The 250,378-nt window shown below is 41.6% G+C and overlaps 2 protein-coding genes and 1 long non-coding RNA gene across 8 annotated transcripts; all 3 read right to left on the bottom strand.

Annotated features, from left to right (window-relative positions):
* Positions 1 to 7,946: 7,946 nt before the first annotated feature.
* alpha-Catr (alpha-catenin related) lies at positions 7,947 to 123,831 on the bottom strand. Of its 3 annotated transcripts, none has more exons than XM_019843423.2 (11): positions 123,513 to 123,829; positions 54,622 to 54,811; positions 32,192 to 32,469; positions 26,913 to 27,155; positions 23,159 to 23,422; positions 22,224 to 22,475; positions 19,347 to 19,506; positions 17,619 to 17,737; positions 16,910 to 17,239; positions 13,783 to 13,989; positions 7,947 to 9,686 (listed from the first exon to the last, which is right to left on the bottom strand). In XM_019843423.2, the coding sequence occupies exons 1-11, from the start codon at positions 123,597 to 123,599 to the stop codon at positions 9,534 to 9,536; spliced, it is 2,283 nt and encodes a 760-aa protein (XP_019698982.1). In that variant the 5' UTR covers positions 123,600 to 123,829; the 3' UTR covers positions 7,947 to 9,533. The 3 variants fall into 3 exon arrangements, with proteins under 3 accessions (XP_019698982.1, XP_011146934.1, XP_025161245.1); XM_011148632.3 differs by lacking the exon at positions 7,947 to 9,686 and adding an exon at positions 11,760 to 12,497 and having other exon boundaries at positions 123,513 to 123,831; XM_025305460.1 differs by lacking the exons at positions 7,947 to 9,686; positions 123,513 to 123,829 and adding exons at positions 11,760 to 12,497; positions 91,237 to 91,633.
* A 576-nt stretch (positions 123,832 to 124,407) lies between these two features.
* Positions 124,408 to 168,252, bottom strand: LOC105187687 (myosin-IIIb). 4 transcript variants are annotated; one of them, XM_011148669.3, is made up of 17 exons: positions 167,978 to 168,252; positions 142,786 to 143,120; positions 141,966 to 142,247; positions 139,936 to 140,520; positions 137,846 to 138,237; positions 137,173 to 137,501; positions 136,142 to 136,648; positions 133,907 to 134,190; positions 133,542 to 133,816; positions 132,878 to 133,236; positions 130,428 to 130,538; positions 130,088 to 130,344; positions 129,336 to 129,541; positions 129,143 to 129,223; positions 127,399 to 127,563; positions 127,222 to 127,243; positions 126,165 to 126,363 (listed from the first exon to the last, which is right to left on the bottom strand). In XM_011148669.3, exons 2-17 carry the CDS (start codon positions 143,116 to 143,118, stop codon positions 126,352 to 126,354), a joined length of 4,200 nt encoding a protein of 1,399 aa, XP_011146971.1. In that variant the 5' UTR covers positions 143,119 to 143,120; positions 167,978 to 168,252; the 3' UTR covers positions 126,165 to 126,351. The 4 variants fall into 4 exon arrangements, with proteins under 4 accessions (XP_011146944.1, XP_011146955.1, XP_011146962.1 ...); XM_011148642.2 differs by lacking the exon at positions 127,222 to 127,243 and having other exon boundaries at positions 124,408 to 126,363; XM_011148653.3 differs by lacking the exons at positions 127,222 to 127,243; positions 167,978 to 168,252 and adding an exon at positions 160,323 to 160,414 and having other exon boundaries at positions 124,408 to 126,363.
* Positions 168,253 to 181,246: 12,994 nt separating this feature from the next.
* On the bottom strand, positions 181,247 to 181,820 carry LOC112590030 (uncharacterized). Its single transcript, XR_003113948.1, has 2 exons — positions 181,704 to 181,820; positions 181,247 to 181,633 (listed from the first exon to the last, which is right to left on the bottom strand). It is a non-coding gene; the product is annotated as an uncharacterized LOC112590030 (long non-coding RNA).
* Between the last annotated feature and the right edge of the window lie 68,558 nt (positions 181,821 to 250,378).

The following is a 250,378-nucleotide window of genomic DNA, read 5'->3' as shown; positions in this document are numbered from 1 at the left end:
CGCGAAAATATCTCTGTCGAGGAAATAAATCAACCCCAAACTGATTGCAACTAAAAATTGGCGCGATAGCTTCGGGGTACCCTGTATATTTGGGGGCGCACGTGAGACGAGTATACGCGTGCGTACGCGCTCTAACAACCTTTTATCACGAAGGAATCTAAACCACCTAATCTCGAAAATTGAGGTAGAATCATAGGAAAGAATGAGTTCGGTTGGTTACGTGGGTTAATTTGCGGCATTGACAACAATAAGTCTTACAAGAGTCTCGGTTTCAATGAGAATCGCTCGCAGGTTCAGACGAATGTTTTCGGTTGAGATAACAAAGCTCATGTTTCTCGTATAGGCATGTATTGTAAAAAAAAAAAATATCTCGGAATTTAAACAGTGAGGCAGTTTCCCTAGCCGTAATACTGAAACCAGAATATCAAGACAACTTCCTATACTACTATATAATTTTGCCAAAATATTGGAATGTTGCATAGCTGGACGTATATTAGTATCTACTCCTTTGAGTAAAGTAACAATATATTTAAATTAATAAACATTAATATCTATGTAGTATTTAAATATTAGTGTGTGTATTATTTTCAGAATAATAATTCCTTTTAAGAACAATCGTATACTTTGGGAAAATTGTACTTCGATATTGTTTCGATATTCGGATTTCAATATTATGACTTTTCGAGAAATCTCTCGAAATGCCTCAGCTCCCGAATTTCGAAATTCCAATTTTTCGATACAACGAATGTCTGCCAAATTTTCGTCTAGTCTTTCTCTATTCAGTTACAGGAATTGAGATTCTTTCTCTGTATGCTTATCACACGGAAAAATCTTGTTGAATCGATAGGATTGGTCAACACGCACATGCACACGCTCACGCACACACAGAGAGAGAGAGAGAGAGAGAGAGGGGGGGGGGAAGGAGAGGGAGAGAGAGAGAGCGTCATGATTGGAATAAATCTTCTTATTCAATAAAAATGTTATTGAAATTAATATTTAAATTATGTAAATAAATAAATAAATATTTAAACAATGTATAACGCATTAGTCTCAATAATATCGTTCTTGAATTAAAACTTCCTTATTCCTATTACGGTGCTACTGACCAATTTTATTGACTCAACAGCATTTTTTTTCCCACTTGGTTCGTGTAATTAAGTTTTCTGTTGTCTGGGGATCAAACGACAACTCGATTATAGGAACAGAAAAATTTTTAAGAGGTCCCTACCCAGTCAATTGCTCTCCGTTCAGCCGAATGTTCATTCGAATGTTCTCGATCACGGTAATAGAGATATCGCGCGCGTTTCTTTTCATCACCGAGTTATTCGTCCGATCCTCATTCCACAACACGAACCGAGATTTTCCTTTTCCCGTGCAGCAATGCGTGAACTTACCTACGCATCTAACCAGGCCCACTCTCCGCTATATCGAATCAGCGACAATGTACACGTTCACGCAAAAGTAATCGGACTTGACACCGCGGCGGGTTTCAGCACCTATCGTAAGAGATCTCAGTTGATCGTTAACGTCTCAGTCACGACTTTGAAAGCGTTCCGTCTCGCGCTTCCTTCGTCTTTTCTCTTCTCGTTGTCTCCGTCGCCGATACTTATACCACATCTTGCAGACGGATATATCACGAAATTCTTCTCCACCGCGGAGACCGTCGGTCTCCACATCGCGTGATACATCTGAAACGATCGGTTTGCATCGCGCGCGACGAAAGAATCATTCCGCGGGAAACAACGGAAACAGCGGTATTCAGTGTGGAAAAACGCGTGACCGAATCCCAAGAGAAAACTAGCACACTCTATGAGAATACAATAACGTTTCATTGCGTTTGATCGCGAATGCGTTCCTAACGACGTGTAACGACGATACAACTGCACTAACGCTACACCTTCGTCCGTAAACACTTTCTCCCTCTCCCTCCTCCTACTTCCCTCCTTTTCTTTTTATTTTTCGTGTTTATATCCCGTAAGTACTACTATATTGTATTATTGCGTAGGAATTGTCCATAGATATATATAACGATACGACTTCCGTGAGCTTTCGTTCTCCTGTAGATAAGCGCGATCAACCAGCGCGACAATCTACTAATCGGAGACGCGGATCGGGCAATCAATAATAGAAACATAACACTTACGATCGAACTCGCCCCCGTTTCCCCATAGAAAATATTTGTGTCGTTTTTATAGAAAAACTTAAGCTTACCGTCTCCTCCTGTTCTTTTCTTCACCTTCTTCATTTTCTAACGAACGTACCCTATGTGTAACCTAAAGCTCGCGATGATGTATGATACAGAGTCTGTACAAAAATCTGCTGCGCGAGTGTGTAACTGTGTGTGAGTGGATTGTTGGGTGTGTATTGTGTTTCGCGGCTGCAATGTGTGTTACGTGTACAACCTTCTTCTACGCATAGTACGCATAGTCCCCCACGTCGAGTCGCGAAGAATTCCGGCTACCGCGGACTCGCGACCTTCTTTCTCTCTCATTATCCGACAGCATCTCGTGGCTAACGTCGCGACGCCGACGACATCGTGAATAATTCTACTCTAGGAACTCGTGAGGATATCTCGACCGATCCTACCGCGGCCGACGTGCCGCGGCTTCAGTTCGAGATCGCTTCGAACGAGATGTACGTCGACGTCGCTGACGACGTTTGCACGACGGCGTCGATGCGATTGCGGATTAGCACTAGAACGTCCGGAGAAGACGAAGATCTGTAGCGATCTGCAGTCTGCTCTAAAGTTTGTAATTGCTCGCAACGGGGTAATATTATTCATGAGTTCTGGCGTATACTGTACACTGATCTGTGTAGCGAGAATAACGGAAAGAATGTATGATACGGTAAACGAGCAACCTGATCTTCTTCGGACGCACGAGCCGTGTCTCTTTCTCGCAAAGGTCTCGACGCATTTTTGCGTGAGAAGAGAAACGAGCATGAGCGTTTCAGTATCAACACATCTCGAGCGCCACGTTACCGTTACATCCGGATGACGGTTTTGCTTATTCAATTAGGAATGACTTCACCAAGTATTTAACCTTAATCGAGTATTTAGCCTTAGTCTTAGTAGTATTTAACTTTAGTCGAGTGTACACCAGGCGTTATGTAAAAGAATAACCTTTATTGCCTTAACATATACTTATGATTATTATTATTAAAGTATCATTTACTCATCAGTGCTCTGTGTGAGACGGATCTCCTCAAGCGCAGGTCAATGTAAGTGCAATTTACCAGAATTTTTGCGATTTCCCATTTCATAAATCGTGTGACATGCGAGATCGAAAATCGCACCAATGGCCCTAGCGACGATGTTAAGGCATACATGACATAACTCTGATGTAACTCGTGTGATTGTTAAGCAATGATCTATTTCCGTGTACGATCGCGATGGAGAATTCGCGCCTGAGGATGCTCATACTCGAATTCAGCGTGGCACTCGACGTGTCGGACCGATCGCGACGGACATTCGCCTCGCGCGTCGTCATGAGCGTCTCTCTGTTTCTCATTTTTATGCCAACTCTGTATGATACACACAAATACACGCGCAAACACACCTACACGCACACACAGGGAGAACGAGTCTCCCGTGCACTCGCGTTCGCTAGATACGTCGTACGCGAAGTGCACGATACACTCCCCTCCCACACGCTTATTTAATTAATGTTGTATGTACACGGACGTGATGCTCGCCGTCGGTCGACCACGTCCCTTTAACATTAATAATACTAGATATCGCTTACACTTGTATCTCTTTGCTACAGCGGTGCGATCAGTTCTCTCGAGCGATCGACGCGTGACCGGACGCCCTCATCTCGCCTGTTTTTCCTTTTTCTCCCCTCGCGTGCCGTCGAAGCGCGAAAGGGTACCTAATAGTGCGTTCCGTCATGCGTCGAGTCGCGCGAAACGCGCCGTTGAACATTTCAGACCGTGTCCGGAGGATCACGGGAATCGCTTGTGCGACAAATCTCCTCACGTCTGTCGCGCCGGCGCGTGAACGAAGAAGAAGAAATCGTGACGAGTGTCTACGTACGTTAGCACCGTGATCGTGATCGTGAAATCGTGTTCATCGCCGACGGATGACAATCCGCCGCGCAATTTCGAGCGATCCTCCGCAAGGAGACATTGCCGGTGCCGTTGTACTCGACAGGGCGCGCGCACGAAGGAGACTCAAGGGCTGCTATTAGACCGCGATTGGTTTTCTTTTCTTTCAATTCGCGACACGACTGAATCTCATCGTTTCGCGCGCGCGTGCTAGAAATTGCTCTGGAGCGCGCGTTACGGTTCAAGGGTGAGCTGCGAATACAAAAGGTACTTTCTAAATTTCTTGGAGCGGAATTTCACTTCGAGAAGTAGAATGACAGCGGAGTCACTCGAACTTCAGTGACTTTTCACTCGTGTGTTTCGCAATGTGGGTCCTCCACATCGTCGAATCGTCGAGTGAATGTTTTCACTTACGATTAAAGAGTGAATCTCTCTGTTCTTTCACAGGGATACATTTACTTTAGTCGACTGAAGCATTTATTCGTATGTGTTGATTCATACGAAATCAAGATCCATTCTAAGAAATCTATTTGAACTTTAGCAACATTTGTTTTTACGATTCCGAATGATGATCTTCTCACTATTGTTCCATATTAATTGTTGGTTGTTCGTTTGTGAAGTTTCTCTTCAAGAAATTTAGAGAGATTGATTTGACTCCTTTGTGCCGCTACTGGCGCTTGAGCGTCCGTCTTTGCCGTTTGTTCATGTGTTAATGTGACGACCGATCCGCCAAATCGGAGAAATCAATCGACGTGTTGACAAAAAAATCTCTCGCTCGAAGACAATGACCACGTTCAAAACGCACAACGGTTGTGAGTGAGCATTGTCATTGCGCGGCAAAAACAATTCCGTTAATGTAATTGAATTTTCTGCTGCCTGAAAAGAACAGGGACCAAGTGGAAGGCTCGGTTATAGGAACAGCAAGACTCAGTCGATTGCTCAGTTATTTCAACCGAGTTTTAATACAGCTGAATGTTCAAACGGATATTTTCATTCGCGGCATTATTTTTCGTTTCCGAACTTTCGTCTGGTCTCTCTATTCAGTTACATCAACTGATGTTTTCTTTCCGCATGAAATATTTTTCTGGATCCATCATGGATCTAAAAATGTACCTCAATAAGAGGTATCGATCAGAGCTGCAAAAATCACTCAACGATTGCACAACCGTTGCACTTTCCGAATACAGCCGTTTGCTACTTTGCGCGTTTATTAGTGACGATCACAGATGGCGTCGCAGTCGTTGTCGCGGCGCCCGCTCCTCTTTGTGGCATCTCTCTCGCGTCGGAGATTCGTGATTATAACTTTGATAACCGAATCAACGATCGTCAGAGAGGCCCGATTTGATCGACTTCAGCTTAGCTCGCGCTTTTCACGAACGGATAAATTCGTCCCGCGTCGTCAAATCGGGCATTCCGTCGTGCGATCAATTAGGCTGCGCTTGATCTCGTAGCGCGTGATCTCGGGTGGTAACTGAATGTATGTCCTTGCCACAAAGTACGTCCCTGACCGCCCTGATGCCGCCCCCAGGTCACCTTCTATGGGCCATCTCCTACCCCATGAGTATTTATCTTTTCTACCTCTGCGGAGGCTCGATTGAACTATCAACGTAATCCTTATCATTTCGTAAACACTACAGTTTGCTGTGTAAAAGTGACTTTTCGTTTTCCTTTCTTCTTTTCTTTTTTTGCCCAAAACGATTCCTAATTGAGAGGTCAGTACTTCGAAGTCCGATAAGTATCTATCTTAGAGATACGACAGAACCTCGATAACTGTTGATTTGATTCCTTTTTTTACACACTTCCTTTATACACTCGACTGCATGAAAAAAATTCTTATTGAACAATGTGCCATGTACTGTATCGCGTAACTGGGATGTATTCATACCGAAGTATAAATTTATATATTGCAATAATAATTAATGATTTGTTCTAGTATTGTTTCAACTGTATAATGTATGAGAATTTCTAACACACGTAAAATAATCTCCCATACTGCCTTCATCAAGTGTCTTGAATAATATGAATACATCCTAGAGCCGGACCAGAATAGTACTTTCTCGACATACGAGTGTCAATATCTTCCAGCAAAATTCTTTCCTACTTTGTTATCATTACAACAAACGTGTTGCGTTTATTGAAATTCTGCCGCAGCATCGTGCCGAGGAATATGAGGAATGGTGGGCTGTGTAAGCGAGCGTAGCGAGAGAGTCTCTTACACAGGGTGCGGAGTCGAGTGTACGAATGTTTCCGGCTGTCATCGTTCAAATTTCTCTAATTAGTCGAATGCGACGGGCAACATAAAACAGCGAAAAGCCTCGTCCATTAACGCGTGGCTTCTTCAAGATCGAGAGACGCTGCTTGAGAAGGGCAGTCTTTTCGTCGATTCGACTTCCGAGTCGCGTGAGAACTTGTGCTCTCGCATGGCGTATTCGCCGGGCATGTTTCGGGCCTTAATCCTTTAACTGCGGGCTCGACTCCAGGCGGCCATAGCGTAAAACTTTTTCCTGAGAACGGAAACGCGAGAAGTTTCTCGCAGTTTCATTGTTCCAAAGGCAAACGTGATCGCTAAAGTCGTCGAATTCACGTGAAACTTTCTTCGCGGTTCCGTTTCTTGGGAGAAAGTCCGCCATGATCGCCATCCTGAAGTCGACAATCTCGCTGCGCTCGTGGAACGTCTTTGGTCCAAAAGCCATCACCAGAGCATTTCATCTGTGCTTCGGGTTTGGCGTGTTCAGTCGCAAATAATGAAAAATAATTTTTACAAAAATCTCACATTTCTCTCAATTACTCTTGCCCCACCACCGCTCCGCCACGCTACTCCGGCATGCCTGGTGTTAAAGGGTCAACGGTCGCGAGCCAAAGTCACACAAGTGTATACGTGAATGCATGCGCGCGTGCGTGATTTTCGAGCTTTTAGCGCGCGGTGTAATAGCAACGCGCTCGTCTGCGGAATCTGGTTGACCGAAGTTGGCGTAACACGGAAGCGCTGAGGGTGCTGGGCCTCGGCGAAATTTCAACGTTTTCTCACACCTAAAAGGCACTGCGATCGACATTGTTAATTATTGTCGTTGCACCAACTTCTCGAATTGGAAGAACGATTTGTTTTGTGCGCAGCCAGACGTATACGTACACTCATACGTCGGCGAGGGAGTGTATCTACGCTGCGTTCTCGCGGGATAACGTGACAAATTCCAAGTGTTTCGCGAGGATACCGTTTTGTACGCACGTACACATGCACACGCATACACATACACATATGCGTAATATGCGTACGTATGTGTGACGTTTGCGACTTTAGCTCGACGTCGTGGCGAACTTGGCAGACAAGTCGACGGGCTGACGTAGCCCCCCACGACCGTATAGAAGTTGAAGTTTAATCGTGAAACTCATCGAACCGACGTAAATTACGGGATCCGCCGTAATTGAGATCACAAGTGTGATAGCACGAAAGTGAAACTGCTATTAGCGCAGCGGCAACATCAGCAGTAGCAGCGCCGGCGGCAACATCAGCAATGAAATGCAACACCGCGGCGCGTAATGACCTCATTTTGAGAAACGTTTCGGGTAAATGTTCGTAGGGAGAAAGATAACAGTGTAATTTAGCCGCGCGATTGCAGATGCAGACGTCTGAATTGCATCGGCCGATCGCTCGTCCCGTACATTCGGCGAATCGTCGACTGGTGTACCGCCAACGATCAGAGCGTGGGCAAAGCATGCGATTAAGAGGAATATGGACTTTCGCGAACGGTAACAATACACATATACACATACGGAGAGAGAGAGAGAGAGAGAGAGAGGAGAGAGAGAGAAGAGAGAGAGAGAGAGAGAGAGAGAGAGAGAGAGAGAGAGAGAGAGAGAGAGAGAGAAGAGAGAGAGAGAGAGAGAGAGAGGAGAGAGAGAGAGAGAGAGAGAGAGAGAGAGAGAGAAGAGACACGACGTGCGTTTCGTTTGCCACTTTCGCAATTGGCTCCGCGATGAAGCTTAGCTTAATTTCCACGCTTTTCCACGCTTCGATCGCCACGCGCGTCGGAACTCGACCGTGCAAGCGCTGCCAAGCTCATCTACTTTCGCAGATGATAAACACGCGAGCCCGGGACCTGTTCGCTACCAGCGGCGGCTGATCTTGTTTTGTTTTATTCTGTTTCGTTTTCATTATTGGAAGAAAGAAGTATATGCAACCGTACGTGCAACCGAGATCCGTGTCAATACTTGTTACTTGGAACTTGTCTCAAGCGGGACAGTCAGATTTGAATTTAGAACAAAATGCGAGTCTTTCGGTCGAATCACGGCGCTACAAATGTAATGCCACATGTATCATGATTCAATTATGAGAGACTTTCTCTAACTCAATTGTGAATTAAGACCTGAGCATTTCACGTGACATACTCGGATTTGATTGAGAGTTGAATGTGGCCTTTTCAGTCGAATCGTGATTGCAAATGTAATATCACATATATTATGATTCAAACATGAAAAGCTCTCGTCTAACTCCTTCAATTCAGTATTGACCTGAGTATTTCACGCGAGACAAGTTTCAAGTACCAATTGTTGGTATCAGCCTGAGACCCGTATATAATATTTTTTACTTGAAACTCATTTCAAGTATGAGACACTCAGATTTTAATTTTGAATTCGATGCGAGTTCATCAGTTGAGTGAAGATTATTGATATAATGTAACACATGTACTACGATCGAAATGTGAAAAATTCGCAAATCTGACTCTATGCTCAAGTCTGATGCTATCTTACATGAGACACAAGTTTCAAGTCATGAGTATTAATACGGTCTGAGCGGCGATCCCACACGGAACGTACACGTCGACGTCAAAACCATGCATGTCTCTGCGTATCAGCGTATCGTCGAGCGATTGTCGAAGCGCACCGAATAGTTGCGATATTCTTCGCACCTCCAGCTCTCTCGTATCGTGAGTCGTTCGACTGAATGCCAACAACTACTCGGAACTAATTACGATTCTCCCCTGGCCGAAATGTCGCCGTCACGAGCACCGTCCCGTGATCGGAGCATCTTTCCCGACGTTTCCACCAGGGTGCCACCTTTTCGCACGATCGACGCTCTCGCGATCGCTCGTTCTACACTCGAACTCTCACGAAAGTGTCGAACTGAAGCTTCATCATCGCCGAACGTCGATGAGAATCAAGTTTCTTCGTGTACCGCGATCAATCAATCATCAATCGTCATCAGAGGGCGTCCAGAGGAACGCTTTCGACTACCTTTCACCCATAGCTTCCGAATACCGTTATGCAACGCAATATGTCGCCGATGGCAGCGAGCATATCCCGGCCAGGTGAGGCACCTTCGAGCACCGCATGTCCCCGACGACCGTCGCGGGACTCCTCGGACGGCAGTCTCGCGCGGTCGACGTGTACGTGTGTTGTAGCTGGGGCAGGCGAGGTTCTCCCTAGAAAAGCAGAAAGGAAACCCGGGTGCGGCGAGCGTCCCCCTTGGCCCGTCGGGCCATCCCAAACTGTCAGACGGACGGGTCGCTGCCGGGGGCGGAGCCCGTCTTGCTGCCGTCGACGCCAACTCCGCCACCGTCGCCGTCAGCTCCCGCACCATCTCCGCCCCTGTACGGCGAGCCGCCGGCCCCACGCGCCGACAGACCTCGGAAATCCAGGTTGTACTGAAAAGATGCGGAAGATCAGAGAGTTATTGTACCGTAACACGATGCCGGCCCTTGCACGGGGCCTCGCGGGTCTGTCATGAGGATGAAAGTTTGGTCGGAAGCTGCTGAGGTCGAGAGAGTCGTGCGAAGACGCAGCGCGGAAGGCTAACGTGTTCTCGCTTCCGACTCTCTGACGACTCTCCGCTTCTTCCAAATTTTTCCGCGATGAGGCTAGTGTTACGCTCGGAGAGGTGTTTTCAAGTGTCTTTTAGCGTTCAAATTATTAGAAATGTTCTTGAGAAGGTGCTGTGGAGGAGTACACTCTTGCCGTCATACGTGGCGAGTTTGTTTGTGATTTAGTTGTAAAAAAATCGCACATATACTCTGACAAATATGCGCAACAAGTTGCTTATTGTAATTTGTAATAAAGTAATATAATAAAATAATTATAATATATAAATAATATATAAATTATAATAATAATATATAATATATATTATATTATATATTATTTATAACATATAATATATCATATAACTTATATATATATATATATATATATAATTGAATATGTATATATAGGGTGTCCGGAATTTTTTGGAAATTGTGAAGATTAAACAGATCAAATTGAGAAAAAAAGTCAAGTACTATTTTGTAAAAATCGCAATAGTTATTAAGTTATTAATGATTGAAAATGATCACATCTAGAAGCTTTTTTAATTGATAATTTGAACATTTGCGTACTTATTTGCAAAATAATAAAGGACTTTCTTGTTTAGAATGACCTAATCTACAATTACATGACGGCTGTTGTGTCTAGCGATATGAGTATATTGGACTTTGGACCCTGAATCTTAAACCTGTCGCTAGGCACAATAGCCGTCATATAATTGTAGATTAGATCATTCTGAATAAAAAAATCCTTTGTCATTTTGCAGATAAATAAGCAAACTTTCAATTAAGTTATCAATTAAGATAAAGGACGATCTCTCTAGATGTGGTCATTTTCAATCATTAATAACTTAATAACTATTGCAATTTTTGCAAAATGATACTTGACTTTTCATCTCAATTTGATCTGATTAATCTTCACAATTTTTCGTTTCCAAAAGATCCCGAACACTTTGTATAATTACTTGATTCTATAAAATTGTCCAATGGCGATATTTTGTTGTTTTATCGCCGAACGAGGAACGTGAGAATTTTTCCTAGTTTCTTATTCGACCAAGATGCATACACTTATTTTTTTTGTCAGAGTATTTAAAGGTTTGTTGGAAAGAAATATTAGAATTTATTACGAAATATATCGTAGCCATTCCTGCAAAGGTAGCTGAAAATGAATTAATTTCAGTCGATTATTGTTACGCACGATTGTGTTCTCATGGGTACGTTTCGTCACGATGGTATCACGTTGCGTTATGTGAAAGCGAACTCTTTGCATGTGTTATGTCCAGAAGAAAATTAAAAATCTGTAGGAAGCCTATGCCAACTCAGTAAGGCCTACATTATAATAGTAATAAGCCGCTCGAAAAAGCCAGAAGCTATAAGACGGAAAATCGTATGGTCGTAATTTCGGTGGAATTGCTTTTCGTTACAGAAGAGAGAAAAAGTAATGATTAATCTCACAGAAATGATAATTATTTTCGACAATTATAATTTTCTGTTATAATAAAAAAGTAATAACAGAAATATTATACTCGTATATATAGTTTTTTTTTCACATAAATTCTTTTCAATTTTACCATATTTTCTGGTAATGCAAAAATAGACTATCAGTAGAGTTTATCTTGTTGAGAAATAGAAACATTTTAGAGATCGACTTTAATTTCTAAAATTTAGAAAACACATATCAAATAGGAAGAATAGAAAGTTGAGACAGAATATCAATGTGTTCTCGAATTACAAAGTTCTACAGTATAATTTTTATTATTTTATATAAAATTTTTTTATGTAAATCTTGTGTCATAAATATGCAAAAATATGATCATATATAAATTATTTTAAATACATACATAAATTTCTTTTATAAAAATATATTTTTTATTGTAATATATTTTTTTGTAAGATTATTATTTTATAAACTTTTCCCTGTGTCTAGTAGCACTTACTAAAGAGAAAGCTTTTCCTAGCCATAATTACTTCAATTATAGTCACAAGTACCAAACACTTTTTTCTCATGGAGACTTAGAAATATAGTGCGTCGTTAATCGTCACCGAGATAACGACTCGACGATTCAACCCGCCATGCGTGACGCGAATCAAGGGTGGGAATTACGAAGAAGCAACGGAAAAGCTGAAACGAAACCAAGGTCGAACCTGTACGAAAGAACGTGTAGTGTTCTCGACGTGTGCGTGCGCGTGATACATATTCGACGATGACACATGCCACGTGTGTGCGACACGGCACGACACATTACGAGGGTGGCTGTATTATCTCGGTAGCGTTGCGTGTCTTAAGTGCTGCAGCTGTGCGTGGTGCAGCTGCAGCTGCAGGAGCTGCAGATTCTGCAGGCAGTACGGTTGCGGTTGAGGCGGCCCGGACGTCGTGAACGGTAGGACGGATGGGTGTATAAAGGAGGCGGAATTCCGGGACGCCGCGTTGGCGGTGGTCGCCGGGTTCGGCAGGGTGGCGTAGTTGAAGGAAGGTAGATTCAGGCTAGGCGGTTTCAGAATACTATGAAATTGCGCGGACGTGAGCGGATGGGGTTGCACGTAGGGACTCGTGGAGGGCAACAATTGCGGGCTAATCGGGTACAAACAATCCTCTTCGGCCTGGCCAGGCAACGTCGTCGGGCTGAGCTCCACGTATTGCGGCATCACGAGATTGTGCTAGGCGGTGAATAAACGGAAGGACAGATGTATATTCGAATTTTAGTCTTTAACACGTCTGTCTCGGCGTCGCGTCGATCGTGCGAACCTGTGCGAATATTTGACCGCGAACACGTTCTGGTCTCGCAACTTTTGGAAGAATACGCAAGCTCGTAGGGCATCATCTCTTAGTGATCACGAGATCACTACCGAATGACAGAGAGCGGATATAAGGTGAATGTTCCAATTAGTGACAGTGTTTCAGTTTCTGACAATGACACTTTTCCTTAATCAATCATCTTCATATTTATTCTCTAATCATGAGTTTTAAATCTTACATCTAATTTATATGTTGATATCACATCTAATTTCTAATTTAATACCTAATTTATATTATGTCTAAAATTTTTATTACACTTAGATTTATGTTATATTTATATAATATATTATCAATAGCAAGTTTCGAATAAAATAAAATTAAAAATCATGGTAAATATTGGAGCATCTTAATTACAAAAGTGGCGGTGACAGTGACATCTCGAATGGTTACTTGTCGACATCTTAAAAGTTGATAGTTGATATTAACTTGGAGATTTGTAGTTGAAATTAGATGTTTATTTTCTAGATTTATGCAGTTATATTTTGTAAGTTTTTCAAAATTAAGTTGTCATGTTATTAAATGACATCACAGTCATTTCTGAGAAAATATTATAAATAAATTAAAATCTTTTCACAGATTAGACAAATATAACACAATTAATCTCACAATTAAATGTTCACATTTTCGAACAAAATAAACTTCACCAACTTAACGCGCATATTATTAATTTATTTTATTTATTTATTTTAAAGTTACTTGGTCACTAATTGAGACATTGATCTTAATACTCGATCGCCGGTGATGGCAAATGGTCTAGCGTAACGACTACTCGCACAGGATCAATAGACGACTTCCATCACTCCTTTCTCTTTCTCTTTCTCAATTCGTGTTAATATAATTTGTCACGAAAAATTCTCAAGTACGATTTCTCAGTTCGTATCGTTAAATGATTCGAGAAGGCAAAAATTACCTGCAAGTATAGAAATTGTCGTATTCGCAGATGCTTCATGAGAGACACGAGATCAAAGTTCCATGAGAATGAATGAAAGTATTATTGTACCATTCGCGAGTGATTCTTATCGATAGTAGTGCAAAAATACATCCGATACAAACGAACTCAGTCATAAAGGAAATGTGCGCAAACGTGCGTCTTTGACTACTTGATAAATAGATCGATCGGGGATATCGCGTATGCCCGCGGCTCACCTTTGTGGCGCAGACGAAGCACGTTGTGACCACCTTCGAGATCACATTCATGAGATTTTTCGTTTCTTGTATGACGTTGTCGACTTTCGTGAATGTGGCGGCCTTGCCGACGGTGGGGTTCTTCACGGTAAATTGGAGCTGCTGGACGTAGGTTGGCACTCGGTCCAGGTTTTCCAGCAGTTCTTTCTTGTGCGGCCCACCTGGTACCTGCGCCCATGTAACATCGTACACAAACTTAGGTCTTCGTTCGTGTCGCAAGGCAAACTCGCTCGTGCTTAATTCTCAGCGATTCAACAATGGCACTTGCTAGCAACGCGTATGAATTATCGAATACGTATTCGATTTGATTGGTTTTGATTATCGAGTATAATTTTAACATAATGTACAATAGCTAATATTATTTTCTTTTTAAGAATATGATTACAGAAAGTAAATATATATATAAAAAAATATTCCAAATTGTCTTGTTTTTTTTTTTCTTTTACTTACTAACACAGCAAAAAATTATTCCATTGATAGTAATTGTCGTGTTGAAATATTCATATGTATTCATATCGGTAAGATATAAATTTGTAAAAAGTTTGCAACACTTGCCATTAAATCTACCCTTGCAATAATATATATACTTGCGATATTGTTGTGAAATAAACAATAAACAAGGCGGAATTATGTATTAATAAAATCGTTGAGAATTTATGAACATGTTTACCTTGCGATACCACTACTGTTTATATTTAGCGCATTTCTTCGAGACTCTGTAAAGCAATGCCTGATTCTATTGTTTGCAGTTTATTGAATGGCTAATAATAAACACTTTGTAGTATACGTATCGTAGGTATACTCAGAAGTTTGCATCTAAGAAGTTAACTGAAAGATCGTCTATCTGTCCTAGTAGAACACAATGCAAAACTTTCAACAGAATGTAAAAGTTGCTCGAGATAGAGATATCAGAGTGACTTGTGTGAAGTGGCAGTGAAATAGTACAGACCTTGTCGTTTTTGCGAGCTTCCTTCGCATTGATTTTGATTATTTATGAGGTACGTTTTATCAACGCTCGAGCGTATAAGCATCGACGTTTGAGAAAAGACGAATGAGTCTTTCGGATTTTTACATTTACCAGGATTGTTATCATTTAGGTTTTAGTTTTTTTTAAAATCCCTTCGATCTCACGGTAAGATATCGCGAAACCTGGCTCTCAGACAGGCATTCAGTGAATAGAAAAGCGTCGTTTAACAGAACGCAATGTCGGAAGCTGGCATAAACTTTGAGACATAATACTCATGCCCCAGATAGTGGAAGGAGAGGGACCACAATGCACATAGACGTCGTCCATAGACGGAAGCATTCCCGTAGCATCTAAAACACACCTTACTAATCGTACACAAAAGAGTCGTAAATGTATGTACACAAAATAGATCCGCTAACAAAATCGTGAATGTTCATTATGACAATTCAAGTGATGCGATGCGCCAAAGTAACACACGTTCTATGTTTCCGTCGAATAGCAGTTGGATTATATTACATCGGGAATCACGTCTTGCAGCGAAGTGTCACGAGCGAAAACAACAGTTCCAAGTTCTCAACGCGAGTTTTGACTATTACTTGCTGTTGCGAACGTGATTCTCGTATGAATATGCAATAAGTTGTCACGTCAGTTTGATAGGGTGATCGGTCTATGGTCTTTCTCTGATTATCATCGTTTTTAGAGCACTTTGTTATCATTTACGATTGTTCCCGATAATGGTTTCTCCTTTGCGTTCGTCCACATTTCTCGAAACAAAACGATTTGCTACGTCATTCATGATGATCGGTAGGTGACCCTACGTGCGTGATGTTAGCATAGCAATATATACGTATGTATATACAGAGAGAGAGATAGTATGTACAATGTAATGACAACACTTAACAACAACAATGACGGCGCAGAGAGAGCGTTATATGTACACGACAATGAGAATGAGGTCCGTATAAGAGGCGAAAAAGTGATTTCTATTAGTCCAAAAGGGTCTAAAGTAAAGAGAGAAAAAGTTACCTGGATGGAGGCATTCAAGAGCAAGGGTGAAAAAGGGTCGTATAATACAGAATATATTACAAGGTTAGCGTTTTGTTGTTTCTCTTAAGAAGAGTATAGAGAGATCAAAATGGTTTCAGGTGACTATATATATGTTCGGCCTCTAGCTAGGAGGGTCGAAAGGGCAGCAAACGTGTTAATTCGAACATATCTAATGCTAATCACGCGTGTCGAAGCTACTTCTAGTCTATGGTAGCGTTAAGTGGTACTCTCACATGTATACAAGCGCGACGCCTTCCGTATTTCAATTCATTCAAAATCTCCTAAGTTTTTAGGTCTTTCCTCCTTTCTTACTCTTTCTTTCTCTCTCTCTCTCTCTCTCTCTCTCTCTCTCTCTTTCTCCTCTCTCTCTCTCTCTCTCTCTCTCTCTCGCTCTCTCTCTCTCTCCCCCTCTCACTCCCTTTCTTTCTCCCTCTTTCTCTTTCTCTTTCTCCTTCTCTCTCATAGTTCTCTCTATCGGCTAGGAAAAATTTACTAAATCTTAACAATTTGCCTTTTCTTTGCGTCTTTTGGCAAAACTTTCGGGTAAAAGTGAAGCTTCGATAGCTTCCAATTAAGATCAGGTGCAATATCGACATATCACACGACATATATCTACTGCCAACGTATTACAGTGTCAATGAAATGTACACGCATTTCCTTCTACATACGTTGTGGTATTTCTACATACGTTCTGGTTGCACGACTCATCGATGCAACAATGAGATTAATCCCCTTAACCTCCACCGGAGAATTTTTATTGATAACGTTAATTGAGGTAGCACTCAATGAGTAAGCGAATAAGTCGACGCAGACTCGATGCAGCTTCGACGTTGCGACTTACGAAAAAACGAAACTCAATAGCGTAATGTATAAGTAAAAAGATTCCCAATATAGCAAGGATCAAGAAACTCGGAATCAAGTCCAATATAGAATCCGTATAATAATAAACAATGGTAAAAGAATGATCGTAAGTAAGAGGGTGATGTATATATATAATATATATCAACATCAGTCCAATTAAAAATGTGTGTCATTTCTTTTTCGATCTACGTCGGCGTGTTAGCCGGCACGTACCTGATAACTGAATTGTCTCACAACTTTGTACAATCTGTTCGCCTCCTCGGCGAAATACTCAGCTTGGGTGAACAGGTCCTGGGTGGTCTTGAGAGCGCCCTCGCCTCTCGTGAACTGGTACATGGAGAACGCCATCGAGGACATGTTCTTTGCCCGCTTCACAATGTCGTTGTTCTCCTCCAGGGCGCTGCCGCTTTCTTGCCACTTCTCTGTCTCGGCGTCCATCTCCGAGGTGATCAGCTTCATCTCGAGACCCGCCTTGGCAATCTTCGCTTGCTCCTCGCTGTCTAATCGCACCGGCTTCAGCGGCTTGCTCGTCGTGCCATGTTTCTGAAACGAACCGTTGTTCCGACATTCGCTCGTCGTGTCTCATATCGCCGGTTCAATTGTGTGGAATCTATTGTCTGACACATACAAGTGTCACCCGACCGAAAGTAACTCGGACGCCACGTGTGTCGTTGGAACTCGAAAGGATAGGGCAATCCAAGTTGCGACTTTCTCTGATGAGAGAGTCATTTTGCGATATAAATTTGAAAATTATCGATTTCTCGATATTTACGCAGAAAAATATCCAGCTCAAAATTTCGCTATCAAAACAAGAATACCAAACTGTTATATAAAAAAGTTTGTTGAAGAAATATTAGAAACATACCAATTTAAGTTTAAATGTATCGGGTTAATGTTTTCGTGTTAATCGTCGTTTACGTACCCCTGGCCGCGGTAAGGACATGTAAACTTGCTTTTCCGGCCGGTTTTGAGTGAGCTCTAGGACATCTTTCGCCACTGTCGTCACGTCGGTCATGAGCCACTGCCACATGTCGGCGAATACTGTAATGTGAAAATATGCGAAAACGTCAGATGAATCAGCAATCACATTTTCAGCGATACATTTAACTTATTTAACTCATTACTTCCCAAGCGGACATTTTATAGTCGATTGGTTTTTGGCTCAGAAAAGTGATAAAATCACATGAAAGCTAATAATAAAATATTCTTTCCCACGTAAAAAAACCTGATCTTTCAGGATCTGGAGTCATAATTTTGGAATTATCAACTGATAATTAAATATGGCGGCTCAAAGTTGACAAACATTTTTTCATCGACTATGAGCTTTTTACCGTGAAAAACTTCGAAAAATTTTGTCCAGAGCTGTCAGGGACAATTGAATTGACAGAGTTTGGTTACTCGAAGGATAAATAATGATTAATTCTATTCTTCAACTGATTCAAGATGGCGGATGCAATATGGCGAAAATCATACTTCATTGCGATTTATATGTGTGAGTAGTCATTTCTTATGTTTTTGAGATCGCTGAACACGAATCTTAGATCAGTTTTCAATTTTGCAAAATGGCGGATGCAATATGGCCATATCCGAGTGCCATATCTTCATTGCGAACTATGTGTGTGGGTACTCATTTCATATATTTTTGAGGTTGCCGAGTCCATGATTAAGGTGAACGTTGGAACTCTTGACAAGATATGTCTCAAAACTTATAATGAGTTATGGAAGTTTTCAAAACATTCGTTGCATATGCTTTTCTGGCAAATATTGCAAAAAATATTTGTACGTTTTCTACGCTCCCCTCCTGATTTACAAATCTGTTGAGAATTCCTCCTAATTTTCTTATAAGTTCCATGGATATCCTGGAAACATTCTTCGCAAAAATTATTTTTGCATCCAAAACAGAAAAAGATAGAAAGTGAGTGTAGAACGTACAAATACTTTTTGCAATATTTGCCAGAAAAGCATATGCAACGAATATTTTGAAAACTTCCATAATTCATTATAAGTTTTGAGATATATTTTGTCAAGAGTTCCAACATTCTTCTGAATCATGGTCTCGGCGACCTCAAAAATATATGGAATGAGTACCCACACACATAATTCGCAATGAAGTATGATTCTCGTGGCACTCGGACGCCATATTGCATCCGCCATTTTGCAAAATTGAAAACGGATCTAAGATTCGTGTTTAGCGATCTCAAAAACATAAGAAATGACTACTCACACATATAAATCGCAATGAAGTATGATTTTCGCCATATTTGGACGCCATATTGCATCCGCCATCTTGAATCAGTTGAAAAATGGAATCAATAATCATTGTTTATCCTTCGAGTAGCCAAACTCTGTCAATTCAATTGTCCCTGACAGCTCTGGATAAAATTTTTCGAAGTTCTCCACGGTAAAAAGTTCATAGTCGATGGAAAAATGTTTGTCAACTTTGAGCCGCCATATTTAATTATCAGTTGATAATTCCAAAATTATGACTCCAGATTCTGAAAGATCAGGTGTTTTTACGTGGGAAAGCATATTTTGTTATTAGTTTTCATGTGATCTTATCACTTTTCTGAGCCAAAAACCAATCGATTATAAAATTTCCGCTTGGGAAGTAATGGGGTTCATTCGTATCGGGACAGCGCGTCCGGATTACCTTCGAGATTTTCTTTGGCTATCTTACTGGTTGGATGCCTGGCCAATGTGTGCGCGGCTGTTACCACTTGAGGGCCGTATATTCTCAAGTTGATTTCCGTGAACTTCGCCGACACTTGCAACGATTCCGAGAGTGCAACGTGTCTGAGAAGTTTGCACACCTACAGACGATAATAATGAGATGCGTGGGGTACATACGTAGGTCCGGTATTAAAAGTTGAATTGTAAAGCACATACACCTATTGCTACGAAAATAGCGATTCCTAATGATTCTCGATTAAGAGAATCAGGACAAACTTGGGTAATCACATAATGCATAAGGAAATCAAGCAATCGTAAGCTCTGCAGTAATAGGGTGTCCTATATGTTAGACATACGATTTGGTTGATTTCCTTGTGCATATGAATTATGTGACTATACGAGTTTGCTTCAAATGTGTCTTAAAGTATTAGATTGTTCGGAAAATAGTTTCGGTTTTTTTCAAATAGATGATGTTAATTACTTTTTTAAGCAGGCAACCTCATTTTAAACGAGAAAATTATTTTACATTTTTACAACGCACATTTCAAGCTTTATTTGAAAAAAAGTCGTTTTGAAATCTGTCAAGTTGTTTTTGTTTGGTGTCGCGTCAAAATTGAAAAACCAACGTGAGCATTTTCGTCACATTTTGTTTTTCTATTATCGTAAAGGCAAAAATGCAGCGCAAACAAGAAAAAAATTATATGCCGTGTATGGAAACGATATGTCGATTGAACGTCAATGTCACAATTGGTTTTCGAAATTTCGTTCTGGGAATTTCGATCTCAAAAATGCATCACGTCCTGGAAAGCCAGTTGAGGCTGATGAAGACCAAGTAAAGGCATTAGTGAACGTAAATCGTCGTTTAACAACATGAGAAGCTGTTGACAGATTGAATTTATCGAATTCAACCGTATATGAGCATTTGAAATAATTTGGTTTCGTTTCAAAGTTTGATATTTGGGTCCAACACATTCTCAAAGAAAGAGATTTGATTCGTCGCATTTCTATCTGCGATTTGCTGTTGGAAACGTGAGGTAAACGATCCATTTCTGAAGCGACTCATAATTGGAGACGAAAAATGGATCATGTACAACAATATTGAACGTAAAAGATCATGGAATAGATGTGATGAACCAGCTCAAAGCATATCGAAAGCTGATATCCATCAAAAAAAGATGATACTCTCTGTTTAGTGGGATTGAAAAGGAAGTTTTTTTTGAGCTGCTACCAAACAATCAGACAATTGATTTGAATGTGTATTGTCATCAATTGGACAAATTGAATGATTCTGTCAAGTAAAAGAGATCAGAATTGACAAACAGAAAAGGTGTTGTGTTTCATCATGACAACGCCAGACCTTACACAAGTTTAAGGGGCTACATACACTCTGGCCCTGAAAAAAAGGCCATTTTTTACAATTTTTTTTCTCGTAAACGTAAAGTCCTTTTAACTTGCTATTTTTTTATTAAAAAATATCAACATTGTAGATTATTTTCAAATTTTTTATGCTTTATAATCTTACAAAATGGCTATAATACGTATAAGAGCTGGAATTGTAGGCATCATGCGCCGACCTGCAAATCGGTATCAGAGAAAAGAGTTATAAAACGTATCGGAAATGCAAAAAATCATATATTTTCTTAAAGTACATTAAAAAACGCAGGTAGCATCGTAGCCGTTTTCAAAAATTTTGCTTCTAAACAAAATGGCACATATTTGAATGTTAAGGCCTACTTTTTTACAATATTAATATTACAATTATAAGCGAACAAAGGTATAAATAAAAAAAACCCCTACGATGCTACCTACGTTTCAGTATGTTGAATAGACATGTTAAACCTCAAGAACGTCAGTTCAGCAGTTTTTGAGAAATTCTTGGTACCAATTTTCAAAACAAGGTTTTGAGAAAAATACGTCTATAAAATTTTAAGTAACATTTAAAGTGAGTGAACGACAAAATTGTTTATTTTAAACGGAATCATCGACTCCTGGTTCATAAAGTAAACTCTCAATATCCAGAAACTTATCAGCAGCCGCTTTATTCAGTTTTTGTTCTAGTCGAGCTGTTTTTGTAGAGACACACGTGCAATGCACGTGCAACTAGCTGCCACAGGAAAACGTACGAACGCGCGCGTTGAGCGCTTACACAAAAACGGCTGCATCTCAGTCATTTTTATATATTTTTAACTGAAACCTTAGGGAAATATTCTAGAAACCTCAAAGATACAAAAAATGTAAAAATTGAAAAATTGATTTTTTTATTCCCCAGAGTGTATGTAGCCCCTTAATGACTTGCCAGAAGCTGCAAGTACTTGGATGGGATTTCGTACCGCATCCACCATATTCACCTGATCTGATACCATCCGATTATTACTTGTTTCGGTCACTGCAAAAATTCTCTGGATGGTAAAAATTTCGATTCAAATATAGGCGTCAAAAACCACTCAAATCAGTTCTTTTTGCCAATAAGAACTAGAAATTCTACGAGCGTGGAATCATGTTATTACGTCAAAGATGGCAAAAGGGGTTAGAACAAAATGATCAATACTTGATAGAATAAAACTTCTTTCTATTAAAAATATCATCTTTCATTTTCATGCAAAAACCGAAATTATTTTCCGAACAACTCAATAAATTGGTCTGTAAGCTAATTTTTTTAAGAATCTGTTTAAACTTTAACAGTATATTGATCGAAACATAATTTACATCCCTTACAATTAGAAGAAGATTGACCGTGAATCGAAGCTGAGATATTTGACATCAAAGTGACATATTTGATGACATATAAGTTTATTAAATTACACATTTAAATTGAGAGAATGGACACGTGAACGCGCCGCGTTGCGGAGGAGCTCACCTCGAGAATGTGTTCGATATATTCGTGGAACCTGTCGCTGCTCTCTTGTAGACGGTCGATGTCATTGGCCAACGCAAGATTTCTGATCGTTGACACAAGCTCCTGGCCGGCTTTTGTCACTTGTCCAAGATCGCCGGCTTGTTCCATTGTCGTCGTGCTGAGTTGCTGGCGAAGGTCTCTGGTTGCCCGTAGCACACCCACTACCGCTTGTTCCATTTCCGAACTGGGTGAACCCCCGCCGCCCTCGTAATTCTGACGGAACACGATGTCTATCGTTTCATACCGTTTATTACCGTTCGACGTATTAGGGGATTATTACTCGCTCGGGTTACTCGCTCGGTTGGAATACCCGATCGCACTTAACGAGTATGACTGATTACACACTAATTTCTCATTCGACTCTGTAGATTGTGCGGCCTTAAAAATTGTTGATAATTTTTCTAACAAGTAATAAAACTATGAAAGTATTATAATTAAATAACTGGGATAACTATTATTAATAAAAGTAACATTTTAATCTTAGCCACTAAATTTATAAACAAGTAAAAAAATAAGTAAATTTATTAATGAAATAATTCTTCAGTTATGTAATATCAGTTATGTAATTATAAAAGAAAAAAAATTAAAATACGAACATGGAAAATAATTGTCACATTTACATAAAAACATGAATAAATAAACAAGCAGGTGACAAATGAGCAAAGTTAGGAAGAATTTAAATAAATAAATCTCTCTTAATTACTAATTTTAACGTGACTAAATCACTATTAAAATTATGAGGACTTATGAGAGTTAAACGCAGAAATTTTGATGTGAAAAAGAGAACAATTTTGAATTTCTCTCTTTACATTTTAATTACTAAATTTCGCAATATTCGTATTCGTTGGTGCTTTATGCATCCTCATTGCAAGATATAAGTCGGAAAATCAACTCACCATGCTGTTGCCGATCCGCAGCAGCGTATTCAGCTCGAGCTTTGCGCGATCGCAAAGCAGGAGGATGTTTTCTCTGTGCTCGTGGCTCGTATAGGCGCTGTCTGTGAAGTCCTGCGTTCTCTCCACCACCGTGTCAAGTGCCGACGTAAGTGTCTCGCGGCAGCCTGGTCCCAGCAGGGTCATCCTCGTTGTTTCAACGAGCCTCTCGAAGTGTTTCAATGCCGAGCAAACGGTACTACTGTCCCAGTCTTCTTGCTGAGGACTCTGCAAGTAACAGCACAGATCGCGCGATCGTAAAAAATTATTCGTCATCCGGAGCACTTTCCTCTTCGGAGCTTGCGAAATAAAATTCTCCGCGACAATTGCAACCTCAGCCGTCAAAGACTCCAACCGTCAAGAAAGACAATTGCACGCCGAAAATAACTCACTCACATCGCAGTTATTGCTAATTTTTCGATGTGGTGGCATGCTAACAACGTACAAATAACAGACATCGGCATGAATTTTGTCGAATCTTTCGCGATATTTCACACTCCGGAGCGTTCCACTTTGGCCCGCTTGTCTACAATTACTACAGAATCGATTACGTCGCGCAGAGAGAAAGAGAGAGAAAGTGAATAGTACTTAAGTGTAAAATATAAGGATGACCATATACATTTTTTTAGCGTGGTTACTCGTGTGGTCCTTCATCGTGACCCGACTCATTCACTCACTCTCTCTCTCTCTCTCTCTCTCTCTCTCTCTCTCTCTCTCTCTCTCTCTCTCCTCTCTCTCTCTCTCTCTCTTTCTCTCTTGTCGATTCCTCGCCAAAATCGGGAACATCACCTTGGGAGCAACAGAGAGCAGAAAGCGTCTCGCGAGATATTCTCTTAGGTTTATGCCGGCGGGGAATCTTTAGCACGGAATTAAAGTGTACGACACGTCGAAACGTCGATATGCAAATCGCGCAATTTGGCATGGCGCGAGTAACCATTCGCGATCTTTACGGTCGTTTCGGCGCCACTTACGGATGCCGACGACGCGATTCTATCGTCGCGTCTGTAAAAACCACCGCCGTCTCGTCCATCTCGTCCTCCCTCTGTCTCTTCCTCTCTCTTTCTCTCTCTCACCATTTATATATATATATATATATATCTTTCTCTCGAATATAACGGCCGGACGGGGTTGTCATAAGACCCTGGCTTCGGAATCATACGCTTGGCAATTACACTATACTCCGCCAGAACGTCGCAATTGCTCGCGATTTTCAGCGCATGTCCAATCCTAAAAGAAATGTCGCGTCGGCCATGATGTACGATTTGCGATTCCGTTCACACAAGCCGTTTCTTTCCAGAGGGTAGCGTCGTGAATCCATGCTTCTTCCGTATGATGACGACGACGACGATGATAATGACAATGACTACGAGCACTCCGTCGTACAAAGTAGTCCCATTTTAATTTCGCGTCCGACCGACTGAAATTCGCGGTCTCATTTACCGCCGGTTTCGCTACTTTCCTCACTGCGTGCATTCCGCTTCCGTGTAACTTTCCGTTACACGTTATATATATATAGCTCCGTTCTCCTCCTCCTCCTCCTCTTTTGTTGCCGCCCAGTGCACCGGGTTGATCTCCATTTTTTCGTTTTATCGTCCTGTTTAATCCACGCTCCGCAATATGTCGCTTACGGTGAGGATACTTTTGATATCTGGCGCGAACGACAACCTTGCCGCGACAGTAAGATGTCAAAAGCACGAGGAACATGTACGCACGAGCACGTACATTGACATTTAAAATAAACCCGTTACGGCGTGCGCTCATAAATTTCTCGAGGTCGTGATATCGTCGTAAACAATCGACTGTACAAGCGTCGTGATCGTAATTGATATTCGCGGGGCATATTCCGCCGGTCCCTCCACCACCATCTTCGTGTGCTCCTCGCTATCGATTTCACGCTAGGTCAGACATCGCGCCATTATTTATGGTTCCTCGAGTCATGAGGGAGGTATATGGGGGTCGTTTTGATATCTCGTTTACAACTTTCGCAAGGGCATCGGCAAAACCGGCCGGCCCAAGGTCGTTTATATCGCGCATTAGCGCGAGCGTTTCGTAAATCACAATTTGGCGGACAAATGCTCTTCTTGGAACGTTTCCAAGCTTCCGGAAATATTTCTCTATACACGGCTCTATACACGGCTCTTTTCCCATCGATCCTTACAATATGGACGTATATGCGTGTTCGATGCACCGGAACAATGAGGGACGTATGGATGTTCTCGACTGGCCAACACGGCGTGTTTGCCAACCGCAATTATTGCGGCATTTCTCGGCGAGCCATTTTGCCGGACGCGAAGCTATCGTGGCTTGCTCGTCGCTTGCTATTTTCTGCGACTTTTATGTCGCGTCGCTTGCACAGAATTATCACGTAAAATGCTTTTACTCGATGAAAGCACGTGCAAAACTGAATTGGGCCGTTGCTCGGTATGTGTGTGTGTGTGTGTGTGTGTGTGTGTGTGTGTGTGTGTGATATGCATGCTATAAACTAATTTCAAAACTGATATCTCCAGCTGTTATTTAACATAAAGATTCGCTGGATACAAAAGTTTCGCAGCTTTTATATACCGAACATGTGTTTGCGCAGGGAAATTTAAAAAATCGTCACTGCATCGCAACTGAATTCAAAAGATTACACACAAAAAAAGTATTCTATTTGTAAAGTGATTTTTCCTATAGTCTCATATTCTAAACGAAGCCTTTTACAGAAAAAGAATTTCTCTTTCGATAAAGCGATTAAAGTGAACCATTCATCTAAAATTTATTAGATATTATTCTAACTGTTTTCCTCTTATTTCAAGAGGATTTCCTCTTATATCAACTAATTTTCCTCTTATATGAGGAGGAATATATCGATTTAAATGTCGGCTTCTTTTGTTCAGTCATGCTCTACCTCCAAACAATGAAAAAATAATCATATGCTCATGGATCAGAATATTTAGAACGCTTCTTAAAAAAGGTATGTGTATTGCTGTAACATATAACGAAGATAATTTACCCATATTTGGTCAAATATAGTTTATAATCTACTGCAAGAAGTTGAATAATATATTCTTTCTTTTAACTATGTTTCATATAATTCGTTATGATGAATATCTTTGTAGCTATGAAGTCCATAACAAAATTGATTGGAAATTTATTTGTTGTGATGAACTTATTTCATTCATGTCTACTTATTGTAGAACTGGAGCCAGAAGTACATATATATATATATATTACTTTTCGCTATACATTATAATAATTGTTTTTAAATTAACTAGTAATAACCAAAAAAGATTAAATAATCTGTGTAAGAGGAAATTTATATTAAAATCAATAAGATTTGCATTATACATATAATCTCTCTAACTTTAAGAATATGTTTATAATATTTTCCTCTTAATCTTGAAAGAATCCTCTTGAGGCTATATATAAGAATAAAATTTTCTAATATTATATTTAGATGATTCCGCTTGTTCTAATATTACTTTTTTTGGGTGTTATTATTGTATTTGTTCCTTGATCGCTCGGCGTCGCTATTTACGAGCAATGCACGGTCCCGTAAATTAATTTCACACAACGGCGATGGCGGGTTGTAGAAAGTAATAATCGTTCCTAGGAGATAATATCTCGTAAAGCCGCGATTTTAATTACTCTCTGTAATGAATGTTAACGATGATATCTCGCCGAGGAATTCTCGCGGCCGTTGATACAATCTGATCCGTGAAATGCACAGATGGCTTACCTGCGAATTCGAGTAGGACTGCGACTCGCTGCAATCCAATACACCGTCCTTGACGACGTAATGTATCAGATCCATCGCCCTTCTCATTTGACAGAAGACGGTGTCTCGGTTCTCCTTCGCGGATGGACATTCGGGATGCCTCAGACACGTCTTGCTGGACGTGAGCAGCATCATGGTACTTCTCTCCAGTACTTGTCGAGCCGCCGCCATCTGCGCACGTCGTCTCTCGTCCTTCAGATCGTTCTGAGGAAGGGAAGGCGACGCTAATTAACATGTTCATCGTTCATGGTTTACTGCGGAAACCGTCTGTGCAACTACCCTGCATTTTGTTTATGTAACGGTGCAAAATAAAGCTCGTTTACGTGAATGAAATAGGAAAAATTAGTGCTATCACAGATATATGACATTAATCTCTCGTGAAACACGAGTTGATAGCGAGTGTGTTAAATCTTAATTGACACACTGTGAATCGGATGAATGTGAATCGAGGTCTTTGGTTTTCCGAACGTTCACGACCGCTTCTTAGGAGGCTCTCTTAGATATATTTCTACGCCGTGGTATGACCGGCAGCGAGATTAATGCACTATATATAATAATTTTGCGCAATATAATCATATTGTATAATATTTTATCATGATTTAGTTTTCATGTGGACAATCTCTCTTCGCTGCTGCAGATGAAACCAGCAAGATATACTCGGCAATCAACTTATTAATTATTATGATTCATCTAATTTCCTATATGATATTAATTGCTACCAAGTTGATAATCTTAATACCAAATAAGTAAAATGACGAAACGCATCTCACACACAAGTAAAAACAATAATGTGTTTTATTAACACATACAAAGACCTTCCGTACCAATATCGCCGAAGATAAGCCATCTTATTTTTGGCATAACAGATATTTACTAGCATATCTGCTAGCAGATATTAGGTCAAGAATGATTGGGTGAGCGTATGTATTTGTGGGAGATATCACAGAGTGGTAGCACAGACTGCTCTCTATCAATCGGTAGCAACTGTGCCAAGTTGCTCCGGCTTCTTGTTGTCCGGGTTGTCTCATTCGTTTTTTCACAGCTAATCGGTAAAGACGTAAATAGAATACACGACTATATAAGTGCACATTGAAAACATCGAAGATTTCAATAGCCTCCTAATCGACAGACTTATTTACTCTCGAATATTACACGATGCCGTATTCAGTTTAAAACGACAATCTCATCGATATGGCGTATGTAATTATCTTGTCGATGATAGTAGGTGCCTTGGGGCTTTATCATTTCTTATCATTTCTCTCAGCGGCGACAGGTGGCGGGAGGTTGAGCCCGACTTTCACATCCAGTAAAATAAAGAGCATGTTCAAACTGATGTCCAACTGTGCTATCGACTTTGCCAATTTCCATACGCCAATTTCCATACGCAATTGCCACCGAACAAGAGGGTAATGGAGATGAAGGACATCTTCACGCACTACACCAACGATGTGATTATCAGCTGCGCCTTCGGCGTCAGCGTTGACTCCTTGCGGGATCCAGAAAACCTCTTCTACGTATATGGCAGAGAGTATACGGTTTTCAACATCGTCGCCTTCTGGTAGACTGTTATACTGAGAAGCGCACCCATTGCCAGACTGGCGCGGGCATTAGGCATAAAGATAATGCCTAAGAAAGTCGCCATGTTTTTCCAGAACTTTGTGGAGACCATTATCAGGACCAGAGAGGAGAAGGGTATCGTCCGGCCGGACATAATACAGCTGATGATGGAGAGTAGAGGCAGGAAAGACGAAATAACGATTGAAGATATGACTGATATCCAGGCCTTCGACTTCTTCTTCGCCGGCTTCGACAGCTGCTCGACGTTGATGTGTTTCGCCGCGCACGAAATCGCAGTGAATGACGATGTACGGAGGAGACTGCAAAGCAAGATCGACCAAGTGCTGGAAGACACGAATGGCTTAACGCCGTATGAAGCGATCAATAGCATGGAGTACGCTGTGGTGAACGAGACGCTCAGGATATATCCAGTCATCGTTGTAACCGATAGATTATGTCAGAGAGATTTCGAATTGCCACCAGCATTATCAGACGTGAAACCATTCACCGTAAAGAAAGAGCAAACCGTGTGGATACCAATTTATGAACTCTATCTACTTTGAAGTACCCCAAGTACTTCAAAGAGTCGGACAAGTCCGATCCTGAATGATTTCTCGGCGAGCAGAAGAAACACATCCTCAATACCGGGACTTATCTGCCATTCGGTTTGGGTCCCAGGATGTGCCTAGTCGTTCGATTCTTCTTGTTGGAGGTGAAGACTCTTACTATTTACTATTCCACTGATTGACGCGTTGCGACGTGCTACCTTGTGAGAAGACATCGATACCGATCAAGATAGCCAAAGATGGCTTCAACATGAAGTCAGAGGGTGGTTTCTGGTTGACAATAGTGCCTAAGAGGGAACCACATCGTACCACAGTTAACAATTCTAACGACACGCGTAATTTATAGGGGATTTTATGTTCATTTATTACACTTTGATGTGACTCAAACATAAAAGGTACGGATATCATCTATAATTAATGTCGATTAAATCCGCTCGAAATAAATAACGGAATATATAATAATAATGAACATAAAGGAAAACATTCTCCTTAATCAATGCAATTCTCTGGATTCCGTTGGGATAAGAAAGCTGACGGAATATTATAGCAACGGAAGCGTTCCGATACCGGAAATCCAATAATTAATGATGTAACGTTTATTTACAGATAAACACTATTGATAATAGAATCATGTAGTCCAATACCTCGTATAGCTGCCATTATTAGGAAATAATCAATAGATTCGATTCATCATAGATAAAGTCGTTTGCAGAATCGTTCGTTTCGTCTGAATCGATCGCGCATGTGTACTAATATTATTTAATATATTTCCTTACACATTCCATACGTCGGACTAATTCGTATTATTGACTAAATTTTATTCGCCAAATAATATAAGTGTCTTATAATAATTGCAGAAATATTTCATTGTATATGCCGCTGCGAGAGAATTTATTGAATTATATTGAAGATAACGCTGGAAAAAAGATAAATTAACCTATATTGATATTTGCATCAGGATCTGAAACGGACAAAGATTGTTTGATTGTCCTTGTTAAAAGCTAAATAAATAGACAGAAATATAAGATTAACCGAGAACTCTCATGTTTCACATTCTCTTGTACGTAGCTCTCGTAATGTATAAAACGTTTCTGCCGTGACTGCTTAAATTATTACATTGTAATTTATTTTCTTTCACCCAACACTATTATGTTTCGTTTTGATATCAAACAACCTGAGTGGAAAGTTCAACGGACGTACGGGACGTGTTAATTAAATTGCACGAAATTTGCAAAATGGTAACAGGACTTGCATGTTTAGATGTGATCTATTTGTATCGCAAGTGTCATTAATAGTCGGAAAAAATCATATATGTGCGACGTTCCACGTCAACCAGATCACCGGTGCTCTCAAAAATTGATGCATCGGATTGGGACGTGTGAGGGCTTGAATTGTTTGTCTATTCGAATACTTTCAGAAGTAATATGGCCTTTCCGGAAATTCAAAGTGGTGGCTTCCAGATGGCACTAAATATACCGAAAGACGCACGAGAACCATAATATATTATCAATCAAATCATGAGAAACTCCGAATTTTCAACAGAAAATACAATAGCTCATATATTTTGATCCGCTAAATCCGAATCTAAGACCAGAATTGCCTTTAAACGTCGCAATTCTTACCTAATCCCCAAAAACGGCTCAAAAACCTCTAAAAACGATCAAAAGCGGGTATCCCGATACTGTGTTGGATACAGAGCCATTCAAAATAGATTCTAATACTAGTATTTGGTTCATCGAGTCTAAATTATATACTACGATCACCCTGGAACGTCACAGTTGTTCCCAAACCACAAAAAGGACCTCAAAAATCCTTAAAAACGATCTGAAAGTAAGACTGTGATACTGTCCAGCCTGTTAAAGCAAAACCAAACGTTGTCCGACCAGTTAAGGCAAGACAAAGCATTGACCAATGCCTTAACTGTTGAACGAAAGTTGCATGGCTTGAAGGGGGACATATGATGGAAATGTGGACTTGACCTTGAGTGAGCTTGTCAAAATCAGGTCAAGGTCATTAATGTTTTTAAAGGGAAACCCCTATTTTGATTACATGTTCTTGCAGCTTATCTTGAGAGCTTTCCAAAACACTATAATAAAGTTACATTTCATTGAGTACTTTCCGAGTTATGAGGCTTGAAAGTTAAAGCAAGACCGATCACTGATCCGGCCAGCTAAGGCAAGATTAATTCGAATATGTCTTTAGCTATTAATAAGATGTTCAAATGGAGCTCCATTTTCTTGCAGACATAGCCTCAACCCGTAAGAATCCCGCTTACATGCGCATGCGTACATGGATAATGCCGGCGGTACTGTAAATTTCAAACCTCATAACTCGGAAAGTACTCAACGAAACGTAACTTTATTATAATGTTTTGAAAAACTCTCGAGATAAGCTACGAGAATATGTAATACAAAATAGGGGTTTCCGTTTAAAAAAACATTAATGACTTTGACTTGATTTTGATAAGGTCACTCAAGATCAAGTCCATATTTCCATCATGTGTCCCCCTTCAAGTCATATAACTTTTGTACGAAATATTTTTCAATAAAATCATCGATTCGTGAGGTAATCGACCATATCACTTAAAATGAAACACCCTGTATATGTATATATATATATATATATATATATTGTTTAAATATGAAAATGTATATTTTCTTAAGCTGTAGCTTTTCGTGAAAAATAAATTGTTTGTCCTGTTTAAATAAAACCAATTTTAAATTTATTATTAACATTCACTGAATAAATATTCTTTTGCTTTTTAGATATTTCTTCACAGTGTAAATTTTGTTTTGCATTTCTTTGTAAATGATAATATTTTAATGAATATCATACTGAAAAACATTACTAATGTGTGTTCATTAATTCTTTATATTCGAGTTTAAATGAAATGTTACAACTTCATACCAAGTTTGCAATGTTTTAATAAGGGAAAAAGCATAAAAAGAAATGGTGATATATATATCGCCGATTAAAAGATTTCAAGATTGTTTCTTCTTTAGACTTTTTTCTGTCTTGATTGCATTATAGAAGCTAATTGCGCACGGTAGAACCCTTGTTGACAAATGAATGATGAAACGTTAGCGCCGATATGAAGAGCGGGAAATGAAGTTTTACCTGACGATCGCCCGTTAAGTGCGCTAATTCGACCATTTCCGCTCCAAATTGGCTGAACGCCTTGACGAATTCGGTGAAATTGGAGACGCTCTCGAGACGTCCGAGGCTACGGGCGACCTTATCCTTGGCGAGAAGCAGTTGCTTGACCACGACGATGTCTGCCAGAAGGAGAACTCGTGTCACCGAGCCTAGAAGACATCTGGCAGCTCTTACGACGGAGCCTCGATCAGCCAGGCTGTCCTCCATGGCGCACTCGCATAACTTCTCGATCGCCGATCCTAAACACAACGCGGCTCGCTTATCAGTCAGATCAAAAGGCGTGTTGCAATTTATCAATATTTAACCAGCCGTTTCACACGGAAACTGCCGTCTGTCGGACGCTTTGCTTCACGGTAACCAGATACTCTCGTTGGGACCACAAGAGTAGCAGATTACACTTGAGTTCGTTAACATACGTGAATGTGAAGACTACAGACAGCGGTTGCATCCGCGAACTTACGCACTTGAGAAAACGACTTGAGAAGGCAGAACTCTGTGAGCTTGCACTTTGGACGTGAGAACGGCAGTCAACGATATTTTCAATGAACGTTTTTGCTTTTAACGAGACGTTGGATGAAACCAAAGGAAATAAACAAACACGTTTGTTTCTCCACGACGTTTCTTTTCGAGAATCTGTCATTCGAACTGCACCGGCAGAAACAAGTTGTGTTAATTGTCGGTAACTCTAGTGCTAAATAACATTCACCGGAGAAATGATTTCCCCGACTATAATTCTTTCACTATTCGCTTATAGTTACAAATACCGAACATTTCTTCTTTCCAGTGAGTGTCGTATCCCGCCGTAACGATCGATCGGTCGAATTTCGAGTACGAGCGACCGGACAGTTCAACGGACGGAGGATGCTGATGAATTAAACATTACGCCTTTTTACGCCTGTACGTGTACGTGTGTGCGTGTATGCGTGTGTGTGTGCGTATGTGTGTCACCGTAAAATCAGAGTGACTGATTTAATTATGATCGGGCCTCTCGACTTAAGCAGCACGGTTGAATAATTGGCCGCTCTCAAGCGCTCGTAATTAACTGGTACTCCACCGTTCCAACGTACCAACCGTTGCCTTAGCTAAACTACGTTAGCTTCGGCAACGAATTGTTCGTGGCGAAGTATGCGCATAGAAAATCCGACGACGACGAAGGGGATGAATTTCCTCGGCCATCGTGTGACGCGTATCTACCATTCCTCGGCATACCGGAGTACTCGCCCCGTGAATAGTTAATTTCGCAGAGTGTTGCTTCTTCTTTCTTCTCCGCCCGTATCGAGTCCACCTGCCGATTGCGATTTTCGTGAATCGTCGCCTCGTAAGGGGGATTTATCGCTCTGTAAAATCCAGTTGCGCGAAGCCGTTAATCAACGTTTAATCATTACGACGATACAACGGTACAGGAGCCGTTCGATATTTCCGCCGCGGAAGCAATGCATTTATAACGGCAATACTTTATGACGGTGGATTAGGGCGGAAATCGAAATTAGGCCATCCCGTATGAGTTTTCGAAAACGCACTCGCGCGCAGTGTTTTCTATTAATATCGTTATCGATCGCCCGCGGGGCGAAAGCACTTGGAGTATGAGATGCGCCGGGTCGCCGTATTGTTAAATAGTTACTTCCTGAATTAGAGAGCAGTAGTTAGCGCGCGAAATATAATATCGCCGCCGGCCATCGCTGTACATTTGTTCTGTGCTAATTGTTCAGCGTTGTTATAGAACACCGGAGCGGGGAGAATCGACAGTGGAACAATATAGATATTACAAAGCAATGAGTCTTATAAGATGTACAATCGGAAACTAAAAATATATTAAAGATAGTCCAAGTGATAAAGTTTCGTTTCAATATAAAAATATAATTTAACTCAACAATGATCGATTAAATATATAATTCAATATGATACGAATAAAAATATAACTCACAGATCAATATAAAATTTCAATATTCAATATAAGAAATACTTTAAGATAAGATGTATCTAAAAGTCCATAGGGAAACTTTTATGTTTTAATCAATGATATACATTGAATATTATTTATTTATATACAAAAAGCACACTAAAAAAATATGGTTTATATTGAGATGAGTGCAAAAGTTTCAACAGATTTCGTGATAGAGAAATGTGTATGAAATAAGTAATTTTATTAAAAATCATTTATTCTCGTTTTACTAAATAATCATTGTTTTCTATTATTTTATCTATAAGTACTGTACTGTAAAACTGGATTAGTCACATCTTTGAGGAATTCATTAAAATTTTGGCACTCGTTCAATATAGTACACAACTCAAATAAAAACTAATAAAAGCAAGAAACTTAAGAGTTTTGTAGTAAATATTTGATTATTCATAAATATTTCTAATATTAGATTTGCAAGAAGTTCATTATGTTTGTACAAATAAAATAAATAAAAGGAGAGAATTATCCAATCACTTCCTTTTCTAAATTCTTTCTAATATTTAAATATTTTACAATTTTATAGAAAAATAGCCATTCTTCTCTAATAAATTTTAAATTGATTATGATAGAAAATTTCTGCATTAATTTGTTTATATTGGTCCAAAGAGACTAATATAAAATAAGACTGAAACGTTTGTACTTATATTCCTCATTAATTGAGATCTTGTTTACATTTTTTTTATTTATCACATTTAAGCTTGTTGTTTTCTTGTTCATCATAGCTAATGTTTGGCTTTCGTCGACTGATTAAGATATTTCTAGTTTTCGATAATATAAATTTGATTCCCGATTGCGCGCGCATGCTTGTTTCTGCTTTGCACTGTCTTACAGTAGCGAATGACAATTCGTTCGTGTTGATTCGTCGAAAAGTAGATAAAATTCGTCTTTGTCCACATGAATCTTCTTCAGGAGCGACGTTCCATCTCGTTGCACGCTTCCATTAGACTCTATTCATCAATTTTTCTCCCTCAGACAGTTCCTTCGTCGCGGACCGGTATTTATAAACTTTCCTCATAGGCCACTGCAAATTATCCCCGCTCATATCCTGGCGGAGCTTGTGCGCCGTTCCACTTGGTAGATACTTCTCGCATTAGTTAACGAGAAAAGCGCTGTACTACTCCTTCCTCTCTTATGTACTTGCTTTTATTGTAAGTGTCGTGCGCCACGATCTTCGCTTTTGAAACTGTGTGTCGTGTGCCGTTTTTACTTGAACATTTAGTACGACCCAGTTTCCTTTACCGCGTATCTCTAATGAAAATTGAATTTTTAATGTAACAATTAAGCCTAGGTAAACTTTCGTGAATATCGCGACGTGACGCAATTTACGATAGAAACTTGGCAAATTTTTTAACAATATTTATGAAGCAAGTACATATTAGTTAATCATTAAGTGTACAACGTACAAAAATGTAAGTTTCTTGTTGCATTAATGTAGCAAACAATTCAGTAAAAGTTCTCAGATCTCAAATATTCTTATTATATTTCGCATGACGTGAATTGAGTCAATTCTGAGTTCTTGAGTTTTCTTCAGCTCCGAGAAAAAACTTGAGTAAATTCTGATAATTTCTATGGTGTACTTTATTGTGCGAAGCATTCATAAAAGATATAAGCTTTACATATATCAGTCAGTAAAGTTGCTGCCAAATTTACATACATTTGTCTACTGGGAATATACAGGATGTCCTATTTAAATGAGTCAGGCAAAATTCTCGAAAAATATGAAAGATACTAAGAAACGTTTCACACAAAAGTTGTATGGTTTCAAATGGGACATGAAACAACTGTATCATTTTGTTTATAGATGGCGTCACTCTCTCAAGAACATAGTACCCTAACTTTTGTTAACGTATCGATCTTTGGAACTTTCAAAATCATTAAATCAACAAAAGTCAGGGTTCCGACAAATAATTAGCGAGATATCGTAAGTTAAATACTGAAAAAGTTACCAAACTTTCCTTAAATATTTCAGAAAATATTAGGCAAATAAAAAAATGTTTCAAACAAAAGTTGTTCAAATTAATTGGTAGAAAAAGATGATATAATAAAAAATTGGGATTTCCGTTTAAGAAAATAACAACAACTTTTGTCTGAAACGTTTCTTAATATGTTTCATATTTTTCGAGATTTTTGCCTGGCTCATTTAAAATGAGACACTCTGTATACATGTACCGATGTCCACTGTTTAAGAACCACACCCTCGTTTAGATAAAGGCAGAATGCTCTGTAGTTTCCTATCGAACCGATTAGCATAGCGTAGTAAGATCAGCAAGCTTGATACGGAATCCTTATAGCGTTTTATATAGCGACCGGTTGTTACGTATAAGAGTACGCGAAGATCTTGACCCAATTTCAAAGCAGTCGCGCTGATTTCACACGATTCACACGTTCGATCGGCTCGTTCGGACGATCCTCGTAGATACTCCGATATCAGGACGAAAGTGTCAGAGAATTCGTTGATTTAAACGCAAGGAGTAAAAAACGCTGGGTTATACGAGTTTAATGCGAATATTGATTCGATCATTTACTCTAAACTAAGAGTCTTTACTCTAAACTGTTAACATTCATATTGAGATTTCTCGCGGTATTTGTTCTAAACTGTTAATATTTATATCTATAAAACTATTTATTTCAAACTACGATCCAAATGAAGATGCAGATCGATATTCAAATTCAGACTCAGATTTAGATTAGATAGACAGGAGTACTGACACAAATGTGTATGTTTACACATATGCAGTTTTCATTCAGTTTTTCTCTTTCAATCAAAAACATTATAGACAGAATTATAACGAAGAATATTTAATTATAACGTAACGAGCAGTGATCAATTATTATAACAAATTGATTAATTACCTGTAAAGCATGTTCTTCCATTATTGAATAATTAATAGCAGTACTTAATTCACTGTAAAATCTCACGAAAATAAAGAGAAATTTCGTCATACGCGATTGATGGTCACAGGTGTCGTGTTACAATGTATACAACTTGACAATTAAATCGTTTCTTTTTGCGTTTTACAAACTGGTCCCTGAAGAAGCTGAAGATAGCTGAAAAGTTTCCGACATTTTTGTCAGGAGCGTTGCATCATAGACGCACGCCGAGAGGCTCTATCGCTCTGATATTAAATAATTGCCTCGAGCGAGGTCTCGATAACTTCGTTTGATAATAGCTGAGATAGATCTCGGATAACAAATAGATCGGATAACTTTATTACGATTCGCAATACTCGTGAATTCTCATTGATTCATTTTCTACAGAAACCGACTTTCTCCGAAGATGAAATTTGATAAGTCCGCAGTATCAGATAATTTTGTGTCATCGGGCATGTCGGAATTGAAGACCAGATTCGGATGCACGTAAGCGGCTGAGTAATCTCGCTGACGAAAGAGTAAGAGCCGACGAGATGCGCGGTCCGATTTTCCTCTCGATCCCTGTCTCTGAGAAATATTTTTGAGCGCAACAGAGCGTGTGCGGTAGAACATCGCTTACCCCGATATATTGGTATCCCGGTGTGCGTCTCTGGTGTGATCGCAATTGGAGAGATTGCCCGAATGTGACGCGCAGAAGCGTGCACCGCTGCCGTGAGTGCGCTTTCAATGATTCACGGGGCGAAGTGCATACCGGTTTGCGACAAACGCGTCAAACGACAGATTGACGTTTTCGTCTTACAATTCTCATTTTTCGGCCGAGTGAAAAAGCCACTTTTTTGCCGTTATTCGGATGCGCTCAGGCTGATTCTCCCTATCCGCTTAGGCGGCCGTGGACAAGAGTCCATCGATCCTCCGTCAGAAATTCTTCAATGCCTTCGTATTGAAACAGCTGTTTTCTCATAGTGAATCGTGGAAACGTTCTTGATCGAATCGGTATATATAAAAAGAGTACTTGTCACCGATAATTATAACTGACAACCGAGATATCGACTTGGAAACTTTTTCTCGTCATTCTCGTCGGAGTACATGTCATGTGGAGTAATTGAGTTGTAATTCTATGCAATTGATACGACACAAGCTTTGCAGATCGGTATCCCGTTGGTAAAGTTTTCAGGTTATGGTATCATTTAACTGATTCTTTGAGCGATATTTACTGCATTGTACTTATTGGGTTGTTCAGGAAGTAATTTCGGTTTTTTCAAATAGATGATGTGTTATTTGCCTTTTTAAGCAGTTAACTTCATTTTATACAAGAAAATCATTTTACATTTTTATAACGCACATTTCAAGCTTCATTTGAAAAAAAGTTGTTTTGGAATCTGTCAAGTTGTTTTTGTTTAGCGTCGCATCCAAAATGGAAAACAAAAGTGAGCATTTTCTTCACATTTCTGTTTTACCGTAAAGGCAAAAATGCAGTGCAAGCAAGAAAAAATTGTGTGCCGTGCATGGATAGAATATGTTGACTGAACGCCAGTGTCAGAATTAGTTTTCGAAATTTCGTTCCGGAAATTTCGGTCTCAAAGATGCATCACGTTCTGGAAGGCCAGTTGAGGCTGATAAAAACTAAATAAAGGCATTGGTGGACGCAAATCGTCGTTTAACAACACGAGGAACTGCTAAGAAATTGAATTTATCGAATTCGACCATATATGAGCATTTGAAACAACTTGGTTTTGTTTCAAAACTCGATATTTGGGTTTTCTTTTCTCACAAAATCTACATTAAGAATAGATCGACCAACAAGAAATTCAAAAGCACTTTTTACGTACTTACCACATCCTTTACAATGACAAATAACTGAGACCGACAGTTATTTTGTCAGAATTATAAACATCAGAAATAGAATATGCTCCGATTAATAAAACTGATTTGTATCCTGTTGATACTGCTCTATCATTTTGAAGTGTTAATTCCATTTATCTTTTGTGAAAATCACATTTTGAGATATCATGCCCGTAGCGTATGAATTGATGATACAGAAATGCTTTTTTGTATATTACATACCACGCCTATAAAGATTTCAGAATAGAAAAGTTACTTTTGATTCCCAGAAATAGAAAAGATATGCGAAAACCATGTTACCAGTCTTATTCAAACGAGGACATTTTCAAGGTCAGTCTAAGGGGCTAGATCAACGACTTTTACATATATTCAACATCATACGTATGCATAGTTTTTGTAAAAGTTTGATGGCTGAAATTGATTAATAACTTAGAGAAATATGACGAGTTCTAAATTGAAGTATAGCAAATCGAGAATCTTCAAACTGTTCTATCTTTGATTCTAATTGACCGATCGAAAAACGTGTTTCAGGGGATTGTGAGATACGTCAACAGTAATAATTTCTCACAGTATCGAGCCAATTGAAGAGGAGTCAAAAAACGGCCTTATTGACACCCTATTTACCTTTAATGACTCGCCAAAAGCTGTTAGCGCTTGGATAGGATTTGCTACCTCATCCACCATATTCAACTGATCTGGCATCATCCGATTATCATTTGTTTCGCTGCAAAATTCTTTGGATAGTAAAACTTTTGATTCAAATGAAGGTGTCAAAAACCACTTAATTCAGTTTTTTGTCAATAAGGAAGTTCTACGAGAAGTTCTACGAGCATGGAATCATATTATTATCTCAAAAATGACGAAAGGTGTTAGAACAAAATGGTCAATCCTTAACAGAAACTTTTCTATTCTATTAAATTCTATTCTGTTAAATTCTATTCTGTTCTATTAAAAATATCGTCTTTCATTTTCATACAAAAAGCCGAAATTACTTTCTGAACAATCCAATATAACTGAACTACCAGTTCCAAGTCTAGGGTGTTCAGTAAAACATAAAAAATACATCGATTGTATTTTTGAAAGCGCGGTATTTCCCCGCTCCCGTCATATCTCAATTATTCGAAAAGGAATAAAAGAAAGAAAAGAAAAATTTCCACTAAAAAAAAAAAAGAAAACATTTGACAGAGGTTCGACGGAGGATCTCTCTTTGCCGTCGTCCAGGCGAATAGTGAGATTCGGCTTTTATCCAGACGTTGACGAAATGCCACGCACGAAACGCGAAGATTCCGTCTAGTTGAACAACGAGTAGAAAAGGGGTTGAAAGCTATGCAAGAAGGGAACAAATAGCTACACTGGGACTGTGCGAGATGTGGTCACGAATTCTCGCCGGGATAAAGCTTCCGGCAGATGCGTATCGGCCTTTTAATTGTTACCTCTGTAACTCCCCATTCGCATGCAACGACGTTGCGGGAGCGACGATTATGCGTTTGGTTTGTTCGCGTGATTATGAAAACCCTGAGTCATAAACGAGTAACCTTCTCCGATGGCGGCGCGCCGTATGTAATCACATCAACGCTGCGATATTGTGATTTATGGCTTGAATTTCTCCGCCACGATGTCCGCGCGATTACAGGCATTGCGCAATTGTGCGCTGCGAACCACGCGGCCATTCATCGGCCGGTAACTCAGCCTCTCTGAATTCCCCTCTTATTACGGTAATCGTTGTGATAATTAACCAGGCAGAATGCAAATTCTATGCAGATAAGTAACGAAGCCGCTAACGCGCGCTCTCTTTGCCGCGGAAATTACAGGGAAATTCTTATCGGGCTAATAAGAATAATTATATGAAATTAATAACGATGATTGTACTTAAACTGCGCGTTTTCGCAAATTTTTACATTCCGATAGCGCCATACCGGGGCCATTTGGAATTTATCAGATCGATTTCTTTGGTGTTCAAATTCGTGCGGATATCAATTTAGATTCAGATTAAAAATATAAGAAGCACCATCGCGACGTTTTTCGAGATTTGTCAAAAATCTCGAATGACGCTGTCTCTTGTAACTTTTATTTTACTTACTTCTGTATTTTCGCCATTGAATTTATGGAGCTTAAAAATATACGAAATTTTTCTGGGAAGATTCCTGCATAGGCATAGTTAGATATTTTCTTAAATAGGGTAAGTCCAGGATAGATGGACATAGCTTTTTTAATTGCAAATAACTCATCTGTGTTAATGCAATAAATGGTCAACAACATGTTAACACATTCAGTAGAGGATAATGTTTAAGGACAGAAAGAAGTTTTTGTGAAAAAAAAATTCATGGGACGCCAATAATAACGAAATATTAAAAATATTCTGAGGGATAGATTGCCAGGTGTCCAAGTTAGATGGTCATATGTCAAAGGATAGTTGGGCATACGTCATCTCGGTAATAAATTTTTAGGTTAAATACAACGTTTTTTAGTCGTTTAAGCCCAGGTCTAATGTTGTAACTCAAAATAAACCGTATTCGCAAGGTATTATTTCGACGTGTGAAACATTTTGGAGGATAATAGAAACATGAAACATTTATTTACTCACAATAGCAGTGTTTCTGGGCATCAGGATGAAACACACTTACTCGTGGTACATCCAACTTACAACTGACCGATCAGCGCTGACGTCTAGCATATATTAACAAAATTATAGCAATTGACTATCTATCTCCTATGCTCATCTATCCCGGACTTATCCTACTATAGAACAGAACATACCATACATACAGAACATACAACAGAGCATATATAAGATTTATATGTAAAAAGAAAAAAATATAAAAAGGCTATATTAGACAAAGAGAGAGAGAGAGAGAGAGAGAGAGAGAGAGAGAGAGAGAGAGAGAGAGAGAGAGAGAGAGAGAAAGGGAGAGAGAGAGAGAGAGAGAGAGAGAGAGAGAGAAAGGGAGAGAGAGAGAGAGAATTTATTTGATACAATGCTTGTGGACTAGAAGATTGGATAAGTCAAAATATCTTTTAACCAAGATATGTTTAAAGTTAAGGCCCTATAAAATTAACTTAATTAGGTTAACAGTTACTTAAACAAACTAACTTGATTAAAAGTTAAATCAATTAATTTAATTGAAGAAAAGCTAACTTAGGCATAAATTAAATTATCATAATAAAGAATTAATCATTCAATGTTTATATATTTCTTATATAAATAACTTCTCTCAGCTACGCATGTTGTATTTATGCGAAATAATTGAAACGTCCTTACAACGGATCTGAAACGAAGAGCTCAGGACTGGCATCGTGCGTCGCACGGTGGTACCGTTCGATCGTTCCGAGCGCTGTCGTCCGGCGATGCGCGTAATCGATTTGCGCGTACGTTTTGGTTTCACCGAGAGTTCCCACGCACAATATAGAGATTTTCACATGCGCCCGCGGTGCAAGCGGTTTTGCGAGCTCATCAATGGGGCGCTATCAAATTGCGGGAGTAAACCGTGCGGAACGACGTTTTACGATAACCGTGATAACGCGCGCGCGCGCTTATGGACGATCAATGCGGCTAATGAATCACCAACTTTACTCGTTAACGGAACGTTTATCCGCGTTTACCGTTGGTCCGCGCCATTAAGTCGACTTGATACCTCGTAGCGCGCCCCTTCGTGTAATCGTGTCCCTTCCTCACGGAGACGATCGGCCGATTAATTCGGACGCTTGTACGAGCGCGCGCGCGCGCGCGCGGTATAATTCAATCGGGGGACGATTTCCGCCAATTTTCGCGGAAATAATAAAACGACCCTCCGCGCTGTTATCGTCCGTTGCGGAAATACCGTTGCGGCAAACATCTTCTACGCTACATCTTCCGTTGTTGATGGCCGACACGCTATAATAAAAATTGCTCTTTTGTGCCCTCCAGTCGTTCGAAAGCTGCAGGGACTTCTTTTTTTTTTATTATTCGTTCCCGGGATTCGGTTGGCCGACGTAGAAATGGACTTGTATATCGACGTTACGTCCCGGAAATGTCGGCTTATTTGTAATCGCGAATCGAGGACGACGTGCGCGAGGTATAATATCGCGGTAAAATCGCGCGCTTATCTCGATGGTGTCAACGATCGAGACGGCCGTCGCTTATTTAACGAGTCCGATCGATCGGACGGTCGGACGGCGTCATTAATTCGATTCGGCGAACGGTGCGCGGCGGGACGCGAATTAAACGAGACGTATGAATATAGTAGGATATGCGATTAATATGCACCTGTATATGCATAATTAAACCTGCGGAACGTCGGTGTAACTTGACGTGTTCCATACCATTCGCGGGCGTTTCGACGGGTCGGTTTGTTTCACGATTAACTGAGAGGTAAATATACAAATTTATGCACGGTGAAAGCATCATGAGAGAATGTTGTGTAAAATCCAAGCATAAAGTGAATCTTCTTACGCAATTAGCGTATAAATTAAAGATCAGATTGGTTAGCGGAAGCAGAAATTCATTAACCGAATTTCTGCGCGCACGGTACGTGTTGTTTTTAATAAGCGAAAAATTTTATACAGCAAACGTACCAATGCCTCTCAACACTGTTCCACATAATGAATATTTAACAGACTGAACATATTAAATTGATGCTTTTTAACTGAAAAAGTTTCTCTCTCTCTCTCTCTCTCTCTCTCTTTCTTTTTTTCTCTTCCTGTCTCGTTTGTATTCATAATATTCAAAATAGCTTAATTAATCTTATGAATAATTTAACATTTCTCATTGCAAACATCAACGGAGTTAGAAAATTTTTTGTCCGTCACGTTGACAATTAAAGCAATTAATTGTATCACAAGAAATAGAAATTTATTTGGATATTATAACTAAAATTTTAAGGAAAATGTTTTTTTATTCAATGTTGGAAAAATACCGATTATTCTTATTTAAAGACTAAAATGGCGAAGGTATTCAGGCTGAAGGACGTGTTTGTGTTCTTCGATTTTTCTTCATCGAGTATCTTGTACGAAGAATTAAAACTAACATACGCCTATCGATCATATGCTGATTTCTCACCTCGCGTTCTCTTGTCCACATATGGGCGATTAATCAATGTTTTGTTTCGCACTTACTTGTGACTCAATTCTACGATTGTCGTAAAAATGTCACGGTAATAACGGTTGTAAAAGCACACAGAGCATGGAAATAGTTACCGTTTGACATTCATCGATATAACTGTCGCGATCGAACCGCGTAGTGATTTGCGGCGATGCAGGAATGAAAAAATCGGCAGCGCCGCACAAATAAATCCGTGATGTGTGCTCGATATTGGCCGATGTTCACCTGTCCCTTCTCTCTTCTATCCTCTGGCCCTGCCTGATTTATCGAAAACGCTTCTTCCTTCGATTTCGCGAAGGTTCGATATCTCAATACGGCGGACAATTCATTCTCGCTCCACGTTGACGTTTTATTTTCAGCCTCTATTTGCATGTAACCGCTTTATTGTCAATTATCTCGAGTTCGATCTTTGCTTGCGCAGTTGTGCATCGTGTGTATCGCGATGACGATTAATTTACTGACAACGATGACAACGGCTCGTTATAACAACGCATATTCGGATGTAACTAGGATTAGGAATGTTACTTTTTCAAAAGAATATTATTACTTGATAACTCGTTATTGTAATCCGTTATTTTATATAAAAAGTTACCTTATTTGAGAAAAGTAACTCTTTGTCACACATAAAACAATGAGTTATTATAATATTTTTTTCCGTTATTTTCTCTATCAAGTTTTGATTTTCTCTATCAAATTTTCTTTCTAGGATTTGCTCTCTACAGCTTATTATACATAAATGTATACAAAGCAACGATAAAAATAATGATTATATCTGTTATTCCCACCCGTGAAAAATTGCGTTATTAATAAAAAAAAATAACGTCGTCAAATGGAAAACATCCACGGAAGACACGACTAAACCGAAAATCAGATCCAACGATATATGATATACATTTTAAATGAGCCAGGAAAAAGTTTTAAAAAATATGAAAGATACTAAGAAACAGTTTCAGACAAATTTTGTATGGTTTCAAAGAGGACATGATCAAATCATAAAGCAATTATATCATTTTGTTTACAGATTTCGCATCACTTTCGAGATATTTATTGATCATTATTTTTCTTGAAAAATTTAAATGAAATTTAAATGTTTTTGATATATCATCCCAATTTTTTATTATATCATCTTTTTCTACTAATTAATTTGAACAACTTTTGTCTGAAACATTTTTTTATTTGCCTAATATTTTGTAAGATATTTAAGGAAAACTTGGTAACTTTTTCATCATTTAACTTACGATATCTCGCTATTTATCGAAAGAAAAAATAGTAGTGGACTTTTTTATTCTATTTGTACTCAAAAATATATTGTTACAATAGGGTCCTAACTTTTGTTAACTTATCGACTTTGGAAATTTCAAAATCATCAAATTAACAAAAGTCCAGGCGCTATTATAACAATATATTCTTGAGACCAAATAGAATAAAAAAGTCTAGTATCACTTTTTCTTCCGTCAGATAGTTAGCGAAATATTGTAAGTTAAATATTGGAAAAGTTATCAAGTTTTCTTAAAAAAAATATTAGGTAAATAAAAAAATGTTTCAGACAAAAGTTGTCAAATGAATTGGTAGAAAAAGATGTTATAATAAAAAATTCTTATTTAAAAGGTTCTCATTTAAAAAAAATAATGATCAGTGAATATCTCGAAAATAACGCCATCTGTAAATAAAATGATATAGTTGTTTTACGTCCTCTTTGAAATCATACAACTGTTGTCTCAAAGGTTTCTTAGTATCTTTCATATTTTTCGAGATTTTTGCCTGGCTCAATTAAAATGGGACATCATATATATATAATAGGAGGAAGATATATTCAGTACAGGAATTTGTTTTCATGTCCGTTCCAAAACAATTGAACAGGTTTCATATTCCTGAGGGGGAGGGGGGGATTATTTTGGTGTATATATTTTATTCCTTGTTTTTTAAATCTTCCTCATTCATAAGTCGATGATCGAATCGAGGTCGATGATGATTTTCCGATTTTATAAAAACTAAAAGGTTCTGTGTTGATAACGGATTCGCATGACATTTCGATGTCATGTCGATGTTATAGTCCACACCTATATATTGATTTTATATCTAGAAGATATCATATGATCGATTGTTAATGATCTAGTCGGTACTTAATAGATATCACATTCAGATCGAGCCAATATATCAATATAACTCAAGTATAAGCTGAATAATGATTAAATCATCGACATATATGTACGTGACACTTTCCAGATATTGCGATGAAATTTTAGAAATATCAAACCGATAATTAATTTCTTTATAATTTTAACTTTATTCCCCGCATGATTTCGATCGAATTCATCATCGACTTTACGTCCCTTTACTTTCTTTGAATATTTTCGATATTCGTACATCCTAGACGAGAGAGGACGAGCGAGACTATTGTGGTATTTTATCTGCGTTAGCGCACATTTATATCTTCGAGAAAAATTTTCTACGTGTGCAAATAACCGCGAATGTAACCGTACGAGGAAGGCGCGACCGAAATAAGAAATTCCACGTGGCACGGTATCAGGCGTCACATATACGCGCGCGTGCACATACACACACACGCACACACGTATCTCCAGCGTACTAGGAAGCACGCAAGTGTAATTCTTGTGGTAATTATCACGTCGAAACGCACGGCGGACGTTAACAGCGGCACACGCTGCGCATCCATCAGCTACCGCTCGAGTAGCCGAAGTTGGCACCGGCTCCTAAGTTCGCTCGCGCCTGGCTGGATGAGCGAGATTATCCTGCAGCGTCGCTTTATCCTTGCCGCTTACGCACGCCGTTACTTGCGGCGTATAAATTTGGCATGCCGCCACTTATCTTTTACGGCGGTCGCTTTCCGTTCTGCGACGCCACTCGCTTGTCTCCATCTCCTGTCGCTCGGCGCGCTCGCACGCGCGCATTCGCGACTTTAAGTTCCCCGAAACATCGAAAATAGCATTATCTTGGGAATGGGAGCATAACTAAGAGCTAAAGCATTCCGTCGGCATGTCGCGTCTCTTCCACGCTCGATCTCGGCTTAGATGCGCTCTCCGGAGACTTAATGCGATCCGCCGCATCGGCTGCATATAAAGATCGTTCTTCTCTTTTCTCCTCTTTTTTCCCCGCTCTTCTTTCTGCCTTTTTCGATCTGTATTACATTGCTGGTTTCCTTTACACCCCGGGGGAATTATAATTCCCGCGACAGTAACATCTCGACCTGAGCACGCCAATAACTCGCATACGCGAAGCCAGCGAGGATTCGTGCAAAGCCGTCGCGTGCTATTCTGAATGGATTTTCACGACGCGATGGGAACTGCAATTTATTTTATTGCTTTTATGGAGCAGATATATTCTGTATCGAATTAATCATCAAACTTACAGTATAAAATAACGTGAATTGTTTGTTGAGGCAGCAATAAATTTACCTTTCAGAAAAATTCTTTCCGTGTACGTATACACATTTATTTGCATAGAAAAAAATATTATTTTACTGCAAAAAGATTACTCCGCTTGCTTTTCATCTGTTAACAGTTGCCTGCAAGGAGGAGTATTTTTTTGATAACAGTCTTAAAGTATGTTCATGACACGTTTTAGAAAAGTTCATTATTATGTACTCGCGGAAAAAAAATGTATTCTTTTTTCAAGAATATTATAAAACTCATGTCCTATGCAGAAAAAGAAAAAACAAACCGAATTTTTGTTTTAATTTAATATTCTTGATAGAAGTACCAAACTTAATAAGGTCCAGAATATATTTTGAATATATCTGATGTTTATAATAAACTTATGAACTTAGCGAGTATATAAATTTATGAAACACTTGAGACAAATAACATGCATTTGAATGCAGTTTGTATTTTTTCTGTATCTAGGATATCGCAACAGCATTCGCTGCTCGGTACGCTTGCGGCGCTCAATAAAAAATTCCAGTATCTCGTACTCGAGGGGAATTATAATTTTCATGACAGTAACATTTCGACGTAAGCCGGACACACGTCAATAATTCGCATACGCGAGGATTCGTGCGAAGCCGTCGTATGCTATTCTGAATGGATTTTCACAACGTGATGGAAACTGCAATTTATTTTATTGCATTTACGCAGCAGATATATTCTGTATCGAATTAATCATCAAATTTACAGTATAAAATAAGGTAAATTGTTTGTTGAGGCAGCAATAAATTTACTTTTCAGAAAAATTCTCTCCGTGTACGTACAACATACATATTTATTTACACAGAAAAAAATATTATTTTACTGCTAAAACAAATTACTCAATTTATTTTTTTTCTATTAACGGTTATCTTCAACAAGGAATATTTTTTTGATAACAGTCTTAAAGTATACTCATAACAAGTTTTAGAAAAGTTGATTACCATGTACTCGCAGAAGAAGAATTTATTCTCCTTTCAAAAATATAACTTATACTCTACGAGTATATAGGAAAAGAAAAAAACAACGTGAATTTCTGTTTTAATTTTGAATTAAATCTTTGAATGAATTGAATCTTTGAATTCTTGATTGAAATACTAAACTTAGTAGGGCCCAGAATAAATCTTGAATATATTTGATGTTTATAGTAAACTTATGATTAGCAGATATATATAAATTTATGAAACCTGAGACAAGTAACATGCACTTGAATACAGAACATATTTTTTCTGTGCGTAGGATGTCGCGATAGCATTCGTTGCTCGGTACGCTTGCGGCGCTCAATAAAAAATTTCGGTATCTTGTACTCGAGGGGAATTATAATTTTCATGACAACAACATTTTGACGTAAGCCGAGTGCACGTCAATAATTCGCATACGCAAAACTAACGAGGATTCGTGCAAAGCCGTCGCATGCTATTCTGAATGGATTTTCATGACGTGATGGGAACTGCAATTTATTTTATTGCATTTATGCAGCAGACATATTCTGTACCAAATTAATCATCAAATTTACAGTATAAAATAACGTGAATTGTTTATTGAGGCAGTAACAAATTTACTTTTCAGAAAAATTCTCTCTGTGTACATACACACATATTTATTTGCGCGGTAAAAAGTATTATTTTACTGCTAAAACAAATTATTCGGTTTGCTTTTTTCTCTTAACGGTTGCTTTCAACAAGAAACTTTTTTTGACAACAGTCTTAAAATATGTTCATGACAAATTTTAGAAAAGCTCATTATTATGTACTCGCGGAAAAAGAATTTATTCTCTTTTCAAGAATATTATAAAACTCATGTCCTATGCAGAAAAAGAAAAAACAAACCGAATTTTTGTTTTAATATGATTGAAGTATTGATTGAAGTATTAAACTTAGTAGGGTCCAGAAATATATCTTGAATATATTTCCTTATGATGTTCCTTATGATGAGCTTATGATTGGCAGATATATAAATTTATAAAATATTTGAGATAAGTAACATGCTGGGAAATGCTAATGCGCTTGAATGCAGTGTGTATTTTTTCTATGTGTAGGATGTCGCAATAGCATTCGTGGTTCGGTACGCTTGCGGTGCTCAATAAAAAATTCTGATATCTATTAAGGAGAATTCCATCTATAAGGGGAAATATAATTTTCATGACAATAATATTTCGACGTAAGCCGAGCGCACGTCAATAATTCGCGTATGGAAGCCGCCGTGGTATCCGTACGAATTCTTATCGCGTGCCGTGTCGCAGCGAATTCTGCCAGCACGATAGCGCTCGCGGCTCTACAGTTAGTTACGCTTACGGTGCTCGATTTCTACGCGATACCACGCGAATCGAGCTGTTCAAGTCGCTAAGCATGTAGGCAGAAGCTGCCTACCGCGCGCAATTCCCCGCGATCGCCGTTTTGGCGAATATCACTTTTATCACTTGGAATCGACACTCCCCGCGGCCGCGCGCTAATCGAATCGCCGTCCCGCCGGGAATTTTTCATCGATCCCGCGAACCCGCGGATCACGTCGCGTGTGGTTGTGTGGAAATGCTTGACCTCGGTTATTGCGACGAAAGCTCGTTTTATTATTTACATAGCGTCGCTTTTCTTTAAAACGTGTAAGATCGATCACGGCGGACGGAATAACTCGCGTACAATAATAGCGTTTCTGTATTAAGAGACTCGAGCGCGCGATTGTCTGATTCCTTTTTTCTTCCTTTCTTTTTCCTTTCTTTCTTTCTTTCGTTCTTTCTTTCTTTCTTTCTTTCTTTTTTCCCGTTTCTCCCACTCGAGACACGGCCGTAAGCGAATCCTCGGTTTCGCATATGTCACCTGCTTATGTTTAAATTAGAATCTCGTCCTTTTTAGTTGAACGTCAGCGTCGAGCTACGTCAAGCTACTACCGCCTAATCCCGCTGCGAGATCTTTATTCAAGATTTCTGCGGCGAGAGATACATCTCCCGCTGAGGACCGTCGTTTCGGGGCCATTTTCTTCTTCCGCAATTGGCGCAATTCTCGGTTCAAGCGCGAGCGCGAACAGGTGTGTCAGAAAGAAATATTCGCGACCCTATTTGACCATTATTTCTCCGCTATTTGGCAAGGATACGCCGGCGGCGCTTCTTGTAGGTGGTGAAAAACCTTTCAAGGTTCGACCAGTGAGAAACTAGGTCATCGCGCTGCTATCACCACAGCGGCACAGTAGGATTCGTCGTTCTGCAATGTGCACCCTAGCGTGAAGGCACGGAGATATAATCTGCCAGCCGGCGATAAGACTTCGGAAAGTGACGTTTAAAGGTTACGAGCTTCATCCTCCCCTTCCATATACACACACGTATACATGTATCTTCCGGCTCGCGTGCTTACAGGGGTTTTTCGCACAAGGTTGAGTATGAGAATTGCAATTTGTATCCCTTCAGTGTTCATTGTAAGTATCATGAGTTTGTTCATGTACAGGATATATCTGAACTCTATCGGCAAACTTACAGAGCAGGTTCTACGCTGAAAAATAGGTATTAGGTTGGTGCAAAAATAATTGCGGTTTTTATCGTTTTATCGCTTGGCGCTAATTTTTCTAGTTACCGTTATCTTCTCCAGAATTCTATCTTGTAGGAATAAACAAACTTGTTTCCCGTTGGGAAAAATGTGTGCGGGCCAATGGTCTTTATTTTGATTAATAAATATAATTTAATGATATATGCGTCCATATACTTGATATATAAAAATTGATATATAAAATATAATATATAATTGATATATAAAAATGCAATTATTTGTCTACCTACAACCTAATAAAGAAAAGACATATTCGCGGAAGCTTGCTTTTTAAGAAGGCTTGAGCCTTCAAAAGATGACAATAACGAAAGAAAATGTGTCGCGATAAGTGGGTTAAAAATGTTAACACAACACTTTTTTTGCTTGATTTTGAGGATACCCATTAATCTTTATAATTTCTGGATGTTAACCGGGGAATCATTAGTATATTTTTACTGTTTGTCGTCAATAGCATTAAAAAACGTATTATTTCCTCTTAATGTCATGGATACTTATAATAGTACGTGTTTAATTACTTACTTGTATATAAAACATAATTTAATGGGTAAAATATATTAAGATTATAGAAATTCTATTAAAAAATGGTTTCCCTCTCTCCTTTATCAAGAAAACTATGCAATCTAAACTATATAAACTTGTTAATATTTGCCTTTTTTTTTAATTTTTCCCATGGCGTGTTTAGAAATTGTTGATTTATCGACAGTTCTGTTCAGCCAGAGCTGTTCAGCCAATTGTTTTTCCGTTTGAACGGTGTTTTCACTCAATAATGCTTGCAATTCAGAATTTTTGAATTTTTTGGTTCATCAGTACGTTTTTTGTCACTCAAATCGAAATCACCACTTTTGGATCGTTGAAACCAAAATTTACAGTTGGAATACAATGGAGCTGGATCATCACAAGTTGTAACAAGCATTTCATGAACTGCATTTGCCGATTTTACAAATCAAACAAAAAAGTAATGAATGTCGAAAATGCAATGTGTACGTTCCATTTTAGACGCATACAAACAATGAAACTATTAATAACAATAGCGCGCAAACTGCCACATGTCATAGAAACATGTCAAATCTTTCAATATTGCCAGATTTCAACGTTCGTACTAACCATTAACTTGTTGCAAAGACTTTTTTACTAAAATTTTTTTTTATATAGAATCTATTCTGTGAGTTTGCCAATGAAGTTCAGATACATCTTATATATATATATACATTCTGTATATGAATAATCTACACGTATATTCCTTCTCTTTCTTCTTTTTGAGCAGACATAAAAGTTGAGATATAAGGCTAGTATATTGAGATATGGAATAAAAAGCAACATTCTCACTTCTCCCTCGTGAGACGGAAATCGCAAAGTCGCGTCGAAGTAATCCTCGACATCTTTCAGTAAATAAAAAGTAAAAATGTGATGGAACGCCAGCAGCATATCTCGTGTATCCAAAATATCGAAAGCATTATACCGAGCAGTTCAAAGCATCATTGTATAGCGGCACTTTTACGACGTGAACTTTGCAGAAAAATGTCTGTATTTTATCGTCCTATCGGTGGCACAGAATTACAATTGCTTTTACACAATGAGAATACGTGCAAAAAAGACTCGAAGTATTGCTCGATACGTGACGAAAACGATAACAAATTTTGAACTTCACACCTGCTGCCAGTTAAGTATAAAGATTTGCCGGTTACAACAATTTTGCAGCTTGTACGTGCGTTCGTTTCGCCCAGAAAAATTTCGAAAAGTATTGTTGAAATATTACAAATGAATTCAAAAGTTCAAAAATACGCGTGAGGAAAATTGCAAAAAGACCTTTATTGTAGTGCAGGATGCTTTTTACATCGTAATGCAACATGATATCATCTGCTAATGCACGATTTTTTATCAGACACGACATTTCTTTGACCGTCGAGATTTTGTCGATCCAAGCGCTCTTTTTCTCCTCGGTAACCTTTAGATTCGCAAATCTGATTTTTCTGACCTATTCGATGTATTCGGATGTCAGCTTGCAACTCCGGAATAATGTCAAGTTCAGAGACGAGAAAGAGAGTAGCAGAGAGGGAGAGGGAGAGGGGGAGGGGCAGGGGGAGAGGGAGAGAGAGAGAGAGTCGCGTTCCTATATTTCCAGCTTAATTTTTCTAATCGCACGAGACTGCACTCTCGCAAATGGAGCCTCGCGACGCGCCCTACAGTTTCGCGTTCGCAAATGGCCTTGTCGTGCGATTACGAGTTTATCCGCGGTAATGTGATTCTTTAAAACGCTGATGAAGAATATCTATCTGTCAGAGATAATGCTATTCGCAGAACGGAGAATCGTCTAGTTCGGGGAGCATAATGCAATTTGTTCCTCTCGACAACGACATAATCTCTCCGGACGGGAAGAAATATGGCTCTCAATAGACGAAACGTAATGTAGATTAAAGTATTAAAATATTGCGCGATACGCCGTCGCAATAAAGTTCACCGTCGGGATAGAAATTCTCTTAAGATATATAACGCTCGTTTCTTTTTATATTATTGTTATGCATCCCCACGGGCGAGGAATGAGGTTAAAAGATTTGCATTTGAAATTCAGTTATTCGTTTCTCGTGTATTTCCTCGAACTGCGCCATTATTGTTGCAAACTACGTCCCTCGAATTTTTCTCCTTCTCCGCTTCGTTTTCATGTCTTCTTCTTCCTCCACTTTTCTAATAAAATCTCGGATAATACCGAATTCCGCATCGATTCGTCTAGGCTGTCTCTTCACTAGACAATGCAGCATTGTGCAGTTTCTAATAATCCCGCAACACACGACTGTCGTACGATGCCTGGTACGCGATATCGGCGTGCGAAATGCCTCAAGTTTTGATACGAGTTTGCCTCGTAATATATGACCCGATACGTTCGCATTGTCCTAACTTTTAATTAATGCGCTGCCTTAATTCGCGAAAACATCGGTATCGAATTAGCGCGCGTTGTGCGTCGCTCACAATAGCGTTAAATAATGATCGTTAAATAAAGTAAGTGTAGCAAAGTGTAAAGAGCTGTAACGATATCGTCGATGATAATTTTAGACTTTGCGTGGAAATCGCGGTGATATCATTTTTCCTCAGTCAACACTGATTACGAGGATGACCGACATCTTTACAGTATAGAAATGTTATATGTGAATGCGATGCGATCTTGTAACGGATAAAATGGATCCGAATAATAATGATGTGGAATATTAATGATGAAAGGTTTTCATTCAAAATGTGACGAAAATGTTCACGTTGGTTTTTCATTTTCCATTAATGCGACGCCAAATAACTTGACAGATTCCAACTTTTTTTTTCAAATGAAGCTTAAAATGTGTGTTGTAAAAATGTAGAATGATTTTCTGGTTTGGAAAATGAGGTTAACTGCTTAAAAAAACAACTAACAGCATCTATTTGAAAAAAACCGAAATTACTTTCTGCACAACCCAATAGATACCGATTAGATCGTCGGCAATCGATCGACCATCTATATGATATCTTCCGGATATCCAATCCATGCATAAATATCGACTACATCGATAAAACGCCACACAAAACCACGGTATAGAAAAAATTTAACTTTTGTGACACCGAAGGATCCATAAAATTATCACCGGTTCGAACATCGACTTACGAAGTTGGGTAACGACCTCGTTATGTTCTAATGACTATGTTATGTTGTTTACGTCTCTTACCGGCGACTCTCGCCTCTTTGCACGCCTCGTACATGTCCTGCTTGATATCCGGGTTGTCGTCCGCTATAGTTTCGCCGACGGTCACGAATCTCTCGACCGCCAAATTTACCGCCTGGCCGACCCTGGCGACCGCTCGCAGACTCCGGTCCGAACATAGCGGCCGTTCTCTGTGCGAGACTAACGTGGAGATCTGCAAAGACATTGCATGTTGGTGAGCGCAAAGGTCGATCGAAGTGAAGAGACGAGGAGAGCACGCTAAAAATAAATCAGCCGTCTGTCTCTAAATCTCTACATCATACATAGCGCAATTAAAGAGCACGGTTGAGCGACGAAACGAGGGAAGTAACGAGCAGGTGAACCACACACGCTCGCAGTCACTCGAATGCAGTACCTCTAAGAGTACCTCTAAGAATGAGAAGCTATATCTTAAATGACCGCCTTGTTTAACGCTTCGGAGCGGCGTATTTTGGTTAATCAACAAATATACATACGAGTATTTCGCTGCAAAAGTTACTGTAGAATTTTATATGTGAGCGAAAAACATTGACATTCTGCCTTCATTTATTACCCCTACCCTTTCACACAAACGGGCTATTATATTTAAGAATTAAAGTTAACCATTAAGCCTCTTAATGCGGAGCAATTTGGAGCTAAACGATCGTTGAGGACGGAATATTTTATGCCGTCGTGAGGAAAACAACCTGGAAAGAACAATGAGCCGGAATAAATGAGATTTTATTTATTATTACTACCCACTAAAATTCATAAAAGGACACGAATGTAAAATTGAAAAGAATTTGTATGAAAGAACCAATATAAAATATTCTCCCGTGTGCCTCTTTTCGGGCACAGGTTACAGCCCGACGATTCATATGTCAGAGAGAAAGAATTAAAGCTCCCATCGGGATTTATCTTTCTCGTGTCTGTCGAAAAATTCCATCTCGAATGTAAACGCCCATTGCAGAAGTTGGTAACTGTTGCTCGCGTCAAGTGTCTTCGTCGAAGAAATTTGTCAGTCGCATATATGCACCTACAATCCGTAGCAATGATCGTTCTGGTCATATATAATAATAATAATAATAATAATTAGGATAATTATGATAATGACAATCTTGATAATAATATTACATCAAGTGTGTTCGTTGAAGAAATTTATCAGTCGCGTATATGCACCTATAATGACCGTTTCAACGACAGTTTCTAATCGCATATAATAATAATAACAATAATAATAATCGTAATTAAAATAATTATAATAACGATAATCTTGATAACAAAATTACTTTATTAGACGCGTTAAATTCGCCCATAATATCAAGAGAATTAAGAACACTTTATCGCATTCCCCTTATTCCCTCTACCGCAAAAGTCGATTAAACCTTAAACTGAGTTCAAATAAAATAAACTCACCTCAAATAAAGACTGAGAGTCTCAGGTTAAAGTTTAATCGACGTCGGTAGGAACAAGCATTAGCGAGATAAAGCTTACTGTCAATCTATTCCCGCGCTGCTAAACAACATCGCAACAAATTTTACAAGAGAATTCTTGTAAAAAAATAAAAAAGCTACACAAACTATCTCCTCATTTTATTTTCTCGCGGTTTTAAATCATAGCGACGAATCGGGTGTTGAATTAAAGCTCCCGACGAGATTCATCTTGCGGGTATCGAGAAAATTTCATCTCGTGATTTCATCTCGAGGAGGAAACCCGTCCCGAGAACGTCAATGTGCAATGCCACAGTGGAGCGTTGTAAAGAGGGAGAGAGAGAGAGAGAGAGAGAGAGAGAGAGAGAGAGAGAGAGAGAGAGAGAGAGAGAGAGAGAGAGAGAGGAGAGAGAGAAAGAGAGAGAGAGAGAGAGAGAGAGAGAGAGAGAGAGAGAGAAAGAGAGAGCCATCGTCTCTTTCGGCCCGTGTGTATCGCGTTTTAATTAACGTCGTGCTCCCGCCCCCCCCTCCCAGGTCACCGCTCACCGACCTCTGTCTCTCGGACCGGCCGATTTGACAATAACCTCGCGCTGCTCCGTACAAAGCGATGGTAATAATGAGTAACACCGCATCTGTTTCAACACAGTCGTCGGACATGGCTAACGACCTGCGGTGCTAATGCAGCGGCGTTGTTACACGCAGAATTGCATTGGGGCTTGCGCTAGTCCCGTTGCATTTCGCCTGACGCGCCCCGAGAGCGTCGCGCGCGCGCGCGCGCGCGCGCTCGCGAGGTAGCAGCTACACTGCATTTTCCACACAATTAGACAATGCATTCACGCGCGCGCGAGCCTCGTCTCGTCTCGTCTCGTCTCTTTCAGGACTCTGTCCGGTCTCTGTCCCACGTCGGTTCTCGCTCGAAGGTAGGAAGAGGAACGCGCGCGGCCCGCTGATGTGGAGCAAAGGGGCGGCTCGCGGCTATTGTCTCGAGAGATGAATGCGCGCGCGAGCGTACACACGTATGTACGCGTATGTATGCGTAGGCGGGCGGAGGTACGCACTCACGCGGGCACGCACGCGGGCACGCACGCACGCACACGTGCGCGTTTCCATTCAGCTCACCTGGAGCGCAGCTCGGGCTTTCATGAGCCTATGGCTCGATCGTCTTATGTAAACGAGAGCACTGTCGTATCGCGATGTATGGTTTCGCCGTGTACGCACGGCTTCATTAATGCTCGAACATTCACTAGATCGAGAATCACCAGACACTTTTGGCCGGGCGCGTTCGTTTCTACACGCATAGACATTCATCACGAGTGTGATGTAATTCTTCTGCGTCTTGCGTAGAGGCCATCGTCGCGCATAAAATGTCAGCTGCATATGCATGGTGTGAGACCGCTTCGGCCGAGGAGCGTATAGGAAAAAGTTACCGTGTTGATTTACGGGGCATAACTTTTTCTTAGATGCTCATCTCAAAACAAGTATTTGTAAAGTGACTTTTCCCATAGTCTCATATTCTAAGCGAAGTATTTTACAGAAGACGGATTCCTCTTTTTATAAAGCGATTAAAGTGAAGCATTCATCTAAAATTAGGTATTGTTATAACTATTTTTCTCTTATTTCAAAAGGATTCTCTCTATATCAATTAATTTTTCTCTTATATGAAGAGGAATATGTTGATTTGAATGTCGGCTTCTGTTGTTCAGTCATGCTCTACCTCTAGAGATGAACGAAAAAATAATCATATGCTCATGGGCCAGAATATTTAGAACGCTTCTTAAAAAAGGTATGTGTGTTGCTGTAACATATAACGAAGATAATTTACCTATATTTGGTCAAATACAGTTTATAATCTACTGCAAGAAGTTGAATAGTACACTTTTTCTTTTAACTATGTTTCATATAATTCGTTATATGATGAACATCTTTGTAGCTATGAAGTCCATAATAAAATTGATTGAAAATTGATTTGAAATTTGTTTGTTATAACGATCTTATTTCGTTCGTGTCTATTTATTGTAGAACTGGAGCCAGAAATATATATATATATATATTACTTTTCGCTATACATTACAATAATTTTTTCAGATTAACTAGTATAACCAGTAAGAATAAAATAAGAATAAATAATAATCCTCTTAAAAAAAATTAAATAATCTGTATATAAGAGGAAATTTATATTAAAATCAATAAGATTTGTATTATACATATAACATATAATCCTTCTAACTTTAAGAATAGTATGTTTATTTATATAATAATATTTTCCTCTTAATCTTAGAGGAATTCTCTTGAAGCCATATATAAGAATAAAATCCTCTAAAATTTAGATCATTCCGCTTGTTCTGAAATTACTTTTTTTTGGGTGATCGGCCAAGACGGTCTTATGTTATTCACATGCATGTTATCTTATATGTATATGCGTGTGTGAGGGAGGGATTTAGTACCGGAACAGATGAAACGGACGAAACTTATGCGAACTGAATTTCAAACTGTCAAACTATCATGGCTGTTTTTGGGACATCTTTGCCTCAGATGATCAACAACAGTCATGGTCAATGCGTGTGTAGAAATGTATGTTTGACTGAAAATGTCTAGAAATTTTCGATCTAGTGAGTGTCTGGGTATTAATGAAACTGCGTTTCGCCCTGCGCGAAGGAACAACGAACAAACACCGAACACATCAACAACAATGTTCGGACGTTCGCAATCGCGTTCGTTGTTTGTTCATTCATCTAGATTCGACGAATATTCGCGCTTAGCCAAATTCGGTGTTTGCCACTCGGGTAGAAAAATGCTGGACGAGTCATTAATCTTTGCAAGCGCCGGTTTCACGCTATATTTTAATTAGATTTCTGTTAATGCACATGAGAGCGCATCTTAGCGCGCTTTTGAATATTTTCACCAAGTTTTGCCGTCAGTCTTTTTGATTTTATTATGAAATAGATTTCTTTTTAGGCCTTCGTAATAATTTCGTAACAATTAATATTACAATAGTTTCTTCAGTCCATTTCTTCCGTTTTTATATTTTTAATCACATATTTTTAATTATATGTGCCTATACAATAAACTAATCGTACTGATTCTTGTAGCGAACAATGAGTGTGTGATAGACGCACGCCCACACTGTTCATTTTCTTTGATAAACCGACTTATGAGCGAATCGGAACGCGAACCAAACGTTCTGTTTAGGTTCGTTAAGACTTACAAAGGATCTGTCTGGGATCTTTTGGAAACGAAAAACTATGAAGATTAATCAAATCAAATTGATAAGAAAAGTCAAGTACCATTTTGCAAAAATTGCAATAGATATTAAGTTATTAATGATTGAAAATGACCACATCTAAAGGCTCTTTTAATTGATAATTTGAAAATTTGCATACTTATTTGTAAAAAGGACTCTTTTGTTCAAAATAATCTAATCTATTAGGTGTACAACTTTGCTTCCGCCGTTTTCCTATAGATGGCTTTAGCGGCAAATAGTGATCGAAATAAATAGATCATAGACGTCATGCAATAAACTTGGGCATCTGTCAACATAACCCCATAGAAACATTAGTCGATTTGTGTCTGCATCATAAAGTTATTCTTGATTGAAAATGTCAGTTTACGAGCCAAATTCTCGTCACTTGCTAGAGGTTTTAATTTTCTGCTTCAATATGAGAAGAAATCTGCGGCTGAGGCTCATCGAATGCTCTCAAATACTTATGGTGAGGCCGCTATTAGTGAAAGAACGTGTCGTGAGTGGTTTCAACGGTTCATGAACGGTGATTTTCACATCGAAGACCGGCATAGCGATGGAAGAGAGAAGATTTTCGAAGATGCAGAATTGGAGGCATTACTTAATGAAGACTCGTGTCAAAGTCAAGAAGAATTGGCACGATCATTGGGAGTGACTCAACAAGCAATTTCAAAACGCCTCAAAGACATGGGAATGATTCAGAAGCGAGGAAATTGGGTGCCGTACGAGTTGAAACCGAGAGATATTGAACGGCGTTTGTTTGCTTGTGAACAGTTGCTTGAAAGGCAAAGACGGAAGGGATTTCTGCATCGCATTGTGACGGGGGACGAAAAATGGGTTCATTACGATAACCCCAAACGCAGAAAATCATGGGCATATCCCGGCCATGCTTCCATGGCCGGGATATGCCGTCGACGGCCAAACCGAATATTCACGGCTCCAAGGTCATGCTCTGTATTTGGTGGGACCAGCTCGGCGTAGTATATTATGAGCTTAAAACCGACTGAAACAATCACAGGCGATCGTTATCGAACGCAATTAATGCGTTTGAGCCGAGCATTGAAAGACAAACGGCTGCGATACAACGAGAGACACGATAAAGTGATTTTGCAGCATGACAATGCTCGACCCCATGTTGCGAAAGTGGTCAAGATATACTTGGAAACGTTGAAATGGGAAGTCCTACCCCACCCGCCGTATTCTCCAGACGTTGCTCCCTCTGACTATCACTTGTTTCGATCAATGGCACACGGCCTGGTTGACCAGCACTTCCGGTCTTATGAAGAAGTAAGAAATTGGATCGATTCATGGATCGCTTCAAAAGATGACCAGATTTTTCAACGCGGGATTCGTACGCTGCTCGAAAGATGGGAGAAAGTAGTGGCCGGCGATGGACAATACTTTGAATCATAAATGTATAACCAGTTTTTTACAATAAAGCCTCGAATTTCGGAAAAAAAACGGCGGAAGCAAAATTGTACACCTAATACAATTATATAACGGCTATTGTATCTAGCGATAGATATGAGTATACTGAACCTGTCGCTAGGCACAATAGCCGTCATATAATTGTAAGTTAGATTATTCTGAACAAAAAAGTCCTCTACCATTTAGCAAATAAGTAAATTTTCAAGTTATCGATTAAAAGAGTCTCTAGACATGATTATTTTCAATCATTAATAACTATTGCAATTTCGGTAAAACGGCATTTGACTTTTTTTCTCAGCTTGATCTGATTAATCTTCACAATCTTTCGTTTCTAAAAGATCCCGGATACCCTGTATATTTATTTCGAGCCGTAACGGCAAGCATTCGCGTTCGTTATTCGTTTGCTCAGTATGTATCTAGCTTTGTGCAGCGACGAAGTAATGGGGGATTCGCATCGCGTCCGATATCCGACGTACGACTTCCGATATCCGACGGAAGAATTCGTTTACTGAAGACAAAAAAGTTGCTAGCTAGGAATCCTGAAAACTGAAATCTCCTATTGGATATCGAATCGGATTGTCGTACGTCGGATGTCGGATGCAGTATGAACCCTCCATGAAAGTAAGGACCGTCAGTTTTACGAGATTTAGGATGGACACGTATGTTATGTAGGGAAATAAAACCTCGAAATTCGAGAGCTGGGATAATCTCTGGGAAAAATCCTGGGAAAATAATATCGAAAGTCAAATATTGGGACAATATATCTAAATATAATTTTCCCGAGATATCCAATTGTTTCAACGAAGAACTATTACTCTGAAAATTGTACACACAATTGTATTGATTACCCATTTGAATACATTCTGGCTCTGTTCAAATAAGTAGAATATATGAGTGTATACAAATGCACCCAACTACATAACGAGACTATTCCAATATTCCGGTGAAATTATATTTTAAGAGCGCTCCGGTACTCGAATTTCGGTATTATGACTTTTCAAGAAAGTTTCACTTTTTAAGTTGCGATATATTTCCGGGAGAATGCATGCCCACCAGAGATTCAGCGTGACAGAAAAAATTCTGTCGGTTTTGTATAAAAAATTTTGTATGAAATCGGCGTAGAATCGTGATAATCGATTTTGCAAAAATATTCAATATATACAGAGCGTGCGGGATGTTTTGGAAATGAAAAATTATGGAGATTAATCAGGTCAAATTGAAAATAAAAGTCACATATCATTTTGCAAAAATCGCAACAGTTATTAAGTTATTAATGGTTGAAAATAACCACATCTAGAGGCTCTTTGAATTGATAACTTGAAAATTGCGTATTTATTTGCAAAAAGGACTTTTTTGTTTAAAATGACCTAATCTAGAATTATATGACGGCTATTGTGCCTAGCGACAGGCTCAAGATTCAGAGTTCAAAATTAAATATATTCATATCTATTTCTAGACGTGTTATTTTTTTCAATTTTGTCTGATTAATCTTCACAATTTTTCGTTTCCGAAACACCCCAGACATCCTGTATATATATATATATATATTTTTTTTTTTTTAAACGGGAACAAAAATATCTTTTGATATTTACAATTAGAAGATAGGCAATGTAAAAATTATAAAAAAAAGAGAGAAATGCATTCGTTGAATAGTATTGCAGTAAAACGAAAATTATATAATAAAAATAATTATATAATAATAATTATATAATAATTATATAATAAATTTATGAAATAAAAAATACAGGGTTTAGGCTGCTTCTAAAATAACTTGTAGAAGAATGAAACATATCAATATATTCAGAGTATCCATTAGCCAAAATACTGATTTGATTCATTGAAATTAGTCTGCTATGAGTTGCCCGATGAAATGCAACATGAAAGATATTACATGCATGAAGTATTCTTGAAAGTATATGTAAACCGAAAGCCTGAAGAATGTCAGAACAGTCGAGACATTTTATTACAAGTTTGTAGAGATGTGCAAATCAAGAATTTTTATGTCGAATCGAATCGAATCTCATTTTTTTAATTTGAATTCGAATCGAATCGAATCTATGAAATTTCATTCGAATTCGAATTGAATCGAATCAAATCATTAAAAAATTTAACATGATTATTAAACATGCAAATAATGATGAAAGATTTTAATATGGAAGGGAATATTGATATTGTAATATCATCTTAAAGTAAAATATCTATTTAAATATTTAAAGTAATTTATAATTAAGTTATTAATTATAAGTTAAGTTAATTACAAGTTAAGGGTTCAAACATACAGACCCAGATGGCCCGTTTTGTAGCTGATGCACGCAAACGATAATGTATTTGATTCCTATTCGTATTATTTGGATTCGAATCGAATTGAATTACATTAGATTCGATTCGATTCGATTTGAATTCGCGAATAGTTCGCACATCTCTACAAGTTTGTATACGTGTTGACATGGCGCATCGGGATGATTGTGAGTAAATAATAAAATTTCCACAATATATCCAGACATTTACACCGGATGACTAAGAGAAAATAGACTAATAATATCATCCTTCTTTAATTATCTTCAGGGGGACTCTTTTAGACTTTCTCAGTGTTGAAAAAAATTTATCCACGTGGCTGATGGTTTTTAATAGCACCTCAACGCAGGTGCCTTATGTTGACTCTGCAATGTCCGACCTTTGGTCGACCATGATATCAATTTCGATGATGAATCGTCAACATGTTGACTGCCATGGAGTCACCGGGGACAGGTATTGTGATGCCGTCGCGGTTGATTAATTTACGTATAAAGTATAAATAATTGCGAGTCCTTTCCTTCTGAGGCATTATTTCCTGCGACACTTGAAGCAAACCAATTATAATGTTGAAAATTATTATAATAATTGTACTGCTACGGATATCGACACATTGACGTCTGGTGGAGTAAAAAATTACGTTCTCGAAGCTTGCGGTTAAGATTTTGTAGCACGATATTGTGTATTTTGTTCGATACAACGATTTCTGTAGATAAGTAATATTCTTCGAAATTAATCAAAATTTTGTATGCCGGCTGCATACGACATTTCCAAGCGCGACGCCATCTGTTATCATCGTCAACGTGTGTTAATACGAATATTATAAACATTGAGATACAGGGTCTGTTTGACGCGAAAGATTGATTACCTCGTACGTCATAAGACCGAAAACGCTCGCGGAACGTGCATTATATCAACGAACATTATTATCTTCTCTCACAGTTAATTGAAACTATCCAACTAACGATAAGATTCTGCGACTTGATTCTCATGCAGACCCCCTCTCTCTCTATCTCCTTCGTAATTTGAGAAATCGCTGTTATGGCTACTGAGGAGTCAATGCAACCCAAAAAGATAGGAGACGTACATGTCTCAAGTTACATTTATCCACCGTATTTTTGGACGGAGAGAAAGGATTGATCGAGTTAACGTGAAAGCCGTGCGTTTAGCTGAGCAAAATAGACTTTTCGGGCCAAATTCGGTTCTGACAGAAATTCTCTATCTTCTTCAATCAAATCGCGTGCGCTTCGTTCGTTGTCTCGTTAATCCAACCAATCATCTCTTCCGGTCTGGTAATTCAATTGTCGGCCAATCAACTCAATCAGTCGTAAATTCAATCAGCTTTCATGCAATCGACAGAAATTAACACGGTGGTCAACGTACTGACTACCGTTGGCTTTCCGCCGCGATCTGCGATTTAAAATACCGATAATCGGCGGAAGGAAAGATCTAGTCGATCTGGCCGATCGATAAATGTAATTTGCGACGTGTGTATATCTTCTATCTTCTGCCGTCATTGGCTCCTTAGCGGCTATAAACAAATCGGCATCATATCTTTAATATTCGGTACAAGATTATTAGTTATTTTTTTCTAATTGTACGAATTCCTTTTTAGATATTAATATGAAGTCGTCACAAATGTATCGTCGTGACAAATGTATCGCTTCGACAGGATCGCCCCTTCTATTTTGAATAATCAATAAATCAATATTGCGTACAATTGAAATGTCCCAATAACTCGGTTGCATGAGATGTTAAAGCTATCATGCCGGTCGCTGTACAAGCGGCTTCTCGGATTATGAGAGAGAGAGAGAGAGAGAGAGAGAGAGAGAGGGGGGGGAGAAAGAGAGTGGGGGGGACCCATGAGAATCAAAGCCTCTGAGTCCTAGGTGATTTCAATCAACCACGAGTCGATCGCGTACAATTAAGCGACGGATTAATGCCGCTGGTTGCGCGTCACTCATGAATGTTAATCGCGCCGGTTGTTGGCCGTTTATCCGAAAAGTTAATAATGCGTCGCGATATCGCGTTCCGCTCGGATGAGAAATGGCGCGCGCGACGTTCCACATTCGGTCTCTGCGATATTAATTTTTCGCCCGCTGTGCTGTCGACTTCTCTTCCCTCGCCGGCAGGTTTGTTCGGGTAGACGTTATATCGGGTGGGATGGGGAGGGGCGGGCAGAGAGGGAGGGTTCTAAGCTTATGTTCGTCGAGTTTTCCAATTAAAAAAAAAAAAAAAAACTACCAATATTTTCGAAGCCGCGACGAAGCAGTGATGCGTGCGCGTCCGATGACGTTTGACGCACGTTACGTACGTTCGCGATAATTGGCCGCGATTCGCCGGGGTGCTCCCGTAGGTCGTGCGAGATGCGAAATGCGAGGAATGTGGAAACGTCACGCGGCTGCGCATGTATCACTGCGAACGGTTATTTTAAGCGTTTTGCGTCACTGCTCGGGGAATTTGGACTTCTGCAGTTTTTGTGCTTATTGAAATATCGACTGTGTGCGGGATTAATACGAAAAACACATACGCGCGCGCGGATACACACACACACACACACACACACACACATACACGAGTAGAAATATTTGCACATACACATACATCCCTTTAAAGCAATGCCCGCTTGAAAACTTTATCGACAGAATGCTGATCTCTTTTTGCAAAGTTTACGTTCTATTGGTTGCACAGAATTACAAATGTTTCTGCAGGATAAAAGCGTACGTCAGTGTGAGTTCGAGTACGTGTTAAACACTGAATTGGAGCATTGCTCGGCACGTGACGAAAACGATAAAACGTCCCGAAGTTGACGTCCCGAGTTGTTGCTTGACGTAAAGATTCGCCCGATACAAAAGTTCCACAGCTCGTACGTATCGAACGTGTGTCTGCTTCGCTCGGAAAAATTTTAAAGAGCATTACTGCATCTTTTCTGCAACTGAATTCAGAAGCTCGAAGATGTACGAAAAGTTTGCGGAAAGATATGGATAATTAGGTGTTCCGTTAAATATGATAAAATGAGATTTATTTTGATGCAACTTGTAAGCAGCTGTACAGAGCTGAGAGGAAAAACATATTTGGGCAAATTGGAATGGAAATCGAACCCGCTACCTTCCATTTGCCAAATGATCGCTCTAATAACTATGCTATGTGTGGGCTTCACGCTTTGAAACATTTCTCTCTCTTGTCAATATTTTGCAATCTGTGGTCAGCATGACAGTTGTTCTATTTTAGCCTGTAACCCATATTTAGCCGCGATATTTCGCAAGCAAATGCTGCTGTAAAATGGCTGGTTAAAAAGTTCTACCATAGATGAGTATAATCGTTTAAGCAGATACCAAAAAGTGGATGACGATATAATTGATGTAAAATGTCAATAACGATACAGACGATGATTCCAAAGTTACGTCAAACAGACACTAACACGATCACGCTACCTTTTTATTTTAATTGTACACGTGTACAGGGTGCAACATCAATATATCAGGTCAGTACGACGGGTTATCTACCTTCATTCGGACGATAATGCCGAGATTGCCGAAAAAGTCACTCGTCGATCTTGTCGATAATGATATTTGCAGTGCTTCTAGTTATGATGAGTGCAACTAATTTTGCACTATGCATCATTTATGACGGCAGCTTCATTAAATTAAAAAAAAAATGTTTAAAAAAGTCAAGCTGAGAAATAAACATTACAAATTTAGGCAAAGTACATAAGAATGATAGCTAAGGGGGTAAATAATGTAACATATTTTCTTGTTTTGTATAATTAAAAAAATTTTTTTCTTGCATTCGAAAGTTCGATAGAAATACAGAAATATTCAGAAGCCTTATATACTGTCTTCCATCGCTTTTGGACTAGATTGCTTCTGTACAAATATGAATCGACCGGGAACGCAGCATAAATTATTGGTCGCAACTTAATTGATGATAATTACTGAGCGACACATTTTCGGTACGTAATCTTGTATTTTGACGTCTCTCTGATCAAAAATAGCGTTTGTTTCCCGAAATGTTTGCAGGCTTATAAGTAAAGTATCAGAAGATTCATAAGCTACTATTTATTTTTCGGCAAAAGAGTCCAGAATACGAGCATTCTACGCTCTAAAGAGAAATTTTCAACGAGGCTTAGCTCTTGTCACAAGTGATTCCAGTGCAAAATTAGCATTGCATTCATAACTGGGAGCATTGCAAATGTCATTATCGACAAGATCGACGAGTGATTTTTTCGATAACCTCCGCATTATCGTTCGAATGGAGGCAAGCAACCTGTCGTACTAACCTGTACTACGTTGATGTTACACTCTGTACGTGTCATGTAAATGTGCTCTACCCTTAAAATTAGCGGGAAACCTGACAACACGTATGTATAGAACTCATTCTGCAAACTCTTCGGGCATGTTTAGACTTCTAAATGCAGTTGTAAAGGTAAGTCTCTATCTTATTCGCGTACAGGAACGCTAACGCCCCGGGAGTTACGAGAGTTTCAATTTCGTACGTGCGCGCTGTCTTCGTAGAGATATACATAAGCCAATAACGTCGGTAATTCCTCGAATTTTGAAAAATCCTCTCAGTAGCGCATTTTACGTAAACCTCGAGCTGCTACAGCAAGGTATAAAAGAAAGGAAATCACAATTTTCTTGAGCCATTAAAATAGACTCTTAAGAGAACACGAAACACACAATGTCCCATTTTTAGCATAATGTGTCTGCGTCAGTTAACGACAAGTTTCCCGACGCTTGTTACCAGGAAGTAACGACGAGGACGACGGCCGTATAACGAGATGTCCCACGCGAAAAGTTCGGCGTGACACTTTGCATAATTTTTCAGCCGACCGGAATTCCATTTTTCACGATGAGGTTGCCTCCCTCCTGCTCCTCGCCGTGCGCGCGAAGGCGACTAACCGGCGAATAATTGAAATAGTGATCCGTTCGTGGAAAATCGGTCGCTTCGTATGGAAATTCCTCGGGCTCCGCGAATTTATGCGTTCGCCTACGCTACGACGGTATTTCGTTCCTCGTTAAAGATCAAATTGTTACGCCTCGGGCCGCGTATTTTTGTATTTTAACTTGTTTGCTTTCTCTTCTTTTCAATATCCCCGCACCCTTGCGCTGCCGTTCGGTCGCGCTCGAAATTAACAATAATGGGGACGATGTTCGCGGCGGCGGATATCGATCGAGTGCCATCGGTGAGCGTCGCTTAATCGCTTTCACGCGCGAAATTCATTTCTTCCCGGCTCGCATTCAGCTATTCGCGGAATTTTCGATATCATCGGTGAATATTTAGTTTGCGCGATATCATCAATCAATTCGGGATGTCGCGTCGTGGTATCATCGAGGCATTCTCCGCATCTCCGTTCGCCCTGCCCCTTCACCCCCTTCCCCCCTCCCGCCCTCCGTGACGCAGTAGCGGCGGTTCTGTGTCGTAACTTACACGTTCTCCGGAAAGAGGGGAGAAGAGAGAGAGAGAGAGAGAGAGAGAGAGAGAGAGAGAGAGAGCTCATAGTAAATTGGTCGCTTTAATACACCGTACCGTGACACACACGTGACGTCGTGACGCGTGCCGAATTAACTTATCTCGCTCGCGTAATCCAGGCGTTATTAACGCGTAATCATGTGCCGTCGAGTTCATCGAAAATTCAATGATTAAGAGCTGCGAACATTGTTGCTAGTCGCGTTGCTACACGCCGCGCTATATCGACGTTCGCGTACCGCGCGGATGGAAAATTTTCCGGGACTTAATTGAGATTTCCCTCTAAATCGATTTTCCTGGAGAAAAAAATTATAAATTCTAATCGGGAAGTTTAGATAAAGACTAGCAATATCTCGAGAATAAGAAACATTTCAAAACTAAAATGCAATATTTAAAATGCAATATTTCAAAACTAAAGTCCAATATTTCAAGAAATGGCATTTTTAGTGCTAATAACATCTTCAAATCTCATTTTCTCTGCCAAGCGTTCCCTCAAAGTCTCCCTCCTCTATTTCTATTTCTATTTTATATTTGTGTCGGATAAAATATCTGACATGCGCCTTGAGTATCCATACACATTTTACAAGTATAAATACTTTAGAAGTGCAGTAGTACGCTCTAGATGTTTCGAGTATTTTGCTGAACCTCTTTCTAAAATAAATTATAGTAAATATCTTGAATAAAACGCGTTCCAACGTAGCAGCGTGAGGAGGTCGGAGCTGCGTAATTATTCACGAACGGCCAGCGCATTGCGCTCGACTCGACATTTCTGATCCAAATGCCGGCTAGAGTGCGCGCATTATATTCGTCGGAAGGGGAAATAGCGACCGCGTTGGCCCTGCAAATCCGATGTTAATTTTAACGAGCGTAAGCATCATAATTGGCTGAAGCTCCCTTTGCGTGTTTCTTGTCGTCTTGAATCACATCATTGAATACGTTTAAACGTGTCTATACAAATTAAGTGATGCAATTCAAGATAACGGGAAACACGCTGTAATTACACGCTCACACATGTCAAAGCGACACACTCAGGTCTGCAGTGTAGCCGGCAATTTTTGCCAATTTTCGCGGCGGCGTAGCATTTTTTGTCGGAGGCGTACGAATTCGTAACACTTGCCCGATACAGACGCGCGCTGTACAAATGTATACATTTCGCCTGTCAATATGCAGAACTGCACGCGATGTCGCGTTTAGTATCGCGGATCACAAATAGATCCTCTTCGAATGTCTCATATCGCGAACACGTGGATTTTTGCCTCAATGCGCGCAAGATTTGCGAGTTTCTGTTTTATTTCCTTTTTCTTTCTTTTTCTTTTTCCTCTTTTTCTTTCTGTCTCCCTCTCTCTCTCTCTCTCTCTCTCTCTCTCTCTCTCTCTCTCTCTCTTTCTTTCGCTGTAGCAAGCATGTTGATACGTTATTGTAAGCGCGGTAATATTTCAGGTCCGCAGAGAACCTCGATATCTGCGATTTCGTTATATTGACACATTGGCCGCTTGACATTAGCGAAGTAAGCGTGTCTCATTCATTCATTCATTCATTCAGTCGGGACTCCGCGTGTCGTTTTATTTTCCGCTCGCGAGATAGATACTAGGTACTGGGGAAACACAGAGAGCGGGACTCTCTCGCGAGCGCGAGCGTCGTATCGCCGCCACAATGGCGAGAGCGATGATTGCGCCCGTTGTGACTCGAGGTATCGCCTCCATTTAACATCGGGAGCCAGTTGCACCGCCGCTATAAATCAGCGCGGAGATGTTTTGAATATTCAGCCGGGAAAGTGCTAATGAGCGGAACCGGGTTTTTCGAGGTCACGCTACATTCAGGGATCATCGCTTTCTTGCACCCCGTCTTTGTGCCATGCGAAAATACGCCGATTTAGATTTAACCCTTTGCTTTGCATTGTAACTCCATTACAATGGTTTTCCGTTAAGTTATTTTTCAGGACGACACGCCGCTGCAGTGGCTCTCTTTTGAAATTTGCATCGAAGCTCGGTGAATAGCTTGTCGCTGCTAAGCGGTAGTTTACTCACTTTGTTTGATATCGTACACAGGAATTTCATTAATTCATTGGTTAGTGTTCTGTACTAACGCGAGTGCAACAAATTAACGGTGTGAAGTAAGATGAAAGTAAAGTAAAATTCTGGACGTTCTTATTAATCTGGATTTTATATACGAATATTTAAACTTTCAATAAAAAATATATAGGTTTTTGAACTCTATCTCGACAAACTTGCAGGACAGATTCTGCGTTGAAAAATAAATAAAAATGTCTTAATAAAAGTATGTCCGTAAAAATCTGGTTTTGGAGATATACAGGGTGTTTCATCTTAAATGAGCCAGGCGAAAATCTCGAAAAATATGAAAGATACTAAGAAATGTTAGACAAAAGTTGTTTGGTTTCAAAGGCAACATAAGATAACTATATCATTTTATTTACAGATGACGCCACTTTTGAGATATTCATTAATCCTTACTTTTCTTAGATGGAAATCCCAGTTTTTTATCATATCATATTTTTTTCTATCAATTAATTCGTCTAAAACGTTTTCTTATTTGTCTAATTTTTTTGAGATATTTAAAGAAAACTTGACAACTTTTTCAACATTTAACTTACAATATCTCGCTAACTATTTGTCGAAAGAAAAAATGGTACTAGACTTTTTACTCTATTTAGTCTCAAGAATATATTGTTACAATAGTCCTAACTTTTGTTAACTTATCGATCTTTGGAAATTTCAAAATCATTCAAAATTACCAAGAGTGAAAAAGTTATCAAATTTCCCTTAAATATTAGGCAAATAAAAAATCTTAAAAAATATTAGGCAAATAAAGAAACAAAATTATATAGTTATTTTATGTTCCCTTTGAAACTATACAATTTTTATTCTATTTAATTCTATCAATTTTATCTAAAATATTTCTTAGTATCTTTCATATTTTTCGAGATTTTTGCTTGGCTCATTTAAAATGGGATACCCTGTACAATTCAGAAGATAACAACAACGAAAGAAAATGTGCCACGATAAACGGATTAAGAATGCTAATCCAATACTTTTTTGCCTATTTTTAAGATAATACTTATCAAATTGGATAATTCTCGAATATTATCCAAAGAATCATTGTATATTTATTATCATTTGTTGCGAATGAAATTTAAAAAAACGTAGTGTTCCCCCTTGATGTCACGGATGCCTACATTTTCGAGGAGCTTGCAGATATGATAGAAGTTTTATAACAGTGTTAGAGTTACTTATAAAACACGATTTAATGAATAAAATTAGTCTAATTATAAAACATGAATGAATTAATGAAATATATACTTTTTGAAATTGAAATTGCGGCAGCTACATCTTAGGAACTAAGCGTTTTAGTTTATATATTTACTAAAACCTTTTTACTTATTTCTTCTTTATGTGGAATTTATCCTGTGAATTTGTCGGTGGAGTTCAGACACATTCTGTATATTCAAAAAATATGTGTGTAAATATGTGTGTAAATAGATATCTTTCAATGTTGAAAGTTTAAATATACGAAGTTAAAAGTCAAAGAAATAAGAATTTGGTAGAATTAGGCAAAGTTAGATGTGTGCCCCAGTATTGATATTTTTGCCTTAACAATCGATTGCGCTGCTATTATATTATCCATCAGATACGTTCAGCGGCACAGTATGCAGCGCGATAGTTTCGCGTCTAGGTTAGACATAGCTGAAGGGTGTAATAAAGGAATATAATATCGTAAAACCCAGTTGAGAGGTGGAGATTTCCATCAGTAAATTTCATTAAAGTATCCGAGTCGCGCGCGCACGTGGGAGCACGAACGAGACTCTCGACGTAGTAAACTCGGCTGATTTTAAGACTCGGGCATAATTTGATGAATTCGCCTCGATTTCCCGGGCTGCTGCTCGACGCCTTCCTCGAAAAGAGGAGGAGAGCGTCCAGCGTCCGTGTTAATTAGAGGACTTAAGTCCTCTCGGTACGGGTGAACTGTTCGAATTAGTCGAGGTTCTGTTATTTTCCCTTCAGTCGTTTCTCGCCGCCCCGCAACTACTCTCCTTTTTTCCCTCCTTTTTCTCATTCTTATATATGGCAAAAACGAGAGGGTGAAAGACCAAGAAAGGGAGAAGAGGAAGGGGGAGGGAGAGAGAGAGAGAGAGAGAGAGAGAGAGAGAGAATAACATGCACACGATTACTCACTACAGACCAGGCAAGTTGCTGAGTTTGCGCGCATTTATAAAAAATGTATAGTGTGCTCTCGTTTCGTCTTCGTCGCCTTGCAAATACACGCGCGCGCGCACACACACAACACACACATACAAACACATACACACTCTCTCTCTCTCTCTCTCTCTCTCTCTAATTTCGCCACTTCCTCTCCCGGGTTGGTTGTCGCGCGATATTTGACTTTTTCGCCCTTTTATTTATCCACGCCGTAGATTCTACCTTCACCTCAATCCTTCCTTCGTGCATAATCAGTCCTTGTGACGTCAATTTTTCAGAAACGTGTCTCGTCTCTTCTCTTCCGGGCGAACTTTTGGCTGCTTACAAATCTAGCGCTGTACACTTGATGTACGAACGATCAATATGAATTGACAAAAACTCTTTTCTCGACACAGTTTGGAAATGTAAACGCGATGTTTGATAGGACAATATTTTTGAATAATTCTCAAAAGATAAGTTCTGTTATTGGGCATTGACTGAATCGTTCTGAACTGAATCGAAAGAAACAGTTGCGTGTAACTTGTATCAATTTCGACTGAGGATGGCCACATTAGGCCGAATTCTTGCCACCCAGATGGCGAGGTATAAACGGGAATCTTATTTATTTTTGTATTTCGTTAATTTATTAAGGCGAGACATTTAGATTTTTTTTCGACTGTTTATAATTTGAAATATATTTGGAAAAATTGACGTATAGATAAAAAATATAAACAAAGAAGAATACACGATATACAGATAAAAATATAAACAAAGAAGAATACACGATATACAGATAAAAATATAAACAAAGAAGAATACACGATATACAGGGTGCTAAATTTCAAACGTAACAGGTAAAAAATCTCGAAAAGATATTAAAAGATATTAAAAAAAGCTAACATACGTGTTCCATGATTTCGAAGGGAAAAGAGAATGGCATTATCAATGTTTTATTTGAAGGGCATTTTCAAGGTCAGCTGAAGGACAACTTAATTTTTTAAAACGGAAAGCCCAATTTTTTATTATATCTTCTTTTTCTACCAATTAATTTTAATAACTTTTGTCTAAAACATTTTTTTATTTGCCTAATATTTTTTGAAGTATTTAAGGAAAACTTGGTAACTTCTTCAACATTTAACTTACGGTATCTCGCTAACTATTCGTCGAAAGAAAAAATAGTGTTAGACTTTTTTACTTTATTTACTATCAAGAATATATTAACATGATAATGCACTAACTTTTGTTAATTTATTAATTTTGAAATTTCCAAAGATCGATAAGTTAACAAAAGGGCACTATTATAGTAATATTAATATAAGTATATTAATTATTAATTAATATAAATATAATTAGTAATTAATATAAATATAATTATTAATTAATATAAATATAATTAGTAATTAATATAAATTCTTGATAGTAAATAAAGTAAAAAAGTCTGATACTATTTTTTCTTTCGACGAATAGTTAGACGAATAGTTTAGCGAGATATCGTAAGTTAAATGTTGAAAAAGTTATCAAGTTTTCCTTAAATATTTTAAAAAATATTAGGCAAATAAAAAATGTTTCAGACAAAAGTTGTTAAAATTAATTGGTAGAAAAAGATGATATAATAAAAAATTGGGCTTTCTATTTTAAAAAATTAAGTTGACCTTCAACTGATCTTGAAAATGCCGTCCAAATAAAAAACTGATAATGCCATTCTCTTTCTTCTTTGAAATCATGGAACACGTATTTTAGCTTTTTTTAATATCTTTTAATATCTTTTTTAATATCTTTTCGAGATTTTTTACTTGTTGCGTTTGGAATTTAGCACCCTGTATAGTATTTGGAATGACAGTAGTAAAGAACAGTTTATTTTTCCAACATAATTCAATGTAAAATTGTGAAATTTTTATATATTTCAGAAACTACACACAATGCGCACATAATTCTAAAGTAAGGATTATTCATAATTCTATCCCTTTTAACATCTATCAAAGCCAAAGAAATCCCAGATGTACAATAACCTTTCCTCCGTATAATAACCTTTATATTGTCTACCTTCAGTCAATGAGCTTTATAATCATTGACACGACGGGGAAAGTATGGAAGCCGTATTGAAGCGGAGTATACAAATCTCGAGCCAACTGCGAGCCGGACGAAACGCCGTAGGGCGCGTCGATCCGGCGAAATTGGCGGCAAATAGTGACGTGATTGCGTCTCTTGATGTCGCACGATCTCGCCGAGGCAGATTTTCCAAGGGGAAGCTTGTCACAATTTCCCCGCTTCGGCTGGGTCAGCCTCGCGCGCTTCGTTAAGAATTTCGCGAGAAGGCCGATTCCGCCGGTGAGATCGACATGGCGCGTTCTCTCCCCCAGCGGACTTCCTCGATTACGTTTCCGGGACTGGCGCGAAACGAAATGTCGGCGCGAAAGGCGCACCACGCCGCTGCTTCGCGCGGCTTCGCGCGATCAGTTCAACCCAATTTCCCGCTGCGATAGAAAAGGCCGATTACGTCGATTGGATGAGGATGCCCAGGCGCAGTCGATTAAAGAGCAAAAATGGAAACGTCCTTCGACAAGGCGAGAGAGCGAACGAGCGAACGAGAGAAAGAGATATAGATAGATAGATAGATAGAGAGAGAGAGAGAGGAGGGGAGGGGGGAAGGGAAAGGAACAAATGTCCCAGGAGATAAGCGGGATTACGTTTGACGGACAGACAGAGAGGCAGGTAATGAGGCGGGCGGGCTGCTCCACGCGGCCGAAATTTTATTGTCGCCGAACAAAAGTTGTTGGTGGAGTCTGTGGAAACGAATTATCAAGCCAATTTGCTCGGTCTCGCGTCGCGAGTTAGGACCGGCTCTTTAATTGATCCGCGTGTGCATGCGCGCGTACAACATCGGCCGCGACGAATGACCTGGTCTGGCTGCGGGATGGCGACGGAGCGGGGAGAGAGAGAGAGAGAGAGAGAGAGAGAGAGAGAGAGAGAGAGAGAGAGAGGGAGAGGGGAGAGGGGAGAGGGAGGCGGGAGAACAAAGAGCCAGGTTAATTTGGAGAATTCAGTTGTGGCCCATCGGTACAGAGCCACGCTATTTCCATTTCAAAAGTAACGCCGCGTGCATACGTCGCGCGAATCGGAACGCACAGAAGTCGCTCGTTCGCTTGCGAGATTTGCCCGACCGCGAGAAATTGAGACCTGATCTGTTAACACGTGGCAGCCACGCGAATGCGGAAAGTGGGGAGTGAGAAAAACACGAGCGAGACAAAAAGGATTCGTTGTCAAAGTTGGCGGCCGCGTTGCGACGTGTCACGACGACGGCGATGGCCGGGCAGAAAGAAGAAGACAAAGCTGAGGCCTGAATTTCGCGGACGATTCTGCGATTAATTAATTAATTAATTAATTAATTACTCGTCGTTACGCCAAATGCGAGTGAGTGTCGTGTGCGTACGAGTCTCGAGTGTTTGCTTGAGCCGCAAGCTTTTCCATTTAGCTTAGCCACTCGTACGAAAGCTTGGAGGAGGTTTACTCTCGGGTTAATGGTGCATACACCTCTCATGTACACACAAACACATATACGCGCACACACACACACACACACACACACACACACACATATACAAACACACACAGCGCCTCTTATATGATGTCTGTATTTTGTAATCTATCATGACGAAAACATCAGTCTCATTGACATGACGCGAAGTTTACCTTGGCTCTCCCCCCTCTCCCTCTCTTTCTCTCTCGCTCTCGCTTTATTAATCTCTCTTACCGGGCAAACTCTTGCGAGTGAAGTCGCCGCGGAGAATTTACATGCGTCATAAACGGCGACGCGTTAAACTGACGGCGAGAGCAGCTTGTGTGCGCGCACAATGTATTTCCTCCGCCGTCGTGTACGCGATTTTTTCGCGCTGTCCGTTTTAGCGACGCGATGGCGGATGGGAAGATAGCGACGGTGGTGGTGGCGGCGTATCTCGAAACGTCGGGCTTACAGCTCGTTCTCCTCAACATTGCTGCGAAAAAAGCGGTGTCCCGTTTTTCTCCAAGCTCCTCGTCTCTTTTTAACTCGCCGAGGGTATGTCGGCTTGCGCTTTGCGGGCAAAGGGCTGCTCTCGTCTCTCTTCGGACGAAACTCGCCCCGCGCAGATACACGCTTTCCCCCGAGAGATAAATCGCGTTCGCGCTCGCGCTCGGCTTCGCCGGTGTCGTGGATGAACGGCGGGTAAATTTCATCGAATCGCTCGCGCGCCTGCATTATACCGGCCTCGTGCGATGCGCGCGTTACGCCGTTGTGTTGTATAAATAAAGATAGAGCGGGCTGGGTTAAGATAATCCGTTTATCCGTGATTGGATTCCAGCCGATTCCGTAGATATGCCACAGGACTCCTCCCTCAACGGCGGGAGCGTTGTTGTTGAAGGCGATTCGATCAAATGGTATTTTTGCGGAGTCTCAGTTATTCAGAATTCTCGCCGGAATGAAGCGGCCGCCTTCTATCTTTCGACGATAATCTTTTGATCGATTGTCGCGATCATTGTCGAGAGGCTTGTCTCGGTTTTTCGATTTCCTCCTGCACGGCCATTTCCCGCGGTGCTGGCGTGCACGAATATCGCCGGGACATTATGCGAAAAATCACAGACGACTAAAATTATTCGAGGATGGTAATTATTTGCCGGACGAGTAAGTCGTTTTCGTGTTCAAGCGCAATCAGCGCAAGTCGGACTCAACTCAAACTGAATTTCCTCGGCGTCGCGCGCCGATTTCCATGCAGACTCGCCAATTATGCGCAGAGAAAATTTTGCGGTAAAATTTACTGCGGGATTTTTTTAAGCGTAAAACGCCGACGGTCTGCTTTCATCAGTTATTCTGCCGTTTTATCTATATTGTGTTTATGTCTCAGAGATTAAAATTTATTTTTCGGACAAGAATTTACTTCTCGAGTTCCGTAACAAAATTATGTAATATCGAAATATTATAGAATATCTAAAATATCGACATTTTCGTACACTGAACAAGTATCTTGCTGGCTTGAATATTGCTGTCCGGCAAAATACTCGTGTTATATTTGAAATATTTGAAGACAGGACAGGATGAGATATTATTTTATGAAGATATAAATTCTCACATTGTGAGGTCAAAAAATATCCGATCAAACTACTCATTAATCGCTGTACCGTACAAATGCAGACTTCAATACGAATATATCTCAATACGTGATATAGTATGGAATATACGGTTTCATTGGAATCTTTTCCGCATGTGCGATTACAGTCACATACACACACAAATATTACTTTCTCCTCAGTATTTTTCCGAGTAACGAGATAACGAATTTTTCTCGGTAGCGCATTGAGAAAAATCTTCTGTTGTCATAACGACTGAACGTTTGCTGTTTGATAACTGTACGGGGAACTAATCAAACAGTTATCGCAATAAATTATTTTCCGTTATTTCTAATTTTAACAAGTACACATCGCTGGAGATGCAAATCATACATGTTTGTTGGATGTACAGGATGTAACATCAACATATCAGATCAATATGACGGTCAGTATGATTCGATCAGAAACGCAGTATAAATATTGATCGCAACCTACACGCAGACAAATATTCTGTTGCGGTAATCAGAAATTTTCTGTTACATGAGGTTCAGTTGCAGTAACAGAAAATTCTGTTTCGCCAACCGAAGAACCATTCACATCAGCGATTGCTTTCGACTGAAGGAACAGAAATTTTTGGTCGCGAAAATATAATGACCATAGCAGAGTATTCAGCTACTCTTACAGAAGGCGTGAAACTATATCATATATATAAAAAGAAACGAAATCTCCCAATTACCGCGACCAAAAAGATTCCGAAAAGAAGATACGAAAAAGTTGAATAACATTGCTAATGATGCGATCTCGAACCCGTATGTACGTTTTCTCCCTCCATTTACGTATATAGAGACGCTTTGTTTTATCCATGTGAAGACAGTCGTCAAGCGGATATTGCGAAAAATGCAACACTATCTGCAAGATGTGTATATTTATATAGGACCATATTCTGCATTTTCTTTCATAACTAAAAGTGACTCTAAAAGTAGTTTACAGCCAATCAGAAAGCTTATAAGCCATTTTTACAATCACTTTTAACAATAAAAAAGAGTACAGAACATGGGCCTACATTATTACCTGCATTGTTACCCCAAAAAAGATACATTAACTGTAACATGTTTCCCTCAACTGAAAACATTCGTGACATTAGCAGAATTTTTAATTCACGAAACATCACATTAATTGCAAAGCGACACAGAATCTATATAACCTAAATATCCGACAACATGAACTGAATTATAGATTGTGACGAATGAAACTTATATTCTTGACTTAGTGTTCGGCTGAGGTGACCAAATATATTTTTAAGACAATAGAAACCTTCCAACGGAATTTTTCTGCTGCTGCAATTGAATTTTCAGTTGATTCTTGAAGAACCGAAAGTTGCGGTTGTCGTAACTGAAATTCACTTATATCAACTGAATAGTTTTCTGCGTGTAATCGACGACAACTATCAAGCGACATATTTTCGGTACATCATAATCTTGTATCTTGACGCTTCTTTTATCGAAAATAGGACTTGATAGTTGTCGTCGATCAGAAGTGATCTTTTGATTACTTACGTATGGAATATAGTATATAAGATTTCTAAATATATCTACACCGTTCTTTCCCAATCTCCAATTCCTATCGAACTTTTCATTGCAGGAAAAAAATTAGGAGATTATATGAAACAAGAAAATATGTTGTATTTATCTTCTTAATTTTATTTTCTCTTATTTACTCTTATTTACTCTGTTAAAATCTGCGATGTTTATTTCTCAGTCTCACTTTTTTAAATTCATTTTTTTTTTAATTCAGTAAGACTCGATTCTTGTCATAAGCGGTCAATAAACTGTCATCATAGCGATTACAGTGCAAAGTTAGTTGCACTCACAACTGGGAGCACTGCAAATATCATTATCAACGAATGACTTTTTCGGCGACTTTGCATTATTGTCCGAATAGGCAGGCAACCCGTCATACTGACCTGTATGTTGATGTTACATCCTGTACAACTTCTGATAAAAAGAATAGCAACGTCGTAATAGCGTAATATATACATGTACGTGACTCTTCTGTGTGTCTATATCCTGAACCTTCACATGTAGGTAAAAGCATCTCTGAAAGTGATTTATAAGCTTTCTTAAGTAGCCACGAACCACTTTTACAGACTTTTTTATATAAACGTACGTTACGATAAACATACGTTTGCAGTACGAGCTTTTGTATGTATATCCCCCTTAAACTTACTTAACTTTATCTAATATTTTATTAATTTTATGTAATTTGTCGTGCTAAAAATAAAGATTAATGTAATAATGCGTAGCTCTATTTTTTTCTCCGAATTCTTGCGAAACACACACACAGAATTATCATTTTATTAATCTTTCTCTATCAATGTTTGATTAGATATAATGGAGCTATATTTGAATTATTTGGTAATTATGATATGCGCTAATGTAGCACTGTATGCGTGGTTTCATCAAGAATTTTACGTATTTTGCTATAATTATTATTATATATAATTATTATTATATATTAATATTATTACTATAACGTCGGTGAAGAAGAGTCAATACAACTGATTTGCTTGACACATAATTTCTAATCTCCGCTCATATTCTATATTGTCAACAAATAAAGAATTTATGATTTGTTGAATTAACATAATAACACCACTTGTTCCCATTACAAAATTGTTAGTTAGAACAACAAATCATAAGTAACAAATCATTTGTTACCACAACGAAGTAATTTGCCATCCCACATTAACAAACTATTTGTTGCGGTTATTAGTGTTTTGTTAACACGACAAAAGCTCTTTTCTCCGCGAGATGTCATAAACTCAATTGACGGATTTTCTACAATCATTCCTACCTTGCTAAGAGACAGATGAGATCGCAGAAGAATTTATACGAGGAGCGGGTATAACATATTTTCCCGTGCGCGATATTTACGTACAAGAACGAACAAGAACGTATCAATCGAGTCGAACGAAGTACGACCTGTAAAAGCAGCGTCGATGACGAGTGACACGCGTCTACCCGTTGAAAATGACTCGCGGCCGTGTTCCGCAGCGTCGCAAGAAACTCGTCCGCGGTTTTACTGCCGTGCGAATGGCGCGTAAATCCTGCTCCGTGACTCGATGGACCTCGCGAACAAACGAAACGCAGATAGGCTTCTCTCGCTACCGCACGGCGCGCAGGATGCGCAGTTAATTATCGTATTTTCTAGGCCGCCCTGCGGGTACCATAAAAATTTGCGTGAGCCGTCGTAAATAAACGCTTTCGTCCAACACAACGCCTCTTTGCCCCGGGGCGTCGCGATCATCGCGAACAGATTAGCCCGGACACGAGTGCGCTCGGGCTTAATGCAAGTGTTAATAGCCTTGCGTGACTTTAAATTATAAAGCACGTAGATGAGCTTTCGGATACGTCGCGCGTTACCGGTCTCATCCCCGACGCCTCACGGCTTTATTAATACGCGCCGTTTTCGTGAACGCAACGCGTAGGTATCTCTAAATACGCGGTAATTCACGTTCGCACGGCTCGGTCGTGCGAAAGCGCGATCTTCAATCGCTCGAAAATTCATTCGCGCACGCACGCAACGCGTTGAAACTTTATCGATACTCCCCCGGTCGTCCCCCCGCGTGAACGCAGCGCGTGTCATCGCGGTAATTAGTGTTTGCGTTGCTCAGTCGCGCACGAGGAAAATGTTACGCAACTTGATTTTTCATGCAAATTCTTTTACCATTCAACGTGTTGTGTCTACCGGTGGAGAAATAAACTGTCCACGGAGTTATTCCAGCTGGTGGATATAGTACATTTTTCAAATAGCAGACCTCGGTTTTTCAAATATATTAGGGATATACAGAAGTTTCCATCGTTTTTAAGGCAATGTTTTTTTTATTAATATTATTATAAATGACATAGTATCTTTGATCAAAATATTTTCCGGCATTATCTTATTACTTTTGCTATCTTTCAGACAAAAGATGGCTACCACGATGAAAGAAGTCTTTGCTCTTAGAATGAATGAAGTTATCGATGAATTGTTGCATTTCCTCAACATTGCGAATTCGTACACCAGAAGGACTGTGCTGCATAGAAATAAGTGAAAATCCGATAACTAAAGGATATGTCGGGTGTGGTAGGACTTCCTATTGCAATTCCATTAAAGTTTCCCGAATCGTTGATGCAACATAGAGCTTAACATTGTCATATAGAAGAATCACTTTGTTTTGCTTTGTCGCAAAATATGGCTATTTCTCGATCAATTGTTCATTCAACTGCCTCAATTGTCGACTGTATAATTCCGCGTATATGATAGCCTGAGATGGTTTTAATAGCTCATAATACAGCACTTCTTGCATTTCCCACCAGATATGGAGGAGGATCTTATGACTATGGATATTTTATTTTGGTTGTGTAACGTAAAGCATTCTCCAGGATTTATTTACGATCTTTTGCGACTGGGATCGTCATAATAAATCCATCTTTCATCTCCGGTCACAATTCGATACAAAAGAGACTTATGTTTGTGTGTATTGAGCAGCGAAAAGCAAATGGTGACTCGGCTGGCAATAGCATTCTCGGATAATTTATGGGGAACCCATTTTCCCTCTTTCAGAATTTTCTCCGTCTCATGCAAGCGTCGAATTACGGTGTTCGGTGATTAACATGTAACCTTTCCGCAAGTTCTACACTCGATTGAGTCGAATCTTCTTGCAACAACGCTTCCAAATCATCCGAACTCATCTCTTGCGGTCGCCCGGTACGCTCCTTGTCTTTCAAATTAAATCGTTACTTTTAAAGCGGCGAAACCACATGAACTTTCAAATATCGGTCCTTCACCATAAGTTTCGCAACTGATTTTGATTGTTTCGGCAGCTGTTTTGCACTGATGAAATAAAAAGCATGCAATGACGAATATGCGTCTTATCGACTTCCATCTTCATGCGAATCAAGAGGCATGGTAGTGTCTCGCGCCAATTAAAAATGTTTACGTCAAAGAATATGACTTATTATGCATGAGTTTCTGTGCAGGTTCATTAATACTGACATAATTTAACAAAAATGCGTTGCGACTTTCATATAAGTAATTCATAAGGCCATCTATACGTGGACGATGGAATATTTTACATACCCCGATAAATAGCGAGTGTGGAACGGAAGGATGATAAAATAAGACGGAGTATTACAGCTGAATCGTGCGCGGAAAGGATATTACACGCGTATTATAGTAAAAATCACTATAAAACATTTGGTATCTCTCGTGCTTCCCAGAATAACATATCAACATTGACTTGTTATCTTTCCGTCTCACGCGTGTCACTCGTACATCTTAGAAACTAAAATGTAATTTACAAACAATTTATATAGCTCTTCGTATAAATTCCACACACAATTTTATCATATTTTCTGGAATAACGCCGAAGAAGATAGTCGGCAGAGTTTATGCTGTTAGAGGACATGGTGAATATTTTAACAGTAGATTTCCGTTCCTGAAATATAAATAAGAGATGTGAAACGAAAAGATAATAAAATAGAGGCAGAATTTCGATATATTTCTCGGTTACATCTCTAGAAGGTTTTATTATAAAATTCTCTCCCTCCGTTCCATGTGGGGAAGCGTTCATCCTCTCACTCACGAATTTATATTTGCACACGCGATGTTAAACCTCATTAACGTTTCCGTAAACACGACGCGTATCTCCGAATACAGACGATTAACATGTGTGTCAGCACGACTGAACCGTGCACGAAGAGGGAAAATTGCGATAAAAATTGCGGAAGAGAATTTGTCAACCGAGGAGTCATATCGACATTAATTTATCACCTTTCCGTATCTCGTACGTGTTATTTGCATTTTAGCAACCGAAACATACTTTATAATCTATAGCTTCCCACGTATAAATTCCGTTTAATTTCAACATGCTTGCTGACAATGTGGGAATAGATTGTCTCACTAGAAAGGTTTCATATTGTTGAGAGACGTGGCAAATTTTTTTATAATAGCAGCTTTAAGCTCTTGAAGTGCAGATAGTATGTATACAATAAAATGAAAGGACAATAAATTAAGCCGTAAGTATGTCGACACGCCGTTCGATTACGGGATTCTCTGCAGTAATTCTCTCTCGAAAATTTTTCTTCTCTCCGGGAAAGCGCGACCTGCTCGTTCATAAATCGATTTGCCCACGCGACGTTAAAATTATTTCGCGAATTTCGACATGTTTAACTCGCTTATTCGTTGCTCAATGTACACACGCGCGCATCCTCGTACACACGATAACGTATCGCACGGAGATATGATTACCGTCATTAAACAATTTCAAACCTCGACGCCTTTCGACGACGATACTTTTATGGTTTCGCAGCTTCGCCGAATGCGACGGCACGTTCGTTCGGGGGGAGAGGCGGGTGGCGGGGTATTGTTCTCGATTTGCGCCTGTAAATCGAGGTGAAAATTTCCGTTTGGCCGCTCACCGGGATACAGAGAAGGGTGATTTCCTCAATCGGGGATTCTCCCTTATGCGATAGGGTCGAGGGTTTCGAGGATTCGGAGGTTCAGGACTCCCTTAAACGAGAACGTTTCCTGTGTTCGACGGAACGGCAACGGATCTCTCGGCGAGAGTGGGATTCTCGTTTAAAATAATGCCGATAGAGCGGAGTAATCGATTCTCGGAGGGACGCTTAGATAAATACGCACGAGGACGCGTATCCGGCCCGATGAAGTCTCCTCTCGAGCGAGAGACGCAAGATCCTCGCAAGAAGTCCGCGCGAATCGCGACTCGCCGGCGCAAGCGTCCGCGAGAACTCAACGCGAAATGGAGGTGTGTGCTTTCCCTTTGTTCGCTCTCTCTCTCTCTCTCTCTCTCTCTCTCTCTCTCTCTCTCTCTCTCGTTTACACTAAATTATCTCTTTGTTTTCGTTGAATTATCCAAAGCACACTCACAATGCTCACCGTATAACTCTAGCCAGGAATGGCCCGCATGGAAATTTCTCAGGACTTTCCCAGGCACACAGCATAGATTGCGACTGGTCTCTCCAAATTTAGCTTAGAGCTGGTTATCCGGTCACGATACTGATTTGGAACGAATCCTACTCATATCCCAGATATAGTATCTCCGTCTCGAGACAGGAATACCATGGAAATTCGCGCTTTTTCTTCACGCGACAACGTCGGCACTTGTGACATCGGACAAGGAACCTAGTGTGAAGAGAAAGGACGAAACGAAAGAGAAGATTGGAAATCTTTGGGTCTCTCACGTGGAATTACGGAATTTCAGGCACTGCACTTTCGATTCGAGCCGGCGTAAGTTTCGAAAAATCGGGCCAGATCAATTGTCACGTCAATTAAAATTGAAAAAATTTTCTCTGCAGCTTATTTATACACAATCACGCCGCCTGTTTATCGCCTCATGCGTATGAGTTTACACACGTGAATATGTATTTGCCGTTGCACGCGCTTGGAGGGATTTATCTGCTGCGTTAATAAGAATAATCACAATAATCGTAATAATAATAATAATACATAGTAATAACAATAAACAGTAACAATAATACGTAATAATCCGCGAGGCAGCTCGGCGGGGATTCGCCATCTATTAGGAATGTGAGTATATAATTAGCTTCGAAGATTTTCTTATAAAAAACTGATTTACTTAAACTTAGAATATATATTAAAGTATAAATAGAATATTAGAAATAAATCAAATCCTTTGATTTATTAGTGAATATTAAAAGTGTGATTTAGTTGTAGTAATAGTGCGATTTTTAGTAGTAGTGAGAGTTTTTTTCTCAAATCGATTTAACCCTTTAACGCCCGACATTTTATAAGTGTTTTAAGAATAAAATTTGAGTCTTTTTGAACTGAGACTATAAGTAGTGATAACTAAAAAAAATATCAGAATTTTATATTAGTTTTTTTTATCGTTCGTTTTTGGTTTATTGATAAATATGATTTAGATCCTAAAAGCATATACAAAATGAGCAACCTATACAGAGAAAAATGAAGGTTAATCTATACGACATAACTCTGATAGTCAGCTTAACATTTTTGAGCTGAAACTTTACTATATTTGTGAGTGAAGTTTATCATTCAGAGCGTCAAGCTTACTATTTCAGAAAAATATCTTATAGACACTATTTAGATAGTCAATCGTCCCTTCATTTTTCGCCGCATGAAAAACTGTAGGTCACCAGGTTTCAAGAAAATAGGTTGATTTCTTAATTTTCGTGTCCACCATATTGGATTTGCCATTTTGAATTTCTGTATTCTTTTGATTTCATCTGATTTTGTATCTGTATGTTGTATCTGAGCTTTCAAATGTATAAAATTATAACAGATACCAATCTATTCATTTATAGTGCACTTCTAGATGTCAGTAACAATGCTAATTATGCCTACTTGGAATTTGACAAAACATGTTATCATGAAAACTGAGCTAAAAACAAACTAAACCGAATCTACATATAATTTATATATCATTTTTTAAAAGAAGAATTTATCTCTACAGTGGTGCGAAGAAAACGAAAATATCTCCTTTTTTGACTAAGTTATAGATTCTTAAATGCGTTTCCGGTTACTATAATTACCAGTAGGCGTTAAAGGGTTAAACAAGATAATGAACGAATACCTTAATCAAAACATTTTCTACAACTTTAAAACAATTCGTTTTCTACAACTTTTTCCCATCTTTTTGCCAAGAGATGGATTCCGTGACGACAAAAAGATTCTTCTTTGGAGTTGATCCAACTTTCAATAAATTTTCGCATTTATCCGAAGTTATGAAAGTGTGTATCCCTTAGAGTATGTTGCATCGACCGGAACAAGTGATAACCGGATGGAGTAATGTCTGGAGAATATGCGGGGTGCGATAAGACTTTCCATTCTAACTCTGATAGCATTTGTTTCACTGAGAGTGAAACAAACATGCAACATGAGCTCTCGAGCATTGTCGTGAAGAAGAATCGCTTTGCATCGTTTACTCGCAATGAGTGATCGATTTTGGTCCAATGCTCGCTTCAATTTGTATAATTGTTGTCGATAACGATCAGCGGTGATAGTTTCATTCGGATATAACGATTCATAGTACACAACACCTTTATGATCCCACCAATATAAATACAGTGATACCTTTGAACCGTAAATATTACGCCTCGAAGTGGATGTATCTGGTTGGTCTGGATCAACCTATGATTCTTTTCTTTCTTTTAGGGTTATCGAAATAGATCCATTTTTCACCCGCAGTAACAGTTCGATATAAAAAAACCTCATTTTTTGTTTAGCGATTAACGAAATTCAAATATTCAACTGGTTCGCAATGGTATTTTCCGATTATTGCTATGGAATCTATTTTCCTTCTTGTGAATCTTTCCCATATTATGTAAATTTACTAACCGTTGTACGATCAACATTTAATGCTCTGGCGAGTTCTGAAATGGACTTTCGTCCAATAATGCTTACAAATCTGCATTTACAAGCTGTTTTGGTTATCCCGAGCGATCTTTGCTGTTAACATGGAAATCATCACTTTTGAATCGTCCAAACCAATATTCACATGTCTTAATTGATGGAGCGACATCATCATAAGTTTCTGTCAAAATTCTATGACTTTCAGCCGCCGTTTTCTCTGATTAAAAACCAAAAGCAACGCATGTCGAAAATACTCTTTAAAAAGTTCTATTTTTAAGATGGTATTAACACGATTTTTACTGCGTCTGTTGTTGGTAAATGACTAGATATCATGGATTAATACTGAATGATTAAGAAACGATAGCCGTGGTTGAAATGCCTTCGACACAACTGACATCAGTGCCGTCTCTTGCAAAGCTCTCAAAACTAAATCACTACTCCTGATAATTTTCTCCTACGCCTCGCTTCAAGCCGAGTCCGGCTCGACGGACGCTGATTTCGACCTCGCGGTCGCTTCAGCTTCCCTTGCGAGGGTTCGATAGCGCGACTGAGTGGCCCGCTGCGCGCCGATGCAACTTTAATCGCTGCGAGCTACGTTATTTCACTGCCCGATTTGGCGCGCATACTTTATGCCGAGGGTAAACGCGTCCGTACGTCGTGCCGTAAATATCGGCGGCACCGCGAAAAAATCGATTAGACGGCGCGATTTCCATTTAGCCGCCGCTCGGACAAGGAAGCAATATCCCCGCGCGGCTAGGATTTACGGCGGAAATTTCGCCTATGGATGGCCGCGCGACCCCCCGGCCGTTCGATCTCTAAAGTCAGTTTCCTGCGTGCTCGAGGGGTCTTCCCCGTGCACGCTCGCGCGCGCGCGCGCGAGGATAACCTTTTAAACAATCATGATTAACTCGACGCAGATTAATAGCCGCTGTCCCTCGTTCATAAGGTACGCGAGTCGGCCTCGTCTACCTTCGGCCAACACTCATCGCATGAATCACCCGCGATAACATCGCGACGTGTGCGCTAACCGGCCGCGTGGGCGCACACGTTCGCAATTTCAATCAATTATTAGGCGACTTAGTGCGCTTTGCAAGCGACCGGACGTCGATATGGGCGAACGAACGTGCACGCGCGTGTGGGCGAAAACTTTGGTAAACGTCGGTGCTTCTGTCGCGAAGTCTCTCGCCTTCTGTTTCAGAAGAAGTTCGCGACCGCCCGCCGCGCCGTCGAGAGCGAACTGAAGCATCGCGACATTTTTCACGAAACTCGCCGTCGTCTGCCGCAACAGCAACAGCATCGGCAACATGTACGGACACTACGTACACATGCTACGTGCAAGAAATGCTATGAGATTTATCCGCAGGTTTCTATGTATGCGCGCCGTGGTGCATAATTATTCACTCGCTTTTTCGCGCATTGTCTCTGCGAGAGCTCATGCGGGCAAGACAAGCCGGTCCCTCCGGCATGAATCCTCAGCTCCCTCTCTCTCTCTCTCTCTCTCTCTCTCTCTCTCTCTCTCTCTCGCACGCGTGGCTTTTTTCTTCTCTTTCTCTTCTTTTCATTCTCCCCAGCGCGGTATCCGACGGGGGAGTGTAACGCAATGCGCGCATGCATTCAGGGGAAAATTAATTTGATGCCAGCGCGCAGCAAATGCGGCGGCTCCGTGAAAAGTCTCTTTCGGAGAGCCGTTCTGTCGAGCCGCATCGCAGGCTGGAGACGAGAGACGACGTCCTTCGTTGAGAAAAGCGTCAGGATTGGAAACGCCGACTGCTTTCGCCAGGGCGCTTAAACGCGCCGTGTCTGTGAATTCTCTCCGTATGGTTGCGTCGGGAATAATTTTTTGAGACAGATCGCGATCGAGGCTCCTTTCATACACGCGCGGAACCAATGTAACGAAGATCCGATAACGTGTTGCGTCTCGCACGATAGTGTTTTGATATCCACATCGCGGGCTGGAGACGAGAGTCGACGTCCTTCGTCGAGAAAAGCGTCAGGATTGGAAACGCCGAGTGCTTTCGTCAGGGCGCTTAAACGCGCCGCGTTTGTGAATTCTCTCTGTACGATTTCGTCAGGAATAATTTTTTTAGACAGATCGCGATCGAGCCTCTTTTCATACACGCGCGGAACAATGTAATGAAGATTACGATAACGTGTTGCGTCTTATACGACAATGTTTTGATATCCGCATCGCGGGCTGGAGACGAGAGTCGACGTCCTTCGTCGAGAAAAGCGTCAGGATTGGAAACGCCGAGTGCTTTCGTCAGGACGCTCAAACACGCCGTGTCTGTGAATCCTTCCTATACAGTTTTATAAGGAATAATTTTTTGAGACAAATCGCGATCTGTCAAAGGCTCTTTTCATACACGCGCGGAACAAGGTAATGAAGATCCGATAATATGCGTCCCACACGAAAGATTGCCCATGTGTAACCCGCATGATAATGTTTTGATATTATAATCTTAGGGAATGCTGCCGCTTCGCTTGTTGCGAGCCGAGCTCTTCACGAGCAATCACATCACGTACTGAAACTTGCTTCGCTGTATTCGCGCGGAGGAAAAAGTCTAGTTGAATGAACGTGACGATAAGCGGACAGAACATTCGCCTCGATCGAAAGGAACAGGATTTCCGATTGTTGCAGGCGAATTTGAATGACAAAAGCCGGAAGTTCCGTTTCCTTCGACCGACGCGCAGTCGATTCGTTCGTCGCAGCGTTAATTCAAGCAAGTTTTTTCTTCCTTGGTGCGTGGCGTCCAATAAAGTAAATGTTATTATCATTATTATTATCATTATTATTGTTATATTGCAAAATATATTACTGATGTATTTATTAATTGCACGCTCGACGTCCGAATAAAATGTCACGAGCACGCGGCTGATCGCGGCGGAATCTTCTGACAAAGTACGATTCAGAAATTCCAGCTGAAGTTATGAGAATTCAGTCTAAATTATGAAGATATCCGGTTAACTCAAACGCAGAGCTCCACTATTTTCAGATGGGATTTCTGAGTCGATATTTCAGCAGAAAATTGGCTCATCTCTCTGTCTCTCTCTCTCTCTCTCCCCGACTAAGCATTCTGTCCCCCTCTCCCTCTCTCTCTCTCTCTCTCTCTCTCTCTCTCTCCCTCTTTCTTCCTCTCTCTCTCCGTGCATATATGCAGCCCACATTGTGTTAATTAATCAAGAGACGCGCGTGTGTCGAACGAGCCGAGCGCGACGCTGTATTCGCAGCCCGAGGCTCTTCCCACTTTTTATGTCGCTGGAGAAGAAAGAGGTCCGAATTAGCTTTCGGTTATAGCGGCGCGATAAACGGAGCCGGCCCTCCCGGCGAAGCTTAATGACGTTCTTCCCGGTTTTAAGGAGACTTGGCATTTTTCTAAAGCGTCTCTCGACTGCTCCTCCGCGCGCGCCCTCCGACAGCGAGAGCGGAAGGAGGAGAGAGAGAGTAAGGGAGAGGGAGGGAGGCTCGGCGCCTTTTCGAGGAGCCGTCTGAATATGACCGAAATTTTTTTTCTCGCCAACGCATCTCGAAGCGGAGGCTCGGTTATCCCGATTCGGCGTGCGTCGAATATCGCGCTCGCTCGCTCGCTCTCGACTCGCGGGAAAATACGCGGGAGGGATGAGTCGCTCTCTCGCGCGCGCACAAAAAACTCGAAAGCGCGACGAAATGGCTTTCGGGATAGACGGCCCGGGAAAGTGATCTGATTTTCACTTCTCGCGCGAGATACTGTATACAATTACACGGTCTTGGGCTTTAACACATTCGCGCGTGTTGCGTGTGAGCCGCGATGTAAAGCGGGATTTAGCGCGCTGTTTGAAGCGTCCTGAGCGAGCTCTGAGAGAAATGTGCATCCTTCTGTGCGGTGTGGACACCGTATTCTCGACTTTTCGATTCGTCGCGAGCGACGAGTGATTAACGCACAATTTGGTGACGATTGGCACACGGCGAAGCCCCGTCGGATGGGGGAATTTTGTCTGGCGTGCGGCAGGCTCTCGGGGTCGATAGCGAAACTTATGGTGATTCTCCATGCCGCGTGCGTATGTGAGTGTGAGTGTGAATGTGTGTGCGCGCGCGCTCGGTGGATCGTTATCGCGAACGTACCTGTCGTTCACCAGCCATGCCGCCCTCGTACATGCTTCCCCGTCGATAGTACACCGCCGGCATACAAAAGTTCATACAATACGAGCCCGCCAGCTGGCCTCCGTTTCTTATCGCGCTACAATATACGTCCCTGAATCGCTACCGCTTTGAAAATCGTTAATTCTACTATTCTTCTTAAGGTCTCGTTTATTATTGTGCTTGTCACGATTGTTTTGTCGTCTTATAATTCTCTCCTCCCTCCCTCTCTCTCTCTCTCTCTCTCTCTCTCCTCAGCCGTCGTCGGCTCCCTTCGCCCAGTGTATGACCAAAATATACTATGAATCGTCAACGTCGTTAAGATATGTGTACTCTTTCTCTCTCTCTCTCTCTCTCTCTGTGTTTCTCTATCTCTCTTTCTCTCCTCTTCGTACACGTATAGAAATATTATTCTCTCGTCTGCCTATATCCCCCTCTCTCTTCCTCTCACTCTCTCACTCTCTCTCTCTCTCTCTCTCTCTCTCTCTCTCTCTCTCTCTCTCTCTCTCTCTTTCTCTCCCCCTCCTCTTTGGTGCAGGTGATTTCGTTCGTTAACAAGTGATACTTTTGGAACTCTTCGATATTCCGTCGTTTCTTGGCCCGCTCTGCGCGGCGCGCGACGGTGGTAACAAAAATAGACGCGCGTACGACGGTGTCGAGTGTCTGTGTGGGTGTGTATTTGCAATGTGTACACGTATATATGTGCATATATATATATATATATATAATATATATCTTTATCTCTGTATATATCTGCGGAGGAAGATCACTGGGGTTGTTTAGGCTGCCGCTACAGGCCCAGAACTTATCTCCGGGCGCGGGGTCGCCGTGCCGAGTCGAGCTCTCGTTCTCTCGCAAGTTCGTCGTCACCCTCTCGACGAGAGGTGCATGACCCGCTGCACGCGGCGGCGGCGGCGAGATGTTGTTGATCCTCTCTCGCCTCTGCGCTCTCTCTCTCTCTCTCTCACCTCTCTCAAATTCGGACGATCGCGCTCGTGCTCTCTTCGCCTCGGAGCGTCCTGCTCCGCCGGGGCAGCCTCGTTGCGTCGCGTGTGGATGCGGCTCGTCGGCGCGAGCGTCGTCTCTTTCCCTTGGCGTTTTGTGCCGCCGGCGAGAACACTTTGGAGGCGCGCTCGTGTTGGAGCCGCAGGTTCCCTCGCGGCTAAGACCTCCTGCTCCCGCTCGGCTCGGCCGAGAGAGTCTCTCTCTTCGTGAGAGTGTGCCGCCTCTCGGAGTGGCGCTCCGGGGGGGGGGGTAGTCGGCGTGCTCGGCAATCGTTAGCCTCGCTCGTGAACTTCGAACTCGCGGAAGCGCGCGGAGCGATTCTCTTCTCTTCTCTTCACTTCACTTGGCCGAGTGCTGGAGCGCCGGCCGAAGTAGCTGAAGCAGCAGAAGTTAGCAGCCACGACGAACGGCAGGCTTCGGCTCACGACGGAGGGTCACGGCTAACGACGACGACGGGGCTCGATCTTCGGCTCTGCTCGAGCGAGCTCCGCGAGAGCGCTTTGGCTCGAAACTGAGCTCTTCTCTTCTACTTCGGATCAGCGCGTGCGGCTGACGCTCGGCGACGGCGGCCGCTCGTTAAGGGTGCACGGCTCGCTATCTCGCGTGCGCGCGTACACAGTGTGGGCGGACATGTGGGCGCCGGTGTGCGTGTGGCACCCGCGTGTGCTTCTCGGCGTGTCGCGCTTCTCAGCCTGGCTCTCTCTCTCTCTCTCTCTCTCTCTCTCTCTCTCTCTCTCTCTCTCTCTCTCTCTCTCCTATTTCTCTCTCTCTCCTTTCAGCTCGTGCGCATATTTAAATGCCGCGCACGTACGTGCGCGCGTCTTGCCGAATGCGTGACTGCCGCGACATGTGAGCTTTGATGACTCTTGTGTAATATGTGTGTGTATGCGTGCGCGCGTGAGTTGTATCTTTGAATATATCGGCGTGTATGTGTGTGTGTGTGTAGTGCGCGCAATTAGGCACACGTGATCGTACGCGAGCGGTTAAATGCACGAGCGTATGCGTGTATCTAGCTATTTCAGGCTTATGTGTGTATGTATTTGTGTTTGTGTATGTGTGTATGTGTGTGTGTGTGTATCGTGTGTATGTGTATGCTCGTATGAGGAGATAGACTATGTACGTGTATGTGTGCGCGCGAGGACGACGGAGCGCGTGTTCACTTTCGAGAAACAGGTACCGGCCTGTCGAGTGCCTAGGGGAAGACTGGACTCGGAAGCGACTCGGTGGCAGGATCACGGGGAACGAGCGCGGCTGTGTGACTCGGTCTCGCTTCAGCACAGGTCTTCCCACCCCGAAACCGCCCGTCGCCCTCTCGCTCGCTCCCGCGCGGTCTGCGTGAACGAACGGCCGCTGGAGCACAGGCGCGCTGCCCTCTCTCCGCCAACCGAGAATCAATACGTCGGCAGGCCCGTACTTTCGCCCGCGAAATCTCAATTTTCGCACTCGTCGCGGCCGAGAGTCGCCTTATTTTCGACCTTACTTCCACCCTGACCGCGATGGACACGAGCGAGCGAGCCCGCCGCGCTGGGGACGCACTCGGGAGCGCCTTTTTGCGGCCGCGCTTGGTCCGCGTTTTTTGCCACCTCGTGGCGTCGCATCCTCCAGGGGAATATCCTAGTAGACGTTTTTCGCCTGCCCCCTCCCGTCGGAACGGCTCGAAAAGCGCGGGAGATTCTTGCTTTCCCTCGCGAAGACTCGATGTGGATCGATAGCGCGCTGACGACGGTGATTTCCGATGGCGATGTAACGCGCGATGTCGGGCGTTTTGCGATGAGCCGTCGTGAAAATTCGCGTGAGCACTGGGGGGAGAATGAGCGGCTCCGATAGAGATAGGCTGTCATGGCGGCCGCGACCTCCGTATGTCTGTTCGTCGGTTTGTTAATGAATATCTGCGTCTCGGCGCTTATTACGTAAACGTCGCTTTATCGTTGCCTCATCGCTCTTCAATAGGGCTGCAAATTAAATTTGGAATTTGAATTTGCCGTGCTGTGAATTTCTGATGCCTCGACGAGTTGTATTCGAATAACGAAATTTCAGAGGTTGAATTCTCGAGTATTCGGAATTTTGAGAGCTCGAGAGCTGTCAAGGCTCGAAAGGCTGTGTGTAATTGGATAAGCAAAAAGATTTGTTTTACCAAGGGACTTTTGTATTTTGAAGCTTTAAAAAACAGAGAGAGAGGTCGGAGATTCGAAGCTTTGGATATTTATTACGTAGCACTACGTCTGTCTGTTAAATATCATAGCAACAATTAGAATCTAGCTAAAGATACTTAAATTGTTGCTATTATTTGCACAGAATCTCGTACTCCTTAAAATTAATTCTATTGCTTTCTTATCTCAGAAGATTTTTTAACAAAATCTAAAATTTCTCTTCAACGTTAAATGTCGAATTATATCTTGGGATATATCAAATAGCACTACCTTACGTTTCTCTCGCCAACGTGAAAAAATTTGTATTTGAGACTTCCGTGATGTGGTAATTGTTGTATAAATGTTACATTCGGTGTTGTAACAATTCGTGGAATAATCCAATCAAAAGTGTACAGAGAAAAATACCATTTGCTGCTAAAAAAGTTCACTTTCTTTTCTTTTAAATAGTGGTTGTCTTCAACGATACATATTTCTTGATTGCAGTCTCTTGAAACATATTTATCATATAGTCATAAATTTGAGGAAAAGGGTATACAGAATGTATTTTGAGCAGATTTTATGCTTGTGATAAATTTACGATAGATTTCTGCAGAAACTTGATACATAAATACTTGAGTACATAAACTTATAAGATACACGAATCTATGTAAGGGACATTTTGAAGTAAGAATCAAGTTGTTCGAATGCATTTTTCCGTGTGCATTCCTTTATCAGCTGTAGCAATAATAGTGGACGCACAAAAGTAGAGATTTTTAAACTTATCGCGGGGCGATCATGAGACGACTGTCGCGAGTGAAAATACGATCGCGTGTCTGACATATTCCGGTCTGTATTCCGGAATTCCGGAAATATGGCTCCATCTTGTCTGGTGTCAAGGCTCGTAAAGGGTGGCGAGACTTCAAAGCTCCATGTATTCGCGCTTGGCCTTTAATGTGCCTCTTTGATTCTCAGTTTTGATACGTGCATTCTATGCCATTATTGGCCATTATCGGCCGTAAAGAGAGCTTCGTAGAGTGTTATAATAAGATTCACTGGAGATTGAAAATTATTATGATCCCGCTGTAATAACGTCCCTCATTCCTGTCCTCGCCGAATACAACGGGCATGATTATTGCCGCAAGGAATGAAGTGACCGTAACCGGTCAAAGTTCGAAATTTCTTTGTGCGACGTAAAATTAGCTCTGTCTGATACCTAAATTTCTCTGCGGTTATTAGGCCGAAAGGGGCGAACGGAAATATGCGGGCAGATAACCGGGCGTAACTTATTACTGTAATTTATGTGGTTCATAGCGGAGGGGTGAAATCGCTTATCGGAGTCGCGGCTTCGACGCTGCCGATAACGAGACGATACCCGAAGGGGAAGTGCCAGGGACAAAATGTTGCAAGAGAGGGACGATATTTGAAGAAGGGTGAGGGGTCGGAGGAGGGAGAGAGAGAGAGAGAGAGAGAGAGAGAGAGAGAGAGAGAGAGAAAGAGACGAGGACGAGACAGCCAGGAAGGTATGTCCGGTGGTGACAAAATGGACGAGCGGAGAACGACGTGACCGCCGTGTATATTTGCGATAATATCGCGATTCGGAAAAAAACCGCTTGTTGAATATTTTAGCACACTACCAGAAGAAGGAAGAAGGAGAAACAGATTGCCGAATCTGGTGGTTAGGTCTCTTTGATTTTTCGAGCTCGCAAATTAGGTTGGCTTAATCGACCTTTATCCAAAAGATATGTACACTCAGCGGCACAGTGATATCTTTACTACGATGAACTTCGGTACGCATCTAATATCCGCCGGTCAAATTTATCCTCTGGAAATTATAAAGAAAGAAATTCTCTTGTTGTCGAATACGGACGCGTCGCGAAATTCGTCGAAGAAATAAAGCGTTGCAACTTTCCTTGCGCTGTTTATACAGTCGGTGGCAGGGAGATTGTAACATTGTTACCTCGGTGAACTTTGGCAAGTATTCTGCATCCGATACGAAAGTTTATCTTTAGAGAATTACTGAGGAAACAAATTTTCTTATCGGAAATCTACGCGGAATGTGCTTTGCGAAATTCATTGAAAAAGAAAAGTATTGCAACTTTGCTTATATAGTCGGTTGATTATATAGTCAATGACGGAAGGATTACTTGAAGATTACTTGGATAAACTTTTGGATGCACATCTCGCATCTAATAGGAAAATTTATTTTCTAAGAATTATATATACAGAGTGTCCAGGATCTTTTGGAAACGAAAAACTGTGAAGATTAATTAGATCAAACTGAGAAGAAAAGTCAAGTATCATTTTGCAAAAATCGCAATAGTTATTAAGTTATTGATGATTAAAAATGATCACATCCAGAGGCTCCTTTAATTGATAATTGCCATTGAAAATTTGCGTACTTATTTGCAAAATGGTAAAGGACTTTTTTGTTTAGAATGACCCAATCCATAATTGTATGACATCTATTGTGCCTAGCGATAGGTTTAAGATTTAGGGTTCAAAGTTCAATATATTCATATCTACTGCTAGACACAATAGCCGTCATATAATTGTAGATTAGGTCACTCTAAACAAAAAAGTTCTTTACCATCTTGCAAATAACTATGCAAATTTTTAAGTTATCGATTAAAAGAGCCTCTACATATGCTCATTTTCAATCATTAATAACTCAATAACTATTGCGATTTTTGCAAGATGGTACTTGACTTTTCTTCTCAGTTTAATCTAATTAATCCTCACAATTTTTCGTTTCCAAAAGATCTTAGATCTTATTAAAAAACATAATATTTTAAAAATATACATTGAAAAACACAAATTCTCTTATTGAATATGAATGCGTATTCGCGAAATTAATCGAAAAGGAAAAATATTGCATACACACGTACACACACATACATACACACACATACACACACGCAAGTATCGCCTTTTCTCGACTGATTATATAGTCAATATCAGAAAAGTAGCAACATTGTTGCCCGACGGAATCTCAGCATGCATCTAATATCCAATGAGAACATATCCTTTACGAGAATAAGACAAATGTTCATATTGGAATACAGATGCGTCGCGAAATTTATTGAGAAAGGAAAACGTTACAGACTATTTCCTATAACGATACCGATAACGCCATTAGTGACATAAAAATTGCAACATTGTTCCCTCAACGAGCTTCAACATGCCTCTGATGTTCAATAGGGAAATTTACCTTAGGAGAATAATTAAAAAAAAAAAGCAGTTCTCTCATCGTATACAGATGCGTTGCGAAAGTCACTGAAGCTTTCGTAGTCTCGCGCTTTGCTCGAATGATTAGTTAAAAAAAAATCACCCTCGCGGGTGGCAGCGACAAATACCATACTCGACGAATACCGCAGCGACCTTTTCAAGTTCATCGCGATCGTGGGGTGTGTAATATGCGTGCACACCTGCGTGTGTAAAAATATCGGAATGTTTGCGAGAAAAGGAAGACGTATTTGGAGCATGTACTCGCGCGTCCGCGTTGATGGCATATCTCTGCGTACGTGATGGCACATACCTACAGTCGAAAGTGCATATCCAGCTGACACGGATATCTCCTCGCTGCCCTGAGTAAGCAAAGGACCGATCTCCATATATCTCTGACGAAACGTTCGGCAATAATGCGCCATCGCTGTGGAATTTGCGACGGACAAACAGTTAAAGAACGGGGATGCTCCCTCGACTATATTGCGAAATCTGCTAATTATGTCACGTACGTCTGACGCAGCGACGTTTCTAAAGCGCCATGCGAAAGGAAGAAGAAAAAGATTTTTCACAGGAGAATTGAATCTCGTGAATGTCTAGCCGCAAAGCAATAAATTTGGCCGTCTAGCCACAAGGTAGTAAATTCATGTCCAGCTTCGTTACTAGCAAGTAATGTAACGCTCGCCTCTCCTAGTGGCTAGGTAAATAAGTTAGCGCTGATGGTTAGACGAAAGAAATTGCTACAAGATGAAAAATCATGGCTGAGCGCCAGCGAGTACAACGTGACGCTTGCTCTTGCCCTTTCAGGATCTTTACAAAATAATTATCTCCATTTTCATCTGTTACCAATCTTAAATCGCCAACGGCGATACAGCAGCTGGAAAGGAACAGCGACGTCTCTTCTACTCTATCATATTTTATACGTGTCAACTAGACGACAGCTAGATTATGAAACTGACTCTATTCTAGTAGGAATTGGACTTCTTGGGTGTCCTAATGACGAGGTAGCAAATGTCTAATATCGTTCTTAGCTAGCAATATAACATAACTTCTCCTAGTAGCTAAATAAATAGCCGGTCAGACAAATAAATTACAGTTATGAAATGAAAAATCGTAATTAGTTGGCAGCCAGTAAAGTAACTTTCGCTTCTTCTGTCTCTTGGTTTTCATGAAAAAATGTAACTTCAATTGTTATTAGCTAGCTAATTTGAGAATGCTAGTTTAAATATATGCGGGAGTTTATAGCAGCTAAATTATATATTGTAGAAAAAACAGCACCATCTACTGTACGAGATTTGACACGTAATGGCTAAATAAAGCCGATTCTACATTTTAGTGAACAGTCAGCCAGTAACGAGCTAATAATGAGCTAGAAAATTTCATCTAGCCTGTACTAGTTTCTGTGAATCAGGTCAGCTAGTTGTACTCAAACATAAGGCCCAGATTCGTCTCGGGCGAAATGGTGCAGTGGGCGAAATGGTAATGGGTGCAGTGAGCCTTCATTTTTTTGCTCCATTACGAAACTGTAACATAATTTCGGGCTAAAGCTGTTTCCCAGCAAGCGGCCAGAAGTCGTAATAACACTTGAAACTTGGGAGTTGCGACGTCTGGAGACGCTAAGAAAACAACTCTCGCTAGAAATTATGTGCTAGTTCCAGGCTTATAGAGCAAAAGGTTGGGGGTTTAAGCACATGGCACACACAAAAACGCAAACAGTAAGTAAATCGAGCAGTTACAGCTATAATTCTCTTTGTGTTCCAAGAACAATTGACTTACTTGGTTGGCTAATTGCCGCTTGCTGCTTGCTGCTTGCGTTTTTATGTATATCATGGGCCTTTTACGTATATTATGGGTACTGGATCCATCAACCGATTGAAATTTTGGATGACTCAAATAGCTAAGATTAACATTTAGTCATCGTGATTGCATATCATGATATTGCTTTAATTGATTGTCTCAATTCGATTGAATAATATTAAGGTTTCCTGAGCACTAAGGATTTCTCTAAACCAGGGATTTCTCACCGGGGATTCTCGCATCCCCTGGGAGTGCGAAAAAGCATTTTTGGGAGTGCGAGAAAAAGTGATTGTAATTAATAATGATTAAGATGAATTCTGGAATAATCCGGCATTTTTATTATCAAATTATAAAAGATATTATTAAAATTATATACTTTTTATTATTACAAAATTATATTTTATATTATTAAAAATTGAATATCTTTTCTGATTGTTAACTTCTTACCTTAAAACCCTAACAACTAATTTTTACTATAAAACAAGAATAATTTTTTTGTAGGGAATGCGAAGGTTGATTAATAAATTTTTAGGGGCGCGAAATACAAAAAAGGTTGGCGAAATACAAAAACCCTGCTCTAAACTAACGAGGGTCACGCAAGGATGTGCAACCTTGATTATTCAACTTTGATTGAATTTCATCCTTGCACGATCCCTTCTATCTTCTTTTGAATCCAGAAACAACATCCTTATTGGTTCTTCGGCTTAGGATTGCGTCTCACGGTTACGGCCCATTTGTACGCAAAAGTCCCGCTACACTCATCGCGCTTCGGGCCCAAGGCCCAAAGTCGATTGGCGACGATCGTCATCGCGTACGCGAGTGCGCGCACAAGGCGGATGGCGGTTTCGCATTCTTCCTCCCCGCGAAATGCATCTAACGCAGTGCGCAAGCGGCAGCAGCAGTGTGGCGAGATGGAAGCCGCGCGGACTACAAGACAGGGGGCAGAAGAGGTGAGCGGCGGGAAGGAAGTGCGCGCTTCGAGAGCGCGCGCGACAGAAATCTGCCTCGGAGCACCGCGCCGGCGACGGGGTCCTGCGCGGCAGAATAAGCTCGCGTCGCGCGGTGTATATTTCAAACACGTTTCCCCACCGCGCGATGTTATCAGAACGCCGCGGGGCGAGTAAATAAGATTGCTGGATAGATACATGGGGCGGCGAGGCGGTATTTATGGAGCCATACCGCGGTTACCGGCTTGCAGCGGCTACATATCTTACAGCCGTCCGCCGCGAACGGCCTCCATACGCTCTCCTCTCTCTCTCTCTCTCTCTCTCTCTCTCTCTCTCTCTCTCTCTCTCTCACTCTCTCATATATGTGTTCTCGATAGATACCCAGGCTACGTGCCTAATACCGTGGCGCGGGAGCGAACGAGGAATTTCATATGGCTGGCTTTGGAGCGAAGCTCGCGACATGGACGACTCTCTGCTCTCTCTCTCGGAACTCGAGACCGACGGAAGTCGACGGTGATGTATCTCGGCCGTCGTGGGCCCTCGATAAATTAGCGTTCTTCACCTGCTCTCGCTAACCGCTAGTGGAGTAGCAGCGAGTCGAGTTCGTCGCGTTTAAAACTCCTCCTCCTTTTGCCGCTCCCCTCCCTCCTCTATCGTCCTCGTCGCCGAGCTTCCAGCTTCTCGAGGACAAAGTTCGCGGCCTCTCGAGGAGAGTCGCGCCGAGCTCTTCCGTGATCTTTTGTAGCCGCGGCGAAACCATCCCCTCCGATGTCGCTGGCAGTAAGTTGACGGCGAGAGACAAAACGAGAAGAAATCGCGCAGGAGCGCAGCACACGGGGACAAAAGCGAGAGGGCCGAGAAACGACAAAAACCGCGAGAGTCGCCGTAAACTGCTATTGATTGCGAGCAAATCGTACTCCCGGGGGTGCCACCGCGGTCGCGTGATGGTCATTAGCGCGATAATTCGTCGGATCAATTTCACACAGGCTCTCCTTTCACACAGCGCTCTCGCTTCTCCGACGGAGTTTAATCCTTCTCTTCCTGTTAGATTTTACTTGCGGCGAGAAATCATTGCCTGCTTCCTCCTTCCCTCTCTCTCTCTCTCTCCCCCTCTCTCCCTCTCTCTCTCTCTCTCTCTCTCTCTCTCTTTCTCTCTGTCTCGCTCGCTCTCGTGCCCCATCTCTCGTCTTTGTGACTTTTAATTAAGGCGCCACCTTGGCGACGCTCCAAACTGGATTGATTCCAGGTTCCAAGAGAAGCCCCCGGGTGTAACACGCGTGGAATTTTATTCAGAAAGAGCTGATATCCGCGCGAACCTTGGTAATTCAGCAAGATACGTTCGATCTTAAGACTGCAGATAAAGCCGGTCCATTTCACCCTCGTCGTCGAGTGGCTTTCATTTTTACAGCATCCTCCGTCTTGCCGCAGACGCGAGCTGATCGGATTCAGAGCATATTTTATAAGGGGATTCATAAAAAGAGGAAACCCATGATCGCAACAGATTAGTCAGGCTGATGAAACACGCCGGCAAGCCGGGGGAGATTCGCGAGGATCGCTTGAAGAATTCATCTTGGGACGCGCGAGCGAGGTGACTTTTTTTTCGCCTTCTCTTGAAATACCGAGCCAGAGAATTCCAGAGGTGGGGCTTAAAATTGAGGCAGACGACGCGATGCTTCGCACGCTCGGTGTATCGCGCGCGTTGACGTTAATTAGCGCAATTAATCGTGACTTTTTCTAACGGGCGGAATGTCGAAATCTATTTCAAGCCTCGCGTTGCGCTGCATCGCGCACAGAATATGATCCTATTCACGGGGCTCTTTCAGGCCGGCTACAAGCATGTCGGACGGATGCGGCAGGTGTTTTATGCGCCGAAGGGAAACATAACCCGCAACAAGTTACGATCGAAGACGTAAGCCGTTTTACGTCCCTCCTTTTCTCGCGAACGAAACGGCGGCCGTGAGGGAGCCCGAAATGTCAGCTGCGTTATCTCCTCTGCGACGATTTGCGACTTTTACACATTTGCAAGGAACGCGCCATCTCTTTCGCCCCCCACCGCTACTCCGCCGACGGCGAAAGGGTTGGAGACGGGGGCGAAGAGGGCAGGCAGGGCTCGCAGACGTAATCGCGATGAAACGAGTGGAGGAGGCGAGGCACCCTTTTCCGCGTTCGTTACTGAGAAAGAAAAATTCCAATCGTCGAACGGAGCTTCCGGAGGTGAGGCAAGGGGCAGACCCGATCCCTCCTGTGCGATCCTGCCGAAGGAGTCCCGTGAGAGCAGCACGGGCGCAGGGCGTGCGAAAATAACGGAGGCGAGTAGCGAGACGATGAGAAAGCGCATAAAAGACAGACAGTTCCGAGCGCTCGTCGGCGTGAAGCTCTAACGTGTATCTATAACACAGCGAATGATCAATTCATTCAGGCACGCGGCGCGGTGACACACCCCGGTGTATCCTCCAAAGGAACAATTCGCACCCTCGCGCGCAGCGATCTTGCGGCTCGATCGCTTACTAAACGACTAATTGTCTCTCAGCTTACGCGCGAGTCGCGGCCTCGCACGAGACGAGACGACCGTGCGTGGTGTCAAACATCATGCTTAGCCGATCATACGAAGCCGCTACTGAGAAAAATAAATAGGACAACAATATATAACCATATATAACAATATATAATAATATATATACAGGATGTCCCATTTTAAATGAGTCATGTAAAAATCTCGAAAGGTATGAAAGATACTAAGAAACGTTTCAGACAAAAGTTGTATGTTGTTTCGAAGGAGACATAAAACAACTATATAATTCTTTACAGATGGCACCACTTTCGAGATATTCGCTGATCATTACTTTTATGAAATAGAAACCTGAATTTCTTATTAAATCATTTTTTTTCCTACCAATTAACTCTAACAACTTTTGTTCGAAACATTTTTTTATTTGTCTAATATTTTCTGAGATATTTAAAGAAAATTTAATAACTTTTTCAATATTTAACTTACGATATCTCGCTAACTATTTGTCGGAAGAAAAAATGGTACTAGACTTTTCTATTCTATTTAGTCTCAAAATTATATTGTATTATAATAGACGCTCTGACTTTTGTTAATTTGATGATTTCGAAATTTCCAAAGGTCGATGAATTGACAAGTTAGTTATCGTAACAATATATTCTTGAGACTAGATAGGATAAAAATCTAGTACTATTTTCTCTTCGGACAAATAGTTGGCGAGATACCGTAAGATAAAAAGGTTGAAAAAGTTTTCCTTAAATATCTCAAAAAAATATGAGGCAAGTAAAAAAATATTTCAGTCGAAAGTCGTTCAAATGAATTAGTAGAAAAGAATGATATAATAAAAAATTGGAGTTTCTATTTAAAAAAAAAGTAATGATCAGAGAATATCTCGAAAATGGCGCCATCTGTAAACAAAATGATATAGTTTATGTGCCCTTGAAACCTCATTCTTTGAAACCATATAGCTTTTGTCTGAAATGTTTCTCTTAGTATCTTTCATATTTTGCGATATTTTTACCTGGCTCATTTAAAATGGGATCCTGTACATCGACACTTGCAAACCTGCTGGATCAACAACGCCGCGCTTCTAGTCTTCTGCTCTATCCACATAAAACAACGAGTCGTGTGTAACATCGCTAGTCATCTATGTAAATATGTAAGTCTAAGGGTAACACATCACATTTAGGTAGCCGCAGGTGCTTTCGACACTGCCTATTTTGTGAAAAGACTTACCATGGACGAGCCCATTATACCTATGAAACTCAATTTCGTTTCTTCCGTCGAAGACGTGCCTAAAACATACATTCCCGTTCAGTGAGGGGGAGAGAGACAGATGGGGAAAGCAAAGAAGAGAGACAGAGAAAAAGAGAGAGAGAGAGAGAGAGAGAGAGAGAGAGAGAGAGAGAGAGAGAGAGAGAGAGAGAGAGAGTATGTATGTGTGTGTGTGTGTGTGTGTGTGTGTGTGTGCGCGCGCGCGCATGTGTGTGTGTGTGTGTGTGTGAGACCTCAATCTCGCCCGGCCACATGCGCACGTTGCAACTTTTTACCTTGGCCGCATACTAAAAGCACAAAGTCGGAAGAAATTTCGGAATATCCACGCGGGAAACGTCGGGGGAAGCTCGTAAAAAGAAAAAGCCGGGACACGCCTTCGAAGATCAGAGGAAACGTTCATTCCTTTCCCGACAGGCGCAACATCCATTTCTCCTGTCCCTCGTAACTTCCGCGGGACGAGCCTCGCCTTCTCGAAACTATCGACGCCGCGTGTGACGCGCGCGAGCGTCGTACGATAACTCGCACTGCGGGGTGCGGGAGGGCTGCAGCCAAGTGCTGATAACTCGCAAGCGTGTGATCCTCGTCGGAAATGATTTGCTCCCCCCTTCCCCTCTCTGCTTCCAAGTGTCTGTGTGTATGTGTGTGCAAGTCGTCAGGGGTAGAGACGCGACGTTTGGCATATTATACCGGGTGGGTGTCGAAGCCTGAATACCGAATGGCGCATCCACAACGTGACGTGACGACCAAACTGATAGAGAAAGAGAGAGAGAGAGAGAGAGAGAGAGAGAGAGAGAGAGAGAGAGAGAGAGAGAGAGAGAGAGAGAGGCAGAGAGGAAGATGCACAGAGGGAGAGAGAGGGAGAACGACGCGTGGTAAAAACTATCGGAAAAACACGGCGAGAGGCCTCGCCTCCGTTTTCTTTGTACTCGACCCACTTCGAGCCGAGAGTCCGGCATTTTTCTTGTTTGACATTTGCGGCCGGCGCATCCGCCGGAGACTTTGTCGTCACTCACCGTCGTGCGATCTGCTCTTGTTGTGTGCAGCATGCGCTGAAAAGCCGTGGTGGGCATCCAGCCTCGCCGAGTTTGCTCCCCTTTAGATGTGCGCGCAGCGTCTGTATAGGTATAGCGGAATATAATGCACAGAGGTCGAACGAGGTGACGTCTCGACAGCCGTGCGGTAACAGCAGCGGCGTTGACGAAAGTGTCGCCGTGGTGACTTTCATGTGTACGGGGCGTTAACGCTGATAACGCCGCTCGTGATCGATGATCGTCGCCGAATCATCGCGAGCGAGGTGTACTTGCTGAGCGAAAGCACCTCGGGAAAATGGAGACGAGGAAGAGTAATTAAAAGCCGATGCGCCTCTCCCACCCCTCTCTCTCTCTCTCTCTCTCTCTTTCTTTCTCGGCTCCTCTCGACTGCATCCCGTATTTCCATTCACCTCTGTCGCACATCCGTTATTCCGTGCGTGTCGTCGCAACGCTTCGTTTCTCGAAGCGCCTGGCGTCGTCTTCGACAGCCTCCCTTTTTATTCCCCTTGCATTTTCAACTTCGTCCTGTGCTCCGTGCACAACTGGATCGATTTTTTTCCTCGTAAATATTGCGTTTAGCACTCGGCGCATCTTGCGCGGCAGAGAGGGAGAGAGAGAGAGAGAGAGAGAGAGAGAGAGAGAGAGATTGCTATCGATCAGTGTTGACGTGATGTGGAAGCGCAGGTATACATTTTATATCCGCATTAACTCAGGGTTATCCCCCACCATTGATAATCAAATTCAAAACTATCATGCATTAGCCATTAGCTGCTCATTAGTTGCTAATTAGTCTCGAATTTATTATTACTTGCCGTTCGCTGGAAATTAATCTCAAAGTTGACTCGCCGTTACGCCAACACCCAAACCACCGGAAAGCACGTGGAGTGTTCCGATGAAAAAGAGCCTGATATAGCTCTATAGAAATTAATCGCTATTTAATCGCTTTAAAACGCAGCGCGGATGAAAATCGGAAATATTCGATGATTCGAAAAGCGCGAAAGTATATAACGTAGGCGTGCGAAAATGACTGAAAGTGGAAAGCCAAAAATAATATTCTTCTCGACCGGCATCCCCCCTTTTCCCGAGAATGTTACTCGCGTCGTGGTCTTAGGAGAATCACCTGATTCGATTTGGAATTCGTCGGTGAATTTACCGAGAGGGCCGAGGGGTGAACGCGACTCGGAATCAACTGCGTTACTCTCCGCCATGACGGCGGAGTCGCCTCACATCGTCTGGAAGAAAGTTCATCTCGTTGGTAATTCCGCTCGTACGTTTCAGCGCTAACTCAAATAACCTTAGTACGTCCTTTCGAATGAGTACAATTTCTCAATGAGGCTCGCCTATACTTTGTGTCCGTCCCACGTCCGTTCGTCCCGCGTTCGACGTCAAAGAAAAGCAACTTCGCGTGTAGGACGCTTTCTCGGGAAATTCACTTTTTTACTCTGCCTCGTGATCCGATTACTTTTCGGCCCTTGGAGCAAAGCAAGCGGAGCGAAACGCGCTGCCGTAGCGCGAATGACGAAGAGAAGAAATGCGTCAAATTCTAAAACGCTCAGCTTTGGTCTCCCTCGAGAAGGAGACGGTGCACCCTCGGAGACGTTCTCCAAAATTCTACAGGGAGACCATCGTAACCTTCTTTCGCGCAAAATTCCGTCCAATTTCACCTCGTTCTCCAGTAGCGAAGGGATGAACGTCAATAGCAGCTTTATCTTGCCGAGGTATATACTCGAGTGAACACCGACTGACAGTAACGTTGCACCAATGTTGTAATTGCCCACTCAACGACGCAACTGTTACACGCAGCACGCGCTATATTGCGCTTACATTATTCAGTGGGAAATTATACATTGATGCGGTGTCACCGTTAGCTGCCGCTCACTGGGTAACAAATTTACTAATAATATATTTCAGATCCTAAAATATAAATAGCATGTGGCACGAGCCACATGTGTAATAAGTCAAGGCAGAATGTCGGTCTGTTTCTCGGTTATAAAATCCCACGCTAACTTTCACCGTCAAACTCTCCTCGTGTACTTACAGGTGAGCGTATCCACGGGCATATTTAAAGGTCGATTACACAGACGCGGATTACCGTGTAGCGAGGTTGAACTTTTTCGGTTAACTCTCCGTCATTCTCATTCTCTTTCCCCTTTTGTTTGCTTCTCCTTCTCAACCAGCACGACAGACAGAGCTCTAACGACGAAAGCATAGTCCTTTTCATTTTCGTTGCTTATTATTCCGCACTATTTCCGTCGGGTTTCTCCGCCCTTCGTATACATTTCCAGGACGTCGTACGTATACCAGTCTTCCCTTCCGTTGCCGAGTTTTCCTTCTGACGCAGGATGAAGTGAATTTATAATACAATACGCGAAAGCGACAGCCGAGGTGAAGTTTTCATTTTATTTTATATTAACAGCGGCACGAAGTATAACGTCCAAGGAGACTCATAGTGCGAGAGAGTGAAAGGCAGAGAGAGAGAGAGAGAGAGAGAGAGAGAGAGAGAAAGAGAGAGAGAGAAAGAAAGAGAAAGAGAGAGAAAGAGAGAAAGAGTTAGCTAATTACGTGAATAGAAGGTCAAAGGGCGAGCTGCATATTGTACGAAGCAAGATACCATGTCTGACGTATTAAGAGACTGTCGTTTGTTTTTGCGTCGCGACGACATGCAAATATACATTTATTAATTAATGCATCGCACATACTGCGCGTTATGTTACGTACTATATTTTTTTTTGCGTAATTGAGAACAAAGGAAATTTTGGTGCTTTGCATTATTGCCTGTTCCACGTTCCGTCTGTGATTCCTTCTTTTCATCTTGTTGTGTATTTAATTAATAGGAAAACCTTCGAATCACACATTTACTTTCTCCTACCGTTTCCCGATAAATCCTCGTTAGACGATAATTTTGAATCTCATCGACCACAAAACGGATCCCGAATAGAAAAATTAATAGGGCTCTGGTAAGGGCCTGATTATTTTTCCCTAACATTAATCGGACCGTATAGGGATAGAGAGACAAAGACTCTACAAGATATGTAACAAATGGTTTAACGGGTCCTTATAATATATTATGAAAGCCTTATAAGACAGTATCAACAGAGTCTTATAAGGCAATATTAATGGGGTCTTATAAGCAAATAATGGGGGTCTTATAAGCAAATATTAACAAGGGTTTTATAAGGCAATATTAAGAGGGTAAAGGATAGACTCATAGAATAATATTAAGATATGGAGTTAAAATCCATTCTAAGTTTGAATGAGATATTCATTTTTGCAATTGCGAGTCGAAATATTTTTATTATTGCTTCAGTAAAAATATTCGTTCTTTTCATTCCAGGAAATTTAAATTGCTAATTTCTTTATAACCTTGTTATTATATAACAAGGTATTGTTAGTATATAACAAGAATTTTTTATTTTAAAAATATAAAAAATATATTCTTCATGCATAAAAATCCTGCTACTGTTTTTATTAAAGTTTGCTGCATTTAAAAATGAAGACAATATTAAAAAAATCTTTGGAAGAGACTAATAAATATGGCAACTGATAAAACTAATAAAATTTGTTTTTAATTGCGGTATAATTAAAAAATCTTTAAAAGAACGAGCGTATCTGCTAAAACAATACTAAACTATGACAATTTTATTACACGCTTCAGATCTTATTAATTTTCTATAACAAAACTTGATTTTGTATATCTAAAGCATCCTCTTAAAAGATCCTTCTAAGGCCCACATCAGTTTCCCATGTTAAAGCCTTATTTCGTAAAATCTAAGGCATCTCTAAAAACTCTTCTAAGGCCCTTCTCAACTTTTCCTATCAAAGCTTTATTTCGTAAAATCTAAGGCATCCCTAAAAGATTTTTCTAAGTCTTTCCTTATTAATTTTCCCTATCAAAGCCTTATTTATTAAATCTAAGGTATCCCTAAAAGACCCATCTCAGGGCCTGATATGGTAATAATGAAGCATTCCTTTTTAGGGCATCCTATCTTCAGCCTTATCAGGGTCTTATGTTTCATGAGGATGGTCCTAACCATTTTTTGCTTGGGATGTTGTGCACCCACCGTTAGGTTTGTTTAATTACGATGCCGAGTAACAGTCCAAAACTATTTGTACCACTTGGAAAGCACGTCCCAACATCGCAACGACAGCTTTTGAAACATCGTGTATCCCGCGTTGAGATTTCGGTTATACGTTATACGTTCTGCAAATATCAGAAGTAAAGCATTTCGATAGGTGGAGCCAAAATCTCGAATACCGGGACACCAGAGAGGGAATTGCATTAACAGTACAATTCTCGTATGTCGCAAACAGCAAACAGCAGAATATAACACTACAATACAAATACGCACCGTTACACACGGGTTTCAGGTTATACCGCGCTCGCAAATGTAATCGCATCGCAAATATATTTATCTCGCGTGTCGACTATTTGTCCTTTTCTCAATTTTCGGTTGCACGTCGACGCAATTCTTTCAGCGCGCTCGCTGCATTCCATTCCTCCAGATCATTTGTGCACTTTGGGCTTTATTTTCTTGTCTCTATCCTTTTTCCCGCGACTGTAATAAAACTAACTAAAAAATGTGATATATATATATACGAAGATGTCGGCGATACAGCGGCGCCTTTATCGATCGGTTCCTCTCTCTATCTCTCTCTTTTTCTCTCTCTTTCTTTTTCCCTCTCCCTCTCTTTCTCCTCCTCTCTTTTTCTGTCTCTCTCTATTTCCTTTAACGCTTGGTACGTCGAGCGAAGTGTCCTCTCGTGACCGGGTGGTAAAATTTTCCGACAAAATGACCGTCTTTCGCGTCACTTTTTATCGTTGGCTATTGTGTGAGGGAAAGTTCGCTTGTTGCGTACCTTTAAAGTGCTTCAAACGTTTCGTCTCTCCTCACCCTTTGTCCTTTGCTTCATCGACCATTTTCCTATCGAAGTATTTCCTCGCATTGGGAAGTTTTGCGTTTTCCACAACGCGTTTCCGCAACATTATTCCACAGGCAGAAGTTACTCTCTCGAATTCCAATAACGATATCGAATGGACACGAGATTTCTATTCGACATGCGATGGGAGATGCACCGGCACGGAACGATATGAAACGAAACGGCGAGAGCGGCTGAAATTTAGGCCGACGATTGGAAATTTCAGAAATTCAAATTTAATCTCCCGCTGATTCGCCGGCGTTCCTTTGTACGTTACACGCGTCCAGAATCATTATTGTGGAAATAATACGATTACGTGCAGCTGACGCTGCCGCCAACGCCGCCACTATAGTCAGGTGGAATCGGACTTTTCTAGGCACATATCGGGAGGACTTTTTCGACGGACGACGACAGTCTACATCGTCGGACAGTTGCTATCGCTCGAAACTCGACTCACTTAATATCGGCTTGTCAATTTTTCACACGCGTTCGTCGGTGCAAAAAGAACTTTCTAAGAAGTGCCTGAATGATGCACACCACGATCGATAACTCGTTTCATATACCTATACTGCGAGGATCGACGATGAAACTTTCTTTAAAACTGGATTTTCACTATCTGTCTAGACCAGTGTTTTTCAACCTCTTTTTATCTCACGGCACACTTGAATCTATAGTTAAACTTCGGCATACTTAAATTATGATGACCAAAAATAGAGTATAAAAAAAAAATACACTTTTTCCGATTTATTTATTAACATAAACAAAATGCACCATCACGGCCAAAAATAAAACAATTTATTATAATTTGTAATAAACAGATAACAATTAAAATTCTTCAAAATTTTCGCGGCATACCTTAGATCTTCTCACGGCACACCAGTGCGCCGCGGCACACCGGTTGAAAATCACTGGTCTAGACGACGGCAGAAATCCAGCGAACACTTGCATAGAGAAGTTCTTAAGACCTAATTAGAACCTAGTTCGATTTTTCGAAATTTATTTACTTAATTAACGATTAACTTAATTTACTTAATTAATTTCGAAATTGGATTTACTTAATTAACTTGTAGGAAACCGAAAGAAATGAAAAAAAAATATATCGACCGTGACAAACCGAGAATCGAATTCGGGACCTCCTTTTTGCCGGACGACTTCTTCATCAACCAGTTACCCAATCTCTACGTTTCAATCTACACACAACTTATTGATCTTTGGAAATTTCAAAATTATCAAATTAACAAAAGTCAGGGCGCTATTATAACAATATATTTTTGAGATCAAATAGAATGAAAAAGTCTAGTACTATTTTTTTTCCGACAAATAGTTAGCGAGATATTGTAAGTTAAATATTGAAAAACTTATCAAGTTTTCCTTAAATATTTCAAAAAATATTAGGCAAATAAAAAATGTTTCAGACAAAAGTTAAAATTAACTAGAAGAAGATGATATAATAAAAAATTGGGGTTTTCATTTAAGGAAACTAATGATCAGTGGATATCTCGAAAATGGCGCTATCTGTAAATAAAATGATATAGTTGTTTGTATGTCCCTCTTGAAATCATACAACTTTTGTTTGAAACATTTTTCTGTATCTTCCATATTTTTCGAGATATTTGCCTGGGGCATTTGAAATGAGACACCCCATGGGTATATATTGTATTATATATGGATATATATTGAATATGTAGCGGCAGGTCAAGATTCAGGATTCAAAGTTGAATATATTTATATTTATCGCTAGACACAATAGTTGTCATATAATTGTAGATTAGGTCATTCTGAACAAAATGTCCTTTACCATTTTGCAAATAAGTACGCCAATTTTCAAGTTGTCTATTAAAAGAGCCTTTAGTTGTGATCATTTTCAATCATTAATAAATTAATAAGTATTGTGATTTTTGCAAAGTGATACTTGACTTCTCAGTTTAATCTGATTAATTTTTAAAATTTTCAATTTACAATTTCCAAAGGATCCCGGGCACTCTGTATATACAGGGTGGTTCACATAACTCTTAACAGCTGAATATTTCGGAAATTATTTGTCAAATAAAAAAGTTATTCATGAGAAAGTTTTATTCGAGGGGTTTTTCTAACTACATAAATTACTACATAAAACTACATAAAACTAAAACTACATAAAAACTACATAAAAATATTACTCCCTGCCCCCCTTTATTCATACATTCATTGAGGTCAATTTAACTATACGTGAAAATCTTGTCAGTTGTATGTTACTATTCAAACAGTTAGCACCGTGAAAATCATAGCTATCACTATGTTTAATACAGAAATGAATATGTTATTAGTATTAGTATTAGTGTTATTAATATTAGAAAGGCCTCTCGAATACATAAAACTTCCTCATGAACAATTTTTTGATTTGACAAATAGTTTCCGAAATATTCAACTGTTAAGAGTTATGTGGGCCATCCTGTATACATATACGAGGTTTGTCCGCAAAATATCCGACCTTGTGCTCTAACTTTAAACCCAGAAGTGTTATTGTCAAAAACAGGTATTCACCATTTAGGGGGGATGCTTCATGAGTACCTCTACCAAACGGCACGACGCAACAGCTGTTCTGTCGGCAACGATACGCTGTTATGTAAACGACGAGCCTCGTGTGCGTCGCATTTCATAATGAACGAACGCATCGAACAAAGAATCTGCATTAAATTTTACCAAAAACTTGCCCGAAACTATTGGAGATGAGTCATGGGTTTATGGTTATGACCTTGAGACAAAAGTCCAATCTTCACAGCAGAGAACGCCCGAAAAGCAACGACCCAGAAGAAGGCGCGCCAGTCGGGGAGTCGGAGCAATATCAAGGCAATGCTCACTGTTTTCTTCGACCAGGAAAGTGTTGTTCACCATGAATACGCTCCAGAAGGTCAGACGATGAACAAAGAGTATTACCTAAAAATTCTGAAGCGATTACGTGACGCAGAGGAGGAAACGGCCTGATATGTAGAAAAGTGGCGACTGGATGCTTCATCATGACAACGCACTTGCCCATTCATCGCAACTTATCCAGCAATTTCTGGTGAAACACGGAATTGTTCAACTTCGTCAGTCCCTCTACAGTCCTGACCTGGCTCCCTGCGACTTCTAGCTGTTCCTCAAATTGAAAAATGTTCTAAAAGGAAGAAGATTTGATGATATGGAGGAAATAAAAAAGAATGAAACGAAGCAGCTGTTAGCTATTCCGAAAGCTGAATATAAAGTGTGCTTCCGACACAGCGGGAGGATCGCTGGAAGAAGATTATGGCTTCCAAAAAGGAATACTTTGAAGGGGACATCGTCGCCATTGACCAGAATTAACTCTTTCTGTTGCTATAGCACAAGATCAGATACTTTCTGGACAGATCTTGTAGGAATAATTTTTACGTCAAAGTGATATTCCTAGAACAAAATAATAGAGCAAAATTTGTGTGATATTCAATAAAACATATTTTTTTGAGGAACCGACCCTTTCCTCGACGTATCAAAGAAAATTTGATACATTAACGAATTTCGTTATAACCAACATTATAAATAGTTAATTCAGCAATAAAAGTCAGCTAAAGTAACGATAAAATAAAGAGATGTCGAATCTTGGAAAAATAGAGCGGAAAAAGTTGCCAACATACATCTCCGCTTACATCCGCAATGTTCTGCGATGAATCCTCGCGGAATGCTGAATTCTCACGCTCAGCTTACGCCGACGAGTCGCGATTCGCGCGCGGTCTTTCTGCAAGAATCTCGCATCTTACGTTCGAGACGAAATTTCATCAGACCGGAAACGTCCATTTCACCCGTCTCCTTTTTATTTTTATTCTATCGACTACAATAGTTGATACAGAAATGGAATTCCCTGCTTGATACCATAAAAAGTATACCGACCGAAAAAAGAAACGCGAGTGCTTCCATTCCTGTTTCCATTCTATAGACGAAGAATTCACGCTTGGGCTGAGAATTAGTTTTCCGCTTATCGCAATCGGATGACCAATTTTCAACTTTGGAAAATCCAGTCGGGGAAAATTTCCCTACGTTGCATCCGGTAAAATTTTGAAAAAATTTTATACGTGGTCAAGAGTCAAATTTCCTTGTATATACTGAATGATTGAGAAGTGTGACAGCGACAGATGCTGCGAATATTCCAGCAAATGTTATCCCGCAAATACAGGACCATCGAAGGATATTTCGAGTCTCGGAGTCTTGTCGCCTAGACGGATAACGAGAATCCAGCTTAATCCGAAGCGGTCGGCGCTTCGTTGATCGAGTCTCCACCGTCGGAGAGCTTGCTGATCAATATCGGCAGGATAGTTTTTGGTTTGTTTGGTTTGTCCCCAAATAAGAAAATCTATCGTCCTACACATTTATTGCGCTCCAGCGGACGTCGTTCGCTCGAGGGCTTCACCACAGGCGGCGGACGGATGCTCGTTTATTCGTCGCATCGGTAGCGTACAACGCGCGAAACGAACGGGAGGTTCCTCGAGTGCATTGAAATATGCATACGAGCATATTAAGTATGAAAAATTCGCCGTCGCTCGGCGAAGAGCGACGTCCTCGTAGTTGCACATTAACTATCGCCTGTTGTCTGTAAAATGCTTTTATATCGCGCGCATACACGCTGTTCACTTAGTCCCATCTCGCCATCTCCACCCGCCGCTATATCATTTCGGCTCAGGCAGCTGTTATTTATGATTATACTCGGCGAAGTTGACAGAGCAGTCACGCTCGTCCGCCACACATACACACACACACACACACACACACATACATACACACACGCGCGCGCGCATGTCGCGAATGAGCGTGTCTCGCAAATTGACCCTTTCTTCCGAAAGCTTCTTTTGAATATTGCGAAACTTCGCGCACGTCACGCACGGAATTTACGGTCTGCTGAGTTCACCGAGCCCCTGCAATATTTTCATCGTAAGTGCTTCCGAGGACCACGCATGGCGGAACAGCGCGAAACAGCGGGGGAAAAAGTTTTGTCGCCGCGGTCTCGTGCAAAGCTTACGAGCGTGTAGCCGGCTAATGTTACCTAATCCCGCGAAACATCAGTTTCGTGAGTGCAAACCCGACCGCCGTCTCGCGATGGCCTCCGCGAGGTACGGCCTATAAACGGAGAAATCTCGCTTAAAAAGGGACGCTCCGCCATCCGCACAGCGAGCGGCTCTCGCGAATTCCGTTGCACTCGGAGAACCGGAAGAAACCACCTGGAGACGCGCTACCGCGTCTGTCTGGTGCGGCCGTCGTCGGTGACGGCGTCCGCAACATTATCGATTAAGAGTTGTCGCTTTGAGGTTGGATAGTGGATCGGGGCTTAATTGAAAGCATTCATGGGAAAGAGAGAGAGAGAGAGAGAGGGAGGGGGCAGACACGGATAGAGGACGGCCGTCTCCCAATCTATTAATTTCGGAACAAAGATTACAAAAGATTTCGATTATTTCACAGCAGAAAATTGTCTAGAATAATTAATTGTATAGACACTTTGCATTATCTTTTTGTATCCTCGGGTTAAAAGAAGACAGTGGAGGATATTTCATACAGAAATGGATTCAGAACTTGAGCAGCTTTTGATTAATGATAGCCATTAATTAATTGATAAGCATCTAATTAATTAATTTAGCAAGATTTCAACGCTCTTTACATATTCTTGCATCGTATGTTTCTCACGCTTTCTCATTTGTTGAATTTCAATCCTTCCATGTTTTTACGTTATTAAAAAAACATTACGAAATGTTCCGCAAAAATAAAACGAGGAATCTTTGAAATAGAGAGATTCAAATATTATATATATAGAAATTAATCTCTCCAGTAGGGGTGAATAATTTCTAGAATTTTATCGACGTAATTACATCAAAATACACGCATATTGGAACTTTAAAGAGTAAATAAAATAATACTTTCTTACCACTCGTAATTAATTAATTGCTTTGATAACAAAATTTTGCTACAATTTATATAAATAATAATGGAGATTTATTTATATATAAATAATAATTTAAATAAATAATAATATCTTCTTGACTTTAGTGCTGGAATGTTGTTCAACTAATCTTTTATCGTATTATATATATATATATATATATATATTTAATTATATATACATATAAAACAGTTATCATATTTTATTCATTCCTTTGTGAAAAAATAAATTGAGAGATTTAGTCCGCAAATATACGTTTAAGCACGTCACCGAACTCTTTCACGTCGTTCTCGGGCTGACCGGTAATGGCCAATATATGTTTGGACCGTGATTAACGTGAGCGGGCGCATTCGCGGTACGAGGGAGCGATGGCGAAACAGCGGCAGCCGCGGGAGATATAAACACGAGGGCGAATAAATATGAATAAGACGAATAGAAATGGGTGATCCTGGCTCTCGCGTGCGAGAGGTGTATTTTCAGCGCGCTGCCGTTGACGTTACGCGGCGATGTTTGAAGCGTGATTTAACTTTCTTTGTAGCCGCGGCTAATGAAGGCGGGCTGGTCTTCCCCTCTCGCAGTCGGTGTGGAACACGTGCTGTTGTTGTTACAGCGACTGGTTATAGCGCGCCAAATTGCCTATGTTCGTTCCTGCATACCGATCCGCGTACGCGGAGCCTTGTTTGAACCGACTGCCTCGTCCAAGTCGCTCATCATCGTGATTATCGACGTTCTGTTATACGCGGATTACCAGTTCGGAATGATCCGATCGTTGGACTTCTGGGTCTTTTCTCTCGGCAATGAATAGCATCACGTGCGTGAGCACGGCTAACAATACAATGATGATGATGTGTTAGCTAGATTCTCACAACCGTCACGACGTGAAAGATAATCGATGATGAGAACTTTGCAAGTTTTTCATTATACATATTTAGCAAATATAACGGCAACTATACCAAGTTTTCCAAAAGTAACGGACCTCCCCCCTCCCTATCTCAGAATCTATGCATTATAGGGAAAAATGACTCGAACAAAAGTTTTAGAGTTCATAAAGTTCTGTTTTGTTGTGACCTCAAATTTGACATTGACCGCGACCTTGAAGATCATTTTAAGGTCAACTTGCGTTTTTTAAATAGGAACACCTATTTTTTATTACACTATTTTTTTTCTACCAATTAATTTGAACAACTGTTGTCTAAAACATTTTTTTATTTGCCTAATATTTTTTGAGATATTTGAGAAAAACTTGTAGTAGATAATGCCAGAAAATATTTTAATTAAATATACTATGTCATTTATAATAATATTAACAAAAACATTACGTTAAAAATAATGGAAACTTTTGCATATCCCTAATACTATATAAGCGACACTTCTTCTCCAAGCGATTGCATTATATATCGTTATATATAATAATTTATCGTTAAATAATTTAATTCCATTTAACGCGACGAGGTGAAATCTCATTCTAGAATTGGACCGAAGTTTTCTGTTGACGCAACACTTGATATTTTTAATATCCGGCATCGGTCGAATTTGCAAAAAGTACGAAACGAGGAGGAGATTGCGCGAACGTCTCTCTCTTTCTCCTCTCTCTCGCTCTCTCTCTCTCTCTCTCTCTTTCTCTCTCCCTCTCTCTCTCTCTCTCTCTCTCTTTCGTGGAACTCTCTTTAAAAGATCCGTTTTTAAAAAAGTTACGCTTTTATACCATTTTCTATGAGTCTGGAAAATAGACCAAGCTCCGTGAATTTTCAAGGATGCCCATCGAGAGAACTGCTAATGGCTAAAGGGTGGTGACTTAATTAGGGATTACCTCGACGAGCGGACTCAATCGAAGTGTTCAAGGTAGCACACCGAGCGAAATTACTTTGAGCTGCAACGCAATGGCTTCGAAATATTAGCTCTTAAAAGAGAGTACGGCCGTCGGTTTTCGCGTTCCACGAACGTGTGGCTTTTCGCTTGCGTACAAAATTATTTTGTTTCGCCCGAGGAGGAGGAGAGAGAAAGACAGAGGAAGAGAGAGAAACAAAAATTTTGATCGGCGACCCTTAGGAAGTTTTCGCGTGTTCAAGCCTACACTCTTTACATGTTGCAATTCGTGTGCTCGCTTTCCCGGTACCGAAAGTGACGTAAATACGTTCAACGATTCTCAGGGAAGTAGATTCCCGTAGCTACCTGTTCCAAGGGAGCGGTGACTCGCCCGACGCCGGACATCGTCGCGAAGAATACAGAGAGTCAGCGCCAGATGTGCGGGCGCGAAGTCGCGTCGGTGAAGTGGCGGCGCTCAATAGAGGATCCGGCAGGGGAAAGCGCCTAGGTAAAGCGCCCAGGAAGCGGCCTCGTCGTCAGCCCGGGGCCCGAGGACGGAAGACAGTAGCATCTCCAAGCGGGGAGGGTGGGCGCAAGAAAGCGCGGCAGGTGAGAGAGGACGGGGTGAGAGGAAAGAGGAGCGTCACGGAGGGTGACGCGGGGGTAACTAGACGGGGCTCTAACAAGTGGCTGCAGCTCGTAACGATCGCCCTCTGTGCCATGCACCAGCCACTCGTACCGCACGCCCTCCTAACCCGAGAGGGTTAACCAACATGCACGCGTCCGCGTCCGTGTTGGTACGTACGCACACCGGCGCGCCGCTAGAAATATCGATAAACACGACACGAAGGTCGAGCACGAGCGATCGGCACCCCTCCACGCTCGTCTCGAAATAACCTCCGTCTATTTCCTTTTCGTTCGTTTTTTTTGCCGCACTTCGCGCGCGCGCGCGCACTCCCGTTTTATCGGCGGCAATTATCGTCGCGGTGCGGCGCAACTCGCCTCGCGAGTCTATCCTCTCTCTCGCGGGGGTGACCGACGAAACTAACCCCTTCGTCTTCGGTGTTTGAGGCGAGCTCCGCCTGCGGTGCAGCTCTCCGCCTTTCCGGTCAGTCAGTCAATGGGTTACGACCGGTGTCGGGTACTGATCGATTGAAATGCCGGTTGACTGAGAAGCAACCTCGCTGATCGATAGCCGGTTTTAATCGGCGGTCGTGTGTATAATTGTGATTATTTTAAACGGCGACTGACACTTTATTTATTAGGTGTTCCGGTTAGTTTTGAGGACTTAATATAGATGGCTACAGCTACGAATCTACTAGAGATATTTTGAAAGTTGGTACGCCAGTTTAAAGCTTGGACATTTCTACAAATAATTTAACACATGGCATGTGCGGTCGTGAACATAACCACACTTTTTGTGCGAGTGAAGATGGAGCGTGGTAAAGAGCACTTTCGACGTTTACTGCTTTATTGCTTCGATTCGAAGAAAACGGCTACTGAAGCTGGTTCATCTCAGAAACTTATTTTGACTTTTCTCCATCGGTTGAAACATGCGAGTATTGGAAACGGCGATTTCGGCGTGGTTCGATTTGAAAGACAAAGAACGTTCAGGTCAAACAAGGTCGCGGAATTCACTTGTTGCCCGAAAAGTGAGAAAAAATTATAGCTAGCTATGGAAAATATTTTGAATAAAATATAATTTAATGTCTCTCAAAAATAAACATATCTCTTTTGCAAAAAATTCCTCAAAACTAACCGGAACACTTAATATTTTATTTTCTTTATTTATTCGGCCAACGGGGATAGAACTCTTTGACATGCAACATCGTAGAACGAAAGGAAGTTACGCGGAAGTTGTCAAGTATAAATCAAGTTATAGGTGTATTGTACAAATCACAAATTTGCACAGTTAACGAGATGATATAGCACGAATTAGGATGCACATAAAAGCGTCAGGGAAATCATTGAGTGCGTTTATGGAGTCCAAATAACTGTTTGATAATATGCATATCCGGGTCAATTACACAATCGAACGACAATCGAATTTGCCACATGTTGTGTACAACGAGATTCAATATGAAATATATTAAATGAACGAACTATCCTGGCCGACGGCACACGAGGTCTAAATGACTTTCAAGGAATTCAAAACAAACGATATTGTTATGAATTATTTTATAGAAAAAAGTGCGAATCAAGAAATACCGATTAATCAGTCTATAATCGCGGTAAAATCGAAGTAATCGATGGGAACAATCGTTGTATGCACAATCTTCTTCGATGTTAATTGTGATTATCGCAGTCGATTAGAATTTTGAGAAAAATTTTTCGCTTGATTAACGCGCAACACACTGTTATTGAAGTCCTCCGAGCGTCTCACAGGTTTCGAGAGCTGTTCTTTTATGCACGGGATTAATGACGTCATTAGAATGCCTTGAAGCCTTGTCTGATGGATCCTGCCGTGCATGTCGCTGTGGCGACGTCTTTGACTGGCTAGTTGGTTAAACTAGTTGGTGCGCAACTCCCACCGATTATTAAATTAAATGGGACACTCGTAAGAGACGAGAAGGCGGGAGAGAGAAGTCAGGCCATCGGCGGCTAGTTGTTTCGTTTATTTTTCTTTGGCAATGATTTTTTCATGCGGATCGGACGTCTGCCTACTCCCGCGAGAATAAGATAGAGGGAGAGAGAGAACGAGAGAGAGAGAGAGAGAGAGAGAGAGAGAGAGATAACCGCTAATGGGAACAGCAGGAATCGGCCGACGTAATTCCTTTTTTTAGACGCCGCTGGCCGACTTCGACGGCCGATGAAGGCGTGAATTAGATCGGCCTCTGTTTCATTTGACGAGATTAACCGCAAAACGGGGTGCGATCTTTCGAGCTCACCGAAGGTCAATGTTGGGGTTGGGGATAAGTTCATTATTGGAAGAAAGAGAGAGGGGGGAGAGAGAGAGAGAGAGAGAAAGAGAGAGAGCGAGTGAAGTAAGGAGCGAGGGAGGGGAATAGAAAGAGAGAGAGAGAGAGAGAGAGAGAGGGAGAGAGAGAGAGAGAGAGAGAGAGAGAGAGAGAGAGAGAGAGAGAGAGAGAGAGAGGGAGAGGGAGAAAGAGAGGGAGAGGGAGAGAGAGAGAGAGAGAGAGAACGGTATCTGATCGTAGGTCATCGGAGATATCTCGTTCCACACGAGATACGACTATCGACGTTTTTCTTTTTGCCTCTCGAGCGGTGAAAAATATCCCTTTGAATTCGCGAACGTCTATTTTTCATCGCTTGCAAACGGCACGATACGTACGCCCGCTGATATATCGCGATTATCAAAAAATTCAGAACTGGCACTCGGTCAGTCCACATCGGTCAATCGCACTTTTCGGCGGTCCATGCGCCGCCTGTGTTTAATGATAATCCATCGGACTGTAATAAATTTCCCATCGGACGATGAAACGAATCGCGGCGAAGTGCAAGGCAAAAATGTGCGTCGTTTCATCGAACCGGCCGGCCGGACGGCCGATTATCCATGTGCGCGCACATACATGTATATACATTATGTACGCAAGTGCTGTCTACTGCATGCTGCGGTGCATTGCGCATTTACAAGCGCTCCTGTCTCGCGCGCACGGAAGACGCAGAGCGTCCATTTGTCCGGAGAGCAGCAGCGACTCCTCGATCAAAGTATCGACACTTTCGACCGATCGATCGTTGCGCAGTCGCGCAAGGTCTACGCTCAAGGGAGACAAAGACGCGTCTGATGAATGATAAAAATAACGATAACAATAATAATAACAATAACAACAATAACAATGCGTCGTTTCTTCCGCGCGCGGTTTTATCGGCAACGTGTGAGTCGAGTAGGGCGACTCACACCTTGATTGCCGCTGTTCGGCGGCCTTTGACCCTGCCTCGCCGCACGGATCCTTGCATATGCCGCTCACGCGCGTGCATCGCGCACGTGCCGGCTATTGTAACCATAAATTCGATGTAATACCACGAAAAAAATGCTTAGTGCCGGCGCCAAGAAGCGTGCGTGAGGTGTGAACGTGCGTTACATGAGCCGAGGTGAGCAAACGTGGAAAAGAGAGAGACAGACAGAGAGAGAAAGAGAAAGAGAGAGAGAGAGAGAGAGAGAGGGAGAGAGAGAGAGAGGGAGAGAGAGAGAGAGGGGGAGAGAGAGAGAGAGAGAGAGAGAGAGAGAGAGAGAGAGAGAGGGAGAGAGAGACAGAGAGAGAGAGAGAGAGAGAGAGAGAGAGAGAGAGAGAGAAAGAGAGAGAGAGAAAGAGAGAGAGGGAGGAAGGAGAGAGAAAGCGAGAGAGAAACGATGGACCACCGAAATATCCTTCCCTCCGTGCGAGGCGCGTATCTCGCGGCCTAGTCGCGCGTATTAAAGGCATGTTTGACGTCACGAGTGTCAAAGCTTGCGAAATACCACCCTTAGGCGAGCACGACTGTATTTTAATGGCTTTCGCGGATGACCTAGCGCTGTCTTAACATTGTGAGAAAACGGCGCGTGCTACACCCAGCGACGAACGGTAGAGATGCGACTCGCAATTCGTGAGAGTACTACGCCGGGCGCGCGCGCGCGCGCGCGCGAGAGAGAGAGAGAGAGAGAGAGAGAGAGAGAGCGTGGGAATCGCGCTATTTCTGGTACCCGGAGTCGCGTCAGCGGATCGCGCCGTTCTCCGCTTTATCCCGTCGTGTGTGTAGTTTCATGTCACTGTGCCTCAGAGTTTCTCTCCCTTGCTCCCGTTTTTTCAAGCCGCTCGACATAATCCTCCTCCTCTTCCTCTCTCTGCTGCTCTCCTCGCTCGCTCGTTCTCTCGCTCTCTCTTTCTCTCTCTCTCTCTCTCTCTCTCTCTCTCTCTCTCGCGCGCGCGCGCGCTTGTTCTCTCGCTCCACGGTGCACACGCGCCCATACCACCGTCTCGCTCCGACGTCTTGTGCTCTTCGTCGCACGACGCCGAGCGCCTCGACATCCCCGGCGTCGCGGTGCACTCTGTACGCACGCACACGCACCACGAGCGAGTGGGCACGCAACCTCTCGCGTTCGCTCGGACCAATGCACGCGTGACACACGAAACGACACGCAACGGAACATGTAACGGCAAAAGTTCGTACGCGTGATTATCGGCGTAGAGAGAAAGAGAGAGAGAGAGAGAGAGAGAGAGAGAGAGAGAGAGAGAGAGAGGGGAGGAGCGTGAGAGAGATCGAAAGAGGAAAAGAATTCGTAAGAACTCCGGAAAAAAGAGAGAGAGAGAGAGAGAGAGAGAGAAGCGGGGAGAGAATAGGAGTGAGGAAATCTCAACCTGTTAGATAGCAAATCGCGAGATAGCGAAACGCGAGAGCGTGGATGCATCGGGTACGCGAGGCGTCGCGTCGGGTGAAACGAAGACCGAGAAGCAGCGCAAGAAAGATCGGGACACGACGAAAGAGAAAGAGATAGTCGACGAGAAATGTGGAGAGAAGGAGAAGGAGAAAAAGAGAGACAGGGGCGACAGAGAGAGAGAGAGAGAGAGAGAGAGAGAGAGAGAGAGAGAGAGAGAGAGAGAGAGAGAGAAAGAGAAAGAGATAGAGAGAGAGCCAGAGAGAGAGGGAGATAGATAGAAAGACAGAGAGGGACAGAGACAGACAGAAAGAGACAGGAAAGAGACGGCGCGCCGCCGGTGCGAAGAACGAGCAGTCCGATCGTTGCGTTTTCACGCGGAAAAATAGTCTTACCTGCTTCACTAGTGGGAGTAGTGTCTGTTCTATGCTACGGGTCTTAATCTCTAGGGTGGCTGGGTCTACGGGGTCGGGTGTCGCCATGATTCGAACACAACTCCGTGCTCCGTAGACTCGAGCCGAAGCGAGAGGGTTCGTTGCACCCCCTTACCCCCGCCCGCATGCCCGGCACGACTGCCACCCTCGCCCCACTACGCCGTCGTTAGCCACCGGATGCCCTTCTACTTGCGATCCAGCCAATGGTCGAGTCCGTTGAGCCGGCTGCTGATGAGGGCGACGTCGCGCGGCGACGTCGACGCCGACGCAACCACTACTGCCGACGCCGAGCGTCGTGGGCCGCCGAGCGTCGCGGTGCCGCAACCCCCGGCCATCTCGTGGCTCTTCGAATAAACCGCCGTCGAGGCTGATATTAACAGCCAGTAATCTCTCGCGAAGCGCGAGGGTATTTTTGAGCCTGGCTGAACTTCTTGGCCGGAATCAGTCCAGAGGACGTCACTGCACTACAGGCAATGTCGCGAACGTCGATAACGCGCCAAGTGAGCTTCATCGGTGGCGGGTCAACGAGCTCGACGTGGAATGTTGATTTGACATTTGGAACTTTGTGACACAATCGCTTCAAGAACTAACGAGAACTAATCGCTGACGGCTTGGTGTCCGTATCGGTTGGCATCGTATATATTGGTATTAAATAGGGTTTCGAATAGACTTCTTTATAATATACTGCAACAGGGATCTTCAAGGAGACAGATAGATATTGGTGGGATTGCTGTCTTGGTCAGTTCTACTTTCAGTAATTTAAAAATGTATTGAGATTTGTTAAGGATAAAAATAGCAGTCCGTTAAGTATTTGTCTATTTCCTTAAAGATTTCCTCTAGTATGCTGTAGAACTCAATGGTTTCAACACTTTTATTTTCTATTAAGTTTTCTATGATGTACTGAAATGAATCTTCAGACCATAGCGAAGTATCGGATCTATTCGGTTTAGCTTTATTCCTTTTGCTCTTGATTCTTTTGTTTCCTTCACTCCAATGTGCGAATATATCCGATATGTATCTATCTCGTTTCAGATGCTGAGGGTTGTGTTGATGATAAAGATGACAATATAATCAGCACTCATCTATGAAAGGCTCGCTTCAGTATGATGGGGTATTTAGTATTTAATAGCGCAAATCGACAAGCATCATTATGTTTTTGTTCCGCATTCAGTGAGTAACAGAGATAAGGTGATTCTTGTCTCACTAAATGGAAAGAGCTTATTATAAAGATCACTGCTTTTTTTCGGTGAAGTTTGAGATGCAATCGATGATATAAAGAGAGAATTGCTTTTTAGTCAATCTCTAAAAATTAAGTTCTTTCATTGAATCGTCCAAAGCGCATCGAGAGAAGAAAAATGCCCAAACCCAATTGAAGTCAATTGTGCATATAGTTTATGTTTGATGAATTAAAGGAAGGAAGAAAAAAAAGGGTAGATCGTTTGGTCGCCCAACAAACAAAGCTGCCATAGCTGAAATTTGGTTTATTGTGAAGGAAAGGTGGTTGAAAAATTGAGGTCGAGGAAAATCGAATTTGATCGAAGGGTGGTTTAGGAAAGATAGTTTACGAAGTAAGCTTCTGGGTAAATGTACCGAGAAATTGTTGCAACATCTGGTCTGTTATCTTGAACGAAATATCCCGCCAATGTTTTGGCATATTTTCGATTAATCGTACGAATAATTAACGAGCATAATTTATTTGTACCTACATCGATGATGAACATCTACTTGAAGTAAAGCTAAATGTGACTAGTTCTAGACAGTGGCTAACTCTCATAGATCCTCAACAAGGGAACAAGGGAACGATAATAAATAATATATAATGGATGTAACTCTCTCGATAATATGGTCTCTCTCTCTCTCTCTCTCTCTCTCTCATTGTTATAAATTAACTAATTAACTAATTAACAGATCGATGCTCAGTACTCCACAACGCGGTTTCGTCGACTCGTCCATCAGACACGGGATCGTACTCGGCGAGGTGAAATCTTCCTGAAACGAAAGAGCCCTCGAAACTAACTTGTTAAGTGACACAAAGCGACATCACTTCTTCCCGTTCACCAGTTTGTTCTGGGTCGGTGCCAACGGCGCTCTTCTCTTCACATGCTTCTCCGGAACTTTATCCTTCGGCAACGGGACTCGGTTGGAAACGAGTTCCCCTTTTCTCTTTCTCAGCGATTCGGTCGGCAAGTATCCTGTCGGCCTGAGCAACTGTCTGAAATTATATGGCCCATTAATGTCTTCCGTGTCGTACTCGACCTTGGTGATCTCTTGTCGCTTCTCGATCACGGTGGGTCTCAGTAGCTGCCGGAGATTAGCAGCGATGTTGAACGTGTCTTCTTTCTGTAACTGCTTGCGATCCGTCAGCTTCTCGCTCGCTTCGCTCAGCCGGTTGATACCGTTCTTGTGATCCACGTTGCTTTGGTGGTTCATCACCGCATGACCGTTCTGTCTAGGACTCGACCGATCCGCTGTCTTCTCGGTACCGTTGGTAGTCACCGAGCCGTTGGTTAATTCGCTTGGCAGGCTCGAAATATTCACTTGGCTCTTTGCTACGCCACTATTTGCCTTGTGGGGTGTCTGGCGGTTGCCGTAACCGTTGACCGAGGTGTGGTGCTCGTTGATGGGATTATGGTAACCGTTAACGAGATTTTGTCCATTGGAAGTCGCTCTGTCGCTCTGTCGTTCGTTTGCGGCGTTATATCGATCATCGATCACGCTTCGTAGGCCAGCTGGATCGTAGATATGCGGAGAGTCAGGTTCACGTTGTTTAGTTGCTTGCGGTTGCACAGTATGCAGGTCATTAATCCTTGTACTGGAAAGAAATGAGTTATGATTCTCGTCGGATTGTTTCCTCGGCTGCCGGATCGTAAGTACGTCTGTTAACACATCGCAGACCGGGGATGCGAGCCGACGTCTTTGGTACCTAAAGCCTTATGCACCGGAAACATTTGATCTGTTCTTTTTAGCACTGCACTGCTGAACTGGTGTAATCAATTAGAGTGAGACAACTATATTTCTTCTCACTCTAATTTATTGCACCAATGCAGCTAAAAAGAACGGACACTTTAATTCACTCTTTTGAGGGGCCCGGAACGCATTTGCAAATTCTATTTCGTACTTTCTCAGAATGTTGTAATGAACATCACTCGCTGAGAGACATTCATTAACTGTTCATATATTCATCAATTTATTAATTGCGTGTTTCAAGTTTGAATGAAATGTTGCAGGGTGTCGCATAATACGCATTTACTACATTTACACAGCGCTGTTCCTCGTGAAAATTTTTCACAATTTCTCTTTAGCGAAGATGTCATTTTTACGACTTTTCAATTCTCAACATAATATATATCTTTAGCGCTAAACCTCAGATTAACCTGATCAAAGTTAACGAAATTGATGAAAGAAAATAATTATATTATTCATTTAATCACCCAAAGTTCAACTTGCAAAAATCATATTTTTTATATCACTTATATCTCGGGAAGTATCGTCGGGTATCAATTGCCGCTAAAAAATGGAAAATTTTCATAGAAGGATAAAGATAGCACTATGTAAATAGTGAGTTATACTCTGCGTATCCGGTCCACGGTGCGTTAATATTAATCAGCGCGAGCTACAAAGCTACACCACTACGAGGTACGTCGCAGTCATGGCGACCGCATAAATTTACCTGGAAATTTGCCATGATGCCTCTGGCAACGTATAAAACGATACAAATGCACAATTAGTCACTGGACTATCATTGAAACAAGACTCGGACGGTAAGTCCGATGAATAATAATTCGTCGAGATAACGACAACGCACGCGAGACTTCGCATGTCCGCCGGTACGCAGCGCGTTTCTCACCTGACGTTCTTCTTGGAGCTTTCGCTTTCGAGCTGTTCGTTCGGCTGTCTCAGGGCCTTGTGCCAGATCTCTGACAGATGTTTCTCCGGCGCCACCGCAAAGTCGCCCTGTGCTACACGATCCCTTCTTTCGGCATTTACTTCCAGAATCTGTCCACTTCGATTCCTACAACGAGGGTAATCTTGTTGTCATCGTCGAATCGAGTGGCATTTTCGCGTGGCATCGATGAAGCACAGCATCCAACGGCTAAAAAACTATTCTTGCGAATGAAGGTCTACATAATGTACGCGAAACAAGAAAAACAATGCGTCAACTGATAAGCTCGACGAAGCGTTCGCGTAAAATCAAATGTTTTCGCCGTGTTAGCACCCAAAGGTGTCATCTGCGAGGCCGATATGAAACTATAATATGCGATCTAAGGAGGAAACATATGTGGGAGAATGTCCCTCATCGATTTTGTTAGCCTTTAAATGTTTTCAGCAGCTAAAAATAAAAAACATATCTGTCTCATATACTTTCGTTTAAGGGTTGGAGCAACCCCTTAAAATTAAAATTCGATAAAATTGAATTTTGTCGTGATAAAAAAAAAGAACTTTGTAATTCCATATTTAAATGTTCCAAAAATGTTGTCGGGGTGTTGCGAGCATGCTACAAAATGACATTAAAAAAATTTGAATATTGAAATATTTAATAATAAATAATCAATAAAAAATCAATAATGAAAAACAATAAATAATTGATAATAAATAATAATAAATAATCTGAATCTCAGCATCAAATGCCATTAAACTTTCTCTCGTCTAAGATATTTTTTCACGTGCCTCACAGTTGAGAATTATTCGCTCGCGATCAATTTTATCGAATTTTCTTCGAGCGCTCGTTTCGGCCTCTAAACGTGCGAAATGTACACGCGTGAAACATGCGTGTCTACAACGTATCAGAAGCCCATCAAGATCGGCAAGCGATACTTTCGTAGGTTTCCTTGCAAGACAGACTTCCTCACAAAATAGCTCGCTCTTACGTGTCGCGGGAGTAGAAGAAACCGGGACACGTTCGCCAAACACTTTGTTTATATATGTATCGCGAGAGAAACGATAGAAACGGAATCGCAAATATTTTTTAGAGTGTAAGCACTTTCTTCTGAGTTTCATTTACGTTCGGAAAATATCACAGTTAAAGGAATACCAAAGTAGATGACGAACCTTAAATGCGTCAATAACGTTGAAGTGATCGTCCAAACGTTATTCCAAATGAGCACTCTCTTTTTATATAAAACACGATCGTGCTACTTTTTCGTGTATTTTTTATAAACCTCACATAGGTGTGCTACTCTGTTTATGGTGAAAAATTTAACTATGCGTATATAGAAATTCCTCCGCAAGCTTTCTGTACAAGGTTTGAAGCTCCTAAACTCAATTGCAAGGTACAGTAATATTTTTTGAATTTTTTTCTGAGTGTTCGGAGCAAACACTCTTTCGATATGTACAAGCTACAGAACATTTTTATCGGGCAAATTTTCATTTTAACTTAATATTTTTCGGTTTATCGCATATTTAGCAGTCCTGAACTTTACGGTAAACTTTACGGAAAAACATCAGTGTTCTGTGCGTAAAGTTTCCAAATATGTCCTGCCAAGTGAATTTTATTTACGGACACACCCCGGTCTCCTCTAAACGAGCATCGATATTAGCGCCATGCGAAGCTAGCTATTCAGATATAGAACTGGCCAGATTTCACGGTGTACCTCGACGATGAGTGGAGGTCATTTTCTAGACGTATCAACGGTAAGTCCCAGCCAACTTCGTCGTCTTCGAATTCCGAACCACTTGCGATGTGAGTGCCAGAAGCATTCGAAATTGAGCATTTGAATCTCTGTTCCTGGTACCCAACACTCTAGACTAAGGTGACGGACGATTGCTCGATTTATACATATCTACCTGCTCATTTCCTCCTTCAGGTCCCGGTAGTACTTGACGGTGTTGTCCTCTGGTTGTATACCACTGCGGTATTGCAGTATCGACTGTACCATGTTGAATCCTTCAGGACGCACGTAGTCAGGCGGTGGCTCCTCGATGTTACTTAATCTGATGCCGGGCTTGTTGCGACGTAGATTTTTGTGCACCTCCTGATTCTTCATGTGCACCTGGAGATGATAATGATGGATCGCGATAAATATTAAGTTCGACAAATTGGACAAACTGAAATAACTTAATTGGATCGACGGCACGACGGCCGACGGACATTGATATGGTTTCCGTGTGTAACACCAGGTAAAAGGATTATACGACGACCGTCTTATTTCAGAGTTAAGTCCAAATACATTTTTTTAACGATAAATATAAATGAAGCCTATAACAGCTTACACGACACGGGGAACAAAGATTGAGTGACGACGAACCGAATACGTTTTGCCAGAAAAACGGAACTTCTGGCTCTTATGAGCCCAACTCAGCTCGAAGGACCAGAAATTCAGGCCAATGTTTTATTTTTATTTATTAGTAAAATAAATAAATTTATTTATCTATTTTACTTGTGTGCGTTTATTTGTTAATCTTATCGTTTGCTATCTCTGAGAAGCCGTTATATTTTATGTATTTAATATTTTTCTATGTCTACATTTCATTCAGTCATTTGTCTACATTCCAACTGATAACACTCAGTTCAAAACCAACGGATGATTTTCACTTACATTCTGAGAGAACTGAATCAAGTCTGCTTGTCGCAACTTAGGATGTATTGGGTCCTTCGCGCTCGGTTTCCTCCTGACCACCTTCTCTTCCTTCTTGTACCATCTCTGCACGATAAGAGCAGCGTCGTCGTGCTTCAGTCCTTCGCGCAGTAACGCCTTGTGGCCGTCGTAGATGTCGTCGTAGTTGTTCAAGATTCTCTTGAAACGCTCCTCCAGTTCGTAGCCGAAACGTTTGCGGATGGTGTAACCGCGGAAATCTGTCAAGATTCCACTGTACGTATAAGAAACGTGTGGGAATGTCGACTGCAAGTACCGACTTGCGGCTTTTCGGTATACGTACGACTCTGTATGATGACCGCTGCGTCGTCCTTCTCCAGGTTCCTGCGTTCCTTTTGCGGCCTGACACGTTTATTTATATCGATGCTTTCCTGCGCTTTGAGTTTCGCCTCATCTATAAGATGGAATTGAATTAAACGAAATATAGTGCTCGAGCCAACAAGTCTTATCTTCGTCATATCTTTGATTACAGTAAATTGTACTAATTAATTATCAGTAGATAGAAGAGAGGGTAACATTGGTATTAATTCATCGGTGTCCACTGTGGGACACTTCTTTCTTATCGAATACAATTACTTGATCAATATGTAATTTCATTTTTACTTTTCATGTTGTTTCATGTTATTTTTATTATCTATGAAGATGAACAGACGGATCCTTTAATTTCAAATGTTTGTTGATAAGATAATTATGTTTATACCGCATTATTTTGTTAATAAAAGATACTTATGGCCTTTAACACGTTAAGCGTTACGCCAGTCCCTGCGGACCGGCGCTAAACTTTTTCTTCAGGCAACGTTGGTCCTTGAGGACTAATAGTATTAAAGTTAGAAAATAATACCTTATATCATTCATTCATAGGTTTTATTAAAACAGTTTAAATAAGGATACGGTTTTCTTCTACAAGCATTACAAAAAGTTACAACTTTCATCGTCAAATTTTTGGCCACTTTTCGACCAAATGTTTTTGTATTAGTTTTATAGGCAACAAATTTTTTAAAATAATCGAGAGATAGATATGCTTTATATTAGAAGTGTGATTTAGTTTTTGCAAGAAATGGCATAATGTCAGTTTTGTCAAAGAGATTCCAATCACAGCTGTTGTTTCTTAATGCTTTAATATTAATATTAAATGATATTTAGTCAGTTACTAACAGACGCAGTAAAAATCTTGTTATTACCATCTTAAAAATGGAGCTTGAAAAAAGAGCATTTTCGACAAGCGTGGCTTTTGTTTTTTAATCAAAAGAAAACGACAACTGCAGGTCGTAGACCTGCATAGTCGTCAGACCTGATAGAAACTTATGGTGATGTTGCTCTATTAATTAAGAATATTGGTTTAAACGATTCAAAAGTGGCGATTTCAATATTAACAATAAAGATCTCCCGGGACATTCAAGAAAGCTTGAAAATGCAGATTTGCAAGCATTATTGGACGAAAATTCAGCTTAATCCACTTGCGAACTTGTCAGAGCGTTAAATGTTGATCGTACAACAGGTACTAAACATACATGATATAGGAAAGATTCACAAAGAAGGAAAATGGGTTCCACATCAATCATCGGAAAGTGCCATTGAAAATCGGTTGAACATTTGCATCTCGTTAATGGCCAGACAAAAAATGAAGAGTCCTTTGTATCGAATTGTATTGTTACTGAGGATGAAAAATGGATCTATTTTGATAATCCCAAACGAAAAAAATCATAGTTCGATCGAGTTAAGTCAACCAGCGATATCCACTTCGAGGAGCAATATTTACGGTTCAAAGGTATTACTGTGTATTTGTATTGGTAGGGTCATGAAGGTGTTGTGTACTATAAACTGTTAAATCCGAATGAAACTATCACCGCTGATTATTATCGACAACAATTATACAAATTGAAGCGAGCATTAGACCAGAAACGATCACCAATTGCGAGTAAACGACGCAAAGTGATCCTTCCTCACGACAATACTCGATCTCATGTTGCATTATTAGCGACGCAAACGTTATTAGAGCTGGAAAGGAAAGTTTTACCGTATCCCGCATATTTTCCAGACATTGTTCCATCCGATTATCACTTGTTGCGGTCGATGCAACATGCTCTAGGGGATACACCCTTTCATACTTTTGAACAAGTGCGAAAATTTGTTGAAAATTGGATCAACTCCAAAGAAGAATCTTTTTATCATCGCGGAATCCATCTTTTGCCAGAAAGATTGAGAAAAGGTTGTAGAAAACGAGGGAAAATATTTTGATCAAGGTATTAATTTATTATTACTGTTTAAGTAAATCAGTTTTTGGAAAAGAAATCCTGGAAACTAAATTGCACTCCTAATAAAACGTAACTTTATTGCGGTTTTTGTCTAACTGACGGTTCGCTAGTCGATTTGGCGAGTTGGCATTCTTCCACCCTGCATTTCGTTATCTCTTGTTTATACTTTGTATGCTCACGCGCCACCTGAACGAAAAGTCGACCAGAATTGGCGTAGTGTTTAACGTATTAATGTATCAATGAAATAATCGACAATAAATAAGTAAATCGGCAAATAAACGATCAATTTTGGTGGACATTAAAACCTGAAGTGGAGCTTCAGCGCTCATCACTTGTGAAACATTATTATCCGTTCGTGAATTCAATCATCGCGCCTGAAATCTAAATCCTTGCTTTGTTCTCACATTTCCTTAAATCAAGTTATATTTGCTGTTGGAACGTTTGTTCGTTGTAAAGTTTGAAAATCGAGTTCACCCACCTCGTGCAATATTCAAGGAATTCTCCGCGCGTTTCCGAGTCAACATCTCTTCCGTGTGCTTTCGCGACAGCCATCCTCGAATGTGACGCTGCAACGTGACTACCGACACGGCGAATTGCCACTTTTGTTTCTTGAATCTCATCTTCGCGAGCCACCGGCGGACGCACGCCTGCACCATGATGATCTTTCGCAGCTGTTCCTCGTAGAGCTTCGAGAGAAATTCGACGTGGTAGTACTTGAGGAAGACTTTCGTCTTGCCTAACGCCCAGCCGTCCATCTTGAGGCGTACCAGAAGCAGTCGGCAGTTGTCGCGAGTGGCGACCACGCGTTCGTCGTAGCCAAAGGCGAGGAAACAGTATCTGTAATTACAATCGTATTCACGTAATCGCTAAGCAATAATTATAATTATAGTCCTTGCAATCGATAAGAGTTGCACGTGAAGCTTTCGGATCGATCGAAAAATTCGGTCCGATTTTTAATTTTCTCCTTGACGATAAACTATCCTTTGACAGAGATAGTACCATGAAGGATGACTCATGAATAAACCTGGCGATTGCATGATTGGTACGAATGATTGGCCTCTGTCGAATGCGATAAAAAGTCAAACTTGACTCGAAGAACGAGCTTTGCATCTTCCGTTGCAATCGTTCCGTCTCAGGCGTACCTTTTGAGGAACTCGTTGAACGGTATTCTGTGAGAAAATCCATTCTGCCTGATACGTATCGTCTCGAGGACGCCGGTGTACCTCAGCTGCTTGATGACCTTGTCCTTGTCGAAGTAGCGCGGGCTTCTCGAATCGTTCGGTTTGATGCATCGCACAAATTGAGGCGAGCCGGACACCATCTTCTGCAGCAAGTCCATCAGCGAATACCGGAAGTACGTCGCCACCGTTTGCTGAGCTCTGGACTGCGACGCCAAGCCGCGACTAGAGTAACGTTCCTGCGGGATATTGGCGCTCCATCATCGAGGTGTCGTGTCAAAATTGCATACGCACGCGCACGCGCACGCACACAAACCGATCTAGCGCACCTTCGTGTTCTGGTTCGAGTGCGATTTTCTCGAGTCGTTCTCCTGCAGCGCCGAGTACAGATTACCGGTCTTCGTGATCGGGCATTGGAACAGGAAACGGACCATGTCGTACTGCGACTGTCGCACCAGTTGAATGACCTCGGGAGGCAGAAAGTTTCTATTCTTCTCGAGAAAGCCCTCGGCCTGGTAGACCACGCGGCCGGCGAAGTGATGAATCGCGAAGCACACCGCATCCGACTTCGGTCGTACGTAGAATTTGGATTTAATGTTGTTGTGAAATTTCTCTGTCGGAGAAACCGCGAGCCGGTTGAAAACACGTAGATAACAGCGGCGTAGATGATCCCCTCGGCGGAAACGGTTCGGAAAGCTCGTTAAGCCCGCGCTCGATTGCGCACGGAGAGATAATTTTACGCCGCAAAAATTACTGTTGGATTCGGTAATCGACATCCTGCCTTGATCTATCGCTCTTCCGTTTTACACGTGCCATTTATGAAACTGACTTTACTTTGTTTCTGGAAAGTAGCTCGTTATCGTTACTCATTACCTGCTAAGGAAAGCAAATCGCTACCATTATCGTTACCGTCACACTTATTTTGACATGTAACTCGCTGTTATTATCGCTACGCGAAAAGTAACGAGTCGTTACAATTTCCGTTACTTTTTCACCAAGTTTTAAACTTAATAAGTATTATCTACTATTAAATAAATCTAGTATGCCTTCTTACTAAAAGGAAGAGGAAGAAAAAGAAATAAACTCTACCTACGGTCTAGTCCTTCATCCTAATCAAGTCACTTTTAGAAAAAAATAGAACAATATTGGAAAGTATTAGGAGGTTGAATTAGTTCTGGTCCCTAGCAATAGATGGTTTTAGTAACAAGGTTACTTAATGGTTAATACGAATGTTGAAATCTGGCAATATTAAAAAATATGACATTTCTCTATGATAGTTTGCGCGCTATTGTTACTGATAGTTTCATTGTTTACATGCGTCTAAAATGGATTGTACAAAATTATATTTTCGACATTCGTTACTTCTTTCGTTTGATTTGAAAAAATCGGCAATTGAAACTGATGAAGGTCTTGTTATAACTTATGGCGATCAAGCTCCATCGTATTCCAACTGTAAATTTTGGTTTCAACAATTCAAAAATAATGATTTTGATTTGAGTGACAAAGAACGTACTGGCCAATCAATTCGAGGATTCCGAATTGCAAGCATTACTAAATAAAAACACCGCTCAAACGGAAAAACAACTTAACATCGATAAATCAACAATTTTTAAACGCCTACACGCCACAGGAAAATTTCAAAAAGAAGACAAATGGGTTCCACATGAATTGAATAAAAGTGCCATTGCAAATCGTTTGAATATCTCCATGTCTTTGCTTGCCAGACAGAGAAAAGAGTTTTCTGTGGAGAATTGTAACTGGAAATGAAAAGTGGATTTATTTTGATAATCGAAAGCCAAAAAATCATAGGTTGATCCAGGATAACCATCAACATTGAACTAAAACGGAATATTCACAGTCACAAGGCAATGCTCTGTATTTGGTGGGATATGGAAGGTGTAGTGAGCTTCTAAAACTAAATGAAATAGTTACGGAAAAGCGATACCAGCAACAATTGAATGATGAATTGATATAGAAAGGCCAGCGATAGCCAGCAATAGACGCAAAGTGATTCTATTGCACGATAATGCTGGTCCACATGTTGCTTCAATCGTTAAACAAACATTGTTAGAACTTGAATGGGAAATCCTTCCGCATCCAGCGGAATGCTCTCCAGACCTAGCATCACCTGATTACCATCTATTCCGATCGATGCAACACGCTTCGGCAGATACACACTCTAATAATTACGAGGTTGTGCAAAAATGGGTGTCTGATTGAATTGCTTCGAAAGACAGATCGTTCTATCGTCGTGGAATCGCTATGTTGCCAGAAAGATGGGAAAAAGTCACGGCTAACGACGGAAAATATTTTGATTGATGTAAATTTAACCATTTCTTTAAAACAAACATAAAAAGATTGACAAAATAGGACCAGAATTAATTCAACCTCTTAATATAACCTTCAATCCCCAACATTCAGTTTGACACGGGCTTTGCCGTATCTCCGCAAAAACGATTTTCACATCGCGGGAGATAGCTCGCGAAATCATTTCCGCCCCGGGGCGCAGCGGCGGCGGAACGGGAGAATACACGTTCGCGGGATGACGCGTGTGGAATGCTCACCGATCAGAGATCGATTGGTCGCTCTGGGGAACCGACTCTCCTCGTCGAGAAGCGCCAGGAGTCCCATGGGCTTGCTGAGCAACATGTCGAGCACCGGTCGGTTGTCGGAGAACTCGACCAGGTCCACGGGTATCCCCTCGGCCATGTACTCCTGTTGTTCCCAAGTGAAGATATGCTGATTAAAGTAGTACTGTATTTGCTCGTTAGCTATGTTGATACAGAGCTGCTCGAATGAGTTCCTCGGGAAGTTCTCAAAGCCGAAGATGTCGAGCAACCCGATCGCCAGCGGCTCGTAATTCGGCGAGCGGTTGAAGCACAGCAAACAATTGATCTGGTTGACCATCCAATCGAACAGTCGACCGTAGAGACCCTTCGCCATGGCGTCGCGCGCCGTACGGGCTTCGGCCACTGTATTGTTCCGTGTAATTGTTTCGCCTCTGGTCATGACCGAGTTTGACGTCAGAGCCTCCAGCAGATCGTTCTGTTCGACGCCGAGTAGTTTCGAAACTGAAAGTGGAGAACGGCTTTGATTACGGACATACGCGATTGACGATAACGTTTTCGTGTGAATTTGCTCGCTCAAGGGAATTTTACTCGTTGAGAGTTAGCTGTTGATCCTTGCCGATACTATCCGTCGGGGGTTAATTAGACCCAATTTTAGTATTCTTTTGTCTGTTCGAACGGTCAAAATTTGGCACGGAAAAGTAATTTGCAAGAATTGACGTCTCGTGACTTTTATTCTTTCTTAGACGTCTTGCAAAGAAAAAATTTAGTTAGTTTTTTTAATAGGGTAAATCAATCTTCGGTGTTCATCAGGGTTACTTCAATCCAATTTTAGTTTCTGGGTTGTTTCTTGTCCAACTAATAATGGTCTTAATCATGAAGAGGAAAGTGAAAAGAAGCTTAACCTGAATTTGAAATTCAATAAAAGACGGTGATATTCCAAGAATAATACTGTCAGAGTTGACGAGCCGGTGATGATAGGTATTGACAGGATAAGTCACATTCATGGAGAAACGAACGGCTCTCACCTGTTTGCAACGGAGCGGTGTTGATGACTCGGCTCTTATTGTCGGTGTTGTCCTCGGTCGCCACCTCGGCGAATTCGATGTCACCCAGATGCAGTATAGCGGCCAACACTCGATACACCGTGTCCACCTCGCTGTCCTGAAACCCAAGCACCTTGAAACCCACCTTAAGCTGCTGAAACTTGTCGATGTGGGTCTGCGACGTGTGCTTATGGTGTGAGAGGTATCGATGAAACCTTCGAAGCATGGAGTCGAGGTAAAATTCCGAGAGACGATCATCCGCCTCTAGGCCATCGTACATGTAATGGAAAATGTGAAAGTTCCTCTCGCCCCTGCGAAAATTGTAGAACTGATCGATCGCTATTCGGCTGATTGGTCGATTGGGACTCTTAAGTATCGCATGCTTGCAAAAATTTGTCGGACTTTTAATCTCTCCTTCGACCATAGTAAGCAAAAGTTTTATTATTATTATTGTTGTTTTCTGTAATGTTTTTATTTGTTAAGTACGCCATATTTAGTAAAAGCATCTGTTATTGTTATCCGCCATCTTTCTGCTGTCTTTCAGGTAATTTTTCGCACTGACAGGTGGCTTATTTTGAGTTTCGTCACATCATGAAGGATCCGACAAACTTTCGCGAATCCCTTATATTCGCGAATTTGAGAAAGTAAAACGTACTCGGCTTGAGCGACCACTCGGGACTGCTCCAACAGGTATACTGAGATCCGCGCACCGGTCACTTTTCCGGCCTTTGTCATCGTTAAATCCAAGTACTTGCCGAATCTGGAAGAGTTGGCGTTGATACCAGTCGTAGCGTTGCCGAACGCCTCCATTATAGGATTGATCTGAAGTATCCTCTCCTCCAGGTTGCGATTCGGCGCCTTGCTGAGATACACGAGCTGCTTCAGTAGCAGATTCGCGCTCTCCGTCTTGCCGGCTCCCGACTCGCCGCTGATAACGATCGCTTGGTTCTGACGTTGATGAAGCAAAGCTTGATAAGCTGCGTCGGCGACCGCAAATATGTGCGGAGGATTATCCGATCTTGCTTGTCCCTTGTATCGTTTTTGCTCCTGGAAGGATAAATTGTTGCTGCTAATGGAAATCGTTATCTTGGGTTTTTTTAGTCGCCAAATGCGAACTTTGTATTTGTATTAGGAGGTTAAATTAGTTCTGATCCTTAGCAGTAGTTGACTTTAGTAACAGGTTAATGCTTAGTACGAATGTTGAAATCTGGCAACACTGAAGGGTTAGATATTTCTCCATGACAGTTTGCTATTGTTACTGATAATTTCATTGTTTGTACGCGTCTAAAGTGGATCGTACAAAATTGCATCTTCAACATTCATTACTTTTTATGCTTGATTTGAAAAAATCGGTAATTGAAGCTCATGAAATGTTTGTTACAACTTATGGTGATCAAGCTCCATCGTATTCCAACTGTAAATTTTGGTTTCAACAATTCAAAAATGGTAATTTTGATTTGAGTGACAAAGAACGTGGTGGAACTGGTCAATCAAAAAGATTCGAAGAATCCGAATTGCAAGCATTACTGAATAAAAACACCGCTCAAACGGGAAAACAATTGGCCGAACAACTCAACGTCGATAAATCAACAATTTCTAAACGCCTACACGCCATGGAAAAAATTTAAAAGGAAGGCAAATGGGTTCCGCACGAATCGAGTGAAAGTGCCATTGCAAATCGTTTGAATATCGTCATGTCTTCGCTTGCCAGACAGGAAAAAGAGGTTTTGTAGCGAATTGTAACTGAAAATGAAAAGTGGATTTATTTTGATAATCGAAAGCGAAAAAAATCATAGGTTGATCCAGAACAACCATCAACATCGGCAGCAAAACGGAACATTCATGGTCACAAAGCAATGCTCTGTATTTGGTGGGATATGAAAGGTGTAGTATACCATGAGCTTTTAAAACCGAATGAAACAGTGGCAGCGATACCAACAACAATTGAATGATGCAAAATTGCTGTCAAAAGGCTAGCGATAGCCAGCAATAGACGCAAAGTGATTCTATTGCACGATAATGCTCGTCCACATGTTGCTTCAATCGTTAAACAAACATTGTTAGAGCTCGAAAGGGAAATGTTTCCGCACCCAGCGTACTCTGCAGACTTAGCACCATCTGATTACCATCTATTCCGATCGATGCAACACGCTTCGGCAGATACACACTCTAATAATTACGAGGATGTGCAAAAATGGGTGTCTGATTGAATCGCTTCGAAAGACAGATCGTTCTATCACCGCGGAATCGCTATGTTGTCAGAAAGATAGGAAAAAGTCACAGCTAACGACGGAAAATATTTTGATTCATGTAAATTTAACCATTTCTTTAAGATAAAAATAAAAACTTGACAAAATAGGATCAGAATTAATTCAACTTCCTAATAAATTGTATGCTTTGAGAATTAGTATAGTAGTTTGAGGTAATTTCGGTATTATTTCGGCTAAGCAAATATACAGCAAATTTATTGCTGCGAAGGACATCACATTCAAAATTTTCGAACTCTCCCTCCTTAAGTAAAAATATTCATTCGACATTAAATTCAATTTTCCATTTTACACGAGTAAGAAAATCATTTAGAATCGCACGACTCAGCTGTCACTGTACTTTCTAATTTTTATATTTTCACTTTCTGGAATTTCATTCGATGGAATTTGGAAAGTGTGTAACCCTAAAATTGAGCCCGTTCAGGTGAATTTGAGCCAGCTCGGCTAATCTCTTTTTATGCTGTAAAGTTATACTCACGATGCCGGTATACAAGCCAAGATTAGTGAAGGGATTCACTGCGACGAGTATGTCGCCGATGTACGTGTAGATCTGCGTTTGCTCGTATCGGTGCTGCAATTGCTCGACGATTGCCTCTTCCGATAGCATGTCGAGCGCCGCCAGATCGTCCATGTACATCTTTTCGGCCCTGGTCTTGCGGTCCGTTTTCAATTTGCCGTGCTTAGTGGTCACTTCCGGCTGTCGGTGAACGCGACCCTCCGCTCTCTGCCTGCGGATCTCCTCCCTCAGCTGTTCTCTGATCCTCTCCACTCGCGGCTCTACATTCGTCAGCAAGGGGTGCTCCCTCAGCTCGCTGGCAAACGGCCGATGCTCGAGATCCTTCACCAAGCACTCGGCTATGAAGTCCGTCAATTCCGGCGAGTATATTTCTGGGGTCTTCAGCGAAGGCGGTGGGTTGCGGGGGATTTGAAAGAGCGCACGCATGGGATGCAACTCCGACAAGGGTGGGTCACCCTCGGCTAATTCGATGGCGGTGATACCGACCGACCAGACGTCGCAGCGTGAGTCGTACGACGAGTCCAATTGCTGTTCACAGGCTATTACCTGGTTTCCCGCACAAATGAGAGATGTAATTTGAGCTTTCGACATCGTGAGAGGTGAAACGGTTTGATATTAAAGCTTGCAAAAGCAATCATCGGGGAGAGCTGGTGGTAATGTACAGGGTGCCCTATTTTAAAGTTTCCACTAAAATATTTCTTTAAAAAAGCACTTAAGAAAAGAAGTTGCTTAGTTTGAAGGAGGACATAAAGCAGCGATATCATTTTGTTTATAGATGGCGCCACTTTCGAGATATTCACTGATCATCAATTTTCTTGAATGAAAATCCCAATTTTTTATTATATTATCTTCTTCTATCAATTAATTTGAACAACTTTTGTTTGAAATAATTTTTTATTTGACTAATATTTTTTGCGATATTTAAAGAAAACTTGATAACTTTTTCAACATTTAACTTACGATATCTCGTTAATTATTTGTCGAAAGAAAAAATAGTACTAGACTTTTTTACTTTACTTAGTCTCAAAAATATATTGCTGCAATAGTGCCCTAACTTTTGTTAACTTATCAACCTTTGGAAGTTTCAAAATTATCAAATGAACAAAAGTCAGGGAGCTATTATAACAATATATTTTTAACATCAAATAGAGTCATCAATAGTAACATCAAAAAAAGTCTAGTACCACTTTTTCTCCCTACAAATAGCGAGATATCATAAGTTGAATGTTAAAAAAGTTACCAAGTTTTCCTTAAATATCTCAAAAAATATTAGGCAAATAAAAAAATGTTTCAAACAAAGATTGTTCAAATTAATTGGTAAAAAAAGATGATATAATAAAAAATTAAAATTTCCATTTAAGAAAATTAATGATCAGTGAATATCTCGAAAGTGGCACCATCTGTAAGCAAAATAATATCACTGTTTTATGTGCCCTTTCAAACCCAGCAACTTTTGTCTGAAACATTTTTTTCTTAAATGCTTTTCTAAGAAGATATTTTAGTGGAAACTTGAAAATGGAACACCCTGTATATAAATAATTTCTTGCGCTCGATTCTTATAAGCTTCTTTATTTTCTTCTCCGAATAAATGATTCAAAAACCTTTTGTCTTTCTAACTACAAAAGTAAAACTATATATTAGAAGTGTGATTTAGTTTAGTGGATTTTGTACGAAATGGTACTAATGTCAATTTTGTCGAAGACATTTCAATCACATTGTTTTTTAATGCTTTAATATTAATATTAAATGATATTTAGTCATTTACTAACAATAGATGCAAACTTTTGCAAGCTCTTAATATATCGAGACTGTCCGTAATTTCGAAACGATCTGCTCGATCCGGAAATACTTGATTTAGATTGAAAATTGGTGTTCGAGTTGGGAATTGCCCAATGAGGATTGAGGGGATATTTGATTTCCACAGTACCTTAATTATTCTATCTACGATTTTCTCGCTTTTGAAGACAACAAGTGGCTCGAGCCAAAATTACCTCCGGCGCCATCCAATACGGCGTACCGACAGACGTGTTCTTCCTGGCAAGCGTTGCGGCCAAGTGCGAGGACACGCCGAAATCGACCAATTTGACGCGCGCCTCTTCCGTTAGCAGGATATTGTGACCTTTCACATCGCGGTGCATGCAATGATTACTGTGCAAGAAGATGAGAGCCTCGACGGTCTCCTTCAAGATGTAAGCTATCTGGTCGTCCGTTAAGCGGCTGCAGCGTTTTTTGAGACCCTGCACGAGATCGGTCACGGAGCCTCCGGTGCACAACTGGAACCGGAGCAATAAACTTTTTATACACCTCGACTGCGTTCCTTCTCTGGAAGACTGAGGAATTAATCTACAGGAACCATACGACTGTTGTACGGGGAAGAAAACTCAGTTAGCGTAAAACTGAACTTTCTGCTGCCTGCGGGTCTATCCTGTAATTTTGCAACGACACTATCGTTAACTTTTAACGACGCTGTCGTTCAAAATTGCATAATAACAGGCTTGCAAGGGGCCAAAGGGGGGCACACCCGGTTGTAGAAACGGAGTGTGATTTCTGAAGAAGGTTCTGCTCGGTCAACTATTCTCAGTGATCTCAATCGAACTTCGACATAATCGAACGTTCAAACAAACCTTTCCAATTATGGAAAGGGTTTCGTTTTCGTCTAGTCACCATTCAGTTACATAAGACTTTTTCCGCGCGCTACGAAGAACCGACTGTTTTTACTTTCTCTTTCGCCGGAAATACATTTCGCACGAATTTCCACTCCATCCGTCCGCTGAAATCTGTTTTGCTGTGAAATTATCGCAATGACGGTACCTCCATCACAAACCATAATTGATCCTCCTCCTGGCCGGGCCTGGCACGTTTCAGAAATAAACTATGGAAGAGGGGAATATTCGGGTGTAGACTCAAGTCCCTCAGCACCAGGTACTCCTCCTCAATCTCCTCGATGTTATCAGCGACATTCTCCAGTATTTTGATGGCCACCTTGTTATTGGTTTCTTTGTCGCAAGCGGCGTACACTTCTCCGTACGTGCCCTCGCCAATTAGTTCCTCCAACTGAAAACGCCCGCCTGGATCCGGTATTATGTCGAAGTTAACGTGTTGACTCAGGCCATGGTACGCCATGTTGGTCCCGTCTCCGGTCATTTCTGCAAATACAGCAAATAATTTTTTAAGTATAGAAAATAAAATCTATATGAAAAAATGATAATTATGCAGAGATAAGGACCACCTTTCGATTTCAATGATATTGAAATATTTTATCAAGGTCATTACCCTGAGTAATATTATGAAAGTTTTAACTTGCGCTCACTGTTTATTACAAAGTTATTAATAAAAAAATTTTTCTAAATTAAATGTAATTTTTGATTTCCAATCTGCAATTATATGGTGGATAAGGAATGATCTAATTTACAATCATATGGTGGTTATTGTGTCTAGTGATAAATATGAGTATATTGAACTTTGAACCCTAAATCTTGAACCTATATAATTACCAAAAAAAAATATATTTATATATAGGATATCCTAGACCACCCGTGCCACCCGATTTGTTGCAAACGCGACATTTTAGAGAAAAATGTTTTAGACAAAAGTTGTACAGTTTCAAAGGGGACATAAAACAACTATATCATTTTGTTTATTTGCTTCGATGGTTTTCAAGATATTCAGTGCTTTATCATGCTGTGATCATTACTTTTCTTAAGTGGAAATCCCAATTTTTTATTATATCAACTTTTTCTACCAATTAATTTGGACATCTTTAAAGAAAATTTTAACTTTTCCAACATTTAACTTACGATATCTCGCTATTTGTCGGAAGTAAAAGTAGTGCTAGACTTTTTTACTCTGATGTTAAAAATATATTGTTACAATAGCGCCCTGACTTTTGTTAATTTGATAATTTTGAAATTTCCAAAGATTGATAAGTTAACAAAAGTTAGGGCGCTATTGTAGCAATATATTTTTGAGACTAAATAGAGTAAAAAGTCTAGTACCACTTTTTCTTCTAGCAAATAGTTAGCAAGATATCGTAAGTTAAATGTTGAAAAGGTTATCAAGTTTACCTTAAATATCGAAAAAAATGTTAGGCAAATAAAAAAAATGATACAGACAAAAATTGTTCAAATTAATTGGTAGAAAAAATAATGTAATAAAAAATTGAGATTTCTATTTAAGAAAATTGATGATCAGTGAATATCTCGAAAATGACGTTATTTATAAACAAAATGCTATCGCTGTCTTATGTCCCCTTTGAAATCAAACAACTTTTGTCTGAAACATTTTTCTCTAAAGTGTCGCGTTTATAAAAATATCAGGTGACAGGGGTGGTATGGGACACCCTGTATAGACTACACAATAATGAAACATTTATAAACTAATGCTATATAATATCAATGTAGGCTATGTATGTTACAATAATATTATCAATATATTATTAATTTTATTATCAATTATGCTTTATATAATTATTATGTTGTACACTTATTACTTGTTAATTATTAAAATATATTATTATTGATATATATTGACATATGTATCACTCTATATGTAAAACGAACAGACAGTCGACAGACAGTTTAATTTCTCGGACCTACTTTCGAGATGGAAGTGCGTCGGGGCACGAAAAAAACATTTTAATTCGTACTTGCACTCTTCGTGACTGCGTCGAAATCATCGACCGTGCGATTAATTAAGCGGTTGATGTTTTCATTGATATGAAAGTCAGCGCTGTGCGCTGAGGAATCTATCCTGTCGAGAAATATATCAAATTGTGCAGTCTGCGGTAAAACGGTACAGTCCGCGATTATGACAACCGTGGGAACAATTTTCACCTCGCTTGAAGCTCATCAAAATGGAGAAGCGTGGCGATCAAGTTGCAAACTTATCGCTTATATCACATGAATCGCACACGATCGTTCGTTCGTTTTGCGAAGATTATTTTCCATCCTCGCGAGAGACAAATGTCAACTTCGCATGTTTTCGTCGCGTGTTTCTTAATCTAGTAACGAGCTTTTTGACACCGAGCGACGGTTCTCATATCTTTCTCGCAGCGCGGACGTGCGTCCCGAGCAATGTCTCGACTTTAACGACGGAAGTCCTAAAACTCCATTGAACGAAGCCATACGAGGATCGAAGCCAGCCACGGCTTTTTGTCGTGCGTAACTCCGCGCGCGCGATCATAAGCCGCAAAAAAATAAACCTTGAACCCACGAGAACTGCGTCCTTCTTCCTCGCGCGCGCACGTACGCGCGTGTGAGAACTTCTCACTGCTCTTCTCTCATTCTGTTTCTTTTCTTTCTCTCCCGAAGTGGATGACAAAAATTATTTCGCAACGACTCACGGCTGCTTCGACGCCTCTCTCGCTGGCGCCCGACCACTCGGATACTCTCTCGATTATCTTGCAGGAATTGAGTTTGCTCGATGCTCGTTCGAGCATATCGGCGAAAGGATTTCTCTCGGGGTGCCTCCGACTCCTGCCTCGCTAATTTCCAACGCGCTTAATTTCGCTATGCAAATTGGATTCGTAGCGTGACCGACCAGAATGAGCCTTAATTAAGTGCCAGCCGGTTAGGTTAATAATTACGAGTACTGCAAATCATAATCGACTAACAAACGCGATTAGGTCGCCGAATAAAGGCAAGGCATGGAGGAGACTCGAAGACTCGGCAGACGACAGTTGCGCCTCGTAGAATACCTTCGACGGATACGATTGCCGTTCTCGAGTAACGAGCGAGCGCGCGAGTACTGCGTACGGCGTACGATGTGCTTCGCGTTATTCTTGTTAAACAACTTTCTCGTCGTCGCAGGATTTCTGCACGCTGAATATGCGCGCGTTAATTACGGCCGCGCCGCGCAAAAAATTGTGGGAATTGTGTCAAAGTCGCCGTCTATTAATCGTCCGCACGTGCGCGGCGTATAATTATAACGATCGTTACTGGAACCCCGAGCGAGCGGACGAGATTGCGAGTAAATGCGTGTACCGTAGCAACGGTTTACACGCAAAAGTTGACGCTCGTGGTTGGATAGACCGCGCGCGGCGCTAAAAACAATACGCGCGGCCGCAAACACGCGTTTGTCGCGTTGAGGAACATGAAATTCTCGAGCGCGCGTCTCTCCGAGCGACTTGGCGCTTAAAACGCTTATTTTTCGCATCGCTGGTCCTTTAGGAAATCCTAGTTTGTTAGGATCGAATTGGTTAGCGGTAAAAAATGTGGCTCATTACTTTCTTTCAGAAGCAGGTGAGGGGAAGGGAGGCAAGTAGGTGGATTTATTTCAGGTGCTCTGAGAAAATTTCTTCGCGGGCGCGTTTAAGCTAGTAAAAGCTAGTAAAAGACAAAGCAAGCAATATGTTTACACGTGGCAATAATGGCAAGTGATGGTAATGACAGACAGCAGTAATAAGCAATATATATAGGGTGACACCGAAAAAGGTGGCCAAACTTCGGTACCGTATTCTACTCTTCCCAAGGATGAAGAAAGATCATATAAACATAAGATATATAACGTAAAGATCATATAAACATAGATCCGGAAACTCTTCCTTTCCCAGATATAAACACTTTTCTGTTTATGATTGAGTATTTTAGGAATGTTTAAAGTTTATTTAACACTAGAAAGACCGAGGCAGCCAATTTGGCTCCTCGCGAAATTCAAACTATTAGGTGCGCAACTAAGTTCTCGCTGTTTTTTGATGAAAATGCAACTTTATTGTGAAAAAATGGTTACAAATGAATCATTCAAAATATTGTCCATCGCTAGCGACAACTTTTTCCCATCTTTCTGGCAGAGCTCGAATACCGTCACGGTAGAAGTGTTCGTCTTTTGAAGCTATCCACGAATCAAGCCATTTTGAGATGTCTTCATATGAGCGGAACTGCTGATTAGCCAGACCATGTGCCATCGAACGGAACAAGTAATAATCGGACGGCGCAATATCTGGGGAATATGGCGGGTGGGGTAGGACTTCCCATTTGAGCGTTTCTAAGTAGGTTTTAACGGGTTTGGCAACGTGAGGCCGAGCGTTGTCATGCTGTAGAATCACTTTTTCGTGCCTCTGCTCGTATTGTGGCCGCTTTTCGCGCAGTGCTCGGCTCAATCGCATCAATTGAGTTCGATACCGTTCCCCAGTGATGGTTTCGTTCGGTTTCAACAGCTCATAATAAATAACACCGTCCTGGTCCCACCAAATACACAGCAAAACCTTCGCAGCGTGAATATTCGGCCGAGCCGACGACGTAGAAGCATGACCGGGCAGTCCCCATGATTTTGTTCTCTTTGGGTTGCTGTAATGAATCCATTTTTCATCACCCGTAACGATGCGATGAAGAAAACCCTTCCTTTTTTGCCGCTGGAGCAGTTGTTCACAGGCGAAAAAACGACGCTCAACGTCTCTTGGCTTCAAATCATAAGGAACCCAAGTTCCTTGTTTTTGAATCATTCCCAACGCATGCAATCGCTTGGAAATGGCTTGGCGGGTAACTCCTAATGCTGAAGCAAGCTCTTTTTGCGTTTGGCACGGATCCTCATCGAGCATATACATATATATAACTTTTATCTGAATCATTTTTTTTCAAATGCTTAGTTTTCGAGATATTTCGCCGTCCCTGTACTTTTTATACACCTTACATAATTATAAAATGTTATTATTAAATGTATTTAAGCAGTCTTGATTGAGAGAAACAAATATAGATGGATAAATGCATTTATTATCACTCTGGAGTTTACTCTTTAAGAAATCCGCGTGTGGCAAGAAGAAAATATGCAGAACAAAATATTATTGTAGAAGAAAGGAAGACAAATTATTTGTATAAGCGGGTAAAACGACGGAAATGAAATAGAATCTTAATAAGTAAGTATAACTATAATAAGAATAAGATGTTGGCTACCTGCATGGGAGAAAAAAAAAGAGAAAAAGAGAGATGGTATTTCCTTGTGGAATATCATCGAAAAACATTCAGCGCGCTACGAGCAAGTACGGCTGTATAAAATAATATGCAATATCGCAGACATTAACATTCGAAGCGAAAGTAGTGAAACTTGGCTGCTGGGTCGGTTATAATAAATAATTATTATCCCATGAAGCAAAGCGTTCTAACGTGACGTCCCGCGAAATTCGCCGAGGAGCCGACGGCGAAGTGCCGTTTCGCAGGGAATATTGCTTGCGATATTTCGCGACCATGGCAATATAAATGCAACTGACCGTGATCGCTTCTTGTTGGTCGATCGCGGTCAGCTCACCGACTATTTCACAGATCGATACCCTCTGCCGTGGACATTTTATCGTGACTGCCGCGAAAGCATTGTCTTCGCGATTCTGCAAGGTGGCTATTGTCGCAGGTAAAGACAGAGAGATGCTTCGTCGCGAAGATGCGCGATCCGACATGATCGCACGCTTCGATACCTTCCCGATAGCGAGGCTATCAATTGCTCGCCAATAACCGACCGCATGTTCAGTCACGTGCACGATGGGAGTATTAGAGCGAAGAAACCCGACGTGAAATCGGCTTAAGGGTTCAGCCGTAACGTCAAAGTAACGTCTCGCTGCCTTGGACGATGCTTGACCGAATCGACCAACTGACCGACCTACAAAAAACCATCTATACCAGCCACATCTAAAATACCGCAGAGGAAGTTCCGTCGAGACACGCCACGAATTGGGTTAAATAAATTCAATTTCAGGCTTCAGCTTCTGTACGTCGACGTGCGCAACAATTGACCCGATTCCTTTAGCGAGATTTTGCTGTTCTTCTGGGCTCGCGTCCGTGTGAAACTATTGGGTTGGCAACTAAGTGATTGCGGATTTTAAATAAGAATGAAAATTCAAAATTTTAAATTTGCTTTTCAAAATTTTTTTCAATGCATGTATGCGATACATTGAGCTTCTCTGCAATATCACGTGTTGTGCTATGACGATCTGAATCGATAATGCTCTTGATATGGGTCTCATCGACTTCAACTGGACGGCCAGATCGTTGAGCATTTTTCAATGAAAAATCACCAGAACGAAATCTGGCAAACCAATTTTGACACTGCCTTTCTTTCAAGGCTTCATTCCCATGTACGGCACATAACTTCTTGTGTGCTTGCGATGCGTTCTTGCTTTTTCGGAAATAATATAATAAAATATGTCTGAAGTGCACGTCTTGCTCTTCCATTTTTAAATTGGGATAAAAACAAAACTAAAGAACTAATCGATATAATTTTTGTACTAAATGAAAGGTAGAAATTCAAACAATAAGAAAAAGATATAGGTTAGGTACTTTGAACACGTTAACGAAACAAAAGAAAGTGTAAAATCCATCTGTCGACAAAATCCGCAATCACTTAGTTGCCAACCCAATAGATCAAAATTTACTTCCATCAGCCGATCATCGGCCGAGGCCGATTATCGGCCGCAGCTATTGTCCTACTCACCTTCCACCGGAAGTGAAATTATTCGCGCGACGCAGTTAGATAGAGCTGCAAAATATTAGGCTTTTACATCAGTTTATTCCTCAAGTTTCATTAGGCCAGATGAAAGCTTACGTTTTCGCCTCTATGCGCGCTTTGCACGTTGACACTTTGTGCATGCGTTAAAATTATTATTATTAGGAGATTGAACTAGTTCGGGCCCTTAGCAATGACTTTAGTAACAAGTTAATGGTTAGGACGAATGTTGAAATCTGGCAATACTGAAAAGTTTGACATTTCTCTATGACATGTGACAGTTTGCAAGCTATTGTTACTGATAGTTTCATTGTTTACAGGCTAAAATGGATCATAAAAAATTGCATTTTCGACATTCATTAGTTCTTTTATTTGACTTGAGAAAATCGGCAACTGAAGCTCATGAAATGAATCATTACAATCTATAATAATTAATCCTTTAACGCCCGACTTTTTTATAAGTGTTTTAAGAATAAAATCTGAGTTTTGTTGAACTGAGACTATAAGTAGTAATAACCAAAAAAATATCAGAATTTTATATCTACGAAAAGCTACCTTTCCAAGCAGAAATTATTCCCAGAAGCAAAAAATATGCCTGATCGGTTAAATTTTTTTTTTAGTTTTAATAATTTTATATCATACCTAATGGTTGGAAAAATTCCTCGAAACATATAACTTATATTCAGAACATGATCTTTATTTATCCGAAATGGAATATAATAAATAAGTACATGAAGTTTCTGCTTTTCGTTTGTTGGTTTCGTTAGTTTGGTTTTTTTATCGCTCGTTTTTAGTTTATTGGTAAATATGACTTGGATCCTAAAAGCATATACGAAATGAGCAACCTATACAGAGAAAAATGAAGGGTAGTCTATACGACATAACAGTAATAGTCAGCTTGACATTTTTGAGCTGAAACTTTACTATATTTGTGAGTGAAGTTTATCATTCAGAGCGTCAAGCTTACTATTTCAAAAGAATACCTTATAGATCACTATTTAGGTAGTCAATCGTCCCTTCATTTTTCGCCGTATAAAAAACTGTAGGTCACCAGGTTTCACGAAAATAGGTTGATTTCTTGATTTTCGTGACCACCATGTTGGATTCGTCATTTTGAATTTCTGTATTCTTTTATTTTCACAGTTTGCATCTGAGAAAGCTTACAAATGTATAAAATTATAACAGATACCAATCTATTCATTTATAGTGCACTTCTAGATGTCAGTAACAATGCTAACTATGCCTACTTGGAATTTGACAAAACATGTTATCATTAAAACTGAGCTAAAAACTGAATTTACATACAATCTATATACCAATTTTTAGAAGAAGAATTCACCTTTACAGCGGTGCACAGAAAACGAAAATATCTCTATCTTTGACCAAGTTATGGATTCTTAAATGCGTTTCTGGTAACTATAGTTACCAGTAGGCGTTAAAGGGTTAAGCTCCATCGTATTTCAACCGTAATTTTTGGTTTCAACGACTCAAAAGTGGTGATTTGAGTGACAAAAAACATACTAGTTAAGCAAAAAGATTCGTAGATTCCAAATTGTAAGCACTACTGAATAAAAACACCGCTCAAACGGAAAGACAATTGGCTGAACAACTCAATGTCGATAAATCAACAATTTCTAAACGCCTATACACCACGGGAAAAATTCAAAACGAAGGTAAATGGGTTCTACATGAATTGAATGAAAGTGTCATTGCAAATCGTTTGAATATCGCCATATCTTTGCTTGCCAGATAGAAAAAAGAGATTTTGTGGCAAATTGTAATTGGAGATGAAAAGTGGATTCATTTTGATAACTCAAAGTGAAAAAAATTATGGTTTTATCCAGGACAATTATCAACATTGGCACCAAAACGGAATATTCATGGTCACAAAGCAATGCTCTGTATTTGGTGGGATATGAAAGGTGTAGTATACCATGAGCTTTTAAAACCGAATGAAACAGTGGCAGCGATACCAACAACAATTGAATGATGCAAAATTGCTGTCAAAAGGCTAGCGATAGCCAGCAATAGACGCAAAGTGATTCTATTGCACGATAATGCTCGTCCACATGTTGCTTTAATCGTTAAACAAACATTGTTAGAGCTCGAAAGGGAAATGTTTCCGCACCCAGCGTACTCTGCAGACTTAGCACCATCTGATCACCATCTATTCCGATCGATGCAACACGCTTCGGCAGATACACACTCTAATAATTACGAGGATGTGCAAAAATGGGTGTCTGATTGAATCGCTTCGAAAGACAGATCGTTCTATCGCCGCGGAATCGCTATGTTGCTAGAAAGATGGGGAAAAGTCACGGCTAACGACGGAAAGTATTTTGATTGATGTAAATTTAACCATTTCTTTAAAACAAAGATAAAAAAAATTGACAAAATAGGACTAGAATTAATTCAACCTCCTAATACGTAGTATCATCATCTAATTTCACTCGAGATCACAGTTCGGCCAACGAGATTTGCGCAACCCTGAAATTCGATTCTTTTTACCTAGTCTTTCTTTACTATCGAATGTATGGGAACCAAATTCGTCAGGTCGACGAATGTAACGACAGCACGTCTTTTCCGAAATCCACTATCTGCGCGAGAATCTTATCGAAGGCCGGTTTCCTCGTCTCAATGTATCGAGCATCGATCTTACGATAACGATATGTTCCGAGTTACGATACTTAAATTTTTTCTTCTTTCTACCTGTTCTCTCTCTCTCTCTCTCTCTCTCGCCCTTTCTTTCCCTCTTCCTGTTTTATCGTTCGGATACGCGGCTGCGGAACCAAAGAGCCGCGGTAGCGCAGCCGACGAGTGAAAATTATTCTTGTGCAAGAACATCCCGGCCACTTTATAGTTTAACGCGGGGAACGGGACCCGCGAGTGAAAAAGCGTAACAGTCCTGCATTGCCGCGTGTGCCAGCGGTGGCAACCGTCGTATCCCACTTGCGGCTCCAGCAAGACAATGCTCCGCTCGTTTGTTCCTAATGAAATAATTAGTACATTGTACGTACATTCGTTTGCACAACCGTTGGCGCACGGTATCCTTTTTTTCTTTCCGATTAAATCAAGAACACATTAGATGGTCACGATTGCGAGCCGTCGCTCACGAACCTGCGCGATGATCGGTTATGACAGGAGCCGAAGTAACAGTGTGCGAGACGTTGACGTCACAACTGCTACGAGGGATTCGAAGGAAACGTAAATATCTTCATTGCACTCTTATCTATCAGATAAGAGGATGACAAAGGGCCAATATTTACACCGTGTAATGTCACTTTGATTCTTATCTTATAATTGATCACCAAGTAAGCGTGAGCAATGACTCGCAATCGTGGCGATTTCACACGCGCGTTTCTGATTTAATCGGAAGAATAAACGTGTGCAAGCGAGTTTATAAGCGTTGCTGTTGTGTATACAGGTGCGACCTCGCGTGACAATTGGTTTTCCTGCAATTCACGCACTCGAGTTATAATGTTTGAGGTTGATGAGTGAATAATTGCACCTAAACAGCGAAAAAACGTCGAAAAAACGGTAAATTTTTGCGAATAAACCAAATGAATATTCCAAGTCGGAAGAGACCTAAAATTACATCCAAATATCACTATCAAATATCACTAAAAAAATAAACTTCTAAAGAGGAAAAAAAATCTATTTGGTAGATGCTGAAGAATAACATTTATTTGAGTCTAAATTATTTTATTTAGACTAAATAATTAGTGCCATAAAAAAATTACGGTTTAGAAGAATGTATTAAGTATGCAAATTAATTCGGTGCCTTTATATCTAACGTCTCGCAAATTTTATTCAAATTAAAACTTTTTTCCCGTCCTATGGTGAAAGTGCCAACCTTAATCTTAAAAAAGCATTATAATAGTTGACGGCCCTGGCAACATAATCTTACGGTTCCGAAAACGGAAGTGAACGCACGATGGCGATCAAAAAGCAGAATTTGAGGCACTGCATTCTTTTCGCATTTTAATCGAAAAAATGCTACTGAAGCTGTGAAAATGATTTGTTCCGCTCTGGGTAAAAATGCTGTAACGTATAAAACGTGTAAAAAATAGTACTAGAAGTTACGGAAGATGGAGATTTTGATCTTTCGAATCGAGAACATCCAGGCCAATCAAAGAAGTTTGAAGACGAGCAACTGCTAAATGAAGACTCCGTTCAAACTCAACAGTAGCTTGCACTACAATTGGGAGTTACCCACCAATGCATATCCCATCGTCTACTTCAATTCGGCAAAATTTAGAGAGTAGATGGATTTCGCATAACCTCGGCTTGGAAAACAAACAAAAGATTCGACACGGCTATCTTTACTAATCCGGTTTAAAAGAAAGGATTTTTTATACAAAATCATTACGGGTGATGAAAAATGGATATTGTATGACAACTTTAAACGCAAAAAATTATGGATAGATCTTGGTCAACCGTCGACATCAACGCCGAAACCCAATAAATAAATATTTATAGTCCAATGAATAAATACTTTATATTTTTGGAATACCTTTCTCAGCGTAGACACATATTTTAGTTCAAATTGTTTCCGAACTAAAGAGAAAATTACATATATTACAAATGCCTTCATTTTTCATTTTTTCAATCAATATGGTAGATTAAATATACTAGAACTGTAAGTTATATTTGAAGCTCTGGATCTTCAAAATTTCGAATTTCTGAAGCTGCAAGGCTGCATTATAGCGGAATAATGAACTTTCGACGCAGTAATATGTAAGAACATTTGAATACTCGAACAATATTAATTGCACAGAATCTCCGTAAACGCCTCAAAATTTGTTCTGTTAAGAACTTCGATACTCTAAAACCCAATAGAATTCGAAAATGCGCTCTTCGAATATATCAAATAATGCTGTCCTGACTCTATATTGAACACCATAGCCACAAATATTAGGTTGGTGCAAAAATAATTGCGGTTTTTATCATTTTAAGTTTGGTGCTGATTTTTCTAGTTACCGTTACCTTTTGTTATAGTCATGTGATACATCATTGTAAACAATGAAATTGGCATTACCGATTTCAGATGATGTTTGTTATTTTCATTCTTTAGTATTGTCGCATAGTATGTAATGTCTTTAATTAGTTATGGAAAAAAAAGCAAATTCGCCCGATTTTGTTGTACGAGTTAAATTGGGGCGTAAAGCAACAGAAACTGTTCGAAATATCAAATTTGTTTTTGACGAAGAATCAATTAATGAACGTGCAGCTCAACACTGGTTCCAAAAATTTCATGCTTGAAACGAAAGCCCTGAAAATGAGGGTTGTGGACGTCCTTCAGCTATAGACAATAATTCAAGAATCATTATTGAAGCGGACCCATATAAAACAACTAGAGAGGTGGCAGAAGAACTTAATGTTGATTCAACAGTTATTCGATATTTGAGCCTAATTGGAAAAACAAAAAAGCTGGATAAATGAATGTCGCATGAGTTAAACGAACATCACGTAAAAACCGCAATATTTTTGCACCAACCTGATATTAGCTTGCGACGTTACAGACCTAACATGACAATAAATAAACGTCGACATACCGTCGACATACCGTCCTCTAAGACGTCACTTTGCAATAATAAAGAAGAGTGAAAAACACCGACTTGCGTGTTTGTATACAATAATCTTGAACGAATCCTTAACGTTTACCAGCCTCGAAATTTATCAGCCCTTAAAATTCATTAATCTTCCCGATCGTTCCCATCGTGTCTACATAGATGTAACGCGATGCGGTGTAATATGGCGTGATATGTCAAGCTGTCAAAATGACGGATTAGACGAAAGATGAATAGTCATAATGTACAGTCGTGGACTTTCCATATGATAACCTTTCTGTCCAGGTTGTCAGGTTTTTTATAGTGAGTTTCGGAACGCATTCTGTCTTGACGAGAATGAGAGCTTCTGCTCCTGACACGCCTGCACAGTCATCGATTGAAGAATAGAGGAAATATGTCATTTAAATATGTCATTTAAGAAAATATATCAACAATAAATTATATGATATGTAAAAGCAGACTCGAGCATCCAATATTGTCGCAAATACGAAGGAAAATAAGAAGAATATAAGCAGAGCATGGTAAGAAATTTTTAATCTTTGTTAATATATGATTTCTCTATTCTTCAATCGATGACTGCGCAGGCATGTCAGAGCAGAAGCTCTCATTCTCGTCAAGACAGAATGCGTTCCGAAACTCATTATAAAAAACCTGACAACCTTTCTGTCCACAACTGTTCTGTACACGTGTATCCGTAAACGACGCGAGCCCGTTGGAAAGGCTAATGAGTTTTGCCCGGTTAAAATTAAAACTTCATTCAAACTAGAGTAGCGTAGCGTTCAATGTGCGCCATTCTTCGCGAGAAATTACGATCCGCTGATCGTCCCGCACAGACGCTGCCGCTTCGGCGCGAGCTTCATATATTATTTCACACTCCTCGGAGATTAGGATCACGCATACTCCTTACATTGTGCGCGGGACATTAACATGATAAGTCACGGAGTCCGCGCGCGACAAGAAACTTCGGCGTTTTTAAGATCGGGCCCGTTTTTCGGAAGATGAAGTACTTGTAGTTTCCGCTTTCATGATTCGTATCATCAATTAACGTCCGATAAATCGCTCACACGCTCGATAACGCGACCGCTGGAGGAAAGATGTGAGAAAAAACAGAGAGTAAGAGAGACGTCGAAAGAGAGCGAGGAGAGGCGGAAGGAAGGGGGCAAGAGAGGGAGAGAGAGAGAGAGAGAGAGGCGCAGATGCGAATTTTTATCCGCGTCGTGGTGTTTTCATCGCATTTCGCGCTCAACGCGATCGTATGTTAAACCGTTCGGAGCAAAAGGACAGGAGCTTTTCCCGATTGTGTGCACACGCATACACACACACACACATGCGTGCGCGCGCGCGCGCGCGGCGCGGTTCCGCTGGTTTAATCCTTTCAGCGTGACGACGTAACGGTACAGTGCGTGCCATCAATGACGGCGCATCGGCGTTCCTCGTGGCGTGGGTTTTCAACCGTGTGTGCGATACCGCCGAAACCGTGCGCGCGATACGTATGTTAATCGGCCGGTAGGTGGAATAAAAAGAAATTATGCAAATTGCGCGATCCTCGCTCGCTCGCTCGCTCGAAGCGCAGCGCGGCGGAGCGCTCGCGAAAAGTGTGTCGGCAGACGTTTCGAATTGGTTTCGCGCTCCCTGAGCTTCGGCTTCCTCTCGTCCGTGTGACGTGTGTTTATACACGAAAAGCGTAAACTTTGATTTATTTACGGCTTAAGACGACCGCGAACAGAGGGGAAAGTGAACAGACGGGACGACGGTGACGGCTGTCGCTCAGCGCCAGCCGTGTGAAAATTTCCGGACGGACGCTGGTCCGTCCAGCTTTCAGTTCGATGAATTACCGTTGCGAGATGAGAAACTCGATCGTTCGCTCGTAGATCGCCACGGTTTCTAGCGAGGACAATTTTACGGAGTATAACGCGTCTAAGCCGAACCCGCGAAATTTCACTTTTCCCACGTGAAATGCCTCGGGAAGTTGGCGCGATATCTCTAGACTTTTGTCTACGCTCGGACCGTTTCCGAAGTTGTAATCACGATGTTAAAGATGTAGAAGATTGAAATTAAAAGTAATATTATTGAGTACATTCGAAGTTAAGATGTAATTCGACGTTCGCAGATAACTCCGTTGGCACATTCGGGGTATCGAATGTTTGAGCATTCGCACTTGAAACATATTCTCTCGTACACTTTGACAACATTCTATATATTTTTTTCAAAAGTATCGATAAGTAATCGAACATCTACAAGACTTATTCTTATTAGTTTCTTTGCTTGATCTTTGCGGTATACAAATAGTATTTTCTCAGTGTATTATTTGTGATATCCAATGACGGGAACAGGATTTAATACCGGGTGATCTCATTTTAAATGAGCCAAAAATCTCGAAAAATATGAAAAATACCAAAAAATGTTTTAGACAAAAGTTGTATGATATCAAAGACACACAACATTTATATCATTTTGTTTACAAACGGCGCCACTTTCGATATTTATTGATATTCATTGATCATTACTTTTTCTAAATAGAAACCCCAATTTTTTATTATATCATTTTTTTTCTACCAATTAATTTGGACAACTTTAAGGAAAACTTGGTAACTTTTACAAGATTTAATTTATGATATTTCGCTAACTATTTGTCGGAAGAAAAAATTGTACTAGACTTTTTTACTCTAATTAGTCTCAAGAATATATTTTTATAATTGTGTCCTAACTTTTGTTAACTTATCGACCTTTGGGAATTTCAAAATCATCAAAGTGACAAATTAACAAAAGTCGGGGCGTTAATGTATTCTCGATACATTAGTCAATATATATTCTCGAAACCAAATAGAGTAAAAAAGTCTTTCAAGTATCACTTTTTCTTCCAACCAATAGTTAACGAGATATAGCAACTTAAATATGGGAAAACAAAGGGGGTTACAAAGTTTTCCTTAAATATCTCAAAAAAGTATTATGCAAATAAAATATATTTTATTAAATATTTTAAAATATTTTAAAAATTGTTAAAATTAATTGGTAGAAATAGACGGTATAATAAAAAATTGAGATTTCCATTTAAGAAAAGTAATGATCAATGAATATCTCAAAAGTGGCGCCATCTATAAATTAAATGATATAGTTGTTTTATGTTCTCCTTAAAACTATATAACTTTTGTCTGAAACATTTCTTAGTATCTTTCATATTTTTCGAGATTTTTGCCTGGCTCATTTTAAATGGGACACCCTGTATTTTCGAACCTTTGGTACAATTCGACGTTCGAAATTTGAAGTTTCCAATAATTCAACTTCGAATTTTATCCAAAAATTCGAAATATCAAAGAAGATAGAACTAATTGTGTACTTATTGAATTATATTCTTGAGTCTTCAAATATCCCGAGGCGCTGGAATTGATTCATGCCCGAACATTCACCGAAATTTCCTTATACGAAACTTCAAATATAGTTCATATATAACAAATATTTTTCCTCCTTTTTACGTCACATACGCATATATTGCATCGCGTTACTACGTTCTCTACAATTATGTAAAGGCCTTTTGCATACTAATAGGTATATCTGTGATATAAATAAACAATTTACAGCTCTGATCGAAATGTTTTCTTCTCGTTTGGACTGAAATCGTTTCTGCTTTTGGGTTGCTTCTTACAGCGCTCATGCAAAGAGCCAGGCTGAAAAGTCGTGACTGTTTTCGCCGTTCCCCCCCTACGGGAATTAGACCGCCCAGTATACTTTATAGCACTTACTCAACGAGCCATTGCCGGGAAAATCTTGCAAAGGAGGTGAATGGTAGACAAATGAGCACAGTTTCTTTTAACGATCGAAATTTTCAAACGAACCACGAAGACCCGCTCTATTAAGCGCGTCCGAAGAAGCGTCGAAGCCTCTCGACGCGTAGAAGAAAATCGAAGCTTCTACGTCGAGAGACACGTCGTCGCGAGACACCGCAAGGGACTTCCGTTGCGCGGGCAAATGAACGAATAGTTGTGCAACGCGGCACATAGAACCGTGGCGGTAATCGCCGCTTTTTTAATAAGCCGAAACACAGCACACGTAATCCAGCCGTTCTTTGTATGCAAATAAGGGGGAGGTAGCAACAGCGGTGCAACATTTGCGACACGAGGCTGTGCTATCTACGCGCGTATAGAAATCTCGACTGAAAGGAGTGGCGAGACGCGAGTACACGAAGGTACCACGCACACGGCGTTTAATCTCTTCGCTAGGTACCGCCTCGCTGCGGTTGGAAGCAAGAAAAGATTGAAGAAAATGCTCGGCTTTGTGCAAATTGTCATCTCGCGATGTGACTATTTAGCCAGCCGCGTTCGCCGTTTCCCTCAGTTATGTCAGATAGGAAGCGAGACGCGAGCGCATTCTTTTGTTCCGTCTTGCCGCGAAACGTGTCACACGAGAATAGAGATTTAAGTGCACGGAAGAGGAAGAGAGGACGTAAGAGAGAAAAGAGAGAGAAAGAGAGAGATCGAGAGAGAGAGATTGAGAGAGAGAGAGAGAGAGAGAGAGAGAGAGAGAGAGAGAGAGAGAGAGAGAGAGAGAGAGAGAGAGAGAGAAGTGTTGTTTATTGCCACTTTGGCACATAATTCTTTCAAGTTTCAAATAAATACATATATTGGGTTAAAGCCTAGCGAAAAAATTTTGGATAAAAATGTCCACAAGATAGTCAAGCTCACAGGAAACATTATTATGGTGTGGAAGTGTTTTGCGTAATCAGGTCTGAGAAATTTGATTAAGATCAATGATATTATAACAGCAGACGTATACATAGATATCCTCAACGGAAATTTAGAGAAATCTCTGTTAAATATTAATCTGAGAAATGACCTTATCTTTCAACAAACTAATGATCCAAAACATACCCCTCGTAAAATTATTGCCTTTTTCCGTTATTTGAAGATCAAACTGTTGGATTAGCCAGCTCAATCATTGTCATAAAAACAAAAGGCGGCCAAACGAAATACTATTTTTTAATTTTATCTTTAATTTGTTCTTAGTTATTACCTGCGTCCTTTATTTTGTCCAAGGTAAATATGATGTAAATAAGTGTACCAGATTTAGCTGTTGAAGGATTTTTAATGTTTTCGGAATTTTCTTCGCTTAAAACTTGAAAGTAGCCTAAAAAATTCTCTTCTTGTTGCAATATTGTTCATTTCTCTGTCATTTCTTTTCTACATGTCAAGACTGTCAAGTTATTCACGCAAACGTGAAAATGTTTGAAGTGCGTACTTTATTTTGTTCAGTACTGTATTCTTTATCTTCTATATATAATTTCATAACAATTATAATTATTCAAGAAGTCCGAGGAAAAGAGAAGAGAGAAAGAGGTACACGGTAACTTGTACATACTTTGTGCCTGGAGTCGAATGCGGCGCGTAAGACGAACGTGGAAAGAAGCGTAGCGGCTCAGAAGCGCTTCGCTTGGAGAGCTCAGCGGTGTTTAAGTTGCCTCATTGCGCGAGAATGTTATTGTATTTAACTGTGTGTGTACACACTCGTCACGTTGCGAAGCGACGCGCTGGGACCATCGTTCCTCGCGGTCCGTTTCCGCGAGACATATCCCAAACAGCGTCACCGCTGCGCACTGCCGTCGTGTACACGTCGCGAATACAATCGCGTGCCATTTGAATCACGACGGCGCTGTGATACAATGAAAAGCGACTGGTCGCATGGTCGCATCCATGGGCGCGTCGCTGAAACGGCCACCGACGAAAAGCTTCCAGATAAGAAGAGGAAAAAGCGGCGCGACGACGCCATAAGGCGCATCCAATTAGTTTTAAAAGAAAGTTACACGACACTTGCGAAGACTAAGACAGCTCATCAAGAAGATTCAGAGCCGAACGCGTCACAGATTATTGGCTTCAGTTTCTTTTCTCGTCTCCTTCTCCCCCCCCCCTCCCTGCTTCTCTCTTTCTCTTTCTCTAAGATTAGGCGTTTTCTATTTTTATAATATATGTTTATTTTGTTTTATATTTATCCTATTTAGGCCAACATTGCAATGTACGTACGTAAATTGCGTAATTTATTTATTAATTACTGAATCTGATTGCTAAACTCTAATGTTGTGAAGTTTACTGATTCACCTCGTAATGTTGTTTCAGATAATCTTATATAGGGTATATAAAAAGTACCGGGACTACGAAATATCTTGAAAACTAAATGTTTTAGAAAAAATGTTTCAGACAAAAGTTGGATGGTTTCAAGGGGGACATAAAAAAACTACATCATTTTGTTTACAGATGGTGCTACTTTCGAGATATTCGCTGATCCCCAATTTTTTATTGTATCATCTTTTTCTACCAATTAATTTAGACAACTTTTGTCTAAGATATTTTTTTATTTGCCTAATATTTTTTGAGATATTTAAAGAAAACTTGATAACTTTTTCAATATTTAACTTACGATGTCCCGCTAACTACTTATCGGAAGAAAAAGTGATACTAGATCTTTTTATTCTACAATATTTGGTCTCAAGAATATATTATTACAATAGAGCCCTAACTTTTGTTAATTTGATGATTTAAAAATTTCTAAATTTTGAAATTTCCAAAGGTCGATGTGTTAACAAAAGTTAGGACACTATTATAACAATATATTCTTGAAAATAAATAGAGTAAAAACATTTAGTAACATTTTCTCCGATAAATAGTTACCGAGATATCATAAGCTAAATCTTGAAAAAGTTAACAAATTTTCCTTAAACTGGTCCAAATTAATTAGTAAAAAAAAAAAACCAACAAAAACTTGACAATAAAAAATTGGGATTGGGATTCCATTTAAGAAAAGTAATATCTCGAAGATGGCGCCATCTGTAAACAAAAGGATATAGTTGTTATATGTTCCCTCGAAACCATACAACTTTTGTCTGAAACATTTTTTTCTAAAATGTGTAGTTTTCGAGATATTTCACCGCCACGATACTTTTTATATATCCTGTATTTGTAATATACCGTTAATATTCATTTATAACACGCTATTTCAAATATCTTTACAACAGTCATCAAAGGATATGTCAAGTTGCAATGAATGTTTGTCTCTCTTTCTCTCTCTTCTTTGTTTTCTTCTCTTACTATCCAGTACAATCCATAAATATTTTATCTTGCTATTCAGTATGATTCACAGTGATATTTCCGAAACCGGATTCCTCATTCATCGTCTTACAGAGCTGTAATCGTAAGGTATGAGATTTACCGTTCCAAGTGGATTTGAACGACCCGGTAAATTACAAATGCAAATCTTGATTTAATGCGTGATATACTGGTGTAAACATCGAGTGTGTATGTGTGTGTGTAGTGTTCACTCCTGTGAAAATTGGATTACAGATATCTCGGCGCCTGCCTCTCGACAGAAGAGGTGACTTCCACTTGCAAATTTTCAGTCCCGTAAGAAATTCGTACCTCGGATCCCGCTGTTTCATCGCGGCCTGCGCGTTAAGTCAAGACTCACGAGCGCGAGTCGGTCAGTGCGAAAACAAGCGAGAACCGCTCGGCGAGCGAAATCGATTGCGGAGGAAATGGAAATGCACTTCCTGAGTGCAGCGGTGCGCGCGAAAAGAGAATCACGTAACAGTATCCACTGTTACAGCGTATCGCACCGAATGTATTAATTTTACGACGCATCTGCCGCTCCTCCTCCCGTCGCGTAACGCAACATAGAGAAAGTAATGAAGAGTTCGCCGCGGGGTCGCGCGCATGAAGACGACTAGACGACGCGGAACGATGCGCGTGACATTGAGAAATAAGAGAGTCTTCCAGAAGAAAAAATAATAATAACAATAATAACGGAGAAGAAAGAGATAAACGAGCACGATGGATGTTGGATATTGATCGATAATACAGTTAATATAATTTGATTTTTAAGATGATAAAAATTAATATTGACTAAATCATGATTGAGTGTATAACGATTGCTTCAGTAAATCGAAAACTGATTTGGTCGCTCACGCACTGATTAATATTTAATCTGACCAATCGATGAAATTGGTTTTTAATCGCGCACACACGATTATTTATTTATTTTGATTTTTTCGGATTATCTGTTCGTCGGTTAATTTAGTCGGCTGAGACTTTCCAGCCTCGATCAGCACCCAACACCGCACGAGGTGACGAATCAAGAGCACGGCAAGCAAGAGCCAGGAGAGCAATCAGCTCGTTCGCTCACGTGACCTCCTGACGAAGTCACAGTTGTCTGCATACGATCGAATCGCGTTTCTTTTCGTACTTTCTCTGACGCAATCATTTCCTCCGGCAACTGTAATGAATACGTTTCATAGACTTCCTTCCTATAACGCGTCCGCGCGCGGATCAAACGAGCTCCTCTCTCTCTCCCTCGCCGTGTCATTAAATTCAGACACGGAGTCGCCGCAGCCGCGTGGGAGCGCGAAGAAGACAACGAAAGGCTCTCTCGCCGAGCATTCGTTCGCCATCGAACTCGATCAACCCGATTAATCCTCGTCATGAGAACTTTGAACGAGTTAATTGATCAACGTCTACGTGCTGCACTCGTACAACATTCTCTCTCCCGTCTCATCTCGATTCTTCCTCTTCCTCCTCGTCTTCTTACTTTTTTTTTTTTCCCCTCCACGGTGACCGCGAAATTATTGTAATCGAATAAACGAGAAAAGCCGATTGCTTTCTCGAATATTGAATTATCCGTACGCGTGCCATCGGAACGGGAAAGGCAATAATTATGTGCGGATTCTATGAGCGTGCACACGCACTCACTCGGTTTGCGAACCAGACGCGCCGAGGATATTGCTTCCTCGAAAGTTGCTCACATAACTCGCATGTAACAGATATTTGATTAGCCGTGTTACCGGCGCCACGGCGCGGATGTGTTCGGCAAAGCGCGCCTCTCGCTCGGTTCATTTAATTATGTAGCCCACGCATCCCCCTGTAATCTTGATCGCGTATGCTATCTCGCAGATATGCGACAACAACCGTGAAAGCGGTCGCAGAATGTTGCACGCTTCTCCAATCGCGACCGATCTCTTCAGCTCGCGCGCGCGCGATTAAAGGTGCCGGCTCGAGGTGCTGGCGAGGAGTGTCTTCGTCGGTGTCGTTCGAAAATTGAATGCGATTGAAACGTGCATGTGTCGCAGATCGTGCGGTAACGACATGCGAACGAGCGAATAAGAATCTTGGATCGTCGTGCAAGTCGGAAGACGTCCGTTTGATGCTCGCACAATAGATTAATTGACGATCGAACGAAGCGAATCGAGTGGATTGACTCGCGCGCGAGAATGAATCAATCCACGAGGGAATGACGAGGGAAGATTTTCTCTTTCGCAAATTCGAACGAAAGGAAAGCTTCGATCGAGCAAGAGCACGATTTTTAGCGTGATTGTTTCAACCGGCAGATAACAATTGTTTCAGTTGGGTAACACGTACGCACCGATATGACTTTGCAACGCATGCAACGCACCAATCGGGTAGCCGACTGTTCCACATCAAGCACGATTCTAGATCCCGACTTATAACTTATAACTTTAATTTGATTGTTTATTATGTTTACTATTAAATTCAAAGAATGAAGAATTAATTATATATAGCAAGATATACAGGATGTCCGGGATCTTTTGGAGACGAAATATTGTGAAGATTGATCAGATCAAACTGAAAAGAAAAGTCAAGTACCATTTTGCAAAAATTGCAATATAGTTATTAAGTTATTGATGAATAATTAAAAATGATCACATCTTCAGATCAGAAGTCCTTTTAATTGATAAATTGAAAATTCGCATACTTATTTGCAAACTTTTTTGTTCAGAATAACCTAATCTATAATTATATAACAGCCATTATGTCTAAAGATAGATATGAGTATATTCAATTTTGAATCCTAAATCTTAAACTTGTCACTGGGCACAATAGCCGTCATATAATTGTAGATTAGATTATTCTGAACAAAAAGTCCTTTACTATTTTGCGAATAAGTACGCAAATTTTCAAGTTATCGATTAAAAAAGCTTCTACATTTTCGATCATTAATAACTTAATAACCATTGCGATTTTTGCAAAATGGCTTGACTTTTCTTCTCAGTTTGATCTGATTAATCTTCACAATTTTTTGTTTTCAAAAGATCCCGGAAACTCCGTATATAGTAAAGAATCAAATTTTAGGCGTATTTTAAAATAAATTTTAAATATAATGTCTATTAATCAATTAATAAAATTTCTTTTTTTCTTGCATTAATTTAATTTAAGAAACAATCATTTGATTTTATATGTATCACTATTATTAATATTATATTTATAGTAAAGTATTAATGATAAAATATAGTTTTTAAAGTAAAATATAAATTTGTCAACCAATTGACGAGATTTCTCAATTTCTTTTTTTTCATGTAATTTTATGATAAACATCCACAAAAATATTCGCCGACAATATTCGAATTAAAAAAGAAAAAGTCACTAAACGTATTTAAATGTATCTGGACGTCATTTGCATAAAGTTTACATTTTTTTCTCTACGAATTTATAAACACGTGAGGTTAACAAATTAAATTAACAAATAAAAGAGATTAGAAATCTCCATGCACGAGCTTGCGCCGTGAAAGAGTTTGAGAGTTGCCACAATTTTAAATATAAAATATAGCAAAGTAATTTAGAAACAAAAGTGTCAAAGGAAGAAGTGCCAAAAAATGTGTCGCAGACTTTACACGTACAATTATACGTATCAGTATCATTGAAAAAATTAATCTCTTTCGATGTCGCATTTCCTTTGTTTAAAGATTTTTTTGAAGCAAACTTTGATTATTTCTCGTTCCTTTTCCTTCTCTCTTCCGCTCTCTCTGTCTTTCTCTTTCTCTCTCTCTCTCCAGTAATTCAGGCGTTCATGCGTTCATCGGCGTATAACTGATCGCCATCAATTATTGCCATCTCCAGATAGGATACACGTGGACATCGGCGCGATGCTAAATACGGCAACTTGCCGAGAAAGTTTTCAAGCGGTACGATGCCCTTTCAGAGCGCGGGCGCTCGCGCGCCGCCGAGTGACCGCTCCAAAAAGGTGTCCGTGACCTTCCTTTTGCACGTGCACGTTTACGGCGCGCGACGCTGTCGGCGGGTGCACCTTGCTTTTAAAAGGATACTCGCGATTGCTGTGCGACATGTATCGTCATTCATCGACATGAATCGATATCTGCCAAACGCGACGAAAGAGATATATTTATTTGGATACATCTGCATCTTATTATGCGAATATTCAATATCTCCCATATCTCCGTGAAAACGGCTTTAGCGAGCCGTTGGATCTCTCAGGCATTTTTGTTTTTTTTTCTTTTTTTGGTAGAAAATTATTATTCAATGGAATTTTTTTCAGTCCTCGGGTGTTACTCGGTCAAACTTGGTTTTAATTCTTTATTGGTTTCTTGACGGAGAAATATTATATAATAGAATATTTTGAGATATAAAATTTTGGGACAGATAAAAGGCGTATAGATTTAACATAAAAATTCAATTACATGAATGCGTGGGAAGTGTAAATTTGAAATAAGAAAGTTATTATCCTGCAGGAATAGAGGACGCGAAACGGACCGCAAAAAGACCCCGAAAATTTATACGATTTGGAGTGTATTATGCGCGTCAAAGCGTTATGCTAAGTCTTTTAACGCGATATAAAGTAGCAATGCAAAATAAAGCGCATAATTGCATGCATAATTCAGCAGCACACGGCGCACGTGAATCACGCGAGATAATCAGCATTATTTAAAATAGATGATGTGTATGCTGTTGCGAGGTAATTAACTGAGTAGTTTAATTGCTTAATTTGATAATCAGTTATTATTTGCGCTTAAATATATGTTACTTGTTGTTTATTTATCGCGAAGGAGCAATGTGCAATAGCATTTGGTTTCGATCTCGCTCGTTATCCCCGCTTTCCCCCGTGTAAATTCAAACGCCTTTGGATTGTTATATTTGTATACGCGCTTTTTAACGTTGTGTTATGACGACAACGGCGTTTGTTGACAGACCGAGCGCCGAGTGACTTTCAAAATTATCGTCGGTTCCTTACGACGACGAGTTGCCTTCGTCCTCAGATCTTCATCCATGTGACACCATCCACGTGTAATAACATCTCTCAAAAAGATTATAAACTTATAATATATATTCGATAGAGTCAGACGCTGTCTCGAGTCTCGGATTGCTGTTTGAATTTCGAAATTAGGATTTTTCGAGAGATCTTTCCTCGTTTCCCTTCAAGTTTTAGATTTCTCCAGGCGAGGTATGTTCACCCAATGTGGCGGTCGCTTTTGCAATAAAAATACGCGAGTTTTGACTATATATAATACGATGATTAATGGCGTATTATTGTTTACCGCGCGATAAAAAAAGATCTTAGTTTGTACAACCGAAACTCCGCTTTTCGCGACCGAAACAGCTTGTCTCTAATCAGTCGTGTTAAAATAAATAAAATAAATAGATACACGCAATCAAGTAAATAAATGCGCAGGCAAGAGCCAGCTCTGTCGTTTGAGCGAAATTTAATACACAAAATTTATTATTGTTTATTACTTTTCACTGAGAAGAATCCGGAGAACAGGACTGCAACGTTCGAATTTCAGGCAAAAGCAAGTTCTCCTTTTACGCATGAAATTTTGCTCAAACAACCCAGCGCCCGCCGAGTTTTCTCGCTCGCCTCCACATTTATTTATTCAAAGCTGCTAAAGCGAAATCCGGTCGAGAGAGAGAGAGAGAGAGAGAGAGAGAGAGATCAGCGGAAACAACGAACCGACGGAAAAGCTCGCGCGCGAAAAAGACCTTTCCGTAGCTACGAGCGAGTTTTCCGTTCGGCCGTCATTCGTTTCCCGGGCAACGGAAAATTCAGTTACACTAACGGAATTCTTCTTTCCTTTTCCGTGCGTGTTAGCGAGAGTTATCGCCGAGAGCGCTCGCGGGGGGTATCATCACTGACTGCGCGAATTTCCGGTTACAAAGCGATGTAAATCTCGGCGAAGGAATGCCGTCGCTGTCACTTCCCGGAGTGCGGTCGGCGTTACTCACGTGTTCCGGTGACGAGGCCTCCGACGGGAAGATAAAGTCGTCTGGTAAGTCACGAGTCTCGGAGCGAGAAATAAAAAACGGGCGACGTGTGTACGCGGGGAACGTCCGCGACGCGACGCGACGCGTCGCGTCCGACACGGACAGGTTGGCTCGTAATCGGCGAGACGGATTCACGGTAGCTCGCGGCTGCTACCTGCCGACCGATAGCCGCGTACAGGTAAAACAGTGTGCGGATCGAGCGTCGTGGAGCACGACTGCACGAGTGCCCGCTCTTCAACGTGACTCCCGTGTTCGAAGGAAACCGCGTTGGCGCCCCTCTCCATCGCACCTCGTGGGTCTTCACCCGCCGCTCCGTTCCTTCGTGCTTCTTCTCTCTCTTCCGGGATTTCATTCGGTCCTTCCTCGTGGCGATCTTGGTCGCCGTCGTTGTTGCAGCCGGCGACGCGGCGGCGCGGCGCGCGTTGTTGTTGTTGACAACCCGGTCGAGTCGCTTCGTCGCGATTGTCCGCGGGAACAATGTATCAGGGGCATGCAAAAGTTTCCATCGTTTTTTTTTTATTAATATCATTACAGATAACACATAGTATCTTTAATGAAAATATTGTCCGGCATTATCTACTACTTTTTGCCATCTTTCAGACTAAAAATGGACACCACGATGAAAGAAGTCTTTGCTCTTAGAATGATTGAAGTTATCGACGAATTGTTGCACACTCTCAACATTGCAAAATCGTGCACTAGAAAGACTGTGCTTTATAGAAATAAGTGAAAATTCGATGGGGCCAATATCTGGAGAATATGCTGGCTGTGGTAGGACTTCCCATTGCGAGCCATTAAAGTTTCTCGGGTCGCCAATGCAGCATGGGGCTTGGCATTGTCGTGCAGAAGAATCACTTTGTTTTGCTTTATCGCGAAATATGGCTGTTTCTCGATCAATTGCCTTAATTGTCGACTGTATAATTTCGCGGTGATAATCTGAGTTGGTTTTAATAGCTCATAATACAGCACATCTTGTACGACCCACTATACGCAGGAGGATCTTGTGACCTTGGATATTTCGTTTTGGCTGTGACGTAGAAGATTCTCCGGGATTTACCCACGATTTTTTGCGATTGGACTTGTAATAAATCCATTTTTCGTCTCCGGTCATAATTCGATACAAAAGAGACTTATGTTTGTGTGTGTGTGTTGAGCAGCGAAAGGCAAATGGTGACACGGCTGGCAAAAGCGTTCTCGGATAATTTATGGGGAACCATTTTCCCTCTTTCAGAATGTTCTCCGTCTCATGCAAGCGTCGAATTACAGTGCTCTGATTAACATGTAACCCTTTCGCAAGTTCTACATTCAATTGAGTCGAATCTTCTTGCAACAACACTTCCAAGTCATTCGAATTCATCTCTTGCGGTCACTTGGCACGTTCCTTGTCTTTCGAGTCAAAATCGCCACTTTGAAGCACCGAAACCACGCACTACATGAATTTTCAGCTATCGCTCCCTCACCGTAAGTTTCGCAAATGATTCTGGTTGCTCCGGCAGTTCTTTTGCGCTGATGAAATAAAGAAAGTATACAATAATGAATATGCGTCTTATCAACTTCCATCTTCACGCTATTTAAAAATGTTTATATCAATGAATATGACTTATTACATTGCATCTGTTTCTACGCAGCTTGACCAATACTGACATAATTTAACAAAAATGCATCTCAACTTTCATGTAAATAATTCACAATGCCATCTATGTGTGAACGATGGAAACTTCTGCATACTCCTAATATATTTGACTTTTTAGAACTCGGGTGATTTCGGAGTGAAACAAAGGATTGATGATCGGTGATCCTCATGAAAGGATGTTCCAGTCCTGTATATCACGATATGTTACTTGTCTTATATATTATTAATATTGTTGCCTGTATGTTACACGTACGTAACCTTATTCCTCTCTTTTCTTCGCGACGACCCCATTTTGAATATACTTTCGAATTCGCTGCTACCGAGAGCTCGCAGTGCTGCCGTGCATGTGCAACACGTTGCATCTTCTTGCGCACTTTGCCGACGCGAAACGGCGGAAAAAAGGTAAAAGCAGAAACAGAATGATCGAGAGTCCGCGATTAAAAGCCGATGCTTGCAACATGTCCGTCCGCTGTCGAACAACTGCAAGTGCGAAAAATTGCGACATATATATCTTCGGAGAAGGCCGCAGATGATCGCGTAACTCTCATCAATCATCGAGGAAAGTGTTCTTCGTCTGATTAGGCACCTTATACGCATAATACGACCGAGAACACGGGCTCTCGGTGTTTGTTCTCGCTTCGACTCGCGCTTCCCCTGTCGGCTTGTCCTCCGTCTGCGCGTATCACAGGTGCTCGTTACAATCGCGTCGATCGATCTCGAGATTAGCTTTCGCTAATTCATTATTCTTACGTTACGACCTTGTCTCGGTCAGAGACAACCTGTGCCGCGGAGCGAGATAGCAGCACATACATGTGATCGTGAAATAGAGTGTAGCATTATCTCGAATTCTTCGCGAAGCGAAGCGTGGGAGAAAGATCTATCTTGCTGAATTCTGCCGTGCTGCATGGGATAAGGATCTTGGTTCGTACAACGGAATGGGAACCGAATGAGAAGCCCGTAAAGACCAACGGTATCTCTGTTATCGCGATTGGAAACATTCGTCCCAATGTTCAGATACGTTGGAACTTGACCGTGAGATAACTGAGAATGTTGACCGAATGGAAATCTCCTACAGGAATCTTTAGTTGCTCTCTTTCCAGCTGAATTGGGCTGCCTTTAAAGCGAAGCAAATATAAAACTCATATAGCGTGGAAGAGAAATGAACCGAGGTATCAGAACAGTGCTGTGGTTCAGCTTAACGGAACTGGCCTCTTCTGCTGCCACGATCGACTTTTCGTCTGTCAGTCCCCAGATAACAGAAGGCGTCCCTCATTGAGAAAACGTTACGAACATTGATACCTCAGTTGGCTTCTACCGCTGAAGCAACTAATTGTTAGTTGGTATTGAAAATTCGTTGTACCAAACTGCCTTTGATACAACAAGATAAGTAATTCAACACATCAGTAATCCAACAAATCAGTAAACTAACAAATATATTTTACTGAATATCACAAATTATGTTTTGCTATAAGAACACCATTTCGACATAAAGACCATGTTTAAAACAGAGAGAGAGAGGGGGGAGGCAGATGTATCGAAATGCGGTATTTGGACGGTTAGTTGGTAGAGTAGTCGTCCGGCAAGTGAAAGGTCCCGAGTTCGATTCTCTCGGCCCAGTCTACCATGTCCGATAATATTTTCTCTCATTTCGTTCACAGCTTTCTTGCAAGTTAAATCAGCAAATCACGATGGAAGATTAAGCTGTGTACGAATAAACATCTTTAATAATTAAGATCATTAATAAGAAAGGGAGAGATATACATATCGAGGTGTAACTGTGGATGGCGTAGTCGGCAAAGCGGCCTAATCGCCCTGTACATTTCTTTTTCTTTCCTTAAATCATAAAACAGATTTCCTCGTACAGCAGAGGGATAACGAGCGCAAGCAATCGTTAGTCCGCTAGTTGCACACGTCCATCAGTAGATATTACGTATCTTAGTTATTGTAGCAAATTCACTCGTACTTTGACCTTCTTAAGGGGATAAGGAAATGTTACGCTTGAAAACCTTTCCGACAAAAGCTTTTTTCTTCAAAGTTATGTCATATCCGTTGCACAGAATTACGAAGAAAAATGCTCTTGAATAATGGAAGTGCATCTAAAAATGAATTTTACTTTATTCATAAAAGTAAATTTTTTGACTTTATAACAATTCAAATATCAATGTGCTCCATCCGATTTGATCATACTACATAGCTCCGTACACAGCCTCTTCATACCTTGTATGATTGGTTTTATGAATTGCACCTTTCTTATCACGTTGGCAAAAAAGTCATGTCGCTTTTCACGGGTAGATGGCTTTACTTGTCATTAAACGCAACCAACTTCAAATTCCAAATCCTGTAATCCTTATATCATTTGACGGCTGACATTTCAAGCTTTCTTTAAAAAAAAAAGTGCGTCATTCAGTAAAGAATTGTTTGTTTGGCATTGAGTGAAAAAAGTGGAAAATTAAATCGAGCATTTCCGCCATATTTTACTGTTTTACTTCCAAAAAGGAAAGAACGCTGTGCAAACCCGTCAAAAGTTATGTGCATGGTGAGGAATCCTTAACGGGAGAACGTCAAGCGTTGATTTGTTCGTTTTCATTCAGGAGATTTTCCTGTGAAAGATGCACTACGGTCAGACCGGCCAACTGAGATCGGCGACAATAAAATAAAATAAAATAAAAGCGTCGCTTGAATCCAACCGCCATTATATGACACGTATGGCGGGAGATCGCTGAGAAGCTAAACATATCACATACAAACATCGAAAACCATTTAAAACAACTTGAATACGTCAAGAAACTCGATATTTAGGTTCCACATGAGCTTAAAAAAATTCATCTCAGCAATACATCAAATCAGCGATTTTCTCTTGAAAAGTCAGCAAAACGATCCGTTTTTAAACAAATATTAAGTGGCGATGAGAAATGGATTGTTTACGACAGTGTAGAACGAAAAAGATCGCGGAGTACACGTGATAAACCGCCACAAAGCCCTTCTAAAGCAGACATTCACCAAAGGAAGATTTTGTTATCTGTTTGATTACAAGGGTATTGTGTTCTTGAACTACTTGAACACGTAATCAAATGATTGATTCGGAATTGTATTGTCGTCAATTGAACAAATGACACGAAGCAATTAAGCAGAAGCGCCTAGAACTGATGAGTAAAGGTGTTGTCTTTACAGAATTGTAATGTCTTTACAAAAGACAACGCTAGACTACATACATCGTTGGTTGCCCGCCAGAAATTGTTGCAGCTTGGGCGGGATGTGTCACCACATCGACCATACTCACCTAATCCTGCACCATCAGATTACCATTTATTTCGTTCCTTGTATAATTCCTTGAAGGGAAAAAAATTCGATTCTGATGAGGCTATTAAGCGGTACTTGGATCGGTTTTCTCCGATAAGGACCGGAAGACCTTTTACGAGGCCGGAATTATGAAGCTACCGAACAACAGATGACAAAAGGTCATTGCATTAAACGGACAATATAATACGGAATGAAACTTTTGCTTTATATGAAAAAATTGTTTTTCAATTACATAGAAAAAAAGCGACATAACGTTCTTGCCAGTCTTTATTATTGCCAGTCAGATATCATTTAAAAAGAAGGACCATTGATTTACTATACCTGACTTGCTACAACCAACTTTTCCATCTAGTGCTCCTGTTCCTCTCAGCAATGGAAAACTCGCTTACACTGACACGATTCTTCCTTTTTTCCGTGTGGAAGTGACTTTTGTCGTCCGTGCCTGATTCTCACAACCAACACCGCTGCAGCTCGGGCTTCCGCGTCGTCGTCAGTTTGTCGTTATCCACTTGAGCTTTGGAAGATTACTCGCTGAATCGCGACTGTGGACAACGCAACAGGCATTTTTATTATATAATGCCCGACGCAAACGCGGCTTTTGCGAATAATGCGAAGTCCTCTCGGCAGTGATGACAGTGTGCGACGCTTCCAAGCATCTCGTCACTACCGGGATCCTTTGCTACTTTCTACCGCTGTGCGTATGGGAAAAGCAGTCTCTTTCTTCTCTTCTTCTTCTGCTGCCTCTCCCGAAGCAATTACACTGCCTCGAGTAAGTGCCGCTCTCTGGAAGAAGAAACCTATCTATTCACACAGGATGCGAATATACGTGCATTCAAACGCATTCGTTTGTGGATAGCGCGAGTTCGCGGAACGCCGACGTTAAAGCGTGTGCACTTTACACTCGTCGCGAGGAATTTTTTTTTTTATCTTAACTCCCGCAGAAGAGCGAAATAACAAATCCTCGCTTCTTTTTTCTCCCGCCTAATCTAATGCGACACGCTTTCAAGAAGACACGTCACTGCGGTCGATGAGCCTCCCGGCAATGACTCGGCAATTTTACGTCAGCTCCTGATGGATCGATCGTTTAGCCGCGTCTCATTGTGCGTCTCGCTGTAAAACAACGGCCGCGACAGTCATTGCCATTTTGCTTTCGCGCAAAAATCAGCGAAGTCCTTCATACAAATGAGGAGTTCGACGGTTTTGACAGTGAAAGCGCCGCTGATTTTCTTCAGTCGGATTGATACTCGCGTAGTGATATAATTGTCGAGTAAAAATATAACCAACCTGACTCAAAAAGCTATTTTAATTTTCTTTCCAAGATAAATTAAATTTTCCTGACACAAATTGATGTATGCTTCTTCGAATTTGTATTTAGCGGGATAAGCGAGATAAGTAAAAAGATCCAGCTATTGTATCGTTATCAGCATTTTTGAAATTGATTAGGTTAGCAAATCAAAACTGAAATTGCGTTATTTCGTAAGAACCTTGAACGAGCAGAAACGACTGTCTCATTACTGACTGGAGACTAGTTATGCTCCTACAACTGTTAGCCGTGCAATTTCTTTTGTCTAATTTATTTATGCAACCATTGGGAACAAGTCGGCCTTACATTACTGACCGGCAGCGCGACGTTAAAACACAAATTTATCACCTTGCGGTTAGACAGTCACGAGGTCCAATTTCTCCTCAGGTACGAGGTTCGAGTGATTTGGTTCGAGTTTCATTCGCGGCGGTTAACGTGGTAATGCAGGATCCACATTCGATACACAAGCGAAGAGGGTCGACGCGCGAAGAACGAGAGAAGAGGTTCAAGGACCCCTGAGTGAAAATTTTGACCCTACTTTCAACCGTCTAACGTTTATAAATTCTCAGGTATAGATAGAGATTTAATTATCATGTAGAAACTGAAGTCCCACTCAGCGCCTTCAAATGGCGGCCAACACACAATTTGCCACTTGTATGGATTGCCGAGATTAACGCAACTTAAATACAATTAACGGAGGATTGATATAGGCTTCAGCGTATTAAATTAGCGTTAAGCCGAATTAAATTCCGACTGGGCCCATCCCAGGGTCAGATCCCCGACTCTCACATTCGGCCATCATCGATCATCGAGAGGAGCTCTCTCGCCGATCAGGTGGAGCGGCGACGACATTAACGCAATAAGTGGCATCTCGTTATTCATCTACGGTCGAAATATTTCTCTCGTTTGCATTTTTCCAAAGGTCGTGAGCGGCGGATGTGCGCTCATGGAAGCGTGGAAGCGCGGCCGATAAGCGAGATAACGTTCCTCTCCCGGCTCGACGTCACAGACGGATAAGTCGGGACTCAACGATGCGTGACAAGTACTCGCCATGCCATTTCGCTCCTCTCGCTGACACGACACACACGCGGGCGCGTGTGCGCGCGCCATGCTGCAGGCCGAGTTGCAGAAAGTGACTGCTACTAATGACTTAACCGAGCATCGAACGGTATCGATGTGCGCTCGCCGCAATCTGCCAGATCGATGCCTCGATAGCGTGTGAGGAAAACGCTATTCCACGAACGGGTGAAACGGCCTTACATCTCGGTAGATTACGAACTTGTTAAACACGTCACTGAATAAATACACGACTTTACGAGTGAGCGCCGCGTCGCCAGGGTAATGTACCGCCACAAGTGGATCTTGATATACGCGTTTGCATGAGAAGAAAAATAGTCTGTGGTGATTTAGCGGTTAACAACTGCGCCCATGTGTTCGCGTGTTTGGCGAATTCAACGTGGCTTCGAGGATTTGTGCAGGGGCGAGTATTGCAGCTTTCTTCTTACGCAAATTCTTTTGGGCCCTTGCCATGTTTTGCTGCTAGTGTGCGAATAAGTCGTCCGTGTGGAGTTTATCCTGCTGAGGAATACAGTGAATTTTTTTGATTAAACGATAGATTCTTCAGATTTACGAAGGAAAAACAAAAGGATAATAAGCTGGAACGAAATGATTGACAAATTCGATGTAATTTTTATTATACTTCACTGCGAAACGTTATGTAAGAGTGTAGCTTTTGCTTTTCCCTCTTTGTGCTTTCATCTTGTGCCAGGCGCTAAGAATGCTTACTGTTGCGCTCTACCGATTTCCCTGAGTTGTTTTTAAATAAACTTGCGTCGTCATTGCCCTTCGTGCGCCATGACTCTTCTCGTCGGCGATCAATGAGATTTGCATGATGCTACATCTCGCATGCATCACGTAATACGGCGTTCTGTGAGCGTTTAAATTGTACACTCACTATTGTGCGTTGATGCTCCATGACGTCCAACTGTCCTCAAGCTTCAAGTCCTCAACATCCAGCCGCCGCCGGAGCGACCAGTCGTCGTCGGCCGTACTTCACTCACTTCACTTCACTTCACTGCGCTGCACGGAACTGCACTCGCGATCGCGATAATACGACGTTTGACGAGTGAACGAAAAGCACGCGACAAATTACAACGCCTCGAGTATACACACTCGAGTCAGGGATCGTGTGCAAAAAATCGAGAAATGGAGAGCACGACGGTTCCGATAAGGTTCGGAGAGAATAAAAGAAAACGTTCCGTCCCGTGGACGTTAAATTCTGGTAGAAGAACGGAAGAAAGTGAAATTCTTTATTTTCGAGAACGAAAACTTTCACGACGAAAATTAGCTTATTCCGAATTCTAACATTGTGATCTCAATTTTGAAATTAATATTACAAATTTCTCCAAATTAGCAATCGCAACGGTTGTAAAATTAGCTTCAAATAAGGCAAGTAATTGCGAACTTCGCGTGTGGAAACACGTTCTGATGCAAAATTCTAGTGCATAATTTTGCTGCGCATTTTACATCTCGTGAGACAATTGTGGGGAACTGTCTTGAATAAGTAATTACGGCGGGTACTACATTGAAAACTACATATGTATCAAATATAATATACAGGATGTCTCATTTTTATGATGATTTTGAAATTTTCAAAGATTATCAAGCTAACAAAGGCTAAGGCACTACAATATATTCTTGAGACAAAATAGAATATGAAAAATATATAGTATTATATTTATCCCAACAAATTGTTACCGAGATATCGTAAGCTAAGTTTTGGAAAATTTTACCAAATTTTCATTAAATATTTGAAATAATATTAGACAAATAAAAAAATGTTGTAGATAAAAATTATCCAAATTAATTGGTAGGAAAAATGGTATAATAAAAAATTGGGCTTTTCATTCAAAAAAAGCAATGTTCAGTGAATATCTTGAAAGTGGCGCCATTTGTAAACAAAATGATATCGCTGTCTCATGTTCCCCTTGAAACAATTTTTGTCAAAAATATTTTTTCATTCAATCACTTTCTACAATGTTAATTGGGATGCACAATTAAAATGGGACACCTTGTATAGAGTCTTACATCAACAATCACTGTACAACCACTTACATCAACTTACATCAACAAATACTGTAATATTTAAATATATAAATAAGCTTACTGAAACTTGATAAATTGAAAGTATGTGATAATATCAGATATCTCAATATATATAAAAAAAGAAAATATTTGATCATTTAATAAAATTCTTTAATGTACTAAATTTTCTTGATTACAACAAAAAGAGAAGATTAGTTATTCAACAAATATATGTCATTAAATATCATAATTTATATAGATATGTATTAGAAACACCTACCTTTTAACCTAAAGAGCATGTATAAGAGAGAAAGGAAGATATATCGAAACATGGCGCTTGGTTGACTGGTTGATAGATCGATCAACCAGTTAAGCAAAAGGTCAGTTCTAGGCCCAGTTTTATTATGCCCCCAATGTGTTTTCTCTCATTTTTTTTTTCTTAACTTTCTTATATGTACTTTAGCAAATTTATTACTTGTGTCATACGATTCAATAATTTTCAAAGCTCTTATATGATATTGCTTTATGTGTTTTTCGGTGCGGTGATTTTTAAATATATTTGTAGATTATAACATATGTTAATTATAAGATATCGAGCGACATAGGAGAATGATCAACTTGACAAATAAAATCAAGAGAAGAAAGAAGAGAGAAAAAAAGAGAGTTGTATCGAAGTGTGGTGCTGTTGGGCAGCTTAGTTTTACCAGAGCAGTCGCCCATATTTTCAATCAGTCCAACTTATCCCTCTAGTCACCTTGTATTTTCTTTTCTTTTCTTAAATTACAATATGAAGCAAATTTTCCCTTACAGGAGAAGAATTATATATGCGAGAGATCGCCAATTTGCTTGTTGTATAAACCTATTTTTGTAGATATTAGTTATTATAGAAAATTATTTCGTGTTTTGATCTTCTTAACGGGATGCTATACTTAAAAATTTCGCTGACCGGAATATAGTTTACTTTCGCCTAAAAAAAAAAAAATTATTTTCGCGAGGTAACTATCTCAAATCGTAATGCCTGAAAACTAAAAATCCTAACTAATTACTCAATCATATTATTATTTTGTTTTTTTTCTTTTTTTATTGAGAAAAAGGTTGTACAAAAGGTATACGATGTTAAGTTTACTAGACACACATGTTTCAACGTACAAAAATAAACTATTAAAACGTATGAAATAACATTCTTACATCCTACTATTGTTTATCAGTTATCGCATAAAGGTAAGGTCCCCAGTAAACATACATGTCTAAAAGATGTCTAAAAGATTTCTTTAAGATATCTTTTAGACTTGTATGCCTAAAAGACGTCTTAAAGAAATCTTCTAGACGTCTTTTAGACATGTACGTTTACTGGGTCGTTTGTTAAACAAGAATATAAATATGTTCTCTTTTAGGAGCTAACATATAATACTAAGACTTAGTCTAGAATTATGTTAAACGTTTGTGAGTACATATAATGTAATTTTAATTAACCGAACTAACTAGGGTTAACTGATAAATATGCACAACTTAATTAACAGAAAACATAATGAATATTAGAGAAGGAGGAAGCAGCTTGCAATACACTTGCTGAAAGTTACATTAAATATAAATATTTATACTTTGTATGAAATTAGCAAACATTTCTCATAGTTTAATATTACTCATGGATATGATAGAAGACATCGATTACCATTTTCATCCTGTGTTGAAGATGCTGGCGACTCGTGTTGGCCACTTTGAAACTAAACGAAAGTAACAGGTTACCCGGATCATCTAGCTGAGACTCAAACCTTAAAGTAGTTGAGATTTCAACCGATTAGCAAGTTCTTTCTCGATATTGTTAAATAAAGTTAAATAGTTTGTTGGTCGCTTATTGAGCTTGACGAGGCGAGATAATTCAGAATACAGTTTAAAAATAAACCGCAGCAGATCTATTGTTTTTCGAGAGAGCGGGATGAAATATGTTTATTTCTAAGTAAAATTCTCTGAAAAATTTGTCTCTCTCAATTTAATCTTTTCCGAAAACTAAATTCTTAGCTTTTGGAAATAATATTAACTGTAGGTATAGCTGGTTTATAAGAGATATAGTTGATTGTGTGAACAATTGTATGACACATTTTAAATAAACAAGCATTGCCATAAAACCGATTGTCATCGCTTTCAAGTTATAATCTTAACGGAGAGTCAAATTATTTTTAAACAGATAGCAGACATTTCAAATGATTTACATGCGCACGTTATAAAAAGCTTCTAGTCCTTTAACGAGAATTTCACTTATCCATAACGCAGCTTATCGATTTCTTCTCAAGTGCTTTTCTAAAGACACATGAAGCATATTAGATGGAGCAACGAGTACATCGAGGCTACATACGCGACTTTACAGAAATCTGTTTTATCTTTGATTGAATATACTCCCAGGGAGCGTGTAAATTTCAATAACAATGGTACCTCGTTCGTAAGTCGCTTCATAATTCTGCCGTTTTCACAACTGGCCATATTTGAAAAATTGCCAGCAGAATATTTTTTCCTGCAAAATTTATATATTATTAAATTTATGTATTATTAATTACACAAATATATGTACACAATTAAAGTATCAGGCTGGCAAGAAAGTCATGTCGTTTATTTCTATGTAAATGAAAAACGATTTTTTCATACAAAGCAAACGCTTCATTCCGTAATATTTTGTCCGTTTAATTCAATGACCTTTTGCCATCTGTTCGGTAGCTTCATGATACCGGCCTCGTAAAACTTCTGGTCCTTATCAGCTGTTTTACAAACTATCCCAAGTTTGATAGCCTCATCAGAATCGAATTTTTTTCCCTTCAAGGAATTTTGCAAGAAACGAAATAAATGGTAATCTGATGGTGCAAGATTAGACAAATATGATAGGTATGGTAACACATTTCACCCAAGCTGCAATAATTTCTGGCGGGTGATCAACGATGTATGTAATCTAGCGTTGTCATAGTGAAAGACAACACCTTTACGATTTATCAGTTCTGGGCATTTCTGCTTGATTGCTTCGTGTCATTTGTCCAATTGACGACAATACAATTCCGAATCAATCGTTTTATTACATTTAAGCAGTTCAAAAAACATAATACCCTTGTAATCCCACCAAACAGGTAGCAAACTCTTTTTTTGGTGAATATCTGCTTTAGAAGAGCTTTGTGGTGGCTCATCATGTTTGCTCCATGATTTTTTTGTTCCACATTGTTGTAAACAATTCATTTTTCATCGCCACTTAACATTCTTTTCAAAAACGGATCGTTTTGCTCACGTTTCAGAAAAGAATCGGTGATTTGATGCGTTTGGTGAGATGAATTTCTTTGAGCTCGTGTGGAACCCAAATGTCGAGTTTGTTGACGTATCCAAATTGTTTTAAATAGTTTTCAATGCTCATATGTGATACGCTTAGCTCTTCAGCGATCTCCCGTGTCACATAATGGCAATTGAATTCAAGCAATACTTTTATTTTGTCATCATCGACTTCAATTGACCATAGTGCATCTTTCATAGAAAAATCTTCTAAACGAACAAACCAACGCAGATACTGGTATTATGTTAAGGATTTCTCACCATATACAGCACGTAACTTTTGACAGGCTTGCGTAGCATTTTTTCCTTTTTGGAAGTAAAAAAGTAAAATATGGCGAAAGCGCTTGCTTTGATTTTCTATTTTTTTTTTCACTTAATGCCAAACAAACAATTCTTTAGTAAATGAGTAAATTCTTTAGTACATTTTTTTTAAAGGGAGCTTAAAATGTCAGCTGACAAATGATATATAAAGGTTATAGAATTTGGATTGAAATTAGTTGCGTTTAATATCAAATAAATTGTCCGTCTATCCGAAAAAACAATATGACTTTGTTGCTAACCTGATATAACAGGAACAACGAGACCAGGTACGTCGGTATGTACATATGATATGACTACGCCGGCAATACTAGTAGTATACAGCAATATAGTATAATACTGCAACCACATGAGCTCATTACGCTCAAGCACTTCAATCATGTTTCCGGATCATCGCAGCTTTATCCGGGAGGATCTAAAATTATTGTTCAATCAAAGCCCCTTTTTCCTCCTCGAAAATAAATAGCGGGAGATGTGCACTATTATGAGTCCAGCCTCAAGTCCAGCAAAATGAAAAGTATGTTGAGACTGATATCGGGCTATGCTACCGATTTCGACAAATTCATAATTGTCGGAGGAGCAGAGGTTGATGAAAACGAAGGATATCTTCGCGCGCTACATCATCGATGTGACCGGCACTTGCACTATTGGCATCAGCGTCGACTCCATGCGTGACCTGGAAAACAAGTTCTACGTATATGGCAAAGAGGTGTCGGCTTCTAACACTTAGTTTATTGAAAATGTACATTTCCACGATGCTGCTCTGATTGGCACAACTGCTCCGCCTAAGGTTCTTTCGCAACAAGATGGCGAAATTATTTCAGAATGTTGTGGAGACCATCACGATAACGATGCGCGTGCAAATGGCCTATAATTTGATTACATCAAAAAGTTCTTGAAGATCACATACCAAAGCAGGGTTAAAACAATAAACTTGGTGAGATTAAGAAACTCAGAACTATTTTTTCCCAAAGCAATCTGTTTACCATCGGAGCCTCTTGTGTACACATTCTCGTGTTTTTATGTCAATATATTTTGTAATAGGGTCTTAAAATTCACTGAACTAGATTTAAAATGCAAATAATACAATGAAAATGCAAACTATCCACACAAAAAGTACCACAGCATATCATATTAATATATGCAATTGACTTTTGAATCAATAACATAAAAAATATATGACTATGTAAAGAAAAGTAAGCATCGTTGCACGGTGCATACTGTAGTTTTCTTTTCCATAAGCAATGATACGAAAGGATATACAGGGTGCTAAATTTCAAACGTAACAGCTAAAAAATCTCGAAAACTATGAAAGATATTAAAAAAAGCTGAAACAAGTGTTCCATGATTTCGAAGGAGAAAGAGAATTATGACATTATCAGTTTTTCATTTGGAGGGCATTTTCAAGGTCAGTTGGAGGTCAACTTAATTTTTTAAAATAGAAAGCCTAATTTTTTATTACATCTTCTTTTTCTACCAATTAATTTTAACAACTTTTGTCTGTAACATTTCTTTATTTGCCAAATATTTTTTAAAATATTTAAGGAAAATTTGGTAACTTTTTCAACATTTAACTTACGATATCTCGCTAACTATTCGTCGAAAGAAAAAATAATATTAGAGATTTTTACTTTATTTACTATCAAGAATATATTACTATAATAGTGCCCTAACTTTTATTAATTTAATGATTTTGAAATTTCCAAAGGTCGATAAGTTAACAAAAGTTAGGGCACTATTATAGTAATATATTCTTGATAATAAATAAAATAAAAAGTCTAATACTATTTTTTCTTTCGACGAATACATCAGGGAACAATGTATTTGCATTAGACGAATATGTTCACTTATTGAATATAGAAGAAGTTTTGTATTTTTTCTGAATAATAACTAAAATGTTGTTATAGTAAACCTTATAATATTACACGTTGCTGTAATATGAAGAGCTAGAATGATGACTGCGAATTATGTTTGCGATAACCGCCGAGCTTGCAGCATGTCGAGTAATTAAAACAGAGTAGGCAATATTAAGAATAAGCTAACATTTCCTTCACTTTGCAAGCATGTATTTAATTAATAAATAACAAGGTAGCTTCAAATTTTTACGTGAATAAATTTGGAAAATAATTTAGAATTTAAGGGTTTGGGTTTCGAATTAGGTTCGGTATTTAAGGGTTTCAGACCTTAGGGGAGAACGCCACTGTGACGGACTCAAAAAAGGCCCTTTTCCACAAATTTTTTTTATTACTTAATGAATTATTTAACGGTCCTGTTATGATAGTATTTAAGAACATATTATTTCGGAACTATTATTATGATTAGTAACATACTACGAATTCGTACAACATTCACAAGCACTTTAGCACAAAAATTTTATAGCTCAGTGCTTCGATTGCTCATTACATTACTAATTATGTCGGATTACAATCCAGAGGAAATAGTCGACATGATATAAATAGTCGGGTTGTGCAATGACAATATGAAATCAGCGGAAAGGATGTATGCCGCGAGGTATCCCGACAGATGACACCCAACGAGAACTATGAAAGCATTGCTTCGTCAAGTTCAACAGGGTAATTTAAAACGTAACAGGAAGAAGACTGGCCATTCAGAACTGAACTGATTCAGGACTGGAAATTCAAAATTATCAAATTTTCCCTGAAACTAGTCTTTTCACTTCCGAAGCTTCTTGCGAACATGTTTGCGACCTTGTGTTTTGATTTTGCGTTTTTTTATATGAGAGTATTCTCTGATCATTTATTAGAATTTATTGCACTGTATATACGTTAGAACGCAAAAATAATAAAAACGCTAACTTTGCATGGACAAATATCAAAGTATTTTACATTAACATGTACAACTAAAGCCAGCGGCACACGGTGCTTGTTTTCGTGCTGGATTGCTTGCTGGATGAAAATATTGCATTGTGATTGGTACATTTCCGAAGATGGATGGAAATTCATCAATCAGAACGCAATATTTTCATCCAGCAATCAGTCCAATACGAAAACAAACACCGTGTGCCGCTGGCTTAACTTTTGAGATAACAGTGTAGAAAATGCGCGAATAATTTTCCTTGCAAAGTATTTCCTGCGCACTTTCCAGTGCGCAGATAAAACTTTCTGTTCTATAAATAATGACACGATACACTATATTATATAGACAAGGTATGTGCAGAGCAGTTGGTTTGTCACGGTTAATAACATTGTTGCTGTGCCGTATTTCTTCTTCTACCGATGTCTAATTATACGTACGGTAAAAGAACATTTAACTAAGTTTGTGATTTTATAGATTAGAGATCCTCTCTTTTAAACATTAGAAATCGCATCGTATCAAACAACACGTGATGCTATATCCAGTTCAGTAAGGACAAATTCGATCGACATGGTGTACACGATCATCTTTTCCGCGATAATCGGGGCTTTAGCCTTTTATTATTTCTTCTTCAAGAATCTGAGCGAGTTCAAGAATCATGGCATACCATACGTGCGACCTTTGCCAATAGTAGGCAATTTCGGACAGACGATCATCGGCAAGAAATCGTTAGGTGAAGTCTTGAAAATGCTATATGATGAATATCCCAAAGCCAAATATATTGGTATGTACGATTTACATACGCCGGTGATAATGCTACGCGATCCCGAGCTCATCAAGTCCATTGCGATCAAGCACTTTAACATGTTCCCGAATCATCGCGTCTTACTTCGGCTTGACCAGGATCCGTTCACATCCCAGACTTTATTCATCCTCCGTGACGAGAAGTGGCGTAAAAGGCGGACAATTCTGAGTCCGGCCTTTACGTCTAGCAAGATGAAAAGCTAATGTTCAAACTAATATCTAACTACGCTGTCGACTTCGCTAATATCCTGGCGCAATTGTCGCCGGAGAAAAGGATGATGGAGATGAAAGATATCTTCACACGCTACGCCATCGATGTGATTGCCACTTGTGCCTACAACATTAGCGTCAACTCCATGCAGGATCCAGAGGATTATTTCTACATGTGTGCAAAAGAAAGAACTATTATATAACAGAATAAATAGTAATCTGATGGTGCAAGAGATCAGGCGAATATAATCGATATGGTAACACATCCCACCCAACAATTTTTGGCGGATGACCAACGATGTATGTGATTTAGCGTTGATGAAAGACAACCCCTTTACGAGAGAGACAACACCTTTTCGTATAATTTGTCCAATTTACGACAGTACAATTCCGAATCGATCATTTGATTACGTTTAAACAGTTCGAAAAACACAACACCTTTGTAATCCCACCAGATAGCAAAATCTTCCTTTGGTGAATATTTGCTTTAGAAGGGCTTTGTGGCAGCTCATCATGTTTGTTCCACGATCTTTTTTGTTCCACATTGTCATAAACAATCTATTTTTCACCGCCAATTAACATTCGTTTCAAAGACGGATCGTTTTGCTCACGTTTCAGAAGAGAATCACTGATATTGATGCGTTTATGAAATAAATTTCTTTGAGCTTATGTAGAACCCAGATATCGAGATTGTTGACATATCCAAGTTTAAATAATTTTTAATACTCATATGTGATAGATTTAGCTTCTCAGCGACCACCCATGTCGTATAATGGCGGTTGGATTCAATCAATGCTTTTACTTTGTCGTCATTGACTTTAATTGGTCGGCCTGGCCGTGGTGCATCTTTCATCTTTCACAGAAAAATGTCCTGAACAAAAACGAGTAAATCAACGCTGACATTGGCATACTATTAAGAATTCCTCACTATATACACCGTATAACTGTTGCTTGCACAGCGTCCCTTCCTTTTTGGAAATAAAGATGTAAAATATGACGGAAATGCTCGTTTTGATTCTCTATTTTTAATGCAATGTCAAACAAACAGCTCTTTACCGAATGATGCACTTTTCTATTTTAACCTTTAGATGACCGCAGTTGTTTTCTTCGACCTTTTTTATTTTAAGTATTAGAATTTTATTATTAACATCATTGGGTTGAATGACGAAAAAGATGACGCCAATATATTGGCTTCCGGTCCGGAAAAGAATCAGGATCCTTTTTTTTAGTTTTTCAACTTAATGTTATTAGATATTATTATAATAATTGTTTAACATCATTTTAGAAAAAAACTTTGACAAAAAACATATAAAAATTTTTATACCGCAATTTATGAAGTAGAAGGCAATCAAAATGCATCATATGTATTTATATACATCAATTTATTTCGCAATAAATGCATACTTTGTCGAAAATGTAAAAAAAATAATTGAAAAAATAAAAGGACTAATGCTTTTACAATACATTTAGTAATTTTTCTTGGTGTGGTACAGTTTGAAGCACGGTACAACGCAAAGAGGTGCATCACTATTCACCGTAAATAAATAACAACAAGTATAACAATAAGTATTATCGGCTCGACAGTCACATCACACACAGAGAGCGTTTGTCCGATCCTGTTTACCAAACCGAAACTGGTACAATATAAAGTATAACGTGTAAGCGAATATGAAATATAAAAGTAGAATATTAATAAATCAAAATATCCTACGATAGTAAGTTAAAAGCCAATAAATTGGTTTCCGGTCCTCCAAAGGTTAAAGAAAGCTTGAAATATTTGGAGTGAAGTTAGTTGCTAGAAGTTTAATGACATTAACCAGTGTTTGAAAAATATGAAGAAATTATCCCGTCGTGTTGTAAAAACCGTCTAGCCATAATGGCGGACGGCGACGTGGAATCATATAATGCTTAAAAACGCATCAAAATACCTATTGACAATATACTGGACCGTAAATAGATACCTTTTGCGTCCCTTTTCAATCCCGTGGAGGATACGCGAGGACGAAATATCGCATAACTGCGTCATTAGAATCGTTTCCGATATTCCAGAGTGTCATGCATGCTCGGCAAACAGATTTAAGCTGCGCAAACGTATCGCTCGCGTTTGTTTGATCAAATAATCGTACGGTACAATTCGCATCCATTAGCCTCCATTAAATATCATTAATCACGGTTATATGAAAGTGACAGCTTCATTTAATAATCATCCGCGAGCGGCGTCGGAGGGGATTGTAGTTTCGTAGTACGGCATGCTTAAAGCCGGCAAACAACGGGCGCCATTGTTCCCGGTATTAGAGATTTACAGCAAAGAAAGTTTGTTTACCTGCGTCATAAGAGCCCTACCCCATTGTTCCGTCATTAATTTCAGCAATTATCCTCGAAAATGTTGATCGTCACTTTGCTTTACCTTTACCTCGGCGCATAATTAGACGCGTATAATTACATTTTAATCTTCGATCGATCGTTCACTCGCAGTACCGCATATTACATTGCATTATTCGGCATTTCCAACCCTCATTTTATTATTTCCATTCGTTTATCGACAAGTTGTTTATCCGACGCAACGTTAAAATGTCCCTCCTCCCCTTTCCCTCTGCTACATCCCTCTCTTTTTCACGCTCATTCTCGCGCGCGGGCAGCGCCGTAGAACCGGTTTTAACTTTTCCTATCAATGGACACACATAAGCTGGCAAACATCTGCCTTTGTTTGACTTATGTTATAGACACAGATAAGATTAGGAGGAGACCATCTGTTGCTAAAATCAATCTTTCACCTACAATCGTGTTACGTGTATATTTCTATGCCAACACTCTGTCAACAGAATTATTAATCGTGTTACTCAACTCGCGTCCATGCACGCTCGTGGAAACATAACTAGCCGACTTGAGCCAAGAGTAGGGTTGTCAGATGCAAAAGTCAGTTGGGGAGGACGCTGAAAAGTTTGGATGAGCAAAGAAAAAAAGGTTATCGAGTGGGAAAACACGTGGCTAATATGCTCTCTATAAACAAAGTATTGCACTTTACTTTGGCATACTGTTATATATCTAATTCACATGTCCGACGCAGGCGTAAAATGCCCAATAGGAGAAGGGTAAGAAACGTTACTAGGCAATATTGCCAGTAGGAGGTTGAGGAGTATTTAGAAATTTTGTAACTACTAGACATATAAGATCCACAGGAAAAGAAAGATCACCGGGTACGGCAAATTTTGATGAGCAAAAAAAAGAGAAGCTCATCGATGTGCGTTTGGGGAGGACAAATAGCGTTCTAAGGAGGACAAGAGGACAGGGAGCCGGAAAGGAGGAAATCCTCCCCAAAGGAGGACATCTGGCAACCCTAGCCAAGAGTAAGCAGCTAGCTCCTACGCTGGATTAAATTTTTAAATCGTTATTAAGTAGTTACTGGCTGATTATTTACTGAAATGCGGAATCAGTTTATTTTCAAAATATATAGAATGTATATAAAATACCGGGACGGCGAAATATCTCAAAAAGTAAGCATCTTCGAAAAAAATGTCTCAGACAAAAGTTGTAAAGTTGTCTTAACATAAAATAACTACATCATTTTGCTTCAGATGTCAGATGGCGCCACTTTCGAGATATTCGCTGAGCATTACTTTTCTTAGATGGAAACCCGAATTTTTTATTATATCATCTTTCTCTACCAATTAATTTGGACAACTTTTGGACAACGTTTGACAACTTTGGACAACTTTGAAACATTTTTTTATTTGCCTAATTTCTATTTAAGAAAAGTAATAGTCAGTGAATATCTCAAAAGTGGCGCCATCTGTAAATAAAATGATATAGTTGTTTTATGCCCCCCTTGAAATGATACAACTTTGATCTGAAACATTTTTTTCTAAAGTGTTTACTTTTCGAGATATTTCACCATCTCGCTACTTTTTATACACCCTGTATAACGTAGTTACTAGCGATACATGGCTGTATAACTTTTGTAATTAATGCCGTTAATAAAGTCACCATTTAATGCAGCTACTACATCGCCATTAGCGTTTTTAAAGTTTGGTAGAAGCTCGAAATTGATTTTTTATACTACGTTAATTTTAATTCATAAATTAGTTCCATTAATTAATTTTAATTAATTAATTAATGACATTAATTAATCTCTTATGGTAACTTATCTCGTAAAGACCTTAAAAAAGTAAAAATAGAACAAAAATGGAAATATTAGCGACATTATTATTTTGAAACCACATATGTATCAAACCGAAAGTAAGTTTGTGTCATTTCACAAAAATTGGATTATCAGATGTGAAAACGGGAAAATCTGAACAGGCTTCCGAGGAGGAGAACAAGCTGAAAATGTAGATTGTAAAAAAGTTGTTTAAAAAAATATATAGGAAGGAAACGTCATCTTACTGACTGGCGGCTACTTGTAACTTTCATCTCATAACTTCAACATCCCTTTTGTTTAGATATCATCCAACTTGTTTATCTGACTACTAACAGAAGAGAGAGTTGTACTGCTGGTTAGTACCGATGTCGGACACACATTCACTACTTTATGACTAGACACTCACGAGATTCAACTTCCGCCCAGGCGAACGTGCACATTTTTGTCACATCGTCGTTCACATATCTATCGCGCGTTTTTTGTTTTATGAGCTCCGATGCCCATAGAAACGCGTAGTTTCCGATCCGAGCCACATACTCTAATTTGCGAATTCCTATCGTCTGTTTGAGCTAACAAAGTCATCGGTTGGTCATTCCAATGCAAATCGCCGTCGCCGCCTGTCGTCGTTGTCGCGATCTCGCGCGAGGCACGAGGTGACGACTTGATTCCGGGGGGGTTCGTTGATCCCGCGGAAACGATAAATTCCGCTTAGCCGGTAGCGGCGGCGGCGGCGGTGGCGGCCACGGGATCCTAATTTCTCAGCTGGACACCGTTGCTTATCCTTTCGCGAATTCACGTCGCGTCGCGGGATGCAATAAGTCGACCGCCCGTGGATCCGACCCACCGTTCCGTGCCTGTCCGACGACTGCGTGTCTCTCTATCTTTTATCCCTCCCTCTCTCTCTCTCTCTCTCTCTCTCTCTCTCTCTCTCTCTCTCTCTCTCTCTCACTCTCTATTTCTCACGGGCAACGCACGAGGAGTTCATTCATTGATAATCGTTACCGCCAATCGAGGGTGTGTCGTTACGTATCGCTCTGCTGGTGCCGCGCCGAAGGAAGGAATTGTCGCTCGTCGGCGGCCACCGGACATGCGTAGACATTTTCCCGGAACGCGTTAAGTCGCGTAAAGACCGTATCACACTAGCGACTCGCGACTGTGGCTGCAGCTGCGATTGCGATTGCGATTCTTCCTCGAGCAATCAGAAAGCTGTCCAAACGACAGTCGCAGCCGCGAGTCGCTGCTTTCTGATTGATTGAGGAAGAATCGCAATCGCAATCGCAGCTGCAGCCGCAGTCGCGAGTCGCTAGTGTGATACGGTCTTAAGTCGGCGAACGTTTATTCGACACGGGCGTTTGTTCGCCTATGTGTGTATATGTGTGTGTGTGTGTGTGTGTGTGTGTTCTTTCGTAATGAAATAATTTATAGGACGCTCATCGCCCGACGCACGAGCGCGCGCGCGCGCGTCCATTGGTCCGAGTGAGCTACGTGACGCGGGACAATTTCGGAACGGTTCACCCTAAGGGCTTCTCAACTCCGGCGTCCCGGGGGCCGGATCATCGGGGGGTAAATTAAAACGAAGACTTATGGAAATGTAAGCACATTCGTGCCCGCCAATAACAATTCCTCCCGCCGAAGACCTAGACTTTAAGGGTTACGAGTTAGCGTCGATCAACGGAGACGACGCGGGCAAATTATCGAGTTAATTGCGTGCCCCTCCCCTCCCCTCCCCCCCCCACCGCCCCGTCCCCTCGCCGCCGGCGGTCTCGAGGCTCTTTCTTGTGTTCCGTTGCGTACGCGCGATAATTAAGGGACATGCGTGAAAAGAAATTATACGGGTCGTCGTGGGTGATGATCTAACGATGTCGGGAGCGTCGCCGGAGTGATGACTGTTGCCGAATGAAACTTCACGGCGCGCGGGGTCGTTGATCGTTCGATTCACGGATACCGAGGACAATTTCGTGGAAGCGTATCTCTTGTGAAATTAATTGGATTAAGGAGCGATTGAAGCTTTCGGTTACCATGTGTCGCCGAGCCGTCGGGTCTTACTTTGGTCTACTCCTGAGGTGAAATTTTGGTTTAATCCTGAAACTTTGTTGAATTTCGAGAATCATCATTGGAAAATTGGTACAGGAACGATGCAGAAGTTCCGGTTGAAACTGTCAGAATTTAGTCCAAATTATCGAGATTTCTGATTAACTTAAACAGAATTCTGGTATTTTCAATCTCTGAATCGTTCATATTTCACTAAACAATTGGTTCATTCAATCAAACATTTTTCTTTACTTTTATTTCTCCGGCCAAATCGTATCTACAATCGTGAGTATCAGCGTCAGCGTCAGTGTCAGCGCCATGAGTGTCACAACGAAGCAAACAGGAACAGGAAGCCAGAGGATGCAGGTTGCGGAGGACGCAGAACGTCAGGACGTGGGCAGCGATACGTCGCATATTTCAAAGTGCGTGATATCATTTATCATTACAGATTTCCGATTTTGAACGGATATTCGATGAATTTACTGGGAATAAAGAGATATCTCAGTTGGAATCTAGACCGGCATTCATAATTTTTCGTCATCTCCTGATATGTAAATTATAGTTCCGAGAAGCTCTGATTATTCGTTAATACATATCTGCAATTATTTCATATAAGAATTGATCCAAATAGCCGAACGGTTCGCGAATATGAATTCTAATTCTAATTAATTGTGCTCTTAAACAAATACCGTCAATAATTTATAGCTACAAACTAACTGCAAGCCTTATAAAACCTAACTTTAAATATAGCACGTGCTAATTTTTATTACAGTACTGGACAAAATAAAGTATATACCTTGAACATTTTCACATTTGTATAAATAATTCGGCAGCCTTGACAGATGGAAAAGAATGTATTCTGATAAAAAGGAGATTTCATTATTTTCCTTTAAGATTTAAATGAAAAAATCCCCAAAACGTTAAAAATCTTTTAATAGTCAAGTCCATTACATTTATTATTGTATTTACCTTAATCTAAAATAAAATACGCACTGGAACATTTATTTAATTTTATTAGTAAGAATATGTAAACTACCACTCGGTGCTGCTGGAAATAAGAAGAACTATATAAATAAATGTATTACAATTATTATATAGACAATTATTCTGTTAGTTATTTCTACTATTAGAAAGAGTAATGAATCGATTTTTCATCAGCAACTATGGGAACTAAACAAATTTCTGTATAAATTTGAAATTTAATAGTTAAAGACCGGCAGAAGGGACTTTCCAATAAGAAAATCAGTCGAAAGTACAGCATAATCGGAGCTGCAGTTGGAAAGATCTGGAAAAAATTTCTAGAGCTTGGCACAGTAGCGGCATAAAATATCGTACAATTTTTATTTAAAGAGTTTTTTCCTATCTGCAATAATTATCGAGATAACATAAAAGGGATGAAACTTTGAAGGGCAGTTTCATCCCTTAAACTTGAGCCATTGCCAATAAAAAAATATAGATCTCTTATTTTTGACTACTCTAACTCAAATATGTCAAGTTTCGTTGAAATCGGAGACATACTTCGCGGATGTTCCTCGTAGGTGTAACATATTTAACTATTGAAGGATATTTAATATTTTTGGAATTTTTTTTCACTTAAAACTTAAAAATAAACTAAGAAACCTTCTTTTTGTTTGAATACATTTCTTTTCTATCTATCAAGACTGTCAAATTATTCACGCAGACGTGAAATGTTCGAGATGCGTACTTTATTTTGTCTAATACTATCTAACTATATATCTGCCTATATTTTTAGTAGATCTAGTAGTTAATTCTTTGCGATGAAATTTACATAGCTCCGAGCAAAATTTGAAATTGAAATATTCTTCCGCTTTTTCGTAGTTTTAAAGTGTTAACATTTAACTTTTCGAAATAACATATAGTTTGGCGCTTGATACAGATAATTTTAAATAATCAGTAATGTTCACAAGGGCTTTATCAATAAAGCTGCTTATGGTGCTGTAAAATGTTGTAACCGACTGCACGTGCCGAAACTGGTTTGAACTAGTTGTTCGAAGTGGTGATTTTAATCTTCACGACCAACCATGTCCCAGTCAACCAAAAAAATTTGGAAACGAGAAGTAACAAAATCTACTGAATAAAAATACGGCACAAACACAACAAAAACTTGCGGACACGCTGGGACTAAGCCAGAAAACTATCATTTACATTTGATGATTTTGTAATTTTCAAAAATCAGTAAGTTAACAAAAGTCAAGGCGCTATTGTAACAATATATTCTTGAGACTAAATAGAGCAAGAAAGTCTAGTACCATTTTTTCTTCCGATAAATAGTTAGCGAGATATCATAAGTTAAATATTGAAAAAGTTATCAAGTTTTCCTCGTATATCTCAAGAAATATTAGACAAATAAAAAAATGTTCTAGACAAAAGTTGTTCAAATTAATTAGTGTAAGAAAAGATAAGGGTTCCCATTAAAAAAACCCAAGTTGACCTTGAAATGACCTTGAAAATAGAGGTCAAGGTCAAAGTTAAGATCATCATAAGGTAGCTCACTTAAATCCCTACAACTTTTATTCAGATCATTTTTCTTGAAACTTCAATACTGAAGAGTTATTTGGGGTGGGACATTAAAATGGGACACCCTGTATATCAATTGTCATCAATTGACAGTTATTACGTTACACGGTACATTGTACGCCGATTAAAATTAAGAATGAAGGTAGCGGATACACAAGAGGAATACTTAAATAACCGAGTATTACATAATTCTGAAATAAATCTCTGAAATTCAACATAAAGGAAACGGCCGGGCAAGTTCATCATTTTCAATATCCAGATAAGACACACACAATAATTCGTACAACATCTCGAGATTCTCCACTAATATCTCAAGTTCGACGGAATTTGCGGGATTAACGCGGAAGCAAAATTTCGACTCGGACAGCTGCGTCGCTCTCCTTTCAGACGACGTACGCATGTGTTCGTGTTTCCGCGGGTGTTCCTTCGCCTCCGTAACATTAATCCGGATCGTATCGCACGCGCAACTTCGTTCGTGTCCTCGACAACGCCGGAAATTCCGGCTGACAATGGTAGCGCGGCACCTTCTCCTACGGAGCTCGCACCCTCGCAGCCTCTTACCTCGACCGTACGTTGGCGTACGATTGTTTCGAGAACTCTCGTGGATGCTCCTTTACGCTTCGTGCTCGTCGTCGTCGTCGGGACATGTGTGTCCTCGCCTCGAGCAAGCGCCGAGGAGGAAAATAATTGGACATAAATCCACCGGCGGTCGATTCCAGGTGGTCATTATGCGGCTCGCGGTGTATACCTTCGGCTCGAGTGCAGCGCAAATATAGGCCGCGTAACCGTGCCCACTAAATATTACCTGAAATACGCGAGGGACGATAAATAGGCCGCGATAAGTGCCGAATAACACAGAGGTGCTGCCCAGCGACGCGTATCGCGCGTGGTCATTGTGCGCGCCCGGATAGATTGTCGTCATCACAACGTGACATTATCGACGACGGAAAGTTCACTATTTTCTGCATTGCGCTTAAGGGACGTCAGTTGGTAGTCGTCGGTCATAAGTTGCAAATCCTCCGAGTGATCTCTCAGCTTTTGTCCGGCTTGAGATGTTTCAAGAGGCGGAAAGTCGCGGGGGATGACGGTTTTTTCACCGGTGGGCAGAGACGCGTCATTCGAAAAATCAATCAAAAGGAGGAGAAATTAGTAATCATTCCGCGCGTCATTAGCGACGCACGGCAGCTTTATTCTGAATGCGCACGTGGGCGTTTCAAAGCGGCATTTACACGGAGCGCGCAAATCCGACGCATTTTTCTAATTTTGAAGCTGCCGAACGACGGATAAAAATAAAAAAAAAAAAAGAGAGAAAGAAAAAGAGGAAAAACGAGAGGAGGAAGAACTGGGAAGAAGAACGCTCTTTGATCTCCGCGTTTTTTATTTGCGCATAATGTTCGCTTTGGACGCGCATATTGTGTGCGTCGTGCTGTGCGATCAGCCGGATTTGCCAAATGAAGGATACGCGACGCGACATATTCACGAAATATCCGCACTGCCAGATATCCCAAAGAGGTTTACCAACCCCTCTTTCCCCCCGTCCCGCATGTGCGGGGAAGGGGGTGGGACGGCGGAGAAAAACACTCGCATGAGCGCACGCGATGTTTGTCAAAACGTGATATCGCATGAAAAACAAAAATAATTTCGCGGTGAGAGCCGGATAAATTTTTATGCGCAATAATTAGCGTGCGCGCTTTTTATTTCACCGGGCGCTTTCCGAACCGAATATTTTCGGGATGCGAGTGCGTGCGCGTCGGATGAATCGGGAAGGTACGCTCTTCGAGTTATAATCGAAGATTGCGTCAGAGAGAGAGAAAGAGAGAGAGAGAGAGAGAGAGAGAGAGAGAGAGAGAGAGAGAAAGAGAGAGAGAGAGGGAGGGGAGCAGTGATTACGAGATTATTAACCGCGAAAATAATATCTTTCTCGGCACGACTTAGAGGGCACGGGGAAACGGCGAGTGGGGGTTGGTAGCGCGGCGCCGGCAGCGGAAAGTTGTCGTTCGTTAAGGAGCGACGCGATCTCTCTTCTCCGCGATCTCTTTGATCCCAACTGTCACGTGCATATAACGTTTGTCCGCCTCTGACGTAAGTCCAAACTCATCGAATGTACATTCCGTCTCGTAATCCTCCCCCCGATTCGCCGTCGCCCCTGTCAATGAATAAAAACCACAAAGCACCCCAACGAGAGAGTCCGTATCTCCTCCACCGAATCTCCGCCTAGCTTTTCAGTAGCTCGTTTTCTCGATTCATTCGGGTATCCCTGCTCTCCTCCTTCTCCTGTTCCTCATTAAGCGTGTATAGACCATGCAACATAAACTTGAAAAAAAGGAGAAGGAAACAGATATCTCGTTCTTTCATCGGCGAGAGATGATCGTTATCATCGAGCGTTAGTCTCCCGACAGAGATGAAGCGTATTAATGGAAGCTACTTGAAGAATCGTCATCGCGGTGTTCCTCGCGATCTTAGGAGCACCGTTCGAACGTTTGCTTGCGCGTTGCGTCAACGAGACTAGTAGCTCCCCACGAAGAGAATTTATCCGCAAGGCACAGACATTCGGGAAAATATCCATACTAGCTTCATCCGCTAAAATATATCCAAATGACACAGAATGCCCCAAAATCATTTAAAATGTGTCCAGTAATATCTTGAGGAGTGTCCTGGAGTAGAACGTCCAGGGCACATCCAAGACGATCTCGAGACCTCTGAATATAACCTGGGTATTCTTTTTAACTTTATAATATAAAAATTTATACCAATGTGACATATTTTCTCATATTAGCTTCAAACGATCTACAGATAATATACAATATTTTACGTTGGTATAAATTTTCATATTGTAAAATTAAAAAGATATTCGGACGAATTATTAAATTAACTGTTGCGATGTATAAATTTGGACGAATATATATGCTAATTGTGCGATACAAAAACGTGTATTATTCGATAAAAATTGGTGGGCCCAAAGTGAGTCATCAAGATGTCACACTGTAGCAAAATATTGTTGAATATACATTCATCTCACTTGAAGTACTGAAAATGTTACTGACAAAGATAATTAGCATTTATTCGTCCTCTCGCCAATGACGTTTCTTCTCCAGCAAAAATTAATAAAATTTATATCATAAAATTCACAAAGCGCATCGCGATAGCACGTGCTTCGACTTGCGCTCAAGAAGACGCTGCCGAAAAGAAGCCCAATCGCGGGTGAGACGACCGCGCGTACAGGAAACCCGTTTTAATTGTTCGCCGGAGCACTCTCGGAAGTGAATATAACTGGAAATCCTCCAGTCAGCCTTCGAGAGTACGCTCGCCTTATCTACCACGTTGCATCGTCAGCGGCGTAACCTCCCCTATAAGCAGCTCGTTTTCACGATTCAGCCTTCCTTTCGCCTTTTTGCCTTTCATCTTCGCCCTGTTCCCCTCGCTCGTGAGCTCACACGCTCGCCCTCTCTCTCTCTCCATCTATCTATCTATCTACCTATCTCTCTTGCCCTCCCTCTCCCTATTTCGCTACTGTCTCCTTTGATTTTGCCATTCGTGCTCACTATCGCGATATCACGTGTTTGCCGTCGATCGAACATCTGCATTATCAGCGCCGACATCTTCGCCGTTGGGCCGAGCTGTTCGTTAAATCGGAACACATTGTCCCGACAAATCACGGCTCCGATATGAGGGAAGTGTTACGCGAGAGAGAGGCGCCTTTTCTCGCTTCCCTTTCTATATTTCCCTCCTTATCACCGTGTCCCCGTCGAATCCCGTATTTTTATATTTATGTCACTTGTTATCGACTTACACCCTCGCTCTCACCCTGGTCCTCGCTCACCTTCGCGCGCGCGCGCGTCGCCTGTAATTTTTTAAATCCTTATCCTACGCTAATGTCCGCGAAAACCCCCCTCCCTCCCTCCTTCTGTTCCTCCTCTTCCCCTTATCGTCCCTTCATCCTTTGCTCGCCTTTTGCTCGCAAGAGGAGAGATCGTGTTTCAGCTGCGTGTTTGCGCGATAAACTAAATATTCGCGCGATTTATTTACCGGCGGAAGGGGAAGGGGAATTGCCGCGCAACAACATCGCTAACTCGATCGAGCTGATTATTACGAACGCCGCGTTGCGTATCGTACACAATAATGTGTAGTCGCGCTTGTTACAGCGTTATGTAATCGCGATACGCTGCCTTCGCGCGCCCGTGGGAAGCCAAACAGCACGATATTGCACTTATTATCGCCGAGGGATGGCGGGGGCTGGGGACTTCCGATCGTCAAATTCGAGGCGTCCAACTGACGTCGAAGCCCAGAACGACGTCGTGATATCGCCGCGAAATTAATTCACACGGACGTTCCGCACGTCGACCGGAAGTCACCCTCTGTGGCATATCTCCTCTCGCCGATGCTCTTTATCAATGAATCATCGTCATCGACATGTCGATGCCGCGCTGATTTCTGTCGGTTATACAGAAGCCCGAGTGATGGTCAAATTATTAACACGTTCACACCGCCACAGCGACACACGTTAGAGAGCTGCATTTTAATAATAACAAAAGTAACAATGAAAACAAAAACTTTGCTTTGCGCTGATGGCACGTAACCGATTAGAAATGTATCCCATGGTCCTAATTAGACTCACCTCACCTAATTTGGTCATCAGGTTTGAGTAAAGTAATATTAGGGATGTGCAAGATCGAATTTCCATCGCTTTTTATTAATAATATTATAAACAACATAGTATCTTTAATCGAAATATTTCCCGGCATTATCTATTACTTCTTGCCAACTTTCAGGCAAAAGATGGATAAAAAAGTTTTTGCTCTTAAAATAAATGAAGTTATCGATAAATTGTTGTACATTATGTTTTGAGATATTTAAGGAAAACTTGATAATTTTTTAAATATTTAACTCACGATATCTCGCTAACTATTTGTCGGAAAAAAGAGTGGTACTAGACTTTTTTGTCCTACTTGGTCTCAAGAATATATTGTTACAATAGTGCCCTGACTTTTGTTAATTTGATGATTTTGAAATTTCCGAAAGTCTACTGACTATTATAGCCGCTATTATAACAATATATTTTTGAGATTAAATAGAAAAGTCTAGTACCATTTTTTCTTCCGACAAATAGTTAGCGAGATATCGTGAGTTAAATATTGAAAAAAGTTACCAAGTTTTCCTCAAATATCTCAAAAAATATTAGACAAAAAAAATGTTTCAGACAAAAATTATTTAAATTAATTGATAGAAAAAGATGTAAATGTAATAAAAAATTGGGGTTTCCACTTAAGAAAAGTAATGATTAGTGAATATCTAAAAAATGGTGCCATTTGTAAACAAAATAGTATAATTGTTTTATGTCCCCCTTGAAATCATATAACTTTTGTCCGAAACATTTTTGCTGAAAATGCTTCGTTGAAAAATTATCGAGCTGCGTTTTTTAAAATGGAACACTCCGTATACATGCTGAAATATCGTGCGCGTCTTTTTCAGCACTTCGATTGCAAACGGCGCGAGTAGTACATCTGATGTCTTGACCGCGTTAGATGTTGGTTAAACTTTGGTATCGAATGGCACGCAGCAACCCCAATGGCTCCGACAATATTCTTGCGACTGATGGTTATACAGGGTGTCCCATTTTAAAAGACCTACTCAAATATCTCAGAAACGCTGCGTTAATTAATCGAAAAATGCTTAAGACAAAAGTTGTTTAGCTTGAAGGGGGACACAGGACAGCGATAGCGTTTTGTTTATAGATGGCGCCACTTTGCAGCGATCATTTTTTTGAAGCACTGCGAGAACGAACAACTTTGGTTGGTTTAGGCTCATCTTGGAATACCCAAACAGTTGATCGACATTTAGTTTCGGGCTCACAGAAATAAATCCAAGTTTTATCACCAGTTACGATGTTGTAAACGGAATTTGAAGTACCTCGGTTGAATTTCTAAGTATTTTTTCGTTCCATTTGATACGAGCCTCTTTTTGAGCCTCGATTAAATTGTGCGGAATTCAACGAGCTCGACGCTTTTTCACAGTCAAATGTTCATGCAAGATCACATGTATTTGTTTCATGTCAATGCCTATGGATGTCTGAATCTCACGGTATGTCGCATGCCGGTCCATCTGTATCATTTCTCTTACGGCATCGATGTTTGTTGCAACAATAGAGGTTGATGGACGACCTTCACGAAATTCATCACTAAGATTTCTACGTCTACGCTTTAATTCTGTAAACTAGTTGTAAACAGTGCCATTTGATGGAGCTTTCTCCCCAACAGCCAGATGAAGTCGGTCGATGCATTGTTGTAGAGTTAACCCTCACATAGAAAATTTAACCTACAAAATGCCAAAGTATGAAAATCATACTCTCAACTTTCAGTTACGCCACCTAGTACTGGTTTCTAAAAACTTTCGCAGCAACCCATATATATATTAGCGAAACAGTGTGTGTGTGTGTGTATGTAATTGTATACCTGCTTTTAGACTTTTAACGAAATATTAGTTAATCTCCAAGTAGCAAACTAATTTAAAACAAATTCAAAGAATTGCAATGGTACGTTAATTTCATGGCTATTTTTATTGACTGTCAAGGGAAGAGGATAATCAACTGTAACTTGTTAAAATCTGATAATGCTAGCCACATTAGGTATGATAAATAAATATCTTGACAAAGAGCCAATCAATTAAATCTTATTATATGATATATTATATTGTTATATTAAAGTTCTAATATGGATCCAATCATTATAACCTTACAAAAGTCTTCTTCCAATTGTCATCAGGACAGTCTGACTTAATTAGGATTACCCTCCATTGACGCTATTAGGTCCTTGTCAATATCAGGAATACCTGATCAAAATTTCTAATCGGGTAGGTGACGATCGTCTGCACACGAAAAGATCAGCGCGTTATTTTAAGATCTCAGTCAAGGCGAGTGTCGAAATTAATAACCAAGAGTAACTTTATCGTAAGAATAAGTTATTAAATTAATAATAATTCGCGTTAAGCTATATACACAATATAGCTTATAAATATACACAAAGTCGATTTTGTCAGGAAGCTCGAGCTTTTCTGGAATTTTTATCGGAATTCTGGTATTCTCAATCGGAATTTTCAAATCATTCATATTTCACCGGAAAATTGACTCAATCTGCCAAAGGAATTTTTTTCTCCGGACATATTTGGAGCACTCTTCTTGATTATATTTATTATTCAACCAATTCCGCGTCGGAAGAGCTGTACGAGATAACTGGTAGTTGACATATGCAACAAAGAATCCTCTCCGCCTGCCATCCACGCGAGAGATAACCTGCCCTCGACTGGGTCAGCGAATGCGTTGAAAATGGATGGTAAGGAAATGTAGTCGCTTCTTTCACCGACTCCTTGTTGCTGCTTCTCCGGATAATTTGCGCTTGATTGTAGCTTACAGGTAACTTAACGAGACGCACAGCGGACTCGCGATACGCGGTCTCTGATGGCACCGCGGCGGCGAACACGTTGTTGACCGCCACGCTGATGGCCATTGATTGTAGAAAAGCTCAGCCAATGATTGAGTTACCAAAGGGACGGCGGGGATAAATGTAATTCGAGACACGTGCGCGCGTATCCTTCGTTTCGTTTCGCTGGCTCTCCGTCGGCCGTAGCATCGATTTTTCCAATGCAATTCATTATGCCTCCCGTACGTAACTTCATGAGATCACTCGCAGATAACAAATGGCACCGCCAGCTTCGTGATACCTCGCGGACGCTTCTCCGATTTCTTCAGCGTCCGTAGCAGCGCGCAGCGAGACGCTTTCGTACTTTCGCGTGGTCGCATCTCGCGATTTTATCCGTCGAACACGACGCGAACACTCTCGTCAACGGAACGGACCGACACTCCGACTGACACAAATCGCACGTGCGCATTCGGCTCACGAGCCAATACATATTTATATATTTCGGAGTTGCACGCTACGATAGACGTTATTACGTAATAATCCTGTTAAATGTAACGTTAAATACTATTAACGCTCCGACTGAACGTACGGCGGAAGCCTTGCCTAGTCGGTACGGGGCTCGAGAGAGAGAGAGAGAGAGGAGAGAGAGGGAGAGAGAGGGAGAGAGAGGGAGGGGAGAGAGAGAGAGAGAGAGAGAGCGATTCGCTGGGCGTCGCGCATCGAAATCCGCCTGGCAGGACGAATGGAAAGTTTCCATCGGTTTACACGCTCGCTCGCAATAATCCTGCTCTGCTTGAACGTGTCCCCTTTGCCGGCCGGTCGTTCGAATATGTAATTGTAGTAGTGCTGGGTTGCGGCGATAATCGACAGCTCGGTATTATCAGCGCGCGCGCGCGCGCGCGTCGAGACTCTGCCGAAGCCGGAAAAGGGGCATCGCTTGCGTAGGGGGGAGGGGGATGGAAGGTGGAAATCGTGTGAGGCTAAACTTCCTACTGTCGATCGTTCTCACGCTCTCCTTCTTTTTTTCTCTCTCCCTCTCCCTCCCTTTCTCCCCCCTCTCTCTCCTCGCTCCCTCCCCCTCTCCACCCCTCTCATTATTCCATCCTCCCTCCTTCCCCCTCTCCCTCTCCCACTTCCTCCCTCTCTCTCTCTCTCTCTCTCTCTCTCTCTCTCTCTCTCTCTCTCTCTCGCTCTCTCTCGCTCTTTACATTGCGCTCTCTCGAATAAAAAATGTTCCGGCTTCCTTGGAAATTGATTTCCGCGCTCAGGTTTGAGCGCGAAAGTTGAGGAGGGGGAGGGGGGTTTCCCGCTCGAGAGTTCGTTTGTTTTTCGCCGAAAAATTAAATTTCGCGGCTCGCGTCGTAAAAACGAGGAGGGCCAGCGGAAAGGGGGAGAGAGACTCGTGTGCATCGAAGGTCGATTAGAGAGTCGCGAAAGGGAAACGCGCAATGAGAGGAGGAGGAGGGGGAGGAGGAGGAGGTGCGAGGGGGCGAATAGCGCATAATGTGACAAATGTTCATCGTTTGTATCGGCAGATCCGCTGGCGGACTCTCCGCGGGCACGGCTGGAAAAATTGTTAGAAGTTTACAGGCTTATCTCTCCGATGCGCGCGTTTGTATCCCCTTTTGCCGCGAGATTTATAAGAGCGATTGATCCGCCGTAAAAAATTGCGCATTTCGAGCGCCGGCGTGCGCACTCGTACGCATATACGCGCGTACGTGTATCGCGCGCGGATTGCGCGGCGCGGCGCGGCGCGCAACGAGCCACGCTCTAAAGTATCGTTTGTCAAGCCATTAGAGTCGGTGCGCGCGCGGGACTGTCGTTTCTCTAGTTTAATCTACCGTAGAATTTTATAACGGATCAACCCGCTCACTCTCCGCCGCATCTCCCTTCCTCCCTCCCTCCTTTCCTTCCTCCCTCTATCCCTCTCTCTCTCTCTCTCTCTCTCTCTCTCTCTCTCTCTCTCTCTCTCTCGATCCCTCCCTCTCTCTCTCTCTCTCTCTCTCTGTTTCCCTTGCTCCGCTCCTTTTTTCCCTCCTATTTTGCCCCCTTTGGATTAGATTGTCGTGCTGCATATGCAGTGTGTAATTTGCAAGGTACGTTAATTTAGCTGATCGCTCCAAGTGATAAAATTACCAGTCGCGCGCTCGTGTCACGCTCGCTCGCCCTTTCAATGATGAAATGTTTCACTATGGATTTAACCCGTAGGTGCTCAGCCGCACGTAATTTGCCACGGGATTTATCATGGCGCAATTTCAAGCTATGAGCGATATTGCGAATTGATGAAATGTGTCGTTATGGGTGTTTGCTTTCCGCCTCGCGCACAAACGACTCGTGAAATATTTTTGCGCGACGCGCATCGCGAAATTTCGCGATGCGCGCCGTCCTTGTTGCAAACGCGAAATTGCTCGCCACTCGCGCGCTATTTTGTCCCGAGTGGCGCGGGGGCCGGGGGGGGGGGAAGAGGTACGTCGCGATGGAACTTATTGAATATTGATCGAATTATCGGTGCGATGCGTTGTAATTTATAACGCGTATCGTAGTTTATCGTTCATATTATCGCGGGATTTTAATCTAACGCGCTCGCGAGCGCGCGCGCGCGCGTGAGAGCGCCCGGAGGCCTCGGATACTTTCTGCAATTTATTTATCGCAAGAACGGGGTCGCGATTAATGGATTTCGTATTCGCACCGGACGTTACGCGTCGACGCTAATTCGTCGACGATAAACGTTGCCTATGGTTAAACAAATCTCGCTTAATTCGTACATAGCGCAGATATTGTGGCCGGAACGGGGGCGATCTCGTGTAACGAAGCGTTGCAGCTGCAACGAGCCGCGTGGAAATTTCTCAGAGTTCTGAGCCAGATACAGAATGGATTTCGATTACAGAATGGCCGGATCCACCCCAAAATTGCTTACCCGTTTGCGATACCCAATTGCATGGAACAAAAAAATAGCTCCGCCGGTGCAACGGATTTTTTTTTTCGCTTGGCAGCCCAACGTGAATAAACTCGGCGCTGTAAGAACAGAAAAACTTCTCCCGCGGGAGGTTTCAGCTCCAGTCAGTCACTCTCAGCTATCTCAGGCGAGTATTTTTTAATATAGCCGAATGTGTGTCCAGACAAGTGTTTTCGCGATAGCAGATAGCGGAGGCATCATTCCTCGCCACCGAGTTTTCGTCTGCTCCCCCATTCAGTCGATTCACACGAGCTGGAGATTTTTTCTCCAGTACCCAAATATTGGTCAGTCTAGAAACGAAACAGAAACACTATGGGAGCTCGAGCTATTTTGCAGTCGGTAACGTCGGTATATTTTTATGGTATCAAGCAGGGAACGCCATTTTTACGCCAAATATAACACTCAATAGAATAAAAATAAGGAAATTAAACAGAACTCTGATGCAAAATAAAGACCGGATGAAAATATTGGGGGGAGGTTTTGGCTTTTTCACTCGGTATCGCAGATACCGAGTGTAGTTTGGAACAATACACCTTCAGCTTCAGAGTCTACGTAGATTCGCGAAAATAAAATTTTGGATCTCAGTGAGATCTAACGACCCTCTCTCTCCTTCTTTCTTTCTCTTTCTCTCGTTAGAAAGTATTAGATTAAGACGCCAAGGAAAGACGTTCGAAAGACGGATGGCGGTGGAAGCGAGAAGGAGGAAGCATTCGGAACGAATATTTTTGATGCGAAGCGGCGGGAGTCTTCGCGGGAGATTTGCATAATTTCCAAATCTGCTCGCCGCACGAAAACTACGTGACTCGAGGCAACTCGCTCACACGTGTACGTGCAAACACGCGCGAGCAGCTCGAGTAACGGCGCGCCGTCGCGAAGACGTTTTTTGTCACGTGCCAAACATTCCGGTCCGCCTTTTTATCGCTGCGGAAATTTAATTAAAATTCGTGGCGAGGCCGGGCGTTAGTTTAACAACGAGTGCTCGACGGTCCACATGGACAATAAACAATCGACCGCTTTTCTTCCAGCGGGAGCTTGCGGAAATTCGTCGGATCGCCGATAGTCTCATTGACCTACAGGAATTATCGGCGCTTGGCCTGCGATTCAGCGATATTGTTTCTTCCGTGGCGAATATTATCTTTAACGATACTTCGCGTCTCAATGTTTTAATTTTGTTCGGATAAAGATTTGGCGGGATCGCAAAAACGATTTGGAAGACAGCGGAAGGTCGTGGATTACAATGGCAAATGTTTCGAACACGGCACGCGTACTGTAAAAAAAGGCTCTGTAAAATAGATTATATTTGGCAAGTTGATAAAAATAAATAAACGAACAGAGACAATCAAATCTCAGCGACACGCGAATTTTGTTGTACAAGTTGTAATCACATCAAATTGAAAGAAAATCATGTGGTGGTAACATAATTTGACGTAGAAATTTGAGGAGCAAAAAATTGGTATAGCAATAAAAAATTAACAAAACTGCACCCAAAGAAAGTATTCTATTTGTAAAGTGATTTTTTCCATTGTCTTATGTTCTAAGAGAAGCCTTTTAGAAAAGAATTCCTCTAAGTCATGCTCTACCTCCAGACATGAACGAGAAAATAACCAATATGCTCATGCGTCAGAATATCTGGAACGCTTTTTAAAAAAGGTATGTTGCTGTAACGTATAACGAAAATATTTACCCATATTAAAATACAGTTTATAATCTATTGCAAGAAGTTGAATAATATATTCTTTCTTTTAACTATGTTTCATACAATTGATTATGATGAACATCTTTGTAACTATAAAGTCTATAACAAAACAGATTGGAAATTTATTTATTATGATGATTTTATTTCATTCGTGTCTACTTATTGTAAAACTGGAGCCAGAAGTCTATATTACTTTTCGCTATATATATACATTATAATAATTTTTTCAAATTACCAATATAACCAATAAGAATAAAATGCAGTAAGAATAAATAATAATCCTCTTAGAAAAAAGATTAAATATCTGTGTATAAGAGGAAATTTATATTAAAATCAATAAAATTTGCATTATATATATAACATATAATCCTTCTAACTTTAAGAACAATGTTTATAATATTTTTCTTTGAATTTTAGAGGAATCCTCTTGAGGTCATATATAAGAATAAAATCCTCTAAAATTTAAATGATTCCGCTTGCTTTAAAATTCTTTTTCCTCCTTGGGTATGGAAATCGATTTAATATATACGATATAGAATGTTATTTCAATTGTACAACTATAAATTGATCTTGATTCGTGACTGAGTCACACATGCGAGTGATTCTATTTTTAGCAGAGAGCGAAGTAAATCAGACATAAATATAAGTACGACCGATAATGCGCTGACACTGATGTGAGCTTTATTCTAATTGCACACGTTGAAGTAAGTTTTGAGCTTGTTTTACACAAGTATGAAATTAAATGACCCCGAAAATTTGGCTGAAAAAATTACGGTTGATTCTCCGTGTGTGAGCTTGAAATTGAATTTATTTAATTCGAGTCGATTTATTTCAACCGATCTATTTTCACAGTATACTGATTCCATAGTGCAATGTGCTTTAATGTACCGCGTGCGGAGAGAATATTACACATTATTTCATAAAAATTCTTTTGAATTTTTCCACGTTCTCCAGTAGCGCAGGAATAAACTGTCAGTAGAGTTTACCTTGCCAAGAGGAAAATAGTAAATTGATTTAACAGCGCAATTCGTTCAGTCCCCAAAATCTGAATAAAACATATAAAACGGTGAAACGGCCATAAATAAAGAGCTGTGAATAAATTTTATGATTATAAATGATAAAATTAATTAATAAAATAAATAAAATATTTAATTAAGGCGGATACGATCGATACGTTTCTCAGTTACAAAGCTTCACAGCCAATTTCACCATAAAATATTTTCCCCGTGCTATTTTGTTCTTATCATTAGGCCAAAAAAAGAAAAATGGCTGAAGATCCGAGCAACTCTCGCAAGCATCCACCGGTAAACGGCCGAGTGTTTCCCGTGTTGGAACGCATTCTCGCATTGCTCGGGCCTCCGGAATCGTTATTCCTCGCTTCTCGGCCGGCCTCTGCTTTCGGCGCGCGGCGCGGCCGTTATCGCGCGGCGCCCCTACTAATAATCAGATATACTCCGGCTGAAAAGCTCGTCCGGCTTGTCGGGTTGACTCCCTCGCTCGGACAAGAAGACGGGTACCGCGCGAAGATATTGCGGCTTAAACGGCTGGAAAATTGTCCAAACGGCCGTGCCGCATAATTTCGACGGGACTTAACGGCACTCGACTTAACGCCACGGTGCGGAGCGGCCGTTAAAGCCGCTCGATCGACGCCGCGTGCGTCACAGATATATCATCTTCCCGTTCGATCTCCTCCCTACTCGTCTCTCTCTCTCTCTCTCTCTCTCTCTCTCTCTCTCTCTCTCTCTCTCTCTCTCTCTCTCTCTCTCACCGAGAGTGAAAGAGAAAGAGAGAGAGAGAGAGAGAGAGAGAGAGAGAGAGAGAGAGAGAGAGAGAGAGAGAGAGAGAGAGAGAGCCACCCTGCGTGCCGACGTCAAAGGATTTTACGCGGAAGTGACACGACTGTCGACGTTGTTGTCCGTTATGATCGTTTCCTAGTAACGAATTAATTTGCACACGGCGGCGTTAGAATATGCAGATCACTGTTTGGCGTAATAAATGGACGGGGTTAGTGCGGCTCCACCGGGTTAGGAGTTGATCTCATGGACACGACGGAATGACACTGAAATTGCTATTAATATTCATGCGCGGCGGGGATGTGGAAAAGTGTCGAAAAGAGGAAATCACGCGCGTTCGCGCGTGCGGCGCGGATAGGAAGAGAGAGAGAGAGAGAGAGAGAGAGAGAGAGAGAGAGAGAGAGAGAGAGAGAGAGAGAGGAGGAGGAGGAGGAGGGAGACGGATAGAGACAAATTGGAGTTTCATTCGTAGGAACAGAAGCGATCCGTCGGTGCTCGTGTCGTTAATTAACGGCGAACCGAAGCTCCCGATGTACGACAATGCGAAGGGCCCCGGCAAATGCGACTCTCCGCTTGCCGTGCAGAAATTTCGCGCGACTTTTCCGGACAGAGTGTCCGGGCATTCCGCTCGGAATTCCCAGGTTTGTCCCGAAATTGGCTGTCCGATTACGATACCAATTGAGAATGCCGTTTTTTCACGCCAAACATGGATTCTCCGTTTGAAATCGAAGCTGAAGTACTTTGCACTTTTTTCAGCCGGCTATGTCAATATAAATAAATAGTTAAATAAATAGTTTGGGGAAACAGTTTTATAATTTGAGTAAATCCCGCCGACTCGATAGCGATACTGAAATTAACACATCGTGTACCTTGTTTTAATAAATAAATGGAATATTGAGTGCAATAATATTGCTGCTGTATCGAGAAGATTTGTTCAAATCATCAGGCGTCGTTAACGAATTTTATTACTGTAACAGCTTTTTCTGCGCATGGTTGCAAGTAGCTCTTCCTTCATATTGCCTTAGCCAAAAATTGTGTTTATCGCTGCGCTGCACATAAACATTAGATCAATTTTCATATCGGCCTGACGTAAACTGAAATATTCACTAAACAAATCTGCGAGAAATACGATCCAGCTAATTCAATTCGAAAATTAATTTTCGCAACGATCTTGGGGGAGAATTGCGGAGTCGATATTGTATTCAAAAAATAATTCGGGACACAGAATGAATCCTAAGTAAGAAGACTACTGATTAATATAACTCTAATAAAATCTCCCTGTAATCGAATCGCTGAAACCCCCTGATGTTAATCTTCAACGTGCGAGAGAAAAGCAAAAGCAAAAAACAAATGAAAGTAATAATGCCTCGACGTATAATAATCGCGAACACGTTTGAAGCGTAAAGCCGTAATAAAAGCGCATGTAAGAAAAAAGCAAAGAAAGGAAGCAATATACTCGATATGTCCTAGCTTGACGAATAATAATAACCGTTCGCGCACGTTCGAAATGTAAACGTACAATGGAATCACGCGTGAGAAAAAAGGAACAATACTCGACATGTCCCGGTCGAATAATCAACATCATGATGCGGGAATATGTAGACACGAGGCGGGCGGTCGAAAAATTCGAGCGCTCGCTAGGCGAATATCGAGGCCATTATGGCGGGCTGTGTGAAGCACACTTTCCGCGCGATTCCGGCCTCGAAATTCGCTTTTCAGACGAGTAGTGCGGCCGCGGTGCTTGCGGTTTACCGCGCGCACGGGCGAGATGCCAGCCGGCCGTCATGTCAGTCAGCCGGACGGCCGCTTGGCAGTATAGAAAATCGATCGACTCGCCTTCTTTCTTTCGGGGCCGTTCGATTCCGGTGATCTCCGCGCGCTGATCCTATAATTTGATCGGTCAGCCGTTTTACGAGCGTGTGTAACCGAGTGACGTGTGAGGGCGCGCGATTGTTACCTCGGCTACGAGATTGCCACGTTTTACTGTCCCACGCGTAAATACGGATTATATACATTTCAGTTAAACGAAAAGTAATTCCTTGCTTATCTCGTGGAAATATATCGGTGGCGCGCGCGCGCCGTTCGTCCACGATTTCGCACGGCACTTTACGATCTAATCACGTAGCAGGCACGTCGACAACGCCGGCTCCGTCTAATTAATCGTCTTACCAAACTGAAGCGATCGCACCTCGCACACGCGCATCCCCGAGTCGCCCTCGCGAAATATTCGTCCTCGCGATCAATCACGCTGCCCATCTCTCGCGAGCAAATAATCTCGTTGATATTCGCGTGGGCTGACATCTCGTTGCTGCCCGCCGAAATCAGCGACGCGACGCGGCCGGCTGGCCGGCTGAACGTGTTCGGAAACGCGTAGGTGGAAACGCAAATCAGTTCTTTCGCGTGCCGCGCGCGTGAGGACGAACGCGACGCACCCCCACAGGACTCACCCCACGCGGCGCCACGTAGCGCCGCGCCGCAGCAGTGCACCGCACCGCGCCGCACCGTGTCGCGCCGCCGTTCTAATGAAAATTAGCGATAATTGGCCGGAAAATGAACATTTGTGGTGGATTAAAAGGGGAGCCCGCGAAACAGAGACGGCGCACGGACTCGCGCGCTTCTCGCGTTTCTGCGGTGTCATAAAACCGGTTCGCGGTCTGTAATTTGTAATGAATACGGCTCTAACTAGCACACCCTCCGCCGCCGCCGTCGCCGCCGCCGCTGCCGCCGCCGCCGTTTCAACCCCTGGCGCTTCCGCCATCGATGTACCGTTGGTGACGAATCGGCCTCTCGCAAGCGCGACTCCGCCGCGCTCGCGTATACCAGGTGGGCCGATTGAACCGAGCGACGAGGTGAAAATCTGGCTTGCCGCGGTCGGTGCGGCGATAATGCTTGCCGAAGAACCTGGACACACAGCAGACACGCGGGATGAGCAATCCTTGCTCGCCTCCGCGAAGAAAAATCAACGTGGGCCGGTCAAGCAACGACGACCTCGTCGTGTATTCATGGCGATCACCCAAATAAAGTATTCAATAGAATTTTGCAAATATGCAAAGTGATTTTTCCCATAGTCTTATATTTTAAGCGACGCCTTTCACAGGAAAAGGATTTCTCTTTCAATAATGCGATTAAAGTGAACCATTCATCTAAAATTTATTAGATATTATTCTGTCTTCCTCTTATTTCAAAAGGATTTCCTCTTATATCAATTAATTTTTCTCTCATATGAAGAGCAATATGTTAATTTGAATGTCCGCTTATTTTGATCAGTCATGCTCTACCTCCGGACGTGAACGAAAAAAATAACCATATCCTCACGGGTCAGAATATTTGGAACGCTTTTTAAAAAAGATATGTGTTGTTGTAACATATAACGAAGATAATTTATCCATGTTTGGTCGAATACAGTTTATAATCTATTGCAAGAAGTTGAATAATATATTCTCTTTTTTAACTGTTTCATACAATTGGTTATGATGAACATCTTTATAGCTATGAAGTCCATAACAAACTGATTGGAAATTTATTTGTTATAACGATTTTATTTCATTCGTGCCTACTTATTATAGAACTGGACCCAGAAGTACATATATATATTGCTATCTGTATATATATTACTTTTCGCTATACATTATAATAATTTTTTTCAAATTAACCAATGTAACCAGTAAGAATAAGATACAATAAGAATAAATAATAATCCTCTTAAAAAAAAAATTAAATAATCTGTGTAAGAGAAAATTTATCAATAAGATTTGCATTATATATATATAACATATAATTCCTCTAACTTTAAATAATGTGTTTATAATATTTTCCTCTTAATTTTAGAGGAATCCTCTTGAGGCTATATATAGAGCAAAATCCTCTAAAATTTAAATGATTCAAATGATTCCGCTTGTTCTGAAATTTTTTTTGGAATGATAATTATTCACTGCGTATGGCCGACGACAAAATTCGACAAAAAGTCGTCTCGCAAACTTTAACCGCACTTTAACGGCGCGTTCTCTCGAGAGCGTCTCTCTCGATTGCGTAGGCTCACCCTGTGAGTGGACACAAAGGTGTGCACACATGTGCTCTCTCTCTCTCTCTCTCTCTCTCTCTCTCTCTCTCTCTCTCTTTCTCCGTCTCTCTCCCACTCTCTCCATCTCCCTTTCTGCCGTTGCCTCCGTGTCGAGCACTGAAACCCGCGACAGAACGGCCCCGTGATGCCTATTCATTACTCGAGTAGGTCCAAGCACGATCCTGACCCAGTAATTGGATTATTATTTCACCAATGATAAGTGTGGTGATGAAGTCTGATTCGGGCGGCAGGCGGGAGGGGTAGGATCGTTCCAGACCGGCGTGATTTTCATGTGAATCGCGGTGATGGCGCAATCTCTCACATGTCCCGTCCGGCGACATTAGGAGCTTGTTAAAGCGAAACTTGGTTAACTCTGTCAACGCGATTCAATCGCGGGAGAATGCCACGAGTGCGCGCGTCCGCTTCTAGGCGACCTTCCGCGAGCGGTGAGGAGAGAGAGAGAGAGAGAGAGAGAGAGAGAGAGAGAGAGAGAGAGAGAGGCGGGAGAGGAGAGGAGGATCCCCGTGTTCTCGACAATAAAAATCCACGTGACCGCGAAGCGTGGAACCTCGCCACCGCGTCGTGGAAAAGATCAGCGATTACGTCCGCGCAAAAATGTGCGAGAGCCGTTGCCGATGGGTGTGTGTGTGTGTGTGTGTGTGGTGGTTCGTGAACACGCATGCACATAGGCGCGCAGAGCGAGAGAACCGCGACCCTTCTATTTGCCCTGGCTAAATCGTACGACAGGCTCGGTGATGTATGTCCATTCATCGGACACTCACGTCGCTTCTTGTCCTCCCCCGTCACGCGCGGGCGACGGATCCTAATCTCAAAATTGCATTATTATTATCCTCTCCGAAACGCCGCGACACTCGATAGCCGGCGGCTATCGTGTGACGCGTCGCATCTTTTTCCATTAGCCCGCGATAGGAGAGACGGCGAGATAAGGTTTCGCTCTTCGCGGTGAACACGCCGCGAACACGTCGCTGTAGTGCGCGCGACTCGCGCGAGGAAACCGAGATTTCCCGTGTATCACATGAGTCAGGGGGAGGCCACGGGGCCGAACATAATTGGAGAAGATACTGCTCCACGCTCCCGCCCCCCTCGCCCTTGCTGCGCGTCGTATTGTCCGCTTCTTCGGACCGCCGACGCAAAGGAACGGCTCTGTATCTCGCGCACGTGAAAACGGGGACGAAGGCGATGCGGACGCGGTTAATCTGAATGATAAACCCGGGGGAGGGGGGGAGGGGCTACATACACATGACAATTGCGATTACCGGTGTTTATTGAATGTTCATGCGAGCGGGCGCGAGCAGGTAGGATCGATGAGAGAAGCACTCTCGAGGAACGCTCGCAAGCCGTGAGAAAAGCGAGAGCTCGCACTTTCTGAGAGAGAGAGAGAGAGAGAGAGAGAGAGAGAGAGAGAGAGAGAGAGAGAGAGAGAGAGAGAGAGCGGGGATAGTATTATTTGACACACTCGAAGCAATTCGATGTAACTCGAAGTTCGAGCTCGGGATTTGAAGCTCCGCGTCTTTCGACTTTATTCGGAGACTCCGAGTACCGAGACACCCCTGACGAAACTAATTTTTCGAGGAGCGCAGCAAAAGTTCCGAATTAACATCGTTGGAATATTCGGGGGGGATTTTGTCTTTCGAGTACCATTACCCGGAATTCGAGAAATTCGAAGCCTCAGGCTCAATTTATAGCCTCAGTAGACGGGGAGAGGGTGGTCGCAACGGGGTGTTTTTCGGAAATTCTAATCAAGTGCCGCCGAGGGCAGCGCGGCACAACGCGGCAACATCTTTTCATCCCCTTCCGCGGCGCGTTACGACAGAATGGCGGGAGGAGCGGCTGCCCACCACCCCGTCGCTCTTTCCCCTCTCTTGCGGCGGATCGAGCCGATATACCGAACATATAGGTGTCTCGTCACCGTATCACCTATCCACTCTACCCCCCGCCAGAGGGCGCTCCCGGCTGGCGTTGGCGGGCAAGGGGCGGCAGCGAGAGAGAGAGAGAGAGAGAGAGAGAGAGAGAGAGAGAGAGAGAGAGAGAGAGAGAGAGAGAGAGAGAGAGAGAGAGAGAGAGAGAGAGAGGAGAGAGAGAGAGAGAGAGAGAGAGCGGCGACAGAACGACAGGACGGTCGAAGGGAGCTGGGGGGATCATCGGTTGTCGGCGGAGGGCAGGGGGTGCGCGTGCGCCTGGTCGGAATGAGCCGGAGCCACTCCCGATCGTCGGCGACCGTCCCACACGATCCACCGAACGGTCCCACCACCGCGTCAGTCTAGCGTCCGCATCCGCACAGTCAACAACCCCTAGTCCCGAGCAACCCCGGAAGGTAGCACGAAGTTGCGCGCATCCTCTACGCGGGTTTTAGGTCACTCCGTAAGTCCAGGGCAGTCGCAGGCGGCGAGCGGGGATAAACGAGTCGGGTCGGTCGGTCGGTCGGACGGTCGGATAGGGCGCGTTGAGCCGCGTGGCGGCAGCGCGTTTTTGCTTTCGGTGACGGAATCTCCGCGTGGTATCTCGACTGCCGGGGATGAGAAAGACGGGACGGGGTCGACGCGGCTCCGCGGGCACTTTGTCCTCTCGTTCTCTCGTCTCGCGGAGGACCACCGCGGCCCAAGGAACGGAAGTCTCCTCTCTTGGCGAGTCCGTCAGCACTCTGCCCGAGTCGTTGTCACGTTGCCCTCCGCGTGTCGCGCGTTTCAGCTGTAGAAAGTCAGGGACACAGGTCGCGAGAGTCCTTTCCTTTCTGCCCGCGCGTGTCTCCGATAAGTCGCGCGCTCGTGCGAACTTTCGTCGTGATTAGCGAGAGGGGAAATGACACTTTCACCCTCACGGGGTTCGCGCTCCCCCGCGAGATCGCGACTTGGTCCGCTCGGTAGCTCCGAGGAGAGATTCATGTCCGTCGCAGAATTCGATCGCAGTACCGCTGTAAAATCCAGGGATATCTGTGCATCCCTCGGGAATCATTTGAGAATCCCGACGGGGAAGAGAATAGCTAGATAGATGGGCAAGGAGGGGCGAGGGATTTTCGCGCCCTCGATGATCAAGTTTCCGCTAAGTGATATCCGCGCAAAGTCATCCGCCGAAGGTAACAGGAAACGAGGTCGGCTCGCCTTGCTGCAACGCAATCGCGCGCGCGCGCGCGGCGACGGATGTATATAGCCGCGCTACCTTTTATTTAGTTGGGGATTTTAAGGGCGAAGGACGGCAAGCAGGGCATGGGAAGGGAGCAAAAGTTTTCCACAGTCGAGTTCCCGTCAGGCGACACCCGCGTGAAGTCATCCGCTCGCGCGACGAGAAAAACGAAAAGAGCCGGCATTCCCTCGCAGTAAGTTGTTATCACGTTTATCGATCTGTCATTCGCGCGTCTCGCTAAGTCGAGAGGGAGTTAAATATCACACGAATGCGCCGCCGTCCTCCTCGATTTCGCCGTTCGAGAGCGCGATTCGCGCGCGATCTCCTCCGCACCGACGTGTTTCTCGCCGCTCGGGAAAATCGCTCGAGCAAGCTTGTCCCGCGGGGAAATCATTCGAGAAAATCGTCAGCGCGGCTCTTTCGCCAGGCGAAAGGAACGAACGAGCGAACGAGCGAACGGTCGCGTGGATCTCGCCTCGCGCGCGGATTTCCTCGCGGCGAATTAGCGCGGGAGCTCAGCCGCGCTCGCCGATACGTCTCCATTATTCGATCAGCAGTCGACGCGCGTAAAAAGCGCGTCGCGCGCATTAATTAAATTCCTGTGCCGGCCGAGTTTCCATACGCGCGCTCGCGCACTGTCGCAACATTCGTTACGCCGCCGCGCCGCGCCGCGCCGCGACGATATATCGCCGTCGTCGCCGTCGTTTGTCTTCGAATGACCCGGCCGCGCGCCGTCGACGATGGCACCTGTCCGTGTGTCATGCGGGCGCATAACACGTCACGTGGGCACACACTGGTTGTCGGTGCGTAGATAGATTGCACGTGACAGCTCGCGGCCTCCTGACGATCGCGGTGTCAGAGAAAAGTGGGGTCATCGTGCTTTAAACCGCGCGCCGTGCCGCGCCACGCCGCGCCGCGCCGCGCCGAGCCGAGGACACGCACGTTCCGCTCGCGAATCGCCAGAATCGACCGCCAGCACCGACGATGACACGCCGGACTGCGGAGACGCAGGCTGACCATCGAGGTAAGTTTCTACTTGACACGACGACCTCGTCGCACCGACCAGCGTTTCCATTCCGGGGCCCGTCCTGACGTTCATTAGGCTCCGCTCGGGAAAACCTCTCGACAGCCGATTCGGAAAGGCCGATCGAAGGCGCCGGAATTCCGCCGGAGTTTTCGGAAAACATTGGTCGCACCTGAATCTTTTCTGGCAGCTTCCAGCGGGATTTCGGGGTCGCTCATGTTTCAACAGAAAATTCCCCGCGTGTCGTAGTCGCGCGTCTTGTGCATCGCCTCTGTATCACCGATATGTATTTCCTTACGCGTCTGCTTCTATATTGTGTGTGCGTGTGCGCATCTTCGACTGTAAACTATTGAAAGAGGAAACAATGCGGCTTACCTTCTTTCTGTGCGGGAAACTGGTCGCATTTGCATGCTTGCGCGTTACCGTTTTCTCTCGATGACAACGAGTGTTACGGTCTGATCAGTTTCATAAAGGCGTGCATCATCGCACGGCCGGCCGATTAAAGGTACGCGATACTTCCCCTCGATGTGTTTCGTTAACGCATCTAACAGGAGAATCTGTTTTTCTAGTTTAATTCTCAGGAGATGCGCTTTCTCCTTCTGGCTACAAAGTGCGGCGCCAAGTTCATCGACGAGAAACTTTGCAATTTTTCAATCGGCCGATTGTGTGCACGAAACTACGAAATTGGTGACTGTAACATTTGTTCTCATCGGGAGAAAGATGCTCCGCGTAGAAAGCAAAGACAAGCAGATTTCTGCACAAAGAGAGAACGAACACGTTTTACTTCTTCAAATGGTTTACACATTTGCAGATACATTCAATATCATAGAACGCAATAAATGCGTTTATTTTAATCAAGATGACATCAAATGTCCTAAAATCTTCTCGAATGTCCTAAAAAGTAACGTAGGACATTCTAAACGACCTCGGGACGTCCTGAACTATCTGGGACGGTATTAAGCTACCGAAAAGATTAAAGAGTTGGTTGAGATTTCATGTCAAAAGTCGAAAGATCGATGCAAAAGAAGACGCCTCGAAGAGCGTGCGGTGCAATTTCCACAAATAATTAAGCACGCGAACTTTTTTTTATTTCAACAATATTCAACGCGCGAGAGATCGAGTAGGAAGCAATTTTTCAGGCAGCGAGTCGCACGAACAGATAATGCTTAAAGTTCAATTAAGTGACGGGGTGGTGTTCAGCGCAACGAGAGCACGGTAAACGAGCGCAGGATCGCGCGGGTCAGCGATATCGCGAAATATCGCGCGATATTTCATGATAACGCTTCCACACTCGCAGTCGAAATATCGAGCCCGAATGGAAAGTTGAGTCCAGAGTGTATTAAGTATCTTTCCGACCAACTCTTTTTCTCTCACTCTCTCTCTCTCTCTCTCTCTCTCTCTCTCTCTCTCTCTCCCTCTTTCTCTCGGTGGAGCTCTTCCGACCGTTTCGAGCAGGAAAGTAACGCCCGTGCTACTCGCGGCGATGGAAACAATGTAAATATTACCTCTTGGCGCAGCGTGCGCGAGGAAGAGAGCTCGCACTCGTCTCGAAGTGATAACGTTCCCGATCCCTCCGCTCCGAGATACTCGATGAGCTCCTCGCGCGAAATTCCGAGGCTCCCAATTACGCCGGCGTGAGAGCCGATGACGGCGACACGGCGTCATTACGTCTACGCACGATGACTCATCGCGGCTCGGCGCATGGGCTAAGCTGAGTAATGTTGAGATTAACGACCGGGTGAGCTCTCGTCGGCCGAACGAGTCAATGAATTAATGATACGAGTTTTTCAAGCTAAACACGCAAAGTTGATTCCTCCGCCTCGGGCTTCGGAGCTTTTCATTGTCTCGCGTTCTCGTCGAAGGAAGGATTCGAATTAATTTATAACGTCTTCCTGGGCATGACTGAAGCACCACTCGCGGCGACACGACAGATTAGCTTTGAAGTAGTCGGAGAATAGCTGCACGAATCTAACAGACAGACGACGTCTGATAGAAAGTATCGATTTCTAAATAGTCGGCGAGTAACCGCTCGTTCGAGCCATCACCGTGAGGGATACGCTGGTAATTGCGACGTTCCAGCATTTATTATGGTTTCCGATTTTATTTTAGACTTGTCTGCGACCGATAATACAGAAAATTTCGCGCAGGCACACGTTTAGGGAGAACACGGGCTGATTTACGAAAACGGTCGCAAATTGGGACATTCTCACCTGAAGTTCTCTCCCTTTATTTCCCGTAACGAGCCCGGTTGACGAAATCGGGCTGCCGCGTGTTTATTTCGTGCTTTTTCATCGGGCGCAAATCACGAGAGCTGACGTGACATCGAGATTACAGAATGAAAATGTTTTTCCATAACTGGCGATTTCACATCATCGCGAGTCGTCGTGGTCTGTCAGGTCCGACGCGTGCTCAGTTCTCGATACTGCGCGCCAATCGGCACCGTCGGAATTATTTATGCGATATTTTCGACAGGTGAAACCCGTGCGGCATTTATTAGCATCGCGCGCGCGCGCGCGCGTGCAACTTTTTTAATCGCCCGCGCCGCTCGCCGGTAAATCGCCGTTGCCGGCGACGATTAAGCTCGCGAATCATTTTTTCGGTATTAGAAGGAACCCGCCGGGCTTACGGCAACTTTATGATCGCTCCGGGAAGAGATAGGGCAATGTTTGCGATCGGGAGTTTCAATTAGAACTTGGGAGCACTTTTAAAAGTTCCTGAAAAGCGAGTCCCCTCGCAGGATTAGGCGCGTGTCTAGACTCTCCAATAATCATCAGCGCCGAGATATACGACTGCGATCGGCGCATCGCGCTAACTCGATCGATCCCGCCGACGAGATTTCGCGCCGCGTAATCCCGGCGTATTAACTCGATCGGACCGAGATCGATGCGCGCGAGCAAAAACTCAACGCGCCCAAAGTATCGAGAAATTTCCGAAACGCGGAAGTGTCTCGTCTCGCCTCGCTTCTCCGCTCCGCTCTGCTTCCTCGTCGCTCTTATCGGTTCATCCTCGTTTCCGCGGAGCCAGGAAGATTCGCGACGAGCCGCCGCCTTCTTCGTTCCTCTCGTTCTCTCTCTCTCTCTCTCTCTCTCTCTCTCTCTCTCTCTCCCTCTCTAAATCATATTTACGCTAGCGTTTACAATTGCGTTTGCACGGCAATTTCGCATCGACGGCGAAGACGGCAGAGACGGCTCGCGTCGGCGACGACGACGAGAGTCGCAAGGTCGGCTAGTCACCTCGGCGATTTGACGTTCCTCCGCTTGGCCGGGACTGCCGGTGCTCTTCCGGCACGTCCCAGATCCGATAGAAACTTCTTCGTTACTTATTTAATGACCGAGCGCCGACACGACGTGGCGAGCGGAATAAAAAGTTACTCCCTCGCGCGTCAAATGATATTCGTATTTTACCGGCGGCCGCGGCGACGAGGCAAGTTTTAAGGACCGCGCTGATCCGAGGGGCGCGGCGCGGCGCGGCCAGGCGGAAGCACGGCTGCTAGTTAACATTCGTCCTCGATTCCCTCTTCGATTGACACTCGATCGCGCAGGAGCTCGGCTGGAGAAGTCTCGCGAGCGTCGCACTTCACAGACTCGTTCCGCGAGTCGGAAAAGCTGCTCGTCTAAATGTCACGGCAGCCGGCCTCGCACGCAGCTTTGTCTTCCCTCGCGTCTGGAGAAGTCGCCGTATTATATTTTGTCGCGTGTCATTCGACCACTCGGAGCCATTAGCCGCGCGCGTCGCGCTGGGGAGTTTTAACACGTAGCGCACCCGCGCGCGGCAGGTTTACCTTTCCTCTCTCGCGCGAGCGACGTAGCTGATTGTAAACCCGACTTTCCTGAGTGCTTCTTGAATCGCCGCGGACACCCTTCCGCTCTTCTTCGTTTCTTCATTAAGGAGTCGTCCATCGACCCCTGCGTATCCGGGGTTTAGTCTCTCAGTCCGGAACCAGCTGCGGCTTCAATTACAGCGGGATATAGTGGGGCAACCCATAAGCGAACGAATCATTTCCGATGGCTGAGAAGTGATATTTTGTACGTTCAAAAGTGGGAGTTTAGGTGGAGTTGAAGAGGAATGAGAGAGAACTCTCTCTCTCTCTCTCTCTCTCTCTCTCTCTCTCTCTCAACGAAAGCTGGGCTGATAAGACTCGTATTGATAATAGTTGTTGGTCGAATCTCGAGGCTCAAGTGAGGTACTCGGATTTGGGTTTAGAGTCGAGTGATAGTTTTTCAGTGGAATCACGAGATCAAACGCAAGCAACAAGTAAATTGCCCAGCCGCCATCCGATTGTCCGTGAACCGTAAGAAATATAATCCGCTTTGGTCGGTCGATTTGCTCACTGCTTGCGTTTCAGTGCGTGCCGTGAAACGTCGTGTAAACCGCACAATTAAACTGGAAAATTTTTATCTAACTCTGAACAAGAATCTAGTACTTCGCAGCAAACAAGTTTCAGATAACAGGCAATTGTTAACGCGGGTCTAAAAGTCGTCGCTAGACGTTGGAGTGATAATCTCAATCTGATAGCGGTGGGATAGAATTTTGACATTTGAAACAAACAAAACTATATTAGATATATTGGAAATTCGCTCTTGACGCTCTTGAGATATACAGAATGTATAAAAAGTACCGGAACGGCGAAATGTCTCGAAAACTAAGTCCTTTTAGAAAAAAAATGTTTTAGACAAAAATTGTTCGGTTTGAAGGGAAATATAAGACAGCAATATCATTTTGTTTACAGATGGCACCATTTTTTGAGATATTCACTGATCATCACTTTTCTTAAATGGAAAACTTATATCATCTCTTTCTACGAGTTAATTTTGAGAACTTTTGTCTGAAACAACTTTTTATCTGCTTAATATTTTTTGAGATATTTAAGGAAAATTTTAACTTTCTCAAGATTTAGCTTTCGATATCTCGGTAACTATTCGTCGGAAGTAAAAGTGATACTAGACTTTTTTGCTCCATTTGGTCTCATAAGAATACATTGTTACAATAGTGCCCTAACTTTTGTTAATTTATCGACCTTCGGAAATTTCAAAATCATCAAATTAACAAAAGTCAAGACGCAATTGTAACAATATATTTTTGAGACTGAAAATAGAATAAAAAGATCTAGTACCACTTTTTCTTCCGACAAATAGTTAGCGAGATATCGTAAGTTAAATATTGAAAAAGTTATCAAGTTTTCTTCAAAAAATATTAGGCAGATAAAAAAATATTTCAGACAAAAGTTGTCCAAATTAATTGATGGAAAAAGGTTATATAATAAACAAAATGATAGTGTTGTTTCATGTCCCTTTTGAAACTATACAATTTTTGTATGAAACATTTTTTTCTAAATTCGAGATATTTCATCGCCCTGCTACTTTTTATGCATCCTGTATATATGCGCAAAATTTTCTCACTCTTGTCGAGTTTTCTATCAAATAATCCTCTTTTCGAAAAATACGAGCTCTCAGGAGTCGAGAGGAGAAAAATGTTAACTTAAAAACTCGTAAATAAGCTATTTTGCAGATACGAAGTATGACTTTTTAGCTCCATCGATTTTTGCAAAACTCTTACCCTCGTTTTACTTAAGTTGTATAATTGCACATATGCAAACAGATCCACTAATTATGAACGGTAGAAGAACGTTTTTTATATTAGATTGATCGATCTGCTTGCATTATGCAAGTTTGTCTATGCAAGTAAACTTATAAACAGCACTTTATTAACCGAGCATTATTCTTGCACGAGCTATTCAACTTGTTGAATCCTCGATTAAAAAATCAAAGCTCTGTTCGCGCGCGGACTTTGAAATGCGTTCCATTTTCAAGTACTTGATTACTCATGGATAGCCCTTAATAATGCGACGTTGATTGCGGCACGATAAAATATTTCGCGATGTACACACAAGCGCTTCTGTCGCGTCTACGCAGCGGATGCGATAAATAACGACGAATCGGGCAAGATGAGAAGCACGCGGTTTCGCTTGCATAAAGCAACGCGCGGCGTTGCGGGCGGTTCTCGCAGAACCGCCGTTAGTATTTGCAATATCAGTATTGATAAAGGGATACGTGCGTATCGATGCGACGAGACATTTCAACGAGGCGTTAAGTCGCGCCAGGCCGGGAAAGGGCCGGGGCTTTATTATTTTCAGCCGACTAAAACGCGATGACGCACACGACGAGCGATTCAAGTCGCGGGACTTGGCAAATCGCGCTGATGGCGCGCGCTCACGGCGATCCGTAAGTTAAAAACAATAATAGACGCGTCGATTGTCGTCAGTTGCTGTTTCTCACGTCGGAATATCCGCGATGAGGATCTTTTCGGTGACGGAGATTAAAGAAAATCGATAGTCCGGGGGGGAACACGGGGAATGGGAAAGCCGCAGGTGTTGCGGTGAGCCAGGTAAGCCTCTACGTAATTTCTGGCGGTGAGGGAAAGGCGGCGGGAGAGGGCGAGGGGAGACAGAGAGAGAGAGAGAGAGAGAGAGAGAGAGAGAGAGAGAGAGAGAGAGAGAGAGAGAGAGAGAGAGAGAGAGAGAGAGAGAGAGAGAGAGAGGGACTCGCAATGTTTATCGGATAGAGCCGCGATAAAACCGAAGGAAGTTCGTTTTGGCGGCAGCGACGGCGGCAGCGGCGGCGGAGGAAGAGCAGCAAACTGCTACGCGATAACCGCCGTCATTCGCGTTCGATCACGTCCGAGGGAAGAATAGGAAACGCTTGTGCGTTAAGTATTTAAGAGAGAATTAGCGAAACTCGTTACTCGCCTCTTTGTCTCTCTCTCTCTCTCTCTCTCTCTCTCTCTCTCTCTCTCTCTCTCTCTCTCTCTCTCTCTTTCTCGTTCGTTCGTTCGCATCGCGATGAACACACGAAGGAACGCGCGCGGCCGCCGCGCGATATCGCAAAGCGCGCTTCGCAGATTTTTCATTCAGTTAGCGCCGTCGAAGCCGAAGGAGTGGGAGGAGACAATTTTAATTTTGTTCTTTTGGAGCACGTTTCGGGGTTCCGTTTCGGCGCATCGTTCTTCGATCACTGTGCCCGATTATACGCGCGCGCTCTGATCATTATTAATAAACTCTTAATTCACTCGTGACGATTACGTGAGATAAAGTTTTTCCGATATACCATCGGAGCAGCGCCCCTCCTCTCCTCTCCCTCTACCGCCGCCGCCGCCGCCGCCGCCGCCGCCGTTTGATTCACCATGTAATCTGCGCGAATGTTTTCATAACGCGACGCGCATTGGTGTATCTCTCGCGTAAACTAAATAACGAAATTTGCAATTTATTTATGGATGCTTCCAGCGACGCGACCGGCTGAAGTGCATCAATGAACGATTCGCGTAAATATCGCCCTCCGCCCACCCACCCCTCCCTCCCCCCGGCAGCCCAGCCCCGGCGCTGATATGCGCACGCGGCGATGTACATTTAATTATATGTCGAGCTTTCATTAGCGATTGCAAACAGCGGCGATCGGGAAGTGATTCGCAAAAATTACGCGGCAGGCCGATTTGAATTTTTTAATAATTCGGCATATCGGCCATCGGTGAAAGAACTTTCCTCTTCCGCCGCCGCCGCCGCCGCCGCCGCTACCGCCGTCATCGCCATCGTCGCCGCCGCCGCTGCCGCCGTTCGATTGACTGAGCATTAAATAATATCGCGCTTTTCCACGAGCAAAGCTTTATTGCTCAAGCTGCTTCCTGATCCCCGCTGTGAAATTGCTTTACGTCTACTCCAATGGGCTCGAAGGCTTTTGAGATTTTTGTTGCTTTATGTTCCGACACGTTCCACGTAACCGTGGCGTCTCGCTATCCTCCGCTCGTCACCCTGCAGGCGTAGATAAATCATTTTCCGGATGTCGGCCAATAAATAGATATTTTATTATACAGTCTCGTCGGTCGGAAAGCGGGCGTGCTGGCTCTCCCCCTTCCGCCCTTCCTTTCGCACCCCGTAAGAGCCACGCGCTATTTATAGATCTGTGCTGTCGAGTTCCTTCGGCTGTAAGTTGCGTAATGCATAACGCGAACTGCCGGCGGATGTTGTGCAACGCGTCGTTATTATTCGTCGATACTCGTTGATAACGCGAGAAAGAGCGGGAGGATGGGAGAGAGGGAGGGAGGGAGAGACGGATCGTCGGAACAACGTTTGACACGCGTTCACTCGGCGCCGCGCGTATCTCAAAGGGAGAGATATAATTAAAGATAATTAGATCGCGTTTAATTGGCTTCTTTGAAACGCTGCTGCAATGATTTTTGACGTCATTGTGCGACAAATTGCACGCGCGTGTCCTGCTCGCCTGGCTCGATGGCGCGGATTTATCAACGAGTCTCCTCGTTCAGCACCGGTTGAAGACGGAATGCCGTCGTCCTCGTCGTTTCGCGAATTTAAATCCCTGCCGTCTACACGCCCCCTCCCCTCTTGGCCCATGGTCGACTTAATTTGAAGACAAAGAATTAATGGGCGCGCATTTGGAAACGTCGCCGGGCCGTAACTTCGCGCAACGCGTCTCGCGTCCGTGGTCTGGGCCGATTAAAATCAAATGAGACGCAGAGAGAGACGCGAGAGAGAGAGAGAGAGAGAGAGAGGAGGATAAAGATAGAGAGAGAGGGAGGAGTGATGGAGAGCAACCGGTGCTCGGATACGCGATGAATGCCGTTCATTGAACGAATTGAACGCGTAGCCAGGCCAAGAGCAGGTGCTTCTCTTTTATCTGTTCCTCCTCCGTCCTTTTCTCTCTCTTCCTCTCTCTCTCTCTCTCTCTCTCTCTCTCTCTCTCTCTCTCTCTCTCTCTTCTTTCTCTTTTTTCTTCACGGAGGAAATCACGCACGATAAACATCCGCGCGGCAGCATTTCCCGTTTTCCGAATAGAAATGTAATGTACCGCCGAGAATACGAAGCGAGACGCGCAGAACAATGAGATATGCATTTCCTGGAGGAACGATGCCGCGCACCTTGGCGGATTCATCGATCAATTCGATACACTTCCCCACTTGTGCATAATATAGAGGTATATGCGTGTGCCACGGTTGGATCCCGCTCGCGGTTTCCTTTTTTCTTCCTCCTCGTGCGTATCCACCGCGGCAACTATTGACCCGGAAAAATGGGGATTCTCGAGTCGACGATTAGTTCGCCGACGCGCTTTGCGGAAAGAAAGGGAGAAGATAGTGCGATAGACAGAGAGACAGAGAGAGAGAGAGAGAGTGGTAAAAATACTCCGTATACTTTTTTAGGGCTACCCATGAGTGATCTATAATGTTTTTGCAGTGTAACAGATAAAGTGATCTACAGATATGTAATCGTCAAGCATTTATCGAGATTATTTTCGACAGATTCTATACTTGTGTAGTGTATAAATAATATTTTCTTAATGTACTATTAGGTTGGTGCAAAAATAATTGCGGTTTCTACGTATCGAGTATAAAGACGCATATATCAGTTAAAAGTTATGTTTATTAAATCAAAATAAAGACCATTGGCCTGCACACATTTCTCCCAACGGGATATTACCTCTCGAGTCGTTTTACGCGAGTCTGCTTCAATAATGTTTCTTAAATCATTATTATTTGTCTACAGTTGAAGTGTGTCCACGATCTCCTCATCTTCAAGACCTTCGTTTCCATCATGAAATTTTTAGAATCAGTGTTGATCTGCACGTTCACTAATTGATTCTTCGCCAAAAACAAATTTGATATTTCGAGCAGTTTCTTTATGTCCCAATTTAAACTCATACAAACAAAATCGCGCGAATTTGCTTCTTTCCCATGACTAATTTAAGAGGTTATATCCAACAATACTAAAGAATGAGAACAATAGACATAGGCTGAAATCAGTAGTGCCGATTTCATCGTTTACAATGATGTATCACATGATTATAACGAAAGATAACGATAGCTAGAAAAATCGGCGCCAAACTTAAAATGATAAAAATCACAATTATTTTTGCACCAATCTAATATTTGTGGCTATAGTGTTCAATATAGAGATAGGATGGCACCGTTTGATATATTCAAAGAGTTTCGCATTTCCGAATTCTATTAGGTTTCGGAGTATCGGAGCTCTAATAGGACAAATATTGAGGCGTTTAAGGAAATTCTGTGCAATTAATATTGTTCGAGTATTCGAATGTTTTCACACTCTACCGCGTCGAAAGTTCATTATACCGCTATAATGCCTCGCAGTTTCAGAAATTCGAAGCTTTGAAACTTTGAAGATCCGGAGCTTCAAATCTACAATAACTTACAGCTCTAGTATTCAATCTATCATATTGATGAAAAAGTGGGGAATAAAGCAGGAATTGAAAAAAATTGATTTTTAAACGTGGTTCGTTTCGAAATATTTGAATACTTTTCGCAGCACCGCGCATATTTGTGCGATTAAGATATCCAACTTTTGTACATGATTCATTAAAGTAGGAAGTTGTATAGATTCTTGAATGTAATGAAGGATATCTCATACTGACGTATCTGATTACTCATGAATATCCTTCGTAATTTCCCCGATCTTTAAACAGCGTCATTCAATTATGGTAACGGTGGTAGCACGTCGCCGCCGGCCGGCCAGCCGGTTCGGTTTTTGGCAACACGCGGCAGACTATTAATTCCATCGCTTACTACATTAATTAGCTATCACGGCAGCTGTGTAACGGCAACGACGTAACAATAGACTCGCATCGAACCGACCGACAAATGGGCGCGCTCGTGCGCTCGACAGTTCGACCGCGTCAATTCTACATCGCGAGGTCCCTCTCTTTCTTCCCCCTCTCTCTCCTTCTCTTTCGTCCAAGTGCCAAAATTCGAATATAATGACACTTACTTTACGCTGATGAGTAACGGACGACAAGGGGCGGCTCGGGGTGTTGCGCGCGCGCATATGTGTGTGTGTGTGTGTGAGTGCGCGCGCGCCCATACGTGTGTGTGTATACGCCGCTTCCTTGTCTACACAAATATTTGGCGAAGAGACCTACTCGCGTGCAACGCGCCCGCCGTGTATACGCGTGTTACATGTGTACGCGCTCGTACATGTATTACGAGCAAGAACAACTCGCGCAACTCCGAGCAGAGCAGCCGCAACGTTATGTTTGCCGTGGCGGAGGGTGCGTGGGTTCGCGCGGGCGCGTGGCACACCGGGTATATCAATCCGTCAGGGATATATGACAGTACGTATAAGCCCGTTTGTCGCTTTAACAATTAGCTTAATTGTTTATTACGGCCGAGTGCGCGTCAGCGCCGCCGGCGCGATGTTGATTTCGGTTGTGTAACGCGATATACACGTTGCCACACGCGAGAGAGAAGAATCGAACGTAACCCCGCTCGCTATATTACAGGTGCTATCGTTTGCCAGCGGCTATTCCGGAGATAGTTTTTGCAAAACCGTCGCGGCGAGCCCGAGGGGCGGAGGAGAGCGGGGACGGAGGATCTACCGTGGAAAGGAAGTTGTCTCTTGCAAGAATTTCTCTTCCTTTATTGTTGTAATAAGATTCTTTGCAAGAGCAACACACAATTCATCCTCCTTCACAATTTATCTTCCTTTGTAATGATTTGCATTTTAATTGATACCTCGAATTTTTGGCTTATTCGTCATTTAAATGCGAAGGAAGATACTCCGGGTAAAGCGGAAGTAATAAACGAAGGCTGAGCGCTGTGGTTCGTGTGTGTGAGAAGAATTTTATAATAATCACACACATCGAATTAATAGGCGGAGTCAAAGTCCGTGGTTTGCTCTCCTCTCCCTCCCCCCCCCTTCTCCCAGATATCGCTTCATATCGTCGAGTGAACGCGCAAGTGTATTACGACCGGACTTCCCCGTCCGTGAAATTCACGAAATTTAAATTAAACATCATGAGGCGAGAGAAGAAAGAAAGAGAAAAAATATATGCACACGTACAGGACTGGCCGCTCTTATATCGAGGCGATTTACGGAAAGTAAGCCATTTTTCAATATCGGTCGTGCCGGCACACATTGTGTTTATATTACGCAGTACGTAGCGGATACCTACCGTAATGTAAACGAACTGGAACGCGTGGTAAATCCAATAAACCGATTTTCACTCGTTACGAGTGAAAATACGAGTTACGAGAAAATACGTTACGAGTACCGATTTTCGCTCGTTATCAAATCGTATTTTAGAGTATCCTGTTTTTTGCACGACCGACAGTGCGCGCGCTCGCTTCACCTTCGCCCACGGTATCGGCACGCTATCGCGTCAGCAGAACTAAGCGAGAATAACGAGCCGAAACAGATAGGAAGTTTTCTCCGCATAGTTCGCGCATCTCTCTTCGCAGTGAAGTACATATATTCCTTTATTCATCGAGACACGGATTCATCTCTCTTTCTCTCTTCGTTTTCGACTCTCCTCGCGTCGCGATTGGTGCTGTGGTCAAGCGACTTTAAAATTAGCTAGATGATCATGAACGAATCCCGACTCGATCTCAGTCAGCATACCGTCCGATACTTGCAGTATTAAACGCAAATGTCAAAACAAATATTATATTTCTCAATATTTTACGCGTTTGCGGTAGTGCAGACTAAATGATCCATAATCGTCGCCTTAGATGATTTTGCAAAATTAATACTTTTTACCGCGTAAGAGAGAGAGAGAGAGAGAGAGAGGCAAAAGTAAAGATAATAATATATTAGGAGTATGATTTAGTTTAGCGGTTTTAGTTTTCTCTTTCTCAAAATCTGATTTACTTAAACAAGATGATGAACGAATATCTTACTACCCCTTGTCCTAAAACAACGAGTGAGACTCGTGGTAAGAAATTTGGGCGAAAAACAATGAGCACGAGCCTGACTCGTGGTACTTCGTTCGGACCAAACGTAAACAACACGAGCCTGGCTCGTGGTACTTCATTCGGGACAAACATAAACAACCGAGTCAGACTCGTGGTTCAGTTGTTCTCGATATTTTCTTACTTTAGTTACGTGTAATTCTTCATTACGTTCACACGTTTAGGTTATAATTCCCTAAAAGAATTAAACAACCTTATACCTATCGTGTCAGTAAAAAGAAAATCTAATATCGATGATAATTCCTTTCGTTGCGCCGAAATATACATATCATAAGACATATACATTTTGCGCAAGTTCGAGCACACGGCTAAACAGCTAAATGGCTCGACGCGTGACCGACCTTCTTGTTTATTGTGGCCCGAGCAATCGGGAGTTAGCGGGTAGGACAAGGGGTTAATCAAAATATTTTCCTTCATTTTCTACAACTTTTTCCCATCTTTCTAGCAAGAGAATGAATTTCGCGATGATAAAAAGATTCTTCTTTGGAGTTGACTTTTCAACAAATTTTCGCACTTGTTCGAAGTTATGAAAGTATGTATCCTCTAGAGATCTAGAGCATGTTGCATCGACCGGAACAAGTGACAGTCGGATGGAGCAATGTTTGAAAAATATGCGGGATGCGGTAAGACTTCCCATTCCACCAGCTCTAATAGAGTTTGCTTCACTGATAGTGCAACATGAGGTCGAACATTGTCGTGAGGAAGAATCACTTTGCGTCGTTTACTCGCAATTGGTGATCGGTTCGCCATTGTTCACTTCAATTTGTGTAATTGTTCACTTCAATTTGTATAATTGTTGTCGATACCGATCAGCGGTGACAGTTTCATCCGGACAGTTTCATTTAACAGTTTATAGTACACAACACCTTCTGGATCCCACAAAATATCTTTGCAGCAATAGTTTAGAACCGTGGATATTGCGCTTCGAAGTGGATGTTGCCGGTTGGCCTGGGTCATGATTTTTTCGATTGGAATTATCGAAATAGATCCATTTCTCATCCCCAGTAATAATTTGATACATAAAGCTCTGCATTTTTTGTCTGTCAACGACTGTTTCGGTCAACGAAATGCAAATTTTCAACCGATTTACAACGGCATTTCCCGATAACTGATGCAGAACCCACTTTTCTTTTGTGAATCTTTCCTATATCATGTAAACATTTAGTAACTGTTGTACAATCAACAGTTAACACTCTGGCAAATTCTGAAGTAGATTGTGCTGGTTTTTCGTCCAATAATGCTTGCAAATCTGCATTTTCAAGCTTTTTTGCTTGTCCCAAATGATTTTTGTTGTTAACATTGAAATCACCACTTTTGAATCGTCTGAAACAATATTCACCTGTCTTAATTGATGGAGCAACATCACCATAAGTTTCTATTAGAATTCTCTGACCTTCAGCCGCCGTTTTCTTCTGATTAAAAAACAAATACAACGCATGTCGGAAATGTTCTTTAGGAAGCTCTATTTTTAAGATGGTATCAATACAATTTTTATTGCGTCCATTGTTAATAAATGACTAAGTATCGTGTAGAGATGTGCAAGACTATTCGAATTCGAATCGAATCGAATCGAATTTAATGTAATTCGATCCGATTCGAATCCGAATAATTCGAAAATTTCGAATCGCGAAGATTCGAATGCGAATCAAATACATTAGCGTTTGCTCGCATCAGCTACAAAACAAGCCATCTGGGCCTGTATGTTTTAATCCTTAACTTGTAATTAACTTAACTTATAATTAATAACTTAATTATAAATTACTTTAAATATATATTTTACTTTAAGATGATATTACAATATCAATATTTCCTTTCATATTAAAATCTCCCATCATTATTTGCATGTTCAATAGTCATGTTAAATTTTTTAATGATTCGATTCGATTTCATTCGATTCGATTCGAGTTCGAATTCGAATTTAAAAAATGAGATTCGATTCAATTCGATTTGATAAAAATTCTTGATTTGCACATCTCTAGTATCGTGCATTAATATTAAAGCGTTAAGAAACAATAGCTTATTAGTGCTATCTCTTGCAAACCCTCAAAGCTAAATCGTACTCCTAATATATTTATATTGTTTAGATAAAAATAAATTAATGTATAAATAAAAATTGCTGCGGCAGAATCTTGATTCCGATGATCGTTTATATAATTTTATTTGGATAACAGCAAACGCTGATCATGATGAACGGAGAATCTCTTTTTTCCTTCTTTTCGCAATCGAAAAATCGCGTCGTCGTCGTCGTCGTCGTCGTCGTCGATTAAGAAAGACCAGCCATGACGGAGGTGCATCGCGATGACACGGCCTGACCGCCAAACTTTCGGTGGCGATGTCTCTCGCTCATTTTCCCGCTCGCTCGTCGCGCAAACACCTTTTTCCGCCGTAATTACATTTTTCGTATCAATTAATTCCCTTATTATCTCCCCGACGGATATTCAAAGGGCCGGGCCGAATGTTTTTACGCATACCCCTTAACAAAGTTACATCGCGACCGAGTTAAGCTCCTTTAACGAGTTCATTCTGGGGACGAATTAATAGGTGTTATCCCCTTGATAGAATTGAAGTAACGAGATTAAAAGTAAAGGGCCTTTCCTGGAAGGAATTTCGTCTCTTGTCGCTTGACACCGTATTAAAATACGGAGAGAGCGGGCGGCTGCCGTTGTCACAGAAGAAGGGTGATTATCTGAAAAGTGATGTGAAAATGGATAGGTATGACAGTAGTGCGTTTCGCGTGTCTAATTGCGATCTAATCGCTGAAAGAGGAGGAGCAGCGGGAGGGGGGGGGAGAGGTCGTAAAGGCGCAGGATGATTTTCCTTTTTCTTCCGTTGAAATCGCCGGAATTACCGCCGGGGTGAGAGACCTCTCTCCGAATTTTTCCGGGCCGAAATTTTCACGACACGCCGAGACGAAAGCTCGGGCGGAAAAACGCCCTTTTCTCTCTTTCCCCGTCGCGACAAAATAATCGCGGGCGTGCGAATCGGCGAGCCACGAGATATGCATAGGGTGTTCAAAAAAAGAATTCTAGACTTACAGGATAAATAGCACTCAAAATATTGAGTGAAAAGTACTCAATAAACATAAATCGAAGAATCGACCCTTTCAGAGCTACGGACGTTTTTCGATTTTGGTAACGCAAGTTGTTTGTGTGTTTCTATCGGTAACACGCGATGGATAAACGAACGAGCGTTCTAAAATCGAGAAACGTCTGTAACTCGGAAAGAGTTGATTTTTCGGTCCATGTTTACCGAGAGAACTTCTTATTTAGTATAACAATGGGTACCAAACTACCTTGCAAGTCCGGAATCCTCTTTTCCAACACCCTGTATATTTAATCGTACACAACACTGAGCCGTTTCACCTCATTGGACCTCCCCCCTCTTCCTCCACCTCCTCGGTATGTCATCCTTCGTGGTTAAAGTTTCTCGCGGGGGCAAGAAAGGCGAGAATGCCGAGGCGGCGGCGCACCTGCCTTCCGGAGTAACTCGGAATTAGGATTAAAGGTGGCCAAAAATTAAATCCTTATCTCGGCGGAGCCGACAAGCGCGGGACGACGGGCGAAAGGGGTGCAGGGAGGGGCGGGTTGAGGGAGGAAGGAGTTCTTAGGGAGAGGCTGCCGGCGCGCTTTGCCGCTTCTGCAGGAGCTCGAACCGGAGGGGGTGACTCTTAATCTGGCGCCAGCGCTGCAATTTCTTCCCATTAGCGGGCTCCTTCGCGATTAAACATTTGCATAATCTCGGGGCGCTTGTTATAATTCGGAGGCATAATATATATTTAAGAGCGAAACGTGAACGCGCACCAACAATGCGCGTGCGCCGCTACTTTTTGCCGCTCGTGACTTTCCGACGTCTCGAATCCTCGCGAGAGGAGCTCCTGCGTCTCACCGATCTCCTTCGGATTATCGGCGATTGATCCTGCCGGTCTTTCAGGACGATCCTCTGTTACCCGTTTTGCTTTGCATATATTTATATTTGCCTATATTTATCTATATCTATCTCTACGTACCACCAAGCAACCTCTCATCGCGCGAATAAATAAATAAATTAGTAATGTACATATTAAAACTTGTGGAAATTTCAGTTTGTTTATAAAATACTTTCTCAAAAATCAAAGTACCTTTTAGCGACATGACCGTTTAGTTTTGAAAAAGTAAAATAATAACTACACGAATCTAATCAACAGAAATCTGATATTAACTGTTAACAGCTCAAATTCCCGTCCACAGCATTATGTTTGTAATTATGATATTCTGTGATTGTGATTATAGCTTTTAATTTTATTCGATTTGCCATAATAAACAATACATAAGGTTTGGAAAGCTGGGAAACATACGTTTATAATAAACATGGGCCATGGTATTAAATTTATCGAAGAAAACGACGGGCGCGAGTCACAAGTTGAGACAAATTGAGCCGTTAATTGGGATATTCGTTCCAAGGTCAACGATTTTTCTCGTCGCGAGAGACGAGTCCCTCCGCGAAGAGACCGTCACCTGGCGGGATCATCTCGTGTTCTCGAGTGCTTTCGTTGGGACGCGCCATCGGAAACACATTTATGTGAATCACGACGTGTCTTACTTACACGTGACATAAGGACGGAGACTCAGACAAGCGATTCAGCTCGTATCAATTTGTATCAGCCGGCAGATCGTTGCAGATTCATCACAACAGTGCTCGCGCATTTGTAATTCTAAGCGTCGACTGTGCGCACCCTCCCTCCCGCCCTCGGCCAGCGTTGTATTAATTGCAATATCCGACAATTCATCGTGCGCCGCGGCGTGCGATAGTTTCTCCGACTGAAGTTTCCGTTATACGCGGATTACCGCGAAATATCGGCGAGAATTAATGAGAATTGTAGTTGCGGCGTATCCGAGTAACGCCGGCTGTGCGTGATACACCCGCGCGAGATCGAACCGTTCGCTGCGTCAGCCTTCCCTGCCGCCGATTATCTAAGAAATTCGCACCGCGACCAGAGCGCGCACAGCGATTCGCTCTTTCCCTGCCTCCCTCCCAGCCATCCCCTCTCGCTCTCGTTCCGTCGCGCGTTCGGCATGCTAGTACATAGGTCGTCCGTTTGGCGGACCGGCGCGCGCAATTGTTAACCGCTCGAAAAGTGAATCCGGAAAGTTATAACGAAAGTAATTAGTGCCCTCGGAGTTGGCGTAATTTTCTACTCCGCTTCGCGGCCCCGACTGCGGCGCAGCGCCGAGTTGAAATAGAGAAGAAGCGCCGCCACCGAGCAGAAAGCTCTTAACGCATCCGGTCGCAGCGGTCTTATGTTAAGTAACAAAGCGCTAATTGCTCCGGCACGGTTATATTACGACGTGTCTTGGTGCGGCTCCGCGCGGTGCGGATTCGCACTCTCTTCTCTCTCTCTTCTCTTCTCTCTCTCTCTCTCTCTCTCTCTCTCTCTCTCCCTCTCTCTCTCTCCCTCTCTCTGTCGCACCGCGACGAGAAAGTAATTCGGGGTATTGATCGTTCGCGGTTGATGGTTTCGTGTTCCGTATATAAAGGGAAGCCGCCGTACGATGGTTCGGGGCTTGAGAACCCCTGTTTGCTCACCTCGCTATGAAATTGGTTGGGACCACTTTGACGCGTCGATGAGCTCCTATGCCTTTCTCCCTCTCTCCCGTCTCCTCGTTCTCTCTCTCTTTCTCTCTCTCTCTCTCTCTCTCTCTCTCTCTCTCTCTGCCGCTCCTTCTCGCTCCTAGTGCTCTCAAAACTTCTCTTAGTCCGCTGTACTTTCGTGCACGCGCTTTCGTATGTACGCATGTACAAACACACACACACACACACACACACACACACACATACATACACACATATACGCAACCGCGCGTGCGTGCGGGAGCGCGTCGGTGCAAAATGCGATATCACCCGCAGCCGGTTTATCGCTCGCATGTGTGCATACGGAAACGGCGTGTGCGAAATCGCCCCGGCTGTATTTAACGCTGAAACAGATTTCCTTAATCGTCTCGCTATTCTCCGACCGCGGAGAATTACACGCGGTCGAGAGTATCGCGCGGTCGCGTTCACGACTGCCGCGGCAGCGCGACCCGATTTGGCCGGGGATTTCGATTCGCCGCTTTTCTCGGCTCTTCTCTTCTTTCCGAATCGATCGATCAGCCAGGGGAAAGTCACAAGAATTACCGGCACGGAAACGGACGCTCCGCGTGACTGATCCGCTCTTGAGAAGAAGACTAGATTCTGCTTCTCCGTGTTAAAACCGATAATCATCCAAGATTATTTCATCTGAAATATCATATATGTTATGTGTATACATTAATTCTCGGCCTTTCTGGCATAATTTCGATTCTGTATTCCGCCGAGCTTCTTTTAAACGAATAGCCGGTCGAATGACTCCCAGTTCTTCAGCAAGCTCCTTCCGCGTCTGACAAGGATTTTCGTTGAGTAGTTCCTCCAATCTTCGTCTTCAATTTTTTGTAGTCCAGGACGTTCTTCATCGTGGAAATCAAAATTTCCATCCTGGAACTTCTGGAACCACTTTTCACACGTTCTGTAGGACACAGCATTCTCGTCCAAGGCTGAACAAATTACTTTTTGCGCTTCTGCAGCATTTTTTTTTAAGTTGGAATGCGAAAAGGAAGCAGTGTCTCAGGTGCTACTTTTCGAATGACGTTGCTTTTATTGCTGTTTTTTGAGGTTATGTCAATGGTACTATCAACTATCATAGCTCATTTTAAAGCTTAGAGATGGAGCTTTAAAACGACCGTTCGGCGGGGAAAAAAATTCAGTTTGAACAGATGTTGTAGTCAATTTAATGTGTAGGGGCCGAGAATTAATTTATACACCTAATATCTAATTTGCCGAACCTATTCGATCATTGAAAGGAAGTAAAACACGAAGCATCGGGCGGTTCTCTCCGAGAGTCGTTTAAACGTTTCATCTGGACTTTTTTCAGCGGAAATAAAACACAGACGAAAACAATCAGGAAAAAGAATTAATCATCTTTCTGTTAAATTCTCTTAGGAAGTCGAGGAAGTCCATTAAAAGCAGAATAGAAAGTCTTAGATATAAAAAAGTTAAATCACTGTTGCTTATGTCAGTAGTGATCTTTCGAGATTGGACAATTTCGTCTTTTTTCCTTTCGTCCAATTTTTTCTTAGTTTGTCTTCGACAAACGTGCGACGCGGATGTTTTGCAGCAACCCGATACAATAATCACCACACAAATAATATAATAATTTGCACGCTATCGTACGTCGTGTGAACAATCTCGTTGGCGCGACTCGATGTGTTGAGACAGAGCAGCGGGTCCCCAAGGCAAAGCCGTGACTCGTCGACTGTTGATTGAAACACGTTCGCCGTATTAGCAGTCTGTGCTACATCATAACTCGGAATTAATTATCCGGGATTATTTTGCGGCGACCATTAGGGTATCCGAGTACTTAAAGCGCAAAGGCGAGCTAATACCAGACTCCGGACTTTGTGAGATCATTTCTATCAGCGCTGGTTATAGAACCTCCATCCGCACGCGAAGGAGATCGGCAACGTTATTGAACAATATTACCGCCGCTAATTAGGTTCGTTCGAAGCCCCGAGAGTGTTGACTGGTCGCCTCCTTTTCATCACTCTTTCCCTCTTGCTCCGTCAGCACCATTCTGCCTTCGTGTAATTCTTTATTCGGCGAGGCGAGACCGCCCTCGTGAAATTACGCGAAATTACGCGCCTCGTCTATTCTCTTGGCCTTTTCGAGTGACATTCTCGAGTCAATTCAATTTGATTCGACCGAAAAGCGGAGTGACCATCTAGTTGTACAAATTCCAGTGATTCCTCATACAAAATTCTCCACTCTGAATGGTCGGGTGAATATTTTCAGCTGAAATTGAATGAGTCTGATGCACACTCTCTGTCGTCGATACGGAACACATTTATTCTAATCGACCGAAACATTCGCTCATACGGAGGTCGCAGTCTGCTTTAAGCTTGAGTGGAACATTAAATTACTCACGATTTCGAGCAACAGTATTTTCACACACAAGGAACATCCGCGAAGTGTGTGCCTCCGATTTCGACGAAACTTGGCATATTTGTAGAACAGTCAAAAATTCTTTTAAAGAGACTTATATTTTTCTATCGGCAACGGCTCGGGTTTAAGGGGTAAAACTGTCCCTCAAAGTTTCATCCCCTTTGTGCTATCTCGGTAATTATTGCAAATAGGAAAGAACTTTTTAAACAAAAACTGTACGGTATTTTTATGAAAAATAAAATAGACCTGACTAAGATAAAAAATATTTTTAACAATTAACAAAATAACTATGTCAGACTGAGTTATTAATTTATCAAATTCATTATATGAAGGAAAAAGTTAGCACCCATTTTGTGTCAACAATCGTGTCCGTTTACTTTAAAAATTGTGTACTTCAAAAATTGCATCGATTCGGAAAATTCGCTTTCAGATATAAATACCGCCATCTCTCACACGCCTCGAGCGAGTTTTCGCTGCAAAAAATTTAAAGGCCAAGATCTTCCATCACGATTTCGACGGCGAATATTGTCGGGGCGAATTTCGAAATGCGCGCACTTGAGTGACAGACATTCTCTCATCTCTCCCCCCCTCTCTCTCTCTCTCTCTCTCTCTCTACCGTCCTCTCGCATTCTCTCCATCGATCTCGTTCTTTCTCAATGAATCTCGCTTTCCATCCTTCCTTCCTGGTCTCTGTCTTTCTTTCTCCCAACCTCTCTCGCTCTCCACCGGGATGTGATGAGTTTCCGGCGCGGAGGTTACCTAGCTCTACGAATTCCGGATTTAACGACTCGCGTATTGATCGCCGCTGAGTGCGGTGTAATGGAGCCCGCGCTAAAAAGTGTGGCGCGGTGTGCGCGCGGGTATTTAGACATAAAGTAGTTAAAATTCATCGCTGGAAGGTGAAAAACTCCGTCGGGGTGAGCGGCGACTCGCGTCGTTGCGGCCGTCTGATGCTCGACGTCGCGTCGCGTCGCCAGCGGGATATTTCACGTCTTTCGCCGGACATTCGGGAAATGCGCTCGCCGGTGGTATCCGAGTGGCCGCAGCAGCAACGAGAGCAGTTGGTGTGCAGCGCGCTTCGACGGATTCACTTGCTCACTTTGGCCGAGTTCGGCGCCCAGAGTAATCTCCGTAACTTAATTTCCCGGGGAAAGTAAACCGAAGGAAGGCAGGCAGGCAGGCAGACAGGCAGAAAAAAAGAAAGAAAGAAAGAAAGAAAGAAAGAAGGAACACGAGAGCGATCGTCCTGCGGCCGGCCGAGTGAGGAACGCGTGAGTGGAAGTTGCGAGCGGCGGTAGCGCGACGTCGGGGATATCGGTGAGCCCGCCCTAGCTTGCTGCCGGCTTAACCGAGATTTCGCGCGAATGTTCGGCAAGCCGGAGCGTGTTAAACGCATTGGGTTTCGAGTGTGCGGAGGCGGCCAGGAAGGAAGGAAGGAAGGAAGGAAGGAAGGATATTTGCGGGCAGGGCGAGAGAGTGCTACGGGGTTAGGCGGCAGATCGGCCGAGTGAGCGGCGGGGAGAAAGACGACGGCTGGCAAGGAGGAAGAGCGCCAGCGAGATGGCTTGGATTTTACGGATTTTCGGATTTCACGCTTTTTGGCCGCTGCTCCCGCCGCGGCCGATTCGCTTGGCGAGCTCGGCCGGAGCATCGAGCGAGCGGCCGGAGCGACGACTAGTGCGGTTGTGTGGTCGCCGCGCCTGTCCAACGGGAACTTCCTTATCGCCGAAAGTCCTCACAGGCTGCCGCTGAAAGGCGATTTGCGGACCGATTCTACCATTTGGAAAGTACACGGCCCGTCGACGCTGTCCGTCGCATTCCTCGTGCGCTCGTCTTTCCGGCGCCGCTGTTTCCGCGTCGCGACGTTTGCGCGCTTCTCGACGAGTTCCTCAGCGGTAGTCCGGCTTGCGAGGACCATTCGGATTCAGGCAGGTCGAGCTCCTGCCGTAATACGCGCATTGTCAACTTCGGCCACGTCGATTCGAGCAATTAGAGCGACGACGTGTCGCGATTACGCGATACGACCCGCGTTCGGCGTTCGAGGCGCGCGTAACGTATCTTTGAGCCGCGATTGTTGCGCCTCGTGCGAACCGTCGTTATCCGTCGCCGGGCGGGAACAAAAGGAGCCTGCATCGTCGCGGCGAAGGTCAAGCGGTTATCAAACTAAGCTATTAGCAGCGACAATGAAGCGCGCGCAACGTCGATAATTTAGATGGCGATGTAACGGGGTTAGCGCGTCAATTCGCGTGCTGTTAGCCGAGGCGCTTGCCAATCGGGTTGCCAGCAGTAGCCAAGTTGTTCGTTTGTTTATTCGCAGCCGAGATATACGGCAGAATAACAAAACCGACGACGAATCCGCCCCCGTTGTTTATGTGGCTCACCTCGCTCAACGCTCGGTGAACGCCGCGCGAAGCAGAGCGGCCTTCTCTCACAAGCTACGACTGACACGAGAAAAATGTCCGGCAGTTATTTCGGGGAAAGGGGGAGGAAGCAGCCTTTCGCCAATAAGATAGGCCGAGGGGAGGTCGCCCTTCCCCGCGAACGCGGACGACGCTTTGGCGATCCAAATTGTCGGCTTTAAGTTCCGAACTCTGGGAGCATTACCGTGCCCTGCTCCTCCCCCTCGCGCGAGGGGGATCCGTAATAATACGGATACTCTCGGTAAATCGGCACCCTTCTCTCTCTCTCTCTCTCTCTCTCTCTCTCTCTCTCGAATATTCAGACGCGATGGCTATTAATAACCGACTTCGTAAACTCGCGCGACGATTCGTTTCTCTGGAAAAGTTTCGTAATTACTGATAATCTCGAGCGAGGAGGGGGGCGATTGGCAGGTGGAAGGGAGATGAGTCAGTCGGCTGGTGAAAAAGAGAATGGAAGGAAGGAAGAAGAGGAAGGAGAAAAGAGAGAGAGAGAGAGAGAGAGAGAGAGAGAGAGAGAGAGAGACGAGGCACGAAAGGAGAAAGATTTCCTCGCCGGGAGGGGCAGGGGGAAGGAATGCGCTGAGATAAAAGACTTACCGGGCGATTAATAAATCGAGTGTCTAATTGAACGAACACTTCCGAGGAGCACTCAATTCGGCATGTCGCCAGTGAGTTATTCCTCTTTCTCCCCTTCGTCCCCCGCTTCGTTTCCCGCCCCTCTATCTCTGTTATCTTAAAGCGACGTGAACGCGGAGAGAAACGCGCTGGAGATTCGATTGAAATGGTTGGTCGCGTTGGAATATTCTCTCCTCTCTCCTGGACGACTCGTGTGCCACGCGAATCGTGACATTTCGGCGTTGACACTTCCGCTCTTCGGGTATACCGATAAGAGTCGGCCGAAAAAGGTGAAGGGATCAGCGGTTGACACACGCGAGAATGGCCAAGACGAGCTCGCGTTATCGCGGACAATCGTACAGTAGAGAAAGAGTTAACGAAAGTCATTACACCGATAGCCGGGGACAATGTCACGTTGGGGAGGCGGACGGTGCGATGGAAACGGGCTTAAGGGAATAAGTAAGGTACCACCCGCGCGGGGCTGGTGGTAAGTACGAAATAAGTAAGGGACAAGCGTGAACGTAGCTACCGGGGACGTCGGGAGAGGTGTGGAACTAAGGGAATTGGAACAGATTTACTTGGCTTTCGGTACTCCCCCACGGTTTTCTCTCTGTTCCCTTCCACGTGTAAGGGGATCGACATCGCGTTGTGGCTTGTCTCGTGGGGATGCGCGAGCGAGCGAGCGAGAATGAAAAAGGGGACTGACTGTGTTTCTTCCGAGAGTCACCGCTCCCCGATTACGCTCGCGTGTTTCCCTTCGCTGCGGACTCACCATCTTACATAGATGGCAAAATGATATTTTTTATTTCCATCGTGGAATAAGAGCCGGGCGAGCGCGCCGTAGGATGGAGAAAATGCCCGAAGAATTCGTAGAGTCATTTGTATTAGAAGCGAATAGATCCGTTCACATCGCCTTTACTATGGCAGCGGACATATCGTGGATTGCATATAATTATATATAATTGTATACATAAATTAGATATGTAATTGCATGACGTCCAACTGGACGAAATAAAATACGCATCTCGAACATTTGCGTGAATAACTTGATAGCTTTGACAGATAGAAAAATTATATATTCGAACAAAAAGGTTTCTTAGTCTACTTTTAAGTTTTAAGTGAACAAAATTTCAAAAAAATTAAAAATCCTTCAATAGTCAATTCGTTATACTTACTATCAATTCACCTTGGACAAAATGAAATGCGCAAGTAATAATTAGGAGCAAATTAAAATTTAGAAAATAGCATTTCGTATGGCTGCCTTTTGTTTGTATGATTGCTTACAAACGTCGAGACTTACTCTTGACCAGATTTTAAATGTCCTACTGGTCAATGTTTTCTCGTGCTTCTTCCAAGGCTTCGAACAACTTGATCTTTCGTAATTTTTGTTATGTCGTTTTCGTCAACCTTCTAAAATGGACCACAGGCTTTCAATTGGATTTAAATATGTCGATTGCGCTGGCCAATCCAGCAGTTTTTGAATCATTAGTTTGTTGAAAGATAAAGTTATTTTTCACACCAATCCTTAATAGAGATTCCTGTTCGTTGAACTGTCCGAAATGTTCGTTGAGAATGTCAATGTATACGCTTATTGCCATAATACCATCGATTTCTTAACCATATTTCTCAGACCTGACTATGTAAAACATTCCCATATTATAATAATACCTCCTGCGAGCTTGACTATCTTGTGGACATTTTTATCTAAAATTTTTCGCTAGGCTTTAACCAAACCTACAGATGGTATTTATGACCGAAGAAGTCAAACTTACTTTCGTCACTCCAAGTCACATTCTTTTAGAAATTAATTTAGAACTTTAGTGGCTTATCAACGTATTTTTTTGACGAATTCCAGACATTTGATCTTATTGACCTTTCGAATCAAAGAGCGACATAGTGCAAAATTATTCTGCAGCTCAGCTTCCCAGAGTCTTCTGCAGTTCGTTTGAAAATGTTAAACTGAACGTTTTCCAGAATTACACAGACTGATAACAGTCGGATTTATCTTTATTTTCTAAATGATTCTGCGATTCTCGATTGAATTTATTTTCCTTTTCTATCCGCGACCGATTTTATTCGCTATTGTGCCAAACTCTAGAAATTATTTTCAGATCTTCCTGACTGCAGCTTCACTTACGTTGTATTTTCGACTGATTATCCTATTGGAAAGTCCCTTTTATCGGTCTTTAACTATCAAGTTCCGAATTTGTTTAATTTCTATAGTTACTGGTGAAAAATCGATATATTATTCGTTCTAACAGCATCAATAGCTAACAAAATAATTGTTAACACATTTATTTATATAGTTTCTCTTATTTCCAGCAGCACCGAGAGGTAGTCTACTTGTTTTTACTAATGAAATTAAATAAATGTTCCAGTGTGTACTTTATTTTATCCAAAGTATATATGATAATAAATGACAATAGAAAAGGCTATTGAAGGATTTTTTATGTTTTTGGAATTTTTTCACTTAAAACTTAAAAGTAAACTATAAAACCTTTTTTTGTCCGAATATATTTCTTTTCTGTCAACATTGTCGAGTTATTTACGCAACGTAATGAAAACCTTCGAGATGCGTACTTTATTTGATCCAGTACTGTATATACAATATGTATGAATTTGGTGTCTAATTAAATATATAATCATATGTAATTATATTATTTGGAGTCTCTTATAGTTTCATTAATATATTCAACAAAATTTATACACAGACAAAATTTATACTTAGACCAGAAGGTAGACAAGAACGACATAACGAAAATTACGAAAGACCAAGTTGTTCGAAGCCTTAGAAGAGGCATGAGAAAACATTAACCAGCAGTATATTTAAAATCTGGTCAAGAGTAAGTCTCGATGTTTGTAAGCAATCATACAAACAAAAGGCGGCCATACGAAATGCTACTTTAAACATTTTATTTTTAATTTGCTCCTAGTTATTACCCTGCGCATTTTATTTTGTCCAAGGTAAATTGATGATAAGTTACATACATGGTTTACCTTTAAATTCCACCGATAAACTCGCAATATAGATTTTACAGAAAAAAATAAGTAAAACAGTTGGGTAAATATATGTCTTCAAACGTTTAGCTTCCGAGATATAGCTTGCGTATAATCTTAGTTAAAAAAAAATATATCTTGTTCGTTACAACGAGTGATTCTTCGGTTAATATTTGAAAATTATTAAAATTGTCCATTAGAGATATTATTTTCAAAAGCAGGTAAAAAGGGATATTGTACTAGCATTATTAAATTGCTTATCATGACGTATTTTCTTTCGTTGTTGTTATCTTGTGAAGACTGTATCTCAAAAACTGAGCGATTACGGATATATGTTTACCTTTTTATTTATTTTTTACAGACCTTTTTACTTATTTTTCAATATAGAATTTGTCCTGTAAGTTTGCGGGTAGAGTTCAGATATATCACGTATATATCAAGACAAAGCATAGTTTTGCTGCGAGATTACACTGAATGTTCCCAACTTTTGAGCGGAGCGTATATGTTCACACGGAAAAGCAATGCTGTTGAGTGGAGAAGAAAGAAAAACGGTTACATTCAATTGACATCGTTGGTTGACATTATGGTCTGCCATAACATAAGTAGTTGCTTTACTTGTACTAGTACAATAGCGTTTTCTTCCGCGTGTAGACATGTACAGGGTGTTTTAGACTTAAATATTTTAATATGAAATATAAATTTGAAATCGCGAGAGAGAGAGAGAGAGAGAGAGAGAGAGAGAGAGAGAGAGAAGTAGGAAAATTCTTTGAAAGATATATAACTGTGCGTGTATTTTATTTAATAGCCGTTGACATTTAAAGTTGCAGATAAGAGTAATAAACTTTTTACCTCTTCTCTCGAGTCTCGACTCAATTGAAGCTATATAAAGGATTATGAATGTCCATATAATGAGAGAGAGAGAGAGAGAGAGAGAGAGAGAGATAACGTTCATATAGAGGGTGAGGCATCTAAAACAGAACCACTGGAATAACTTTGAAAATATGCAAGATGGAAAAAAATGTTAAATATAGAAGTTGTAGAGTTTTTTAAATAGTGCATCATATAGCAATAATGGTAGAGCTTGAATAGCGTTATCAAGATTATAGGAAGATCGTTCTGAATTTTTCGAATGGAAGCCCCATATTTTTAATATATCATATTTTTTTACCAATTAATTTGAACAACTTTTGTCTGAAATATTTTTTTATTTGCCTAATATTTCTTGAGATATTTGAGGAAAACTTGGTAACTTTTTCAATATTTGACTTACGATATCTCGCTATTTGTTGGAAGAAAAAACGGTACTAAACTTTTTAAGTCTATTTTACTCTCAAGAATAAGCTGTTACAATAGTGCTCTAACTTTTGTTAACTTGATGACCTTTGGGAATTTCGAAACTATTTTCAGCGTCACTTAAAACTCTACAACTTCTGTATTTAACATGTTTTTCCTATCTTGCATATTTTCAAACTTATTCAGGTCTTATTTTAGGTGCCTCACCCTGTATAATCATTTTCTCGCGAGTTATGACAACTTGTAAACAACGCGCTGACGAAGGATCCCAAATATCTCAAATATCCCAAGGATATTTCTCACATTATTAAAATCCAACGATATATCGATATATTTTTCGAATCTCCTCGGGTTAATTGTCGCAACGTGCGAATCGAAAGAAGAGTCCCTTGCACTACCGGGGAAACGAATTTATCGCGATTCCGCTTCTCAGCGAGAATGGTTTAACACGTCGCGCGTACTGCATTCCCATCGACTTGTCCTTCGAACCGTGTTCACAAAGAGAGGACGAACAGGCGTATAGATATCTCTCCGCTTGATCTTTATTTATTGTCGAAGCGCAATCAACCGTCGACATGCGTCTTCCTCGTCTCTCGCGTAGAATCGTCATAACGGACGTCCATTACGAGCGACGAAGCGCTGTCCGCGTACATATTTCATATAGCTCACGACTCCGGCTCTACCGCGGGCCTTGTTATTTAACGGCCGGTGAACGGGGAGTTTCTCCGTTATATGGCGAATCCTCTACAAGCTCAAACATCTGTGCCAGCACTCCACTGTGCCAGCGACCGCCACTCGCGCGTGCGCGCGCTTTTAGGTATGTGTTTATTAAATTTAGAATTAGGCGGACCGGCTGGCGACTCGAATTCCGTCGCTCTCAGAAGCGGCCTGCAGCGAATTGGCATCGTCCGCTGTCGGTTCCGTGCCTGCACGTACACTTGTGCCTTTGACAAGCACGTTATTATTATTATTATTATTATTATTGTTATTATCATTATTATTATTATCGTTGGTAATATGTTATGTTTATGGAGGAAATAATTCTCGTTAGAGCGGGAAACACACGAATATTGCGCTTGCAAGACGAACGAGATGTTGCGAGGAGGCGAATAATACAAGTCGATACTGAGCCGATTTTTTTAATGAGTATACTCCCAAGTCCGAGACAGGAGAATACATGTGAGAACGTATAGTCCTTTCTTCGGAGGATTTGCCGTATATTATTAATATATTATACATGATTATTATATTTATAATTATATACTATGTCATTTTTACTAATATGTACAAAACAGTGAATTTGCAATTAGATTCTTAAAAATCTTAAATCCAATATAATTTGCTCACTAATAGTTACCAACAATTTGTCACATCTCGCAAAAATAGTAACACTTGTCTGCCGAAGTGCCAAAAAATATGTATGAGCGATTTGATAATGTAGAAAAATTCTGATCAACCCGAATGTTCGAAAGTTGTCGAAATTCCCGAAAAAATTTCGAAAGCCCGGAACTGAAGCTTCGTCCGGCGCTAACGATCGCGCGATGTCACCACCGACACTATCGTGCGCGCAATTCGCGAACAGAGAGCGATTGTTTAACCGCGGCTCATGGTACGTATTAAAAGAAAACACATGAAATGGGGATACACGCCTCTGTTTGCGCGGGCGGATCCGCGCTCGCAGTCTAAAGCTAGGCGACGCGACACGCGATGTTTGCGGTCAACCGAAAGAAAGCCACGATTAGAAGAATAAACTCCGCTGGCGTTATCTAGCGACGCTTTAACCTCGAAATAAGCGGCGCCGTTTTGTTCCGACGAGCACTCGCGGCGGAAAGTTTTAACGATACTCGTTCATCGCTGCTGAGGCTGCCGCCGTCGTCGCCGCCGCCGTCTCTGCCGTTCCCCGTGGAAAAACGTCGCTTCCGTAAATTTCAGAAAAATCTCAACTGGGAAATTTCGGTGTAAGAGTAATTAACGCACGGGTGGTATCCCGCTCTCCTGCAGAATTTACTTTGTTCGCTCGTTCTCGGTTTTCGCTTTGTTCGCGGCCGGTTCGTTGTGACGCAACGCGTCGCGTCTCCTGGCGAACATAAATAATGGACGGACCGGAAAGGGGATTTAGCTGCGGCTGAAAAAAAGGGAGTGGAAAAAAACGAAGAGGAGGAGGAGGAGGAGAGAGGAAGAAAGAGCGGAGCGAGAAGGAGGAAGGAGCGAAAACAAACGGATCGACGCGAAATCTAACGCTTTGTAAGAGCCGGCCGTTGGCACGAGGTGCGTCCGCTCTCGATGTTCGTCACTCCTGGTGAATTCGGAAAGTTTGTCTCCAGGCGCGACGGAAGTTGCCGACAACACACCGGTGTGTGACGGTCCGACTACCTTTGCTGCCCTGGCACCGTCGACGGAATAATTAGAGTGTAATTTTAATTAAAGATGCCGAGGCCGGACAGGACGTACACGAGAAGGCGAGAGAGAGAGAGAGAGAGGAGAGAGAGAGAGAGAGAGAGAAAGAGAGAGAGAGGAGAGGGGGGGGGGGGGAGAGGAGAGAGAGAGAGAGAGAGAGAGAGAGAGAGAGAGAGAGAGAGAGAGAGAGAGAGAGAGAGAGAGAGAGAGAGAGAGAGAGAGAGAGAGAGAAAGAGAGAGAGAGAGAGCCCCGTGGCTGCGGAGTCATCGCATTGGCGTCCATGGCGCGACGTGCGAATTAACTTAACCCTTGCCTGCTGCCCCCGCTGCCAACCGCTGCCCTTTTTTTTTGCCTTTATGCCGGCTTCTTACGTCGACGCCGAAGAGAGCGAGTAGTAGTCCCTTTCATCTCGGCTCTGTCAGCTTCGTCTTCTGTCGGCTGCTTTGCCTTCTGCCGCTGCCGGGTATAAAGTTGCGCGGTTGCTTGTATTCCCGCGGCTTTTCAAATTATATGTTCAACTTATTTTCCCGTACCTCCTTCTCCGTCTTCGTCGTCGTCGCCGTCGCCACCGCTGGTGTCGCCCCGGGGATTCTCCCCGGCGCGGCGGGTGGAAGGAGATTCCACTCTGAAGATTCCGCGGCATATCGGGGACGCATGGTGGTGTACTAACTCTGTCTCTCTCTCCCTCTTCCTCTCACCCCTCATCAAAGGTACGAGGACTTTATTAAGCGCCGAAAGAGGCGCATGATTCGATTCGATTTCTGCGCCGCGACGCGGCCAATCTTCTCGAGGCGCGATCATTTGATGTTTTCGTGGGGGACGCCGACTGGAACGAGAGACTCTTGTATTTGAGTACGTTACATGTAATGAGCGTAACGCTCGACGGTGTCTCGCTTTATCTCACATTTACGCGTCGCGATGTTTTCAGCAGATTTTCTCTTCTTCCGTTGTTCGGCTGCCGGGCGACTCTTTTCAATTTTATTTCGAGTCGAAAATATTGTGAAGGAAAATTCACCGAAACAATTTCAATGAAGTGGAACGAATTCAATTTCAGGCTTGTATATGACGGAATAACTGCCTTCTTTAACGGCGAATATCCCAATTAGTCATAATTCTCCCTAAAAAGTCTGCCAACGGGTCCATATTCATTTTAAACGCGTATTGCCACTTTGGATCTTATTTATCTTTTGTTACCAATTATGACACTCAAGTTTCGGATCAAACCGCAGTAGACGTTGAAACATCAGAGTTGCGAGTGTACTGCTGCCCGCGACGGTTCGAATAATTATTCGCCGGCTGACAATTTATATCATGTGTCTATTTATCATATCCGTGCGGTTGTTTTTTAACTGTTTCACAATTAAACTGCCAGTGAAAAAATAAAACCAAATTATCGTGTCACTAAAGGGTGCTTGAGCAATTTCTGAGGGAAAGTATTTTATAAATAAATTAAAATCTTTCCATACATTTTGGACAAATATAACAGCTACCGAAATTACGAATATTCAACCTCTTCAGCAAAACCAACTTTGCGTACTTAAAGCTTAATGTGTATATTATTTAATTAATTTATTTATTTTCACGACGAGGTTACTTAGTCAATAATTGACACGTTCACCTCGATTCTCTCAGCGAAATTTTCATGTTGTCCGAATTTCTTGTTTATTTCAAACAGGCTGACACTTTAATTCAATGAGTCGGTCATCGAGCTGACCCAACGCATTGTCGGTCACTCGTGTGTTTCGCTCGATTAATTTTTAACCAGAGACGGAATCACTCGTTTTACACAGTTACGTTAATCTTCCGTTAGTTGAAAAAACAAGTGTCATACAAGAAGCAACTGCATTTCAACTTCGTTAATGTCTTTTATTACCGACTACATCTCGTAGTTCAATTTCAGATTGTAGCCCCTAATTCGATTCACCCAAAAAATATTCTATTTGTAAAATGATTTTTTCGATAGTCTCATGTTCTAAGCGAAGCCTTTTACAGAAAAAGGATTCTTCTTTTGATAAAGCGATTAAAGTGAACCATTCATCTAAAATTCATTAGATATTATTATAACCATTTTTCTTTTATTTCAAGAAGATTCCCTTTTATATCAATTAATTTTCTTCTTATATGAAGAGGAATATGTTGATTTGAATGTCGGCTTCTATTGTTCAGTCATGCTGTACCTCCAAAGATGAACGAAAAAATAATCATGTGCTCATAAATCAGAATATTTGAAACGCTTTTTAAAAAAGTATGTGTATTGCTGTAACAAAGGTAATTTACCCATATTTGGTCAAATACAGTTTATAATCTACTGCAAGAAGTTGAATAATATATTCTTTCTTTTGACTATGTTTTATACAATTCGTTACGATGAACATCTTTGTAGCTATGAAGTCCATAACAAAACTGATTGGAAATTTGTTTGTTATGATGATCTTATTTTATTCGTGTCTACTTATTGTAGAACTGGAGCCAGAAGTACATTTACATATATATATATATATATATTATTTTTCGCTATGCGTTATAATAATTTTTTCAAATTAACTAGTATAACCAGTAAGAATAAAGTACAATAAGAATAAATAATAATTCTCTTAGAAAAATATTAAATAATCTGTGTATAAGAGGAAATTATATTAAAATCAATAAGATTTGCATTATACATGTAACATATAATCCCTCTAACTTTAAGAATAATGTGTTTATAATATAGTTCTCTTAATCTTAGAGGAAATCCTCTCGAGGCCATAAATAAGAATAAAACCTGTAAAATTTAGATAATTCCGCTTGTTCTGAAATTACTTGTTTTGGGTGTTGCAGTCTATGCAACAAAATTTACGTAAGCCCGAGATTCGGTTCTTTCTAGCCTCTCTTCTCGTTCCATCTTAATCGTCCGACCGCGCTTTCCGCCTTGTTGGATCGCTTCGGGGCGGATTGACGGGCCGTTGAGTGTGACTTGTCGCGTTGTTCGGCGCGAATGATCTCGACAGGTCGATCGCACGACGCGCCGTATCGACAAAGTCTCGACCTCCTGTCCCAGCTCCTTCGCGAAGGGATTAAATCGCTCGTGGCCGAGGCGGAAGCGTGCATACATTGTCGCGATAACGGCCGGGTCGGGGAGATGCCTCTATCTATTTATCCGTTCATCCACGGTGACCCTCGCCGTAAACCACGGCGGTGCATTTAATTCCTCGATGCTTGAAAACCTACGACGCTCTCACCCCCGGTCGCACCACCCCCGCCCGTCCCGCGGCGCCGTTCTCCCTCGCGCACTCCTTTTTACTCTTTCTTTAATGGGCACTTTTCGCGGGGCTCGTATAACGTTAGAGCCGTCTATACTGAAACGCGCGAGAGAGCACGCGGCTCTCAAGTGGCTTCGGAGGAATTACGTTGCCTCGACGCTTGCGAGTCGACGCGCGGCAGCTGATAATTTCGCGTCGCTGAGTTTACCGCCGACTGTTAATTGCCGCGGGAACAGCTTGATTTTTTCCCCGTGGCTAATCAATATTTTCGCTCTTCCGAAAAGCCGGAAAGAAAGAGGGGAAGAAAGAAAGCTCGAGTTACACTCGTGCAACGCATGAAAGCGGCGGCGGAGGAAACGGGCGTTCCTTAACAGTGGCATTAAAGGCGCATCCCTTGCTTTCTGTTGCGCAGCTTTGCGGCCTCTTTAACGTCGGGATAGCGTTATGCTTAACATTTATGGCACGGCGGAAGACGCCGCGCGCCGGCTAAACTGACGGACGTTTTATATTTTATGGTGTCACGCGAGAGAGAGGGAGAGAGGAGAGGCCTCCTCTCGTCGCTGTGCGTTTTACGCGGAATTCCACATAGCGGTGGATTTGCGAAGGCGAATTTATACAGTTGACTCTCGGCAATCATTCCGGCCGTGTCTCTCCGGAAGCGAGGAAAAAAATACTTGTTGCGATGTCCCGTGAGGATTTCACCGCGTCTGGCGGATTGTTGAGTCAGTCGCAAAATTCGGCTCGATTTTCCGCTCAAATTTCACTTTATCGATCTCAACAGGAACAAATTGTTCATTAACCGAGCGATCGCTATCGTTGTTCGCTCAGAGACAGATGTATAAATTTGACAACGACTTTTCACTAGTCCCGATAATTATGCAGAGATAGGGGCCATCTTCCAACTTCAATGATACCGAGGTATGTTAATAAGGTCATTACTCTGAGTAACGAAGTTGAATTCAGTACAGAATGAGTTGTGAAGGTTTTAACTCGCGCTCATTATTTTAACAAAGTTATTAGGCAAATAAGTATAATGAATAATATGCAATTTTATAAAATTGTGTATAAGTATTATGCTTGTTACA

Source organism: Harpegnathos saltator, unplaced genomic scaffold, assembly GCF_003227715.2.
Source record: "Harpegnathos saltator strain DR-91 unplaced genomic scaffold, Hsal_v8.6 scaffold697, whole genome shotgun sequence".
NCBI classification, from domain to species: domain Eukaryota; kingdom Metazoa; phylum Arthropoda; class Insecta; order Hymenoptera; family Formicidae; genus Harpegnathos; species Harpegnathos saltator.
Note: the sequence above shows the minus strand (reverse complement) of the source record. Positions and strands in the feature narration are given on the sequence as shown.

What these genes read in the sequence shown, in the direction of transcription:
- alpha-Catr (XM_011148632.3), bottom strand. Translation starts at nt 123,599, where the DNA reads ATGGCGACACCCGACCCCGTAGACCCAGCCACCCTAGAGATTAAGACC. An exon ending in ACTTAACGGGCGATCGTCAG is followed by an intron (nt 27,156 to 32,191) that starts GTAAAACTTCAT and finishes TCCCTTCCTCAG; the next exon opens with AACGATCTGAAGGACGAGAG. An exon ending in GCTTCGTCTGCGCCACAAAG is followed by an intron (nt 12,498 to 13,782) that starts GTGAGCCGCGGG and finishes TTCACCGCCTAG; the next exon opens with CACAATCTCGTGATGCCGCA.
- LOC105187687 (XM_011148642.2), bottom strand. Translation starts at nt 143,118, where the DNA reads ATGACCGGAGACGGGACCAACATGGCGTACCATGGCCTGAGTCAACAC. An exon ending in TGATTCAGTTCTCTCAGAAT is followed by an intron (nt 129,542 to 130,087) that starts GTAAGTGAAAAT and finishes TATCATCTCCAG; the next exon opens with GTGCACATGAAGAATCAGGA. An exon ending in AGCTCCAAGAAGAACGTCAG is followed by an intron (nt 126,364 to 127,398) that starts GTGAGAAACGCG and finishes ATTTCTTTCCAG; the next exon opens with TACAAGGATTAATGACCTGC.